General features: G+C 47.0%; 4 protein-coding genes and 2 long non-coding RNA genes across 12 annotated transcripts; 3 read left to right on the top strand and 3 right to left on the bottom strand.

Annotated features, from left to right (window-relative positions):
* Positions 1-36,693: 36,693 nt before the first annotated feature.
* Positions 36,694-166,528, top strand: Amotl1 (angiomotin like 1). 3 transcript variants are annotated; one of them, XM_040735274.1, is made up of 15 exons: positions 36,694-36,958; positions 52,352-52,480; positions 64,050-64,100; positions 110,653-110,802; positions 113,688-114,618; positions 128,948-129,239; positions 131,144-131,288; positions 132,210-132,299; positions 146,866-147,011; positions 149,974-150,123; positions 153,199-153,389; positions 157,006-157,131; positions 157,782-158,008; positions 159,918-160,193; positions 160,936-166,528. In XM_040735274.1, the coding sequence occupies exons 2-15, from the start codon at positions 52,372-52,374 to the stop codon at positions 161,040-161,042; spliced, it is 2,991 nt and encodes a 996-aa protein (XP_040591208.1). In that variant the 5' UTR covers positions 36,694-36,958; positions 52,352-52,371; the 3' UTR covers positions 161,043-166,528. The 3 variants fall into 3 exon arrangements, with proteins under 3 accessions (XP_040591208.1, XP_040591210.1, XP_040591209.1); XM_040735276.1 differs by lacking the exons at positions 36,694-36,958; positions 52,352-52,480; positions 64,050-64,100 and adding an exon at positions 88,831-88,962; XM_040735275.1 differs by lacking the exons at positions 36,694-36,958; positions 52,352-52,480; positions 64,050-64,100 and adding an exon at positions 89,733-89,906.
* LOC121135888 lies at positions 87,393-90,368 on the bottom strand. Its single transcript, XR_005872995.1, has 2 exons — positions 90,136-90,368; positions 87,393-88,944 (listed from the first exon to the last, which is right to left on the bottom strand). It is a non-coding gene; the product is annotated as an uncharacterized LOC121135888 (long non-coding RNA).
* Positions 166,529-169,622: 3,094 nt separating the features above from the next.
* On the bottom strand, positions 169,623-176,825 carry LOC106022310. 2 transcript variants are annotated; one of them, XR_002385822.2, is made up of 5 exons: positions 176,546-176,825; positions 175,581-175,942; positions 174,633-175,444; positions 172,571-172,672; positions 169,623-170,773 (listed from the first exon to the last, which is right to left on the bottom strand). It is a non-coding gene; the product is annotated as an uncharacterized LOC106022310 (long non-coding RNA). The 2 variants fall into 2 exon arrangements; XR_001197326.3 differs by having other exon boundaries at positions 175,225-175,444.
* Positions 176,826-195,048: 18,223 nt separating this feature from the next.
* Cwc15 (CWC15 spliceosome associated protein homolog) lies at positions 195,049-206,712 on the bottom strand. Of its 2 annotated transcripts, none has more exons than XM_005084025.4 (7): positions 206,562-206,712; positions 204,862-205,000; positions 204,262-204,374; positions 203,622-203,710; positions 202,194-202,301; positions 198,041-198,159; positions 195,049-195,231 (listed from the first exon to the last, which is right to left on the bottom strand). In XM_005084025.4, the coding sequence occupies exons 2-7, from the start codon at positions 204,990-204,992 to the stop codon at positions 195,102-195,104; spliced, it is 690 nt and encodes a 229-aa protein (XP_005084082.1). In that variant the 5' UTR covers positions 204,993-205,000; positions 206,562-206,712; the 3' UTR covers positions 195,049-195,101. The 2 variants fall into 2 exon arrangements, with proteins under 2 accessions (XP_005084082.1, XP_040591186.1); XM_040735252.1 differs by lacking the exon at positions 206,562-206,712 and adding an exon at positions 206,066-206,161.
* A 167-nt stretch (positions 206,713-206,879) lies between these two features.
* Positions 206,880-229,756, top strand: Kdm4d (lysine demethylase 4D). 3 transcript variants are annotated; one of them, XM_040735250.1, is made up of 3 exons: positions 206,880-207,733; positions 222,909-222,991; positions 227,374-229,756. In XM_040735250.1, exon 3 carries the CDS (start codon positions 227,682-227,684, stop codon positions 229,107-229,109), a length of 1,428 nt encoding a protein of 475 aa, XP_040591184.1. In that variant the 5' UTR covers positions 206,880-207,733; positions 222,909-222,991; positions 227,374-227,681; the 3' UTR covers positions 229,110-229,756. The 3 variants fall into 3 exon arrangements, with proteins under 3 accessions (XP_040591184.1, XP_040591183.1, XP_005139346.3); XM_040735249.1 differs by lacking the exon at positions 222,909-222,991 and having other exon boundaries at positions 206,880-207,264; XM_005139289.4 differs by lacking the exon at positions 222,909-222,991.
* Positions 229,757-257,290: 27,534 nt separating this feature from the next.
* LOC101828781 (lysine-specific demethylase 4D-like) lies at positions 257,291-258,733 on the top strand. Its single transcript, XM_013126523.3, has one exon. It carries the CDS (start codon positions 257,291-257,293, stop codon positions 258,731-258,733), a length of 1,443 nt encoding a protein of 480 aa, XP_012981977.3.
* The last annotated feature ends 20,863 nt before the right edge of the window (positions 258,734-279,596 follow it).

Here is a 279,596-nt window from a genome sequence, read left to right as displayed (position 1 = left end):
TAAGCTGTCATCAGTGTTTTTTATGTTAGACATTCTGACATGTGTAAGATGGTATCTCACAGTGGTTTTGATTTGGGTTTCCCTGATGACTAAGGATGTTGAACATTTCCTTAAGTGTATTTTGGTCATTTGAGATTCCCCTGTTGAGAGTTCTCTGTTTAGATCTGTACCCCATTTTTATTGGATTATCTGGTCTCTTGATGTTTGATTTTTGAGTTCTTTGTATACTTTGGAGATCAGCACTCTGTCAGAAGTGGGGTTGGTGAGGATCTTTTTCCATTTTGTAGGCTACCATTTTGTCTTGTTGACCATGTCCTTTGCTTTACAGAAGCTTCTCAGTTTCAGGAGGTCCCATTTATCCATTGCTGCTCTCAGTGTCTGTGTTACTGGTGTTATATTTAGGAAGTGGTCTCCTGTGCCAATGTGTTCAAGGCTACTTCCCACTTTATCTTCTATGAGATTCAGGGTGGTTGGTTTTATGTTGAAGTTTTTGATCCGTTTGAACTTGAGGTTTTTTTTCTTATGAATACTGGCTTTTAATAAAGAAACATGCAGTGAACATTGTTTTTTTTTTTATTTTTAGAGACAGGGTGGGTTTCTCTGTGGCTTTGGAGACTGTCCTGGAACTAGCTCTTGTAGACCAGGCTGGCCTCGAACTCACAGAGATCCGCCTGTCTCTGCCTCCCGAGTGCTGGGATTAAAGGCGTGCGCCACCACTGCCCAGCGAACATTGGTTTTTATAGTTAGTAGTTTCTGAAACAAACATAAATCAAGACAGTATGTTCAAATCTCTATGGAGTCACAGAAAAAACTACTAACGTTATCTGATTTCCATTTATGTTTTATAAAAGGTAGTGTTTATGCTGGATTTGATGGTATTTGCCATTTGGTGGTACTAATGACATATCTGGCTTTACAAATTGTCTCACAAGGCAATCTCCTTATTATAAATATCTTATCTATTGGTATACTTACATATGATAAGATTTGACATCTATGTAGGATTCCCTAAAATAATGAATTTTAATGTGGACTTGAGTTTTGTGCATGACAATAGATATGGATCTATCTGCATTCTTCTACATGTCAACCTTCAGTTATGCCAGCACCATTTGTTGAAGATGCTTTCTTTTCTCCATTGTGTAATTTTAGCTTCTTCATTAAAAATCAGCTGTTCATAGGTGTGTGGGTCTTCAATTCAATTCCATTGGTCCATTTGTCTGTTTTTATGCCAATACCAAGCTGCTTTCATTACTACAGCTCTATAGTAGAGTTTGAAAATCAAGGATGGTGATGCCTCCAGAAGTTCTTTTATTGTACAGGACTGTTTTAGCTATCCTGGGTTTCTTGTTTTTCCATATAAAGTTGAGTATTGTCCTTTTGAGGCTTGTGAAAAATTTTGCTGCGATTTTGATGGGTATTACACTGAATCTGTAGATTGCTTTTGGTAAGATTGCCATTTTTCCTATGCAATCCTACCTATCCAAGAGCAGTAGGCAGAATTTTTAAACAGCCTCTGTGGTTTCTTTTTTAAATTTTAGTTTTACTATTTAAAAATATGTGTTTGTGTGTCTTTGTGTGGGTGTCCACATGGGTGTGAGTGCCTGCTGAGGCCAGATAAGTTGGATCCCCTTGAGCTGAAGTTACATGTGGTTGTGGTCCCCAGATGTGGGGTGCTGTGAACTGAACTTGGGTCCTTTGCAAGAGCAGTAAGTTCTTTTAACCACTGTCCACTGAAGTGTGTGTGTGTGTGTGTGTTTATACTCATGCATGTGCACACACAGGTGTGTAGAGGCCAGGAGTTACCATCAAATCTCTCCTTCAATGCTCCCTGCCTTATTTATTTTTTCACGGCAGAGCCTCTCGGTGAACCTGGAACTTGGTAGTTTACTTGACTCGGCTGACCAGTGAACCACAGACCCGCTTGGATTTCGGGTGGTGCTGGGCATCCAAACCCGGATCCTTGCACCTGCTCAGCAAGCGCTTTAACACCCGAACAGCGTCCTCGGCTCCTAGTCTCCATGATTTCCACGCCCAGTGTTCATTGTTGAGTGATTCCGTCCCCTTCAGCTGCGGTGGAGTCTGCAGTTCTTTTTGCAGTTACTAATTAATTGACTGTAAGTTATTAAGAAAGGGGTGACATTCTTAATTGGTGGTCACCAAGGGATGAGATGCTTGAGTTTTACAGCCATGAGAACATGTTTTCTGCCTATGCTGCTGTGTGCCTAGGATACCTCAGGCCACAGGTGAGATACTCCCCAGCTGTCAATCAGACTTTATTAGCCTATGACACCAGAGCCCTTATTCCAAATGGAATCTGCTATGCAGAAAACGAATGAGTGGCTGTCCATCTGGCCTGCCATGGGTCCGGTGTATCTGCAGATAGTGACCCTGAGAGGCAATTCAGTGCATTGGTGTTACTGTGGCTTACCCTGTGGCCTGCCAGGCTGCAGGCCCTTCCTTCATTGAGGTCTTAGAAGAACCATTCTCAGCAGATGTCATGGAACTGATGCTGGGTTTAAAGAATGCATGACTCATGGGCCCCGGGGGAGAAGAGAAAGAGAAGGGGGGCATCCTGGGGGCAGGGAGGGACCTAAGCGCAAGGGCAAGGGGCTCCCACGGAAAAGCGAGGTAAAGGTGCTATTTAGTAGGAAAGACCCTGGCTCCCTTTACATCCAGCACCCTTCACTTGGACCAGCTCCCTGCCCTCACACCCCACATTTATTAGCCAGAGTCAACCAAGCCATGGGCACCAGCATTTCCCTGCCTATTCAAAGTGGAAGTCACGAAGGCTAAGAGGCAGCTTGAGAGTCAGGCTGAATAACCAACCCAAACACAGACACATGACACATGATAGCCACGTAGTGTACCACACCTTCCAGACTATCCCAAGCTCCACTTATCATTTGGTTCCAACAACCTTAGCTACAAAGCTATCTTTCACTATCTTTCACTTCACTTATTGAGGTGGGCCCAGGCTGTCCTTGAACTTGCTTTGTAACAGAGGATAACGTTGGACTTCTTCTGATCCCCTTGCCTTCACTTCTGGAATTCTGGGATTGCAGTCATGCACTACCACATCTAGTTTATACAGTGGTGGGGATGGAGCCTAGGGGCTCGTGTATGCCAGGCAAGCGCTCTAACAGTTGAGCTGCATCCTAGCCCTATTGCTCAGAAGACTGAGATCAAGACCACGTAGCTTAGAAGTGGAGGACTGGGCAGAGAAGTCTGGACCTTCCTCACAACCACCCTGGGCTCACTCATGACTTTCCCCGAGATGTGTCAGGGGTCTTCCTAGTGCCAGGTACAATACCGTATCATAGGGGCATGTCAGCGAGCAAGGCAGACTTGCCCTAACCACCCATCAGATAGATAGCCACGGATTGTACAGGAACTGTACGAGGTTCTACAGGAGCTTAGCTGGAAGACCTGCGCATGTCTGAAAGTCTCCTATGGTAACACCCACCAAGCTACATCCAAAAGCCAACGCTTGTTATCCAAGAGACTGGCGAGGGAAAATATTCCATATGCAGGGAATAGCTTGGCATCTTTGTGCAAAGAAAAAAGCCTAGTAGCATATCTATTGGAGGGAAAAGGGAAGCATAGTAAACTAAGGAGGCAGGGAGAGGCCAGGGGCCTTAACATTCCGGTCAGAATTCTGCATGATTCAGAGAACCATGGGAGCCTTGGCGTCATTAACCGGGAGCTCTCTCTCTCTCTTTCAGATTTGCAGTAAGAAAATACTAATGTGACTGCTGGGTTGGAAGTGGGGTGGGAATAAAGGGGGGAGCAAGAGCAGAGATGGGGAGAGAAATCAGGTCATCACACTCATCCATTGTGAAGGGTTAGGGAGAACACAATGGCAAAGGAGATGCAGGAACAAGTTGGGGCTTATGGGCTTATCAGCGTGGCAGCAGAGAGAGGCAGGGGTCTTAGATTTGTGTTTGGTTCCCCGCCACAGGTGTTCTTTATGCTCCAGCATAAATGGCTCAAGCATTTTTTTCCTTCCAACATAGACAATGTCAGGTCTTTGTTCACTGCCTCTGGAACACAAGGGCAGCCCAGGCAGCAGTCTGAGAAGAGCTTTGCAGAGATCTGTTGTTTCAGAGCCATGCAGCAGCGGGCCAGGCACGGGACTTCATCCTGAGGGTCAGACTCTTAGAGGAGGGAGTTGAAGTCCTCAAGAGGAACCTAAATAACCTGGAAGCCTGCAGTAAAGGGTCAGTGTCTGGTGACACGAGGCAGTCACATTGTCTTTTCATGTTAAGCCCAAGATCTTCTGGCAGTTTCTGCAACCCAAGAGCACAGCTTTGGACAAAGGAAACACTTAGGTCTTTATTTTTCTCTTCAAAATTCTGGAGAGGGGGAGTTTATAAGAAAACAGGGTGTACAGAGGGGGCTTGGAAATGGCTCTTCCAGGAGTCCCGACTTCAATTCCCAGCAACCACCTGGTGGCTCACAACCATCTGGGATACAGGTTTACACACAGAGAACTCATCCCCTAAATATAAGCAAATAAGATAAAAATGAAAGTGGCATGCCAGCTGGAAAAAGAGAGGGAGGTTGCATTTAGGTTGTGTTGTTGAAGAGTGATATAAACATGGGCTTCTCCGTCCATCTGTCATCCTTCATGAGGATCACAAGGCCACATCCTGCAGTAGAGCGGTGCCTGATATGCTTGGGATACTGCCAGCATACTCAACCCCAAGGGGGAAATGGGCTTAGCCAATTTTTTGATTCCTTGGTGCTGAAAGGAAAAATTCTTTTCATTAGCAATAAAGAGAATGGCACTTCTGCTTGGAATCAGGTACTCATAACACAAGAAACTTACATTTAAAAGCCCCCCCCTGCCCCGTGTGGGTATGCTCCAGTGTGTGTGTGTGTGTGTGTGTGTGTGTGTGTGTGTGTGTGTGTGTGTGTGTGAAGTGTCTCCTATCTGCTTATTTTCTGAAGAGATGTGAACCCTCAGGAACATCTGACACAAGCCACAGGCCAGCAGGGGAGACATGGGAGAGAGCCGGGAAAGACGCCTTTAATATCCGTGTCTTGTCAGCTTTAATAGAGAAAGAAAGGAGTGAGTATTCTTATAAACAGGAATTACTATCCAGCTGAGGGGAAGGACAACATTTGGCAGGGTCTACATGGTGAAGCTATTCTTCCCACGTCTGAACACAGTTCCCCAACTCTTGCTCAGAAAAAGAGTAAATAAATAAGAGGGCAAGGGAGAGAAGCCAGCAGTGGAAGTCCTTGTCCAGCAAATGTGAGGACCAGAGTTCTGATTCCCAGAGGCCCACATACAGGCCAGGGAAGCTTGTAATTCCAGCCTTAGTAACCACAGGGCATCCTGAGCAAGCTGGCTAGCAAGACCAGCCAAATCAATGAGCTCTGGGTTTGACTGAGCAACCTTCCTTAGACTAAGGTAGAAGAGCACTGAGAATAATAGCTTACACCAGGCTTAAGTTTCCACATACACAGTGCAGATAAATGCCTGTGGCCTCCCCCACACAAAAGGAAGCATAAAAATCACCTTTTGGGGGGTTTGTTTTAGAGTAATTAGGTTGTTTTGAAACGGGTCATGTTGGGGAAGTCCTGTGCATTTGTCAATAAAGCACTGTTTGACCAATAGGGAATCTAGATAGGAGGGACTAGGAGTCCAGAAGGACTCTGGGTAAGAGAAACACAAGGAGATTCAAGATGTAACCACCATGGGGTAGGAAACCCGGAACTATTCTCCAGTAAGAGACATACTTAGATTAACAATTATGGGGTAATTACTTAAGTCAGAGCTAGCCAGTAAGAAACAAGCAAGGCCAACAGTTTCAAAATGAATATAGCCTCCTGTGTGTTCATTTGGGACTGATGGGGCTCTAGAACCAGGCTGGCGGGAAGGCTTCTCTCAAGGAAAAAGCGTCAGAGCGGGATTGAATTTCCACGTAGAATGACAAAAGCTTTAAAGGAATTTTAGAAACAGAAGAACGGAGAGAAGCACAGATTTTTGATAACAGCATTTTTCTCAGGTGTTTTGCTAGCGACAAGCTGAGATTCACGCGGCTCACTTACCGGAGTCTTCCTGACTCGGCATACAAAGAAAAAAAAACAGCAAGGTTCTTTTAAGAGACTCTGCTAACGATTGAAAGGTGTGTACATACAGCTGGAAGTGGCAGCTTTTGCTGGATGTCAGCATGGACTGAGGCGGTAAGCTGGAATCACGCTTACGCCCGCCATCTTGAAACGGCAGTTTAAAACAGCCGCGGTTTTACAGATAAGACACGTGGCCACAAAAACATAAAGATTTACAGTAAAGTCAGACTTGGATGAACAAAACCTCTAAAGGTTTACAGTGTGTTTAAAAATATACGTGAGATTGAGAGAGAAAATGAAAGGGCAAAGTGGTAAATAAATAGAAAAGCCGGTGTTGTGGTGGTGCACGCCGGTAGGATTTACTCCAGAGGCAGAGGCAGGCGGATTTCCAAAGAGAAACCCTGTCTCAGGGAAAAATAAATAATAGTAAAATAAATAAAGTAATAATAGATAAATAAATAAGCCACATAAAGATGGAAAATACACAGAGAGTCTGGATACTGTATGCTATTGTGTTTTTCAGTTTTTTCATTGCTCAGGAGGGAACAGCTGCTAAAGTACACTTGATTATAAATGCTGCTGAATTAATTTAACTTCTATCTTTTGAAAATGCCTTGACTTCAAAATTTAAGTATAAGGATATGTTACTTGGAAAAGGAGATTTTGCTTATGTTTCTACAGAAAATGAAAAGCTGAGGATTCCTTCCAGGCTTCTGTGGTTTGACAAACCAAGACCCCCGGAAGCAGTGGACCAGTTGTTCCAACAACTGAAACAGCTAAGATGATGGAGGTTTACAGACCCTGAAAATAAGGGCTTATACAGGTTTCTGAGTTTTGTCATGATCCCCATGGTATGAACAGCGCCCCCTTCCAGCACGAAGCAGTCTGGAATGAGCGACGTCCTAATTCCCATCTTGTTTATAAACCTTTGTTTTCATTTAAATGGGATTGTTTATAATTGGTTAATGATCACAGCCAATCTCTTTTTAATGGTAAAAAGGGGAATTATGGTATGGGTATTGTTTTTCATTTATTGATACAAATTCAAGGTCAATTTTGTGATGTGTATATTTCTCCTCTTGATTAATTATTGTGCTTATACTGATCTTTTAAAATGTAAGGCGTAATTAAATACAGATTATAGATAGTTACTTATAATAGTCAGAACTTTATAGTTAGGTAAGTTATGTTTTCTAGATATACAGAAATATATTTGAGATAGACAGTCTTCAAACCTTTCAAAGACCTTCAGAAAATGGCATTTAAAATAGCACCAATTATGTCTGAGTGGAAGATGGGCATTGAAGAGACTCATTATGGAGTTTGCTTTCAACATGGCAAGATTAGCCATTTGGGCAAGAAATTGCTCTTGCCTGTACTGCTTGACTGTTGTTGTATAATCTGGACATGCAGGACCCACAGAAAAGTGACTGCTAACTCAGTCTTACAGGGTTCCTGCTTCATGGAAGAGTCTACCAGACTTTCTGCAGGACACAGAAAAATGACTGACAGACTGTTAATGCAGATGGACAGTTTGAAATTTCCTGCTTTGCTGAGAAGTGTTCCAGACACATTGTGGCCTATGGGCTGAAGATGGATGCCCTAACGTTACAGAGGAACTTTGGGTGACTGTCCAGGCAGTAAGATATCTCTGTCAATCCTAGTGTTTATATATTATCCTTCTGTGGTCTTTGATGGAGTTGAAGACAGATAGTTATAATTATAGTTTCCCTTAGTTATGATAAAAGATAAGCCTACATATAGGACTTTGGACTCACAAGGATGGGATGGATGATATTTTCTTTAAATCTTGCTAAATGTTAATAGACAAAATGTTGTAACTGTGTTCTTACTTGATAACTGTTCTGTTATATATAATTTGACTATGCTAAAGTTAAGACCATTCTTTTTGTTTAAACAGAAAAGAGAAGGTGTTGGGAAAGTCCTGTGCATTTGTCAATAAAGCACTGTCTGGCCAATAGGGAATCTAGATAGGAGGGACTAGGAGTCCACGAGAACTCTGGGAAGGAGAAACACAGGAAGTCAAGATGTAACGCCATGGGGTAGGAAGCCCGGAACTATTCTCCAGTAAGAGAAATACTTAGATTAACAATTATGGGGTAATTACTTAAGTCGGAGCTAGCCAGTAAGAAACAAGCAAGGCCAACAGCTTCATAATGAATATAGCCTCCTGTGTGTTTATTTGGGACTGATAGGGCTCTAGAACCAGGCTGGCGGGAAGGCTCCTCTCAAGGGAAAAGCTTCTCTGTACAGGGTCAGAGCCCAACATGGCCACGTTGGGATGTATAGGGCCACTGCTTTGAACATGGCCACGTTGGGATGTATAGGGCCACTGCTTTGATGTGCTCCTGTGACGTCACTATTTTCTCTCTAAAACGAGTAACTCAGTGAATTTCCAACAACCATCACTTGCTTTTGAAATAGCTATCAGAGAAGTACGGCCTGTGAACACACCCCGAGAGACCGAGGGTTCCTTCAGTTGTGAATCCGAGGTCAACGGTGCTGTCTGAATATCCATGCTGCACTGGTCTTGTACAGCAGGAAGCTGCTATGAGGATCTTGGGGCTGGTGAAGGGAAGAGAGCTTTGGACAACGATGAGGCACACGCAGAGACAGCTCTCGGCTCCGGGACCGTGTCTAGGAGGGGTGAGAATAACTGTGTCAGCAGGAAGGTGGACATGACTGAACTAGCTTGGAAGGGAGAACAGCAGAAGTTGGCATTAGGGGACATGGGTGAAAGAAACACACTCAAGTAAAAAGCAGTTGGGAGTTCTGAACAGCAGCCCTCCCCGCCTCCCCGGGGGAAGTTCTGTGAACATTTCTTGCTTTCTGGACTACAAAGCATTGGGCAGACTATGTCCCCAGTGTCCCCTCACCATCGTTCAGTGAACCCACTTTCAGCCAGTTTTGATCCTTGCTCAAACCAGATACCTATTTGGGGGTTGTCACTCTTTGCTCCTAACTTCAACTGGGACAAGTTCTTTGTGTTTTATGATGAAAAGGTGTCAGGTATTTTTAGAATAAGACGTTTTGGGCCCCCAGCCTGCAGCCCTGGCCTCCCCCACGGTCCAGGAGTCTCTATGATCATTCCTGGCTTGAAGCACTGGACTCTGATTCCCCTCTTCCTAGCCATGTGTACCCAATCTCTCCTGTCGGCGCTGCCTCTGGGCTGAGCAGCAGTGGATTCTTGGAAAAGGCCCGCCATCTTCACACACGTTCTATAGACGGAAGAGAGCAGACTGGCTGATCGCCCGTGCTACAGCCCTAACAGAAGTCCCCTCGCTAAGTCACAACCCACAGAGCAATCGCTGAATTCATTCTGAATGACCCCATCCTCCTCCCTCAGGCCAGCACGGCTGCTCTTCTCTGTGGGGAAAGCGGATCTCACTGATTAGAGGGAGCCCCTGTCGCCAGCCAGTACTGAAGGGAGGAACCCAGTTAAAACAGAAAAGATGCGTTCATATCTCCTCAGAGGTTCTTGGTTTTGCTCTCTCCCTCCCCTACCCCCCGGAGATAGAGTTTCTGTTCCACCTGGTCCCACAACCCTTAGCTCCAAATAAACATGCAGAGACTGATACTAAATATACACTGCTTGGCCACTGGCTTAGGCTTCTTACTATTTCTCTCTTAGCTATTAACCCATTTCTATTAAACTATGTATTGCCGTGAGGCTGTGGCTTCCCTGTAATCTGACATGTTACTCCTTTGGCAGCATGGTATCTCTCTGGTAGCTCCTCTCTGCCTCTTCTCCTCAGAATTCTCCTTGTCTGGTAGCCCCGCCTTTACTTCCTGCCTGGCTACTGGCCAATCAGTGTTTTATTCATCAACCAATAAGAGAAACATACATACAGAAGGACGTCCCCCGTCACTCCCTGTCTTTCTCCTCTCTCTGTCCCCAGTGACGGTGTAATCCACAGGAATTTCCCAGCCTACCTCTCTTCTGCCTCCTATCTGTTGGAGAGCAGGTGTAGGTGGGGGAAGCCTCCTTGACACGCCCTGTGCTCCCCATCTTTCCCTGGCAAGGTTCTACCTCAGAATGGGGGCCCTGGAACTCCTCATTGCCTCTCCTAAAACTCAGCTTCTAAAACACTGCAGACTGTCTCCCTGCAGGAAATACGCTGGTACAAAGAGCCCTACTTGAATTCTCCCTAGCAGGGAACACATCCAGGATCTGAAGAGAAATACAGACTCATGATTGAGATGGGGCCCTTACGGTTTGTTCCAGCTTCTTAGAATGTGTCCACAGTCAGAGGCCGTGGGAATCCCAGGCGTAGACGCCTCAGGCTTAGCTCCCTGGCTTGCTGCTCGGAGGAATGGCCTTGAAGTGAAGGGGGATCCATGGGTGATCCCTAAGTCCAGGAGGCTGTCCTCTCCTGTGGCCTGTGAGCTACTCCTTCCAGAAAACAGAAACAACAGACAAGGCTGCGGCCCGTGACATGCTCTAAGGGAACAGCAGGATGTCTGCGTCAGGGTAAGAGCACTGTACCCCAGGATGGCATTTGGGAAAGGCCGTTTGGAGCAGATTCTGTTGTTCCTGTGGATGCGTGAGGCAATCCCCTTGCGTGGTGCCAGTGTAGCCCCTCCAGGTAGTAAAATGTCAAACAGAGGGCTGAGCTGGCAAAGGCTGCTGGGGTGGCAGGGTTAGTGACTACAAGGGTGGGGAATGGGAAGGGAGAGTCAGTCCAGCCCTGTTTACGAGACGGCAGCAATGACTCACATGGAGGACTGTGAGCCTTGCCACTGAAGGTCACGCAGGACCCATGCACACTGCACTCCATCCGAGCCTTGCCACTGAAGGTCACGCAGGATGCATGCACACTGCACTCCATCCCTCATGGCTGTTGCTGGGGATACACTGGCCCAGGAGTCATGTCTCAAGTCTCTGCTGCTTGCCCTCAGAGCCTAGCTTTCCCCCCGCAGTGAGTGAAGGGGTAAGGGCTGGGAGGAGACTGTGCAGCCCAGACTCCCTGCCTCCTGGCGGTTGGCCTGATCCTCAGTCTCTCTGTCTTTTCATTTCAGTCCTACAGCAGGAATTTTGACACCTGCTCTCATGAATTCACTTCACTTGGATCTTGATGGGGTAAAGATATGGAGCCTGTGAAAAACATCTTGCTACATTCGGAATCTTGAACACTTCCCCAAGGTCTATGTGTTAAAGACTTGTTCCAGAAGCCAGGGGACAGACCTCAGTTGGTAGGGATGCTTACCTTTTGTGGTGGCTTGGATGAGAACGGCCCCCATGAATCATATTTGAAGGCTTGGTTCCCAGTTGGTGAACTGTTTAGGAAGGATTAGGAGGCGTGGCCTTGTTGGAGTGGGCATGTCACTGGGAGGGAGCTTTGAGGTTTCAAAGGCCCATACCAGGCCCAGTTTCTCTCTCTCTCTCTCTCTCTGCCTCCATCTGGCAGATCAGATGTGGGCTCTCCACTCTGGTCACCATGCTCTCCACCACGACGACAATGAACTAACCCTCTGAAACTGTAAGTCCCCATTTAAAAGCTTTCTTTCATGCGTTGCCTTGGCTATGGCATCTATTATTAACAGCAACAGAACAGTAACTAAGACACCTGTCATGCATGAAACCCCGGGCTCAGCCCCATAGAACCACGTAAACTGAGCGCGGTAGCACATGCCTGCTACCTCAGCTCTCCTCAGGCAGAGGGAGATGACTGAAGTCCAAGCCATTTTCAGCTACATAGGGAGCTGGAGAACAACTTGGCTTCCATAAGCTCCTGTCCAGACCAAGGCACGGATGCCCCCTCCCAATGGACTTGGTGTCAGGGCAGCACTAGCCGGAGGCCATGGGTTCTTCGGGAGCAGAGGCCTATGAGGTCATGGGGTGTGACACTGAGGGAAACACCGCCATCCTGGCCTCTTCTGCAACTTGACTTCCTGGCAGTGAGACGAGCAGCTTGTGCTGCCTGGCGATTCCCACCATGGCCATCTGACATGACTATAGGATGCCTCGAGCATGGAACCTGCTGGATCTTGGATTGGAAGCAGCAAAATCGTGGGCCAGAACAAACATTCTCTCTCGATGTGTTAATTAGACAGACTGCCTGAAAAAAGCCCAGCTATCTAATGCACATGGCAGACCGTGCTGCTGGAGCGCAAACGGGCAGCCGTTAGACACATTTTAGCTCAGGGGGTAGGTATTTGGGGTTTGTTTGGTTTTAAACAGGAGTCTTTCTTGCTGATGGAAACCATGCAGGGACAAACTTAACTTAGTGTGGCTTTGCATCAGGGCAGTGCTGTTGTAAACATGGTGTGCACAGGCGACGCTTGCCTCAGTCTTCCCATGTGATGTACGAATGTTATGGCTTTATCCACCTCCTCATTTCTCCAGATGGAATCCAAGTGCCCCCCCCACCGACACGCCAATCTCTGCTGCAGAACCAACTGCCTCCTCCCTCCCCCCCTCCTGTCTGTAGTCCTCTTGGGCATCCACTGTGGGTGCGGCGTCTACCCCTCAGCATGCGTGGGATGTTCTTGACATCACCGGAGACTGCTGAGAGAAAGGGCTTGATGCACACCTGCTGGTGGCTGACAGGGGGTCTGTGCAGTGGTGCCTCCTCCCTGGCCAGTTCTAGAATCTGTTACAGAGCCCACCTAACCCCCGGGAGTAGCTGAGATACAGTCCTGCCCAGAGAGCAGAGGGAGGAGTCAACGACCTTCTAAAAATTCGAGATTCTGTAGAGATCTAGTCACTAAACACGCATCAGCACGCACACACCAAACGTTCGCTTGCTGCCAGGTGGCGAGGTCACAAGCTGTGACACCACCATCTCTAGAACATGAATTCACAGTCTCCCTGCGTGTGCGAGCTCACACAGAGAGGAGCAGAGCCTTTTCCGGTCTTTGTAAACTGGGGCTTGAGTAATCTGGAGCAGTAAAACTCCTGCTTTCCGAAGATCCCCACCACAGCCTCACTTGCATACGAGGAGGAAGACTGACATTTAGGAGGAGAAGGGAAACAGGAGAGCCTAGGAAGAGCAGCAAAGCAGGGAGGTAGGAAAACTCGGCGTAACCCTTTGCTGCAGGGGCGTGTGATGCCGGTCAACTCCTATGTATACAACAAAACGCCCCCAAATCACCCTAACAGGAAGGTTTATTTTGACTAAGAGGTTCATTTGCTTTCAGAGGCTTCTGTGCAAGGTCAGCCGGTGTCAGCGCCGTGGGCCTGTGGGGAGATGGGGCATTGTGGTGACACTGATCATCAAAGCTGCTTGCCCTGCCTGCGGCAACCAGGAAACAGAGAAGGAAAAGAAAGTGTCCCTGGGACACACGCTTGGTGATCCACTTCCTCTTACTTGGCTCTGCTTCTGAAGAGCTTGTCCAGGTATGAACTCACCAATGGACGACCCCTCCGTGATATTAGCTCCCTCTCAGTCCGGTTGCCTCTGCTCTCTAAGCACGCATGCTCCCTGCGGAAAGCCCTGTTTGCCTTCTACACAGCAACCTGAGCAGGCTTTTGAAACCCAATCCTAGCTTTGCGTGGGTGCCTCAGGCAGGTCCTATACATTGATTGGCTTCCCCATTCCTACCCTCATTCCCATTCTATAGCAGCTCCAGCCCCCACCTACCAGTCTGGAGCGGACCTACCCAGCTGCCATTTGTCTAAAAGGCATCAAAATGAACGAGTGAGCGAGTGAGCAGCTTCTCTACGTCCCTGCTTTCCGTTTTAGCATCCATACTAAAGTTTTTAGACACGTTCTGATGTTCCTGTCACTGTCTTGTTTTCAGAGTTTCTATTGCTGGGAAAAGACACCATGGCCATGGTAGCTCATACAAGGGAAAGCATTTAACTGCATGACTTACAGTTCAGAGGTTCGGTCCATTATCGTTGTGGTGGGGCATGATTGTGTGAAGGCAGACCCGGTACTGGAGAAGGAGCTGAGCATTCCACATTTTTGATTCGAAGGCAACAGGAAGCCAACTGAGGTACTGAGTATGGTTTGAGCACAGATGAGGCCCCCAAAGCCCACCTCCACGGTGACACACATCCTTCAATAAGATCACACCTACTCCGACAAAACCACATCGCTCCGTAGGGCCATTTTCTACAAGTTTATGGGGCCAATGACATTCAAACAACACACTGACCCTCTCTGAAGTGGCCTGTTCTCTGATATAATCTCAACTTCCTTCCATATCTGGCAGTCAAAATTTCTCTCCATAGGCAAATGGCTCCTTGAATGAAGTAGCTGAGCAAGAATGAGTGTGGAAGTCTGGGTCCCCAACACTCATGTAAAAGCTGCTCACAGCAGCTCACATCTGTAATCCAGCACAGGATGAGCACAGCGGCTCACATCTGTAATCCAGCACTGGGGATGAACACAGCGGCTCACATCTGTAATCCAGCACAGGATGAGCACAGCAGCTCACATCTGTAATCCAGCACTGGGGATGAGCACAGCGGCTCACATCTGTAATCCAGCACTGGGGATGAACACAGCAGCTCACATCTGTAATCCAGCACTGGGATGAGCACAGCAGCTCACATCTGTAATCCAGCACTGGGGATGAACACAGCGGCTCACATCTGTAATCCAGCACTGGGGATGAGCACAGCAGCTCACATCTGTAATCCAGCACTGGGGATGAACACAGCGGCTCACATCTGTAATCCCAGCACTGGGGATGAGCACAGCAGCTCACATCTGTAATCCAGCACTGGGGATGAACACAGCAGCTCACATCTGTAATCCAGCACTGGGGATGAACACAGCGGCTCACATCTGTAATCCAGCACTGGGGATGAACACAGCAGCTCACATCTGTAATCCAGCACAGGGGATGAGCACAGCGGCTCACATCTGTAATCCAGCACTGGGGATGAACACAGCAGCTCACATCTGTAATCCAGCACTGGGGATGAACACAGCAGCTCACATCTGTAATCCAGCACAGGATGAACACAGCAGCTCACATCTGTAATCCAGCACTGGGGATGAACACAGCAGCTCACATCTGTAATCCAGCACTGGGGATGAACATAGCAGCTCACATCTGTAATCCAGCACTGGGATGAGCACAGCAGCTCACATCTGTAATCCAGCACTGGGGATGAACACAGCGGCTCACATCTGTAATCCAGCACTGGGGATGAGCACAGCAGCTCACATCTGTAATCCAGCACTGGGGATGAACACAGCAGCTCACATCTGTAATCCAGTACTGGGGATGAACACAGCGGCTCACATCTGTAATCCAGCACTGGGGATGAACACAGCGGCTCACATCTGTAATCCAGCACTGGGGATGAGCACAGCGGCTCACATCTGTAATCCAGCACTGGGGATGAGCACAGCAGCTCACATCTGTAATCCAGCACAGGGCATTAACACAGCAGCTCACATCTGTAATCCAGTACTGGGGATGAACACAGCGGCTCACATCTGTAATCCAGCACTGGGGATGAACACAGCGGCTCACATCTGTAATCCAGCACTGGGGATGAGCACAGCGGCTCACATCTGTAATCCAGCACTGGGGATGAACACAGCAGCTCACATCTGTAATCCAGCACTGGGGATGAACACAGCAGCTCACATCTGTAATCCAGCACTGGGGATGAACATAGCAGCTCACATCTGTAATCCAGCACTGGGATGAGCACAGCAGCTCACATCTGTAATCCAGCACTGGGGATGAACACAGCGGCTCACATCTGTAATCCAGCACTGGGGATGAGCACAGCAGCTCACATCTGTAATCCAGCACTGGGGATGAACACAGTGGCTCACATCTGTAATCCCAGCACTGGGGATGAGCACAGCAGCTCACATCTGTAATCCAGCACAGGGCATTAACACAGCAGCTCACATCTGTAATCCAGCACAGGATGAGCACAGCAGCTCACATCTGTAATCCAGTACTGGGGATGAGCACAGCGGCTCACATCTGTAATCCAGCACTGGGGATGAACACAGCGGCTCACATCTGTAATCCAGCACTGGGGATGAGCACAGCGGCTCACATCTGTAATCCAGCACTGGATGAGCACAGCAGCTCACATCTGTAATCCAGCACTGGATGAGCACAGCAGCTCACATCTGTAATCCAGCACTGGGGATGAACACAGCAGCTCACATCTGTAATCCAGCACTGGGATGAGCACAGCAGCTCACATCTGTAATCCAGCACTGGGGATGAACACAGCGGCTCACATCTGTAATCCAGCACTGGGGATGAGCACAGCAGCTCACATCTGTAATCCAGCACTGGGGATGAACACAGCGGCTCACATCTGTAATCCAGCTCAGGGCATTAACACAGCAGCTCACATCTGTAATCCAGCACTGGGGATGAACACAGCGGCTCACATCTGTAATCCCAGCACTGGGGATGAGCACAGCAGCTCACATCTGTAATCCAGCTCAGGGCATTAACACAGCAGCTCACATCTGTAATCCAGCACTGGGGATGAGCACAGCGGCTCACATCTATAATCCCAGCACTGGATGAGCACAGCAGCTCACATCTGTAATCCAGCACTGGATGAACACAGCGGCTCACATCTGTAATCCCAGCACTGGGGATGAACACAGCAGCTCACATCTGTAATCCAGCACTGGGGATGAGCACAGCGGCTCACATCTATAATCCCAGCACTGGATGAGCACAGCAGCTCACATCTGTAATCCAGCACTGGATGAACACAGCGGCTCACATCTGTAATCCCAGCACTGGGGATGAACACAGCGGCTCACATCTGTAATCCAGCACTGGGGATGAGCACAGCAGCTCACATCTGTAATCCAGCACTGGGGATGAACACAGCGGCTCACATCTGTAATCCCAGCACTGGGGATGAGCACAGCAGCTCACATCTGTAATCCAGCACTGGGGATGAACACAGCAGCTCACATCTGTAATCCAGCACAGGGCATTAACACAGCAGCTCACATCTGTAATCCAGCACTGGGGATGAACACAGCGGCTCACATCTGTAATCCAGCACAGGATGAGCACAGCAGCTCACATCTGTAATCCAGCACTGGGGATGAGCACAGCGGCTCACATCTATAATCCCAGCACTGGATGAGCACAGCAGCTCACATCTGTAATCCAGCACTGGATGAACACAGCGGCTCACATCTGTAATCCAGCACTGGATGAACACAGCGGCTCACATCTGTAATCCAGCACTGGGGATGAGCACAGCGGCTCACATCTGTAATCCCAGCACTGGATGAACACAGCGGCTCACATCTGTAATCCCAGCACTGGGGATGAACACAGCGGCTCACATCTGTAATCCAGCACTGGGGATGAACACAGCGGCTCACATCTGTAATCCAGCACTGGGGATGAACACAGCGGCTCACATCTGTAATCCAGCACTGGGGATGAGCACAGCGGCTCACATCTGTAATCCAGCACTGGGGATGAGCACAGCAGCTCACATCTGTAATCCAGCACTGGGATGAGCACAGCAGCTCACATCTGTAATCCAGCACTGGGGATGAACACAGCGGCTCACATCTGTAATCCAGCACTGGGGATGAGCACAGCAGCTCACATCTGTAATCCAGCACTGGGGATGAACACAGCGGCTCACATCTGTAATCCCAGCACTGGGGATGAGCACAGCAGCTCACATCTGTAATCCAGCACTGGGGATGAACACAGCAGCTCACATCTGTAATCCAGCACTGGGGATGAACACAGCAGCTCACATCTGTAATCCAGCACAGGGCATTAACACAGCAGCTCACATCTGTAATCCAGCACTGGGGATGAACACAGCGGCTCACATCTGTAATCCAGCACAGGATGAGCACAGCAGCTCACATCTGTAATCCAGCACTGGGGATGAGCACAGCGGCTCACATCTATAATCCCAGCACTGGATGAGCACAGCAGCTCACATCTGTAATCCAGCACTGGATGAACACAGCGGCTCACATCTGTAATCCAGCACTGGGGATGAGCACAGCGGCTCACATCTGTAATCCCAGCACTGGATGAACACAGCGTCTCACATCTGTAATCCCAGCACTGGGGATGAGCACAGCAGCTCACATCTGTAATCCAGCACTGGGGATGAACACAGCAGCTCACATCTGTAATCCAGCACAGGGCATTAACACAGCAGCTCACATCTGTAATCCAGCACTGGGGATGAACACAGCAGCTCACATCTGTAATCCAGCACTGGGGATGAACACAGCGGCTCACATCTGTAATCCAGCACAGGATGAGCACAGCGGCTCACATCTGTAATCCAGCACTGGGGATGAGCACAGCGGCTCACATCTATAATCCCAGCACTGGATGAGCACAGCAGCTCACATCTGTAATCCAGCACTGGATGAACACAGCGGCTCACATCTGTAATCCCAGCACTGGGGATGAACACAGCGGCTCACATCTGTAATCCAGCACTGGGGATGAGCACAGCGGCTCACATCTGTAATCCCAGCACTGGATGAACACAGCGGCTCACATCTGTAATCCCAGCACTGGGGATGAACACAGCGGCTCACATCTGTAATCCAGTACTGGGGATGAACACAGCGGCTCACATCTGTAATCCAGCACTGGGGATGAACACAGCAGCTCACATCTGTAATCCAGCACTGGGGATGAGCACAGCGGCTCACATCTGTAATCCAGCACAGGATGAGCACAGCAGCTCACATCTGTAATCCAGCACTGGGGATGAGCACAGCAGCTCACATCTGTAATCCAGCACAGGGCATTAACACAGCAGCTCACATCTGTAATCCAGCACTGGATGAGCACAGCAGCTCACATCTGTAATCCAGCACTGGATGAGCACAGCAGCTCACATCTGTAATCTAGCACTGGGGATGAACACAGCGGCTCACATCTGTAATCCAGCACTGGGGATGAGCACAGCAGCTCACATCTGTAATCCAGCACAGGATGAGCACAGCGGCTCACATCTGTAATCCAGCACTGGGGAGGAGAGCTTTTCTGGATAACTGGGGAGAACTTCGATTAAGTAGGGAACAACAGTAGGAGAAGACATCCAGTGTTGACCTTTGGCCCTCACATGTGTGCACACACAGGTGCTCATGTATATACATGCACACAGAGACATTCACATGTGTGACACATGCACACATATACATGCATACATACACACATACACACATATACATGCATACATACACTCACATATACTTACACACTATCTCTCTCACACACACACACTCTCACATATACACACATACAAACACACATGCACACACACACTCTCACATATACACACATAGAAACACACACACACACACACTCTCACATATACACACATACAAACACACACGCACACAAATAGTTTCAAGAATTCCTTCCCTGGCCACGTGTCTGATACTGAGGGTGCAGGCAGGATCTCAGGAGGGCCTGGGATTTTGTGCCCCTGTAGGTCAACAGTCTTTCTTCCAGGAACTACTGCCATGAGGCCCACCCTGACTGCACATCCTCCACCTGACTCCAGCTCAGAGAACAGCAAAGTGGTTGAGATACATTTCCAAGCCACCTGCTTCCTGAGCTCAAGACCCCCAACCCATGGCTTTGCCTCTCCCTTTCCCAGGGCACATGGCAGCAGGATGGGCATGCGGGTCTCGTGAGAACCACTGATGCTCAGGTCCCAGCTGCAAGGCTGTCAGGCGCCCTGGGATGCTCCGCCTCTCTTCACCTGCCATCTTTGCAACAGCCCTATGAGTCAGGCAGGCAGGTATTAACGTTCCCATCTGTAGCTTCCGAAACCGAGCTAAAAATGTGGAAATACTGGTTCCTGATCAGTACCAGATTACTCCCCCATAACGATATTTCTGTCCCTTATCATCTGCGGTAATGTGACGAGTTGGGTGTTCCAACCCCTTCACTCTTTTCCTTCCTTCCTTCCTGCTTCCTTTTCATGTTCTGAAATGCTGGGAACTTAGACAAGCTCAGAGACATGGGGCCTAATCCCATAATGACAGCCCACCCAGAAGAACCAGAAGGCTGGACCAGGCGTCTCTCAAAAGAATATGTTTTGTATGCACACATGTGCAGGAGGGTGGGCAACCATCAACTTCTTGTAAGAAGAAAGAGCTTTGCTTAGTCCACTTGCCTTGGGCTCTATTCAAATTTGATGGGCAGAGTTCCTGAGAGCCAGATAAACAGGGAGGCACCCATTCCAGGGCCCTCTCTGGAGGTGGTTTTGAAGAGTTTGCTGGTGTGGTATTAGAGGATGTTTGACGCCCTTCTTCAGGGTAACTAGGTGGGGTCTGGACCAGTCCCAGCTGCCGTGGGCACGGCACCCGGACTGTCTGTCCTCAGAAGACCGTCCGTCCTCAGAAGACCAGGGAAGGCATGTGCAAACAGATCCAGGAGGCCCTCTGTGGGTCTTAACATGAGCCCGTAACACCAAAGGGAGGGAAAGACTCTGAAAGTCTGCTTTCTGACAAATCCCCTCTCCCTACTCAGCTCTCGACCCCAGCTCCCTCCCATCTATGCCCTGAGAATCATCCCCCATCCTGGTCCTTGCCTGACTCAGCTCACCCTGCCTTCCTGCATGCGGGGAGGGGCGGGGTGGGGGCTGACGGACTCTACTATGGACATCAGCAGGGGCCTTGGGGCGGCTTGTGACCAGTTTCACCGTGCAGCCCTGTTCATCTTCTCTGATGTAAACGGGCCATCCGAAGGCCTGCAGTGCAGGAGAAACGACACTAGCCCAGTATTTTGCAAATTCAAAGTTAAGATTCTGCTGTCATCACAACATGTTCTTCAGCTGGTTTGGGCCAGAAGACCCAGGGTACAAATCCAGATGATGTCTAGGGACAATTTCCAGGACATAATCCCCAAGAGACAAGGGGATGAGCTGATGGCAAGATCCCTGACTCTCAGTTTAGGGCTGAAGAGGCACAGCAGCCAGTGATACAGTGTGTGACTGGTCTTCTCTGGACTGAGAGGGAGGTAAGGTTGATGGCCCTGCCGTTAGTTCCCCGCTGCTCCTGGTGGCAACAGTAGAAGTCCAGCAGCTCCTGGACCCTGTAGTGGTCACCTTCCCAAAAAAAACACCTCCCTCTGGAACTGCCTATCTATTCTTTTTTTTTTTTTTTTTTTTTTTTTTTGAGACAGGGTTTCTCTGTGGCTTTGGAGCCTTTGGAGCCTGTTCTTGAACTAGCTCTTATAGACCAGGCTGACCTGGAACTCACAGAGATTCACCTGCCTCTGTCTCCCAAGGATTGGGATTAAAGGCTGGCACTACTTATTCTTATTGGTAGCCCTAGCACTGGTCAGGAACACTGATTCAGAGCAAGAACTCGTGGTCCTCCGCCCTGTAGAACAAGAACAGGGATCCAGATGGAAGAGGCCAAGGCATGTCCTATGTCCGGGCTTCTAAGAGCAGAACCAGGGGCAGTTCAGCCTCTGGAGCACGCTGTGTCCATCCCGTGCAGAAGACACTCAGGATAACAGACCTGCATGTATAGGTTAATTCCATTTCGGCGTCATTCTGTTGAGCCATTTGGCCCCGCTGGGTTTGAGAACCAATTCAAAGAGGCTTTCAGTTCAAAGCCAAGAACAGTCTCCTAAAAATGCTCACAAGATTTCCAGGTCTAAATCCAGATTTAAATTTCTGTATGTACCCATGGGTGGAGGTCAAGGCTGCTGTCAAGAATGATTTTGTGTCATTTTTCTACCTAACTATTGGGGTAGAGTCTCTTAAGCAAGCCTGGATCTCACTGATACAGCTAGTGTCATTAGCCAGCTTGCTCTGGGAACGACATACTTCTACCTTCTGTGGTTGGACTTACAGGCAGGCTACCACACCGTCATGGCATTTATGTGGGTTCTGGGGATCTGAACTCCTACTCTTTCCCTTGCATGGCAAGTGGTTAACCACTGAGCCATCTTTCCAGATCTGAGGAGGAAGATGTTGAAAGGAAGGGGGAGGGGAACTGAGAGGGATTGATGGGCTATGTGTGACATGAAAGGCTCCAGGGACATTAGCAGTGGCCTTGCGAGGAGGGGGAACAGTGGAGAATGTGAGAATTAAGTATAATGACATATATGTATGAAATGGTTACTTCTCTCTGTGTGTGGGCCAAAAAATTAATTTAAATTTTTTTTCTGGGGGCTGGGGAGAAGGCTCAGAGGTTAAGAGCACTGACTGCTCTTCCAGAGATCCTGAGTTCAATTCCCAGCACCCACATGGTGCTTCACAACCATCTGTAATGAGATCTGGTGCCCTCTTCAGGTCTGTAGTCATATAGAACACTGCATATATAATAAATAGATTGTTAAATTTTTTTCTGGTCTAGAATAAGAAACACACTTAGACTCAAGTTGTAACTCAACCATTTTCTGGTTGTGTTTTATTTAAATCATAAAACAAATAGTACTTACCTCCCAAAGATGCTGAACGTGCCTGGCATGTATCCGGCATTCAGTAAATTCTTGCGGTTCTGAATTGCCTCAGCTAAGAAGCCTACACTCTGGAAGGTAGACAGAAGATGTTCAACGCTGTAATCATTCGTCATAAGTAAATTAACTCAGTTGCCCAAACCAGGAACCTATGAGTCAGTGACAACTTCTCCCTCTCTCTTCTCAGCCACTGGCTGAGGGTAACTCACTATTCACATATAATTCTTAAGTATCTTTCCTGTATTTTCTTTGGCAAGGGGATTTTCACCAATTCAAACCATTTTAATATGCTTAATGCTCATATTTCTGCTGATCAGTTATCCATCAAAGACACGCATACCCGGCCGTTGGTCTTATCCTGTAAGACAACCACATTTATTTCTAAAACTGGTGGAAGGATGTGACCCCGGCAGCGTCACCTCTTACATGTGTGATTCCAAGTCGCCTGCTGCAATAGGAGGCAGAACGGTAAGGTTTGCTTATGGGGATCAAGAGGTGGCTCGTCACACAAGACACACTTCAGACACTTGGCCGCTTTGTCACCCGAGGCCTGATGGCAACACTGGCGAACTGACTTCACAGGCTGACCCTCTGCAAGGCGAGGGGTGGAAGGCAGGGCAGCCAAGCATCTTCTTTCTCTGTAACTCTGGGCCTGTGTTTCTTCAGGTGGTGATAGAAACTTAGTGCCCAGAAACTTAGTGGTGGCCTCGGGGAAGTCCTAAGTCCCCAGTCTTTTCCTGATGTTTTCTGTTTTCCTTCCCCGTGAAACTGTTCACTTAGGTCCAGCCAAAGGCTTTGAGAGGAAAAGCACCTCGCAATGCCACACTCTCTCCTGACCTCTTATCTTCACCCCGCTGCCGCTGCCTCCCAAACCTCCTGCTTTCCTGTGGTGGTTTGGGCTCTCTCTTGTGCTAATTATGAGCTGGCAAATCACCTGAGGACAAAGCATTGGTTCCCTTCATGAGTGTCTTCTTCCCTCAGACTCCTTCCCTTGCTCCCTCAAGTCCTGGCTGCCAAGGAAACGCTCTACCTTTCCCATTGTTGTTGGGTCTTCAGTGGGAGGTTGGCTCTGGTGCAGATTCCTGGGATGAAGCTGAAAGTAAATCCAGGTTTTCATTTAGAGAGAATTTCTAGGTAGTTTTTAAGGTGATGAAAATTGACCGTAGGCATGGGGGCATGGTGACTCACATGTGTAACCCCAACACTCAAGAGGCAGAGCCTGAAGGACCATCATAAATGTGAGGCCAACCTGATCTGCACAGCCAAGTCTAGCAAGCCAGAGCTACATATCAAAACCTCCCTCAAAACAAGAAACAAACAAGAATCCAGGCACGGCAGCTCACAGGTGTAATCTCAGCACTTGGTAGTTGAGGCATTCAAAACTAGCCTTTGCTGCACTGCATAGAGTTCAGCTGAACTTTGTTTTTTGTTTTTGTTTTTTTTACTGTGGGAAATTTTATTAGTGGGAGTAGGAGAGAGAGAGAGAGAGGAGAGAGAGAGAGAGAGAGAGAGAGAGAGAGAGAGAGAGAGAGAGAGAGAGAGAGAGAGAGAGAGAGCAAAGACCTGCCTGTCTCTTCAGAGGAACAGTGGAAAGAGGCAGGTGAACTTTCAGAAACACAGCCTCAAGAAACCAAATCCCCAAATTACAGCAACAATTAGAACCCTAACTCCTAAAGGCTGCGTCTGAAGCAAGTCCCACTATGTATGCTTAGAGCTAGAAAGGAACAACCACACCAAGTTAGACGCAGCCATGCTTCTGGCTGGGTGTGCAAGCTTGTTGTTCCCTTAGGCAGCTTCAGGGCACTGCGGGACAAGCAGAAGGGACAGTGCTGTCGGCTCCCAGAGGCCAGCGGTCTCCTCTTGCTTCATTTCTGTGCAGCTAGAAGCCGTTTGCCAGACTCACTAGTCTGTCAAAACTGACAGCCCAGTAAAAGCTTTTCTAAGCCACTTGAATTTCATGTAATTCTCATCTCGTACGCTAGCTTCCAAAGGCTCTCTCCATGTCAGTGTAACTGCGCCCATGAGGCATCTCTGCTTCTGCTCTGGTTACCTCACAGCCCCATGCTGAGAGAGAACCCTTACAGCAGAAGGTCAGCCTGCCCTACAAGGGAGGGGAGGGAAACCCACAAGCTCTTTCTGCTCCCAAACCCACTCCTCCAGCCGCTCCGACCTCTCATTTGCTTTTCAATCCATTCTGCCTGTTTTCAGTGAGTGACTCACATCAAGAGGGTCTCTCTGGAGAGACAGTCTCGTGGCAATGGTAGTCTGTCTCACCAGGGCCTTCTTGTTGGTTCCATGCTGGGAAGGCTAAGGATGGAAGATGTGGGGCTCACACAAACTCAAGGAAGGCTGAAAACATGCTCACTGGACACTGACCTGTGAGTGTGTACACACAGAACGGAGAGGGAAAGAGAACAGAAGAAGGGGAAAGTGTGTGTGTGTGTGTGTGTGTGAGAGAGAGAGAGAGAGAGAGAGAGAGAGAGGGAGGGAGAGAGGGAGAGAGAGAGAGAGAGAGAGAGAGAGAGAGCAGTCCTAGTTGGAAGGCAGGAATCTGAAGGCAGGGAGCAAACGCCATCCAGGTACACTTTATTTTCTTTCTTTTTTGTTGTTGTTTTGTTTTTTTGAGACAGGGTTTCTCTGTGTACCAGTCCTGGCTGTCCTGGAACCCATTCTGTAGACCAGGCTGACTTCCAACTCACAGAGATTCACCTGCCTCCCAAGTGCTGAGATTAAAGGTGTGTGCCACCACTGCCCTGCCTGAGAAACACTTCTTACTGGCTTGCTTCCCATAGATTGCTCAGGTGTGGTACCTCCCATTATTGTGCCCAAATTCTGAACCCCAAAATCACCAGGAGACCCGTTCAGGTGCAAAAACAGCGCCTTTTACTGTTTAACGAGTTAACTGTATTTAACTTGGCTCCTCCTTCTGTCAGACACGCAGGTGGGGCAAGAAAGACCCTGAGGGACAAGAGGCAGGGAATTTATTGGGGTGAGCAAGGGGGGTGTGGAGGTCCACAACAGTCTCAGGACTGGTGCATTTCCGGGCTTGGACAACCTGTCCTGAGTTGATTGGCCAACTGCAACAGGTAGGTTGCTATGGCCTAGAGGCCCTCCCAGTGTGGTTGCTACGCTCTGCATTCCAGTGTTACCATAAAGCACATCCAGAGCCCGCCAGCTAACTCCTGATTGGTTTCTTGCCGCATGGAGGGTATCTGGCTTCCTAGTGAGGGGCAAGGTCAGAAGTTCAGCACATGTTGCTGGAGTCAGGGCCTTTGTCTTGCTGGGCCTTTTCTGCAGCCTGTCATGGCTGCCAAAGCAGAGGGGCTGGGTGAGGGGCTGGTCTCTTCACCACAGGCTGAGCCCACCTCTGCCAACTAGCAATCAAGAAAATCCCCACAGACATGCCCACAGGATAATCTGATGGAAGCCGTTTCTCAACTAAGGATCCCTCTTTACAGAGGTGTCAAGTTGTCCATCACAGGAACCCATCCTTGAGATAACATTACTAAGTCACTTGCAAGGGAAGACTGCTCATGCTGGAAAGTCCCCTTCTCAACCTGTTCTGAGGGGTCAGAGCTTCTAACCTGATCCTTGGGAACCATGACAAGTTTCATTCACAGCTGTAGTTCCCCATAGAGGTCTTGAAGCACTGTCTTAGTTGGGGTTTCTATTGCTTCGATGAAACACAATAAGGACAAACAAGTTGGGAAGGAAGAGGTTTATTTGGCTTACACTTCTACATCATGATTCATCATCAAAGACAGGCAGGACAGGAAGTCAGACAGAGCGGGAACCTGGAGGCAGGAGCTGATGCAGAGGCCTTGGATGAGTGCTACTTACTGGCTTGCTCAGCCTGTTTTCTTATGGAACACAGGACCACCAGCCCAGGTAGGGCTCCGCCCACAATGGGCTGGGCCTTCACCCATCAATCACTAATTTTAAAAATGCCCTACAGACTTGCCTGCAGTTTGATTTTTTTTTAACCCCGAGACAGGGTTTCTCTGTATTGTTTTGGAGGCTGTCCTGGAACTCGCTCTGTAGGCTGGCCTTGAACTCACAGAGATCCGCCTGCCTCTGCCTCCCTAGTACCAGGATTAAAGGCGTGCGCCTAGGCTGCAGCCTGATCTTGTGGAGGCATTTTCTCAATTAAGATTTCCTCCTCTCTGATGACTGTAGCTTGTGTTGACTTTACATGAAACTAGCCAGCACAGTCACCTTCTTAGGGCTTTTGAAATACAGTAACACTTACAGGACACAACTATAGAAATTTGCTGCCTTATGGTTGGGGGCTGGAAGTCGGACAGCAATGTGTCCTCCTGCAGCAAGGGTCTGCTCTGCCTCCCCGTCTTCCGGCAATTTGCCACAGTCTTTGTCTTCTTTGGCAGTAGAATGCCACCCTGACTTCTGTCGTTATTGCTACATGCTGTTTTCCTGTGCATGTGTCTGGCTCCAAATTTCCCCCTTTTACTGGGACACTCACTAGTCAAATCAGATTAGGACTCTCTCTAGTGACCTCACTATAATGATGAACCCGTCAAGGCCACATTTGGAGGTACAGAGTTTGGACCCTAGAGTACAGTTTCCCTGTGACAGGAGTCAACCTAGCACAGACTTTCTCTTGCTCCTTCCCTGAAGCCTGGTGGCAGCTGGATTTCAGGGAAAGTTCCCCAGTTAGGGTCACGGCTGGGTCAGAGACAGAACACTACAGAATCGAAGCATGAGGATGCTCACACAAACTCAAGGAAGGCACTGCCCACTGTCCTCAGGAAAGTCACAGAAAAAACGCATCCCCAAGGTCTCATTATAATCTTACTGCAAGTGACCAGGTTCACCTTTGGTGAGGGATGCCTCACAGATAAAGATAATGTAAGATCACTCAGTAGAGAGACTAAAAAGAAAGGACTGTTTCGTTAAACAATGGAGCAGACACTGACATTTGACTTGAAGGTGGGTGTGGGTCTAGATTCCCAGAACACATCTTAATCTTACTCAGGTTAACGGAAAACTGACTGATAAGCTCTTTAACAGGAACCCACTCTAGAGATCACATTCCAGTCTGATCCATCACAAAGTCAGTATCTTCCCTGGAAACAGACTCCGGGTCCTGTCCTGCATCAGACTTAGAAAGAGGTTTTGTTTTGTTTGGGGCCAAGGAGCAGTACCGGAGTTTGACCTCAAGATGCTCTTGGAAAAGCCCTCTGCACTGGACTCTGCCTGGCCCAGGAAGCATCCTTTTACACGGATTTCAGAACAATGCCACAAACACTTGGGTCACTAAGGATCTCATGGGTGTCCCAGTGATCCCTACTCCTTAGACATTCTCTGCCACAGGAGCAGGCCCTGCCACTGAGTCCTAACACTCAGAACTCCTCCAGGCCTTGCCCAACCCAGCCTTTCTCTCTCATCTCAGATCCTGTCCTTGGCTCACTGCCTTCCATCCTCCAGGCTCCTTCTGGTTTGTAGACCCACCTCTTCTGAACAGGGGTTGCTCACCTGCTGGTCTCTGCTGGCACGCCCGGGGAGCCTGTGCTTTCTCCCGTCTGCTGCTCTCTGTTTGATGATCCTGGCTCCCAGAAGCTGTCCCACCATTCCATTCCGCCTCCTCCTCCCTTCACAGCACCACCCGCCCTCTTACAGCTTTTATCACAGTCTGGCTTTCTTACGCTTGTTAGAGACACCCAGGAAAGGGACCTATCTGTGTTGCTTGCTACTGTGTCCAAGCATCTGCTCTCTATAATGGGCACCTAGCAGGTTGTTGAGGAATATTTAATTCAGATCGGGGGAAATTGTAGGTCAAGGTCACATAACTTCAAATGCTGCTTGCGGAATCCCCTTGGACCCCTTTCAGAGCCCGATCTTCATATATTCCTCCTTTGTCTCTCTCTGTGTCTTGGAGCCAACATGCATTCATTTATCTCTTTTTCTTTTCCTTCCTACTTTGGGCAATCCCATACGTATATACAGCATACTGTGATTGTGTTCCCCCCCCATTCCTTTCTCTTATCTGCCCCCAGTCCTGCCGACCCCTCCTCCCAGCTAGTGCTCCCATATTCATACTTCTTTGCATGCAGGTCTTATTCCTGTGTGTCCATCATCACAGTGGCCATGCTACACCTGGAAGACAGCTTTTCATCGTATATATGTGTAGTATGTTGTGTGTTTTGTGCATGAGTATTCTCGAATACACGTATGTATATATCCTTTACATTTGTTACATATGAGTGTTTGTATGTGTGCATGTGTGATAAATGTGCTTTGCGCGTGTGTCTGTTTATATGTGTGTATGTGCGGTGTAGGTATAGGATATGTGTGTGCATTTGCACATGTGTGTGGTGTGTTATGATACAGCTCAAGAGGGACTTTGGTCGGTGAGGGACAAATACACTGTGCAGACAGAGTTTACATGGGAAGTTTTAGTGGGGGAAGGAAAGGGAGTGGGGAGAGAGAAAGAGGGAGAGACAGAGAGAGAGAGAGAGAGAGAGAGAGAGAGAGAGAGAGAGAGAGAGAGAGAGAGAGAGAACAAAGACCTAGAGGCCTCTTCAGAGGAGCTGTGGAAAGAGAGTGGGGGATGGGTGGAGCTTGTCTCTTAAAGGGGCCTCTGCGCCTGCATACAGACTATAAAGTGAAGTAGCAGCCATAGCACCCTGGGCTGGCCAGGGTACTGCCTGAGTGTCTCCTGCCAGGTGACAGGGGCAGGCCAGTGTGATGCCTGAATCCTAACAGTATGTATGTATATGCTCGTACACACATGTGCTTTATGTGCACGTGTGCATGCATGCTGTGTAGAAGCCCAGGGCTGGCACTGGCTCTCTTCCTCTATCCCGCTCACTGAACCCAGAATTCCCTTACTTCCTAGACTGGCTGCCCAGTGAGGCCCTAGGGTCTGCCCGTCCCCAGCCCCTCCCCTTTCCTCCCAGCGCTGGAATCACAGGTAAGTGCCACCACCCCTTGGTTTTACGTGGGGGCCAGGGGATCTAAACTCAGGGCCTCGTGCTTTTGTGGCAGATGCTTTACTGACTGAACCATATGATATCTCCTGGGCGCGGGCAGCACTGTGATCTCTGGTTTGCTCCATAGCAGCAGATATTTTTGGAGCAGTGCTCAGCAGAGTGCGGAGTGCTCAAGTGTGGGGTGAGAAACTTCCCAGAGCCTGGTCTGGAAGCAGGAAGCCATAGCAATGCTACCGCTCCTCAGGGACAGTTCTCACCAGGTCACCTCTCCATCCACTAAACACAAACCAGCCAAAGACCTTCCTATCTTCTCTCACACCAGACTTTTCTGTCTGTGATCTCCAGCCAACCCAGGTCAGTAAAAGCTTTAGCATGTCAAATTCAAACAGATTTTTGAGGCACCAGCTGAATGCATCTCACTTTCTTGACATGAGGTAGCTTCACAGGCCTTGCTGCTTCCAGCAAACTGCCGCCCTGAGGGGATCCTGGGGAGGCAAGTGGAGCTGCCTGGCCTTGCCTCACGTCAGATGTGAGCCCAGGACAGTCTAAAATTAGCCACGTTCCCTAAGACTCCACTAGAGCAGCTGCAGCTGAGAGCCAGCCACCTTAGCCGCACTGGCTGCCTGGGGCTCAGGGGCGCTGAGTGGTACAAACAGGTGGTGGAAAATTGGCCCGGAAAGAAGAGACGGATCAAGTTCAGAAACTGGAACCAGAATGCTGGGTCCAGGAACCAGGACCACTAATCCAGGCTGACTGATGTGGCCAGGGTCAAGGAGAGGTAGCTTAAAACCAAGCCAGACCTGCCCACAGCAGTTTCTGCAGCTCTGGGGAGGAGGTAGGAGCAGGGTGGAGAGGGAGCAGTTGGGTTCCTGCTGGGTGTCCATTGAGTTACAAACAGTATCTCCTCGGGGACCACTGACCGTTTGTCTCCTTTATTGTCAACCCTGTGGAAGTCAGAGGTGTGCAGCCAGCGTACCAGGGCTGCACAGCCAGTGAATGGTGAAGCAAGATGCAAACCTAAGCCTGTGTGACACAAGAGCTGGCATTTCTGTCCCTAAGAGTAGCAGGATGGGGTGTTTTCAGTTTTATGAAAACCCATGAGATGAGTGTCTCGCCATTGACTTTAGTATCCTGGGTCATATTCTAGCTTTCTGAAGAACCTTGAGAAATTGGTTGGGTACCAGAAATGTGTTTCAGGGGGTAGAGGTGCTTCAGGCCAAGCCTGGGGACCTGAGTTTGATTCCCAAGTCCCACATGGTAGGAGAGGAGAATCACACACAATTAAAACATTTCTAAGAGAAAAACATTGCTGCTTGGGTATTAGCTCCCAGCAAGTTTGAGTTAATTGTCCTGGGTTGTGCCTAAGAACAAATATTTCACAAACACTGTGACAAGTCCATTGTGTAACTTGGTTCAAGAACTATGCTATGCTCTCTTTCTGCCATTTCTCTGAGGAGGCAGACAGATCTCTGCCTCTCTCTCTCTCTCTCTCTCTCTCTCTCTCTCTCTCTCTCTCTCTCTCTCTCTCTCTCTCTTTCTTTCTCTCTCTCTCTCTCCTTCCCCCAGTCCCTTTCCTTACCCCCAAAATAGAACTATGCTACATTAAACAACAAGAAAACCAGCTTGGTGGTGCTTTCATTCAATTCTGACACTTGAGAGGTCTCCAGAAGTTCAAGGCCATCCTTGGTTATGTATTGAGTTTAAGCTATCTTGGACTATGTAAGACCTTGCTTAAAACAAAAGAACCATGTTGTATGCTTTCCTTGCATATGGGGTGGGAGGGGGTTGGGGGTGGGGGTGGATGATGACAAACAGGCCAGCAGGGTGAATACAGATGCTGATGCCCAACCATAGCACATGCCACAGACACCTCTCTGGTTGAAGATGATCTTCTCAAGTTCTCAAGTTAAATGAAGAATTACAACCGTATCCCCACAAAGAAGGGACAGAAGTCTTAAACCTGGCCTTAGGGGTCTGTAAAGGAGAACCATGTAGATAATCACACTAAATGTTAATGGATTAAACAGACCCAACAAAAGGACGATGTTAACATGGATTTTTAAAAAGGCACTGAGGCATAGATATTGTCTGCTGTCTGTAAGAAACTCTTGAATTTGCTTCTCAGTCTTGCAAGTGAAGAAACTTACTTTAAATATAAAATCAATGGTCATTTGTGAGTGAATGGAGAATCAGTACTATGTGAACACTGTAAGCTTATGATACAATTTAATAATAGATGAAGTAGAATTGGGGAAAAAGTATATTACAAGAAAATTGAGGGCATTTATAATGATGAAAAGGTAGGTTGATACACTAGGAAAAATCAGAAATTTCCAAGTACTCAATAATGGGTTCAAAAGGAACAAAGCCAAATGTCATAGAATTGAAAGAAAAAAAAATTGATGGTGCTACAACCACAGATTAGATCCTATTTCTGTAGCCCTGTCAACTCACAGAACAAGAGAGAACTTAACAGAGTTCCAGTCTTGGCCCAAGCTTGAACAACAATCTTGTTGGCTGAAACTGTGGACCCCTAAAAGGAATCTTATTGGCTGAAACTGTGGACCCCTAAAAGGAATCTTGCTCGTTACTTTTTTAGTTGCTGTGTCAAAAAACCCGACAAAAGAACTCAGGGAAGGGAGTGCTTGCTTTGGCTCTCTGTTTTAGGGTACAGCCTGCTGTGACTGGGAAGGTCTATCAGCAAGGGCATGTTCTCATCCTCACACAGCCAGGACCCCAAGGGATGGCACTGTCCACATCCAGAGTCAATCTTTTGGAAATGCCCAGAAGATGTAGCCGAAGGCGTGTCTCCTAGGCTAGGCTGATGCTAAGTGCTGTCAAGTTGAGAGTGAAGGTTAGCTGGCACATGCGGTACTCAGGATGTGTAACTTTATTAAAAACAGAACGTTTACAGAGATTTGAAGCAGAAGTCACAACGATGTCTTTGGGGCAGATCCTGAAATGAATTCTTCCTTTTTTGTTGTTGTTGTTGTTTTGTTTTTCGAGACAGGGTTTCTCTGTGGCTTTGGAGGCTGTCCTGGAACTAGCTCTTGTAGACCAGGCTGGTCTGGAACTCACAGAGTTCCGCCTGCCTCTGCCTCCCTAGTGCTGAGATTAAAGGTGTGCCCTACCACCACCCACTCCGAGCTGAATTCTTGTAAAAAGAAATGTGTACACAGACACAGGGCAGGGGTAGGGGGTGGGAGGCTATGTAGAGACACACAGAAAGAATCCATGCAAAGCCAGAGGCAGAGACCTATGAGCCAAGGCAAAACAAGGACGCCCCTTAGGAATGAAAGGGGTAGACTAAACTCAGAGGCTTCACTTCTAATAATTTAGAAATAAAGGGACCAGACCCTCACTCAGCCTCCTGCTTTGGTAGCCATGACAGACTACAGAAAAGACACATAGGCCTCTGGCACAAGGAAACTCCCAGATCCTATGGCCCAAACTGAACACAAAGAAACTCCAGAGCCCGCCCCCTGCCCCAGCCTCCTAGATGCTTGGTTCCTGGGAACTGTTTGGCTACAAAAGAAACTCCAGGGGAGACCAAAACCTCCCCTGTAGTCACCAGGATATAGTTCTGAAAACTATTGGTATCTATGAACAACAGGCTACCTGCAAATAACAAGACAAAGTACAGAAACCACAGAATGTTCCCTCTCAGCACTGACCAATGAAAATAATTGGTACACGAGTATTTCATGTCAAAATATGACTTTGAGAAAGTCTGATAATTGTTCCCAAATGTCAACCAATCAGAAACCAACCTGTACCTACTGATGTAATCCTGTAACTTTTGTCTATAAAACCTAGCAGTAGATGGGGAAATTCACTCTCTCTGGAGGCTGCTGTGTCAGCTTGCTAGACAGGGTACCTGTTATGGCTGGATGAACAATTAAAACATTGTTTTGCAGTTTGGTGGGTCTGTCTTCCAGGTGGTCTCTAGGGATCTTTGCAACTTGGGCACAACAAGACTAGTGGTTAGGAGATGACAAGGAAGGATTTACTCAGAGTTCCAGGGCCATTCTCCTGCTGATAAGCTGGGTTTTAGCATCCAGAATCATGAGACTATAAATTTGTGTAGTTTAAGTCAATTTGGGGCACATGGTTATGACAGTCTTCCAAAACAACACAGTTATGATAGTTACAGGACAACGCTCAGTAAAATACACACTCTGTACAAATCCACATGGTCTGTGCACCATGACAGAAAGTTTTAGCCATGCAGCTACAAGGTTTGACACCCTGCAGAGTATGTCCTCTGACCTTGAGGGATTGCATTAGAAATCAATAGGAATGCTGGGTGGTTGGTGGCACACGCCTTTAATCCTAGCACTTTGGAGGAGAGGCAGGCGGATCTCTAAACAAAACAAAACAACAGAAGAAGATGAAGAAAGAAATCAATAAGGTATTAGGGTAGAAATCACACATTGAATAATGTCTGTTTTTAACAACCAATTGTAATGAAAAGACACAAGTAGACTCAAAAACATTTGAACTGAAAGAGCAAAATAGAACATTTTGAAATTTGTGGGTTCAGTTAAAACAAGGATTAGTTACAGGACATCTTCAGTTTCAAAATAAACTATAATGGAAGAATGTGAAACCAAAGACTTAAGACTTTATCTTATCTTAAGAATCTACTAAAATTGCCAGGTGGTGGTGACACACACCTTTAAGCCCAGAACTCAGGAGGCAGAGGCAGGCCTGGTCTACAAATTGAGTTCCAGGAGAAAGTCAGGTAATGTGAATTCAAAGAAAGCAGAAGAAAGAAAAAAAATACATATTTTAAATCACTAAAGGTAAAACTGAGTTTTGTCAGTTTATTTGGGACCAAGTCTTGCAGTATAGTTCAAACATTCTGTGAATTTGTAATTCTCCTGCCTTAGTTCCCTTAGTGCTGAGACTACATCCAACCTAAATGTTAGAACTTTAAAATATTAATAAAATAGATACATCCTTGGACAACCAGTCAAGAAGAGGAAGAAATTATAAAGTATCAATATTAGAATTGAGGTTTCATATTCAAACACTAATTTTAGTAACCTTATAGAGTAAGGGTAGAAAGTCAAATAGTCATTTTTATAGATCCTGTGAAGCTCAGTGCCCAGTTGTAATAAAAGCTCTCAGTAAGCCTGAAGGAGAAGGTAACAGCTTTGGTTTTGGCAAATTGCTTACAAAAGACCTTCAGTCCACATTATGCTTGTGAAATACCGAGTACTCTTTCCCTAAAATTGGGAGCAAGGCAAGGACACCAACTATCACCATGTTTTTGTTTTTGCTTTTATATTGGGCAGAAAAACCTAAGCTGTTAAATAAGAAAAATAAATGGATAGGAGGCTTGCTGTTCAGAAAGGCATAAATAAATGATTGCATACACAGACACTCTTTACACGAATTTAGGGAAGTTGCAGAACTTGAGATTAGCATACTGGTCATTTGTATTTTTATCAGGAAATAACTGGAAAATTACAACTTAAAAATAATTTCATTCATACGTGCCCAAGGGAAATGTTTGAGGCATTTAGGAGCCACAAAGGACCAAAGCAGAGACAGTAGTGATCATTGAACCAACGCAGCTCAAGGGTACCCATGCTCACATGCTCACCGAAGGGCCAGCTCACCCTTCCTCCGAATTTGAAAATTTGAATAGAATGTCGACCACAAAGGCAGCTGGCAGGCTGTCTACCCTCGTGGATGGTGTCCTGGTCCCTGAGGTCTGAGAGGAGGTCCTGGGTCCAGAAGCTGACCTCCTTTCATCCACTGTGACTTTGGTAGGAACCTGAAAGCTGAGTTAACGCTGAGGACCAAGGTCTCCTACATCCTAACAAAACTGGCATCCGTCCTCCAGAATGGCCTTACTGACAAGATGGTGGCTTTAAACGTTCCCAGCAGGACATTCCCAGCAGGTCCATTCAAGAGTCATGGAAAGGGCTGGGCTGACGCCTCACGTCCTCTATTGGACACTTACTGTGGGCCCCTCTCCATCCAAACTGAACTTGAAGAAGACAATTACTGAATAGAATGGCTTCTGCGTCATCAATCTTATTTATCACTGATAGAATTCTTCCTTCTCGTATTAGCTCACACTATCTTAGCAGAAGCCGCCCAAGCTCAAACTCCCACTTCTACTGTTGAATTCTCTCTCTCTCTCTCTCTCTCTCTCTCTCTCTCTCTCTCTCTCTCTCTCTCTCTCTCTCTCTCTCTCTCTCTCTCTCTCTCTCTCTCCTCTTCCTCCTCCTCTTTCTTTTTGTTTTGTTTTTCAAGACAGGGTTTCTCTGCGTAGCTTTGGAACCTCTCCTGGCACTCGCTCTGTAGACCAGGCTGGCCTTGAACTCAGAGATCCGCCTGCCTCTGCCTCCCATGTGCTGGGGCTAAAGGTGTGTGCCACCACCCGCCAGGCTCCGCTGTTAAATTCTAATGCAATATTTGATTAGATAGGGGTATTTTCTTGTTTTCTTTTTCTCTGCAGTGAAACTTGGCACAGAGAGGTGGCAAAGCCTTGGAACCACTCAGCAAGAAATCAAATACGAGTCCAGTGTCCTAGATTCCCCTTCGGTTCCCGTGACACAGAGCTGTGTGCATAGAAGCAGAGAGCTGCTCAGCTCAGCCCTCTGTTCCACTTCCAAGAGAGGGGAGCGGCCACCACCATTAGCACCCCAGCTGGGCCTTGGACCTGGCCCACCCACTAACAACTCACAGGAACTCACTCCCATGTTAGAAACCCAATTGCTGCAGCAGCCTCCGTTTAACACACAAACCCGACATTTCCTTATGTAAATGTCCTTTCCCTTCTGGTAGAATGTGGATACATTCAGGACTGATTTGTTCTTATGACAAATGACCACACACACAGTTGAGTGAGTAAAAGAAACAGAAACCCAGCCACCTCTGTTAGACAGGCCTCTTTGCCTAAATGGATATTTTCCCTCTGCCAAGTGGGGTTAACCATTTGCCACCTTTGGGGGGCTCTCAAGGGCAGGCGCTCCGCCTCAGCAAGGCGATTGTTCCAGACTTCTTGCTGCCCTCCTCTAGACAGGACACCCGGGCTCCTTCCTCCTCCCCACCACTTTCCCAGGGACTTTTGCCTCTCTGATGGCTAACTACCTGTTTTCTTTCCCTCGAGTGCTGGGTTTTTAGAGTTGGATTCTTGGGAGATAATGCCATGGCTCAAAGAAGCAAGCGCCTGCCTTTCCTCCTGTGCCCCGAGAGGCCGAGGCTACTGATTGGTGCTCCAGGGCCTTGAGAGGCTTGGAAACACCAGAGCCTGGATTCCAGCGCTCCACCTTGTGCGGGCTGAGCAAGTCTGGGCAATGACTGTGGCTCTGGATCGAGTCATCACGGATGAGGCAGAATTGGCTCGGTCAGGGAGCACTCGTTGCTCTTTTTAAACTCCACGGCACCAGGGATGAAGTCACCTTTCTCCTTTTAAAACTGAGCTGACTTCTTTGTGAGCCCCTGTCACTGCTGTCAGAACTTAGCGTTTTTTTCCACGGCTGGGCACCAGAACCTTCTCTCAGGTAAGCACGTTTTCACTTAGTAAGTTTTCACCGGGGACATAGGGTGCAGGAACTTTGGAGGGCATCCCTGGGGATATTGGAGCCAGGGTAGGGCACACTGGCCTGGATGGGGGGCAGGAGGTCCCCGGTCCTCTCCTGTAGTCTAGCAGACACTGGGTGGTGATCGAGCTCTGAGCCTCATAGTGAACGGGGCGTTGAAACGGGGGGCTTGGTTTGGGTGCCTCTCTTACAAGTTGTGCTTTAATTGACAAGGTGGCTAGAAGTGGCTTGTGTAGGACCTCCATGCTGCCTTTGCCATTTTGACCACTGGTTTGAGTCAGCCCTTCCTGTGCTGGGGTACGGAAGGACAGCAGCTATGTGGCAAGCCTCGGTTTGTTCTTAGATGGCTTGAATGCTTTCCTTGTTCCTCAGGCAAGTAGCAGGAGACAAAGGGGCCCAGGGTCCCTGCCCTGACATGCAGGTACCTCCGTAAACAACCGGCTGGGCTGCTGCATGCGCCGCAGAGGGAGCAAACACATCCAAGTGCCTGTCTGTGCAAGTTCTTCTAAGGAAATGGGCTCAAGGTGTGTGTGTGTGTGTGTGTGTGTGTGTGTGTGTGTGTGTGTGTGTATGTGAACACGTACGCTGACCCCGTGATCCCAAAGACCGCAAGACTCTCCCTGCAGCACTGTCCGAGTTACACTGTCACTGATTGACTCACAGAGATCTTCCACCTTTGGAAGGTTTGATAAAGGAAAGGCATCTAGGTTCTTCCAGAGACGTATACAGATAATGAATGGAATTTGGGGAAGATAGCTGAGCCATCAGCTATCAAGGGAATACCGTACCTCTTGACATAAGACTCTCTCACACACAAGTACTTGGCACAATCCTGAAGGACACCAAGACCATCTTTTTTAAATTATTATTTTATTTTTCGAAACAAGATTTTGCTATGTAAACCTGTCTGCCCTGGGCATTGCTGTGCATCCCAGACTGGCCTCAAACTCACAGAGAGCCTTCTGCCTCAGCGTCCTGAGTGCTGGGATCACTTTGTATTTTGAAGTAGGGTCTCATTAAGTTGCCCAAATTGGATTTGAACTTGCTGTAGCCCAGCTACTTAGGATCCTCCCGCATCAGCTTCCTAAGTAGCTGGGGCTTTAAGCCTGTGCCACCAGACCGGGCTGGGCTTATGCACTTCTTGGCCCACTGGGCAGTTAAGAACGTATCTCTTTTCCATTTCTCTGAAGGTTTGTAATCCCTCACTGTAGCATAGCTTGCAAGTGTGTGTGTGTGTGTGTGTGTGTGTGTGTGTGTGTGTTTATTTACATGTATGTGGTACAACGGGAAGGAAGCACAACAGCAAACATAGAGGAACACTTTTTGGGGACCTGGCAAATAGCAAGAACATTGAGACAGCAAGCAACCAGAAACTGCAACAGACACGGTAGCCACCGGGCACGCAGGAGGGGGCTTGAGCGAGCCAGTGCCTGCCTACTTGATGATAGAGGGAAACAATCATAGCTACACTTTTATGTTCAGGAATTTATAAAACATACAGGATTCTCTGATATTGAAGCATCAGGAGGCCTTATGCTTCCCAAGTGACTTGAGGACAACTGTGTTAATGCTTTAAGGCAAGCTCATTCATTCATTCATTGACCAAACACATCTGGTTGTCTTCTCTGAGTGGGTTCTTTGCTGCTTTTTACGTGGAAGTTTGATGGAAATTTTTCTCATTTGAACCTGAGCTAGGCTTGGGGAGCTGCTTGGCCAGCAAAAATGGAGAAAGTGACATTCAGGGACAACCAGAGCTTAGGTTTACAGCTCCTGTCTGCTCTTGCCCACCCTGTCACTCAGGGGAAGTCCCATACCTGAGTTCAAACCCCAGCACCCACATAACAGCATGGTGTGGTAGTGTGTGCCTGTAATGCCAGATCTGGGATGTGAAGGCAGGGGCATCCCTGAGGTGGACCAGTTCACCGACCGAGGTGAACCAGTGAGCTCTGGGTTCAGCGAGAGACTCAAAAACTATAGTGGAGATAGATCGATGAAAACACCCAACATCAACCCATGTCCTTCACATGTACATGCACAAATATCCATGCACACATATGCATATACACAATTCTACCTAAGGAGACACTGAGGTTGGGTGACTTTGACAGGGATCCTGAGTCCAGAGTGCTCCAAAAACTTTCAGTTTACCCGATCACTCACAGCCCCCGCTGTGACAGTCAAAGTAAGGATAACATCACTCAGGAAAGCAAGAGGTGGCTGTTGAGGTCATCTACTTTATTTATGCCTTGTGAATAACAAGTTTTAATCTATGAAAATTTGATCTATTGATTAATCCTTGGCAGGCAGGCCCTGTCACACAAGAGCTTAGAGCAAGCATGACACAGACATTCTGACCATTAAAGAATGGCTGGCTCCAAGTCTGTGGTCCACTTCACCAAGCCCCACAGACTTAACCTGCATAATTGCAGTGCTGTATCAGAACTCGGTCACTAATGTTGCTCCAGTCCACTGTCATTCAGATTTCAGCAACTGTTTGCCCTCCACTGTGTGTGTGTGTGTGTGTGTGTGTGAGTGTATGCAAGCTTATCTCATGAGATTCGTGCAACCACCACCTCAATAAGGTACAAAGTTCTGATACAACTGCAGATCTGTTTCTACCAACTCCTCCTATTTCCAGCCCCTTGAAGCCAATTGTCTAGAGCACGCTGTCTGGTGAGTGTGCTATGAAAGGATTCATGTAGTGCTGGTTTTGCCCACTTGGAATGTAACCTTGAGGAACCCCAGATTTTTGCACAGATCACCGCTGATCCTTTCTTATTAGGGAGTGACTCTGCGCAGCACAGATATACTATAGTAGGCTGGTTACTTGCCATCCTGCCCATCGGAGAAGATTGAAGTTGGTCTATCTTTTGTTTATTACAAATGCATTAGTTACTTTTGTCATTGGTCAGTCCGAATGTGCAACATGAAGAAATTTGGGTTACTGTTTGAGTGATGCAGTCCATCGTTGCAGGGAAGGTGTGGGACAGGCTTGAGACAGTGGTCACATCCCATCTACCATCGGGAAATGGAGAGAAGAAAGGAAATGGGTGGGGCCATAAGACCTCAAAGCCTTTCCATAGTGAACCACTTCCTCCAATGAGACTCATACCTCCTAAAGGTCCGACAAGCCACCAGCAGGGGAACCACGTGTCCAAATGCTTGAGCCTGTGGGGGACACTTCAGCATAAACTCTAACATCAAATAAAGCTGTCATTACCACCACATACAAGTTCTTGCGTGAAGGGAAATGTCCATTTCTCTGTCACAAATGACGAAGATGGTATATCTGATTCCTATGGGAAATTGAGCTGCCAAACTATTTTTCAAGAAAAGGGAGTTATTATATTGCCACCAGCCATGTATGATAATGGAATTTGTCTATATCTTTCCAGCATTTGGCATTATCACTATTTATTTTATTCATTCTGATAAGTGGGTCATGATCTCTTACTGTGGTTTTACTCTGTGCTTGCTTGGTGGATTTTAATGTGGTTATTTCCTGTCAATATGGACTTTCAGTGACATGTGTATTTGTGAATTTTGCCTATCTAACAACTGACAGAAATTACATATATATTATGTGGTTGCAGGTATGTTCCCCAATTCTATAATGTTTTATAGAAAAAGTAATTCTGATAAAGTTCACTTTATCAATGCTTTCATTTTTAGCCCCTCAAGCACGTCACATCCTAGCCGCTCAGATTTTCCTTGGATGCATTGTGCTCTTATTACAGGTTTTAATTCTTGGAGACTTTCCTTTATCTTTTTTCTATAAGAGTTGTAGCTTTATGCATTGCATTTACATTTTTGATTTACTTTGCACTGGTTTTCATGAAGTGTCAGGTCAAATCAAAGTTAATTTGGAGGGAGGGGATAAATTTGTCAAAATTCCCTAGCACCACTCTTTTAAAGGCTAGCTCTCCTTCACTGAATTAGCTTGGCACTTTGTCAAAGTGAGCCGGGCAGGGTTTGGTGGCACACGCCTGTGACCCCAGCACTTGGAAGGCTGACATAGGAGGGTTGCTGCAAGTGTGAGGTCTGCCTCGGGTGATTAAGGAAAGTCTTAAAAACAAACAACCTAGAGTGAAAGTTCACTTCCTTCCCTGCGGGTGTCTCCACTCGGAGTCCACAGGTCCTCCCAGCCCTTCCTGTATGTGATTTTAAGTATGGGTATGCCTTTCTTTTATAACTGGACTCTATTTATAAATTGCTTTATAGTTTACAAATCAGCATGATTGTCAGTCATTTCTTATAGAGTCTTACCACTAATTTGCTTGAATGGCCATGTGGTTCTGCAATAGCTTGTATTTTGCTAACTACATTTTGAGGGCTATCAAAATATTCCCATTATTTTGTTTAGGAAGACAGCTGCGTATCCACACCTAAGAGCCACTTGAATTCCCCACTGATTCGGAATGTTACTTTTGCATATACCAAATCAGCTACATCAGTTTTGTTTTCTAGTCAGAGTCTCACTCTGTAGACCAGGCTGGCCTTGGACTCACAGAGATCTGCCTGCCTCTTCCTCCCAAGTGCTGGGGTTAAAAGTATATGACACGATGCCTGGCTTTACATCAATATTTTTGACAAATAGTTTATTTCAGCTACAAGACCACACTGCTTTGTTTCAGCTTCATAGTGCTGTCATAGATGTTATGTATGCATCGGCATATACGGCTCCTATGTGTCCTTTAAAGACAACGAACAAACAACATTGTATGTGCATTTCTTTTATAACGGCAAATAATGTCTGCTCAAAGCCTAAGCCTGTAGGGGGGTGCTTAATCTGTGCCTCCGTGTTAGAACAGCTTGGGGTGCTTTTAGGAGGAGGTATGGAAGCCTGGGAACCGCCCCCAGGAGTTCCATACTCTGCTCTGGATTCAGTATATTAGCATACTTTAAAAGTCCCCTAGAAAGTTCTACTGCACAGCAGAAGACGAGAACTTCTTTTACAGGGGATGAGAGGTATCTAAGGGTCCCAGAAGCCGCTGGCTGAGGCAATCTCTCTGCATACAGTGATTTGGTAACACAACCCAGAGTGAGTTCTCACTTCTCTGCTGTGTTGGCAGGAAACATCTCAAATAAGTACAAGGGAAGGTGTGGGCAAACCTTCACTTCCGGGGCAGGCCTTTCTTTCACCAAAGAAGAGATACTCAGCTTCCTCCACATAAGAGGATACAAAGAACCTATCCTAGCCACGACCCTGAGAAATCGCACCAAAAATCAGCAATGGCTGGACAGGTGTCCCCTAGCTGTGACTGGCATCAGGAGGTAGGAATCCATGGTCCCCAGCTCCTCGGAAAGGAAGTTTACAAAAGTTTTCTGCCTCGGGAGCCGCTTCGTTCTAAGGAAAGCTGGGAGCCTGGTCTGGGAGGAGGTTGAAGAACTCTGACTGACTCCCTCCTAGTGCTCCTGCCTGAGGAAGCACGAGGTGAGGCTGGAAGGCCTGAAGGGTAACTCTTCCCTTCTCTGCTCCGTGCTGCTCATCTCTCCTGACGCCTCTTCTCTCCATCCTGACCAAGTGTTCTCCTCTCCTTGGCCAACCTCACGGTGGTCTGCCTCACCAGGTAGGAGGTGCGTCCATCTGTTTGTGAAGGCATGTGTCCCGGTGTTCGATAGGGCCAGGTGGAGAGCAGCAGCAGGGGTCGGCAACAAAGCCACCAGGTGCTTGAAAGAAGAAAGTGAGCTGACAGGTGTGGTCCCTTGGCGTGGAGGTAGATTGAGCACACCCTGGGAATAGCCTGTGCTAACCGTGCGTCAAATCAGCCTCCGGTGTGTGACCTGCAGGATGGATTTCAGTGGAGTAGGGAGCTTCCTAGAGTGGAACAGATGCTGAGGGGAGAACCTGCAGGGAGATGGGGGTGTCCCTGCATCCCAGACGACTCCATAGTCCTGTTCTGACTGCAAGAATCTAGACTTCTCTAAGGTCTTGTGAGCTGGAAAGAGCAGTTTTGTGTAGCTAATCAGACCTTGAAACATAATTTCATCCAATGTGATATGAGATGTGCATTGGATTTCAAATCTTGTGTGACGGGGAACCTGACATTTACATTAATAATGTCTTACATTAATCACATATAAAAACACTATTTTGACTCTGTAGAGTAAATAAAAGACATTACTAAAATTAAGGGGCTGGGGAGATTGCTTGGTGGTGAGAGTGTTGGTTGTGGAAGTGTGAGGACCAGAGTTTGCATCTCCGGAACACACAGAAAATGATGAGTGGGCGAGGCAGCCTGCTTGGACTCCCTGCCTCTGACCGTGGAGACAGGGGACCCTGAGAGCAAGCTGGTTAGAGAGGAGAGCCATTCTTGCAAGCTCTGGGTCTGGTGGACAGACTCTGTTTTCCTGATAACCATTGGCTTCTGTGTGCAGGTAGACACATGGGCACATGCACCCACATGCATGCAAGCACACACGCACACACACACACACACACACACACACACGCTACATGCATGAAAATGGGAGAAAACAAAAATATGTCACCTGTAGTACTTTTTACAATGAGTACTCATGAGTTGGGTGTTCGTTTCCCTCCGAATTCAAATTTATGTGGTGAAGATCTCCAGGCAGTAGTATTTAAAGGTGGGGCCTTTGGGGGTGGGTGGATTTGTGTGAGGTCATGGGGAGGGTGTCATGATAGTAGGGGTCCTTGTAAGGAGAGGGACAAGGGGCCAAGCAGAAGCTCCCTTCTCTCGCTCCACTTTGTGAGGGCACAGAGAGTCAGTGGAAAAGAGCCTTCTCTCTGTGGCATCAGGCAGTTGGCACCTTGCTCTAGAATTCCCCACCCTAGACATAGATGGTTGTGGCATTCTCTTATATTCAGCCTCGCTTGCTAAAGCACACAGGGATTAGAGAATTCAAAATTATGTATGCATCTCATGATGCCGCTTGGGATGGTAGATTGTTTTTTTTTTCCTCCTCAACTCAATATGCCTGTCAGTTTCTGAGTACAAACCACAGCCCCACACTGGCAGATCAGCCAACACTCTAGTCTTGGTTTGTAATCAGAGCCGAGGCAGTTTATCCCATCCGGCTCTGCCTCCCAGATCTGAGCCCTGTGCCTTCTCTAAGACCGTTAATCCTCTGCAGTGGTTTCCAGCATCCCATGTCCGGCTGGTGCTGCCTGTGGCCCTGCCCCAGCAAGTCCTCGAGGCCCTCTTCACCTCTGTTGCTCTCTTTTGGCCGCTTTCCTTCTCCCCGTCTAGAGCTGGCACAAGGGACAGCTGCACTCTTACCCACTTTTTCCACTGAGCTTCTTCCAGAGAAATGTACTCTAGCCATCAGCCCTTACACAGAGATAAAGGGCAGCCTTCAAATCTCTTTCCAGTCCATGCTGACTCCCAGTTCAGGCTGAACACAAAGGACCAAGGTACTCCTTCCTTAGAGTGTTACCAATGACAGCCAAGAGTAGTGGCTACCATCAGTGGTTGATTTTTTTTTAATGTGCTCAACATTTCTAGTGGGTACATCACAGACATTTCTCATGTGAGTCCTACATGAGATGAGCATATGCTATGATCCCCATGTTACAAGTGAAAAAAAAAAGATCAGGCTCAGTTAGGTTATCTTGCCCAAGACTACTGCTAGTAAGTGATAACTATGGGGTTTAGCTTAAGAGCTATCCCAAAGTCCTTGCTGTTAGCTGCCATTTACCCTGCCTCTCACAGACTTGGCACCTCCCAGACTGAACAGCCAAGTTGAAATTCAGTGCTGAGTAGCAAGTGATGTCTGTAAGCAAACTTGATAAGATGCACTGCTGTGCATTTGTATATTGCTTTGCACGTGTTCTCTAGCTGGCCTCTTGTTTTCTTAAAACTGGGTTCAAGATACAAGAGGCTTTGTGAGCCCTCTTTCTTCTTCTTCTTCCTCTTCTTCTTCTTCTTCTTCTTCTTCTTCTTCTTCTTCTTCTTCTTCTTCTTCTTCTTCTTCTTCTTCTTCTTCCTCTTCCTTCTCTTCTTCTTCCTCCTCCTCCTCCTTCTTTGAGGCTGTAAAAAGTCTTATTAGTATAATAAAGCAGAATGAAGAGGGAAATGTCGGGGCCAGGAGGGATCACCCAAGGTAGTAACCTGTACAATAGTCACCTGTGTCTTTGTCTTCCACAGATAGAAGAGAACAAAGGAGAAGCTTGGAGCACCAAGGAATGCTTCCAAGCTCTCCGTGTATCTGTTGCCTTCCGTTATGCAAGCAACCTTAAGATATAGTGTGATTAGGCCCTTGAACAGATAAGAAAACAGATGCAGTTCGCCTCAGCTCACACACAATAAGAAGTGGTCAAGTTGGTTTTTCACCTCTGATGAACGCGTGGAACTAGATCTCTCACTCTCTCTACATTACTAGATGTGTGCATTATGCTTAGAGTGTTCGTTTTTTTACAATCTTATTTTACATACCAATCCCAGTTCCCTCTCCCTCCTGTCCTCATGTTCCCCCCACCCATCCCTTATCCCACCCTCCATCTACTCCCCGGGGAGGGTGAGGCCTCCCATGGGGAATCATCAAATCTATCACATCATTTGGGGCAGGACCTAGGCCCCCCTTGTGTACCTAGACTGAGAGAGTATCCCTCCATAGGGAATGGGCTCCCAAAGTCCGTTCATGCACTAGGGATAAATATTGGTTCCACTGCCAGAGTCCCCATAGACTGCTCAGGGCCCCCAACTGTCACCCACATTCAGGGGGCCTGGTTCTGTCTTCTTTCATACACTGGAAAAACTTAGCTCAGGGGAGCGTCTCATGCTTGGTCAATACAGGAAGAAAACACCATGAGAAGCCCAGTCTCTTCAAACACTTTTCCCTTTTCTCTGATATCAGTTTGCATCCGGACATTGAACTGTCAGGTAGAATTTGGAGGCAGAGCTTTTGCTGTTATTGCTGGTCTCACTGTGCTGTGTGAGAGTTGGGTTTCTCCCCTGACATACCTGTCTCCACTCAACAAGGATTACCTCAAACAGCCTGGTCACTGTGCTTCCTGTGAGAATGGAGGGGCAGAGAAGATAAGGCTTTGTCCTGAGGAGGTGACCTTACTGTGAGAACATCACCTTGTGTATGGGGGGAGTGATCCTCCAATGGAGGAGGACTGTGCCGGAAGAGCATAAGGCGTTCTGGAAAGCGAGGGGACCAGGACTTAGTCTTCATGGGAAGGTCCCGTGGTGGGGAGGGTTCAGGGTTTGACCTCCATGGACCAGCTTTGGAGATGAAAGGCCCGAGTTCAGCAGAGGACCTCATAACTTTTTAACTTACTAGGCTTCCTAAAAATATGCTTGTTACCACAGCTCCTTAGAGAGTGTTATGAATTATTGATCGGCATACTTAAAATATTAACATCAATAAATTACACCGTAGCTCTGAGAACATCCAACCCAGTTGGATAAGCTAGTTTGAAATAATGTTTTTCAAGTTATTGAAAATTTCCAGTTCTAAGGTGTGGGGAGAATTCTCAGAATCAAATAAGAAGCCCAGGGAATAACTAGCTCAACTCTCAGACATCGAGGATCAGATAGAGGAGGACTCGGCCCTTCTAAGTGCTTCTCACCACTTTATTTACAATACACGTTCACATGATTTTTCCAAAGTTTAAGAGCTACAGAATTATATTTTCTGAATATATAGACTCCAAGTGTCTATTCTACATCTTGGGTTATTCTGAGCTAGATGGAAACGGATCTTCCAAGTTTAGACTCATCAGAATAAACCCCTGTGGCTGCCCAAAGGGGAGAGTACCCACAATTCAACTGTGGTCCAGGTCAGCTACGACCTTCCCCCCTGATATCTAAACTTGGATCTTAGGTATTTGAGAACTCAGCGGTCAAGGAGGCCAGCTCCCACACCGTGGTCTCTTTCCTTTCCTGCTTGAATTAGTTGTTTCCTTTAGCTTCTAGGTGGGACCACTTGTGCCTCAGCCGCTCTTCTTACTCCGGACTCATTGGAGAATCAGGCCCAGGTCTACAAGCACGGAGAATGCTAGGACAGGGGGAGATCTTGCTGTTCATGAAGAGATGTCGTCTCACCTTCAGACAGCCTTTTAAGGACAGAGCAAGGTCCAGGAGGTGCTGGAACACAGATTGCAGGGGGTTATCAGTCTTTTGTTGAAAATCTAAATATGAACTGCTTGTTAAGCATTCACAGATGTAATGGGCTAGCTGGGGAGCCAGGGAGCACTACATCCCTGGGGTATCTGAGGAGCAAGGGAGCACTATAGCCTGGGGCAGGGGTACCTGGGGAGGAAGGGAGCACTGCAATCCTGGGGTATCTGGGGAGCGAGGGAGCACTGCATCCCTGGGTATCTGGGGAGCAAGGGAGCGCTATATTCCTGGGGTATCTGGGGAGCAAGGGAGCTCTATCGCCTGGGGCAGGGGTATCTGGGGAGTGAGGGAGCACTGCAATCCTGGTAGCGTTTCAGCTCAGGCTGAGTAGCATTTGCCAGGGAACCATGGAGAAGCTGGGACTAAGACCTCCAGATCATCTTCCCACTTCTAGTTTTTACTGTCTGCAAATCCTTGTGTTTCCCTGTGTGAGCCTCCATGTTTCCCTTGGAACATTGTTCGGTGCTGATCTATCCAGATAGGTTTTCCCAACAACTCTGACAACTCTTTGAGCCTCCATGTTCCCCTGAACATTGTTTGGTGCTGATCTATCCAGATAGGTTTTCCCAACAACTCTGACAACTCTTTGAGCCTCCATGTTCCCCTGAACATTGTTAGGTGCTGATCTATCCAGATAGGTTTTTCCCAACAACTCTGACAACTCTTTGAAGAAAGGGACAAAATCTAACCTTCTTGACTCCAAGTGCTTAGTCCAGTGACTGGGATATAGGAGCACTGCGTAAATATTCATCCAATGAATGGGTGAATTTATATGTATGCATATATGTGTACATATACACATTGGTGTATATTTTAATGTACAGCTCAAGTTATCAGAGCATAATCTTGCTTGCCATGGTCCTGTCTACATTCCTTGGAACCAATGGGTGTTTAATTCCCTTAGCCACAATGATACCACCCGATTCTCCACCCGAGTCTGCAAGCATGGTGCTTGTACTTTATCAGTTCCTTGACAGACGGAATGTCAAGATGGCAGAATAGACAGACAAAACGCAGTCAGCTCTTCCGAACTGTATTTCTAGGTCAAGTTCATAACGGCAGAAATGGCCCTGCTGACTAGGACCCCAGGTGGGACTCAGCTGCTTTAGGGAGGTTGGTGTCTACACAGACATGGCAAGCTGGTGGACAGATATGTGCTGATGTGAAATCCTGGGTTAGGGGATCTCCGCCTCTTAAGTTAGACAGGGACCAGGACCAGGTAGAAGCAGAGGTAGATATGGTGTGCCAAGGTGGAGAAATCACCACGGCAGAGGATGTGGGTGAGGGTGTCGACAGGGTGCTTTCCAACGAGACTTAGACTGAGATAGGTTCGTGCCGAACACAGCCACTCATTGACTCCTTCCTAAGAGCATCCATTTGCTCAACACATCTGTATTGTTTACTCTGTGACGGCCTCTGGGAAAATGTAAATATGCCAATGCAAAGGAGGTACCGTTTCTGTTCTAAGCCGGTAAACTGTGTTCTGTTCTAAGCCGGTAAACTGTTTACCCAACGTCTCGGGCATGGGCACAGTGTCGTGGACACCAAGAGCAGAAGCTTGGAACACGTGACCAGTCAAAAGGGAGGTAGGCAGGGTAGGTTGTAGCTCGCAAGGCGAGGATGGTGAGTAGCCCAGATAACCCTGCTCCAATTTTATGAACGGCCAAAGACTCAAAAGACCAAGGAGGAAGCCTATTCGGGAAGTTGCATACCCCAGCCGTAGCTGGATCCTGTGTGCACCATTGAATAGTCCTCACTTTGTCCTAGGGACAGTGAGTCAATTCAATTGGGGAGTGACATCATCAGACAGGTTTCAGAAACACCTGTTACAACAATAGTGTGGCTAACAGGACATAGGAGAGGAGAGGAGGACCTCAGAGCAGTGGGTGAGTGAGGTGAGAACCAGCACAGACAGATTCGGCTTGAGAGCCTCTCCAAAGGCCAGCTCTGGCTAGATGTGAACACGATCAGCCAAGGACGGTTGGCCAGGCTTCTGGTCTGAGTAGCTGGCTGAATGTCTCACTTAGGAGGCGCGCACACACACATAGAGCAGAGGCTGTCAGTCTCAAGTCAGCTGAGTGATGCTGCTAAGTCCCCACACTTCTGAAGACCCTACTACTCACTTGGCTGGCTGCACTTCACCAAAATGAGCGTGTCTCCTGTGGAAATTTTAGAGGATGGAATTCCTGGCTGGGACCCTCACTCCCTTGTCATTTTCATTTACTCCTTCACTTACTCGCCCAACATTTATTAAATAGTAAGAGCGTCCTCACAGCATCCTGGTATCTCAGCCCCTAGTAATGTCCATGTGTGTAGACAGTTCATCTCTACAAAAGCGGTTGTTCCAAGTATACGTCTTACTGCATGCTCTGTCCCGCATGCTAAGTAGTCTCCACTCCCTGTTCTCATAGTCACCAAATTCCTATGGCTTTCTAAATTATACTCAGCCTTTGAGATTTTTACTTGGGAAGAGGTTAAATACTTGGGGAAGAACACGGGACAAGTTGCTTTGTAAGGACAGAGACCTGGAAACTATTTTCTGAGCTCTAGAGTTTTATGGGTAACCCCAGGGTTTTCTCGGACTCAAGGAATAGTTCTGGTTTCAGTAATAGATGTGACCGATCCCAAGCCTTCTTTGTGATATTTCAGTCCCACAATTTCATTTCATATTCGACTCTCAGTTTTCCTAAGCTAAGGTGTGAAATTCAGGTGCCATTGACATTAGTGGGGTCTACAGAAAGGAATATAAAAAGTTCAGGTGACTAAAACTAAATTCATTGGTTCAAGTCTAAGCCCACACATTCAGAAGACAGCATCTTGCAAATCTATATTAGTGGGGCAGAGGTATCAACTTTGAACACTATTCTCTGATTAGCAATTAAAAGTCAAAGCTCTTGGAATTTTTTAGCTCCTCAAGGATACTGCAAAGATTAATAAGAAAGTGATTTGAAATTTCTAGTATGTTGTAAATAAAATCTTTTTCAGGATATATTAGTATTATTAATATTATCTAGTGATCAATAAAGACATAAATATTAATGGACCTTTTTCATGCCATTAAATGATGCCATTGTGAACATGACCCAGGATTAGATTTCTCCAGAATCGTGTTTTTAGTTTTTAGTTCTGTTTTGTTTTAGGGGATACCTCATGCAGTGCAGGCTGGCCTAGACCTTTCTATGTAGCTGACAATGACCTTGAACCTTTGATCCGCCATCTTCATCTTTGACGTGCTGACAAGGCATATGCCATCCAACTTGGCTTATATTCTTAGTTTTACTCAGAGAATGTCTCTTGCTTAATAGTTTGAAACCTCTAGCTCAGTTGGCTACCTATTACATGCTTAGTTAGCCAGGGAACAAATAGTGCAGCCCCCCACCCTCAGTCCACTGACATAGGAGAAAGGAGAGAGGCTGCCTTTGCGTATTGCTTTTCTATTGCTATGAAGAGATAGCATGATCAAGAATGCTTACAAAAGAAAGAGTTTATTGGGGTTCCGTTTCCAAAGAGTTAGAGTACATGATAATCATGGTGGCAGGCAGGCAAACATGGTGCTGGAGCAGTAGCTGAGAGCTTATGTCTGCTCCACAAGCAGGTGTGTGTGTGTGTGTGAGAGAGAGAGAGAGAGAGAGAGACAGAGACAGAGACAGAGACAGAGACAGAGACTGGGGGTGGCATGGGTTTTTGAAACCTCAAAGCCTACTCCCAGCCATATATGTCTTCTAACAAGGCCACACCTCCTAAATCCTTCCCAAACAGTTCCACCCACTGGGGGCCAAGCATTTAACAATATGAGCCCGTGGAACCATCCTCCTTCTAATCACCACATATATAAAAGTAGAATAGTCTATCCTGTAAACTTTGGAAGCCTGGAGCATCCTCTGACAACATCAATTCTTAGTTCTTTCAGTCAGAGTGGAAAAATTTAGCCTGGGTAAAAGAATTTGTTCAAAGTTAGTGCTCGAGCCAGGCTCAGATCTGAATTTTGAAGTCCAGTGCTATCACCAATTCACCATGTCATAGTCACTCCTGTTTGGAATTCTCTTCTAAAACCTGGAGGCACTAAAACCTGACTGAACACAGGTTTCTGGTGAGCTCTCTGGCAAGTGCATCACAGTTTCCATCTCACTTGGTATGGTACTTCATCAGATGATTTGCTTGGTACAACCCCCAGGGGTGCCCCATCAAAAGAGCAGCAATCTATCCATTCGCTCTGTCTGCAGCCCTGCAGGCTCCTCAGAGACTCACAGGACAGCTCTTAACAGCATTCTGGAGGCTTTAGAGACCAAATCAAGCCAGTTGCTCTGATTACAGCAAACCATCAGCTGTGCCCATCCAATTAGGCTTCAGGGTTTCTGCCAGGGTGGTCTCGCTTGCCACATTTACAGATGTGATTCAGTTGTGATCAATTATTCAAAACCCACTTTCATCTGAAGCCCTGCTCCCTGCACAGTGTTAGGAAGATTGCTTTGTCATGTGGGGAAAAGTCTGGCCATGACGCAGTTTAACTCCCAGGATGACTTCTCAGGGGTAGCTAGTGTGGCAGTTGGACCTTCTCATGGAAGCCAAGAGACCTTGTGAAACAAGCCTTCCTACTGGGCTTTGCAAATAGAAGTGGGAAATTGGTCTCCAGGGTCATTTGTGGCTTTGGAGTTTCCCTTTAACATAATATTTATTGCAATACTCTTCCTCATTATTGAAACTTCTATGGAACTGCAGAAATTTACAGAAAGAAAGAACGAAAGAAAGAAAGAAAGAAAGAAAGAAAGAAAGGAATCCAACATAATGACAGGTAGTTACAGCCTTTTAATTTGAAGAATTTTGGTCTGTTTTTCAGACAGACAGACAGACACACACACACACATACACAAGACTATGTTCTCTCTTCCTCTCTTCCTTCCCTTCCTCCCTCCATCTTTCTTCCTCCCTTACCTCCTCTCTCCTTCTTCCCCTCCTCTCCCCAACTCTCTCTCTGAAATTCTAGGAGTCTGTAATAAATACATGAAAGTAAAAAGGAAGTTCTTTGCCCAAGGACCAAGAATGATGACAGCTGCTTCAAGAGCATCTCTTAACCAAATGGACAGAGGGGTGTGGCCTGGGGACTTCAGCAACCTCACACTCTGGCCATGCCCATATCTTCATAATAAGCTTGCAAGCCAAAAGAACAGAATGGACTGGAAACTGGTTACTTTAAACCGAGACGGCTTCAGTCCCCATGAGAGCTTCAGTAGTAACCCACGTCCCTTTTCTCTCTGTCTTCCAGGAGTTTGATCTGAGAGCTGCATGCAGGAGGGGGTCAGTGGAACCATGGACCTCAGTGAGACCTGGGCTTTGGAGGAAGGAAGCTGGCTGTCACACGGTGGAGCTCATCATTTCCCCAACACCAGAGCGGGTATGGCCACTCTTCGTGTTCCTGATTTACGTGGTCTCTCCCATTCCTGCTCCCCTCACAGTGTCAACCTGTCTGTGCTTCCTGCTTGCCCAGAACGGTTGGCTTTTCAAGGGCTTCTGAGTGGAGACTATTGAGCTTGGGCTTGGAAGTCAAACAGACCTGAGTTCAGACTCCCAAAGAACTCAGTATTACCCATGTCACCTTAAGAAACACGATTGCCCTGGGGGAACTAGGATGAAGAGCTCTTGCTTCCGAAGAGTCCTGATGGGACCAGCAGTGCTGCGGGTTGTCATTTCCTGAGCTCCCACTGTGGGGCAGGCACTGGGCTCTTGCTTTCCTGGAGTTCCCTGAAGGCCTACAAGCACTGAGGCATAGAACAGAGCAGCCAGGGCTAACAGTTCAGGCAGAGGACAGAGCAGCCAGGGCTAGCGGTGTAGGCTAGTTCCCCTCCCCTTTGCTCTCTTTGACCCAGCCTTAAGTGATGGGGATGCTGAGACTTCCCTGGAGTGGAGCACACAGATGTAAGAAGAAGAATGCTGACACCGAGCTGTGGTCTTCTGTTGAGTTTAAGTCACCCTTCTATGCACCCAGCCTGCTAGACCTCTATGCCAATGGCTGGAGCCAGTGACCAGTTCCAAGATACCTGAGGTCCGTGCTGTTGAAGAACATGCCTCCTGATAGTATACTTGCCCACATGAGAATATCACTGAGTGCAGAACAGATGCAAGCAATAGAAAGGAAAGAGAGAGGCAGGACACACACACACACACACACACACACACACACACACACACACACACACGTAGACATTGGATCATCAGACATCACTCTGATACGCCCCATCTCTGAGATACAGTAGTTTACACTGGTGAGCGTGGACAAGTGCCTCTGTATTATACAGCAATACCTCTTCCCACCAAAATGACCAGAGAGAAAGCCTCTAGAGCAGTGGTTCTCAACCTTCCTAATGCTGCGATCCTTAATTCAATTCTTCATGCTTTGGTGGCCCCCAACCATAAAAGTATTTTGTTGCTACTTCATAACGATAATTTTTCTACTGTTATGAATAGTAATGCAAATATCTGATGCAGGATATCGGATATGAGGCCCCAATGGGGTTGCAACCCACAGCTTGAGAACCATTACTCCAAAAGGAACATCTTATGGTCTGAGCGAGGAAACAGTGGTGTATCCTATGAAAATAAAAACAAAAACAGACATTTGCACCCGATGCCCACTCAGTGGGTGGCTGATGAGTGAGCGTGTGATGGATGGGCCTGTGCCCTAGGAGTTTCTCTGCCTTTGTGAGAACACTTCTGCTTCTGCCGCCCCCCTTCCCCCGCCCGTTCACCTTGCTCTCATCATCTGAACAGCATCTCAGCCAATGGCCTGGGAGGTAGAGGAGAGAACAGAAGTCAGTGGGACTCACTGGTGCCTTTGGAACCATGGAGTAGCATCAACTATAGAGTTTTAGAACAGAGACTCGGCGACCATGGCAACATGGGCGTGGCCGCACTCATTGTGACCACACCACCACAGCCCTCTGAAAGCTCCCAGTTCTGCACTCCTTGGGGCAAGGTTGGCCATAAGAAGGGAAGCAGAGCTGTGCTGAGGTTGCCTACAGGGGAGGCTCAGTTCTCAGGTACGTAGCTGATGGTGCTTGGCACGCCAGAGTTGAGAAACTGAGTCTCAGTTCAGATAGTCCGTCTGTAGCGATGGAGAGACATCAGGACAGAATGAAGCAGAATGATGTTGGAGACACAGCCCAGCAACGAGGGGTCAGTGTGACGACTGGAACTTGAGAGTCCTTGTGGGCAGCTGGTTTGGGGTGATCCTCAGAGGGCCCGGGCAGGGATTCAGGAAGGGCGCATGTCCTAAAGAGACCAAGTAGAGCCTGGGGAAGACTGGAAACAGGATGGGAAAACCAACTGTGCTAGCCCCTCCATGGCAGAGCTAAGTCTGAACTGGGTACATTACGAAAATTGTTTATTAGTTATAGGCTATTTCTCCACACTTGGCTAAGCCCTTTGTGTATGGATGTAGACTATCTCAAACAATTCTTTATTTAAAAAGCAAAACAAAACATTTCAGTTGATGAATGAAGACACTAGGCCTGAAGTGTGGAGAACTTGCCCAGGGTCACTGAGCTATAATTGGAGGGGCTGAGCCTGGAGCCTGGATATGCACGCAGGCCCCCACCAGTGACCTCCCAATATTCCTCACTCTGCCGATGGTGGCTCAGTGACAGACTTGGATGGCTAGCAACTGCATTGCTTCATAGACAAAAGAAGCACAGGCAGAAAACGCAGTGATGTTGGAACACTCGGCTGTTCATCCATGCCTGTCTGTTTACAGGTGGCAAGGCCTCGGCCCACCTGCCTGACTCTAACCCCACCTCCAGGCTGATGGCAGCATAGAGGCCCGATTCCCATGGTGGGGTTTGGGTTTCTAGTGAAGTTCCAAGGAAAGTTGAAGTGTCAAGGCCTTAGGGCTCTGTTCTTGGCTTCACCGAGTCTTCATCAAAGCGCTGTCTCTGCTGGTAAGGCTCAGTCATCCTGAGTCACAGACCTCAGGCAGGTCCACACACAGCTGCCCTGTGTAGACTCTGCAGGCAGTTGTTAGGGAGGGACTTCCTCCAGGAAGCTGGTTAGGAAGGAAGGTCCTGGATCCAGGCTCTGTGTGTGTGTGTGTGTGTGTGTGTGTGTGTGTGTGTGTGTGTGTGTGTGTGTGTGTGTGTGTGTAGCAGTGTTGGCGGAAGTGATAAGGAGTTTCCAAAGGAAAGCCCCCATCCTGTCCTTACTTCCTACACACTTTCAAATACTTCAAAGGACGTGGACCTTCAAAGGACTTAGGATTTGGAACGCATCTTCTGGAAGAAAATTGTATGTAGTCGCTGGCACATAAGACTCAAGGAGGAGGACAGTGTTTGGCCACTGCCCTGCTTCTGGGTGTCACATTACATCTTGGTCTGGCCTGGGCTACAATCTACCACAACGGCCCAGTGGCCTGGAATTTGTTTCGGGGGTGAACCCGCCTTTCAGGGTACCCACGCAGCCTTTCCTCTTCCGGCTGGGCTCACTCAGCTGGTTGGGTGGAGGCTGGGGACTTCCCCACCCCTGCTAGCATTCCTCCTTAGGGGAGAGGCAGGAAGCCTGGGAACCCCGTCAGCAGGAGGCAGGCAAAACCGCTGAAGGTCAGTGGTGAAGGTCTTCACTGAGGTCATCAAAACAGGAAGATTTCCCTTAGTGCCTCAGGGCCAGGGGAAGCCCAGGCTTGGTGGAGAAGGAAGAAAGCGGCCATTTTCTGAATGTGGTGTTGGAGCCAAGCACGGCTAGGCTCGTGTCTTTATAGTCCAGAACTCTGCCCCGTATTTCTCTGCCAGTCTTAAAGGCCGCAGTCTGGGATGTCCCGCTCTGTCTGTGACGACTGATGCTTCGTGTCTTGCAAGACATGGGCTGGAACAGAGATACCCTGTTACCCATGATGTCCACCCATTCCATCTTACAGAGAAGGGCATAGCATAGGACATTTGGGCTCTTACCAAGGCGAAGCCAAAGGTGGACCTCTGGCTGTCTCTGACTTAGCGACTGCTAAGGTGATCTCTTAAGGAAGCTGTGGACAGAGAGGAGCACCCACGCAGCCCAGGAAGAGCCCATGGCATCTCTAAAAGAGCTCTTTTCCCTTGAGTCCAGGATGCTGGGGTGAGAATCATGAGAGCAGAGAGGTCGCTGCATATTGGCATGCATACCACTCTTCTGTGCCTTGTGTTTCTTAATGGCTGGGTTGCGGGTTTCAGTTACGGAAGGTGTGCATTTGCCCCTGGTCCCAACACGGGCTATTTGGTCTGATTTCAGTGGGTCCTGCTGAGTGTTAGCGGAAGTGTGTGATTTTCCTCTGCGGGGCCCTCTTTCTGTGTGCATTTTTGGAATTGTTTTCGTTCTGGCTTGTGCCTGCACACGTCTTTGAGGAGCGTCTTGGCTCAGCCTGAGCTTATTTTCTTTGATATGGTTTTGAGTGCAGAGCCCTTCAAAGTGATATCTTTGTACCATACTTGGCCACAGGATTGGGGGAAGGGACTGGACACATTCAATTTGCTTGTATGTTTCAAAAGGAATCTTGCTTTTGTTAGCAGTATCTCTAGTGCTAATACTTGGCATTTTAGAGACGTTACTTAGCGTTTTACCAGGATGAATCCTCTAGATTTTTTTTTCAGATGTAGAATTACCTCTCAGCCTGTGCAGCTCATTTATTTGTTCTCAAATTTATAAAGAACTTAAAGCAAGTGTCTGAGGCTTGGCTTTTATTTAAGGGGAGGGAAAACCAACTCTGTTTTCTTCCCCCTTTTCATCAAGGATCATGAAACAAGATTTGCTGAAAGGAAGGACTATTAAACCCTTAGACAAGGAGGAATGCCACCTGGGCAGATTCAGCTCAGGAGCTAACCCGTCACCATCAGCTGCAAGCATCCTTTTAATAAAACAACCCTAACGACACAGCGTTGGCAAAGGCTCTGGGTGGGCTTGCACTCATCCGTGGTGGCGGCTGCCAGCTTGTCCTAAGGGGTGGGCACAGGGACACAAGGCTATAGGTCAGAGGCTGGGTTGCTGAAGCCACACCACCTGAACACCTTCCCTTGCGCAGGGAGAGAAAGCAGGAAGGCAGGGGCTGCCTCTCTCCTGAGCGCTGCTTCTAACGGCAGAGGCCTCCAGCAAACAGACGGGTAGCTGCAGAAAAGCTGGGCACACCAGGATGCCAGGAAGGGGAGGGCAGCAGCAGGAGGGCCTGGCTCCGTCCTTCAGTGGTGGTCTCCCCAGGCATGAGGCTGGGAAGGCCGCTCAGATACTAGTGAGCTCTGGCCACTGTCCTCTCTTGTTATGATGGCATTTTCAGAGCTCTTTTTTTTTTCTTTCTTTTGAGACACGTCTCAGTCTGTAGACCAGGCTGCTTTCCAGTCTGGTATCAAACTCATAGCAATCTTCCTGCCTTAGTCACTCAGGTGTTGGGATTACAAGCAGCAGCTACCATACCCAGCTTGTAGTTTTCTTTTTTTGTCAATATAATTTGTGGCATATCTTGTGCCCTAGTGCTTTCGATTGCTGTGATAAAGACCATGACCGGAAGCAAGTTGTACGTGGGGTGTACGTGGGGTGGGGTTTGGGCCTACCATCTACTCTTCATCCCTGAGAGGAAGCCATGGTATGGACTCAAGGCAGGAGTCTGGAGGCAGGAACTGAAGCAGAGACTGCGGAGGAACACTGCTTACTACATGCTCTCCTCCGCTTGGCTCAGCCTGCTTTTTATAGAACCCAGGACCACCTGCCCAGGGGTGGCACCACCCACAGTGGCCCCAGCTCTCCCACCTCAATTGCCAATCAGAAGGAGCCCCCACAGACATGCCTACACGTGGATCTGGCCGAGGCAGGTCTTTCCCAGTTGAGGTTCCTCTTCCCACATGACGCTACCTTGTGTCCATTTGACAAAAGATGTCTTCCATGTGGCATCAAGCAGCGACACCCAATCTTAGAGGAAGACACACCTCATTTTCTCTACATGAATGGTGGGTAGCTCATACAAACTGTGTTTGGCACTTCCTTCATGCAGACCTTCCCTCAGCACAGGTCAGCAAGGGTTAGTAACCTTCCTACACTGCTTATGACACACTCCTGCTGGGGTCCCTGGGGACAGTGATAATGGGCATGTTGCTAAGACCACTTCTAGCCATTCTAGAAAGCATTCAGAATGTGTTCTTAGCTCTAGAAATGGAGGGAGACCCAAGTGTAGCTGTGTAAGCATGCCTCAATAGTGATAAACAGGGCTCTGATGGAATGTTCCAGATCTCTGAGATACAATCCTTTAAACATCTAAATTTCATTTAGGACTATACATCATTTGGAAAGTGGGCATACTTTCTTTTCTGTGAGTTTTCAATACATTTGCTTGCTCTCTAAACAGAAAACAATTGTGAATGAAGCAAAATTTAATTTAGAAATATGTTGCCTTGGCCAGGCGTTGGTGGTGCACGCCTTCAATCCCAGCACTTGGGAGGCAGAGGCAGGCGGATATCTGTGAGTTTGAGGCCAGCCTGGTCTACAAGAGCTAGTTCCAGGACAGCCTCCAAAGCCACAGAGAAACCCTGTCTCGAAAAACCAAAAAAAAAAAAAAAAAAAAAGAAATATGTTGCCTTTAATTTCTAAAAAAGCATTATTTATTTTATATACAGAAGCACAACTTAGCCTTTTGTGTTAATTATACCAGATTATTTTTGGCAGTTCACATTGTGTGTTTGTGTTTTGAAGCTGGGCCTTTTATGTATTTCAGGCTGACTCTGACTTGGTGTACAGCTCAGGTAGGCCTTCAGTTTGTGATCCTCCTGTCTGAGCCAGGCGTGAAGTATAAGCTCAGGCCACCACACACAGTTCACACACACTTTTAAATGTGTTCAAAAGATAACTCCTGGGATGGGAGAATAAAAAGCTGGGGTTGCATTTCAGGTTGAGGCTAGAGGTTAGGATAGATGGAGAGCAGGCTTCTATTGTTTGTACCCAGATGTACCAAATGTCTCTTTGCTCTACCTGAATCAAACAGTATAGCTTTTAAAGCTTAGGAGGTAGGGTTCTAAGCCACCTTCTAAAAGCCTTCTGGATATGCCGTGCATCAGGGTGACGGTGACAACGGCCTTGAGAAACCTTCATTCTACTTTCATGGAAAACCTCACCTATGCCCCAGAAAGATTTTTCTTTTCTGCTTTGTCCTTATGCGCCTAGCTTTTTAACATTGCTGCCCTCGAGATAGGAGCAGGAACTCCCTCTTGCTGTCCACAGGGGCCTATGCAGCAGAACAGCTGGGACACAGAAAGGTAGCCCTCTGGAGTGCTAGGAACCTCTGTGAAGGGTCGAGGGTCAGAGCTCAGATTCCCAGAATCTACCTAAATGCTGAACAGGCATGGCAACCTGCCAGGGATTCCAGACAATAGTGAGACTACTCACCATCAGTGAGCTCTGGGTTCGACTAAGAGTCCTTGCCTCATTGAATAAGGCTTGGAAGAGCGATGGAGGAGGAGTACTGACATCAACCTTGGGCCTACACACATAGACACACAGACACAGACAGACAGACAGACAGACAGACAGACACACACACACACACACACACACACACACACACAAAGAAAAGGCAAGACATTATTTCAGTTACCACCAGAAAAAACATTGTTTGGTATACTTCATAAGATGGAAAGTTGGAGTTTTTTGTAGCAAATATTGAAACTAGAAAAATATGTTCTTGTTAGCTTCCAGTTGACTGGGAAATGCAAGTAACTGAACTTCTGGGAGGAAAGTCCTTGGTTTGCAATTCGTCCGTTTTTATGACTCATCCACTGTGGGTTAGAGCAGCTTGGCAGAACAGCTTAGCAGGCTCTGGACCCTGATCATCCCGCGGAACATTTGTTACACTCTGTCTTCATCAGCTTCCTGGTGCTGTAGCAAAGCACTGGAGATTGGTAATGAATAATAGATACGCACTGGCCTCGTGGTTCTGGAGGCTGGCCCAAGCGTATGTCACTGGCATGTGCTTAGCATCTGATGTGGTCTTCTTTCTGCATCCTAGCCTAATGGAGGTGTACCACACAAGGACATAGCATGAGTGTCAGCTCAGATTTACTTCCTCTTCTTAGGAAAACCACTAATGCCACTATGGGAGCCCCACTTACAAGTTCATCAACTCCTAATCACTTCATAAAGGCCTTCTGTGTGAACACAAGAACTTGGGCGGGGGTCACAATTCCAATACATGGATTTTGGGGTATCATGTTTAAACCACAGAACTCTTCATAGAGGGTAAGGTTGTTGCTATGCAACCATCTTTCAGCCCAACTAGCAGAACACAAGCCAAGAGCTAGAAACAATGAACACCACTCCCCCTTAATTTGAATATATTTTGTAGTGAGTGGTTTCCTTTCCCAAAGTTTCTTAAGTGAACAAAAAGCCCGTTCCATGAGGCACATCATACCCAACAATAACCAATAACTTTTCATTCTTTACAACAGGCCATCTCTCTTCTTGGGATTTACTGAATTAACTTGTGCTCTGTCAACAAGCAGTTATTAGTTGACAAAATAATCTCCTTATAGAAAATAAACACTGGCTGAAATTGCCAGTAAATGGTGCAGTTTGTGTTAGACTTGGGGGTCTGAGTGACCCTGAAGCCCTCATTAGGAGGAACTGGCCATGGCATTGACAGCGGTAAGATTATTCTCTGCCTTGGCTAGAGAGGACATTTCAGCAAAGTAGTCAGACAGAAGCTGTTCCAAATGCTCCTGAGAGCAAAAGGAAGAGAGAGCCGGGCTGGTACAGAACATTCTTTTGATGAATTCCATTGCGAAGGACAGATAAAGAAATAAAGTGACACCTAGAGAGAGAAGTCAAAGAAGGTGGATTTAGGATAGGAACTGGCATACCTATCCACTCGATGGGAAGGCCGAGGACAAAGGAAAGCATCAGCTCAGGGGGAGAGGGAAGCCGTGTCAGTCGGGCCTGGCTCACCGTGGTGCTGGCCTTGGATCAGGACCGCGGTTCCTTCATAGACTAGGCCAGGGGAGAAAACACGGCAGGAAAATGTGGAGTGGGTGCTAGGCTGGAGAGCAGAGGCAGTGTGGGTTTCAGGGAATGAGAAATGAGATCCCTCCTTCATTGTAAGAGTGCCAGAGTGAGGCAGTTTACTACATCTTAGAGCCCGGCATCAGCCCCACATGGCTGGGCGTGCTGACTGAGCCGAGAAAACAGATTTAAACCCCAGTGCAATGTGTGGTTTCCTCTTCTCCCCTTGGATCCATGCAATCAGGAGGGGACAATCTCACCCCACCCAGGTGTCTTTCTCTTTTGTCGCTTATGTTTATCTGTTTCTCAACAAAGCCACCTGTAGGATCATCTCAACACTTGACACCCTGTTTACTTCAAAGTTTCTTGGGGCCCATCACAGCTTCAGGTGGTTAGGCGAGGTTGGCTGTCCACTTTCTATTCTAAATTTACAGTTTGGTGTTGGTGGGGGGAGCACAGCTTTGCAGAATTTTGTGTGTGCGTGTGAGAATGTGTCTGAGTGTGTGTGAGTGTGTGTAAGTGTTGTGAGTCTGTCTCTGTGAGTGCCTGAGTGTGTGTGTGTGTGTGTGTGTGTGTGTGTGGGAATAGCTAAAGTGGTACACATTGCAGGACTCCAGTGTCATCTGTGCACTTGTAACTGGACATAAGCGAGCTTGAGGCACCTTTGAAAACGAACCATCAGATTTTATTTGTGACAAGGAAACAAAGAAATGAGAAATGATAGCAATGGACCTGAAACTAAGCCAGGAGGTCAAGATGGGAGGGAGTTTGCAAGGAGAGTAGGGGACACAGAAGACCCTAGGACGGTCATGTAAATTCTGGTGGAGTCAAGCAGACTCCACAAAGGGGGATGCTGGAGAGCAGAGATGGTGATACTGTGACAGTGGGGGCCGGCTGGGGAGCAGGTCGAGAATGAGAGGGAATGTCAAAGAGCTGAGCGGACAGAGGGTGAGAAGAATCCGCTACGTACACATGGAAGCGTCTAGACTAATCGTAGGAGCACCAGTGAGGAAAGTAACCAAGCCGGAACAGGGCCTGTGGTTGTCAAGAAGAACCAGGGTCAGACAGCAAGAATTCAAAGACACCTTTAGAGAGGAGGCCAAAGATGTTAACGGAAGTAACCTTGCTGCTGCTGAGAGTAGATGGAGGGGTGACTGTGTGTGTGTGTGTCTGTGTAACACTCTGTGTGTGTGTGTCTGTATAATACTGTGTGTGTGTCTAACACTCTGTGTGTCTGTGTAACACTGTGTGTGTGTCTGTGTAACACTGTGTGTGAGTGTCTGTGTAACACTCTGTGTGTGTGTGTAACACTGTGTGTGTGTCTGTGTAACACTGTGTGTGAGTGTCTGTGTAACACTCTGTGTGTGTGTCTGTGTAACACTCTGTGTGTGTGTAACACTCTGTGTGTGTGTCTGTGTAACACTCTGTGTGTGTGTCTGTGTAACACTCTGTGTGTGTGTGTGAGGGTCTGTGTGTGTAAGGGTCTGGGCTGTGTGCGGAAGGGTCTTGGGGTGAGTGTGTGTGTGTGTGTGTGTGTGTGTGTGTGTGAAGGGGTGGAGTTGTGTGTACACCTGTGTTCTTGAGTTTGGAACGTCCATCTTCTGTAACAGGGCAACCGTCTTAAGAGGATGCAGTGGTGGTTCAAGGTGGCCGCCTGGGTGGGGAAGGGCGGAGTCTTCTGGGGCTGCATGGGAAATGCAGGCTGCTGCTTCTCTTTGGTCCTCCACAGTGTTCCCTAACCAAATGCAGGGACTGGAAACCGAGAGTTAACAGGGTAGCACTTTGACCAAGACGCAGGGTCACAGGCTATCGCAGCTGCCTCCCTGGTCACTTTGAGCCATAAAAGCTCCCAGAAGCTCTCAACTGCCAACTGCCAGTCCTTTAGGGAGAGAGAGCCAGGCTCCCCTCCCTTCCCTTCCCTTTGACCCCTCAGATTGCAAACACTAGACCCATCCTGGGGGAGCCGCCACAGTCACTCCTGGGGGAAACACACAGTGTGTCTACCCACACTACTCTTCGAGGGGAGTCCCATAACCGGAAGCTATCCAGCCACTAGTTACAATACTCAGATGGAAGCTTCCATGTCTCCATTCTGTACAGGAGACAAAGAGGCCGACTTCTCTCTCTGCCGTGTGTCCCAAGTTACACAGCACCTGCTTCCCTGCCCATGAAATGGGGACCAAATTACTTAGCCCATGAGCCTCTTCAAAGGAGAGACGAATGCTCGGGCTAGAATTCAGGTAAAAACGAAGGATGGGTGGAAGCCTGTTCTACCTGCAGCCAAGGCAGTGTCCAGCTCTGAAAATCCTCTCAGGAGCCCTAAGGCACTTGGAGGAGGGCAGACCCAATGCAGAGGAGCAGGGATCCATCAGAACTGGCAAGGTTCTAATTTTTAAGAAATGGGCAAAAGGGTTAGGGTGCGGGGAGATAGCCTCTAACAGGAAGTGGGGAGTCAGCGCGCGCCTCCAATGGCCAAGGTAGCCTAGCAACCGGCAGGAATGCACGTAGGCCATGGGGCTGGGTGGGCGCATGGGGCTCTCTTTGCAGCCGCGGGCGCTGCGCGTCCTTGAGCCTCCCCAATCCCGGAAAACTTTGGGGTTTCTGTGAGTTGAGGTGTCGGCTCTGGGCCGGGCAGACGCAACGATGCGCCCCAGGGGCTGAGGGCAGATGACCGGGTCTCAACCCCGCTTCCCGGGAACCGCGGGGTCCCAAGCAGGAAAGTTGGTGTGTACCCGCGGGCTTCTGGATGAGTACCCCTAGGCGGAACCGCTCCCCAGGCTTCTTCTGTGAGTCCTCACTCAAGGGGTGACGCCGACCGAATCCCGCGAGCATCCAGGTCCATGGAGCGTAATCGCTGGAGAGAGAGAGCCCCGCGCTTTTCTAAGGGACCCGAGCTCTCCAGGATGCCTTATTTATTGGCAGTACGTGGCTGCAGCGACTCAATTTCTGTTTTCTGCTTTCTTTCCCGCCCCCAGACAGTGATTTTGTGGACGCCACTCCCACTCCTTACAGCCCGGAGGAGTTAGGTAAGTCTTTTTTCTCCCCATTGCTGGAATTCTGCCCTAGAACCGCGAGGTTCCAGAGGGAATCCGGTGGAAGGTGGATGAAAAAGTCGTGGAGACATGCCTTGGTGCAGGTTCGGTTCTCTGGAATTGACTATCGGCCTTTGCTTGGTTGGAGCATTTTCGGGATGTGTGTGTGTGTGTGTGTGTGTGTGTGTGTGTGTGTGTGTGTGTGTGTGTGTGTGTGTGTGTTTGTGGCCCTCAGATCAATTGCTTCTTGCAGCACCACAAACTTCCAAACCTGGCTTCTGTGAGCATCCTGAACTCCCACCCCACGTTGCTGGTGCCTGCTTCTGTCTTGCCAAGTACCAGTAGAAGAAGGACCCTGTAAGAGTATTCTTTCTCCCGAAGTAGTGTGTGGTCAGTAAATTACAGGTCCTAGGAGCCCCTTGCCTTCCTAGTGTTCACTTCTCAGTTAGTCTGTAGGCACTGGGAATTGAACGTTGCATTCTCTTGTGCATGGCGCCGTTAAAGATGCATGTGGATAGGGAGCGGCAGACTCCCCTGCTCGAAGGGAAGGCAGTCTTGCATCCCTGTGCCCAGCCTCATGTGGTGGCCTGTAGTGGTCTCTTTTCCCTCGCTTTGATCTCCGTGTTCAGCTGCCAGCAGCCCGGTTTGCCAAGGCTCTTGTGGCTGTGCTCTTACCAGCTACAGACATCTGCCTTCTTGAGGGGATGCAGTAAGGTGGCAATAATTGGGAAGAGGTACTGCCCAGGGCAGTGTTTGTCCTCAGAGCCGGAGACCTGTCGTTGCTGTTGCCTGCCCTGTCCTGGGGTATGTATCTCTGTGATACGCCACGGCACTGGAAATGAGATTCCGTCCTAACGGCAACTTGGATTCCCTTCTTGGAGCCAAGCACTCAAAATAGGTCAGAAGGTAGACATGATGACTCATGCCTGAAACCCCAGCACTTGGGAGGGTGAGCCAGGGGGATCACTGTGAAGACGGGGCTAATCTGTACTACAGAATGATACCCCTGGCTCCAGAATAAGGGAAAAAAATATTAAAGCAACCAGCCAAACAAACAAAAGGTCTGGCTCCCAGGGCTGCATCCCGAGAGAGAGGGGAGAGTGCTCTGTCTGTGCAGGAAACTGGTTCCCAAGCCAGACCACACAGTATGGCAGACTGTGCTGGAGCTGGGTGAGGGCTATGCATGGTGAGCAGGGCGTGGCTTGTGCAGAGGAAGCTGTCTGGCTGGCTGCCAGCGGTCTGTGATGACTGGCGGCTTGTGTCTCTGAAGGCCCAGGTGTTGCTCCTCTCTCATGTCCAATCTCCCTCAGGGATTAGCAGCCTGGACTTCCCTGCTGAGGCACTAATAAACAGGGGCACCACCCAAATAGGCAGTAAATGAGAAAATGACCTTTTTTCCCCTCTTTAATTTAGAGTATGAAAATAACCTTTGTTCTTCTTCAGCTGTCCTGAGACAAGCCAGTTTTCTCTGGTGGAGGTGAGGGCGGCTCTGTTTTTTTTTAGTGGGGGCAGCAAACAATAATAGTAACAGTGATGAAAGCCGCTTGTAGGCTGGGCAGTGTTTGCACAGAAGTGTATTGGTTCTGATTCTGCTCTCTGGAGTCTCAGCTTCTGGTTTCCTAAGGTGCTCTGAGGGGACGGAAGCTGAAGGTGTCTGTTGGATGTGCTCATGCTTCAGGCTACTCGCTTTCCTGCCATCTCCCAGGCATTAGTTTTTCCTGACAATGCTGCTGTCTGGATGAGTTCTTTCCACACAATCCAGGTCAGAGGGAGTTCCTGTGTCTCCTTTGGGAAGGAAGGGGCATGACAGTTTCTGGCACTTGCCCCAGGCACAGCGGGGGAAATGCTCCTCCTGCAGCAGTGAGCTAGCTCACTAAGCAGTTGTGCTTTCTGGAGCTGGGGTGCAGAGGTTCAACCCTGGCTAGATTGTATCAAGAGGTTAGGGGGAGGCTGGAGAAAATGACTTCTCCACCCACCACCCGGTTGACACCCCCTGGGTAGGCTTCCTACACCAAGCAATTGCCCTAACCTCTGCAGCCCTCAGATGGCTGCCCTAGCATCTAATTAGTTCACAGTAGGGGTTCAGTCACTCAAGGCTGTTTCCTCTTCAGATGCCAATTGCAGGCGGTGGCTCCACACTTCCAAGTGGAATCCATTGGCTACAAACTGAAGGTTCCCAGGACGTTTTCCCTCCAGTGCTGTGGAATATTACTTACTTTAACTAGGCAAAGATGTGTTTCATTTGTTTATGCTGCCTTTGTTTAACGATGTAAAGATGTGTTGCTTTGCCTGCCTGAGGCACCTGATTGATCTAATAAAAAGCTGAAAGTCCAATAGCTGGGCAGTAAAGGATAGCCAGGGCGGTGGGCAGAGAGAATAAGTAGGAGGAGGGGTCTAGGCTTGGGGGAAGAGAGAAGAGAACAAGAAAGGGGAGATGCCCGGGGCCAGCCAGCAGACACTGTAGAGTAGGTCATACAGAAAGAAAGATAGAAAGCCCTGAGGCAAAACATGATGAAGAGAAACAGGTTAAGCTATAAGAGCTAGTGGGGCAGGGGTAAGACAAGGCAGAGATTCATAACTAATAATAAGTCTCTGTGTCACGATTCGGTAGCTGGTTGGTGACCCGAAGAAAGCCGGGTACACTCCAGTTCAATAATCGTCAATGGAACTCCAGGAAATGCTTTGGTTTTACTTGCTAGGATATTATAAAGGGATTTAAGTGAAGAGTCACATGAAGAGCCACACGGGGCAAGATACGGAGCAGCCCTGTGCATAGGGCTGTCTGTCTTGCAGAGTCGGGATATACTGCATCCTAACATGGGGAAGTGATGGCCAACCCAGAATCGCTCCAAATTCCAAGGGTTCTAAGAACTCTGTATTGTGTGGTGGTTTGAAAAAAACCAATGGCCTCCAAAGGGAGTGGCACTGTTCGGAGGTGTGGCCTTATTGGAGGAAGTGTGTCAATATAGGGGCGGGTTTTGAGGTCTCTCTTGCTCAAGCTTCCCGCAGTGGGACAGTCAGTTGATTTCGTGTTGCTTGTAAGATGTCACATTCTCAGCTACCCCAGCACTATGTTTGCCTGTATCTCACCATGTTCTCTCACATAATGAACTGAACTTCTAAAACTGTAATCAAGTCACCCCAATTAAATGTTTTATTTATAAGGGTTGCTGTGGTTATGGTGTCTCTTCATAGCAATAGAAATGCTAAGATAGAAGTTGGTACCAGGGACTGAGGTGTTGTTACGATAGGCTTGGCCATTCTTTTGTTTGAAAGAATATGGACTTTGGGACTGTAGATTAGGAAAGCAGTTTAACGTTTTAAGTGCTACATACTAGGAGGAGCATGGAAGACGGTGGTACTGAACGTGATTTGTTGAACTGTGGGTGACTGGAACAAGAGGTTTCAGAAGGGAAGAATTTTAACAGTATGTTGCCTAGAGATTGTTCTTGTGATATTTTGGTGAAGAAAGTGGCTGCTTTTTGCCCTTGTCCAAGAGTCTACCTGAGGCTAAAGTGAAGAATTTTGGATTAATTCATTTGGCAGAGGAAACCTCAAAACAGCCTGGTATATACTCTGTCATGTGATTACTAGTGTTCAATCTTATAATGAAAAGGAGCAAGTTGAGCAGGGAAAACTGCAAAATGTGCCATTATATGTTGGAGGTATGTGATCTGCTTTTTGATTTTGATCTTTACATGTGATTACGGTTAAGAGATTGCCATGCATCTCTGAAGAGACTTTGGACTGAAATAAGTTTGAGACTGTTATAGACTATAGGGACTTTTGAAGCTGAATGCATTTTTTTCATTATGATATGGCTGTAAGCCTTTGGGAGCCAGGGAGTGGAATGTGGTGGTTTGAAAGAAAATGGCCACCAAAGGGAGTGGCACTATTAGGAGGTGTGGCCTTATTGGAGGAAGTGTGTCATTGTGAGGGCCGGCTTTGAGGTCTCTTCTGCTCAAGCTTCCCTCAGTGTGACAATCAGTTGACTTCCTGTTGCCTGCAAGATGTAGTGCTCTCAGCTCCTGCACATCTGCCTGCACCGCCATGCTCCCGTCATGATGACACTGGACCAAACCTCTGAAACTATAAGCAAGCCACCCCAATTAAATGTTTTCCTTATAAGTGTTGCCATCCCTGATCATGGTGTCTTTTCACAGCAATAAAAACCCTAACTAAGACAACATGCAAATGGAATGAAGATCAAATGTATACTTAGTATTCTCTACCACATCTCAGAAGCCCTTAAACACTTGGTTAAGATTTTTTTTTTACTTTTGTTGTCCATTGGAAAGACTCTTATTTACTTGAAGGATGGAATTGCTTTTTACCAAATATCCCATCTAGTAGCTAAACTATTTTAGTTTCTGTAAGTGTCTCTGTACCCTGTCTAACATGCAAATCTGTCAGTCAAGGATGGAGGTGAAGTCAATGGATTATATAGTGACTTGGCCCTAGAGCAGTGTATGGAATAGTTTTGCATCTGAGGTCTTTGGTGGCAAACCCCACTGCTTTCTTGGCATATGACTGGTAGTCAATTCTAGCTCTGAATTTTTATATCAAGCTGCTTACAAATTAAGAAGAATTATTCTTACTGTTGCAAATGGCAGGTTTCTCTTACTGCGTAATGAAGTAAAGCCACATAAACGGGAGCTTTTGAGAAGGCAACAGGAAGAGGGCTGTATCTGCTGATGTGAACGGTATCTGCTGATGTGAAAGGCTGCCGTGGTGGGGGCCCAGACATCACACCCTCTCCCCCGTTGGAGTACTGTTTCCTATGGAGGGAAATGGCTTTTCCGTAGTCCTGCATGCAGCTAAACTGGATTGCTTTCTGTGGGAGAGGACAGAACCTAGGCTCCACCATGTCTATTCTTGTATAGTGGTTACATTTCTTCTTGCTGTGACAAAACACCCACTAAGAGCAACTTAGAAGAACAGTTTGCCTTGACTCAGGACTTGGGAAGGGATACAGCTGATGGGGTTGTGGGCAGTTTTGGTGTTTGGGAATATGAAGCAGCTGGTTAAGTGTCCTGTGGTGAGGAAGCAGAGAGCAGACAGGAAATGGTCCCAGATTATCAGACTTGAAGGCACAGTTCCTCCAGTGAGCTTCTACTTCCATGCCATTCCAAAGCGGCAGCATCAGTGGGGACCACGTGTTCACACATGAGCCTGTAGGGACTTCACACACCTAAGCCGCAGCACTTGGCTTAATTGCCTGTAATTGGCTCTCCTGTAAACTGGGCCCTTGGTCTGACACCACAGTAAGATCTCTCAGATACACGTCCTCCCAGCCACTACAACATTCTCGTTGTGTTGGCCAGTTCTCTAAATCCCTTTGTTCCCTCTGCCTGCACCCCCACCCCACCCCCACCCCACCCCCACCCCGCTCCCCTGTAACTAGGATCCACCCATCAACTGTTTCCATGTGCCATGTCCTTCTAGGATGTCTTAGTTACTTTTCTGTTGCTGTGAAGAGACATGGCAGAGGCATCTAGTAGAAGAAAGTTTACTGGGGCCTACAGTTTCAGACGGTGAGTTCACGGCCATGACGTCAGAGGGACTGGCAGCAGGCAGACAGACGCGGTGCTGAAGCAGTAGCTGAGGGCTTACATCTGATCCACCGTCAAGAGACAGAGAGGGAGGAGGGGAGAGAGACAGAGGAGACAGAGACAGAGACAGAGACAGAGAGAGGAGACTCCTAGACTGAGACTGGGAATGATATGGGCTTTTGAAACCTCAAAGTTCACCTCCAGTAACATTACCTCCTCCAACAAGGCCACACCTCCTAATCCTTCTCAGACAGTTCCACCATCTGGGGACTAACCATTCCAATATGTGAGCCTATGGGAGCTGTTCTTATTCAAATCACCGCATAACAGTTCTCAGCCTTGGCTGAACACTCACACCAAAATCTTTTAAAATCCTGAGGCCAGTTTATAATCTTGAATTTCTGCAATGCAATCCTTGGAGGGGAGACCTAAGAATTAATGTTGTTTTGTTGTGTTTTGTTGAATCACATAGCTCAGTGTTCAGGCAAAGCTGCCATCACTACCCAGACTGTGGTTGTCCCTTGGTCTTTACAACAGTGCTAGACGTAGGTAAACCTTTAATAACTACTTATTGAGCAGGTGTGGTGAGGATGAGTCATCTTGGTGGGGCTTCCTTTTCTGGTAGGTCTACATCTCGAAGATTAATTTCTCCTGGATGCAAAAGTGTTATGAGATACCACTGAGGGTGGTGACTAGGTCATGTGATTCTTCATTTTTATTATCTACTTGATTAGGTTAAGGGATGCTCAGGGCATTACGGAGGCATACCCTGGGGCATGTCTGTGAGAGCATTTTAGCATCTTTAGGGATGATTAGCTTAGGGAGAAGATTTACTCTGAAGGTGATGGTACTGCCCTGTCGATGGGGTCCCTGACTAAATCAGAAGGGAGAAAGGAGAAAACCAGAGGAGCCTTTTTCTGCTTTCCCTCAGCTGAGATGTGTGCAAAGAGCTCTGGCCAACATGTCTTCCCATCATGGTGGACCGTACTCTCATCCGGAAACTATGTAGTTACAGAGAGGACTAGGTTCTTCATCTGTGACCTACTATCTTTTTTATTTGTTCCTTGTGATTATTTAGTTTATTCTGTATTTTTAAAACTGACATTTTAGCCAGGTGGACATGACAGTGTATGGCTTTAGTCCCAGCACTTGGGGAGGCAGAAGCAGGCAGATCTCTGACTTTGAGGCCATTCTGTGAGTTCTAGGACAACCAGGGCTACATGGAGAAACCCTGCCTCAAAAACAAAACAAACAAAACACAAAAAACCCTGACGTTTTAGAACTGTAATGTCATAGTATGTAGGGATATTTATTTTAGAAAAAATGGACATTCAGAGGCAAACCACTGGCACCCAAAGCAAACTGCCCCATTCTCTGCCTCCTGATTGCTTGTCCTCTGTAGTGGCTTCTTGCTGTTGTCTACTTAGACCCTGTGACCCACCCTAGGAGATTGGCAAATGAGGTCCCCGAGAACAGCCTTCTTGGGAGCCATTAGCATTAACTCCCCTGTGGGCCAGCGTATCATGAGAAAGGGTTTTCTCATGCTATTCTTGCCTGTCTTATCCGGGCAGGATGTGTGGGACCAGTTAAGTGGGAAAAAGATAGCATTTGTGTAACTTCCTTAAATAGTAACTTAAATGTTGACCCACCACAGCATCTTTCCCAAATGAGGGAGGAGTTTGGAGCTCTGTATGAGAGTCTGTATGTTTGACTCCAGATGGGCTAACCCCGAATGCCGGTGGTGTAACACAGTAGAGTCCTGTTTCTGGCTTGTGGTTGAGCCCAGCATTGCGTGTTAGAAGGCTCCACACTGCACAGCCATTGAGAATCCAGGCTGCTTTCCCCCCTTGGTATCACCAGGGGATACCAAGGGCTCGGGTTTTATAAACTCTACTGGATTCTCTGTGTCAGTTTAATAAAGAAGTGAGTTCCGTGTCCTGGGAAAAGAGCATACTCACCCTGGACAGTCTGCCTGAAGACAGAGGTGCTCTTTCCCTTACATTCCGGCTGAGAACCAGCTCTGTTATCTCACTGGAAGGAAGGGCTTGACATATGTGTCTGCTTTGCTGCAGGAAGGACGGGGGAACTCATACACAGATGACCATCTCTAGCAGTCCTAGCTCTCTTATTGCTCAGACTGTCATCTGAGTCTCACTTTGGCCATACGAGCTTGGCTTCTGTTACTTGGGCTGCTCTCATGAAGGCCAACATGCAAATGCCTAAACAGGCTCCAGGCTAATTTCCCTTTTCCAGCAAGCATAGGCAGTCTGTACATGGTGGGGAAGCTTCTCCACACTCAGGGTCCTTCAGGCCAGGTCTACCCAGTGGCCAGGAGGGGCTTGATCCCACGGCACATCCTCCTTCCACAGGGAGGAAAGAGGGAGAGGAGGAGGCACAGCCCGAAAGCAAACACAACCTTACTCGGTACCCTACAGCCCGGATCTCTGTCCCATTGCCATCCCCAGCTCCAGACAGGCTGGAAACCGACTAGAGGAGGGAAAGAGCCTATCAGCGTGGTTGGGTAGAGCAGGGAAGGAGGTGTGCTGGGTAATGTAGTCCTATCAAATTATGGGCAGCGTGTCTTAGAGGCCAAGAGTGTAGACCAGACACACACCGGGTAGGCTCGGACATTAGCTTACTTCTTGCTTGCCTTCTGGTCTTGGACAGGTTCATCAAGACCCGCATTTCATAGTCAGTAAGAGCATGTGCCACCTATTTTCAGACATGTCTCCAGATCTACCCATCAGCCGTTTGCACTCTGCTCTGTGCCTTGGGAGAATGTCTCTTTGCAATGTATTTCTAGGTTTCCAATTGGACTGGGCTAGCGGGAGGTTCTGGATGGATATGGGATAGGACCAGGGACATTGGGGGAATGTCTCTTAATTCAATTAAGATATCACTTCAAATGAGGGACGGTAGCATCCTCCTCCACTGTGACCAGCACTGTGTGAGTCATTCTAACTCTCTGCTTTTCCTTAGCCTTGAGCACTGCAGTTTGATAAGCAGTCCCTTCTCCAAACTCCCGTCAGTCACTCCTCTTAAGCCTTGACCGATGCAGTAGGATAATAATGGTGCTGACCTCAGGCCACAGTGGTGAGCAACATTGGAACTCAGCGGCTGACAGCAGCAGTTCATGTTAGCCATCTTCCTGGCCCTAGGCAGGTACTCGGGCACCCACCAGCATGATCTAAAGTGTGCAAACATTTATTTCTTATATATGCATTAAATAATATTGCCACTTGCCACATCTTCCCCATTCTGTGTCAAGACTCAAGGAATCTTGCACAGATCTGCTCTGCGAGAAATGCGTCACAGGTCTGGTTTAATCTCTCCCATTAATGTGAGATGAACAGATTAAAAAGAACCATCATGCCCAGAGTTCAGGAAGCCAGTGTGCCTCACGGGATCCAGTAAACGCCATACTAAACAGTCTGTGACCTCTCTTCTACAAACGCTGGTGTCCCTCAATGCTGGCCATGGCCTTTGGTGCCTCTGCTTACATCCACACTTAGAGCCTTGGTCCTGGTTTGCTTACTGCCTGGCTGTTTCTCACTGTCCTGTGTTCTGATGGTTGCAGTTATGAAGAATTGGTACACTGTACCCTCTTGCAGTTTCAGAAATGGCCTAGTCCTTTTGATAACTGCAGAAACTCAACTCATTCTGGGGCTTGAGATCCACTTGGCCATCTGCCTAGCCTGAGCTCTCTCTCCTCCAACTCCACCCCTGGATCCTGCCCAGCTGTCTCCACCCCTTGGAAGCCTGTTGGTTTAGCTGTCCTCTTTGGAGGCATCAGATGGAGCTGGGGGGGGTTGTTACTCCAGATGAAATTTTTTCTCCAAATGATTGACAGTGGAAAATTCAGTTCCCTTCACAGGAAACCTCGCCCTACCACAGGGTGTGGTCCAGCCTCCTGGCTCCAGCAGAACAATCACAGGGGACTTCACATGATTTCTGTGGCCCACACTGAGCAGAAGTCTCTGCTGACTTGTCTTTCTGGCCACAGCAGCCCATTTCACCCTCAGAATGACTCTCGGGAAAGCCCATGAAGATGCTCGCACTGTATGGAGAAGAAAACAGAGGCCCAGAGAGGTGGACTTACCTGCTAGAGGCTGTTGAGCTAGTTAGAAGATTCCACATATAATCCCTGGTTCTGCAGCCGATCTCTTTCCTGGGGAGAAGAATACACCTTATTCTTCTGGGGGAGATTTGGTTGAGAGTTGGATAAAACAGCACTACCACACACACACACACACACACACACACACACACACACACACACACACTGAGCCTTTCTACTCATCAATTCCACATCTATGGACTCAACCACCTGTGGAGAAAATTTTTTTTACTGTGACTTTATTGAACTTATGAGTTTCTTTTCATTATTCCTGAAACAACACAGTGTAACACTGTTTAACAGTGTTTGCCTGTGTTGGATGTTGTGAGCTACCTAATCATGATTTAACCTTTACCAGGGAGCACATGTGTGGATTATATGCAAAACCACACCACTGTACGTGAGGGGCTTGGGACTTGAGCATCGTGGATTTAGGGTGGTGGCCCTGAAGCTGCTTCTCCCAAGTATGGGGGGGGGGCGTCTGTATCGAGCAAGGGGACTGGTCATATGTGGCTGTTTGGGACACGTTTGTTGAACAGATGGCAAAGTTCAGGGTCATATGTCTCAGACCATCCAGTAACAATCAGTATGCTCCGAAGGGATTTCTATGACAAAAAGGAAGAAGGAAAGCAGCAGCTACAGAGACTTCTGAGATTTATGGGTTTCAGCGTAAGGCCCCAGAACTGGAGATCCCTGGTCATTCCTGGTGTGAGGGAAGCAGAACCTTTGCAGAGCAGGGGTGGGGTGGGGCTGACACTGTGGGCAGGTGGTGGAGTACAGTATGGGGTAGGGCTCAGCAGGGCCAAGAGGAACCCCCCATCCCCCACCCCCCACCCCCGGATTTGTTCACAACGTGATGCTGTGGCTCACCTAGAAGGTGACCGCCCCCGTTGGGAGAAATAATGCGCTGAGAAGTGGGACTGTGCTTGCACATTCTGGAAGATGAGTGGAAAAAAAAAGAGAGAAAAGAGTGAGGGGACTATGGAATTACGGGATACGCCTACAGAGCCTTTCCTCTGCCAGGTGCGTGTTTCCAGTAGGAATGCATCCTGCCGTGCCCAGTCCTTCCAGGATATCAGACAGGAGTGGGCCTCCATTGCTCCAACTGTGTCGAGCACTCTGGGGGCCCAAGGAGTGTGACTTAACTGGCCTGGTCTTTTTAGGGTGCTAAGGGTGCAGTTTCTGGGTACACTCTTGCCGGGGCTCCTTCCAGGTGGTTCCCTGTTTGTCTCTCTCTCTCTCTCTCTCTCTCTCTCTCTCTCTCTCTCTCTCTCTATCTCTCTCTCTCTGTCTCTCTCTCTCTCCTCAGCCCTGTTTTATCAGGTGACATATTAAGCTGACTTGCTGTCACATGTTGTCTCCCTCCCTTCCTTCCCTCTCCCTCCCCCACATTTCCTTCCCTTCCCCCTTTCCTTCCCCTCTCTTCCATTCCCTTCCCTTCTCCCTTCCTTCCCTCCCATCTCTTCCCCCCTCCCTCTCTGTTCTCCCCCCTCAGCCCCCTTTTCTCTATCTCTTTCCTTCCCCCATTTCCCTTCCCCTAAGCAGCTATGCTTAGCCTCTGTCTTCTCAGGCCAGTCTCCTCTCCCTTCCTCTTACTCCTCCTTTCCCTTTTCCATCCTAAGTTGGATGCCTTCCTAGGGTCCCCTGCCAGAAAACAGAGCAGGTCAAATTATAAAAGGGGATTTTTAAAAATGTTCCTTGGCAAATGGGGGAAGCAGATGTTCAGGGCTGGCGTGCTGTCTCTCACAGTCTGCTGCAGCACACCCCTTCCAGGGTTTCTGGAGGTAGCATCCATCCCCAGAGCACAGACATGTGTTTATTTCAACACCAAATGTATCCGAATATTTATTTCTCCTTAATTTTCTTCTCCCTGAACCTTTGAGTGCTCAATCTACTGAGGACAGGATTACTGGCCACCTGACAGAAATACAGTTTTCTACTTCTTTTTAAGCTTTTAAAAAGCTGGACAGAGTGGCCCCACACCTGCGTTCAGGCTGCTCCTTAACAGGAAATTATTTATGGTAGCTTCTGGTTCTTGGTACAGCAGAGTCTGGAGTAGAATTCGGGCTGGCTGCTGTGAGGACTGCGGAGAAATACTGGTTTGGTTTGGGGCTAGCGGAGGCTTCCATACATTCTGCTGCTGAGAACTGGTGTTTGTTTGAGACAAGAGAGTCTAGTTTCAGATCAGCTACATAGTGAAGCATGATGTTGGTCTTCCTGTGTCGGCCTCCCAGTGCTGAGATTTCAGGTGTACGCTACTGTGCCTGTACACACACACACACACACACACACACACGCACGCACGCACGCACGCACGCACGCACGCACGCACGCACACAGTTGTATCTGCCAGGATTCCTCTGGTCTTGTCTTCAAGACCTTCAGGAAATGAGAAAAGTCTACTATTGGCTGGTCAGCTTATTTACACTCTTTTTTTTTCTTTTGAAACAGGATCTCATGTAGCCAAGTCTGGCTTCAAACTCACTATGAAAACTAAATTTTTTAGTTAGAGTTTCTACTGCTGTGACAAAATAGCATGACCTTTGTGGAGACAAGGGCTTATTTCAGCTCACAGCTCTCAGTCACTGAGGGAGGTCAGGGCAGAAACTGAAGGAGCTGAAGCAGAGGCCATGGAGGGGACACTGAGGGTGACTCTGAAATCCCCATCTTTGTACCTCTTTTTTTCTGAGTGCTGGAATTGCAGGTGTGTACCACCATGCTGCCTGTGTTTGGTGTTGCAGATCCAACACATGTGTTCTTGCATGCTAAGGGACATCCCCAGCCAACCTTTCTCCTTAAACACAAGTCCCCCCCACCCCATGAACTCTGCAGGCTGCCCCCCCCAGACACAAAAGGAGGCTGCTAACTGATGGAGATAGAAGGAGGCAGGCAGCTCCAGGTCCCTGTCAGGCAGACCCTTGTGTGGGTTGGCTGTAGGTGCCCAAGCTGAGGGAGGTTTCTCTGTGTGTCCCCAACCCAGGAGCATCAGTAAGTTTGGATGAATGAGCACATATACAGCATAGCCTACATTTAGTAAGCTCGGTTATCATCTTCTTAGTCCACTGCTTTTGGATTACATTAAATGGTTTCATCAATTAAAAAATTGTTTTATCATCTATGTATGTATGTATGTATCTATCTATCTATTTTTGAGACAAAGTCTCACTTGTAGCTCTGGCTGGCTTAGAACTTGCTATGTAGACAAGGCAGGCCTTGAACTTATGGAGGCCTCTGCCTCTGAGTGCTGAGTCGACAGGCCTGTCCCACCATTGCCTTTATTTTTTCCCTTCTTCCCACTCCCCTCTCTTCCTTCTTTGAAGTCCATGCTGCTTCCCCTCTCCCGTTTTGTTCACCTGGCGACACCGAATGGAAAGGAAGCAGGGAAACACCACCACCCCACCCACGGGCATACTAATACCATGTAGCAAGAGATAGAGGCTTCCATTCCATGCAGAGTAAGAGCATACGTGATGTTCCTGTGTTACATTTACATCCCCCGATACTTAAAGTCGTGTTTATGGTCGCCACGAGTGTTCCATATGGTAGCTGTAGAAGGGTCTAACCGGTAAACAATGGCCATGCCAGGTAGTCCAGGTGTGTCTGTGCAGCAGCCCCCGTGACCTCGCTGAGGGAATGTCACTGTCCACCAAGATACTTCTGGGAGTGAATGCCACTGAGATGCATGACTCTGCTGACTCCATAGGACTGCCGGGAGGGTCAGTCAGGGTGATGAATGCTGTGTGCTTGACGTACAGTTTGCACTTCCTTAGTGAGTGTGGTTGCTCTTTTTACTCTGCTGGGTGCATAAGGGCTCTCAGGACTCCGGGGAAGAGGAACCAAACTCAGTCCCGGAGGTGAAGGGGACACTAGGCTTCTCAGACCCTCCTTTAAGGTGTGGGTGGTTGAAGCGAGGCAGAGGAAAAGCATCCTGTCTGCTCTCGAGCTGCTAATAGGCTCCCTTTGAGCTCTCTCACCATAGTCCAAGGACTGAGTTCAGAGTCATGCGGGTAGGATCGACAAGCAAACCCAGATCAGCAGGGACTGCATAGTGACCCCATTGTGTGCCTCCCTAAATGCTGTTGTGTCTTGATGCCCGACAGAGTCTGTTTGTCACCCTCTCAAAAGGCACTCAAGTCTGACTCAGCTAGGTTCCCTGGGACAAAGCCATCATCATGTTTACAACTGACTGGTTCACTCTTTCCCCTTGTTCCAAATATTACTGCTGGCTTACAGTTTTCAGCTTCTTGTGGGCTGACGGTCTACTAAGAGGTATTCCTCTACTGGCCTCTTCTATGATGTCTTTGCTCATTTATTTATAGTGCTTGTCATGTTAACCTGAGTTCATAGCCTGTGAGTAGGCTGCCAACAACTCTTTATCCTGATCCTTTATAAGGTCTGAGGATATACTTAGACTTAGAGAATAAAAGGACAGCAAATATATGTATGTATGTGTATGTATGTATGTATGTATGTATGTATGTATGTATGTATGTATGTGTTTGTTTGTTTTAGGCATGATAAGCCCCCTGAATATTTGGGACATGCTGTGTAAACACTTGTGTTGCTTTTCTGGGATTCCAGCCCCAGTGGTCTTCACCTTTACCCAGCAGCCCTGGCTGTGGGAACCCCTCTGGGGCTGCTCTGCTCCTTGAAGTGGATTTTCTTTCCTTTAGTAGATGTGGCGGAAATGACTACTCAGTGCTGTCTCAGGGTTAGATGGTCAGTTGACTCAGTTTAGGGGAATACAGTAATCAAACTTGACTTTCAGTCGTGGTATTTACCACCTCAATAAGAAAACTGAAACTAGAAATCAACTCTTCCTATAGAAACCTTGGACTAGTCCAGGGGTTGACATGGGCCACATTTTGTGTAAATACGGGAGAATTCTGTAATAGGGACTTTTCCGACTGCTGTGATGAGATACCTGGCAAACCTATCGAGGGAAGAGCTTATTTTGGCTTATAGTTCTAGGTACAGTCCATCATGGTGGGAGCCATGGCAACAGGAGAATGAGGCAGCTGCTCATGCCGCGTCTACAGTCGGGGGGCAGAATGGTGGCTGTGGATGCTCAGACAGACAGCCCCTTCCTCCCCCTTTATCCAGTTTGAGCCCCCCGTGGGATGGAGCTCCTCAGTTAGTCCTCTCTGGGAGCACCCCCCACATCATCCCAGAAGTGTCTTCTAAGCGGTTCTCAGTCTGGTCAAGTTGACAGGAAAGATGGACAAGTCCTCTGAACTAGTTATGTGTGTTCTTGGATATTAAGATTTTTGATTTATTTTCCTATTCTCTTAACAAAACCCAAGGCTGGGCTGCTCCATTTTGGAGAAGTTGGAGCATCTTAGTGTCCCCATGGGAGTGAGCCCCAGGACATCCTCACACTCAGCATCATCAGAACATCTGACAGGATGTCATGTGAACAGGGGATGGGTTCCTGCCTCCAGAGAAACCTCCTGATCTGATGTTGTATGGTGATGGTTAGTAACAATGTCTTAGAGGGTTAAAACTTGATTTCCTGTCTCCTTATCCCAGCTGTCCACCTATTGTCTTCTAGAAGACAATATATATATATATATACATATATATATATATATGCATCTGTGTGTGTGTGTGTGTATTGTGTCCCAGCATAAGGACACATTTTCCATTTGGCCTCACACATATAAATGCAAATGCAAACTTATTAAACAGAACATGTTTTATTTTAAATTATACATGTGTGTGAGTCAGGGACATGTGCAGATGAATACAGGTGCCCATGGAGGCCGGAAGAGGATGTCAGAGCCCTGAAGCTGGATTGCCGGCCTATCGGATGGGTCCTGGTCAGGAACAGTACATGTTGTTAACTGTGAAGCCATCTCTCTAGCCCAAGCAATTAACCACTTTTAAGATGCCCTGCCTTTGGATTTTCTATGATGTCCTGCGTCATTTGTTTATGACATTTATTACTTGAAATTGAATTTATGAGCCATGAATGGATGGCCGACTACTGCGTGTAAGACACTCTGCATTAGGGCCCTGTGGAACAAATGTCAAGACATATAGCTCTTCAGATATCCTCAATCTCTCTTCTCCAAGCTAGCAGTGGTCCGTCCACTCCACCTTGCTCAGCTTCTTCTGTGTCTCGGGAATGTCCCAGTGAAACCTGACCCCCTACACTGACCACAGCCTCATGCATAGCTGGACTTATTGTGGCCCAGTTAACGGGTCCTCAGGCCCTTTTGTCTCCACCTCCTGTTTGAGCTGCTATCAGCCCACACATTAATTCTGATCTATTAGTTCACCTAAAATAGCTAACATAGGCTATTGGTCCCCACGTTTGTCTTTTAGGGTATCTTAGGGTATTTTCCTTACTTATGGGGATGGGGTGGTGGATATCTCAAATCAACATGGCCATCTTCGTATTTCTTACAAATACCCCATATTGAAGAAGTGTAAAAAGAAAGCTGTATCTACCACAGTCTGTCCCGGCAACAATTAAAATACCTGTAAAATGACACTACTTGATTAAAAAAAAAAACCAGGTTAATAGCAACAGCTAGTAACTGTGGAGCACAAGCTGTGAACCAACTGTGTGAACAGCTTTGTACGTGATAGCAGAATCCTTCAAAGCCCCTCAAGGCAGACACGCAGGCCTTCACTGCTTAAAAAAGAAAAGAAAGCCCAGTTTTATGTAACTAAAGGTCATCATCAAGTAACTAATAAATAAGGGTGAAGGAGTCTATTTCAGGACCACCTGAGTGTGAAGTCTGTGTTTCAAAATATGCAACTGTGCTGGGTGGTGGTGGCGCACGCCTTTAATCCCAGCACTCCAGAGGCAGAGGCGGTAGATCTCTGTGAGTTCAAGGCCAGCCTGGTCTACAGAGTGAGTTCTATAGGACAGGCTCTAAAGCTACACAGAGAAACCCTGGCTTGAAAAAACAAAACAAGCAAAAAGTATGCAACTGCTTCCCACAGAGGAGAACATCTCTGCTGTTCTGGAAGCAAAGAGTGTCTGACATGGTAGTGTCCTGAGAACATGAGGTCTCCAAAGATCTTGCTCCTTCCTGGAACGAGAGGAAGAGACTGTGATGACCACCAGGACTCATCACTCACCCTCTGGGGATCTGCGACAGAGGGCTTTGCTCTAGGCGTTGAGATCCAGAGTCCTGGAGACTGTCTTGGAGAGGTGAGCTGGGAAGGCATGTAACCATGAGGAAACCTGCTCTGTCCCACGCTAACCAGGAGAGCTTTCCCGCCTCTTTTCTGTCTGGATAGTCCTCATAGATAACCAGCCCTGCTGGGTCCCCTGCACTGATGAAACCATCTGAAATCACACAGCACGGAGGAGACGGTTGTGCGTGCTAGCCCAAGGAAGAAATTCGGATTTGATTGTTTCGTTCCTGCAACATTGCTTGTCTGACTCCTCATTTAGACTGGGATTCTGAGAGTGTGACAGGAGGGGCCCCCAGTGTTCTGAGCCAGGGTTCTCAGCCTGCGTGTGTGATCCCTTCACAGCAGCCTCAATACCATTGAGAAACTTGTCAGATATGCAAATTTGAGGGCCTGTCCAGACCTACTGAGTCAAAGCTGGGACCGCCCCAGCTGTCTGCATTCTCAAACCTTCCAGATGATTCCTGGGGCCACTGAAGTTCACCAGGCACTTCCCAGCCCACAGTATCACCGACCTTTCCTGGTTTCTGTTTTGACTGAATTTGCTTGTTCTCACTGAGCTGTGCTTCAGACTCCCTTGCCATTCTGTGACTTTCTCTGAGCAGGGACTCGTTTTCCCGAGCTGTGTCTAACTGTTCCTCTCTCTCTACTGTGCGTTCTAGAGCCTCTTGTTCTTAGGATGACGCTGGCTCTGTCTCAGACACACATACTTGCTGATTTCTAGATGGGTAATTTAGAACATTTATCACGTCGGCTTTAACACTTCCTCCAGATTTATGCTGTAAAGTGACTTGCCCCCTTCTAAACTGAACTATTCATAGTGTCTGGAGCTATTAGGAACAGTGGGACTTTCTTTCTCGTTGGCTTTTAAAGAGCTGCTGGTCTCCAGTATTCCTAAAAGAGGAAGATAAATTGTACAGGTCACAGAGTGGCTGGATCCTTCCATTGTTCCTCAGCTCTAGGTTAAGAAGCTAGGTTTTCAGAATGAAACACCCAAACTGAGCCTAATCCCTTGTAAGCCCTCAGCATGAACATTGTGATCCAAGTCGTCTCTCATTGTGAAAACTCTTGTTGCTTGTTTTTGGATAGCCTTGGCCTAGAATTTTCATTCCTGGGGTTACAGGTGTGTATCCCCGTGAAAGGTTCAAATCCTTGCTTTTAACAGTGACTTAATGTTTTTAGAAACTTGGTGTGCTTTCTATTTCATACACAAAAATGTGCAGTATCAGTAGGAATAAAACAATAAACTATTTTCTTCATGTGTGATATAATCATAGGGTTGACACAACTGAGGTTGCTTTTCCATCAAGGAAGGACCAATATAGATAGAAGGCCAGGGGGCCTCATTCTCTATTAAGAAATTTCAATTAATTAACCAACTCAGTAATTCTCAGCCAAGGGCAATTTAGTGCTCTAAGGTACTGTGGCAATATCCAGAGAGCTGTTTTCTTTTTTTCTTTCGTTTGTTCTTTCTTTTCTCTCCCTCCCTTCTTCCTTCCTTACTTCCTTCCTTTTCTCCCTCCCTTCTTTTTTATTTTTAAAGATTTATTTACTGTATCGTGTGAGGGTTTTGCCTGCGTGTCTGCATATGCACCATGGGTATTCAGGGCCTGCAGAAGCCAGAAGAGGGTGGATACCCTGGATCTGGAGTTACAGATGGTCCAAAGCCGCTATGTGGGTGCTGGGAACTGAACCTTGGTCTCTGCAAGAGCAGCCAGTGCTCTTAAATGCTACTCATCTCCCCAGCCCTGTTTCCTTAATCAGGCATCAAGAGGTGGTTGCTACTGACGCTCTCACTACAATGTGTAGAACAGTATCTCACAAGGAAAACTGTCAGCCTGATGTCAGTCAGTGCCTAAGCTGAGAAACCCCTAAATCAGAGAGAACTATCATGAGCTCCCAGTAGTCCCGAGGTTTCTGTAGTGATAGTCTCAATAACAACCAGCATAGTTTGTAATTCCAGTGCTCCGATCATCTGAATAGCTACTGTGTGCCAAGCTGGTACTCACAGCCACCTATGCTGTTCAGCATCCCCTAGGGTTGGTTTGTAGCCAGTTTTCAGAATGAAACGCCCTCTACTCCTGCTCACAACTTTTTTTTGTTGTAGATGCATTTTTTTTTCTGGTCATGGTCTTATCTTCTCTGTCTCTCACATTTTAATGGATCCAATTACAGGCTTAGTGCATGTGAGATAATAACACCCCCAGGAGGAACTGATGAGGCAAGAGGCCATTGTGTCACTGAGGGTGTGAATCTGAAAGCATCCAGACAAACAGGCCTCAGACCCATAACTCAGTCACTGAGCCCTGTGGTGTGGTGGTAGCGCAGAACCTGGCCTTTCGTCCGCCCTAAAGTCCTTCAGTGGATTTTAAATGGAGCAGATTTCCAGTTGGGGGGGGGTTCTGTGATGGTTGATTTTCTGTCAGCTTGGCACAAGCTCCAGTCATCTGGGAACTAAGGTCCTCAGTTAGGAAGCTGTCTCCATCCGAGGGGCCTGGGAGCATGTCTGTGGAGCACTCTCTTGATTAAAGGTTGGTGTAGGAGGCTGAGCCCACTGTGGGTGGTGTCACCCCTAGGCAGGTGGTTCTGGGTTCTATAAGTAGGCTGAACAAGCCTTGGCGGCGGCGGGGGTGGGGGGTGGGGGTGGCAGGTCAGTAAACAGCACCCCTCTCCGGCCTCCCAAGTTCCTGCCCCGACTTCCGTTCACGGTGGGCTGCGAGCTAAAGGTGAAACAAACGTTTTCTTCTTTGGCTTCTTTTACTCATGGTGTTCATCACAGCAGTAGAAAGCAAACCAGGACGAGATTCTGCTGGGTGGCAGCTTTCTTAGGAGCGGCTTCCTCGTCCTCGGGCACCGTTTACGGAGCTCCTGAGGCGTCTCACCCTGGATATCTGCCTGCTTTTCCTCACCACGCTCCTTACCCTACAGCCTTTCCTTCTTCTGCAGTAAGAATCTGGCCTGGCAAGGGGCCGACCTCTTCTGCCCCTTCTCCGCACCCAGCACCCTGTGGGCTGTGGTCCCTGAATCCTGGTGTTATCGACACCTCACAATGGGGGCAGGGCACATGCCTGGCTCTTGAGAGGAGGCACACATGATGCAAGACTTGCTCAAGAATGGGATTTTATATTTGGAAACAAGCTGGGGAGGGGGAGACAAACTCACTGTCTCTATAAAATGCACAAATGAATGAGAAGCTTGGAAGAAACCTTTTTGTCTGTGGAGAGTGTGGTTAAGGGCCCCTATCCCAAGAAGGCATGCACCAAGCCTGCCTGCGGGTGCCCACCCCCTCCAGTGTGGCGTTTAATTTACATTGTCAACGTGATTGGATCACGAAGCATGCAGGGCATCAGTGAAGCACACCTTTCACTGTGTGTGTAGTCTGTGTCTGTCTGGCATTCTCCCCCGCCCCCGCCCCCAGCAACTGAGCAGGGAGGGCCCACTGGAATCTGGGCGGTGCCGTCCCATGGACTACAGTTCTCACTAAACGAAACAGGAAAAGACAAAACCAGGTAAAAAGCTGGAACCTTCCCCCGCTTCTCTCCGTCCTGATCTACCCAGATGAGACCAAGCAGCCCTACATTGCTGCCACCATGCCTTCCCCACCAGCAATGGAGTGACCCAAAATAACTATTTTCTATCTTTAACTATGTCTTGTAAGAACTTTGGTTATAAAAATGAGAAAAGTAACTCATGTCTATATGTCACATGCTTTCTCCTACACATATATACATATGATAAATTTAAGTTATATAATAAGCCTATTAAGAAATTAACAATAATAACTGAATAAGCTAGGGTACTTGTATAATATATTGTTCACCTTATACTGTAAGTACTAGAGGGGGTGGTAATTCACGCTGCACGGATACACTAGGCAGCGGAGGACGGTGACACATCATAGTACTCACAGGGGGGCTCAAAGCTTATGGAAAAATTTTCTGGAGTTTGCCATGTAATAGTTTCGGACTAAAGTTGACTTGGTAAACTGAAAATACAGAAAATGACATTACAGATAACAGAATGTAGTCAGGAAGTGGTGGCCTTTGATCCCGGCACTTGGGAGTCAGGGGACAGCCAGGGCTACAAAGAGAAACAAACCCTGTCTTGAAAACTAAAAACAACAGCAAAGAGCAAATAAGAAACTGGTATTGTGCATGGGTTCATCAAATCCAATGTTAATGTGGCCATCGCATGCTTATGAAAAGAAGAGGTTAAAGGGGGGTGCTGAGGGGCGGGTTGGTGTGTGCTTTGCTTTGTCATGTCCAAGGCTTTGTCTGCAGTATCCTCTTTTCAGTCTCGGTGATGGGGCATGCCTGTAATCCCAACACTTGAGGGGCTAGGGCAGGATTGCCATGAGTTAGTTCAGCATTAGCCCAGGCTGCACCGTGAACACCAGGACACCCAGAGCTGTCCAGCAAGAGCCCTGCCTAAAACCAAACCGTACCCCAAACAATAGCAACAGCAGACCCCTGGTCAGTCCGTGCGTCCCGCCCAGTCCTTTGTGCACATCCGCTCTGTGCCTCCACCTTGTTTGTGACTTCTGTGACAGGCGCCATCCTCTCCGTGTAGCTGATTGAGTTCTGGTGGGGCCAGTACTTCTGAAAGAATTTTGAGAGTCTCACCCTCCCCAGTAAACATCCGAGGGCCTCACAGCGAGCTCCAACATCTAGGCTGAGATGTTCTGAATTTGAAGATAGGACGTGGGGAATTCAAATTCCTACGTGCCGTGGTTCAGAAATCACATTTTGGAAAGTACCGTGGAACTGTAAAATGGTCTTTCTAGAAGCAAAACAAGTCATTTTAATCAAGGCTGCCTGATTGAAACCTCTCATTGGTTTGTTCAATAGTAGTTAATTGTGACCCACAGGCAGTAGTGACCATCTTACAGGAGGCTATGTGATGCCCTTCATGGTCATGTCTGTGGCCTCTTCTTTTGTCTTCGTCCTCTTTCCCAGAAAGTTTGGCCTTCCTTGATATCCATTTAGCGAGGCACAGGTCAATAAAGTGTGTTCAGATGGGAGTTGAGCATGTGTGCACGGATGGCATTTGCATGCTGATAGAGTATTGGCCATCCTTGGGATTTTGAAATTGCAGAGGAAAAAGGACATTGATGTGTTATCTCGGCCCTCAGAGCAAGCCTAGGAGGCTATGTTGCAGAGGAAACTGTGGCTTGTGGTGTTACCCTCCCAATCTGGAAGGAGGTCGAATGGTTTAGTGCTCAGGTCTTACCCTAAGTCTGTAGTGGCATTAACTCAGCCTTCCACCCCTGCTGGTACCCTATTGGCAATATGTAATATCCATCCTGTTTGGTCCCAAAGGCCACTCAAATGGCCCCATCACCGTCCCTAGCAATTAGCAAGTGAAAGATTGGGTCACCTAAGAATGGGTGTTGACATTTAGTGTGAGTATATAGAGTCCCTCCAGAAGCACAGGTATGAGCCACTACTTTGCTTGTTAATTAAGACAAACTATTTTAGGCAAAGTCTTACTAGTCACCATGGCTGGCCTGGCATTCTCTATGTGCGATCAGAACTTGCTGCAATGCTACTCTAAATCTGGGATTATTGGCGTATACCACCATTTATTATTATTATTATTATGTCTTGTTTCTGTTTGGTTCAAGTGAGGCATTGGAATCTGCAAATAAATTTTCTTTGAAACATTAGAGAAAGCCTTGCTGGAGCTGGGGCCTTTTTTTCAGCCCATAGTTTCTGAGCAGCAGATTCCGATACATTCGTGTAGAAAGAAGGTCACTCATTTCCTACATTCAAGGTTCAGATCACTAGCAGTGGAGAGGGCTAAGACATGGGGCTTGGGGGGTGGCCTCCAGCAGGGCTTTCTGTCTGGGCTGCCATGTGTGCGGCTACTTGGAGCCAGTCAAGGGGTGCAGAGAGCAGCCAGACTGATGAACTCCAGCTTGGAAGCTGTGCCCTAGAGACCGTGGCACTGGGCTGAAGGAGCAGCCTTAGAACTTCCCAGCCCTTTCTCCGGCCTCTTCCTCCCCTTGTGTCATTTGGAAGCGTGTCTTCCGTCTGAACTGGTGTACACGCTTCCATCTTCTCTGTTCCTTCACAGCCCTGACCCCGGTGTTTCCCCAGAAGACAGCAGCCTTTCCACTGTGCTCATGAGGAGCTCTTCCCGGAAGGGCCCTTTCCTGTGCCTTGGGCTCCAAATCTGTTAAGTGCTTGCTGTGTCCCCCAGGATAGCCATCTCCGTGAAAAGAGTAAAAACTCACTTCAGAGTTTTGTGATCTTTCTTATTGGATGTCCCCTGCACCTCACACCTCATTGCTTCCTTCAGTTGTCCAAAATCGTCCCCATCTCACAGGGCTTTTGGGAGGGTAACTGAAACGTCAGCAAATGCATACTTAGATGCATTCCACTTTATATGTGTAACGTAAATTTACTTAATGCATATGCTTCAGTTTCCTTTCTGTTGCTGTGACAAATATCATGACCAAAAGCAGCACAGAGGAGAAAAGGTTTATTCCATCTTACAGACAACAGCTCGTGAGGGACATCAGGGCAGGAACTCAAGCAGGAACCTGAAGTCAGGCCACTTGCTGTTCCGAACAGCATTCACCACTGCCAAGGAACTCACTTCACAGTCGTAGAAGAACAGCAGAGACCATGGAGGAGGCTGCCTGCTAGCTGGCCCACAGGCCATGCTTAGCTAACTTCACAACACAGACGGGGACTACTTGCCCAGGGAATGGTGCCGCCCACAGTGGGCCAAGATCCCTCTCACATCAACATCGAAGACAGTCCCCACAGACATGCCCACAGGCCAGTCTGATCTGGCCAACCCTCCCCTGAGACACTCAGGTGACTCTCGGCTCTGTCAGGTTGACAGTTACAGCTCTGTTGCATGACTTGGTGCTAATCTGGATCCTTTGCTTAGGAGGACACCGAGGTGATGGCCATTAAGAGCACCGACCTGGTTCAATTCCCAGCACCCACAGGCAGCTCACAACTGTCAGTCACTCCAGTACCAGGGCGTCTGACACCCTCACACAGACACACCTGCAGGCAAAACACCAATGCACACTAAATAAAAGTTAATTATGTATTAAGAAAAGAGACAGACATTAGGTGACTTGTCCAAGGTCATTAGGGCACCAAGAGGCTGGGCCGGGATGACACTCAGGCTTGTTTGTATTCTAGAGCTGGGTCTTATAACTGGTCAGGTTTGCCCCCTCCTAGGCTGGAACCCAGTAGGGGAATGAGGATATGTAGAGCAGCCTCTAAAGCCTCTTACCCTCCATTTCTGTTCACGGCTTCTTCTCCATGTCTGTACTAAGCGTGTCGAGGCCCAGGAAAAAAATCACCGGTTCTCTTGTTGGCTCACTGACTACAGGACACAGTCTCGGCTCCTAAAGCTGCCACTCAGCACTGTCACTGGGTGGTTAGGACGCACACAGCACACGTGGGGTTCCACCCCGGGCTTTGCTACTGAACTTGTTCTGTGACATGAGAGAAGTCATTCCACAGCCTGGCAGAAGTTTCCTCATCAGCCAAGGAAAGGTGGGAACAGTCTCTTCATTTCTTCACGGGCCTACTCTCTTTGGTGGCTTCCGTACCCGTGCCGTCTCTCCCTTTGTGGTAAAAGCTCTTTCCCCCATTTTTACCTTCTCGCCAAGCTCTCAAGCCTTGCCAACTCCCTCTGGGCTCCGTTGCCCTGCTGGAGCCTCCTTTTCCTGCTCATCTGATCTTCACCCCTCCCCCCTGCGCTCTTCCTGCACAAGACTGGTTTCCTCTCTCCTGTCCAGCGTGGGTGAGGACCCACGGCCCTTTCTTTTCTGTGACATATGTTGGCTTTGCGTGTCGTACAAGGGCAGGAGGCTTTGAGTGGAACCTCTGCCTGAGAAACAACTTCAGCTGTTACATCTGGGCCCTCTGTCGGGGGAGCAGAGGTCACCAAGTCAGAAGGCTGTCGTGGACTCTGATGAAGTACAGAGGGTAAAGTCATGAGCAGCTGAGTTAGGGAGTTGGCACCGCACAGACTGAACCCCTTGATGGCCCTGCAAGAAGGGAGAGAGGTAAGAAGCCCTGATACGCCCCAATCCTCCCGACTGAGGGCCCGGGCTGCAGCCTTTCCTCTCCAAAGCCCAGGAAGATCCCAGAACATGGCTTCAAAAGGGAGAGGGGACTGGGTAAGGGACATTGCTTAGGTAGGAGAGCCTGATTTCAGAGGCGGGGCAGAGTCAGAAACAGTATCCTAACACTTAAGATTCTTTGCTTCTGCTTGAATAGATAAGGGGGTTGTGGCCGCAGGATGTACTGTCCTAGGAACCTATTGGACATTTAAGGCCCTGTGTTTAGGCTCTTCTGCTCCTCAGCCGGGCATATCATATATGGTCCCTCCTATCCTGACCCCCTACCTGATTACTAGGGCCTAGGAAACGCTGAGGAAAATGTGACCACTTTCACTTAGAAATTCCACGTAGGAGAAAAGTTGACCCTAAACGGAACCTAGCCAGGAGTTGGGAGGCAGATCCGAGCAAAGGAGTCTAAGGCATCCAGACAGAAATGGTGAGTGCCAGGAATTCAAACGCAGCAGGGGACAAAACAGGAGAAGCCGGCTCCCTCCTCAGTCTAAGGGAGACACGTCAGCCTGAGCCCCGGCAGTTTCCGAGGTCCCGGGAGGGGCGACGGGAAGCTGGGGACGGGCTCTAGGGCCCCGCGGCCGGGGCCGGGGCGGGGTGGAGTGTAAGGTTACAGGGACTGGACTAGCGACCCTCCCGGGCAGCTCGGGCGGGCGGCCGGGAGCGCGGGGCGCTCGGGGACCCGGCAGCGGGGTGGGGAGGGAGGGACTGGAGGGGGAACTGGGCATTTCTCTACTTCCCGAGCGCAGGGGCGCCCCTCGCCGCGCCGCCCAGCCGCCATCCCCCTGCCGCCGCGCTGCCTAAGCCAGGATCAGCCCATGATCGCCCCATGCGGAGGGCAAAGTCGCGCCGGGGACCCTGCGAGCCTGTGCTGAGAGGTAACCATATCAAGCCCGGGGCTCAGGGAGGGCTCCCCGGACTGGGCCGAGAGGTCTCCATGGTTCCTCCCGGGAGCCCAGGCTGACATCAGCTCAGCTCCAGATGTGAGGACTTAGGCGGTCAGGTCGGCGCTGGGGCCTCTGAGTGTCCCGTCAGGGATCCAGAATGTTCAGTAAGACAAAAAGCCGAATCCGGTGCCGTGCCACCCTCGGAGTGCCCGGTACCTACGGGGCGGATCCCCACGGGAGCCCGGGGACTGGCATCCACGCGCGCGGGCCCCTGACCCAGGGACTGGCCTTTCCGGTGTGGCTGGTGGGTCCCGGTTGCCGGAGGGGCGGGAGGGTTGGCGGGTGCTGCTGCCCCGGCGCAGACAAAGGCTCATGGGGCGTCCAGCCTGGACCCCAGGACGCGCCCTGGCCAGGAGGCTCGGGCCCCCTCCACCCCTGCGCCGCCTTCTTTGTTCTCCCCAAACAAGTTTCTTGCACAAATGGGAGGGGGGTGGTGGTGGTGGATCCGGCTTTCCCTGGCTCGTTGGCACTGCCTTGAAAAGAATCTGGTTTCCGGGAGGAAACGTAAACTTTCCAAGGGGGAGTTAGTTGAACTTTCTTGGAACGTGACATTTGTGGCAGGCTGGTGAGTGGCATGTCGGCCCACGAGGGCCCTTGACAGCCCAGAGGACCCGCTGGTACTGCCTCCTAGTGAGCCATGCTGGGGGATGAGGTCCCCTGGCCACGAATCCTAGGCCTGTTCCCCCCCCCCCATCCTTTTCGTCTTTGGATAATGTTTGCCTTTCTGCCTCTGTCGTGGGTGTATCGTCTCTATAATCTGGACTGCAGTACAGGACACAGGTCTTGATCCCAAGGGCCTTGAGGCTTATGTTTTTGGATGGAATTTGGGGCCCTCTCCTTCCTGCTTCTGTCTACATGGTTCTCTCTCTCTCTCTCTCTCTCTCTCTCTCTCTCTCTCTCTCTCTCTCTCTCTCTCTCTCTCTCTCTCCTCTGAAGACTATTAAAAGTTTGGCGGGTTTTGCTTATAAACGTCCTTAGTGGTGGTGGAGGGTGTGATGTCTCAGAACAGTGTCAACTTGTTCACCGGAAGCGAACACAAGCAGACTAGGGGACTATTAAACAGATACAATTCCAGAAGACTCCTTTTCAGGGAGCGAAAAGCCAGGGCTTGAAGATGGAACGCTCCTGGCTTCCTGCTTCCAAAACTAGGCTGTGGATCCTGCCAGACTGCATGAGAGTCTCCCTGGCAGCCGACCACATGGGGCCCCGCTTGGCATTGCCCAGTCCAACATCGGTGCTTAGGGATCTCCGGGGTTCAAGATCTTGACGATGCCAGGGGAGCCGAAAAAGCGCTTACTAGGACCCTGCTCTCAACATTATATGGCTTTCTTTTCTCTAAGATGGCTTTTTATGAGAATAACGAGGGAACAGTACTTTAAGTTGAACTGTATGGAAGGAAAGCAGAGGACCAGAATGCTTAGAGAGAGAGCAGAAAGAAAGAGAGCAGGGTATGGAATAGAATGACCTAAACACCTCTTACTCGGTGGGTTCGTGGCGCGCGTGCGTAGGTGATGATGAGATTTCAGGTTTTTGTTCTGTCTCGCATGCCACATGTTTTCCTGGTCCATCTAGGGGTGCTGGGCAATCGAGAGGGTGCTGTCCCCGCCGCCGCTCCCCTTCCCCTCCCCTTTTGAAAATGCACTCACATCTAGGTGTTTCAGGTTCCGTTCAGAAGGTGTGGGCCGGAGTGTGCTAAGAACACATGGGGATGGCAGCATTTATGAACGCATCTTTCATCCACAGCGGCACATGAATGCAGGCGTGAGCGATTTTCCGGGAAGGTCCTCTGCTGATGAGAGTCGACAGGGCTTGCTCCCCGCTAGCTTGCCTGTCTGGAGCTTCGCTGGGTGGCACCATGCTCTTTCTGATGTCCAACCCCACCCAGATGTGTGACTCTAGAGCCCAGGAGGGGGCCTGAATTAACTGATGTGAGGCAGGGACTCTGCTGGGAGAACAGAGTGCATTCCCCCAGGTGTGCCTGTGTCTTCTCGGTGCTCTGGAAGTGCTTTTGGACACAGCACTTCCAGAGCACCGAGACACTTTGGCACTATAGCACCAGAGACACTTTGGCACTATAGCACACAGGACTTAAAACACCCAGCCACAGATCAACGGAAATGCTAGGGGCACGGTGAAGCTTTGCTTTTCACACCAATAAGGTGAACTTTATAAGAACTGTTAACATTTCTGAGCGTGCCCCTGCGTATGGAAGCTTAGGCCAGGAATTTTGTAGTATTTTGAATGTTTTTGTTACCATCGGAGGGTTCTTATCACCCAGAATTCAGTAGGAGACAGAATCCTTGAAAAGCAAGAGGTGAGGGAGTAGGTCAGGCCAGAGGATGTATTTGATTACAAAGTTTGCTAGGAATTGTCTGAGGTTATTGAGGTTTTTATGTTTGTTTGCCTAGAGATTTTTTTTAAAGTCCTGTTGGTTTGACTTTGCTTTGTCTTGGAGGAGTGGTTCTGTGTGCAGCTGGCCATGGTGGGCAGGTCAGTGCACTACTTTGTCCTGGAGGAAGTTGTTGGTGCACTCGGATGTTGTGCTGTTTGGGTAGCACCCTTGTGTCATTTGTGAAACCCTAGGGTGCATTCACCCCAGGCTCTGGGCAGAACTCCCCGCTTCCCCAAGGGGCTTGATTTTGGTTTTTTTGTTTTATTCTCTCCCCTTTCTTCTTAGGAGGAAGTAGAGAAGTAGGTGTTAGGTGGGTACAGCTTTTTAAACCTTAGGCTGTTGAGCGTGCTTGGCCGTGTGTTTGGGGGTCTCACTGGGCAGTGCTGCCGCTCCCTTGTCTCCGTTTCTGTCTGTCATCCTTTAAGTATGTCTGTAGTTCACTCAGCATTCACTTTCCATTTGAAGTGATCACAGCTTCAGAGGATGTCACAAGAATAGTAGGTACTCTTTCTCTTCTGCTGGTGACCAGTACATTGTCACGGCACCCTAGCAGAACAGAGGTGCAATCCTCAGAACATGGACGGGGGTGTTCAGATTGCATGCACGTGTGTGACATGTGTGTGCTATGTGTGCACCTCCCAAGCACTCTGAATCTAGTTCCACAGCCCACATGCAGAACTATTCCGATTCTCGAGGTTCTTCCTGGTTCCCTGGTTATGGGGGCACCTGCCCTCTCCTAGTCCTCCGTCTCCGAATCACAGCAGTACCCCCGTACCCATGATTCTCCACACCTCTGTCATGTTTTAGGTAAACAGATCCTTGAAATGTGGAACCTTTGAGATCAGCTCTGCACCCTGCGCTGTTTCCATGAGATCCACAAAAGGTTTTGTTTGTATCAATGGTTTGTTCCTTTCCATCGCCGAGTAGTGTGCCACGCTCTGGATGCACCGTGGTTCGGCCGTGCAGCTGTTAAAGGGCCCCCCGGTTGCTGTTAGTTTAGTACCGATAAGGTTTCTGTGGATGCTCTCAAACAGTTTTGCGTGGATATATTTCTTCACTATTTCAGATAGTACCCAGGAGGCTAGATTCTATGTGTGTTGTTAATAAGATAATTGCTATACTCTTCTCCAGAGTAGCCATTTCGTTTTAGATGCTTCCCTGCAGTGTAAAAACCTGGCTTTTCTGCATTCTGACCAGCATCCGACAGCGCTGATTTGTCCTTCTCCGAGGCCCGCAGGCTTAAACATACTCTGCACACGCACTGTCTGCACACCCTCTTTGGGGAAAGGTCCATTAATTCATTTTCTTCTGCTTCTTTCTTTTTTTTAAAAATTTAGGTTAGAAACAAGCTTGTTTCACATGTCAATCCCAGCTCCCTCTCCCTCCCCTCCTTCCCATCCCTCCCCGCCATGCTCCCCAGCCCCCACCCAATCTCCACTCCAATCCCCAGGGAGGGTGAGGCCCTCCATGGTGGATCTCCAGAGTCTGTCATTTCATCCAGGGCAGGGCCTAGGCCCTCCTTCAAGAGTCCAGGCTGAGAGAGCCTCCCTCTTTGTGGCATGGGCACTCAAAGTCTATTTGTACACCAGGGATAAATACTACCCAAGGCCCCATAGATTACCTAGGCCTCCTCACTGACACCCACATTCAGGGGGTCTGAGTCAGTCCCATGCTTTCCACATAGCCATCAATACAGAGTCCAAGAGCTCCCCCTTGTTTAGGTCAATTGTTTCTGTGGGTTAAACCAGCCTTAACTCCTTTGCCCATCAGTTCTCTCTTTCTGACACTGGATTCCAGGAGTTCAGTTCAGTGTTTATCTGTGGGTGTCTGCCTCTGCTCTCATCAGTCACTGAATAAAGGTTCTGTTTGCCAGACTCTCTGGCAGTGGGATTGTATGCTGGCACTCCCCTGATTTATGTCTAAAATCCATAAATGAGTGAGTACATACCATGTTTCTCTTTTTGTGACTGGGTTACCACACTCAGGATGATTTCTTCTAGTGCCATCCATTTGCCTGCAAATTTCAAGATTCCATTGTTTTTTTTCCCCAATGAATAGTACTCCATTGTGTAAATGTACCACATTTTCTCTATCCACTCTTCAGTTGAGGGGCATCTAGGTTGCTTCCAGGTTCTGGCTATTACAAATAATGCTGCTATGAACATAGTGGAACAGACATCCTTGTTGTATGAATGTGTATCTTTTGGGTATATGCCTAAGAGTGGAATTGCTGGGTCTTGTGATAGACTGAGTCCCATTTTACTGAGGAATCTCCATATTGATTTCCAAAGTGGCTGTATGAGTTGGTACTCCTACCAGCAGTGAAGGAGTGTTCCCCTTTCTCCACATCCTCTCCAGCATAAACTGTCATTGGGATTTTTGATTTTAGTCATTCTGACAGGAGTGAGATGGTATCTCAGAGCTGTTTTGATTTGCATTTCCCCGATGGGTAGGGATGTGGAGCGCTTTCTCAAGTGCCTCTCAGCCATTTTAGACTTATCTACTGAGAATTCTCTATTTAGTTCTGTACCCCACTTTTTGATTGAATCCTTTGGTGTTTTGGAGACTTGTTTCTTGACCTCCTTGTAAATTTTGGAGATCATCCCTCTGTCAGATGTGGGGTTAGTGAATATCTTTTCCCATTCTGTGGACTGCCTTTCTGTCTTGTTGACTGTGTCCTTTGCCTTACAGAAGCTTCTCAGTTTCAAGAGGCCACATTTATTAATTGTCTATCTTAGTGTCTGTGCTACTGGAGTTATGTCAGGAAGAGCTCTCCTGTACCAATTTGTTCAAGGGTGCCTCCCACTTTCTCTTCTAACAGATTTATGTTGAGGTCTTTGATCCATTTGGATTTAAGTTTTGTGCATGGCAAAAGACATGGATCTATCTACAGTCTTCTACATGTCAGCCTCCAGTTATGCCAGCACCATTTGTTGAAGATGCTTTCTTTTTTCCATTGTATAATTTTAGCTTCTTTGTCAAAGACAAGGTGTTCATAAGTGTATGGGTTAATGTTGGGATGTTCAATTAGATTCCATTGGTCTACCTGTCTACTTTTGTGCCAATACCAAACTGTTTTCAGGACTATAGCTCTGTAATACAGCTTGAAGTCAGGGATGGTGATGCCTCTGGATGTTGCCTTGTTGAACAGGGTTGTTTTGATTATCCTGGGTCTTTTGTTTTTCCATATAAAGTTGAGAATTGTTCTTTCAAGGTCTGTGAAGAATTGTGCTGGGATTTTAATGGGGATTACGTTAAATCTGTAGATTGCTTTTGGTATTTTTACTATGTTGATTCTACCTATCCAATGGAGATCTTTCCATTTTCTGGTGTCTTCTTTAATTTCTTTCTTTAAAGACTCAAAGTTCTTGCAATACAGGTCTTTCACTTGTTTGGTTAGCGTTACCCCCACGGTATTTTATGTTGTTTGTGGCTATTGTAAAGGGCGATGTTTCTCTGATTTCTTTCTCAGCCCTTTTATCGTCTGTATACAGTAGGGCTACTGATTTTCTTGAGTTGATCTTGTATTTATCAGCTGCAGGAGTTCCCTGGTAGAGTTTTTTGGGTCACTTATGTAAACTATCGTATCATCTCCTCTGCTTCTTTCTTAACTGGGTGGGTTATTCCCCTCCCCCCAACTGGGCTCTGAGCATCCTTAGTGTGCATGGCTATGGCACGCATCTTCCCACAATGGCGTTTTGTCCTTTTATTTTCTTTCTGGAAACATTTTGAAAAACTAAGTCTATAATTTTGGTAAAGTCCAATCAACTGATTTTTTTTCTCTTTATGCACGGAGCTCTTGGTGACCATCCCTCTTAAAGATGTCTTGCCTAGGCCTATGTCCCAAAGACTGCCTATGCTTGCTTCTAAAATACTTACATTTTATGTTTAAATTGTAAATCATGTCTTTAGAATCTTTGAGTCTTAGTGTTGACTTCATTCTTACATTTATAGAAAAATTATTAATTTATTGGGGGCACATATGTGTTTACGTGTGTGTGTGTGCGCATGTGTGTGCATGTTGAGGTCAGAGGACAACTTATAGGAGTTGGTCCACTCCTTTACTTTGTGAGTTCTGGGGATCAAACTCTGTCACCTTGGCAGCAAGCACTGTTACCCACTGAGCCCCATTTTTAAGTAAACTAACAGGAAAATGGGTTCTGTTCTGGCTTTCACACCCTTTGTTTTGTTGGCTGGCCCTCCTGTCCCACACCTTCCCCACACCTTCCCCAGAGAAGCTCCGCATATATCCCATTACATTGTTCCTTCCTTCCTCACTTCCTGAAGACCTCTTTTCCCTCAGGTGGTCCCTTGTCTGATTTCCTGACCAGAACCTCCCATATGTAAATGCTGAAGTGTGGGATCTGGTCTCTGACTCACAGCAATCTCCAAGCCTAGTCCCAAGCACTAGGATCACATGCCTCAGGGCCAGCTGGCTGAGGACTTTCTGAACAGCACATGAAATGATGGCTTTAAAACAGGTGGAGAGCTTATAATTCTGAAGACACCGAACAGAACGAGCTAGGAATATTTAATACAAGAGGAGATTGCTTCAGAACCATCCTAACTGCTGCAGCCTCCTTACTGTGTGTCCACAGGGAGCTGGGCCTGCTGGAGCCTCTGAGAGGTAGAGTGGGGTGAAGACAGCTCCCTTATCTCAGAGTTGCTTGAGGGCAAAGCGAGATAAGGCTTAGGTCCTTCTCAGCACAGTGCAGACACATTGGAGGCCTGTGGTAAGCATGTGCTACCAACAGCAGGGAGTGCTGATGAGGTAGCTCGCTGGGTAAGCGCACCACCACCACCACCATGCCTGATGACCCGAGTTCAATCCTGGGGCCTCTGTGGTGGGAGGAGGGAACAAGCTCCTTAAAGTTGTCCTTTGACCTCCACAGGGATGTGGCAGCATGCGCCTCGCCCCCGCCCCCCAAGTAAAATAAATGTAATAAAAAATGTACAGAAGCAGTAGGCGAACAAACTGCTTCGTAACATTAGGATGTTCTCACATGCACCTACAGAAACTCACCCTTCTTCAGCTTGGGGCACTCCTTCAAGCATCACGTGTGACTGGGCCTGTAGTATTGGAAGCGAGGGTGCTGTATTCACAGACTAGTTCTGACTGTAGGACAGGCCTCCTCCTGTTTTAAAACAACTCGGGAGCAGAGAAAGAGCCTTTCCGTGCTGACCTCAGCAGGTGCAGGATGTGCTGCTGCTCCCCAAGGCTGGAGTCCACCAGGATGTAGTCGTCAGAACCTCCTGACCCCCGGCTTCCTTTTTGCTCGGTGACCTCATAATTTTGTCTCCAGAGGAGGGAAGACAGTAATTCTCCCCCTGAGGGTGCGCAAGAGTCCCTTGGAGGAAGTCTTGTCACAACACGGGGTCCTGAGGCAGCCCCAGGAGGCGTTCTGTTCTGTCTCAGCAGCTCAGCAGGTCGCAGAGAGGCCCAGGACTTTGAGTTTTAACACGTGCGTCAGAGCTGTGCTCTAGGACCACACATGGAGAAGCCTGCCACGGAGCAGGCCCCTTAGGCTGGGCCTGGTCTGAAGCAGCCACCTTTGGAACAGGAGTTTGTCTCCGTCTGAAAGGTTCGTTCGGAATGCGCTGGTTTCTGAGGTGAGTGGGGGTGCTGCTGTACTTTCTCCTCAGCTCCCTCTTCCTCACCTGTCTCTTGTCACTCGGAAGGCATGCCAGTCCTGGGTCACACTGCCTGACAAAAAGTCAGTTGGCCTTTGTAAAATAGGTGGATTTGCTAAATGTTTATATTCTAAAGTCAACATGGAGTTTAGGTGGGACAGTGAGAATGAAAGCTGTGCAGAGGAGGCGAAGGTACCATGAAGCCAGGTTCAAACACCGTTTTATTTTTTAATTATGCGTGTACACGTGAGTACATGGAGGCCGTCTGTCCTGCGTCCTCTGGGGCTAAAGTCACAGGGGCTTGTGAACGCCCTGGCGTGGGTGCTGAGCACCGAACTCGGGTTCTAGTGCTCCCAACTGTTGACTCATCTCTCCAGACCCTTTTAGAAAAAAACGGTCTCGTGCGTCCTTAACGTGTCTTTGGACTTGGCGTAGGCCGTCTCTCCAGATGCTAAGAAGGCCACCAACCACCTCTGCACATGCTAAGGACAGTTGCATAGACATATGCAGAAGGTTCCAGCAGGGAATGAGCAGTTGGCCTGGGTGTTTGGGGGGGCTTCTAAACCGAGGTGTTGTGGAGACACATTGACTGATGGCTGCGGCAGCGACCAGAGACTGGCAGGGAGCCTCAGGTGGCGAGACATTCCGTTTCCTTGCAGGACAGAAACAGGGTTCCCTGTGTTCCCCCCACCCCCGCCCCACTCCCCCCGTTAGTTTAGGGCAAATGAGATCTGTACCCTGTTTATCTCTTTCTTTTTTTAAAGATGGAGACCTCCCGTGTTCATAGACACCACCAGCCCCCTTAAATCAATGGAAAGCTGAAGGTCCAGGTCTTCAGCTCTGCTGACCACAAGCCAGGCTGTAGTAATTGTTTCCACTGTTACAGTCATGTCTGCCCAGTGTTGGTTCAAAGTGGGGTTAGCTCTCAGGCGACAGGCGGGAGCACATTCGTGGAGGAAAGGCTGAGCGCCCCCTTGGAAGTCATCTGTAGTCAGATGGGGAGACGCTCCCCCAGGGTGAGCGCTCTGTGGGTGGGTGCCTGCCCAGGTTGCTCCTCTCTCCATCTGGAAGGCAGATCAGCATGGTATCTGTGACAAGCCGGGGTTTAGCTCCCAGACTCTTATCAAGACGTGCCTTCTATTTCTGGGGATGCCCAGCTCATGGGTTCTCCTAGGGGCTGCTCTTCAAGAAGGAGACACAGAAGGGCTGGGTAGAATCTGTAGAAAGGTCCTTCTTAGCAAGGTCGACAAAGCCAGCTTGGGCACTCCACCTGGGTCAGCCTCACGGTCGAACCAGCTTTAGTCATCGAGAGTTGGGGGCTAGCTCAGTGCCCCCTCTCTGCGGTGTTTGGGCTAGCTCACGCCCCTCCCGCATCGTGGCACCCTAACTGTTATATCATTTGAAAGTGTTCTGTAAGCTGTTGAGTTCCCGTCCTAAGCAGCCTCCCGTGTCCAGGTCTTTGCAGATGACCTCTGAAACCGGATACTTTTTACATACTTTCCCTCCTCTTTCCTCACAAGTCTTCCTGGCTGGCGTTTGCCACAGGCACCACAAGATAGGCTTCTGCTCCTGTCTCCTGGGCCTTCGGGGCTGTGTTGCCCTTTCTCTGTCCCCCCCCCCCCCTTTCCTCCATCATCTCAGAACAGGCCGAGCAAGACGAGGATGGTGGCCTGCCTGCCTGCCTGCCTTACAGGCTTGCTTTGCCAGGAGCCAGCGGGGAAGGAGGCGTCTCCCACCCGCCTGCCACTGCTCCTCTGCAGTTAGGGCAGCCTTGGGTACTGTGGCTCAGGAACGGGTGCAGGTGAGGGGCAAGCCCCTTCCTTCCTGAAGGGCTTTGGAGCCGCGTTTCTGGGTTGTCAGTCTCCTCCGGCTGGCCTTGTAGAAACAGTACTTCTCTGGTTAGGTCTGTTTCCCAGTGAATGCGTTCTCCCTCCCTCCCCCAGTAGCTCTGATGTTGTTTTCTTTGCTCTTTCTGGAGATGTAGGGGAAAGCTGAAAGATTTAAAGATAGACGTGCTGGGTATGTACTTTTGTAGAACCATGGGGAATTATGGGCGCTGGAGAAATAAGGGTAGGCAGTTCGGGGCTGTGCTGTTTCGGGATTTGCATGTGGTCCTGTATAAGAGCAGGTCCTGTATAGAGCAGGAGAGCAAGAACAGGTCTGAATGGTCTACTCTGAAATACATTATTTTCTCAGTCCTGAGTTTAAAAAATGAGGTTTTCCAAAATTGTAAGAAAACTTGTTACATTTTCTCCAAAGTAAATTCCAGGAGTTTAGAGGTGAAAAAAAGACAGAATAAATATACGTATTTATATTCTGGTGACATTTACCCAGTGACTTGGATCGTTTTATTTATTTAGGAGCACAGAGCAGGGGTTTTAATGAAAGCTGCCTGTGGAATGAGCAGGGTTTGCAGTACCGAGGTGGTCAGTGTGTGCACACACCCACTCGTGGATGTGGGTGCCGGAGGGCAAGGCCGTGTCCCCCTCTGTGGCCCTGCACCCTGAATGTGGACTGGCTGGGATGGCTGGTGGGTGAGCTCCAGAGATCTGCCTGGCTCTGCTTCTTCCAGAACAGGCATTGCAGGCCCTCTCCCCCGGGTCAGGTTTTTGTGTGGATGGTGGGGATCCTCTGAACTCTGGTCCACACGTGCGTGCGTGCTACAGACACTTCACCGACTGAGCCATCTCCCCGCCCCTAAGCTGATAATTACAAATGCGTTCCTGGAGTATTCACTTTCACTTTGTTTTACGGAGGAAGGTATCTGCTAAGCGTTACTGAGGTGATAGTTCTTGCCTTTAGACAAATTAAGCAGAAAGCCTACAGAAGTTTGGATTTCGAATGCCCCCATTGGTGTGCGAACAGAACACCTATGGTTTCCCACAGGTGGAGATGTTTTCAAAGGCCCAGGGACGTTCAGGAGGTGTGGAGCCTCACTGAGGAAGTGAGTCACGGGAAGTGGGCGGGCCTTGAGATGCTGTGGCCCAGCCCTCCTTTGTGCGCCCCAGGCTTCCTGATTGTGCACGTGATATCAGTGGCTCAATGCTTCTGCTACCAACCATTCCCCACCATAATGGAGATTTAGGCCCCTGGACTGTAAGCTGGAATAAGCCCTTCCTTCCTTAAATTCTTTTTTGTCGGGTATTTTGTGGCGGCAATAAAAACATAACTAATTTAGGAAGCATTCGCTCTAATGGTGTGTGCCGGATGATGAGTGGACAGACTGTTACCACACCAAACATGAAGTGGAGACTCAAGTGGACTACTTGCACTGTGGTGATTGCTGTGAACCACCAGTGTGACACATCCTAGACTCACAATGAAGAAGGCTGCCTCTGGGACATGGTTCTGATTGCGGACTGACCCAGCCCACTGTGGGCGGCCCCATCCCCTAGTCTGGGTCCTGCCCCGTTTAAGCGTGAAGAAGGCTGAGTTAGCAGCTTGGTGCATTTGTTGTCCCGTGCTCTTGACTACGGATACGGTGTGACCAGCGGACTCAGGGTTCTGCCACTGTGAGTTCCCTTCAGTCACAGACTATAACCTAGGATTGTAATCCAACAAACGCCTTCCTCATCCAGGATGTTTGTTGTAGGGATCTTGCTATCATAGCAACACACAGGAAACAAGAACAGGTGCTGCAGAAACAGTGTGTCTTTCCAATATTTTTTTGTTTTGTTTTGTTTTTGGTTTTTATGAGACAGGGTTTCTCTGTATTGTTTTGGAGGCTGTCGGTCCAGCCCAGCCTCGAACTCACAGAGATCCGCCTGCCTCTGCCTCCCGAGTGCTGGGATTAAAGGCGTGCGCCACCACCGCCCGGCTGTCTTTCCAATATTTAAGTCCTCCCTGTACCAAACACTGGATGAGTGCCAGCCACATGCCCTCCACCTCCATGCAACCTATGTCTTTTTTAAGTTGTTTCTTTTGTTCATATATGTTTGTGTGCATGCGTGTGCCTGCATGTGTGTTGACATTCACACATATGTCTGCGTGTGCACATGGAGGCCCAAAGGCATCTGTCAGATGCCATCCTTAGTCTTTCTCCACCTCACTATTTATTTATGTGCTTCTCTGCCACCAGGGATCGAACCTAGTACCTCAAGCATGCCGGCCAAGTGTTCTGCCACTGAGCCATAGGACCCCATTTTCTTCACCTATGGTTTGAGACAAGGTCTCTCACCAAACCTGGACCTGTCAGAGTAGTGTCAGGCTGAACTGCCTGGGCAGGAGCCGCTGGGGCTTCTAGTTGCCTCTCCCGAATTGACAATGCATGTGTGAGCCACTACACCTAGCTTGCCCATGTCGGCCTGGGACCCTCATGCCTGCATGGCAAGTATTTTACCAAGTCAGCTGTCTTCTGCAGCCCCTGGAACTCATATTATGACAGGAAATAGACTGAGCCCAAAGTAAGAACAATTTTTGTGTCTTGTTTCTCATCTTGGCTAGACCATTGCAAGGCTCGCTGTTTGGGGGGCTGGACTTTAATTGCTACACGTGCCACGATTCTAGAAAACCCATTGTCAACATTACACACTTAGTTTCCTCTACCTTGTCAGTGAAAGGTCATCTCCTCAGGGGGTGCAGAGAACAGATTTGACCTTGACCTTTACCTCAGTAGACCACTTGTAAACTGAAAAATTATAGAGCAAAGATTCAGGGACGGTTGTTTGTTTGTTTGTTTTCATTGCAGAAGGCAGATCTGTCCCACCCCATCTAGCGTCCTGTTACTGCCACGCTTGAGGGCCTATGAACCTTAGAGCCTGGCTTCCAAATGCCTCTGCAGACCCCTCGGCTCTGGACTTGCATGACACAGCAGCCACATAATTTGGGGACTTGGAAGTCTTTGGAGGATGTCAGGCATTTCTTTATTTTGGTCTTTGCCAACAGGGCTACGGCAGTGTGGTTTCAGGGAAATTGTCAGTGTAGCCTTCCCTAGTCCTAAGTGGAGGAGTGAAACCAGTTTCAGTGTGAATTGTTAGCTAGCTGAGAACCGTGACCTCAGTGCAAGCCTGATGTCTCATCTCTATGTGTATGAGTTCGTGTGTGTGTGTGTGTGTGTGTGTGTGTGCGCGTGTGTGTGTTATGCAGGTGTGCATGCATGCATGCGTGGTTGTGCATATAGAGACCATGGGTTGACATAGAATTTGCACTAATAGCTCTCCATTGTATTTTTTGAGACATGTTCTTTCACTGAACCTGGGGGTCATGAATTTGTCAGGCTGTCTGTCCATCAAGAACTCCAGGGATCTGCCTACCTCTGTTCCCCAGTGCTGGGGTTTTAGGTGGACCACATCTGGCTCTTCACCGGGGAGCTGGTATCCTTACTAAGGACCTCACACTTGTGTGGCAGGCATTCACCTGACTGAACCTTCTCCCCAGCTCCCTGTGAGCATCTTGTGAACATGAATTTTATTGTTTAATTTTCCCATTTTCATAAAATAGATGTAACATTCACGGAGCGCTTACTTTGTACAGGAACACTGCATAGCCCATTTATTAGTTGTGATTATTTGCATTTGCTTCTGGTAAAATCTTAAGTCTGATGTGATCCAGTCGTCATCACCAATGAAGTGCAGCCCTGGATTCTGACACTAAGCAAATTTGCTAAAACAAAGCCCAAAGCATGCATGCCCCTTGGCTGTTTTCTCCTCTGCCTTCATCTTTCGAATGCTGGTGTTTCGTGTGGCAGGGTCATTCTGTTACCTCTTCAGTCTCTCTGTCCCAGTGTCCTTCCCTTTATGGGAGGCTGTCCTGGCTTCCTGTTGAGTGAGTTGCCACCTTGTCTTTCCCACTTCCTAAGAGCAGAGTGCGTCATGGAACCCCTCCTGCGCCCTGTGAAGTAATCTTTGTTGGCTTACATTCCTGCTCACAGGCCTTCCCACAGGGTCAGCTGGGAGGCCGCCCACCCGTCTTGGGCTGTCCTGAATCCACAGGGTTCCCCTCATCCAAACAAGAGTTAAGCAGTTCTCAGTCTGCCTTCCTCAGTGTTTATCCGGAGGTGCTAACCCACCCCCAATCCCCTTGCTTGGGCTGGGAGGTAACTCGTTCCTAATTAGAAGCTGCCTTTAGCATTTTTGTCTTAAAATTCTCTTACATTTCATATCTTGCAGATGTACCACACAGAAAGGATGGGTAAAGTGTGTGATACAGAACAGTGTTTCTCTAAGAGTTCTCCGTGGAACCCTTAGGAGAGTCCCACGTCCTAAACGCCACTGTCTAGTAATACTATGCAATGCACTTTTTTCTGCATATTGACATTTGTCCTGGGTGCAGAGCTGCAGTGGTGCTGCAGGGGTCAGAATGCTGCCCTTGACTGTGCCAGGGATCAGTTTATTCTGCACACACAATAGAAAATGAAATTTAAAAGCCTGTCTCACTTAGGTGAAGCTGTGCAAATGATTAATGTAGTCAGATCTCAGATTTGAGTTCCATTTAGTGTCCTATGTCCAGGAGGAAGTGCCTCTGCTGGAAGTGAAGGAAAGTACTTATGTACCTGAGATGAGGGACATTTAATGAGAGAAAGTTTTTAAAATCCAATATGCATTTATTGTATGTGCATGAGTGTCTGCATGTATGTTAAGTATATTATGTGTGTGTGCAGTACCCACAGGGGCCAGAAGAGGGCATCTAATCCTCTGGAGCTGGAGTTGCAGACACTTGTGAATTTCCCTGTGGGTGCTGAGAATTAAACTCAGGCCCTCTTAAGAGCAACATGTGTCCTGAGCCACCGAGCCATCGCTCCAGCCCTGAAAGTTTCTCACAGTTGTGGGTTGCAGCAGTAGTCTCCCAGTTCTGTTGTGCTGTGAAAATAGTATCCTGGTACTGTAAGAACACGCCCACAGATGCTCAGCGTAAGGTCTGCTGCTGGGGTTTCCCCTTCTCCCTGACCCCCAGACAAGCTTCCCTGGATTATCTGTTGTTGACACGACCGGTCCCACGCTCTGCATCTCCCATGCTAAACACATCTCCTGCCAGTTCCCTCTGTTCCCTTGGTCACTCCATATGGCTGCCATCTGACTGTGCACACTGATTACTCCTGGACCCCGCAAGCCTCACACTGGGTAACTGTCGGGGTGTTCTCCAGCAGCGAATCCTGGTCTCTTACGGGCGAGGACTGGCTTGCTTGCTTCTCGGTATTTAAAGGTCTTATCACGCCGTTCTTGGGCATACTCAGCAGTTCACACTGATAAGAACTCAGAGACATTTCTGAGCAAGCACAGCTGAGTTAAACTTTAGCCAGGTCTAAAGCTGTTTGTCACACATTTCATTTTGAGGGGGTCTAAATTAAACTGGCATCGTGTGTTGGTTTCACGTGTGTTCTGGAGTAGGTGGCTTGGTCCATGGAATAGGAGTCAAATTTGATGTGGGTTTGGAAGATCATCATGTATGGGGCTGAGAGTCTCGGAAGCTTCATTCATTACTTCCCACACCAAATCTGTGTTTTCAATCAGGTTTTTCAGGGACAGAGTGAGGAAGCCTATTCCACCATGCATTTCCTCCTAGGAAAGTGTATATTGTGAGAAGGTTGTGTATTATGTACAGGTGTGTTGTTCACAGGTGTGTGTGCACAGATGTGTGTTTTGAGCAGGTGTGTTGTACACAGGTGTGCTGTGCATAGGTCTGTGTTTTGAGCAGGTGTGTTGTGTGCAGGTGTATGTTGTGCACAGATGTGTGCTGTGTACAGGTGTGTGTTGTTCACAGGTGTGCTGTGCACAGGTGTGTGTTGTTCACAGGTTTGTGTGTGTGTACACAGATGTGTGTTTTGATCAGGTGTGTTGTGCGCAGGTGTGGGTTGTTTGCAGGTGTGCTGTGCGCAGGTGTGTATTGTGTGCAGGTGTGTTGTGCATAGGTCTGCGTTGTGAGCAGGTTGTTGTGCACAAGTGTGTGTTTGTGTTGTGTAAGGATGAGGAGGCTGCCTTTGCAAGTCTCACCTTGCCTCAGGTGCCTACCATGTGACTTGGCTCATCCCTTGTTTTCTGACTGTGCCCTTGGGCTTTTTAGTTTTCTTTCAGCCAGTGTTTCTAGGCATGCACCTCCTTGACTGGGGTATTCCACACCTCAGGAAACCTCCAGTCCTGCCTGCGTCCTGCCTGAACCAGGTGCCAGGTCAGTAGGTTCAGCTGTGATATTCGGCACTCAGTAAGTTCCTTAGCCCTTCAGCAGATAAGGTAGGAGCTGGGAGTCGGTTGTGGTGGTTGAAATGTCTCTTACAAAGCTAGAGGAGTTAGGGTACAATGGCGGCGAAGCAGGTTTTAGGTGCATGGGAAGCTTTAGCTGATATATAACAGGAAGTTTGACATGTTGGTGCCATCTGGGAATTGTCTTGCTGTCACATTTTTGAGGAATGGGCCTGTGGCCTGCAGACCCCAGAGCCCCAGTACTAGCTGCAGAGGGAAAGTAAGCACCCCTGTGTTTTAGAGCGCCCAAGGTGCAAGGAATTAAATGGGACACTCCAGGGCCGCTCAGAGAGGGATCGTTAATGTTTTCTTTCAACTGTGTGGTGCTGAGAGTGTCCCAGAGAACCCTGCTTTATTCTCTGTGTAGTCAGAGAATATGCTTAACTGTGTGCTAATTGCAGAAATACACAAGTACACAGCCTGACTTCGAAGGCTCGGCCATCTAACGAGGGTGGTAGCAGTGTCCCACCTTAAGCAACGCTGTCTCCAAGTCCTGGGCTGTGAAGTGCTGTGTGTCCTCCAAGCATAGGCTGCTGTGGAGGCTGATGGAAGGCTGTGTGCAGGGGAGAGGTAGGGAGGGGAGGCACTCCAGAGGAGGCAAGCCTAAGGGAAAGTGAATTTACTGAGAACTTACAGCAGTTGGAGGTGTGTGTGTGTGTGTGTGTGTGTGTGTGTGTGTGTGTGTGAGCTAGGGGGTAGAACTGGGAGGATGAAGGTGACATGTTCACAGGATGCAGGGATGCTGAGGCAATCAGTGACTATTGACAGCCGGGGGAGGAGCCTAATGATAGACAGCCTTGCAAACAGCCAAGTCTGACTTCAGAGTGATGGACAGACCAGAAGGCTATGTAAGAGTGGCATGTGGAAAGGAACCGAAGGATAGGGGCGTCCCAGCGCCCCCTCCTGTGTGTGTGTGTGTGTGTGTGTGTATGTGTGTGTGTGTCTCTGTGTGTGTGTCTGTGTGTCTGCCGAAGGATAGGGGAGTCCCAGCGCCCCCTCCTGTGTCTGTGTGTCTGTGTCTGTGTGTGTCTGTATGTGCACGTGTGTCTGTGTGTGAGTGTGTCTCTGTCGGTATGTGTGTGTATGTGTGTGTCTCTGTGTGTGTGTGTCTGTATGAGTGTGTGTGCATGTGTCTGTGTCTCTGTGTCTCTGTGTCTGTATGTGTGTGTGAGTGTGTGTGTATGTCTGTGTCTCTGTGTGTGTCTATGTGTGTGTCTGTGTGTGTGTGTGAGTGTGTGTGTGAGTGTGTCTCTGTGTCTGTGTCTGTATGTGTGTGTGTCTGTGTGTCTGTCTCTGTGTGTGTTGGGTGACAGCATACTGATACCCAAAGCTCAAGGGGACTTCTGAGCCTGCTCAGTTGGCATGGTGATAGATGCTGGATCTGCCTCTCAGGAGTCCACCAGTTACCGCGGGAACAGGGTTGTGATGCTGCTTACAGCCCCTTGCCCTGCCTTTTTCCTTCCCCTAGAAAGCTGGTTTTATTTTAACCCTATTTCATTTTTCTTCAACATGGAGACCCTTTATCATCTCTGCTGTTAGTGAGAGAAAAAGCTGTGGTCAGTTCGCACCACCAGCAGGCCTGGAAGACGGTCACAAAGAAAGGGACGTATGTTTCCAGTGCCTCCAAAGCAGGCCAGAAGCTCCTGAGTTCTGAGGTGGGAGGGGGAGGCAGAATTCTGTGGCTTGTGGGGTTTTGTTAGGCAAAGGAATGGCTCTTCATGAAATGGGTCTTGTGGGTGTGGGGAGACAGTCAACTCCATAGGATGTCAGAGCTGGTGCCTTTATTGAGCACAATAGAGAGGACCGTTGCCTTTCTCCCAGTCAGGGCTACAGAGAGCCTCATGGGCCTCCCTAGACCACCATCCAGAAACCTGGTGCCCCATGCTGACCTTGGCTTCCTTTCCAGTGTTTTGGCCCTGTCTCCAAAATCTTCAGCAGAGGGTCTGGTTTACAAGAGGTTAGGTAACTGTAAGTCACCCTCTTAGCCCAAGGGGCCTTGTGCGGAAGTCCTTAGGATGCCCCTCCACACAGCCATGCTATGTAGATACATACTGCTGAGCTAGCAAACCACGAGAAGGCCTTGGTCTCCCTGCTCTAGCAGGGCTGTGGGTCCCTGGGTCTGAGCCAGGCCTTCCAGGGGCCTTCTGGGTGGTAGTGGCGTCTGGAAGGCTTTTGTGGCTTCTTGCAGCTCCTGCTCCCTGTAGGGAAAGCGCCAGCAAAGCAAACAGCCCTCTGCTCAGGCCGTGCATCTGCTTCCAAGTTCTCATTTCAGATTTCCTTGGTCTGGCATTTGCTTAAGAAAATGGAACGGGTTTTTGCTAGAGAAGTCCCTTGTGCAAGACAAGGAACTAAAATGGGCAAGAAGGACTTGGAGCATGTGTGATAGGCTCCCCAGTGCTTGCAGACATTTGCTGTCTGACTAGGAATCCCATCCAGACTTGGAGACACACATCACTGCCAGTTTTCCTGGAGCTACGTTGACTCTGGTTTCCTAGGCAGGGTCAGTGCTGGGATAGCCCCACTGTCTGTTGCTTGAGTGGAGTAGAACTACCTGGATCTGTTCTCTATCTGTGGACCCCCTGGCCCTTTGTCAGTACCCAGAACCCTGGCAGCTGCGAGAATGTGTGTCTGTGAATGTGTGACCCCAAGTGTATGTGAAAGACGTCTTGAGTGACCATGGCTATCTGGTTACAGCTGGACACAATGTCCTCATGGGTGTGCACATGCGAGCCACACACAGACACACACACACAGACACACACACACAGAGATGTAGAGAGAGGGGGGGGGAGAGAGACAGAGAGAGAGGAGAGAGAGAGAGGGAGGAGAGGAAGGAGAGGAAGGAGAGATACCTGAGTTGCATGGACAGACACACACACACACACACACACACACACACACACACACACACACACAGAGTGAGAGAGAGAGAGGAGAGGAGATAGAGAGAGAGGAGAGAGGGAGAGGAGAGGAGATAGAGAGAGAGGAGAGAGGGAGAGGGAGGAGAGGAGAGAGATACCCGAGTTGCATGGGCTCTACCCTGTACTGGGGTTTGAAAACTACCCTAGGCTTCTAAAACGCAGCCAAACCTGTGTCTTGTTCCCTTCATCTGCAGGTAGGAACTAGGTCAGGATTAGACTTTAGAGCAAAGCCGTTTAGAACCCCAGTTTTAGCCCTAGACTTTCAGATTTATAGGGATAACAGATGAGGCCCAGGAAGGGGCCTGCTTTTCTTCTTTCCAGGGCAGTCACTGCATGCTGCTGGAAGGAGATGCCTCAGGCATTAGGACTGCGGGTTTTAGACTGATCTTGGTATAATATGTCTTTCACACTTAGTGTGTGATCATCTCTAAGGTGAGAGTCCCAGCTAGATTTATTTTAAACTTATAAAATAAGTATTTCAGCTATGGAAATCATAATTTTTATCTTTCTGGGCCAGACGTGCCTATGATATGGTGAGCACACTTAAAAATGCTATTTTATCTGTGAAGCGCAGTGACTCAGGGACAGGGGGCTGTATTTGGTCCTTGTTGTCATGAGTCACTAGTAGCTCCCATCTTGTGCCAAATATAGGGGAAATTTCAGATACCTGGTTTAAAAACCATTGCTGAAAGCATTCCCCCCCCACCCCAAAATGGAGTTATCTCTCAGGCAAGCAGGCAGGAATTTTAATAAATAATAACATGAGTCTCCAGAGTAAAGTAGAAAAAAATTGCAGAGCTTTAACCTTGGTGTCCACATAGAGCTATCAGAGCAGGAAGGGAACGCAACCCACATGCCGGAGTCCCACAGTCGGCAAATGTGCTGTCAGTAATCCTAAAGTGGAGGCTCGTGGTTAGTAGCAGCATGGAGTTTAACTGAACGTGTGTGTGTGTGTGTGTGTGTGTGTGTGTGTGTGTGTGTGTGTGTGTGTGATAAAGGAGCTAGCTGAACCGCCATTGCTTGGCTGAGACCCAGGTCCAAGCTCCTGGTTCTTCTGCAACCTGAGACTCAGAAACTTCACAGAGGGCCAGGGCACACTGTGTCTCAGCCTGGGACATTCTCTTGCTGACACATGGCCTGGCAGAGTGGCCACCTCTTCTTCTGTCATATTTTTGGAGAGACAGCTGCTCTCCTTACCTTTCTTTTTCTGGCCTGCTCCGCTCCTTCCTGTCTCCTACCTCGACCGTTTCAAAGCCCGCGCCTCTTGTAGTTGCGCAGAGGACGGTGGGCACTGCTGCTGAGTGAGTTTTGCGCCCGTACTCATCAGGTCTTGAGGACTTGTGGGTCAGTGCGGTGGGGAGGCGCGTTTGTGACAGTTGTGAGAGACTTGTGGGTCAGCGAGGTGGGGAGGCGCGTTTGTGACAGTTGTGAGAAGCAGCTTTGGAATTTTATGAATGAAACAGGCAGACTCGCTCAAGTTGCCATGTGAGGGACGTGAGTCATGCAGGAAGGAGGACACGTGACTGGCACTAACACACTCATCATTTTCTTTCTCCCAGCTCCTCCCCGTGTTTGCTACAGCCCCAGCAGCCCTGTGCAGATTCTAGAGGAGTCTGCCTACTTCTACCCAGACTTGCAGCTCTATTCTGGGAGGCATGAGGCATCTGCTTTGACAGTGGAGGCAAGTGGAGGCCTGAGGGGGAAAGGCGGTAAGTCTCTTCACGGTCGGTGTGTTGAGAGCGCGGAGGATCAGACTTTCTCATTTTCAGCTCTTCTGCAATTGGTAACCCCTGTGGCTTCACTTTCCATCACTTTGCTTACCCAAGGTCAATGGCAGTCTGAAAATAATAACTGAAAAAAATGCTAGAAGTAAATAGTTCGTAAGTCTTAAATACTCTACTGGCAGAACATTGTCATAATATCTATTTACTGTTGGCTATTAATGATAATCTCTTGTTATTCGTAATCTGTTAAATTTTTTCATGTACACGCACACACACACACACACACACACACACGGGATGTGACATTTCCTGGATTTGACACTGTCCTTAGTTTCAGGATTGTCCTGAGGGTCTTAGAATGTACCCTTGAGGGTGAAAGAGAGGCTACTGTCTTTCAACTGTCTTTCTGACATTTCTTTATTCTCTAGCTTTAAGTTGCCATCCTGAGCTAAGAGTTATCTCAGGCTAGGAGATTTATTTAATTCCTGTTGTGCCATGATGTTAATAAGGCCCTTTGGGTTGGGATAAATAGCTCAGTCGATAAGTGCTTGTCATGCAAGCACTGGACCTGAGTTGGACCCCAGAATGTAAAGACATTGGTCGTGGTAGGACATGCTTGTCAGCCCTAGTATGGTAGAGAGAGACCGATCCCTGGAACTCACTGGTCTACTTCTGATCCCCGGGTCCCAGTGAGAGACCATCCCAGACGACCCGTGAACTTCTCCCCTACCCTGAGGCTCAGAGAATATTGTGGAAGAGACGGCAGGAATCGCTTAAGAGCTGGCAAACAGGAGGAGTGCTGTTAAATGCTGCTTCGTGATGAGGCTGTGGCAGAGCTTGAACTCACAGCAGCTGTGGGACCTGGGAAAAGCCGGCCCAACTAGATCAGGCAGTGTCCCAGCTGGCAGCACTGAGTTCGGTGGGTTACGAAAAGTTAGAAGAAAGAAAGAAAAGGAGAGAATGGTGGGGACGGTGTGGAGGGACGGTGCCTGGGCCGGGTAGTGGGTAGGATGGAGATTCGTCATTGGAATTGTCAAAGAACAAATAAGGGAAATTCAGTTAAGAAAAATAAGGAACAACACGTGACAGTGTGGCCCCACACAGGTGCACCCAGACACATATTCATGTTCGCCCCACGCACACCATAGAGACTGTTTTCTATGTGACGCCTTCCAGGGGAATCCTCGAGTCTTTGTCCGTAGGACTTCAGAATTACGTCACCCAGATCCAGTTATCGTCTGCTTGGAGTCTACGTACTTTCTCCTGCCTGTCCTCCAATCCTTTGCCTCTTTTCCTTCTCTGCTTTCATTTTTTTTGTTTTTGTTTTTGCTAGTAAGTCAGTACCTCACAATATATTCAAAACGGTAGTAAGTAAGGGACCTCCTCCTTTCAAACAACTTTTTAGCAGTGATGTCTCAGGGTGGTGGAGAGAGAGGTGAAGCCATTTCAGGAAGGCTCCCAGGGCTCCTGACGAATGTGCTCCGCCTTCCAAAGTAAGAAGTTAGTGGTTCTCCTGCCTGTTGACACCCATTCCTTTTATTACCCATCCACATAAATCATTTTCCTACTGCAATTCTATTTTTATTTGTTTTATCTAGACTTTTAAATTCTTATTTAAAGGCACTCGTTCCCTTAAGTCTCTGTGGCTTTGGGCATAGACGCTTTGTTCCCTGTAGGCCCCTAACTCCAACACTTAGCCGTGTCCTGGACAGGAGGAGGGTCACAGCACATGCCTCCTAGGTGAAGGAGGTGACAAGTGAAACCACAATATCTGTCTTCCCTTGAGATGGTCTTCGTTTGTTACAACTATGAGTTTGGTTTCTTTGCGGGTCTCTCTGTGTAGCCCTGGTTGGCTTGGAACTGACTGTATAGACCGTAGTGGTCTCTGGTACAGGGAGGGAAACAGTGGAGATTTTGCGGATCAGAGGCAGAGGGGTCAGAAGCAAGAGGCTGAATTCAGGTGCTGTTTGGAATCTCCTGCAACTGGTTAGCAGAGCCTGCACTTGCCGAGGGGAGCGTGTGGATCAGAGTTGGACAGAGAGCAGGTTGGGACAGAAACTAGGGCTTGCTTCTGCTTTCTCACCGTCTCTCCGTGTGAAGTTTCTAAATTAACCAAGAAATGAACAAGACACGGGATGCGGGAGATGGGGGAGGGAAGGAAGATGTGCTGGAAGTAAATTGCTATTAAGTGCCATCAGCTGCCATTGCAGAGGCGGGGTGTGACTCAGGGCTTGAAGACAAGAGTGTACATTTTGTTCAGTGGAGGCAAAAGGGGGGATTCGGAAAGAGCTTGGGGGAGACACAGACTAGAGGAGGCAGGTAGTGTAAATGGAGCCAGGAAGGGGGCAGTGGCCTGGATGCTAAGTCCCAGAAGAACATTTTAAACAGGTAAACAACCAGGCTAAGTGTTCTAGAAAGCTTACGTGTGTAACACAAGAGTCCCAAAACTCGGGGGCGGATTTGGTTACTAATCAGAGCAGAGTGTGTGCGGTGTTTGGAGCAGGGGGACAGCCAGTGTGGTTGCCTTCTTAGGACAGCCCTGAGTAAGGGAAAGCAGTGACGGAGGACCGTCACCGGAGACCCGGCAGAGGGCTGTGGTGGCTTCTTTGGGATTGCTTGTCATTTTTATTATGGGAAGACTTAAGGCGGTTTCTGCCACAGCGGGGCTGTTAAGAGAGATGTGGAAAGGGGGATCCTGTCCCAAAGGAGGCAGAAAAGGGGTGGGGGTGGAGGGGGAGCAGAGTCTCAGGGAATCTAAGAAATACTCCTTTGAGGCGTCGCAGGGTGGTGTCTTTAAACGACACTGACTAGAGTGTCAGTTGGCATCTCCTGGGGACAGCCTGTCAGCTCGGCTCCTGTTTGTCTTTCAGTGGAGGACCCTCTCTCCAACTTCCACTCCCCGAACTTCCTGAGGACCCCGGAGGTGGAGATGAGAGGTTCTGAGGATGTGACTGCTGGGACAGTGTTGCAGCGGCTGATCCAGGAACAACTGCGCTATGGCACCCCGACCGAGAACATGAACCTGCTGGCCATTCAGCACCAGGCCACAGGGAGTGCAGGGCCAGCCCACGCCACCAACAACTTTTCTTCCACGGAGACCCTCACTCAAGAAGACCCACAAATGGTCTTCCAGTCAGCCCGCCAGGAGCCGCAGGGTCAAGAGCACCAGGGGGACAACACGGTGATGGAGAAGCAGGTCCGCGCCGCTCAGCCTCAACAGAACAACGAGGAGCTGCCCACGTATGAGGAGGCCAAGGCCCAGTCTCAGTTCTTCAGGGGACAGCAGCAGCAGCAGCAGCAGCAGCAGGGACAGGGGCCCCTCGGCCACACTTACTACATGGCCGGAGGGACCGGTCAGAAGTCCCGCACGGAGGGGAGGCCCACGGTGAACCGTGCCAACAGCGGACAGGCACACAAGGACGAGGCCTTGAAAGAGCTAAAGCAAGGCCACGTCCGCTCCCTCAGTGAGAGGATCATGCAGCTGTCGCTGGAGAGGAACGGGGATAAGCAGCACCACCCCAGCTCGGGAAACGGGAAGGGCGTCAAAGCCGGGGGAGGGCCTCCCCCTGCCCAGCCTGCCTGTAAAGCCCTGGACCCTCGTGGCCCTCCCCCCGAATACCCCTTCAAGACCAAGCCAATGATGTCCCCGGTCAGCAAGAACCAAGATCACGGACTTTACTACAGTGACCAGCACCCTGGAGTACTCCACGAGATGGTCAAGCCCTACCCGGCACCTCAGCCTGTGAGAACAGAGGTGGCCGTCCTGAGGTATCAGCCGCCCCCAGAGTACGGGGTCACCAGGTAACTGTCCGCTCAGCTTTGTAAATCTCAGCCATGTGCTTGTGGTGTAGTCCCTGTGAGGCATCTTAGCTTTTTACCAAAGCTTTTGTCTGTCTTGTCCAGTTGGGGGCTCAGATACACGGAAGGCAGAGGCTATGAGCTTCTTCCATTCTTAGCAGAGGGGCAGCTGAGGATGAGAGAGAGCGTTGACTCTGTGTGTGTGCGTGTGTGTGCTCGTGCGTGCGTGTGAGTGTGTGTGCATGCGTGTGTGTGAGTGTGCGTGTGACTGTGTGCATGTTTGAGAGTGTGCGTGTGCATGTGTGCATGCGTGTGTGTGTATGTGTGTGTGTGTGTGTGTGTTTACATGAGTAGAGGTGCATGTGGAGACCACGGGAAAAAGCTGGCTGTCTTGAGTGTTGTCCTGGTTCCATCCATTTTTGTTGTTGTATTTTAGACAGTGTCTATCCAGAACTCACCAGTTAGGCTGCGCTGGCTGGCTAAGGCCTCCGGGGATCTGCCCGCCTCTGCCTCCCCAGCAGAAGTACATGCCGTCGCACGCAGCTTTCTTGATGTGGGTTCTGGGTATTCAGCTGGTGTCCCTGTGCTTGTAAGGCAAGTCCTTCACAGACTGGGCCATCTCTCCAGCCACAAAGTGGTTTTATAGTTTGTCTTCTGTTGTATTAATAGGCCCATTCCCTCTTCCCTCCCATTCCCTCTCCTACCTCCCTCTTTCCCTTCCTTTGTTTATTGAGTCAAGGTCTTACCAGGCAGCTTATGCTAGTCTTCAGCTCATGAGCCTCTTGTCTCTGCCTCTCAAAGCTGGGATTATAGGCATGTGGCACTATATCTAAGATGCCAGCCAGGTGGTGGTGGTACATGCCTTTAATCCCAGCAGGCGGATCTCTGTGAGTTCAAAGCCAGCCTGATCTACAGAGCGAGTTCCAGGTCAGGCTCCAAAGCTACATAGAGAAACCCTGTCTTCAAAACAAAACAAAACAAAACAAAACAAATTTAAAAGATGCCTTTTCTGGCCTTCCTGGCCACTCACATACCCACCCACCCCTACACACACACACACACACACACACACACACACACATGCCCCATCCCACACACACACACTTTTTTTAAAATTAAAAGATAAAAAGGAGAAATGCTCTGGATGCTAGGGAGGGGACGTTAGCAAGACCATGGAAGTCCTTTCTTATTCAGTAGATGTGAAGCTGAAGCGTGGCGCTCTGAAGGTGTCCAGAGTGTGCAGCTGAGGTAGCGTGGCCCTAACCTCCACCATCCAGCCTCTTGCCTTCAGATTGATGGTCAGGTTCAGCATTTCTTCCTCGTGTGGCCCTCTGTGCCGCCTTGGTCCACAGATACAAGCATGGTCCCTTCCCCAGAGGTCCTTGAAGCATTGTCTTTGGGGAAAGCAGTATCAGAACCCGTCCCTGCCCTTCCGTGTGATGCTCAGCGCAGGAATACGCAGGAAGCACGAGGCGATCGGATAGGATAGACGGGCTCGAGGTCAGACGGTTAAGGAAGCTTCCCGCAGGCGACATTGGCTGGCGACTCACAGGGTCGATACAAGTTGCAGGCAGTGGTAGAAAGGCCATCTCCAGAGGCAGGACAGCCCCGGGGAGGGGGTGGAGCCTGGCGGATAGGTGTAGGAAGATGTGACGGAGGGTGTTTGGACAGGGAAGTTGTGGACGATGCTGTAGATCTCTGGATGTTACTCCGAGGGAGTTTAGTGTTAGTCTGTAAGCAGAGACTGTGCGCTGGCGTTTACTGACTAGCTTCAGTGGTGGTGCAGGATGGTTAGAGAGGCCTTTCCGGGGAGGGTCAGAGTTCAGGGAACCGGGGAGGGACCGCAGGGGTGCAGGAGAGGAGACAGCAGGGTGCAGGAGAGGAGACAGCAGGATGCAGGTGCAGTGTCTGCCAAGAGATCTAAAAGGACTGTGCCTGGCAAGACCTCAGAGGAGCAGGGCATGTGTTTGAGGCCGTTGGACATGAGGCTCTGGAGAGACTGTGGGAGCGGCCAGCACTGGAGGGAGCTGGCCTGGTCGGGGGGAAAAGCACAGCCCCTGAGAAGACAGGTGCCACCTGCTATAATTGGATGCGTCGTCATCACAGAGGGTTTGTCTCTGGCTAAACTGAATAAGCTGGAGCTCTTAAGAGCTGGGTACAGGTCCACCTGGTTGTTTGTCTTCTGGGAGAGAGCTGGGTGCTGGCCACACACTCCCACACACTCCCCGGCTCTGACACACTGGACTCTAGGTGGATTTGATCGTCATCTTTCTGTTGCTGTAACCAAATACCTGGCAAACAGCAACGCGTAGGAGGAACGATTTATTTTGGCCCGAGGTTTGAGAGCATGGTATCTGTCATGGCCGGGAAAGTGTAGTGGGGCGGGGCTTGGCTTGACCTGTAACCCCTTATGCCCCTGTGTACCCGGGTGCCAGAACTCAGATCGCCCGGTTTTTTAAAATTTTTTTATTTTTTTGGTTTTTACGAGACAGGGTTTCTCTGTATTGTTTCGGAGGCTATCGGTCCAGCCCGGCCTCGAACTCACAGAGATCCGCCTGCCTCTGCCTCCCGAGTGCTGGGATTAAAGGCATGCGCCACCACCGCCCAGCCAGACCCCCCCGTTTTAATTCAGTCTGGAATGGGATACCACTTACTTTCACTGTGTCTTCCCACTTCAGTTAGGCGTGTCTGGAAACACCCACACGGACATGCCCAGGGGTGTGTCTCCTAGGTGAGTCTAAATCCAGTCTAGATGAAGATGAGCCCTCACGCTGTCAAGTGGCACTTGTGGAGCAGCCTGCGGTCCTCCTGAGCCACAGAGCACACTGCAGTCATCCTAGCTTGGGCCTAGCCCGACTCTGTGATGGAGCCTTCGAGTTCTCGCCTCTTTACACCAAAGGGTAACTTTCCCTCAAAAGCCGACACTTTCTGGTGTTTGTATCACATTGTCATGTCATAGATCCCCTCACACCTTTCCCTCAGCCTCTGGAAGGTCTTGACAACGATGGAGAATCTTTCCCAATGAAGTTTCCTTCTTCCTTGCTGGCCCAGTTTTTATGCTTTTGTTTTACTTACCTGTACGGTGTTTTGTCTGAGCTCTGCTTGAGTGTCTGATGCTCCTGGAGGCCAGAAGAGGGTGTCTGATTCTCCGGAACTGGAGTTACAGACAAGTTGTGAGCCACCATTTGAGGGATTAGAGTTCCCTGCTAAGTTTGGCCCTGGAACTCCTATGCCACATCAAAATTGTGAGAGGACTGGCCATTGAGATGGGCCCCAAGGCTGTAAGTCCACAGTGAGCCAGCCTGACTCCAGCAGAGCAGCCTTTGGCCAGCTAGGCAAACAAACTTGTCTCCACACAGCCTGCTCCAGACTTGTCTAGCAGAGCCTGAACTCTAGCGTCTGAACCTGGTGTGTGGCATTATGCATGGCCCAAGAGACAGCTCCTAGGTATCTCACTTGGCCATTCCCTTCTCTGGTGCTTAAGGGAGTTGTATGTTTGTCACCAATGGTGATGGCTTAGGAAGCGTCAGGCTATTGGGTACATATATACATGGCAGCACATGGACCAGAATGGAACCTGACAGGTTCCTGGGCCGTCTTCCCGTCTGATGCTGCAGGAAGCCCTGCTTGGGATTGAATGGGTACCCAGTAATTTGGCCCAACCCATTGCGTTTTAAGACTTGGCTCTTTCTTGCCTACAGACAGATCTAGAGAGTGCGTGCTAAAGCTTGGGAGAAGAGTGTGTCTCCCAGTCACTCGTAGATCTTTCGCCTGCTCGGGCGCACTAAGGCGGAGCTCCTGGTGATTGATGTCGTACCCTTAAAGTCCCGTGTACACTGCTGAGAGCAGCCACTGGCCCAAGCATAGCAGACCTGGACCTGCGGCATCACGGCCCCTTCTGTGACTGAGCTCAAGTGGCTGTGAGGAGGGAACTAGTGCTGGACCAGGGGCCTGCTCTGTTCTTCCTCCAGGGGCTGCTCCAAGGACTCGGCCCTGTTCTTCCTCGCGAGCCAGTTCGCTTTCCTCCACCTGGGAAGGAAAGTGGGTCACCACCAGGACAAGCTGAGACTAGGGCCGTTCCTGTGGGGATGGTGACGGCCTCCACCCACAAAGCAAACATTGGCTGTTAGTTCTGACTCGCTCGTGGTGACTTGGCTTACATAGTTGTGTGCTGTTAATGGGAATGGAGGCACGAATGAATTCCAGGCATGGCTGGATTTTTCTACCAGAGCGGTTTGAAGTATATATCAGTCAGGATGCATCTAAAAAAAACTGTGTATGCAAAAAAAAAAAAAAGAAAGAAAGAAAGAAAGAAAAGAGCAAAAAACTAGAACTGCTAAAAATTACGTATTAATCTTGAATTTCCCAACAGAACATGAACATTGTAAAAGTGGGATGTATAAGCCAGATGTAATCAGTTTTGAATGTTTTTTTTGTTCCTGTGGTTTATATACTTTAGTCAGGATCGTGCATGAAATAAGACAAAGCCTGTTTCCTCTAATCCCTGCTTCAGTTTTCTACTACAAACGTGTGGCACTCTGTCACAGCCAAGGAGCGCTCAGTGGACCACGGCGCACTATGACAGGAAGGGCGAGTTTTCCCAAGGGCTTACTGTGCGCACCTAGTGTGGCTTTTATGTTCCTTACCGTTTACAGCAGTTTTAGGAAATGGGAACCAGTGGGTGAGAGGTGGCTCAGTGTGCAAGAGCCCTGGCTGCTCCTACCGGGGACTCCGGTTCAGTTCCCAGCACCCTCGCGGTGGCTCACAACTGTCTGTCACTCCAGGCCCAGGGGATCTGACACCTTTTGTGGCCTCATGGGCACTGTGTGCACGTGGTCCACAGACTCACGTGCAGGCGAAACACGTGAACAACTAAATCTTACGAAAAGAAGGGGCCAATTAAGAAACCCATCCTTAGATAAGTAGAACCTGACTTAGAGGTTCGGGTATCAGGTCATGGCCAGCAGCTCCGTGGTGCAGGAGCCGTATCAAGCCCAGGGTCCCTTGCTGCCACTCTCTCCAAGAAGCACTCAGTGACCACATGCAATGGAAACACACTAAATTGTCACTTGAGCTGACATACCAGGAGAATTTGTAATTAGTTTATTGAGTCTCACCAGACTCTCCCACTCCAGATATCCTGGAAGATAATGGGAGCAAGCTTAACTTTGCTGTGGTGTTGACTACAAAATCCACACTCAGGAATTATCCAGTCAAGTTGTGGGGAAAAGAAAGAAAGAGAAGAAAGGAAAGCCAGGGTCTCAGGGCTCTGAATCCACTTGCGACTTTGTGTTGGTCTGCCCATCGGACCCAGGTTGGGCGAACACCCGCAGCTTGCTGTGGCTTGCTCCCATTTGAGGCGGGGTCTGCTGTGGCATGTGGTCAGCAGTGGCTTTCGACTCATGTCTGTTCTAGTAAGGACCACTTAGGAAGGGGCGAGCCGCTGTTGGCAAGGGACCCTGACAGTGTTTCTCCCTGCCTGCCGAGCCTGGGCAAGTCTCTGCCCTTCATCCTGGTTCTATCATGTCTGTTCAACAGAGGGTCTTCGAGTTCTAGCTTCCCAGAGTCAGAGGGAAGACGGCCACCTGCTTGTTGGTCTTCTGCTCATCCGTGAATGCAGTGCTCTGATTTTTGGCTGGTAGATACCCGTGAAGCAGCCTTCTGTTCCAGGCTGCGGAAAGCTCTGAGAGGCCAGGAGCTGTGGCTTTCCATGCACAGGGCCGGCTTCTTCCTTCTTGTCAGAAACATGATGTCATCATCCCCTTCCTCCTCATTCAGTTCAGCGAATGGCCAGTGAATGTTCTGTGTGGCAACTAGGGAAAGCGTCGTTTGACCAGATCGTATGGCAGCTATGTTCTTGCTCAAGACGTACTGAGCGTTTCCTCCCTAGAGAGTCATCGTGTTGGCTCGTTTTATGTCAACTTGACACAAGCTACAGTCATCTGAAAGGAGGGAATCTCAATTAAGAAAATGCCTCTATAAGATCTGGCTGTAGGCAGGCCTTTAGGACATTTTTCTCAATTAGTGATTGAGATCTGGGAGGGTCCAGCCCATGGTGGGTGGAGCCACCCCTGGGCTGGTGGTCCTGGGTTCTATAAGACAGCAGGCTGAGCAAACCATGAGAGCAAGCCAGTAAGCAGCACCCTCCATGGCCTGTGCGTCAGCTCCTGCCTCCAGGTTCCTGCCCTGTGTGAGTTCCTGCCCTGACTGCCTTTGGTGATGAGCTGTTACGTGGAACTGTGGTTGACACAAACCCTCTCCTCCCCAAGTTCCTTTGGTCATGGTGTTTCATCAGAGCAGTGACAGCTCTAGCTAAGACACCCTCTGGGAACATGGCAAATGGCATTCTGTGGAGGAGAGAGAACCAAGTGGGAGGCATGCTCAGGGCCACGTGGGACAAATAACAATGACAGCAGTGTAAGCAGCGCCAGTTTAGCAGGAGCGTGGACAGGAGCGTGTGGGGATGGCGGCTCTGACTATAGGCCAGGTGATGTATCACTTCTTTGTTCCTATGATTTATATATTTTAATACGGATCGTGTATGGGATAAGACTAAAACAAAGAAGGTTGCAGGCCCCTCTTAGTGTAGGCTAGAAGTAGCTGGAAAAGGGGAGGGAGAATTTGGGGAGTGTGTTTCTGAAATGGTGAATTAGGCTTTGTAGTTTATACAGTCATGAAAATGAGCCAATGCCTGGCATCTACAGGTTAAACCAGACCCCAGTGGAAACTATCCATTTCCCTCAGTGAAAATGAGGCCATGTAGCCTCATTTAAATTCTACCGTGTAGGTCAAACTTACTGTCAGGAGTGTCGGCCAAACTCGGTGGTGCACCGCTGTCATTCTGGCACTTAGGAGGTGGAGGCAGGAATAATTAAGACAAGGCCATTCTTGGCTACCTGGCAAGTTTTAGGTTAGCCAGGGTTGCATTAGACCCTATCTTAAAAAAATAAGAATTCAGCAATGCCTACAGCATTTAGGCTGAATTCTAGCTGGGTACGCCAAGCATGGTGAGTACCTCATGTGTCCTGAGAAATAACTCTTCGGTGTGGGAATTTAAAGAAGCAAGGGTCAAGTTCAGGTCACTTTCCCAGGAAACCTGACACAACCCCAGCTGTAATGCATTAACAGGAGCAGGGTCTTTAAACAGAAGGCTGTCGTTCCCACCCACATAGCAGGGATTCTGAGTTTAGTTAAAGGAGGAGTCAAGCCTCAAACTGAGCACTGCTTTGGAGACCCATGGTTGTCCGCAGGGCCAGCGGCTACGGGGGTGGGGGGTGGGGGTCCTTCTGCTCCTTCACCCTGCAGAGCCTCAGCTTCCTTACTTGCTAGTGTTTTTGATAGCATCTTGTCATGTTGCCCAGCTTGGCCTTGAACTCTTAGGCTCAAGCAGTCATGCCCCAGTCAGCTGGTTAAGTGGCTGGGATTAGAGGTGTACGTCATACCCGCCGTCCTCATCTGGGTTGCATTATGAACAATTTTCTTACAACTAAGTTGCTTCCTTATATAAGCATTATGTTTATTGTAGAAATTATGTATATATATACATATGTATGCATGTATGTGTATGTATATTATATATATATATATATGTCTTTCCTGCTAGCTTATCCCCCAAAGAAAGAAAATATTGATCTTCTGCATTTTCCTATTCAAATACAGCCTGTGTTAAACACTCTATTCACTATGTTGCTTTAAGGGTCAGAAAGTTTTGAGAAAATAGTATGAGCTGCAAGACTCTTTTAAAGTGTGAGTTTTTCCTTTTGTGTGGCTTTTTATTCTTTTATATGGTTGTTTTTCCTAATTACTAAAATACTATGCTGATGATTTTGTTTATATTTTCTAATTTTTATATAACACACATGCATTTCTTAGGTAGTAACTGTATCAGTTATTTTCTCCTCACTGTGACCAGATAACTGAGAAAAAGGAAAAGGAGGGAAGGAGGGGTTTATTTTTGGCTCCTGGTTTAGGAAGGGCTACCTGGTGGGGGAGGCGTGGCTTCCAGAGAGTGTGGGTGGTCACATTGTGTCTGCAGTCAGGAAGCGGAGAGAGATGAACACAGGTGCCTAGCTGGCGTCTTCCTTTTATCTCTTTATCAGTCTGGGCCCATAGTCTGTGCACAGTGCTGTCCATGTGTAGGGCGGGTCTCTCCTTAGTTAGACTACTCTGGGAACATCCTCGAAGACACCTGCAAAGGTGTGTCTTATAGGTGACTCCAAATCCAGTCAGGTTGACAGTGAAGAGGGACCATAATATGAAAAAATTTTAAAACAAGCTGCATATATCCAATGAAAAAGAATAACAAGAAATAAAAGAAAGAAAGAACCATAGTTCCACTAACTGGAGACAATCACTTTTATTGTCTGTTGGGCTATGCAGTAAGATTCTGACTTATAACAAACAGAACCCAACAAGAGTCTCAGGAGTACTCTCGAAAAATTTTTTTAAAAGTTGCATAAAAGCTTGTAAGACTTATTAATAGATACATTTAAAACTTGTTTTAGTTTATTTCTGTTAATGTTTATATTTGAAATTACATATTTGGGTGTTTTTCTCTTTTATAAATTATTTAAATACATTCTTCATCTGTTTACCCACTAATTTTTATTTCCTGTTGTATTTCACAAAGTTTGTCAGTCAGACAAACCACTTTTTGCAACCACTGACTTGTATGTAGATACATGTGGAGTTTAGTGCATAGATTACAGCATGCACTTCCCTTTCTGCCCATACATGGTCTGTGACCATGTGGGGACAGCTGGGCATTTACCTAAGTTCTCTGATATCACCGACTTCTGGAACTGGCTTCCAAGGAGAGGCTGATTGGTATATGTGCAGGTTGGCCCTATCAAGGCCAGTGAAACAGCTTGGCAGAGAAAGGCGCTAGCCACCAAGCCTACTGGCCTGAATTTGATCCCCAGGAACCACTTGGTGGAAGGTCAGAGCTGTAGCTTCAGGTTATCCTCTGACTTCTGCACGTGTGCTCTGATGAGCATATACATACATGCATTCGCATGCGCACATGTATACATACACATGCATATTCATACAATATATAATGTGTACAACATGCATGTACACACATGTATATACACAGGCATGTACACATAATAAAAATGTGGGGGGAATGCTGTATGGACATGTATATAATGTGAAACTTTCTTTCCGGCAACCCTTTCATATAGATTGTTTTAAAACTGTAGTAATTTGAACTTATACTAGTTTATGATATAATGTACCGAATATCTAGAACTTTGGAGTACTCGTCCAATTTCTTCTCATGGTTAAGATGTACTATTTAGTGGAGCTAATCAATTTTGAGAAATAGGATTTATAATTTGGAGATTGATCATCTCTTCAGTTGGAAGTCTCGTAATTCTGTTTTGGACAATTATTTTAACACCTTTCTGGTTTTTAAATTTGTGTGTGTGTGTGTGTGTGTGTGTGTGTGTGTGTGTGATGTGGTAGTTGCTCACAGAGACTAGAAGATGTCTCTGGATCCCCTGGAGCTGGAGCTACCTCAGTTGAGAGCCACCCAGTGTGGGTGGGAGGAGCCCAACTCTGGGCCTCTGCAAGCACAGGAAGTGCTCTTAACCACGAACCACCTCTCCCGCCCCTTTTTAAAATATTAAAAGATACAGATGAAATTTACTCAAGAGTCTATTTGTTGATTCACTTAAAAGATTTTAAAGACATATTTGTGTTAAGGGAATGACCCAGTCAAATGCCTGCTGCACAACTTGAAAAGTTGAGTTTGGATCCCTAGAAGCTGGCATGCTGATGCCTGCCTGTAACCCCAGCCATGGAGGGCTCTTCAAGCCGCCAGCCTGCCCAGCTGAATTCATGGATTTCAGGTTCAGCGAGAGACCCTGTCTCAAAAACTGAAGGCAGAGAGTGATTTAGGAGAGACACTGGACATTGACCTCTGGCCTACAGATATGTGTGTGCCCAAATCTTCCTGCACACATCCACCCAAACAAATATATATTTATAGCAAAGTCAACAGAGTTCCCACACTCAGTTAATCCTCGTATCTAAAATATTGTCTTTCAGGAAGTAATTAGTGTAAAAACCACTGAGATGTTTTCCTTCTAATTTCAAGTCTTTACATTCTGAGGCCATCACCCAGAGCACGTTTCTCTGTTTCTGAGGCTGGGTGGCATGTCCTGATGTGTGTGACAGTGCCCTGAAGCTGCTCTGGTTCTCTGCCTTGGCTCTGTGGTGCTGACAGCGGGGCCTGGTGTGGTGGGAGTGTGTGCTTTGGGAAGTGCTTTTAGCTTTGGACAGAATGTCAGCTCTTGTGGTTCTGTCAACCCTGGGAGCCCTTATTTGCATACTTACGGAACAGAATGATGCTGCACCTGGTGTGGGAACGGTGGATGCCCAGGTTGGTGAGGAGCGATTAAGTCAGTGCTATTCATGACAACCGTTTGCCGGTAGAATGTACAAACTTGTTTAATATGCTTATGAAGACTGGTCTCTGTGGAGAGGAACATGTTACTACAGCCCGTTTCTCCAGGTGGAGCAAACACTGTTAGAGACCGGCAGAGTCCCTGTTACCGTGCGGGGATCTCCGTGATTCCACAGTCTCAGTAATTGTGACTGGCAGGGGCTTATCCCCTTCATCCACAGTGCTGAAGGTTCCTTTCCTCGTTCAAAAGCAGTCATGCAAAATAGGAGCCAACTTGGTCTGAGAGTTGGGGATTAAACCAGTTAGCAGAAGTGACTTCCTGTCAAATCACTCTGAGTCATAAGCTTCTATCCTTGGAAAAGTTGTGCACTAATAATTAGGTAGAAGAAAAGGCGTGTGCGTGGAATACTAAGTACTGTTGAAGTATGAATTCGAGAGTAGAAATAGAAGGCAGGCAGGCAGTAGCCGGTTGTGTGTGTGTGGTGGGGGGCACGGGACAATGGAGGCTCAGAGGGAGAATTAGGTACACATCCTGGAGGCCAGCGTCCAGAAGGATGGCCCAGGCCACCTCTGACAGACCAGCCAGGCCCGTACCTCTGAGTCTCTCCAGATCATGCTGCTCCTGTGTCTCACCTGACCTTGGCCTGCAGGAGGGGAGGGCTTTGAATTCTAATTCGTATGCAACTATGTTAAGAAAAACCAAACAGTTTGCACCTTTGGTGTTTCAAGGCTCTTTTGGTCATTTGACCTGTTGACCTCCTAAACAAAACCTGTGTCTTATAGGAACAGGCCAGGGGAGCCTTCTTTAATTCTTGTGAGAGCTTAGTAAGTGTCTACCTGGCAGACAGGGCGGCCCCTCCATGGATGTGGCGTGGGCGCTTTCTGTAGACGCAACAAAATCCACATTCGACTCTCTCTTGCCTCTCTTTTATCGATTGTACTTTGCAGGGTACCTTCCATGCTCTGTTTTTTATTCTAAATAGACAAATAGTGATGTCCTCTGTGTGTGTGTGTGTGTGTGTGTGTGTGTGTGTGTGTGTGTGTGTCTGCCATGCTCACATGTGTGTGCAGGGGCACACACGTCATGGTGTATATGTGTGAGGGACAGAAGACAACTTGTGGGGCTTGCTTGTCTCCTTCCGCTGTGTGACACCCGGGAGCCAACTCGGGTTGTCAGCCGTGGTGGCAGGCACCTGTACCCACTGAGCCGCCCCCACAGCCTGAAACCTATTTTATAAAGTCGGAATGAGATGGGGGCTGTAGCGCAGGCTAGCCACAGTGGCTGGACGCAGGACGAGCTCAGTAGGTATAGCCACAGTAAAGCTTTGGAAGCTGCTCCTGAGTGCTCCCTGCCGAGCTCTGCGTGAGGCTACAGGGATGGAACACAGCTGGCACTCTCCAGAGCCGGGTGTCAGGTTGGATGCTCTACCAGGATCCAATAGGGGAAAGCGACTCATGAGTTGTCAGTTACAGCACAGAAATACATTCACTACGTTTCTCAATAAATGTTGTCTCCCATGCCCTCTTTCCCTCTCGGGTCTCCATGGCTAGGAAGTGTTTATTGTGGCGGTGGCCCACCCGTCCCGCTGTCTCTCCCCGTGTGCCTACTGTGCCCCATGGTGCCCCTCACACTCATCCCACACCCACCTGCTCCAGGTCCAGAAGTCTGCAGCCCTGGATGCCTGAGTGGTGGACCTGAGAGGCAGAGGTTTTCTCTCCTGCCTGGCCGTCATCCACCCTCGTACAGGCATTATTCTCTGGAGAGTGCTCTTGGGTGATCTGCAGGGACAGTGCTAGCTGCTTGGTAGAAGACCCCCAGTCTGGAATCTTCTCACCTCTTGTTTTTTTTGTTTGTTTGTTTTTTCGAGGCAAGGTTTCTCTGTATTGTTTTGGAGGCTGTCCTGGAACTCCCTCTGTAGACCAGGCTGGCCTGGAACTCACAGAGATTCACTTGCCTCTGCCTCCCAAGTGCTGGGATTAAAGGCGTGCACCATTAACACTCAGCTCACCTCTTGTTTTAAGTTTGGCAAGCATTTTTTCCCCTGAATCCTCACACCCTCTCGAAGGAATTCGGTGTGCATCAGGATATGGTCATCAGATTCTGTCTTTGCCCTTGAGGAGAGGACCAAGGAGGTGGTGTGCATTAACTGAGTGGATTCAAACCCAAATTTAAGTAAATCTCAGAGGGAACTCCCCATCCCCATCTCCAGTCCATCCGAGAGCAGAGCTGACCACCTCCCTCCTGCTCCAAGGACAGCAGTTTCATTACCTCTTACCTTGTGAGGGGCTGCGTCTGAGGTGGGAAGGAACATCGGTTTTTGGAGTCAGCGGTGCAGCTGTGGTTTTGGGCTCTTCCTAAACCAGCCTGCTCCTGTGTAGAATGCGCTGCAGCTTCCACGGCCTTGTGGGAAGTGTGGGGTCCATTCCCAACAGGAGTTCCTGTGACCTGCAGAAACACTGGGCAGTGTGAACAGGACTCAGGGTCTGTCTAGCCTGTGGTGGGTTTGTACCTTCTGTGCAGGACAGCGTGTGGAATGGGCGCAGGCCCAGCAAGCGTCTCCGCCTAAAGAGAGGGCTGTGTGGTCCTGCAGTGTTTGCAGGGATGAGAAGATGCTGTACAACCCCCACGACTTTTCACTTTTTTCCTGAGCGGGAGACAGGAGGAAGGGGAGTCTCACCTATGGAGTAAGCGGCTGTGTTGTGCTCCGTGACTCTTGACCTTTGCCAGCAAAGTTGGACCCAGCTAGATTAGCATGACTGGAGAAGGAAGCCCTAAACTTAACACGGAAGGAGACTTGATTCGGATCATCTCCTGAGGCCGATCTGATGCTAGTACACGAGACCCATGGTTATTCACTCTGGTGTGATGTGCCCAGATCCGTCCATGGTCAGGGTGGTTGCGTAGCTGTCGTGATCCTTCAATTTCTCGTGTCTGACGTAGCTGAAGGAGCTGGCATTCAGAGGCATCACAGCTGTGAGACACAGTTATGAATGGGGCCATGACAGTTGACAGGGTCTAAAATACTCTAGAAAATATACTTAAAGGGGAAATATGTAAGTGAGAGTAACCTCCTAGGGTAACATTGGAATAGTCCTGTGAGTGACACTCTCTGGAGGCTCACCCTTTGGCAGCAATGCTAGGTGTTTCAGATTTATTTATTTATGTTTTGTGACGTAGGGTCTTACTCTGTAGCCCAGGCTATCCTGTAACTCACCATATGTAGCCCAGGCTCTCCTTGTACTTGCGGTCATCTTCCTGCCTCTGCCTCCCAAGTGCTGAGATTACATCCACACAGCTGGCTCACTGTGGAGTCCTGTCACCTCTCCTCCAGTGCCGAGACCTGGAAGTAGAGACCAGCAAGAAGGCTGAATTCCTGTCTCTGTAGGAGAGAAACAGCAGGAATGGGAGAACCAGACAAGACTTTCGTGCCATTTGTTGCGTCCCTGAGAGGCTGCTGTGACGAACTGTTTGTTGGCTTAGCTTGAGAGAGAGCACGGAGATTCTCATGAAACGGGCAGGCAGAGAGAGTAGTGGAGGGTTCACTCTCCCACCCAGGCCGCTGCTCCCTCCTGGCTGCCTTCCAGGCTTCAGCCCAAACTTCTGCCAGCCCGTCAGACTCTCCCTGGCCTCGCTTCTCCAGAATCCCATCCTTTGGAGGCTCAGACTCCACTCTCAGCTCTGTCTAATCCCAGCATGGCCTGCCTGTCTCTCCCAGAGAGCAGAGACCTGTGCTGGCTTGTCCCCACTCTTCCTGGTAGTGGGACGACTTTGATGGCCGCCTCCAAGCCTGAACCTAACTGCTTAGCTGGGTGTGGGGAAAGCGTGTGGTGACCCCTGCCCAAGGACGCCACCGTCAAGGCCTCCCTTCCTCTCCCACTCTTCCTCTGGAGTCTGATGGCCGGCCCTCTCTTTCCCCGCAGCCGGCCGTGCCAGCTTCCTTTTCCATCCACGGTGCAGCAGCATAGCCCCATGTCCTCTCAGACTTCCTCGGCCAGCGGGCCCCTGCACTCCGTCTCCCTGCCTCTTCCGCTTCCCATGAGCCTGGCGGCTCCGCAGCTTCCACCGGCCGCCTCCCCGAGCCAGCAGCTCGGACCAGACGCCTTTGCGATCGTGGAGCGAGCCCAGCAAATGGTGGAGATCCTCACGGAGGAGAACCGCGTGCTTCACCAGGAGCTTCAGGGCTGCTATGACAACGCTGACAAGCTTCACAAGGTACGTGGCGGGCTGAGGGAATTTGCTGGGCCATGGGAAGGAGGAGGCAAAAAAAAAAAAAAAAAAAAGGCTGTCATTGGCAGGACACCATGGGATGCCTGGGTTCTGAGCACAAGGATGTTCATTGAGGTCTTAGGAGTCTGAAGACCCGTCTTGGTACTTTCTGTTCTGAATGCCATTCAAAGGAAGGAGTATCCTTGGCAGCCATACTGTGAGCACAATTCAGGACACACCAGCCACTCATGATAGCTCTGGAAGAAGCAGCAAGTCGTTGTTGAAGAGTGGAACAAACAGCCAACTCCCTGTTTAAGGAGGCCTCAGGGAGGATCTCGTGGCATCAAAGGACTCTTGCTCTCTTAGCTCTGCCCTCCTTAGATGACATGTCTGTTCCCTGGAGGGACTGGAAACATGGCTCTGGCCTTCTGGTGACAAGGGTGCTGGCACTTTTCTACCCCACGGCCTACGGCTCTGCCTCCAGTGGTCACCTGAGTATCCATGTGCGCTGGTCTCTTACAGTCCTTTCCTTCTGGTGATATTCCATTCATCTAAACGGCTTGTCAGTCAGCTTACAAAGCCGTGGGTCCCGCCCTACCATCTTTACACCCTAGGCCTCGACGATGCGCTTACTAGTCCTTTTACCCATCCCTGTCTCCCTCCCGTGAGTCCCTTTCTTACCCCAAACAGCCCCTTCACATTTCATTCTCTATACACATATATTTAAAAAGCAGAACAAAGCTAGAGTCGGTTATGAGAAAAAACATGTGTGGTTCTGAGTATGGCTTACCTCACTTATACCATTTCCCTGCAAATGACGTAATTTCGTTTTTCTTCATAGCCGAATAAAGCTGTACTGTGTATTGAATCACACTTGCTTTATCATTTCTCTGCTGGACGGGCATCTAGGCTGGGCCCATGTCTTGGCTGTCACCTCAACTATTCTGCTTCATGCTACTCAGCACTGTGCTAGAAGTTGTTGGTTTCCACTTGGAAGCACTGCTATGCTAGGCTGCCATTGGGACAGGGACGGTTACTTGCTGGATCTGTCTTCACAGTAGGGTAAAGACTCCGTGGATAGCATCTTTGAGCTGGTAAAACATGAACAAATAAACTCGTGCCTACAGTTTCAACCCCACCCCTCGCATTTCCTCCATACGAAGAGGTTTCCACTCACGTCTGTTTACGCTTAGGTTCAAGTACAATCATTCTCCGTGCACGGTTTCACAGACAACACTCAGTCTGAAGCGCAGCCTGGCCTAGAGACAGGAGCGGGGCCTCTGAAAGGAACAATGTGCTGAGAGTCTGCAAGTCTAGGTTTAGTCACAGTGCTTGAGTTTCCCCCACGCTAATGTCTTCCTTATTTGAAACTGAAACTTCATTAATCATTATAAATGATAATACGAAAATAAGATATTTGGGGGCTGGAGAGATGGCTCAGTGGTTGAGAGTGCTCACTGCTCTTGTAGAGGACCTGAGTTCCCAGTATCCGTATTGAGTGGTTCACATCTGCCTGGGACTTCAACTCCAGAGGATCCAACACCCTCTTCTGGACCCCTTGAACACACACACACACACACACACACACACACACACACACACACACCAATAATAATAATAAGCAAATAAACTAAATCTTTTAAAGGGGATGTTTCGGTTATTCACCCGTGACTCCTGTCAGTACCGAGACTTTACTGGGTGATGTTAGACCATGTGACCAGAGTTGAGAGGCTGTCTCTGCAGGATCACTGAGCTCTTACAGGTCAGGAGGAGGAGCAAAATGGAGTGGACGTAAAGCAAGGCCCAGAGAGGCGTCCATGAAGATGCAGCCTCGTACTCAGGGCGCTGGACAGCCAGTGTCACAGAGGCCCTGTCACAAATGCCACGTTAATGCTAGGTCTTTCTTACAGTTTGAAAAAGAGTTGCAGAGGATTTCAGAAGCCTATGAGAGCCTGGTGAAGTCCACCACCAAGCGTGAGTCTCTGGACAAAGCAATGAGAAACAAGCTAGAGGGTGAGATCCGGAGGCTTCACGACTTCAACAGAGATCTCCGAGGTGAGACCTGCTCTCTGTGCTGGCAGATGTCTTCCATGGCCATTCTCCATTACAGGCGTGTGCACGTGTGTGTGTGTGTGTGTGTGTGTGTGTGTGTGTGTCTGTGTCTGTGTCTGTGTGCGTGTTTACTTTTTTTTTTTTTTTTTTTTGGTTTTTCGAGACGGGGTTTCTCTGTGGCTTTGGAGGCTGTCCTGGAACTCGCTTGGTAGTCCAGGCTGGTCTCGAACTCACAGAGATCCGCCTGCCTCTGCCTCCCGAGTGCTGGGATTAAAGGCGTGCGCCACCAACGCCCGGCTGCGTGTTTACTTTTGAGAGTTGTTTTTCTCTACCTTGTTGAGGCATGGTCTCTCTCACTGTTTTTGTCTACTTCACCCTCCAGGGTAGCTGGCTGATGAACTTAGGGGTGACTCTCCTGTCTCTCCACAAGAGGACTGGGGTTCCCCACCGCATCTGCTTTTTTGTGGGTCTGGGAATTGAGCTCGGGCAGCCTGGCCTCCGTGGTTAGCCTGTGTATCCGCTGAGCCTCACCCTGCCTGTTTTGTTTGTTTGGTTTTTGTTTTTTTGACTGTGTGTCTCCCTGAACAGGGAGCTGGCTGATGTAACTAGGCCGGCTGACCATCAAGCCCTAGGGACCGTCCTGTCTCCACTCCCCAGAGCTGGATGACAGATGCATGCCACCAGATGCAGCTTTTACAAGGGTGCTGGGATCAAACTCAAGTCATTATGTTGTGCGGAATGAACTTCACTGACTGAGCCCATGCCCAGCCCCACAAGGGTTTTCTTACGATAGCTTGGAGCATACCCCCAAACTGCTCAGTCTGGGCCCCTGCCCGATGGTCTCCCTCTCCAGATGCCGCTCTTAGCACTGACCGTATTCCTCTGTTGTGTGATGACTCAGGCTCGTTTCTCCTTTGTTTGCAGATCGACTGGAGACAGCCAACAGGCAGCTATCCAGCAGGGACTACGATGGCCATGAAGACAAAGCTGCAGAGGGTCATTACATGTCCCAGAGTGAGTCCGTGCGTCTGAAGATTTTATCTTCAGTATACAGGAGACCGAGGCCAGGGTCTTACCAGCTTCTATTAGGTTTTGTGCTGTGTCCTTTCTGTGGATCCACAGTCCTCAGATGAGAGTCTCCTCAGTCAGTCAGAGCCAAAGCCAAGGCTGACAGACCTCAGCTCAGTAGTGCTGAGCCTGTCTGTGTGTTAGCTAGTCTTCTTGTGGCTGTGACAAGCACTTGACTGAAAGCATCGCATTGGAGGATAGGTTCATTTGAGCTCATGGTTTGAGAATACAGCCCCCTATGGTGGGGAAGGGATGGCGGGGGAGTGTAAGGCTGCATGTTCATTATAGGGTGGATCAGGAAGCAGAGAAGAGGACTCTGGCACTCAGCTGGTTTCTTTTTTGTCTTTTCATTTTGGCACCCCAGTAAACATTCACAGGGGGCTGCCTCCCTCAGTTGTTTCTCTCTGGAAGTGCCCAAAGCGTTTATTAATCTGTTGGAGCTGGCCTCCAGCTTCCTGCTTGTCCACACATATACATACACACACACACACACACACACACACACACACACACACACACACACACGCCATACACACACTCCCAGGAAGCACAGTGCTTCCTGGACTCACTATTTCAAATAAGTCATAACCTTTTTCTCCAGGAAAGGACAGGATACTTGGTGGTGGCCCTCTCAGGGTCACCTCTCAGGTGGTGCTCTGCACAGGTCAGGGGTCTAGCCAGGCTGCTGATTTCCCGCACATGCTACATGCAAATCACCACACTACGCTTACCCATGCCTGGTGTCCTGGAAGCCTCTGACTCTGTTTCATTTAGAAGTAGGCACAATCTTTGTAAGCCTCCAGATTTATTGGGAACATACTTTTATTAATTTTGCCAGAGGCAAATGATGGCATCAAATGGGTTTGGAAAAAACCATCAGCCAAGAGTTGAATTTTTTGCAAACTCGTTGCATGAGCCGGAAGTGTAAAACCCCCAGCTGTCATATTTTGAAAGGATGTTTAGAAAATGATTTCTGGTATATGTCATAATTCTTACCACCATCATGAGTAAGTGCCCGAAGCTTAAAGCCAATCCAAAACAACAAAAATTAGCATATTCAAGAAGTAGCCATCTGTCTTCTCATAATAGTGCCCTGATATGTGGGATTGTCAAAGCCCTCAGTTCTTAAGACAGAAATAATTTTGTAAATTTTGGTAGTTTGGCTTAATTTCCTTTCCAGCTCCGGAAGTGACTCGTGATTGGGTCCAGTGTCAAGCCCCACCTTTGTTTAAATCCCGTCTTTGGCAAGGGTCACGCATGCTAGCCAGGCCTTTGCCTCACGTTGCTTTGTTGTGTGCTTCAGACCGACTCTTTGACCCTTTAACTCTTGCTTTACAAAAAGAATGTGTCTGTTCTTCCTGATGACGTGCATTTGCTGCCTCATCTGAGCTTACGTAGCAAAGTTGGGCTGACTGGTTTTATGTCTACTTGACACAAGCGTCATTGGAGAGGCAGGAGCCTCAACTGAGATCTATAGACTAGCCTGTAGGGCATTTTCTTAATCAGTGATTGACGCAGAAAGGCTTAGCTCATTGTATGTGGTGCTACCCCCGGGCCAAGGTCCTGAGTACTATAAGAAAGCAGGCTGGCTGGGCCATGGTGGTGCACATCTTTAATCCCAGCATCTGGGAGGCAGAGGAAGGCAGATCTCTGTGAATTTGAGGTCAGCCTGGTCTACAAAGTGAGTTCCAGGACAGGCTCCAAAAAAAAAGAAAGAAAGAAAAGGAAGGAAGGAAGGAAAGAGAGAGAGAGAGAGAGAGAGAGAGAGAGAGAGAGAGAGAGAGAGAGAGAGAGAGAGAGAGAGAGAGAGAGAAAGAAAGAAAGAAAGAAAGAAAGAAAGAAGAAAGAAAGAGAAAGCAGGCTGAGCAAGCCAGAGGGAGCAAGCCAGTAAGAAGCTCCTCTCTCTGGTCTCTGCATCAGCTCTGCCTCCAGCTTCCTGCCCTATGTAAGTTCCTGTCCTGACTTCCTTCAGTGGTGGACTACAAAGTGGGGGTGTAACCCAGATAAGCCCTTTCCTCTCCAACTTGCTTTTGGTAACGGTGTTTCATCTCAGCAATAGAAACCCTAGCTAAGACAGAAGTCAGGGCCCCTTATTGGCATGGACAGTGTTGACACCTTCCTTTTGGATGACCGTGTGCCTTGACAGAGGGAGACATGCCGGCTGTGCTGCCAGGGTGTAAGTCCATCACATAGTTCATGTTACGTAGTGAGCATCTGTTTGCTCCACCAGCCAAGGCTGGTGCTCACATTCTGGTGTGAGCTCACATTCTGAAGAACGTTCACCTCTGGTTCAAAACTGAAACATCAGCAATCGGGCATCGAGACCCTTCTGAATTTATAGGGGATGACTTGTCCTGCACAAACACGCTTTAGCTGGCCTTCAAAGTCATAGAATAGACAACCTAGGCCTTTTCCAACTGCTTAGAGGTATTCCAAGGTTGCTGTGTTAGGTAATTGAGTGTAGGCATTTCACACAGACTTGGTAATGGTGCTCCTTAAACATGCAGTATTTACAGCACACCTCCTCTTCCTTCAGTATTATCAGGGTTGAGAATGTTTTGCTCTTTCTGGTGTGGCTAAGGAATGGACCCAGGATGCTACTCCATATTTAGTAGGACTTTTTCCTTCGTGAACCCCGAGGCCTTTTGAATACTGAGAAAATTAGCACATCCCCCAGTTACAGTGCAGACATTCCCCAGGGTCTGTACTTGCAAGCATTCCCAGTGCTGGAGAGTACCACGCATATACGGTGGCTTGGGTGAGGTGTCCCCCACTCTCAGGCGTTGCACCTGCTGAGCAGCCTGTATCCGAGAATGTGGCGAGGATTGGTGACACAGGGACCGGTCGGTTGCGTTAAGAAAACTTTATGCTCCCCAAGTCGGCTTAGGAGAACTCCCAAGAAAAAAACGCTTCCCTTTTTAAAGACTTCTGCCATCCATACACATACAATTCTCCAACCGAGCTCTCACACACCTCTCACAGCTCTCACACGTCTCACCCTCCTGGCTGGTGGTTTAATCCACCAGAATCAGGGAGAAACAGCAGGGAGCAGGAAGAAGCATCTAGCCATAGGGGGGGATCAAAGTCATGGTGTTTCAGTGAGCGAGCCCTTATCAGAGCCCCAGAGCCCTATCAAGAGCTTTATGGCACTGAATTGTTTTCAGTAAACATGTTTTCAGTAAACATTATCTCGCAGCTGCCTGCTCCCAGGCTGATGGAGGGGTGGGTTTCTGAACAAGGTCTGGTGTCCCTACACTCAGGAATTTGAGGACTTGGTCCCCAGCTAATGGCGCTGTTTGGGAGACTTAGGAGGGGTGTGGCCTTTTGGAGGAAGTATGTCACTGGGAGCAGGCTTTGAGAGCTTAAAGACTTTCATGATTTTGAATTGGCTTTCTCAACTCCCTGCTTGTAGTTTGAGATGTGAGCTCTCAGCTGTTCCTGCTGCCATGCCTCCCTCCTGCTGCCGCAATCCCTGCTATGATGGACTCTTAACCCTTTGGAGCCATAATAAACTCTCCTATAAGTCGCCTTGGTTGTAGTGTTTTATCACAGCAACAGCAAAGTAACTAATATAGCATGTTACTGGAGTAAAAGGAATCTGTCTCACCTCGCTGTGAACCTGCAAGCTACAATAACAACCTGCCTGCCAAAATATGCCCACAAGTGCAACAGTGGTGTAAATGTTGTGGGAGCAACCAACCGCTCTTAGAAATTTCGGTTTAAGGCCCGCCCCACAAGATTAATCCGTACCTGACACTGCTCATGAGGCCAAGAACATGTGGTTAGACAGGTAACAGACCGTAGTGGAGGTCATGCTAAAAGAACAATGCAATAGAATGGCTCCTAATGCCGGGCGTTGGTGGCGCACGCCTTTAATCCCAGCACTCGGGAGGCAGAGGCAGGCGGATCTCTGTGAGTTCGAGGCCAGCCTGGACTACCAAGCGAGTTCCAGGACAGCCTCCAAAGCCACAGAGAAACCCTGTCTTGAAAAACCAAAAAAAAAAAAAAAAAAAAGAATGGCTCCTAATGTCATCTTACTGTACACATGGATCAGTACGTCCCTCATCCCTCATCAGAGAAGCCTCTCCTTACAGTAGGTGGTGGCTGATCATGACATCCATTACCTTACAGTTTTTCAAGTAACTGCTCTTAAGACCTTCCAGGTTTTATGTCATGGTCAGACTTGTTTTTAGCTTTGTGCCATGTTAGACATAAGTCTAAGTTCAAAACACTTAAAAGATGAGTGTGATTCCTCTGTTCACGTGTGATATTCTGAAGGCCAGCTCGGTGGGCAGAGCAGATAACAAACTCGACCAGGGAGAATAGACACTTTAATGTCTTCCACTGCGACGGCAGAAGTGAGTCATGGAGCAGGGAAGCAAATGACAGGTCAGTAGGGATTGGTACCCAGATGGGTAATGGCAGGATGGGATAGATATGACCAAAGCAACTAGATGGATGACGTGTTAGTTCCTTTTCTCATTGACGTGGCCAAATGCCCAACAACAGACAGTTTACGGGAAGAAAGGTTTGTTTTTGGTTCAGGTTTGAGGGAGTGAAGCCCATTACGGCCAGTAAGGCATGGTGGCAAGATCATGCAATGGCTGCTTGCATCGAGAAAGCAGTCAGGAAACAGGGAAAGAGCAGGAAGTGGATATAACCCTCAAGGCCTACCCCTGAGTGTCTTACTTCCTCCAGCCAGGTCCCATCTCCCGAAGGTTCTACAATGTCTCCAAACAGGCCAACCAAGTGTCCAGTGTTCAATTCCTGTTCAGACCTCAATGGATGGTCACCCTTACTAATAAGATGCAGGGAGTATGAGTTTGGGTCAGATGATGCAGAGTTAAAGTTGAGCTACGGAGTCTTCTCTTGGATCTGTAGTCTCCTGAACTGCTGAGATGAAAGATGCAGAGTTAAAGTTGAGCTGCGGAGTCTTCTCTTGCATCTGGAGTCTCGTGAGCTGCTGAGATGAAAAAATGCAGAGATGTGCAGAGGGCTGGGTGGGAGGAGTACAACACCAGGCTTTCATTCAGCGTGTGGGCACAGGAGTACAGACAGGAATTACATGCCTACTTATTAACATGTGCTGTTACAGAATATTCTTCCAGAAACCCTGTATTAGAACAAAGGTAGTCAAACCCTAGTCATAATTTCAGCATCACTCATTCAGGGTACAGCATACTTTTCAAACCAGTTCTTTGGGACTCTAGCAGTTGGTTCAGAGAAGGGCAAGACAGCTTATCATTAGTGATGACGCATGGGCACGTGTGCTGAAGACAAGGGCTGGGGTGTGGGGTTGACAACCACCTTGGCGGATGCAAAAGAGAGGGAAAGAGAAGGTATATAGTAAGTAGTTTCCCTTTTTTGCTCAGTGTTCACCTTGATGTAAAACATGTAAGTTAAAAGGAACATATAGACATACATACATACACACACACACACACTTAAAAATAATAGTAAACGCTGAGTACTATTCTGCACAGTTGCCACTGAGTTCCGAAGGCCAAGGTGGTGACTACGCAGGCCTTCTGGGCTCCACTCAGTCCTGAGGCTTTCCAGTGCTGGCAGTCCTGCAGGTTCAGTGCATGGGAGCTTGAGGGTCTTGATGAAGTCCCCTTCCTGTTCCCTCGTGATGATGGAACATTGTTACCAGAGGAATTAAAAGCTTTTAATTCCTGTGTGTTTTTCCAAAGTTTTACAGATTGTAGGATGATGATGTCAAAGCTAAATCATTACTGAAGAAAAAGACTGTGGGCCATCGCCTGTTTGGTCTGACTGTGTGAAATTGGGGCTTCTTTGTCCTTTAGCTTAATTGAGGTTCCCATTTTCCTATTCTCCTCCCTCTCCTACTCCTCCTCCACCTCTTCCTCCTCCTCCTCTCCCCTCTTCCTCGTCCTTCTTCTTCTCCTTGTCTCTCTCCCTCTCTCTCTCCCCCTCTCTCTCCCTCTCTCTCCCTCCCTCCCTCTCTCCCTCCCTCCCTCTCTCCCTCTCTCCCTCCCTCCCTCTCTCCCTCTCTCTCTCCCCCTCTCTCCCCCTCTCTCTCCCTCTCTCTCCCTCTCTCCCTCCCTCCCTCCTCCCTCTAGGCAGGCTACCACGAAAGCAGACCCCTGGGAATATCTACCATGCTTAGCTGTAACTTCTCAGCCATTGCCCCTGCCCTTTACCATTTCTTTATGACAATTAGTGACTGCAGATTTCTGTCTGTTTCAGGCTAGGTAGCTAAAAATAAAATATTAGATATGGAGAAGCTAGGTTTGGAGATAGAAGCTTCATCTCATGGAGTTTTTAAGTGAGTATGTCAAACCTTGTGACATGTTTGGACGAGGCCGACCTGACTTGCTGGGCATGTGTGCTATTCCAGGTTGTAATAGTCACGTGCGGCCTCCCCAAGGGACTGGTCTCCACACCTTGTCAACTCTCAGGGGGAGAGAACTCCCCACGAATACCTCCTAGGCTTGCTTGGCAATGCTGTACAAAGGCGGAACAGCCCAGTGTGTCATCCACTTGGTTTAACTCTGGCGGGCGCCCCCGAGAAACTCAGGCCTTTATAGGAACTAGAAGAGTGTGGTCTGCAGGGTGGCTGTTTTATATTCAAGAGAATCTTCCCCCGGTGTAAAAACGAATGGTGGTCAATTTAGACTCTGACTGTCCATGCCTGATGGACAGAGCTTACTAAAGAAGGCTGCTACCCACGTGTCAATGTCTGGCTGCCTCCTGGAAGCATGCTGTGATTTTCACATTGATGGTTGTTTTGCTGGGCATTATCGTGACAGAGTTAAAAACTGGGCTGCTTCCATGGGCCGTATTCCTCCTACTCTGTCATGAGGTAGATGGGTGGAGGAAGCCCGTCACCGTTTGGGCTTCTTCATGTGGCCTCTCGGAAACAGGAAGCTGTTCGGTAAGCCAGGCAAATGGCAGCTGCTTAGGAAAGCCTTCCGAGGGTTGTTAGACGTTCCGCCAGCACGCTCCATGCATGTCCTGCATCCTTCCCTCTGCGCATACACACCACGACTACGCATCGGTAATGGCTTAGACAGTCATTTCAGTCTCCCCCTCTGCCATCCCTACCGTTATACTCCTGCCTGGTTGTGTTTCCAGAACCAGGAACTTAGAGGCAGTTGGTAAATGTTTACTCAGTGTCCAGTGGAATGGCCACCACGATCTTTTATTTAAACTAGTAGCGAGTGAACTCTCTCGTTCGGGGCCATGGCAAGCACACTCTTTCTGTTGAGGATGGTTTGAAGCCTGGGCTTTGAAGCATCGAGCGCTCAGCTCTGCAGCTGTAACCCAGAGCACCCACAGGTGATTCCTAAGCATGGGTGGAGCCACATTCCAATAAAACTTGTTTTCAGAAAAACAGGCCATGGACTGGACTTGAGCTGCAGACCAGAGTTTCCTGGCCTCGCCACCCACCCCTGGTAGTGAAAGAGGAAGAAGTGGGGGGTGGGGCGTGGGGGGGGAAGCGGGAGGTGGCAGCTGTGTCGGAAGCATCAGCAGCAGGTGCAGGAGCTGGGGTGCAGTTGAGTTAGTAAGGCAGGTGCTTGCCCGGTGTGCACAGAGGCCTGGCGGTGTGCACAGAGGCCTGGCGGTGTGTACAGAGGCCTGGCGGTGTGCACAGAGGCCTGGCGGTGTGCACAGAGGCCTGGCGGTGTGCACAGAGGCCTGGCGGTGTGCACAGAGGCCTGGCGGTGTGCACAGAGGCCTGGTGCCTTTCCTAGCACGGCGTGACTCAGGTAGCACAGACGCGAAATCCCAGCATTCCTGAGATACGGATGGGAGGATCCAAAGTTCGGGGTGATCCTCAGCTACATTTCATGTTCAAGGCTAGCCTGGGGTACACGAGATACTGTAATGCACATATGAAAAGAAAAAGAAAGAAGGAAAGACAGAAGTAAAGAAGGAGGGAAGGAGGGAGGGAGAGAGAAGGAAGGAAAGAGAGAGAGAGAGAGAGAGAGAGAGAGACAGAGACAGAGACAGAGAGAGAGAGAGAGAGAGAAAGCTTGTAAGGCACAGCAACCCAAGGACGTTGCAGAATCCCTGCGAATGTCTAAAGGCAAAGCTAAGGCTAGGATTGGGATTTGCTTTTCCTTGTCTTCCCCGTTTCCCAAAGGTCAGCTCTTAGTGCCGGGGGCTCTGACAGCTTCACATTCTACCCCGAGATGCATCCTGGGAGTAAACACAAAGTCTTATTGGAAGTCTGGATGTGATGGAAGTACTTAGCCTGCTGTCGTGAAGGAGCAGTGACAGACTCAGATGACCCTAAGTGACCTCTGGCGGCACTCACATGGCATGCTCTCACCTCACGGATTTTTCCATTCAGAGTCAGCGATAACAACGCATCCTCTTCAGATGCTCCTAGCAAAAATTCAGACCGGATTAGAGTTTAAGGTTCTTTAAAAAAAACAAAAGCAGTTTTCTCAAAATGTCTGTGAAAGCAAATGCGCCCCCCCCCCGCGCCTGCTGCCCAGTAACAGAAATCAGATACAATATGGGGAGAGAAACTTCATATCCCGTTCCTTCCTGTTGACTTTTGGAACTATCTTCAGTTCATGAATTACAGTGAGAGTCGTAGCTATATCTCAGTGGAACCAGAGAACTCTGGAGAGGCAAAAGATTTCAAGTTTGGAAAAATCTATGTTTGCCATTAAAAACAAATGTGCATCTGCCACTGGTGTTCTTGCTTATGAAGGAAAGGACAATAAAAGTACCTGTTCAAAGGAAGCTACGTAGATGGCTGGGAGGGTTCCAGAAATTATAAGGAGAGAGCACACCATTCCTTCTCCCTAATCCACCCCAGCGTGGGGTACTTTCTCCCGCAAATTAAGGCTCTTTCGAGCTGCACCTTATAATCTTCATGCCTCGATCTGGCTCACCATCTTCCCCTCAAGGGGGACTTTTCAAACCATGACCATAAATCAGGTGTGGTGGCGCACACCTTCAGTCCCAGCACTTAAGAGGCAGAGGCAGGCAGATCCTTCGGTTCGAGGCTAGCCTGGTCTATAAAGTGGGTTCCAGGACAGCCAGGAATACGCAGAGAAACCCTGTCTCTAAAAAACAAAAAAGTTAGAGATAAGTAATAAGAAGTAAATAAGTAGGCCGAGTGGTGCGTGCCTTTAAACCCAGCACTCTGGAGGCAGAGGCAGGCAGATCTGTGAGTTCGAGACCAGCCTGGTCTATAAAAGCAAGTTCCAGGACAGCCTCCAAAGTCACAGAGAAACCCTGTCTCGAAAAACCAAATAATAATAATAATAATAATAATAATAATAATAATAATAATAATAATAATTCTTCCTGAGGCAGGAGTGTCTGTGGCGCTGGCAGAGACCTTGGACCGTTCCCCATATTGAAGTTATTTGTTGCAGTTTTCTCATTTCGCAGTTTGCTGATGGGAAGATAAGGAAGGAGCCTATGTTGTGAAGCTCCTGGCTTGGTGCCTGGGGTGTGGTTAGCCACCAGGAATACTTATTAGCTTTCTTATAAGTCAAAAGTCTACTAAGTATCACATCTCCAAAACAAGCATCTTTGATGGTTGTTGTAGCCCTCAAAATGGTCCTGCAAAATACATCTCGTCAATTTCCTGGGTGGGAAGGAGTATCAGAGAGGTGACGTCGTATGTTCAAGCCCTATTTTACCTATTGCTAAAGGTGCCTGACCAGACCAGACTGGCCCTGTTTCAGAGCCCATGGCACAACTGGTTCTCACAGAAATCACTGTAGGAGCAGATGTCCTTCTGGCTAGTGGGACCAGAGCCGTCAGGTAAAAGGAGTCCCCACAGTTCTGGGCAGTTCGTACCCACTGAGAAGCCAGACCACTGAAGGCAAGAATCCCTGTACATGACCTTGCCTCTTCAAGGGACTCTCAGCATACATCGGAGTCCAGTCAAAGCCTTACTGCAACGCTGGCCTTTCTTGATATCCATCCCAAGATGCTTTTCACCGTGCTGCCTCCAGGCTGCCAATGGACACACGTGTGGCTGTGATTTGATCTGTTTGGAGAAATACAGTATTTTTTGCAGTGATGGGTTGGGTTATAATGAGGCCATTGTGTAGTCGTCTGTGATTCTGAAGTGTATGTTTGTGCAGTTACATGATCAAGGTCATGGTTACATTAGCCGGGTGTGAGTACAAATTCTGTCATTTCCACTAACGAGGATCATTTTTGTGGCTGAGTTATTTATACATTCTTAGTGTCATTTTCTTCAGCTGAAAAATAAGAATAGTAGTGATGGCCACGTCAAACAGTAAGCCTGGGTGGGTGTAATGTAATGCAAGCAGGGGCAGATGCTATTGTAAGTATTACCTGGATCCCCCTTTGAAACCATGTGTCAAGCTCACCACTTCCTGTCAGTAGGCCAGTGTGAAGGCTACTTAAGGACAGAGTCATGCTCAGGTCTAAAGTCACTGGCCATGAATTCATGATGATTTTCCTGCCTCAGCTTCTCAGTTTGAGCCATCACACAAAGCTCTCCTTTTTTACTTTATTACTTGATTTTTTTTATTTTGCAATATTTTTATTGTGTGTGGCAGTGTACATGTGGATCACACACTTGTAGAGGTCAGAGGACAACTTGTCTCATTCCACCGTATGAGTCCTAGGAATCGACGCAGGCCGTCAGGCTTGGTGGCGGGCTCCTGTACCTTCTGAGCCATCTTGCCAGTCCTGATAGTTTGAAATTCATTTTTATTAGCACGTGCTAATTGTGTGAAATAATGGGTTTCGCCATGCATTTTCTTATGTATATATATTGACACCCAAGCCCTCTGTCACTCTTGTCCCTGTTTACCCCTCCTGCTGGTCTGCTAGCCCCTTCTGTCTGTTCTCAGGCCCCCTTTTGATCTCAAGTCTGTAGATGAGAGAAAAGTGTATCTTTGTGGGACTGGCTTATCTTGCTGGCCATGTCTCCAGTTCCATCTGTTTTCCTGAAAAAAACAAACAAACAAAATGCTGGGTACTTGACAGTTGACTCCATGAACAGATGAATAGATAGATAGATAGATAGATAGATAGATAGATAGATAGATAGATAGGTAGATAGATAGGTAGATAGGTAGATAGGTAGGTAGGTAGGTAGGTAGGTCATTTTTGATGGGCATCTGGGCTGGCTCCGTCCTTGGCTACTGTGACTATTATGCAAGTCGAATTCAGGTCTTCTGACACCAAAGTTCATTCTTATCAAAGAAAAGACAAATGCCAGAATCACACCCCACCATGTGTGCATGTATGTGTGTGTGCACATGCAAAGTTCATTCTTATCAAAGAAAAGACAAATGCCAGAATCACACCCCCACCATGTGTGCATGTGCATATATGTGTATGTGTGCACGTATGTGTGTGTGCACATGCAAGCATGTGTGCATGTGTGCGTATTGGAGTGTCAGAACACCTGTCATTGTGACATAACAACAATTACAGCCATCAGTTTGCAAAGCATTAAGTTATGGTCACAGTTTCTGTTCACGAACTTAGCTTGTTGCTTGACTGCTTTGGATCGAAAGGAACATGTCCCTAGTGTCTCAGTAAAGGAACGTGTACTTAGTATCTCAGTAAAAGAATGAGTCCCTAGTGTCTCAGTAAAGGAACGTGTCTCTAGTGTCTCAGTAAAGGAATGTGTACTTAGTATCTCAGTAAAGGAACATGTCCCTAATCTCAGTAAAGGAACATGTCCCTAGTGTCTCAGTAAAGGAACATGTCCCTAGTATCTCAGTAAAGGAACATGTCCCTAGTATCTCAGTAAAGGAACGTGTCCCTAGTCTCAGTAAAGGAATGTGTCCCTAGTGTCTCAGTAAAGGAACATGTCCCTAGTCTCAGTAAAGGAATGTGTCCCTAGTGTCTCAGTAAAGGAATGTGTACTTAGTATCTCAGTGAATGTGACAATCTTTATGCTTAGATTCATAACCAGATAACCCGGCTCCAGTAACCCTGGGTGTTCAAAGCTGGGCAAGGCTGTCAGGTTCCATGCTCATAGAATTTTCACCCAGCCCTAGGAGATTGTTGTTGGGTGTCCAAGAGTGCGACAGAAAGAGTGCGAAGGCTGTGGGGCCGTGGGTGGTGGGGACAGTGACCCACTTACTCAAGGCTTTGTGCCTGTCTCCTGTGGAGCCTCACAGAGGGTGGAGGAAGGACACTGGTTGCTCACCGCAGTGGGGCAGAAGAAACCCAAAGTCGAGCTCTGCTCTGGGAGCGGGATTTTGGTAACCCGAGTCATGTTCATCTCTAGGAAGCACACCCTGTCCCTGGCTGCACTGTCTGTCCCCCCCTGACATAACCTGCTATTGCAAGAGTAGCTCGGTTAGGTGAGAAGGACACCCCGGTGGGTGCCAGGCGTCCCGGCCCCCACTCCGCCTCAGCTGGCAGTGGGCCTGGGACACGCCTTTGCTCCTGGCCTTTGCTCTCCTGACCCACAGCCCTCAGTGCCCGGCTGACTTTCCCTGGTGACTAACAAGTACATCCTCGGCCTTTTTTGTCACCATGCCCCACATCCAAACCCACCCTTTCTGCAACTCTGGAGAAATACTCTTTCGGTTGCTTTCTCAGCTCCCGGTGCTGGCTCTCAGGGCTCAGAGCTGCTCGTTTACATCCATGAGGGATTGCCCGTGGGAGGAAATGTTCAATGAATGGATGCACCTGCTGTGGCACGCTGGCGTAGCTTCCGGTGTGTGGCAGGGAGGGTTGATAAGCGTGTTCAGCCGGTGTGATACACAACCGTAGCTGCTATTGGAGTTAGGTGTCGCTGTTCTATAAATGGGGGTTTTGTTTGTTTGTTTGTTTTTTTGGTTTTTCGAGACAGGGTTTCTCTGTGGCTTTGGAGGCTGTCCTGGAACTCGCTTGGTAGTCCAGGCTGGTCTTGAACTCAGAGATCCGCCTGCCTCTGCCTCCCGACTGCTGGGATTAAAGGCGTGCGCCACCAACGTCCGGCTACTGTTCTATAAATGTGAATGTCGTGTATTTGTTTTGTTAATTACCCTTTATCAGTCTTTCTAGTTTGCTTTCTGTTGCTGTTATAAACACCGTGACCAACAGTAGCTGGGGGAAAGAAAGGTTTTATTTAGCTTACAGGTTTCGATCTGCAGGGGAACCAGGGCGTAACTCTAGGCAGGAACTGAAGCAGAGGCCTTGGAGGAGGATGCTTGCAGGCTTATCCCCATCCCCACCCCCGGCTTGCCCAGCCTGCTTTCTTATGCAACATGGCGCCTTCTCAGGGGTGGAGGCATTTTTTCAACTGAGTTCCATCTTCCCAGATGAGCTGGCTTTGTGGAAAGTTGATGAAAGAGTAAGCAGCAAGCCCATCAATCATGATGGTTTTTCTAGTACAGATGGCTGCATGGGGTTCTTTAGAGTTTAATAGTTTAACCAACCCTTCTTCTTCTTCTTTTTTTTTTTTTTTATTTCCTTGTAATGGAGACGGAATCTAGGCATGCAGATTCTAGGCAAGTATTCCACCCCTGAGCCAAACCTCCAGCCCTCCTTTGACTTTTTCTTTTGAGGCAGGGTTTCGCTAAGTTACCTAGGTTAGAGTTGAAGTCATCGTAACCCAGTCAGGCCTTGAACTTGTCATTCTCCTGCCTTAGCTGTCTGAGTATCTGAGATTACAGGGCTGCACCACCCAGCCTGGCTCCTTGATCACATGTTAAACTCTTCCAAGCGTTTTCATACTGTAGAAAGCATACAAGCTAATGTATTTTAAAATAAAAAACAAAACACTGCTTTGTAGCAAGAAACATATTCTCCTTAACTGTAGTCTTTCCTGTTCTTTGGAAGGCTGATCAGAAAGGTGACTAGCTCACAGTTCCTACTTGCAAAGGCATGGGGGTCACCATCTTTTGTTGAATGGAAGAATGGTTTTCCTAAATCTGAAGTTCCTGGACCCTTTTGACAGGACTAGGGGGCTATTTGGGGTCCTTCATAGGAAAAGTGGGTCAGACTGGAGGCAGAATCTCCCTCCTTGTCCTGTTGCAATAAAAGAGCTCCTCTCTAGAGACCTTGGTTTACTGTTCTATGAATGGGGATTTTAATATTATTGCAAGTGGTTTGCAATATTGCAAACCTGCCCTTTGACCTGAGGCTTGAAAGAGGCAAGAAAGGGAGTTTGGAAGCATGCAGTGAAATCATAGGTGCGAGATTAATCGGGAGGATTGCCGTCGAAGTTGCAGAGATGCAAGCCCAGGAGAATCTGGGGCTGTTGGCTCCCATGTGCTTTCCTCCTCCTTCTTGCCATGATGGGATCACACGTGGGGCCTTGTGCATGCTTGGAGCATGCCATCCCACTGAGATGTGGCCCAGCGCCTCCTCACTGGAAGCGCGTCCCAAGTGGAGTTACGGGTGGGCTTGAGGAAGTCCCTACTTCATTCGCCCTCCGTTGCTGCCAAGCAGCAGCAACAGTAACTCACTGCCATTGGCGAGTTTTTTTTTTATTTTATTTTTTATTTTCAATCCTTGCCAGATGTAGCCTGGCAGTGAGCCTGAGGCCGAGTATTTTCTGATGGAGCTTGTTCTGGTTTTCTCTCCCTTCCAGACAAAGAATTCTTGAAGGAAAAGGAAAAGTTGGAAATGGAGTTAGCAGCGGTGCGGAATGCAAGTGAGGACCATCGGAGGCACATTGAGATCCTGGACCAGGCTTTGAGCAATGCCCAGGCCAGAGTGATCAAGCTGGAGGAAGAGGTGAGAGCAGAATGGGGGACAGAGGAGAGACCAGCATGAGGAGACAGAGGAGAGACCAGCATGAGGAGACAGAGGAGAGACAGGAGAGTTGTGAGGAACCACTCAGATGCAAAGGAATAAAAGGCTTACCCATCATGAAACCAGGCAGAATCTGAGAGACAGGTAGCAGTAACGTGGTTCAGGAGCTCCCAGCCTGAGGCAGGTGCCCAGGGCTGCAGATGATTGGCAGGAGCAGAAGCCCTGGTGACTGTAAAGGAGATTGGTCCGGTGGGGATGGGCTCGTGCTCAGCTGTGACCCACTTCCGTTTCTAGGCTGGCCACGCGGGACCCCACTCCCTGAACCCAGCAAAGGCTGGTTTAGCCGTTGTGGTGAAACCATCTGTTTAGCTTAGCTTTTGTCATTCCATCGATTGTCCCTTTGGCCCCGAGAGAGGATCAGAAGGATTGTGGATAGGGTTCCGTGGGGACTCTGGGCTGTAAGCTGAGACAGGAAGAGAGGTGTAACCCACAGGGCTGCACCCTCACGTTGCTGCTCCCGGAGGAGGCGACTGGAGCATCCTAAGCAGACCTCATCTTGGCAGGTAGACGCCAGGAGGTCTGGAGGACAGCCAGAGAGCATACCAGTGCTTAGCCTGGCGCTTGGCACAGAAAGCCAACCTGGTACAGTCTGGCAGGCCTGCATGGTGAGCACCTACTCAGTCACCTTGTCAGCCCTTCCATTTAGGTTTCACACTCCTTGTAGAGGTGAAAGTCACCTGTGGGCCGCTGAAGATGTGACTGGTCACTGTCATGGCTGCTATCACCGATTCCTAAGCACTGTCACGATCTTTTCTCAGCCAAGAACAAACCTATAAAAGTGAGGCCAGGAAGCCCCTCTGAAGTGGCTCAGGTCTTGGTTTGCATTCCAACTCCCTGTTCCTCAGCAGGTTTCTTTGCAGAGATTTTGATTCATCCCCGTGTCTTATACCTCCTGGTCACTCTGTACTGCTCAACCGTGGCTGTTACGAGAGGGACGCAGAGCCAGGCTGCTGAAAGCCGACCACACACGCCCCCTGACATGCCAGCTTTGTGACTGTGATCAAGTCATTCGGCCATTTGCCTTCAGCTCTCTCACCCCCCAAGAGCAGGTAGCATGGACTGTTGCTTCTTCTTGTCCCCGGAGGATTAAATGGGCTACAGCTTACAACGCACATTGCCTGTGCAGTAGTGCTCTGAGAATTCCAGCTAGCAGAATGGCTGTCATACATCATCCTCCTTGGGAAATACTCCTTGCCAGCCTTCAGGTTGAAACAGATATAGGGACAGACCCACATGTTCCAGGGTCTAAAAGATGCTCAGGGATACTCTTTCTCTTTAACATTATACATTGAGTGCTTGCTGGGTGCTGGCCTGTCCCAGGCGTTGGAGACACTCCGCTCAACAGACACCTAGACAAACAAATCTCACGCTGGCTGCATACTCAGTAAGTATGTTTCGTGGTACACCCGAAGCATCTGCCCCAGCGAGGTCACTAAACCCAGGAACCTGCCTGGTGGACTTTCAGAAGCCGGCTAACGTGAATAACCAAAAGCACTATGAAAAAAATTATCCTGAAGTCAGTTGAAGCTGTCTCCTCCCGGCACACTCGGAGGGGCTCTGTGTCACTCCAGTGGCTCTGTCTGACACGCTTGAGCAGGCAGAAGCAGGCGTGGCTCGAGGCAGAGCTGCAGGACAGCGAGGGGCCTCCCTCAGCAACAGGCTGCCAGACCTGGCCCGTTGCAGCCGGCCTGTGCGACTGTGCTTTGGCCAGAGAGACAGGAAAACAGCACCGCTCGCTGTCTTCTCGCGGAGCATCAGGCCCGGGAAATGTTTTGGCATGATTTCTTGGCCCAAGCTGACTCCTAGGGAGATAGAAAACACCTGGACGTGTGAATGGGCGCCAGACTCCCAGAGCAGACAGAGTGCCAAGCACTGAGGATTAGGGTTTGGCACTGTACAGGGGTCATGACACTAAATCCATACCTGACGGTTTGTTTATGTAATCACTCGGCATTCCTTCCTGCTTCCTCTGTCACTGGCTCAGGGGTCCTCTGGGCCCTTCCTGTCCCGCAAGGAAGCTACTCAGCCACAGAGGAGAAAGTTACCCCATAAACGGCCTACTCACTAGCAAACATGCAAATGGGCACAGTGTGTGTATGCATACATACAGATCATACGCATGTGCATAATTCCTCTATTATAGAAATAATTGCAGCATGTTTATTACATATTGTATTGTTTTATTAACACATTTGTGTATTTTAGAAATAATTTGTTATTGGAGAAAAATTAGAAAGTAATGAAATTTCTTACAGAAATGGCCTTTCTGTCATACAGACAAACATGAAAAATATTTCAAGGCTTTCCTAGGCTCTTTTTCATGGATCTATATATAGGTAGACAGAGACAGTTGTGATAATATAAGCAACTTCTAGTTTGTGGTTTTTCATTTAACTTTAGAGACTAAGCATTTCTATACACTAAAAAGTTTTTATTGATCTCATTTCCAATGGCTGCCGGTGCTATGATTAGAAACCAGTAATGATGAGCTGGAGATAAGGCTCAGAGGTTAACAGCACTGACTGCTTGCTCTTCCAGAGGTCCTGAGTTCATTTCCCAGCCACCACATGGTGGCTCACAACCATCTGTAATGAGATCTGGTGCCCCCTTCTGGTGTGCAGGCAGACATGCAGACAGAACACTGCATGCATAATAATAAGCTTTAAAAAAAAAAAACCACAGTAATGAGGCAGAGTAGAGAGCTGCTCAAAGGCCCATGACAGGCACCTCCTGGCCACCCTGCTGTACCTGCCCCAGCCTCCTGAGGGACCGAGTGGGGCGGCGCACACTCCTGGGGTTTAGCGGGTCTCCAGCTGTCTCCCGGCCCGGCTGCGGCGCTCACTGGTGTCCACTCTGCGTGTGCTACTTTGCTGTCTCCCCTCAGCTGCGAGAGAAGCAAGCCTACGTGGAGAAGGTTGAGAAGCTGCAGCAGGCCCTGACCCAGCTGCAGTCTGCATGCGAGAAGCGGGAGCAGATGGAGCGCAGGCTGCGGACCTGGCTGGAGAGGGAGCTAGACGCTCTGAGGACGCAGCAGGTGAGTGGCGGGCTGGCCAGACTGACGGACGGACGGACAGACAGACGGACAGAGGCTTTCAGGTCCACCTAGCAGCCCCTCGAGGGCCGTGCAATGGACTCCGTGCACCTACATGGCCTCCAGAGAGACTGGGGTCTCTGAATTGGGCCTAGCAAGAGGGGACTGCACCGTAGGTGACCTTACAGAGGGATGTGGGTTTGACGGGCATGCAGGACGAGGTAACAGAGGCAGGGGAGGCGGGCCTGTAAAGGACAGGGCCTTGAGGAGTGTTGCAAGGCCAGGGCAGTGGGCGTCGCTCTGGAGGGAGTGTCTGTGGTGGCCCCTGATGCGGTGGTGTCCAACCGTTCGGAAGGCGATTGGCCAGCGGAGAGCCAACACTGGGGAGAAGTTCATGTTAGGGGCGCCTGCGGTGGTCAGAGAAGAGCCGCTGATGGTGCCAGTGGTCAGTCAGGGGCTTCCCCGAAGTCTCCGAGTTTGGTGACTCCCGGGAGCCAAGGAGGAGCCGCCGGTAAAGGTGAGTAGAAGTCACATTGGTCACATCACTGAGTTGAGTAGAGGCAGGAAGGAGCTCAGGACTCCCTGTCGTGAGCCTGGCCATAAACTACAGCTCTTCCTGCATCTGCCCTGCTGGTGACAGATGGCCATGAAGCGCAGCTGTGAGGAAACACAGGGAGGAGCGTGCCAGCCCAGGGCCCACACATGTCTCAGCAAAGAGAATTCCTGCAGGAAATGCCGATCCAGGAGAGCCAGGAGCTCCTGCCTCAGATGTGCTGGGGCTTGCCTGGTGCACTGGCCGGTTCTGTGTCGACCTGACACGAGCTAGAGTCATCAGAGGTGAAGGAGCCTCAGCTGAGGAAACGCCTCCACGAGATCCAGCTGTAGGGCATCTTCTCAATTAGTGATCGATGGGGGGGGGCCCTGCCCATAGTGGGTGGGGCCATCCCTGGGCTGGTGGTCCTGGGTTCTCTAAGAAAGCAGGCTGAGCAAGCCTTGGAAAGCAAGCCAGTAAGCAGCACCCTCCATGGCCTCTGCACCAGCTCCTGCCTCCAGGTTCCTGCCCTTTTAAAGTTCCTACCCTGACTTCCTTTGATGATGAACATCAATGCTGAAGTATAAGACAAATAAACCCTTTCCTCTCCAACTCGCCTTTTGGTCTAGTATTTCGTTGCAGCAACTGAAACCCTAGCCAAGACATCTGGCTTTCGAGGGAGGTGGGGACACTCTCCCTGCAGCTGCCTGGGATACATATGTGCGAGACGGGCTCCGTGGAATTATCTACTGGATAGGGGCCACGTGGTTGTGGCTGTACTTGAAAGCACAGCCTTGGGTCTGCTCAGCCACAGTGATGCCAGTGTTCTAGAAAGTGAGGAATTCCTCCCTGGCCTGCCTATCTTGCCTCCATGGCAAGCTTGGTTTGTGTAAGGAAAGCATGTCTTCCCCTGGGCTCCCGGTGGTACTCACTGTGGCACAGGACAGGGCTGCTCTCCAGCAACCATTCTCTGTTGCTCAGCTGCTGGGACCTCCATCTTCACAATGAGGGCAAGCCTGGTTCCCAGATGGTAGTAGACCTTAATCTCTGGCAGACAACGGGAACTCAACTAGAGCCAGAAAGAATGTTCTTTTCCAGCCAATGTGCTGTCCACCCGTGCGGGTAGGTGGCCTATCTGAGGGTCTTTTACTCTAGGTGCTGTGGGACCAGGCTGAGCTGGAGACAGATTATTCTTTGAGCCACCAGCTCACAAAGAAACAACATGGAGACTTATTAATTATGAAAGCTGGTCCAATAGCTTAGGCTTGTTTCTAACTAGCTTCTATAACTTAGCCCATTTCTATTCATTTACATGCTTCCATGTGGCTCATGATTTGTCACCTCTCCTGCACGCCCTCTGCTGGCAACTCCTGGAAGCTCTGCCCTTCTTCTTCCCAGCATTCTCTCTGCCTAGCTATTGGCCATTTCGCTTTTTATTAAACCAGTCATGGTGGCGTGTATTCACGCAGTGTAAAGGAATACTCCACAACGCTCAATGGAAAATAAAGAAGGAATGTGCGTCTGGAATCATACAGCCTTGCTGTGACTATACATACGCTCGCCCGACACACACACTCAACCTCGCACACGCATGGGCAGCCTAGGGACAACTTCCAAAGCAGCCCATATACCACACCTTGCTTTTTGTGGCAACAAGACTTGTGTCTGGTGTCTTTAGGATTCATGCTGAGGTCATAGTGTGACAGAGTTCAGAGCCATCAACACCCCGGTGAAGGACAAGACAGGCCACCCGACTTCGGAGTGGCTTATTGTCAGTCTGCCACACAGAAAGATGCTGGGCACAGCTGTGTGTCCACCCCTGCACACAGTCCACTTGTTCCTTTAGGGTGTTCCGGAAGCTTCCAGAAGCATGGGGGCATGAGATGGCCAGGATGCCAGGGATCCTTCGTTGGTTTGGGGCACGGGTTCCAGCATTAGATCCACAGGACAGGACTTTTGACTCCTCCCCCCAGACAATTGGGCTTCTCCTGTACTTACAACTGCAAATTAAGAAAAACTGCCCAGGGCTCAGGCTGTATGTAGTTCAATGGTTGAACACTTGCCTAGCACGGGTGAGCCCACAGGACATTCCTGCTGCACTCTCAAGTTCATTTACTCCAGATGACAGGGTACAGGACTAAACCTTGTTCTAGAATCTGTATATATTAACTGCATGGTTTACATGGTTTACATCTAGCCGGACCTGGATTTGAAACCCGACTCTGCTATGCGTTAGCTAGAGACATCAAGTCACGGATACGTTCCCCCAGGGACTTAGTCTGTGCGTGTAAAACCGGAACAGTACGTGTTCTCTAGAGCTCTGCGGGCATTGGATGGGATAGAGGGACGCAGAGGAGGCATGGGGTAGCACCCACTGAACTGAGGTGGTTCGTATGGAGAGAGGGAGCGTGGGCCTGGCTGGTGTTGGCGTGTGACAATGCAGGCCTGAAGAACCGAGTATCTCTCTTCAGATAGTGATGGGCCAGGTTGGTGTGGTGGTTCCTGTGGCCCATTCGGATCATCGCGATGTTGTTTCACTTCTCCAGAAACATGGGAATGGCCAGCCAGCCAGTCTCCCGGAATACAACGCCCCTGCCCTCATGGAGCTGGTACGGGAGAAGGAGGAGCGGATCCTAGCCTTGGAGGCAGACATGACCAAGTGGGAGCAGAAGTACCTGGAAGAAAGCGCCATCCGGCACTTTGCCGTGAGCGCCGCTGCCTCCGCCACGGCCGAGAGGTAAGAGGCGGCTGTTCAGGACGCAGACACGGGGGGGGGGGGGGGCAGCAGAGAACGGAGCTGACAGTGAATCCCAGCATTCATAAGGCTGGGCCAGGGGGATGAGGAATCCTAGGTCAGCCTGGGCTAGAGTTAGACTTTGTCTCAAAAGCAAATAAAAAATTTCAGGGATCCCGGAGAGCCCTATTGCAGGGAGCAAGATCTGTCATTTTTTTTTCAATTTTATAAACTTTATTATTTTTTTTTAAAAATCCTTGCAAATAAAAACATCACGCAGAACGATTAACCAGACCCAAAGTCCATACAACTCAGTGAACTTCTGTACAATTAGAATTGGTTTTCAAGATGGAAAGCTGTGGGGCTTGATATTGGATTTTACCCTTTCAGTATCAAATATATTTTATACGCATAATCCACCACCCAAACCAAAAGAATCTATGACAGAATTAAAGACAGAAAAGCTCTCAGCTTGCCCTCTTTCCTGACTCACGTCAATTTTTCGTAAACCCTTGTATGTGTGTGTATGTCAGTGTGCTCACACACAGGCCATGGAACACAGATGTCCGAGAGCAACATTGGCGTTCACCTTCTGCTTGATTGGCAGGGTCTCTCCACACGTTTCCACAGAACACGCTGGTGTAGCTGGCCCAGGGGCTCTCAGGGAGTCTCCCAGCTCTGCCTCTCACCTCCCAGGTGACCTGCTGGGATTACAGACGTGTGCTCCAAGCCGGAGACTCACAGGGCTTCTAGGATTTAAACTCAGGTCATGCTTGCATGACCATCACTGGGGCATCTGCCCAACCCACGGGGAATTTTAAAGCTGCAATACTACTTGAAGACACAGAAGTTCTGGTAGACAGAAACTGAGTTATAGCTCCAGCTCCAGGGACCCTCCTCCCTCTTTGGGCATCTGTGGACACCTATACACTGTGTGCCGTGTGTGCGTGCATGAGAACAAAGTAAATCCCATAAAAGCAAGACAGAAAACAAACAAAAGCCAATTTGATCGTGCCACCGTGGCTTTCCTGATGATACAGGGGGAAAGGACACTACAACCTGCTTTGAGAAAGACTGAAACCCTGAGTGCCCATCTCCATGCTGACTGACTGCAGATAGTGGGCCAGAGTGACTGTTTATAGCCATTATGTCCTGACTTTTCAGTCAGCTGTGTGTGTCACGTTCGTAAGCACCGGTTTTTAAACCACCGATGCGGTCTTTATACACCAACTGTTTTTGCCATCTGGTACTCAAATTCTCTCCCTGGGAGAAGTGTGAACGGCATCTACCCCTCCTCGGAAGGTTCCTTGGGCAAACCAGAGCACCCCACCAAGGCGACCCTGGGGAACCTATGAGTTTATTGGGCTCACTTACAGGGAGGGAGGGGGTCACTAGCAGGGACTTAGGGGACCCCAAAGCAGTCACATTGGAAAATCTTCACCCAGAGGGTGCACAGACGTAGCCCCGTCTCCCCTGGTTTGTCCCATCCTATTTATCTTCTAGTCCTTCCTAAGGCCCTGGGCCTTGTGTGGTCAGGGCAGAATTGCAGACAACTGTTCAGGAAGAGTGGTATGTGGGTGCAGATCTCATGACCTTCCCCACCCCACCTCACCCCCGTCAGGGACCATCAACAAGCCCAGCTGAGGTGGGTGGTGGACGAGCGTTTGCAAGTAGACACAGCTGGGCCTGTGAAGACGGCGGTTGCTCTACACAGGTCTTATTCATCTTGACGGCATTGGCTAGGACTTTGAAGAGGAGGTTCTTTGGTTTTGTTTTAATGTGTGGGCAAGGTTTTCAAAGCAAAGTAGTGTCCCTTCGGAGTTTATGAACACTTGCTATCTGTGTTGTTTTTTTTTTACCCACTATGGCCGCTGGCTTACTCTGCAACATAAACATGAATTTTTAAATTTGCCTCCGGCGCCACAAGAGTGTTTTTTCCAAAGTAACTTGACGGGAACTGTGGTAGCCACCAGCCCCCGTGCAGCTGTTTCTGAGAACTCTGGGGTGTTTGTACTTCTGTGTCGTGGCCCAAAGCCGTCAGCCTGCTTTCTCCATGATTTGCTTTTCTGATCTATTCCCAGCCACCGGGTTTACTCTTCTGGGCCATGTTCTCACCCCGGCCCTTCCGTGCGTTTGCTTTATCACGGCGCATCTTTGCAAAGACAAAAGGAACTTGGAAGCATGCTGGGCATGGCTAAGGGCTCCGGAGTCACCCAGTCCTAGTCTCCCCATGGTTGGGCACATTAAGCATGGACACCATGTGTACTTTGCTCTGCTGTCCCCTGAATGGACTAAGTGCTTTCTCATTGTCTTTAGGAAGGGTACTGGGTAGCTACCGAACCCCCATGTAAAATACATGGGTGATGCACAGAGGCGGAACTTGGGCTGTGATTAGCAGAGTGAACTGGGATGGGAGTGGAGGGTGAGTCCAGGGCCAGCAGCACGTGCAGTAGGCGTGGCCTCCGTGTGTCAGCAGACCAAACCTGCAGCACATGCAGTAGGCATGACCTCCGTGTGTCAGCAGACCATACCTGCAGGCTCCTTTCCACATGCTCACAGCATCAGCCCAGCTCAGCGGGCAGCCTTATAGCAGAAGAAGCAGGGGCTTTTTATTACTGAATATTGCTTTCCTGAGATATTGTCCCCTTTGTTCATGACATGATTTCACATTAGTGAGTATAATGCTTTTTTTTTTCTTTGAGATAGGGTTTCTTTGTGTGTAACTCTGGCCTCTGCCTCCCAAGTGCTGGAATTAAAGGCATGCACCACCACTGCCTGGCTTGAGTATATTGTATTTTAATTTTATCCATCTCTCAGCATCCCCAACTCCTCCCCGGACCCTCTCTTGAATTCAAATCCTCTTCTTCTGTGAGTACACACACACACACACACACACACACACACACACACACACACACACACACGTCCGATTAGTGTTGCCTGTATGCACATATAGTGTAGGGATGGCCACTGGGACATAGGCAGCCCAAGCAGGAAGCTTGTCGCTAAAGAAAATGGACTCTGGGCAGCCGTTGACTCTTCCATCCATGCTGGAATGTTGATTGGTGTGGCCTTGTGCAGGCGCTATTGAGAGTTCATGGGTGTCACTTCCCTGACGTCAAGAAGTCACTATTTCAGAGCAGTTCTCCAAGTCCTCTAGGTCTTTCCGTCTTCCTGCCCCTTTCCTTGACCCCTGGGTGTAGGGCGTGTGACAGATGTTCTGTTTGGAGATGAGCTCTCTGTGGGCAGTCACTTGTTCAATGTACTTTGGCCCTTTGTGGACCCTGTAATAGTCTTCCTGCTGCAGACAGCAGCGTCTTTGATGAGGGCTCAAGGTGAAGTAGTCATTGTCGGTGAACGCAGCCCTTAGATGGTGTCTGAATTCTTTAGGGCAGTCTGGCAGGGGGCTTCCCTGGGATGCTGTCCCACATGCCCCATCCTGGCCTCTGTCGAGAATGACCCCGAGGTGGGATAGTCGAGATAGAGGGCCTTTGGTGTCCTCTAGAAGGTGACACACGCATCTGGTACTGAGTGACTCTCACTGTCTCCGTTCTGAGTGTGTTTGTGTAGAAGGCCAAGGAAAAGGGCTCGAGAGTCCAAGCGTGTCTCATGTTCCTAGGGACACCACCGTCATCAACCACTCGAGGAACGGCAGCTACGGCGAGAGCTCACTGGAGGCCCACGTCTGGCCGGAGGAAGAGGAGGTGGTGCAGGCTAACAGGAGGTGTCAGGACATGGAGTACACGTAAGGACAGCCACGCGTGGCCTCGGGTCTGAGTGGAGGCAGCAGCGGCTGCGGCACGTCCGCCCCGGCGCCTCCACCCAGACGCACTGCTCTCCGCGCCTCCACCCAGACGCACTGCTCTCCCTTCTAAATGGCCTCGGGACCCCAAAGACTCTTGTCCTGGGAGAAGGTGTCTCGCGCTTAAGCTAGTGGCAGGAACGGGTTCAAGGCTTACTGCTCATCGTCACCAGCCACCGGTGGGGGGAAGTGGTCTTTCCTCCAAGAACCTAGCCGTTTCTTCATTTTCTCCCACTATAGAGGTGTCCCGGCATTACAGCCCCTCCCTTGTCTCAGGCCCAGCTCCTGTGCTCCCCTGCTGTTCTACACCCATTCTTTCCCCTAATGCTTAGCCTGCAGTCCCTAGCAGATGGCTACAGTCATCCTCGCGGTGCCCCTGGGAGTGTGTCCCGTGCCCCCTCCCCCCCCCCATCTCCCTCTGCTATGATCTCCTGTGGAGGGCACAGCTTGCAGACTGCCAGTGATTGACAGCTTCTGCTCCTCCCGACCCTGCACCCCACGATTACTGTAAGGTCCCTGAGACAACCGTTCCAGAGTTTTAAAGCTAAATGGCATTTTAATGATACTTGTTTCTTCTTCGGTTGGTTTTACAGTATTAAAAACCTCCATGCCAAAATCATAGAGAAGGATGCCATGATAAAAGTCCTTCAGCAACGATCCCGTAAGGACGCTGGGAAGACGGACTCTTCCAGCCTGCGGCCCGCCCGTTCTGTCCCGTCCATCGCTGCAGCCACCGGGACACATTCACGCCAGACGTCACTTACCAGCAGCCAGCTGATGGAAGAGAAGAAGGAAGAAAAAACCTGGAAGGGGAGTGTAGGTAAGATGAGGACCCAGAGAACAGTGGCTTTCCCATACTTCTGGGACTCGGGTTATATTCTCATCTGAATTTAAAAAAAAAAATGTTTATTATGTATACAGTGCTCTGCCTGCCCGCCAGGAGGGGGCACCAGATCTCACTACAGGTGGCTGTGAGCTCCCATGTAGTTGCTGGGAATTGAACTCAGGACCTCTGGAAGAGTACCCAGTGCTCTTAACCTCTGAGCCATCTCTCCAGCCCCCACCTTACCTCAGTTTAAACATTCTTCAATGGGAAGAAAGCCAGTCATGCTGGGTTGTGAGAGTTAAATGTGGCCCTTGAAAGGACGGTGTAGATTCTAAAGGTTTGTGAGCTCTTGGGCTTGTGTTGATTCTTGTTAGTATTATTGACAGGAAGAGCATGAAGTGTCTTAGGAGGACAAACCTAGAGCCCCTCTGTCTTAGGTTTCTGTTGCTGTGAAGAGACGGCATGCCTGACCAAGGCAGTTCTTATAAGGGCTGGCTCGCTTACAGTTTCAGAGGTTTAACCTATTATCCTGGTGGCCTGCAGGCAGATGTGCTGGACCTGGGAGGGCTACATCTTGCAAGCAACAGGGAGTTGACTGAGATACCGAGCAGATTCTTGAGTTTAAGAAATCTCAAAGCCCGCCCCCACAGTGACACACTTCCTTCAACAAGGCCACGCCCACTCCAGCAAAGCCACACCTCCTAACAGTGCCGCTCCCTGTGAGATTATGGGGGCCAAATGCATTCAAAGTACCGCACCCTCAGAATGTCACTCCATCGTAGGCCATGTCTGCAACTGCCGGCTGGTGTCCTAGAGTAGACGGGCTGGGCCAGTGAGCTTAGAGAGGAAGCTTCCAAGTCTTCTCTCTCTTGCTCTACTTGCTGTAACTCCAGGGGGCTGGCCCTTGGTTGACACCTGTCTCTGGCTGGGCACACCATTTGTCTGCTCTACCCAGAGTTAGTTTTCTCATGTTGTTTTGTCCTACAGTGTATGAGAGCTTCCGTATGAATCCACAGAATGGGGGGGGGGTGTCAAAGCCTCAGACAGCACATCTGCTTGAAGTCCCTCTACAGGTGGCCCCTACAACCTCAGCTCATCCTAGAGGATCAGAATTTACGACAAAGACCATCCCAGGGACACTTAGCTGCCAACCCAGTAAGAGGAGGGTCTGTCTCAGGAGTCTGAAATTGTTCAGCTCTGATGGAGACTTCCCTAAGAGAAATCACTGTGGCTTGCACCCAGGTACACATGGCCGGTGCCTGGGCTTGTATCTCAGTGTTGACCAGATCAGCACAGGACTGAGAGTTGGATACCCTGGCCCAAGGAAGCCTGGCCGTGTAGTCTACACCACGTGTCGGTGTAATTAGTGCCCACACGTCCAGATACAGGAGGGACTCTGAGGTTCCGGTGGAGGTCAGCCTCACAGGCTCCTGCACAGGACCTCAGGTTTTTCCCGTCTCGTGCATGGCGGACTTGAAGAGGTGATGGAGGCTGCAGTGTCTGCCTCCCGAAGGCTGAGCACCAGGAGAGATTTATTCATCTCACCTGCAGATGACTGTGTCTGAGTCTGGGCAGTGGCGAGATGGGATTCAGGTTGGCAAGGGTTGGCAAGCGCTTTTTACCCCCTGAGCTACCCCACCAGTCCGACCATGGTTTTCAGTTGTTTGAATTTAGAATACAAATCCCGAGTCTGTAAAGGATTTCATTGCATGGGACTCGGGATATAATATAGGACTGTTTCTCATTTCATCAAGCATGCACACAAGTGCTTATTAAGGGTTTAGTGGATAAATCATCGAACGAATGACGTCATCCCCAGTCCGGAAAGAAAAGGGTAAGTTTTCTCACAAAGGGAAATGGAAGAAACAAATTGTCCTTGAAAAGCCTCTTCTTCTCCCTTCAGGGTTCCTGCTGGGGAAGGAGCATCAGGGACAGGCGTCTGCCCCTCTGCCGCCAACCACGCCCGCCTCTGCACTGTCCCCTCCTGCCTCCACCACGCCGGCCAGCAGCACCCACGCCAAGACAGGCAGCAAGGACAGCAGCACCCAGACGGACAAGGGCACCGAGCTCTTCTGGCCCAGCATGGCCTCCCTCCCCGGCAGAGGCAGGCTGAGCACCGCCCCTTCCAACAGCCCCATTCTGAAACACCCAGCTGCCAAAGGGACCATGGAGAAACTGGGTATGTGGCCCCTACCTCTCCCACACATGGAGACCCCATGAGACTGTCTGACTCGAGGGAGGGAGGGGATCTAGAGAGATCAGGAAGCCCAGTCGGTTCCTGCGCTTCAGTCGGGGGTCATCACGGTGACTTCCAGGCTGTGTGTGCTGGGGCTGAAATGTGGCCAGGCAGGCTTAGTTCATTACTGAAGAGGAGGAGCACCCAGCTCGAGTGACCCGGTGACATGTGTGCTCTACCCTTCCCTGGGGGGTGGTGGAGCAAACACCCGATAGAAGTCACTTAGGGGGACTCACTGTGGGGTCTCACGTGGTCTGAGGGGACAGTCCCTCATGTTAGGTACAGCATGGTAAGACCGTGAAGTGTGAGGCTGCTGGCTCACATCTAGGCAGACAGGAAACGGGAATTTGGGTCTTTGTCAGCTTTCTCCTTTCTTAGTTTTTACCCTAAGACACCGTCTTCCCTGAGAGTCCCCGAACCAGTCATCCTGTGTACACACAGACACACAGACACAGACACACACACAGACACACATACACAGACACACACACACACACACACACACACACACGCACGCACGCACGCACGCACGCACGCACACAGCCCGCGATATTCTCAGCCTCCCACGAGTACTCAAGGTGCATGAGACTCCTGGGCAGGCCACGGCATTAGAAATGCTTCCATAACGGAGAGTGCTTGGAAAACCCAGGCACAGGGTTGCTGACGTTTGCCCTCTGTTTGGCAGAGAGCTCTCCTGGTCACGGAAAGCCGGCAGACCACAGAGGCCGCGTGAGCAGCTTGTTGCACAAGCCGGAGTTCCCGGACGGGGAGATGTTGGAAGTGCTTATCTAGCCTCACCCTGTGGAGCGTCACACCAGCATGCTGACAGGAAGGGGCCGAAGGAAGATGTAGATGGTAGCAACGGCAAAACCTGGACAGGTGTGGACGCTTCAGAACGTCACCAAGCCAGCCGGCTCACAAGACTGCAGAGGGAGGGACAGAAGATGCGTGCAGACTTGGAAGCGGAGCTGAGGAGAATAGGAGGGGCTGTCCACTGTAGAGAAACTGTGTGTCTGGGGAGGCTCCATGCACCCCCACTGTTAGCTTACAAACAGATGAAGAAGAGCTTCCTTGGAATCACCCCATTCCCTTTGCCTCTTCGCAAAGGTTTAAGAAGAATCGGCTAGAAGTCCTGAAAACCCATCCTGGCATAATGTAGTTCTGTGCCATTGTGGAGTTATGCACGCACTGGTGTGCGAGTGCGTGTGTGTGTGTGTGTGTGTGTGTGTGTGTGTGTGTGTGTGTGTACCCACACACCAGCCCTTCCAGGATACATCCAGGGAAATGGGGAATTCCACAGGCAAGCTTTGTCACCTACTTGGCTGTTTGGCTGGTGGTCTCAGTGTGAGGCTTTGCTTGTCCGGGTTGAGTGGTGTTTTCTGACAGGATGGGAGTGTGGTGAGCGCGTTCCTCACCCGCCCTAAGCTCCTGGAGCTGTCTCTGCTCTACTTACTTTATTTTGTTGTTGTATTTTTTTTTCTGTTTACTGAGACAGCAGATTTCCTTCCATATGGGACTTAGGAGACTGCCATCTTTGCTGTGCTGTGTCCAGTGGGGGAGAGCCTCATGCTGGCACCCTGGCGGCCCCGCCCCCCTTTGCTTTGCAGAGCCACAGCTGTCAGTTTCACTGCGAGCCAGAGGAACCTGGATGATGAGGAGCAGGTGTCCATGGTCACTGAGTTGATTTTCACTCCCACCCGCTCTTGCAAGGAACTTGACCATTAACCCCCCCCCCCCCCATTGCCCTGTTAGGGAGACTTCAGTATGAGCAGGTGCCGCAGGTACTCGACGCTGGCTTACACACAGCTCTCCAGGGGGCATCCAAGATCTCACCGGGCTGCCTGGGCCCCTTTCATATTTGAGGCTTTCAGGTGTTTCCATCGTTCTCCCCTGTCCCATCCTACCCTGGTTGCTATTGGTAAGCGCCAAGGCTTCCCCAGTCACTGTTTCTTTGCTGGGAACTAGCTTTGCAACACAAGATTGGTGGATACAGGGCGTGGCCAGTGTCTCACAAGGGATACAGCTTACCCGCAGCGAGGCGGCCTTGTCCTGACAGTGAGCCACCTCGAGCGAGGAGGCCGGGCTCTCTGAGGCTGCTGCCACAGCAAGGTCTCACGCACATTGCTGTGGACACCGGCTTCCTGCCGAGCACAGGAGAGGCTGTCCAGGCACAGGTGGCCCCCCAGGCTCCCGAACTATGCCCAGCTCAGTAGGATTTGTTTTTCCAAGTCTCTTTCCTCATCACCGCCTGTCCCTCAGGGGCAAAAAGAAAAGCAGTAAGTCTGTGACTTTTAAAAGTCCCTCTTAAAAGCAGCACTGAAGATGGTGGCGTTGCTCGGGGAACCTCTACTTGGGTCACTTGTTCCAAGACTTGTCCCCAAGGTAAACCTGGGTGAAATGACAGCCTCCCAGGTTGAGGTGATGGGTGGATTGTAAGAGGGGTAGCCTGGAGATCAGAGGACAGGAGAGGAGAGCAGAGGAAAGGAGAGGAGAGGAGGAGGGGAAGGAAACCATCTGGCAGGATGGTGGGACCGGCCTCGCCAAGCCCCACTTGGCGTCGGCCGTGGCTTGGAGATCCCACACGCCCCTTACCGCTTCTCACCTCACATCTCTGGCAGCCTGTGTACTGAGCTTGCCCTGTGTCCTGTGGGGGGCGGGGGGGGGGAGGAGACAGCATAGGAGATCTTGCCAGCTGAGAGGGGCTGGAGGATGGATGCAGGTGAGGGTGGGGCCATTTTGGATAGAGTGTGGAGTTCGGTTGATGGCAGCTAACTCTCTTAAGAGCATATTGTCTCCAGTTGATGCAGGGGACAAACCAGGGAGGAGCGTGTATAGAGGTGGGAAATTGGTGAGGTCTTCCAGCCCCGTGCCGTGTCTAAGCTCGCCCGCCCCAAATTTAGGCTGTCTCCCGTCATAGGATGAAGGACTTCCCGGTTTACCCAAAGTCTCGTCTGCATGTCCCGGACACAGTGCACACTTGGGCGGAGGGTCCCCTGCTCCAGCCCTCCTGCACTGCCTGCATTTCAGTTGCCAGAGCCCAAGGGGGACGTGGACAGTTAACACAGCTTTAACTGCATGTGTCCTGTGTGGCTTTTGTCCGAGGCTGCATGTTGAGAACAAGGCCATGGCTTTAAGGCCAAGGCCCTTCAGTCTTCCATCTTGGGACGAACAGGGCGAAGGAGCTGTAGCACTCAGCAGCCATTCGGAGCTCCGGTGAGCTCACAGGGTCTGCTCTTGATTGACACTGAGGACAACAGCGCTCCCAGGGCATTTTAGTATTGGCGGCGTTTGAGGACTGATGTGGCTGCCAACGGGTCCTTAAAGCGCCAGGGGAGCAAGGCCAGGCTGACTCTCGTGGCTGCACTCAGATGCAGAAGCTGAGCCCGAGAGGCTACAGCGCATCTCCCAGCTGCAAAGCCAATGCCAGAGCTCACAGACTCAGGAGAGGGGTCTCCACCACAGGCCACACGGCCCTGAACATGGTGTACGGAGCTGTGCCTGGTGCGCTGCGGCCCATTTGTGATACACAGGGAAGCTGCCACACCTCTTGGGGCCTGAGAACAGGACTAAGCCCAAACCAGTCACTCCCAAACCACTACTACACCCTCAAGTGGGGAAGGACGTCTTCATGGTTCTGTTAAAAGCACAACTGCAAAGCAGATTAAAATAAATAAATAAATAAGGCCCTTCCTCGCAAACCAAAGGTCTAGTCTTCAGGGCTCCCAGGGCGTTTGCTCATAGAACCTGAGGCTTTTGTGTCAGGGTAAAGGGTACAGGCTGGGGCTTTTAGCGATGACTTTACCAGCATCCCGCTTTGTCCCTGAGTGGGCCGTGCAGCCATCTCCTGGTATCACGTGAGAGGTGTTGGCCAGGTCTCCGCCACTTTGGTTTCATTAAGCAGCATCCGTGTTTAAGAACTCTTCCTGTCTGGAGGTTCACAGCTCAAAGCTGCCAGGAAAAGCACATTAATTTCCAAAGAATTAAGAGTGTGTGCTGAATACTTGCCATTGTTCCTTTCCCAGAAGCTGGTGGCCAGCAACTGTGGAGCGGCCAGCATGTCCCCAGTGTGCCTCCGGGGTGGGGCTGCCCTGTTCTAACCCCAGCTTTCCCTGAGGGTGAGCACAAGGACAGGTGAGGGCGGTCTTGTTCAGTCCTGCAAAGGTCTCCCTCTGGAGCCCATTCAGCTTGACCTTTGCCGTGAGTGGATTTCAAGAAAGTTGCTCCCAAGTGAGTTCTGGCCTCAGAACAGAGAATACAGTGGTTCTGCGCCCAGGAAAGAAACTCCGGGGTCCCCTGCAGAGAGGCAAGATGTGTGTCCTGTTGGCTGCCTCAAGCTGGGCCTCAGCCACCTGCACACACAATACATAGTGGCTGAAGCCCCTCCTCCCACAAGGTGGTGAGCTGAGTCCTCCCTCCCTGTATCCTGCGGGTCCCAGAGACGTGTGTGTGAGCAGTCAGATCAGCCTAAGTCCCGGAGAAGATGATAGTGGCATGTGTGGAGTTTCCGGGCAGGTCACTCGTGTGAGCTGCAGAGAGCCGTGCTGTGTGGGAGGGGGTGTGCTCCAAGCCTCTTCCTGTGGCACTGGAGTGAGTACAGTGTTTCTCTGTGTCCTCCGGGGATCACACGCCCCTTTACGCAAAGGAGTCTCGTGTACGTTGGAAGCAGGATCTGACAAATGTTCTTAAGTGGTGAAGCCAGGAAAAAAACCAGCAACTTCCGTATAAGCTGAGTCAGCCAGTCTCTAAGTACACTGTTGCCTTCTTCTGCTCTTTCTAATTAATTAGCGTGTTCCAGATGTCTGTAGTCGATGTGAGGCATTTGCTTGTGGGGTGGCTCCCTGGGAGACGGGGTGTGTAGTAGCAACCCCAGATCCAGCCAGCCAGCAGTGGTTTTCCTCTTTTCGGTAGTATACCTGCCTTGTTTAGTAATTTAATGGTATATTACAATGTGTATGTGTAAGTGCATACATCTGAGTGGAATTTCTTACTATCCAGAAGATCCTACTGTTTGCCGTGTGCTCTCTGCTTGGGAGGACTGCAGAGGTCCCCAGGTAAATTTGTTGTTGACTCCTCCAGCAGAATGGCCTCCAGGGTCTGGCATATCCCTCTGATTCCCCGTGAGGTGAGAGGTCCTTGTCTGTTGAGGATGGATGCGAGTTTGGGGAGTAATCCCAGATTGTTCACAGCAGAAGTGGATGAAAACAGGGCAATTAATCAGAATAAGAGTCCCAGGGCCAGCGAGACGACTCAGGGGAAAAGGCATTGCACCCAAAGCCAAGACCTGAGTTTGATCCCCAGGACTAACGTGGTAGGACAGATCCAGCTCCTGCAAGTGGTACATACATATATGCATGCATGCATACACATACATGCACACACACACACACACACACGCACGCACGCACGCACGCATGCACACTTTTTAGAAGAGTAAGACATGTTGGGAGAGTCATTAGGGTGACCTCTAGGACCTCGTTTTCAAGCCCGTTTCTCTTGCCAGGCCTCATATGCTTTCACACCCCCACATATACTATAGACCTAAGTACATAATCATTGTGTGAACACCTAGTGGTTATTCTGTAAAACGGAACCATACGTAAGTGCATGTTCTTGTCTGTATGTTGTGACTGAGGTGTGTCCTCTGCCCTCCCTCCAAGGCAGTGCGGATCCAGCAGTTTCTAGCCTCAGCTTCTCCAGTTCTACTGCCTGTGTTGTGTTTACTGGTGACTTTGCCTGGGAGTCTGCTCTCACATGCATACCTGTGAGTATTTATTACAAAGCAGGCCGGGGACAGGCTTGGTCACAGTGCTTGTATTTGGATGTTTTCTAGGAGGGACGGTGGCGCCTTCTCCTCAGTGAGGCATTGACAGACTCTGTCAAATTCTGTGAAGCAGGGCCAGCACTGGCCCAGCTTCAGCCTGACTGAGTGCCCTGGGGCTACTGCCCTTTCCACTTGCTGTGTGCGTGCGTGCGTGCGTGCACGTGTGTGTGTGTGTGTGTGTGTGTGTGTGTGTGTGTGTGTGTCCCTTCGCTGGCGGCATGTGCCGCACTGCCCAGCATGCTCTGGCGTCCATGTGTAATCTTTGGCATCTGTGTGTCACCCGACCGTATTGAGAGATGGTGGTGTACAGATCTGTACAGATGGGCCCCTGTGGAGAGCGGGGGAGCCCCGCACAGTGAATGTGGATACAGTTGGTCAGCCAAAGATTTTCCTGTCCTTTGCTGCTGCTTAAACTTTGTGCCTTAATATTGTAAATAATAAATGGGTCAACAGCAAAGCGGCTCGTCTTTTCCTCCCTGCACTGTTTTTCTCCGGAGGATGTAAACGAAGCTCTGATGTCTCGTGGTGACACCCTGCACGTGGGAGCTAGCCCTAGGGGCCTTCAGCCCACACAGACACCGGCTCTTGAAGGCAGCGCTGAGTCATGGCGCCACTGCTGGAGTTCACAGGGAAGAAGTGTGGGAGGCTGGGCTGGGGAGGGGGGTGGTCCTCTCTGAGCACATTCAGACATCCTCTTAGAACTCATGGATGCTGACCTGTGACTGGGAGGCAGCTCAGCCTCCAGGATTCACCCAAGCAGCCCGGATGCCAGAGAGCAGCCCACAGTCAGACATGCTCTGTGCCCCCCCCCCCAAGATGCACGGAGAAGACGGCTGCTGCTTTGTCACAAGAGAATTGGTGGGGTGGGTGGGGGGTTGATAGCAGTGAGTCACATGATACACAAAATTCTGGCAAGGAGCCTCAGTGACTAACACTGAACAGAATAAATCCCTCGAGAGGCCACACTGCAAGCAAGGGCTCTTCTGGTGGGATCGGTGACCAGAAAGCCCTGAACTGAGAAAGGGCCATGTCTCCTGGAGAGGAGATCTGTCTCCATTCCAGGTCCCAGCATGGGAGGGGATGAAGGAGGCAGCTCCCAACCCCCACAAAGCACGGTGTGGTCCCCTTCACTCCTCACGGTAGTCACTGTCTGGAAAGACCAGGAACTAAGGCTCAGACAAAAGCGAAGGGTAGCAGGGCAGAGATTTCCGCTCAGTCTTCTGACACAGGTGTAAGCTTCTTACAAAGCACATGTGCATTCCTAGAGGCACAGGGCTCAAGCCACTCTCTGTCGAACTGGTATATCCCACCTTCTACCCAGACGTACCCTGCGAGGAACTGTTTCTTTTGGGGGGTAATAGTCACATACTTACTAGGAATTTAGTCACATAAAACAAGACAAACAATTATGTAAGAGAACTGCTACTATAGGTGTTGGATTTTTGTGGGGTTTTTTTGTTTGTTTGTTTTTTGTTTTGTTTTTATGAGACAGGGTTTCTCTGTATTGTTTTGGAGGCTGTCGGTCCAGCCCGGCCTCGAACTCTCAGAGATCCTATAAGTTGTGAAATGAAAGCAAAGAGAGTGCAATTCTAAAAATAGAATTTTGGACAGCCGACATTAAGAATGCAAATAAACTGGCACGTTCAACAACAGACAGCACCCAGTGTCTCGTGCAGGCGCACCTGGGAAGGGTTCTGAGGTTAGCCACAGTCTGGGAACCAGGCGGCCAGGCACTGCTGTGCTGGCACACGCGGATGCTGGGTATGGTCCATAGAGGAACTGCGGTAGGACCTCTCTGAGACTGCTGGGTTCAGTCTCTCCAGGACTCTGGAGTCGGAAGCCCAATGCTGAGGCAGAGGGACCCACATGTACTTTCCTCAAGCCAGAGCTGAGGCCCAGCATGAACCCACCAGACTCTCTAGATAGCATCTCTATGGGTATTGCGCTTGTGAATGGGTGGGTGTAGACAAGGTCATGGAAAAGGTCAACCCAGAACAGTATCCTTACTTCTGACACATCATCTCTTTCTCTGTGTTACTGTGAACCTAGGCCCCTCAACAATTACTCTTCATAGACCCATTTACACGGAGAAACAGGTGCTTTTATGTGTAAAGAAACCATGGAGACTGCAGAGAATACTCGGTGATTAGAGTATATGCTGCTCTTCCAGAGGACCTGAGTTCAGCTCCCAGCACCCACACTGGGGGCTCACAATGCCCTTTAGCTTTAGCTCCAGAGAACAGAGGTTTGGGACATATCATGCCTCTTCCAAGGGATGCTCCTGGAGCTAATGAACCATCAGGAGTGCTTAGGACCTAGATAAGAAGGGCCAGAAACGAAAACAATTATCACAACCTATGCACAAATAATGGCTCTCTAGCTCAAGTCACGAACACCTCAGTACCTTCCATACGAGCAAAGCCAAACTGAGAGAAAGAAATGAACTTCTGGGTGTGGGACAGGGGGGACTGAAGCTGGGAGGCAGGCAAGGGTGCTAAGTAGGTGAGAAAGATTGGTCCATCAGTGGTGGAATGGAATCTTCCAGTCAGATTCGGAGCAATTACTCCTGGCTAGGTGTTTGGGAAATGGCTATTCTGACTACCATTAAAAACGTTTCAATTTCCATTTTGATGTCCCAGTTGGCAGTTAAATGGCACAGAGGAAGAACACAGTAAACACTGGACATCTTTAAAATATTGAGCAAGTGCCACCGGGACTCCACACACAGCTGATCCCAGACCCCAGCAGGCCCCCTTGATGTCCTGTGGTTAGAAGATTGTAACCCGCATCTTCCTCATTTAACGTTTCCCATCAGGTTTCCCAAGCCATGCATCAAGGTGTCCGAGGAATTCAACCTAAGGAAGGAAATGCTCCTCTCGATTTATCGTTTTGGAGGCTTTGCTCTACAATTGCTTGGCACCGTCACAATGGGCCCGTGGCAGAACAGGGAACAAAGCTGTCAACTCCAGGCAGGCTGGCACAGCAAAAGAGTCAGAAGGAAGGGGCAGGAACAAGACGCACCATTCAAAGACATGTTCCCAGCTTCCCGTTCCACCCGCGTCATAGCAGGCACTCCTCCTCCAAAAACACAGTCAGCACAGCCTTTGGGTGACATTCCATGTCCAAACTGTAGCCTCTCACTCCTGCTCTGAGCGGCTCCTCGGGCATATTGCAGTCTGTGTCCAGGAAGCTTCATGGTAACAGTTCCACTCCTGTTGAAAGAGTCTAAGACAAAGGCCGGGCGGTGGTGGCGCACGCCTTTAATCCCAGCACTCGGGAGGCAGAGGCAGGCGGATCTCTGTGAGTTCGAGACCAGCCTGGTCTACAAGAGCTAGTTCCAGGACAACCTCCAAAACAATACAGAGAAACCCTGTCTCGAAAAACCAAAAAAACAACAACAACAAAAAAAACAAAAACAAAAACAAAATCCATTTGCAGCCAGGCAATGGTGGCTCAAGCCTTTAATCCCAGCATTCGGGAGGCAGAGGCAGGTGGATATCTGTGAGTTCGAGGCCAGGATGGTCTACAGAGCAAGCTCCAGGACAGCCAGCAGCCAGGGCTACACAGAGAAACCCTGTCTCGAAAAACAAAAACAAAACAAAAAAATCCATTTGTGTACTTCCAGCACAAAATGGCATAGAATAAAGTTTTCCATCCCAAAGGAGGGAATTGGGGTGAATCAAAGGGAAGCAGAAGAAAGCAAAACCAAACCCAGCAAGACAATTCTCCGCGCCTAGCATCTGAGGCATGTGCGGGTAGACGGTACCTCCACAGGAATGTGGCGGTGTCATCACTATGACCTTGGGCTTCAACCCACATGGCTACCCCTGGGCTCACTCTGCTCATTGCTGGTACCTTTCCTCAGCGTGTCCCTGCATCTCTAACTCCCTGGGGTCTCCACTCTCACAGCTCCCATGTGATGTCTTCTCAGAGGCTCCAAGCTTTCCTGTGGCAACTGGGTGAGAATCTCTTATGCTCAGCTCTTGCATTTTGCATATCCATGAAACTAGAGCCGTGTGAGCCTTGTCAAAGTCCGCCGGCAGCTCAAGCAGTCAGTGTGCCCACCCGGTTCCTGTGTGCCTGAGTCTGGTGAAGTGACTCTTAGCGCCAACCCAGGTCAGCCCCAGGTGAGCCGGGCTCTCGGCATTATTCACCCCTCGAAGCAAAGCCTTTCCAACAAATGCGTGCCTTCCCAGCCTTGAGACTGACAGGTGGCATCTGGCCAATCCCAGAGGGGCCTCGGAGCATGCTCCCCATTGTCCTAGCCCAAAGCTCCTGGCTTCTTTTCAGTGATGCTAATCTCTTCAGCAACACCACCTTCCTTGGCCCCAACTTTCTGTCTAAGCTGCAAAATCAAATCTTCCCACTCTGCTTCTTGCTTTCCATTTTCGTTATAAACCTGGCCGGTATTCCAGTAGCTACGAATGGCCGTACCACATCATGAATGATTGGAATGATTGCTCCACCACATTAATGAGTTCTTCATCACAATGTAATATGAATCACCTCTAGAACAATTCCCAGCGGAGCCCTCATTTGCATATGAAATCTGATGACCACACCTTTAAAAACCCATTTCCTGTTAGCCTTCCATTGCTGTAAGAAAATAATCCGAGGCAAACGACGGAAAGGAGGAAAGATTTACTTTGCTCGCAGCTTCAGGGATCCTCATGCTTGGTCCCTGGGCTCCATTGCTGTGGACCTGAGAGAAAGCCAGATGTTAGGACAGTGGGAACATGTGGCCCAGGAGACTAATGGCTTCACAACAGCCAGGACGCAGAAAGAGCAACGGGGCACTCCATTTCTGCATGTGTCTATGACTGCATAAAGGGTGGCTCTTGACAGACCCCCGGGTCTCTAAGGACTAGTCCAGGAAGATTGCGGCCTGGACATCTGCAGTGTGGAGTTGGATGAGCACCTGGACATCTGCAGTGTGGAGTTGGATGAGCACCTTCTGAGCCATGCCTACATTCTCCTGACTCCTCCTGACGCAGTGCTTGTAGCCCACGAGAGGCATCCCCAGGACACACACCCTTCTGTCCATCCTTTGCTCTGTGTAGGTGAAGAGTCCTCATTCCAGAAGTTCTCTTCCTAGCAGTACATGGTGCCCCCTGAAGAAAACTTGGTCTCTGTGCCAAGACCCCTGCTGGCCACCATGGGGATAGCGATGCCTTTAAAACTGCCTGTGTTCAGAAGTTAGCTTGCATGATAAGCCAGGAGCTATGAAAGAGCTTTCTGTCACCGAAAGATGTTATAGTAGATGTCAGTGTGTGTGTGCGTGATGCTTCCTAAATTCCAGCAGGTCAGTATCTCACACTGTATCCAGATGAGCCAAAACTCCATTTAATCCTGATAGAGTGACCCAGGCTGCCTTCCCTCCAGCACTCAAGATACCATGAAAACATCACTGTGCCCAGAAAAATTTGAACACCTCTATCACTTCCTGTGCCCCCCACTGTCTGAGATGCTCTCTGATCATCTTCCCACATCTAACTTATTCTGGAGTGTGCAGGCTGCTAAGGTCAAAGTCGATTGCTACTCTTGCATCATGAGCCCAGTCACCTTGAGAAAGAGGTCGCATGACGGGGAGCAGACACCGTGCCTATTTTCCCACTCCCGTGGCCCTGGCACCCAGTGCAGTTCTGACACAGGGCAGCGGCTCTGCTGACTGGGTCAGCCCGTGGATGTAATGAGGGATGAGCTGTGGGCTGCAGAAGTCTGTCTGTCCATCACAGACGCCAGTGCTGCTTCACAGCAGCTGCTCAGCCCTGGCCCCAGTCGGCCTCTTGTGAACGGCTTGCCAGAGCATCTGCCCGGCTGATTCTTCTGGGCTGGGGATGCTGGGTTGGATCCAGAGAAGATAAGACGCTATTTTAAGTCTAACTGTGAAGTGCCCTAAACGTCTCACTCCATGTGTTCAGGACCTGTGTCATGGAAACTGGAAGAGGACATCCTGGAGGGCTTTTTTATTTAGAATGTTCATGTGAGCAGTACATGTTTGTTATGAAGACAACAAACAGTGTAGAGATTTGAAAAAGAAACATTCCTTCCCGTAAATAGCCATTATTGGCAACTTGGAGGATTTCCTTCTAGACTTTTCTGAAGATTTAAACAAACAAGTAGCCATATGTAGGGCTCTGTATAAACACACAGTAATCTGAAACAATCGATCATGCTAGTCAAACAATGTGGTTTTCATTAAATACCCATCACAGCTTTCCCAGACTGCACATATAGGTCTGTCCTTCATGCTGGGCTGTTCAGACAGCATGGTGGTGAGGGTGACAGGTGCATCTACTCAGAGATGGATCAGGGGAAGAAGGCATTTTCTACAACCACAGCTGCATCCCTGAGACAGCACGAGAACCCACAGGTTGCTTGCTCACCTGGAGGGCCCAAAGGGCAGAGGATGCAGTTTGCATAAGGAATGCTGTTGAAGATGGCTAGTGTCGACTCTGGGGAGTTCCCCAGGGCCTAGGGAGTTGGTTGGGCTCCTTACCGTGCAAGGGAGAGTCTCCTGCAAGATGATCTGCTTTTCTCCATCAGGCAGCTGATAGGACTGGAAAGACTGTACGGCAGAAGCTGGGCCACTGGGCATCTGCTATGAATGTGCATGGAACAAGGTCAAAATCTCAGCGAGGAAGACAGCTTGTAAGCATTGCAGACACTAGCTGGTAGCTGTCCTATACCCACAAGGTGAAGCTTCCTACAGGAGTTCGTCGAGATAGCCATGCTGACTCTGCCTACTCCATTGGGATCAAGGGTCCGTACTCTCTAGCTAAAGTGAAGGTTATCCATACCCAGAACCTATTGGGATGGGTGATGGGAGTCTTTTCCTTTTGTTTTCAGGTGAACTGCCCTTCTATATGCTGAGATTTGAAATTCCAAACTTAAAATTTAATGTCTAACTTTATTTTTTTTAAGATTTAGTTATTTATTATGTATAGTATTCTGCCTGCATGTATGCCTGCCTGCCAGAAGAGGGCACCAGATCTCATTATAGGTGATTATGAGTCACCATGTGGGTGCTGGGAATTGAACTGGGGACCTCTGGAAGAGCAGCCAGTGCTCTTAATCTCTGAGCCATCTCTCTGGCTCCTAATGCCTAACTTTTATTCAGTGGAGGAGGGAATGATGAGAGAGAGTGTCACTTTGTATCCCTGGCTGGGCTGGCCTTGAACTCAAGGAGATATTCCTACCTCTGCCTCCACAATACTGGGATCACAGGCATATGTCACAATGCTTGGATAAATAGTTTCTTTATTTAAAAAAATGTATCATTTCCACCATGTCTACATGTGCAGTGAAATGTTTTAAACTACAGAAATTGTAGCTCTGCTTTCTAAATTAGCTGTATATCTTTTCACCCTGATGTTGGGGAACATTAACATTGTGTCTGTACTACTCTCCTCAGGACACCAGCTGTTACTCTGACCAAGCTATATAGGAATATATTCTAAGTGTTTAGTAGTAATAAATACATAGCAAGCCAGGCCTGGAGAACTGGTACCCCTGGGTTCTTCCATCTTGTTATTATTACTATTTTTTTTTTGAGACAGGGTTTCTCTGTATTGTTTTGGAGCCTGTCCTGGAACTCTCTGTGTAGACCAGGCTGGCCTTGAACTCACAGGGATCTGCCTGCCTCTGCCTCCCGAGTGCTGGGATTAAAGGCGTGAGCAGCCACCGCCCGACTCCTCCATCTTAACACTGCTGTTTTCTTGTCCACGAACTGTTGAGCAACTGTCATTGCTGCTGACGTTGCAACCCCCCAAACTCCAAAGAACCTCGACTTCCCTGGTGCAACAGTTCAGCACCATTCCTACCCAGAAATCCTCTGGCAGCTCTCTCAAGGGCCATGCCATGACCTAACCCTACGGTCTGCAGAACATAATTCAGCTCAGTCTTCATCCAGCCCAACTGCACTCAGAGAAGACATTCACAGCGATCACTCCCTTGTATCCACTTTCACTTCCCAAGGACCTCTTAGAGTTTTTGTTGTTTTGTTTTACAAATATTTATCTTTATGAGTCACTTGTAAAATGGCCAGTTCAAGACGCATTCATGAAGAAACTGAAAATTGATCACATGTCCAGCGTGTTTCACGTCCCGGGTGGATGCAGATAACTCAGACCACCTTGGAAATCTTGAAAGAAGTAGAGGGGCATGGGTGAACTGGTCTCTCTGTGTGAAGCATATTAATCCTCACAACACAGTGGGAGTCAGAGGCTCAGCAGATTACCAAGGGACACATGTGAGCGACAAGGTGTCATCTGAGAGCAGGCGTGGGTGATTCCCAATGCCAAAGCTTCCATTGTAGCTTTTAAGTCTGAGGTCATGAGACAAGTATAGAAAACTGTTGACTGGAGCATCCCCTAGTCTCCGTGACAGAGTGTGTGACCTTGTGCCTGTCACCCTTCGGGGTATTAGTGTCTAACCTATCAAGTGAAAATGTCAGTCTCCTTGTCACAGAAGCTTCCAGCAGAAGGGTGTGATGGGTTTGTACTCACTGGAAACAAAGCACTGAGTTTAAACCCAGCCTTTCTACCCAAGGCCATGCTTACCCCAGGATCTGGCAGACAGGAAGGCCCCTTCTTTCCACTGTGCATTTCTGGAAGCTGTTGACACAGGTCTTCCAAGAAGCATATCACTTCGGTCTGTGAAAACCTGTTTTCTTCCTCCTTTGATCCCAGAGGGGCCCAACACGAGCCTGTTACCTTCCTGGCACTGTCTGTTTGCTTGTTTGTAATCTTAGGTCTTTTCTGAAAGGCTTGGAGGCGTCTCACAACAAATCACACAGAAACTGAAGACCCTAGCCTTTGTGATTCCAAGCACATTGGCTAGTCTTTACCAATGCCGAAGGTCACTGACATAAAACAACTGAACCAAAATAGAAATTCCCTGAAATTTGAGCCACTGGGGACACTCCAGGCTGTCTGCTGGGCTATGCACATTGCTCCCACCTTCCCTCTCCCCAAGGCCAGTGGCACCGTGTAAGGCAGAGGCGGCAACACCTGGTCCCCTGCCTGTGGCAACAAAGTCCAGCCAAGTGTGTATCGATGCCGGAGGGGTCTGAGTGCGCTGGTAGGGGCGGGAAGATTTCAGACAAGGGTGGCATAGACCGTTGACTGGTTCCAGTGGATTCATTTTTCTTACCTCTCTCCTAAGGTGCTGATAGACACATCTTCAAAATAAAAATCTTTCAAAGGACAAACCCCCGCAGGTTCTCCTCTTGGCTAACAGGTCCCCAGAGCCCTGTGTCAGAGTCCACATTTTAACCTCGCTTGCAAGGAAGTCAGTTAATCTGTTACTGCTGTGTGGATGCCGGGAGGGGATGCAACATCCCTGGGCCAGAGACAAGGAGTGTTTTCCATCCCTGCAAGTTGCAGAGAGATGAAGAGATTAGACAGAACTTGTGACTTTGCGGCCGAGGTGAGGTGCTCCAAGCCCAGAATCCACTACCTCTATAGTAAGCAGCGACAAGCTGACTTTTGTTCCCAGGGACACATTACCTCATCCCTCACGATTGCTAGTTGCAAACACAGCCTTGAGAAACGGCCCAGGAAAGGGTGGTCAGGAGCTTGCATTCTTGACGTGCCCAGTGGAAACTGCAGAGGGCCTCGGCACTATCTGGGTAAGAGAGCAGGGGCGGTGCCTACACTGGCCTGGAGAGTACACTGCTTACTGGCCCTGGGTGGCCACGGGCTGCTAAGATGCCCAGTTCCAGGTCTGCCACTCCCTCAGACAGCTCCAGCTCAGTTCTCTGGATGCAGTTCCTGACCTCTGACCTGACAGCCAAGAGCAATAGGGTGGCTAAGCGTCCTGAGATCCCGCCAATGTGTTATTTCATTTCCAACAGTGTCTCCTCCTCCATCTGCAAAAGAGACAGAGGTTCAGAAAAGTGAGAGAACTCACGGCTGGCACCCAGTCAGTGACCATGGAGCCAAGACTCTTTCTGGTTTATAGACTGGCTGGTCTAGTTTGGTTTTGGCAAAATTCTCTTTGCCAAGATGAATTCGTCTTTATTGTCCTTTGACCTCTGGCCTCTGCTCCCTACCTGGCTCAGTCAGAGGTTCTTAGGGGACTCTGAGTTAGCCTGTACAAATGTGCTGTAGAGGTTGTTTCTAAACCCAGTGGACTTCTGGAACAACACAAAGTTACTGATATGGTAGCTACTGTAAATTAGACAAGGACACTCTCTTCCTCAAGACGCTTGACTGCCATCTGCTGGCAAACTTCCATATACACGCCCAGGGAAATGCGGTGCTCTTGTCGCTTGCAGTTGGGCAGTGTGTAACCTGCTCAACCACGCATGACACACTGTGTCACCCAGAACGCTTACCAGCTGCATGGTCTTGGGCGAGACTCTGGGCTTTCCGAGACAGTACCATTAGAATGGAGACAACATCCCTCTCCTTTTAGGCCTTCCTCCTGCCCCACCTGACTCCTGACTCAAACTCCAGACCCAATTACTTACAAGGTTTGGGCCAGAAACTAGGAAAGAAATGGCACTCAAGTTCCAGGAGAAGAGCTCCTCCTGCTGAGAGAGAAACAATGGAGATGTTAAAACCAGAGATGGTGGTCCCAGAAGGATGGGTGGCCTTCCCGATGCCTCTCAGCTTCACGAGAGATGAGTGAGAACCTTCTACACCCTCCCATGTTTCTCTTGTCCGAGTGGAAGAGGAGCTCGGCTGTCTTCAGAGACCTAGTCCTTCCCTCCACAAGCCTCGGTTCTCGCCCCCACCCTTTCTCCTTCCTCTTCCTCTCGCCTGCTTTCGGAAAATGACAGACGGACGGAGCCTCCCGATTCCTTGGAAATTTGCCTCTGAACAGTTTTAGGGTTGGACTAGCCTTGGGGAAAGACTTCCTGGTGCCAAGGCTGGCAAACCACAGAGAACTGGAACCTAGAAGCCTGCCAGCAGGAGCCTGCCTTCTGGAAGCTTCTGAAATGAGCGACAGTTCTCCCCACTATGAGAGCCGACCTCCTGCTCTGGGCCAGGCTAGCAAACATGGCCTTTGTCTCTTGCAACCGTGTCCCGTCCTCCTGGACCCAGGTGCCCTAGAGAACTGAAGTCTCTAACAGCAGTGTTTGGGTATGGAGACTGAAGTGACACTGAAATCTTTCCCACTGACCGGTTAAGGAGCCCTTATGGCTACAGGAATTTGGCCAACTCACCGGGCTGAGAATGAGGCCAACTCACCGAGCTTGAGATTGTGTGTGAGGAAAAGATGGGAAACCCTTGAGTGAGGCCTGAAACTTGAGCACGTTTGTATTCAAGGCACCAACACCGAGAGGGCTCTGGTGAGAGCTAACCTGTGGCCTTGTTTCCTCAAGAGGTCGGCGTCTGGACTCCAGGCTGGCCTGCAAGCCCACCTCAGTCTGTGTCGTCTTCCCTCTGGAGATGGATGGCTCCGCTTGCAGGGTGTGTGGTCTTCCCTCCGGATCCACCGCTCTGCATGCCTTGTGGGAGCAGCCCTCCTTTTCAAGAACTTGGAAGGCTGACTTTGGAATCCAAGGAATCCTGGAAGCGCCTTCAGCTCATAAGGATTTTCTTGACGCCTTGTCAATACTTGGAGGGTTCCAAGGATCTTTTCAGGATTTAGAGTTCTGTCTACAATGTCCGTGGTGTGAAGTTCTTCACAGCTCTGCTTTCGCTTCAGGGCCTCACCGTGCGTGAGCTGAGGAGCTTGTTGGGAGCCTGCCTTCCTTCCTTCCTTCCTTCCTTCCCTCCCTCCCTCCTTCCCTCCCTCTCTCCCTCCTCCCTCCCTCCCTACCTTCCATCCTTTCCTCCTTCCTTCCCTCCTTCCTTCCCTCCTACCCTTCCTTCCTTCCTTCCTTCCTTCCTTCCTTCCTTCCTTCCTTCCTTCCTTCCTTCCTTCCGGTGGCTCCTCTGTGGAGATCAAAGAGCAGAGCTACCCTGCCAGTGAACTTCTCAGTCACGTGGGAACACAGGTCAGCGGGCAGAACGACAGAAAACTCACCGAGTATTCCACAGGAGAATGTGGGGGAGACACGTAAGAAAGAGACCCCGCATGAGCAGCACCCCTAACACCTCAGGTGGCCCTGGAGGTGTCTGCACGGCCGAGTGCCCTCTGACCTAAATGCCTGCCTGTGGGGTGCAGGATCCACGTCCATCTCAGGGGAAAGAAAGAGCGGAGTGCTCGCCCCTTGGGGTCTGAGGAGGCACTTTGTCCATCACCCCGGCCTGGGAGGAAATGGGATTTGGGGTGATAACTTTATTTCAGGGAACTTTTAATTCAAGTAACTCACACCTCTCCACCTAGTCCTGTTCCTACTTGCCATAAACGTACACTCTTTGCCTAGTCCTTGCCATAAATGTAAACTCAGCCTCCCCCATATATCATCAGGGATAAAACCTAGGCCAGCGTCTGTGGGGCTGAGTGCCAGGCCACGCTGCACTCTGTTGGTCAAGGACTTCCAGGTTTTGCTTGGCTCCGATTAGGGAGATGTCAGTCCTAGCTTAAAGGACAAGGGACAATGAACTCACTATAAGTCTTCGTCGGCTTCTGTCTGCTCTCTCACAAAGGGGGAAAGGAGGAGGGAGATTGGGATTAACCGTGGCGGGTTTTCTACCCTGGAGAGGTGTCAGCCTCTCCCTGGTGGGTCTCTTTCTAAATACGATGCTAAAACACAAATGGCGGCAGACGCAAAAATTCATAGCCTCTATTAACGCAAGCTCCTTTTGGAAAATCAAATAAGGGGTGGAGAAATGGCCCGGGAGCACTTGCTGTTCCCGCAGAGGGCGCTGTTTGGATTCCCAGCACCTCCATGGTGGCTCACAGCTGTCTGTACCTCCAGTCTAGGGGACCCGACTCCCCGTCTCAGCCTCTCTGGGCACTGAGCGCAGGTGGTGCGCAGAGACGCATTCAGGCCAAAATCCCGTATGCCTAAAATTAGAAACAAGCCATTTGGGGCCTGGAGAGATGGCTCAGCAGGTAAGAGCACCCGTCGCTCTTCCAGAGGACCTGGGTTGGATTCCCAGGGTCCGTGGGACAGCTCACAACTGTCCAAAAGTCCCGCTACAGGTGATCCAGCGCCCTCTTCTGGCTTCCTCAGGCAGTGCATGGATGTGATACACAAACATGCATGCAGGAAAAACGCCTGTACACATAAAATAATAATAACAAGACAAAATAAATTTAAAAAATCAAAATAGGCTTTCCAGAAAGAAGCTCACGGATGCATTACACAGCAAATGAGTGATCTGATGGGATCCAGATGTTCAGTCTCAGCCGGAAGTGAGAGCGCCACACCAAGTTCCTTGAGAAGCTCCAGTCATGAGAGACGCTGACCCACAGCCTGCTTCAAGAGAGGCTAGTGCTGGGCGTGGTGGCGCACGCCTTTAATCGCAGAGGCAGGGGGATCTCTGTGAGTGTCTCCTAGGTGCCCAGAGTCTAGAGCAAAGCCATTCCACCCTCGAAGTTGGTCACAAAATGAGTGGCGCGTGACACAGGCTGCTTTGCGTTAATTTCTTTCCCGAATAAATATGTGCTGTAAGAGTATTTTCCATGGTGAGCCAAATGTAAAACAGTGGATAAGGTCATAATAAGGAAAATCAAAAGCATTACTTTTTTTTCCTCCCGAGACAGGGTTTCTCTGTGTAACAGCCCTAGCTGTTGTGGAATTCACTCTGTAGACCAGGCTGGCCCTTGCCTCCCGAGTACTGGGACTAAAGGTGTGCACCCCCACCGCCCGGCAATAGCATTACTTTATTATGAACTTTGAGAAGCGTGTGTGTGTGTTTAATAACATTCCTTCAGCCGAGGGGGAAAAGGAAGTTAGCTCTCTGCTCCACCTTTTGATGTTTTGACAGTGTTGGGAAGTCTTGACACCAGAAAATGAGTGCCTGTCAGAGCGCTTGCTGGGTTGATGGTGGGCGCCCCTTAGCGGTCAACCAGGGGAATGACTGAGATACTCCCTGGGCTCTTAAACTGCGACCATGGGGCAGAGGGATGTTCCTGTAACCTTTGAGCCACTTGGAGTTTCGGCTTTCATGTCAGATTGGAGACAGTTGATTTTGGCGTTGCTCCCATATTCTCAGGACAGTGCGGGGTCTAGCTGAGGACTCAGGAAATGTCCGTCGTCTTCAGTATTACATTTTCTCTACAGAGCTTTGGTAAGTCTGGCTGCTGGAGCGCAAAGACGCAGAGAGAGGGACTGTGTGGAGATGTTAAACGCGCTGACTTTCTAGTCTCTGTTCTTGCAAAGAGATCGTCTTTGGCTGCAAACTACTTATGGAAAATGGGCCTAAAATGGTCACAGAGAGACCCTTGGGCATTAAAGGACACAAATACCAGAAAGCTTACTATATATATTCTCTGCTCTTCAGTCCACAGAACAGCAGTTTCCATCCCGGGTGCAAACTTTAAGGGCATTTTTAGGGATAGCGAGAGAGCTCAAGCAGTTAGGAGCACTTGCTGCTCTTGCAGATCACGGTTCGGGTCCTGGGACCGCTAAACTCCAACTCCACAGGCACCACACACATGTGCAAACACGCACGCACACACACACACACACACACAGCACGCACACACACACACACACGCATGCACACATGCACACATGCACACAATCTTTATAAAGATGGCTTTAAAGCCCCCAGTGTCTTAACCTCCCTTTAGACACATGTCTGCAGAAAGATGTCTCCAAATGTCTTGCCCAGGTAACAAAGTTATTTATCGAGCCCCTGCGGCGTGCCTCTGCCATCTGCCCAGTGTTGACACTGCCTGTCACATCCCTACCGGCACCTGCACTTTCTGCCCCACGTCTCCCCCACCTGCCCTGCCATGGCCTTCCCCATGCCTGAACTGCCTCCCTTACCTACACGGCTAACCCTGCCCCCAGCCTGCACAGCCTGTCTCATGCCTACCTCGGGGCAGCACGTGCCTTTTAAACAAGATGGATGCCTCCTCTCTACGGCCACTTACGCCTCCTAGAGTGGCTGCGTTCATCTCGTGGACTGTGGCTAATTCAGGTCAAACTCGGCAAGGAGGGATCTTAAAAAGAAGGAAAATGAGGTGGTGTGTTCATTCCTTGTGGATTCTATAAACAGTGACTTCCAACCCGATGCTCACTGAAGATCTGCTAGGGTGTTCGGCCTCAATTACATACCAGACAGAGTCTGCTGGAATGATGGGACAGACTTTGTAGACTTCCTGGGGGGAGGCCTTACCCTGTCTGGGGAGCATGTGGGAGGTGGGAGGGTGGGGGGAGTGGGAAGAGAGGAGGGAAGGGGAACTAGGATTGGGATGTAAAAAATAAACTAATAAAAAAAGAGTAGTCTGCTGGGTCCTGAATATACCAAAATGAGACACATCGCCACACAGGATCAAGCAGGGGTTCAGACTGTACCACAGGAGGGGTTGGGATCAAATGAAGAACCCTAGAGCCTAGCTAGAACACACACACACACACACACACACACACACACACACACACACACACACGCACGCACGCACGCACGCACCACTCACGCACCACGCACGCACCATGCACACACATCACAGAAGTAGGTGGCATGAGGATGCATTTCCAGTTTGAGACCTCGGAAAGTAGATGCTGAGATAGTTTGGGCTGTGAGATGGGGTGGAGAATTCAGCACAGGAAGAAAGACAGCTGCACTGCAATCCTATCAAAGCCTCCAGCAACCCCGTGTGGGTGCTGGAGAAAAGTGCCCGCTGTGAGTTTCCTAGTCAGCCTGGACCCAACGCCTTCTCCTCCCTGCGTGCCTCCTGTTTCCGATGTGGAGCTGAAGGTTGGAAAGTGTCTGTTGATAGGCTCCTTTCACTTGTCCTTCGTGGAGGGGACAGCAGTGTGGCTGCCTGGGAGGGAGGCGTCTTCATTGCAAAAGTGCCTACATCAAGACTTGAAAAGCAAACTACCGAGTAAGGATGCAGGATGGCGGCCCATTGGCTGCCTTTCTGGTTGCTATGGCAACACCTGGCAAAGCCCCTTTAGGAAGGAAGGGTCTCTGGGGCTGGCGATTTGAGGGCAGAGTCTATCATAACTGGGAAATCATAACTGGGAAGTCATAGTGGAAGAGAACTGTATCTGCAGTAAAGAAACAGGGAGATGGACTCTGGTGCTAAATATAGCCAAAATGGCAAGATCAGCCATCACAACTCCACGGTCATCTAGAGACCTAAGCACATCACCTAAGTCATAAGATTCCGTCTCTGGCCTTTGAAGTCTGGTTTTCACCTCACAATGCAAAATGCATTTAGTTGACCTCCATAGTCCTTAACAGACTCAACACTGTTGAGATGTCCAAAGTCTCTTCTGAGACTCAAGGCAAACTCTGAATTTGAGTCTCAGCAAAATAAAAAGCAAGTGACTCACTTCCATTGTCCAATGGCACAGAACAAACAGCCCCATCCCCAAGGGAGGGATGGGAGGGTAGCAAGTGAAGACCAAAATCTAGCCAGGCAAACACCCAGCGTGATAGCCCCCATGTCTAGCACCTGGAGCTCACGATGGAACCTACTCCAGTAGGCAAAGGTGGTCTTGGCTTTCGGCTCTACCCAAAGCGCATGGGTTCTCCCTTAGGCTGGCCACACATCTTCACTGTGGCATTGCTCAGCAGATGCCCCATAGTCCTGATGTTCACAACATCCTGCCCCCCCCCGCAGCTCAGCCTTCACCTCCCAAGCTTCATGCAATGGCCTCTCATGGCTTTCCTGCAGGGAGTCCAGGGATTCTCTTGGTCTAGAGATGCATTTAGGGATGGTTGAGACATCACGTGTTGATGCTGTAACAATAAACGGCACACTTACTGAAAGTAAAACTAAGTATTTATTGTAGAAATTACTCACAAGATACCAAACAAGTAACCCAGATGAGCCGAGTAGTTTTCCACCGTCAAACTGGAAGCCGAAAGCCGGAAAAAGAGACCAAGACTTCCGTTGTTCAGTCCTTTATACCTTCCCCGTAACGCTCCTAGCCACGCCCAAAAGTGGGCCTGGCTAGTGACGTAGTTCACTGCCTACGTCCGTATACGTCTTTAGTCATGCCTAAAGTGGGTGTGGTTAGCGGTGTGGTAAATTGCTCTTTTATTAACTCATCTGTATGTGCCTCTAATAAGTCACATGGTTAATGGCGGCATTGTTTTCCTCCTACAACGTGTGGCCTCTATGTGAAGGGTAAGTTGGGAGGGGAGGACAGTGTGGTACCCTGAGTGCTGGAATCCCTATCAACAGATTGCAGATCTTCAAAGAATGTCTGAGTAAAGTTAGCCTCCTGAGAAGACTGTCTGCCCTCCTCGGGGATGGAGAGTGGTCTGACCCAGGATTCCTGTCGGGCTTGAAGAAGAGGCAGCAGAGCCCTACACCTCAGCAAGGCTGGGCAGTGTCAGCTTTAGTTTCCATGGCAGGAACCCAACCCCAGCCGCACAAATAGTTCCTGGAAAGCCCTTCAGTTCCTCCTCCATTTCCCTTTCTCATTACTATTTTGAAGCTATCCCCAGATGCTATTGCAAAATGTATCCTGTAAAAATGATAACACGCTTTCAAAAGTGTAGTCATAGCTCCTTGAAGAGACGGGAGAGTGAAGAGGTAGAGGGGGACTTAGATCTGGGGGCAGAGACAGAGAGCTGCAGGGGGGAGAGGCAGATTCTGTAGGGGATGATGAGGGATGTAGAGCTGATCTTGCTCGACGAGGAGGCCTGCCCTTTGATTTCTCTGTCCAGTCTTGTTCCGACAGAGACGATGCCTTAACCTGTAAGAGATAAAATGTCTGCTGGTCATTTAGTTTCAGGAATATAATGGCCCAGATGAAAATTAAGGATGAGAGTGGTCCTGCTAAGAAAGTAAGATCCTCCCCCCTGAAAGCAAGGGGCGGTGTGGAAAAGAATCCCAGGAAGAGAGGAGGACACGGGGGGGGGGGGGGGAGAGCGGGGCGGAGAAGCTCGGTTCACACTTGGCCGAGCGCGGTGAAGGGAAAGCAGGAAGCAGGGCTGTAAAAACGCTTCGGCCATGGCAGATGTCTTATAACCAGGTCGATCAGAGGATGCTGCAAGAAGATGCAGCCAGTGGGGAGAGGAGGAGGAAGACAGAGGCGCCCAGTGGGGAGAGGAGGAGGAGGAAGACAGAGGCGCCCAGTGGGGAGAGGAGGAGGAAGACAGAGGCGCCCAGTGGGGAGAGGAGGAGGAAGACAGAGGCGCCCAGTGGGGAGAGCAGGAGGAAGACAGAGGCGCCCAGTGGGAACCAGAGTTTCCTCACAGGAGACTTCGTGCAGAAGGAACCACAGGGAAGTGAAGTGACGAGCCCCAGCTGCACACATCCATCACCCTAGAGCCCCGGATGTCAGGCCTTGCCAGCCCCCATGGACTTTACCTCTTCAAACCACGAGGCTAAGTAAAGCCCTTTTCCCTTTAGTGGCTTTGTTAGGGATTTTGTCACTGCTGCATGCATGGTAAATTCATGTACCATGTAAACAGTTCTACAAACTGTATGTAGCCCACACCAGCACAAACACATTGCAGTATATTCAAGGGTGTCTTGTGATGGGGCCTGTCTACCCATCCTGAGTCACTTCATAGAGAAATCTGGAGGCCCAGGACAGAGAGAGAAACACATTTGGCGACACCCTAAAGAACATCTTTCTGGTAGAGCACTCCATTTGGAAGGGAGAGGGTGTTTTCTCTCGGAAGATGTCTCCAGATTACTCTGAGGGCTACCTGTATAGAATGTCTGGGTGGCCACCAGCCTGCAGACTCCCAAATTCTTCCATGTCTGAAGTCCCGTGGGGGTTTAAATAAGAATGACCCCCATAGGTTCATATATTTGAATGCTGAGTCACCAGGAGTAGAACTGTCTGAAAGGATTAGAAGGATTAGGAGGTGTGGCCTTGTTGGAGGAAATGTATCACACCAAGCCCAGTGACTCTATCTCTTTCTGCTGCTGCTTGTGTAACAAGATGTAGCTCTCAGCTGCTTCTCGAGCACCCTCTGCCCGTGTGCTGGCATGCTTCCCACCACGATGGCAATGGGCTAACCCTCTAAAACTGGAAACAAGCCTTCAATTAACTGCTTTCTCTTTTTTTAAAGTAAGAGTTGCCTTGGTCATGGTGTCTTTTTAAAGCTTTAGAGCAATACTTAGACAAGTCCCGTCCCTGGGAAAGCAAACCAAAGCCTGATTCAGTTTTAGCTGACCTTGACCTCGTTTGTTTTACATCATCCTCATCACTGGTCTTTCCTCACTCGGAGCCCTACGCCTTACACAGAGGCATAGAACACCGGGAATTTACAGTCTGCTAGGAACACGGGGCAATAAACACAAACAAGCCGCCTCCTGTTCCAAGTTCTCCAGCACATTTGCTCACTTACCCCTCACTGCAAGCCCAGGGAAGTGGACTGAGCAGAGATCTCTATTCCTGCTCTGCAGAGAAGGGGACTCAGAGAGACTCAGGGCCTGTCCAGCAGCATGCAGTTTTTGGGAGGATAAGCTTGCAGCTCCTTGCTTTCTGCAAGTGGGGACAGGGGTGGGGCCATGAGAGGCGGCATGTGCCGATTACCACAGCGCATAGAGATGTCCCTGTGTCTAACAGCTGCAGCCCCTCCAACAAGCAGGACTCGGGCTAACACGTCGTCATCCGCCTCCCCTGGGCAAACGGGGAAGCACAGCACATAGAGATGTCCCTGTGTCTAACAGCTGCAGCCCCTCCAACAAGCAGGACTCGGGCTAACACGTCATCATCCGCCTCCCCTGGGCAAACGGGGAAGCAGTCTGCAGATGTCTCCCAGTGCATGACTGAAACTTTAGTGCCCCGTATCTTTGGGCTGTGGGTATCAGAACCTAGGAGACAGAGGGGAAAAGGGAAGAGTCAAAGGCAGGTCCAGGGCTCAGAGAGGAGAGGAGCCGGGCCCTCTCTTCCACAACCCTTCCCAAGAAAACGTTCCAAGGTCCGTCCCATCCACACACAGTTTGAGGCCCAGCGACGGCCCCGGAGGCTGGTCATGGGGCAGTGAGATGAATTAAGATCTAGGAAGGAAAAGCCCCTGTGTGTCAGCATCTTTGGTACGGGAAGATGCTCCTCATGCTACCAAAAGGACAGTGTAAGTACCAAGCTACACGTAAAGCCTTTGATCTGTGATGGTGTCCTGCCTGCAAGCGTTGGTGGCCCAAGGCTTGTGGGAGTAACCAACAACATCTGATTTGACTTGAGGGGTGAGGGCTCTATGCGGGCACCAGCTTGACTTCTCTGCATCCAGTGAGTTGTATAGGTATTGTCTTCAGTGATGGGGGCTCGCTGTCAGTTTGGCAACAGCCTAGGTTGTTTGGGGATTCCCGATGGGCCCCCCTTTCTCAACAACTCAATTAGCTGTAGCCCAATTCCCCAATACTGGAAGCTTCATTTGATTACAAGAGATGGGCAGTTGGGGCTCTGTCTCCCCATTTATGGTAACTGCATTTAGATCACCTTCATATGTGTATTTATTTTAGGAGGCTTCTACTGTATTAGGTTCCATTCTAACCCTCAAATATCCCATAATTTTAGCTGTCTCTCTCCATATTTCCTCACATAGCCCCCTCTCCCCTCCCCTCTTGATCCATCCATAACTACCTATTCTATTTCTCTTTCCTGACAAGATCTATCTGTACCCTATAAGCCCTTACTCTGTACATACCCTCCGTGGTTCTGTAGAGTATACTTGGTTGTCATTGACTTGACAGCTAATATCCACACATGAGTGAATACATATCACATTTGTTATTCTGGGTCTGGAATACCTCACTCAGGATGATTTGTTTTCTAGTTCTGTCCATTTACCTTTAGATTTCATGATGTCATTCTTTTTAAACAGTTGAGTAATACTCCATTGTGTAATGTACCCCATTTTCTCTATTCATTCTTCTATAGAGGGGCACCTAGGTTGCTTCCAGTTTCTGGCCATTATGAAGAGAGCAGCAATGAACGTGGTTGAGAAGGTGTCTTTGGGGTGTGATGAGGCATCTTTTGGGTATACGCCCAGGAATGGCACAGCTGGATCTTGAAGCAGATTGATTCCTTCTTCCCGAGGAACTGCCACGCTATGTCCACGGTAGCTGTACAAGTTTGTGCTCTCACCAGTGGCGAGTGTTCCTCTTTACTCCAAACCCTCACCAGCATGAGCGGTCACCTGTTTTATTCATCTTAGTCCTGAAAGGTGTGAGATGAAATCTCACAGTAGTTTTGGTTTGCATTTCCATGATGGCTATGGGTGTTGAAAATGTCTTTGTTCCTCAGGCATTTGAATTTCTTCTTTGGAAAATTCTCTGCTTAGATATGTACCCCATATTTTTTAAATTGAATTATTTTTATTAATGTGTAGTTTTTTGAGTTCCTTATATATTTTGGATATTAGCCCTCCATCGGATGTGGAGTTGATAAAAATCCTTTCCCATTCTGTAGGCTGCTGCTTTGTCCTAATGATGGTGACTTTTGCCATGCAGAAGTTTTTTTAGTTTCATGAAGTCCCATTTATTAATTCTTCACTGTAGTGCCCATGTTTTTCATTTTGTTTTTCAAGAGAAGGATTCTCTGTGTAGCGCTGGCTGTCCTGGAACTAGCTCTGTAGACCAGGCTGGCCTTGAACTCATAGACATCCTCCTGTCTTGCCTCCTGAGTGCTGGGACTAAAGGCGTGTGCCACCACCTGGCTTTGTAGTGCCCATGTTAACAGTGCCGGGACTTGAAGAGTATCCTGGAGTGACATGTGCACACGGGACAATGAAGGAGACATGTGTGCAGTGTGATGCCTACTACGCTCTAGGGAAGAGACGTGATGACACAGAGATGATATTAAAAACGTTTCCAGAGGAGCAGAGCTGCCCCGCGCCGAGGGGAGGGAGGTACGTAGGCTGGGCTTCTGTGGTGGGGCACAGTGTCGTACAAGGGCATCATCGAACTCTGAGTCCCTCAGGTAGACGTGCAGGGACTTCTGGGAGAAATCAGAGCGTGTTTGGCTGGCCTCACCCGGGACTCTGCTCTGCAGTCAGCTCCAGTAAGTCACGGATGTGGACCCTTCTCAAGAGGTACCCATTCTGAACCTGTCTCCTCGTCTCTGGAAGAGAGTCGGCGCATTCCATGTGGGCTCTTGCCAACAACAGGGCTAAGTCACAAAACTGCACATGTGCGGGGACCCAGCCCCATACTTGCAAGCTCTGGTTGGCCACAACCAGATTTTTCTTTTTTTAAATTAGAAACAAGCTTGTTTTACATGTCAATCCCAGTTCCCTCTCCCTTCCTTCCTCCCCCACCCCCCACCAGCCCCCTATCCCATTCCCTTTCTGCTCCCCAGGGAGGGCAAGGCCTTTCCATGGGGGATCTTCAAAGTCTGTCATATCATTTGGAGCAGGCCTACACCCTCCCTCATGTGTCTAGGGTGAGAGACCCCTCTATGGGGAATGGGTTCCTAAAGCCCATTCATGTACTAAGGATAAATACTGATCCACTACTATCAGAGGCCCCATAGACTGCCCAGGCCTCCTCACTGACACCCACATTCAGGGGGTCTGGAACAGTCCTATGCTGTTTTCCCAACAATCAGTCCATGAGCTCCCGCTTGTTCAGGTCAGCTGTTTCTGTGGGTTTCCCAGCATGGTCTTGACCTCTTTGCTCATCACTCCTCCCTCTCTGCAACTGGATTCCAGAGTTCAGCTCAGTGTTTAACTATGGGTGTTTGCTTCTGCTTCCATCAGCTACTGGATGAAGGTTCTAGGATGGCAGATAAGGTAGTCATCATCTCATTATCAGAGAAGGGCATTTAAGGTGGCCTCTCCACTATTGCTTAGATTGTTAGTTAGGGTCATCCTTGTAGATATCTGGACAATTCTCTAGTGCCAGATTTCTCTTTAAACCTATAATGGCTCCCTCTATTATGGTATCTCTTTTCATGCTCTCCTCTATTGTTCCCGACTCAATCTTCCTGCTCCCTCATGACCTCCTCTTCTCTCCTTCTCTTTCTCCTAATCTACTCTCCCCTTCCCCATGCTCCCAATTTGCTCAGGAGACCTTGTCCCTTTCCCCATCTCCAGGGGACCATATATATCTCTGTTAGGGTTCTCCTTGTTTCCTAGTTTCTCTGGTGGTGTGGATTGTAGGCTAGTAATCCTTTGTTCTATGACTAAAATCCATATATGAGTGAGTACATACCATGTTTGTTTTTTTGTGACTGGGTTACCTCACTCAGGATGGTTTCTTCTAGTGCCATCCATTTGCCTGTGAATTTCAAGATTCCATTGCTTTTTTTTTTCTGCTGAGTAGTACTCCATTGTGTAAATGTACCACATTTTCTCCATATATTCTTCAGTTGAAGGGCATCACGGTTGCTTCCAGGTTCTGGCAATTACAAATAGTGCTGCTATGAACATAGTAGAACAGACACCCTTGTTGTATGAATGGGCATCTTTTGGATATATGCCTAAGAGTGGAATTGCTAAGTCTTGTGGTAGACTAATTCCCATTTTCCTGAGGAATCTCCATACTGATTTCCAAAGTCGACACTCCCACCACCAGTGAACGGGTGTTCCCCATTCTCCACATCCTCTCCAGCATAAACTGTCATTGGTGTTTTTGATTTTAGGCATTCTGACAGGAGTAAGATGGTATCTCAGAGTTGTTTTGATTTGCATTTCCCGGATGGCTAAGGATGTTAAGCACTTTCTTAAGTGCCTCTCAGCCATTTTAGACTCCTCTATTGAGAATTCTCTATGTAGTTCTGTAGTCCACTTTTTAATTGGATTATTTGGTGTTTTGGAGACTTGCTTCTTGAGTTCTTTGTATATTTTGGAAATCAGCCCTTTGGGGTTGGTGAATATCTTTTCCTATTCTGTGGGCAGATTTCTTTACAGTGAGTATATACAGGATTTACATAGCTCTTGATCTCTGAAGGTTAAGAAACTTCCTCCTTTTTTTTTTTGTTTTTTGTTTTTGTTTTTTGAGACAGGGTTTCTCTGTGGCTTTGGAGGCTGTCCTGGAACTCACTCTGTCGTCCAGGCTGGCCTCAAACTCACAGATATCTGCCTGCCTCTGCCTCCCAAGTGCTGGGATTAAAGGCGTGCACCACCACCGCCCGGCAAAATTTCCTCCTTCTTAATATTGTTCAAGGAGTGTAATTTCTAACAACATGAAAAGCTCAGCAAATAAAATCCTCCAAGGCCAGCAGCAGGCTCACAGTTTGAGATCTCTCAGTCTGGGCCCAGTGAAAGAGGAACCAGCACAATCTCCTGTTTCTTCAGTCAAGAGTTTTATTGTCAGTACAGTCTGGGAGGGGAGAGAAAACAGAGAACCTACTACATGTAAGAGTGTTCTGTGTCCCACAGGGCCAGGCTTTGTTCAGGACAAAGCATCTTGTCTGATTGCTACTCAGAGCCTGTTCGCCTTAGTCAAGTGGGTTGCCTCCTCACCCTGTGCCGGTGATGGGCATGGTCATTCAACATGCATTTTTGAACATCTTTTATACATTTGTGTATGAATATCTAAGAGTCATAATCTTGACAAGGAAAATCTATGAGCAGTTTAATATAGAACAGAATTATAGGGGACCAAACATTTGGGGGTCTATTTCTCTAACAAGGGAAATTTAGGCTTCTGACAATGGCTACTAACATCAATTTGCTCAGGCCGCAGGAAGGAAGGCCAGGAGCTCAGGGTTGTCTGACTTCAAGGTACAAATATGATTTCTCTCTTGGTCCCAGGGTCCGGGAGTCTCTTGTCACTGCCCATTCTCAGAGTGTGTGGGATACAGCAAGCCACCGGTCCATGGTGCTGAAGCAGCGGGAGGGGTACAGCTGTGTGTGTTAAGGGATGGAGAAACCACCGGGGAAGGAGAAATACTGCGAATGTCTGCACATGGGCATTTATGTGGGTCCCTCCAAATGCTAATGGCAGCAGAGAAACAATCTGGGAGAGGCGAGAAAGTCTGGCTCAGCACAATCTGGTTTGTGGTACTGGTTCAAACATCCGGAACCCGGCACCGTGCAGTTTGTTTCAGACATATCTGAGTAGAGCACACTTTTGAAAAAAAAAAAAAGCTTCCTGCTAACAGTTGTATCAATTCCATGTGTACAATAAAGCTTAAGGATTGACAATGTTGAAACTGTTTTGCATAGCACACGTGGCCTCTACCACGAAGATGGGTTCTATAGCTTAAGGGCTTAGGATCTGGTATGGTCACCAGTATAAAACAACCACTCCCAACTTTCTGGATGGAAAACAGGCATACATGTCTCCTCTGTTTAATAGAGAAGCCTGAACGCTTAACATCCCGCTTCCCCAGTTCTTACCTGTGAGCACAGAGAGCTCATGCCCTCTACAGGGATGTACCTGCGGAAGCATTCTGGGTATCAGCACTTGGTATCTGCTTTGAGTCCAGACTAGCCTGTGAATACGTGATATCTAGACCAAACGCACAGGACTTTACCATGTTGACTTTCATGAAATCCAGCAGTGGGGACTTGAAATGCCGAACAGGTGCTTCCTCTTTTGAAGAAGGGTTAGTACAATCTAACAGGACAAAGGCCTACAGCAACTTACAAGAAACATGCATGTTCTGCTACGGTGTATGCTGTGTGTGAACCGTCTACATCTGAGCTCTCCAGTTTCAGCAGAAGCATACTAATATTTGCATATTTATAGTCCATTTGAAAGTTGGTAGGGAAGGCCCAGGGGAAATGATTCAGTGAAGAGAGTGCTGTAGGACAGTCTGAGCTTGAATCCCAAGGAAAGCTGAATGCAGTGAATGCTCTGTAATCCCATCACACCTACAGCAAGATGAGAGGCAGACATGGGGGCGGGGGTCCTGGAAGCTTAGACAACAGCTAGCCTGGAGTATGCAATGCAGCAGTAAAAACGACCCTGCCTCAAAGCAGGTGAGGGCCAACACCCAAAGCCGTGCTCTAACCTCTACACGCATGCTATGCATGCTCGTGCCCTCACAAACACATACAGAGAGGGGGAGGGAGGGGAAGAGGGACTTAAAAACTTAGGTAAAATTCTTACTATTGCTTCCCGTTAGCTATTTTTCTGGATATCCTTATAAATTTATTATTATTTTATTTTTTTAAAAGATTTTATTTATTTAGTATAGTGTTCTGCCTGTAAGTATGCCTGCACGGCAGAAGAGGGCACCAGATCTCATTACGGATGGTTGTGAGCCACCATGTGGTTGCTGGGAATTGAACTCAAGACCTCAGGAAGAGGTGTCAGTGCTCTTAACCTCTGAGCCATCTCTCTAGGGTCTTACTATGTATCCCTGGCTGGCCTCAAATTCACTATATACATCAAACTGGCCTAGAACTCAGAGATCCATCTGCCTCTGGAATTAAGGACATGCTACATCATCACAAATTTGTTCTAATGGAAACATTTTAAATAGTTTGTTCAAATACTTTCTTTTGGTGTTTCTCTAGGTAACAGCCCTGGCTGTCCTGAAACCCACTTTATAGACCAAGCTGGCCTCAAATTCAAGAGATCCACCTGCCTCTGCCTCCTGATTACTGGGATTAAAGGCATCATGTGCCACCATGCTTGGCTTCAAATATTAACTTTTTAAAGGAAGGAAACTACTGGAATTGTGATTTCTCTTGGCTGGGGAACTAACTTTCAACTACTGAGCCCTCCCACTTATGAAGTGTCCCAGAATAGTGTTAGTTTTCTTGAGAGTTTCAGCACATTCTTGTTAAGTTATGACTATGTGTTTTATACTCTCTGTAGCTACGGTGAATGGGAGCTTTCTATCTTCTGACTGGTGGTCATTCACTAAGTGTTTAAGAGGTGGGTGGTATGACAGCAGCTTAGCCAGGTGATATGAAATGACCTGCACAGGATCTGGGTATCTGCGGGACCTGCCTGTGCATAGGAGATTTATTTGCTGCCCAGACATTGCCACCTATTAGTTATTCTCAGTTTTCTCACTGGCAGCTTTACTTCTCTCTTTTGATGGGGGACGCCCTTCTGTATACACGTTTCTCTTATTGGTTGATGAATAAAACATTGTCTGGCCAATGAGTCAGGAAGACAGGCGGGGCTAGGAGGAGAATTCTGGGAAAGGTAGGCAGAGGGAGCCTACCAAGGACAGTTGCCATGTAGTCAGCAGAGGAGAAGGTCCAGACATTCTCCAGTAAGTCAAGACCACGTGGAAATACATAGACTGATAGAAATGGGTTAATAATTAAGACAGAGCTAGCCAGTAAGAAGCCCTAATCATCGCCAACAATTTTATAGTTAATATAAGTCTCTGTGTGCTTATTTGGGGCTGAGAAGGGCGGTGGGACCTGGCAAGACAAGAAAACACCACAACGCCCTTTGGCTTCTTAGAAGTAAAGGATTCAAGGGAGAGACTCAGCCCTAGTTCTCATCTAACAACCTTCTGGAACAGGCATAGGACTAGGGACTTTGAAGGAGCCCTGAGTGTTGAGGATGTCTTAGTCTCAATGGAACTGTCCTCTACCCAGCCTCGGGCTGTGACACTTGCTGACATGGGCATGCTCTGAGGCAGCTGCTTTGATTAGCTAGCCCCCTTTCCCTATCACCGCCCCTCTCTGTCAAAAAGGGAAGGAATTTGAATCACTGAATGAGGAAAAGGCATTTTGGATTGGAAACCTGGCACACATTCTTCTTCCCTTCTCCCTCTTACAGGGCTCCGTGATCCAGGCCAGGAGAGAACAGTGCATTTTATTAAAAGGAAATGAGAAATCCCTAAGAGAGCTGGCATGTGAAAACGGTTTCAGAACTAGAATGTACTCCCGTAGAAACTCTGCAGGAGTGTAGTTTATGAATGGGGCTAGGGAGACAATCACAGCCATGCTACAAATGAGGAAAAAGAGACCCAACCTTTACAAAGACTCAAAGGATGCTGTGAGATGGAGACCTCGCTCCCTTCCCAGCTTCACTCTCAATTCAGGCAACATACAACGGTGTCAATTCTACACAGATGAATCTGCATCTTTTTCTCTATGTGTCTGGGTGTAGTGCATGAAGGCCAGACGAAGGCATTAGATCCCTGGAGACTGTTGTGACAGAAACGGAATGTCCTCTGCAAGAGCAACAAATTAGTATGCTTTCTCTTTTTTAATGGCTAAATAACAAGAGGAAATGAGACATGCCAATTGATTTTTAAAAGTCTGACCTGGGCTTGGTTGCTGACATCTGGAAGCCCCAGTTCTTAAGAGCTCCGGCTGCCCAGTTGAAGTGAGCCTATGCAGCAAAATATCTTAAAAGAAAGGAAATGCTTCCCATTTGGGAAAGGCTCAATTTGTGGTCCCAAATTTTCTATCAACGTGGCACATTTAAAGCTACATTTCTTAGAAATTATGCTTTTTATGGCTGTATTTTTCCCTCTGGCTTGGCACAGAAATATCTTCCATGACAATAAGCCATTCAAAGAATAGCTTTGTCAGCATTAATGTAAACCTCAAGACAGCTTGGTATCTATCTCAGTGTGTGGACATAGCTTCAAAGGACATGAATGAGTATCTGCACTCATCTATGTTCTGGGAATGGATGTCAGGCCAAAAGAAAAGAATATTGTTTGCAAGACTGACATAGCAGGCATCTCCTAACCCACCCCAGGTGACTTATGGTGACATGTTCTCTGAAGTGGAATCCCCTTATCCTCCACCACACTTAAAAAATACAGTGCTGTCATCTACCAGTGGACCTCAAATCAATGTGAGATAAAGGGAAAATTTAATGCATTAAAAACAATACATAAAGGTACTTTTCATTTTGAAAAGAAATTATGCAACTTTCTATAAGCTGCATAAATTATGACAAAAAGTTGGGGACACCGGTTTACTTAGGTTAAAAATAATTATTCCAAGCAGATTCCCTTTTCCCTATATTAAAAAGAAAATAAGACCGGAAACATTTAGAGACTGGAAACTGGTCAGACCCACCTCTAAATCCATTATCAGATAAAACACCACACTAAGGGGGAGAGGTTGAGAAAGTTCGAACTGGAAAGAACAAACCCCCCAAAAGTCAAATTGATCCCTAACATTTTATTAGACTTTAATTAAGCACATAAAACTGTACTACTTAATATATTTCTCCATGAACTTTTTGTGAAATTCAGATCGAAGTGTATCATTTACAAATCTTTTGTCTTTCTTCTGATCATCTATACCCTTTGCACAGTTCTTAAAAACGACGTCATCGTCCCACCTAAAGAGAGAAAAAAAGAAAACAAATCCCTTATAATTCTATCAGGAAACAGGAATACCACACAGGCTGTAAGACTTAATCAACACAGACACTCAACAAGCTGCCACCTGACAGCAGAAGAGCCAGTGGCCTGTGGTGGGCTGTCAGAGCAGGAGGCGCCATACTCAGATACTCAGAGCACACACCACTCCTCTAAGGGGAGCAGCTGAGTTACGAAGCAGACACACATACTGTGCTCAGGTCTAAAACCAAGAGGCAGGGCCATGGTCCTGACCCCACACCACTAGACAGTAAGTGATCGCTACCTGCTGCTTTGTACTTCTAATCAATTATATCCATCATGCTGCTCACACATAATGCAACAAAAGAAGGAACTACAGGACTGTAACAATTAAGATTTACAGATTGGCCCAAGTCTCCATTAACAGTGACGAAGTATCTGCTGAGGAGCTCAGAGGAGAACTCGGCTGGATTTCAGAAAGCACCCATGGAAAGCAGAGTGCCTAACTCCAGAGCAGCACCTCCATACAGAACATAAAGCCCTCCCCATGACAAAGCCGCACACAAGCACACATAAAACACTGCCTACATAACGTGCCAGTGTGCGCCGATGTGTGTTTACCAGGAGAAACTGCACAAGGAAAATGAGCGAGGACTATACACACTTAATGGAAATTGTGAGTAAATTTGCCGTCAGTGACGTAGCACATGTGAGAAGCTGAGCAGTTTGGTGCAACTGGGATATTTTGCTCCTGCATTCACAAAGGGAAGAATAAACCAGACTGCTTCATACTCAACATGCAACTTATCGTTGTTTCCCTCTTAACTCATTCCCAATGAGTTTTCGGTCCCTTGCTTCCAGCACGCAAACTGCCCCTCCCTCTGTGTTGCTAAGATAGTAGCATTCACAAGGGCATACGGCATTCCTAGACCACCACTCATCTCCTCTCACAACACCATGGGAATGTCTTGGCTGTCCTCCTCTCTGCCTGCTTAGCCTTAGCCTAGGATTTTAAATCCAAATACTAGTTTCTAAGTACTTACTCTGAGCTTATGCTGCGCACTACTCCAGGCACTGACACAGCCCTCATTTCCCCCTGCCCATGCTGGTGACTATTACCAGCTTGACCCAACTGCAGAAACACACAGGCTAGATGCACTTAGAGACGTACAGAGCATCCAAACCTAGCATGCTTGAAACCTGTTTCCTCCTTCATGCTCAGTATAAGACACACTCCTCCCCATGCCTGCCCTACAACTGCTCAGGTCAAATGCTTAGAGTCTGCTGTCTGATAAACTGCTGGTTGTCAGCAAAGCTTCCCTTGACTGTTCTGTTGTCTTCAGGAATGTGTGTTAAATCTTTAGCTTTAAGTCACCACAAGGACTGTTCTTTTACTGTGATCAAGTGAAGAAAAAAGCAGCTACCATGGTGACTTTAAAGATCCAGGGTGCTGGGATGAGAAAGGGGCTTGGATGAAGATGGAGCTTTCTCTGTACGCGAGCAGGGACATGAACTGTGTGGTGAGGTGCAGGAGGGCGGGGCGGCTGGGGCAGTGCTCCTGTGCTGACGAGACAGCAGTGGGGTGAGCAGGAAGGCAACAGGAGGCCTCACTGCTGACACAGGGCCACACTGCCCGCAGTGTCTTTGTAAGCGCTCATTCTTCTTCCTACATCCTCACCTGCTATCACACTGTACATACTTCCCCAGCTCTCCAGTGCCCCCCTCCACATGCAGTGCAGACAGTGTCCTCCTCCTCCACATCACATGCAGTGCAGACAGTGCCCTCCTCCACGTGCAGTGCACAGTGCCCCCCTCCACATGCAGTGCAGAGAGTGCCCTCCTCCTCCACATGCAGTGCAGAGTGCCCTTCCTCCTCCACATGCAGTGCAGAGTGCCCTCCTCCTCCACATGCAGTGCAGAGTGCCCTTCCTCCTCCACATGCAGTGCAGAGAGTGCCCTCCTTCTCCACATGCAGTGCAGAGTGCCCTTCCTCCTCCACATGCAGTGCAGAGAGTGCCCTCCTCCTCCACATGCAGTGCAGACAGTGCCCTCCCCCACATGCAGTGCAGACAGTGCCCTCCCAGCCTGGCTTAAGCTTAGCCTTGGCCGGCACTGGAGACCTGCATCGCCTCTCACCGTCATTGTGCCTACAGTACACAACCAACTTGACTCTACCCAACAGGTGCTCCTGCAGGACACTGTTTAGTGACATTACAGGGAACAGGAGTGTAAGGAAGTTTATGTCTTTCCACCTCGTGACCTGGACGTATACCTATGAATACTCACAACTGTATGACCTGTGTGTAGCTTATAATATCAAACATCAATAAACTCATGGCAAGTTCCCTGAATCCTTCCAGAGCTGAACTGTGAGGGGCGGCCTTGACGGCCTTCCACTCATATCTCACACACAGGTTTCATAGCTACAGTCATGAAGCTAGTGGTCATGTTTAGACCATGACTAGGCAGAGACTTGGTTGTTATGAGTATGCATTCAAATGAAGTCATCCTGCCCCTCTTCCTTCTCCCATCATTCTAAAATCTGATTGAGGTTATAAATAGGAGGTGGGGTCTTAGAAGCCTTACTATGTAACATATAATACAAATCATGGACCATGCACATAGATTAACCCATTACTTTTTATCACCCTTGGTTAAGACAGGGTTTATGCAGCCCTGCTGTCCTGGAACTCACTCTGTAGACCAGCCTAGTCTCAGACTCACAGAGATCCACCTGTCTCTGCTCCTCAAGTGCTGGGATTAATGGTGTGCGCCACCACCATCCAGCCCACCCATTACTTTTAGTACCTTCTTTTAACCTTGAAGTTGGCCTGAGGCTGGGATGGGCCAGTGAGATTTAGGAGGGGGTTTCCACTCAGAATATTTTCCATCCGAATTCTCTCTTCCTCTGCTTTTTGTTCTTGTTCCTGTCAATGACAGAGGGAGACACAAAGTTACGAACTGCAGGTCAGTTGTCTTACATTGGTCCACAAATGAGCATCTGCCAGACCGTACAGGGAGAAAAGACAGTTTTCTTTCTCCTTCTTTCCTTTCTTTGTTGAGACAGGTTCTCCTGTAGCCCAAGCTGGCATGGGACTTGCCAGGTAGCAGAGGATGACCCTGAACTTTTGACCCACCTCCTGAGTGCATGGCTGTGCACCACAGGCATGCACAAGGCCCAGTTTTTTGGTGCTAGGGATGGGACCTAGGGCTTGGCACGTGGCAGGAAAGCCCTTTACCAACTGACTCACTCCTCTTTTTGATTCTTGATACATGCCAGAAAAACTTCTTTATAAAAAGTAAATACTTTGCCATTTTTACTACAAGTATCTCATCCTTGCCAACATAGTCATCAGTCTCTCAAGTGTGAGAAGCTAAGATGCAGATGTAAGCACTTAATTTAGTTACTTACAGATTAAGTTTAGGAGCATATTAATAAACACTTAAAATTTAAGAACATATTGTCAAAGAACAGCTCAGCAAGGTGACTGCCTCACTTTTTAAAGGGCTACTTAATGTAAATTTAATTTTACATTACTAATAATGTAAGCTTCCATCTCTAGAATTGCTTAGTTATTAACTAAGGAGCAATTCCTAAGACAACACAAACTATCATAAAATACCTTCTGCTTTTATGCTTTATTGTGAATGATCTAATATACCTTATATACTTTCTTCATGGTTATAACTGTTTAAGAAGCATTTTTATGTTTACTTAGTGTACATGTGTGCATATGGGTACTATGTTGCAATGACAGTTAGGGGACAAATGCAGGGACCTGTTCTCTCATCATGTGGGTCCTTGCTGGGCCATCTTGCCCATGCTCTCTTTTGCTTTAAAGACACAAGTTTTCATTACTAGCTGTGTTTGGTATTCAGCCTGTGATTTTCCTGCCATAGCCACCAAGTGTTGGGATTACAGGTATGAGTCATCATGTCTATATAATTTTTTTTCACTTTTATTTTAGCATCATTTCCTTCAAATTCAGATCACCCTATTTAAGAATGAGAAATGCTAAATTTCTAGAATTCTTTCCTGTCATTTTCATAGTTATCTGCTAACACAACTTAAATCAAGTATCAAATCGATGAAGGGACTCCCTAGGAGTCACTCTAAAGTGAGCCTAATTTTCCATAAAGGCTCCTGATACATATGTTAATATGAAGTGTGGACAATGGGTTTCATTTTTACCAGGACAAGTAACTGGTGGGTGAGAGGATGTCACTTGTGGGGAAAATCTTTTAGGTCACTGTGGAGACTGAAAACTTTCTAAAAGTGATCCGCTTTATTGGGGTGGGAGGAACTGCTGAGCTGACTCAGCCAGTAAAGGTGCCTGTCACAAGCCTGACGGCCTGAACCCAACCCCCGGTTCCCACACTATGGAAGGAGAGAACTGATTTTTGAAAGCTGTCCCCGAATCCAGCAAAACAAATGAAGGTAAAAACAGATGTTTTCCAAAGATGCCAGAAAACCAGGAGTACGCATATAATGCATTCAGGCTTACACTTAACACACAGCACTGGGAAGAAAAGCCAATTCCTTCCCTACCCGATGCCAAACTTGTAGGTGAATGGTCAGACAGCCTGTGGATCAAATCTACACTCTCCCCCAGGCTTGAGATTTTGGAGAACATGGCCACCCTATTTCCACAGGCACTGTGGCCACTTCCGTGCTGTAATAGCAACAGAGACACTACAATACAGCTGGGTGACCAGCCTCACAAGAGTATTTACTGTCTGGTCCTTACGGGAAGTGTGCTGATCCCTAACAATAGGCTAATTGGGTTGAATATGTTGCTACTGTAAAACACCTTAAAAAAGCAGCTAAGGTAAGGAGACAGGGATAAAAAGATGTGAAGCTGTCACTCAACTCCAAGAAATACCAATACATTACATGAAATTCCAACAACTTCTTAAGACCTTAAAAAATGCCTACCTATTCCCTAAGAGTCAACGAGAAAACCAACAGTTAGGCATCTAGCAGGTGCCCGCTAGTGGCATGCCAATGACTCTTCTTGAAAATTAAAAAAAAAAAAGATACAAAACTGAAGCTGTTTATTACAGGAATTAGGCACTCTATGCCAAACTTTAATGAGAACTATTACTTGATGAGAATTGTTATGCTTTCTTCCACTCTGAGTTTGGACAGCCTCCGAGTCCCTTTTCTGAATTCTTCCTTGACCCTTCTGACTCACATGAACTCAACTTCCCGAGGTGCTTGGTGTTGGTCCACACGAGTGCTTTTCCCTCAAGTCTTTTCCCCTTTCTTTTTAAAAACAGAACAATTACTGGCTGAAATAAAATCCTACACCAATGTCCACACAAAAGCTGTGCTGCTCTGGTTGGATATGGAGCAGAGGCCTCTAAGTCGATGCTTTATGTGTTCAATATGAAACTCAATGACCTCTTTCTCTCAACAGGCCCAGGCTTCCACTCTCCAAGTATCAGATCACAGAACCAATGGACCCCCAATGGAGGTGATTTACCCACCTCCCTGAGAACTTTACCACCCGTTCACCTCGCTCACTTGCACTCCTTTTCTTCTAGTTTTTCTTTTATGGGGTATTTGTCTGCAGGTTTGTCTATGCCCCACATTCATGCCTGATGACTGAGGAGGCCAGAAAGAAGTGCCAGATCCCCTAAAACCGAGCCACCACATGGGTGCTGGGAATCAAACTCGGGACCTCGGCAGGAGCAGCCAGTGCTCTTAACCCCTGAGCCATCTCTCTAGCTCTTACTTTTAACTCTCACCATGCAGATTATGTTCATTTCATTGCACAGGAGGAGCACTGAAACAGCTTCAGACTTTTTCCATCTCTCTACCTTTGTCAAGACATTAATCCTGCTGACATCCATGATCCCACCGAACAAAAGCCTGACTTCCTTAGCACTGCTTTACAAACTCCAGCACTCTATTGAACACTCTACTTTCTGTGTAGCCCAGGGAGCTCTCAACCCTGAAAACTGCTTGAGCGCTCAGCACTAGGACCTAGCTTAGTGATTCTTTGACTTGGATACTATTTTCTCCCATTGTACAGGTGAAGAGATTGTGGATATTTGTTGGGGAAGTCCTGTGTATATGTCAATAAAGCACTGTTGGCCAATAGGGAAGCAAGATAGGTGGGACTAGGAGTCAAGGAGGACTCTGGGTAGGAGAAACACAGAGAGTCAAGATGTAACTGAAATAGGGATAAGAAGCCCGGAAACTTTGCTCTGGTAAGAGAAATACTTAGATTAACAGTTATGGGGTAAATACTTAAGTCAGAGCTAGCCAGTAAGAAACAAGCAAGGCCAACAGCTTCATAATTAATACAGCATCTTGTGTGTTATTTGGGGACTACAATGCGGCAGAGCCCAGGCGACTGGCGGCTGATAAACCAAAGGGGCTAGCAATGAAAAGCCTCCCTTTACAGATATTGAAACTAGGTAACTTGTCTGGACTGTATAAAACCTATTCAGTTTTTTGAGACAGAGTGTTTCAAATTAGGCAGGAAACAGGAAAAGAATCTTTGTAGACCACTGGTTCTCAAGCTATGAGTTGCAACCCCTTTGGGGAGGGTAGGGCAGTAGAATGAGCCTTTCACCGGGGTTGCCTAAAACCATCAGAAAACAGATATTTACGTTATGATTCATAATAGTAGCAAAAGTATAATTATGAGGTAGCAATGAAATAATTTTATGGTTGGGGTCACAACAACACGAGGAACTGTATTAAAGAGTTGCAGCACTAGGAAGCTTGAGAAACAAGTGAGGTAAACCACCTTACATTTAATTAGAGACTAAAGTTCACTCATTTGTTCACTCATAAATTGAGCATTGTGTGAACTATCTGAAAGGTATTTAATGTAATTAGGGGAGTTAGAATGCCATTTTAAAAAGACAGGTCTACAGGTATTACAATATTTGGAGTGAAAAAGAACTCTGCTTTAGAATGTGGAGAAACGTGAATACCAAACCCTACCTTTCTGGCCTGCTCTTCAGCTCTTTCCTTCTTTATTTTTTCTAGCTCTGCAAGAAGAGCTGCAGTATCATCGTCATCGCTCTCCTCTTCAAAGTCCTCATCTTCCTCCTATGGCAGATCAAGGCGACCCAGGATCCAGAAAGAAAACACGTTATCCACCTTTCTCACAGAAACTATACTCACCAAGTCTTTGGAACAAAATGAATTTTCCTAATTGAAAACCAAATGCACCAAATATCGTAGTTAAGACTAACAACCAATAAAAATAAATAAAACCCAACAAAATTCATGAATACTAACTAAAATGTCAATCCCTGGTAAAATACCTTTCATATTTAGATGGTCAAAAAGGGTTTTCTTTTTTTGGGGGGAGGGGGTTGTCAAGACAAGGTTTCTCTGTGTAACAGCTCTGTCTGTCCTGGAACTTGCCTGCCTCTACCTCCTGAGTGCTGGGATTAAAGATGTGTACCATTACCACCAGGCCAAAAAGCATTTTTCTATGGAAACATTCCAAAACAAGTAACCGTCAGAATGAAACACAGTACAATGCACAGTGTCTCACCTCAAAAAAGTTCATGTAGCTCAAAATGACTAAGTCAGCAGGTGAGGGCACTAAGATTCCAAAAGAAAAATTTTGAGTGAATAACAGAATTTCACTTAGTGTAAGGGTTATTTTAATAACTCTCTGCCTACTCTATAATTGCTGACATATGTCTGCAATTTAAGGTCATTCACATATGTTCAGTTATATAGGAAGTGCCAAAGTGAGGTTGGGAGTCAGTGCAGGAGATGCATCTGTAAACCCAGCACTCAGGAGGCTCAAGCATGAGGCTGGAGGCTGTGATTACTAGGCCAGCCTGAGCTAACACAACAAAAAAGGCTGTAGGGTCCCAGGAGCATTCACGCTCAATCTGTTCAGATTACTTGCCTCCCTAATCACCAAGGGGCCCATGCACATTATGTGTCTAAGAAGGGCAATATATCTAAGGAAAATAGAAGGCAGAACTAGGTGGAATGCTCAAAGGCTCACAGGGCACTCCTCAGCCTGAGGGTGTCCTGTGGAGTTACAGCAAGGCAGCTTAACCTTCTACACCACTGACAATTCGGTCATAGGTGGACACATCCTTTTTCACAAACTGATTTCATGCAGCCCTCCAAACTAAGCCTCTAGTAAAAGATTTGACGCAGGAGAACACTTTGTTTTAAAAACAGTTAATAAGGTTAAAGTTGAGGTAAATGATACATTTCAGTAACAGTAGGTGAAAATAAATACAGATCATTTCACAAAGTCAAAATAAAAAGAAAAAGTCAAGAAATCAAAAGAAAAAGAAAAAGTCAAGAAAATATGACAAGCTGGGCCCAGTGGCAGAGGCCCATTTCCAGCACTTAGGAAGTGTTAAAAAGAAAAAACTAAAAACTAAAACATACATCTGTGAGGGGATCATCAGCATCAAGGTTGGCAGCAGGAATCTGGTCTAAGCGGGGCTTCTTTGACACTGAAGAGGAAGTTGTATGTTCTGAAAAAAAAAACCAAACATTTAGTTTAATGAAATAAACACTGCATTTTAAAATAACATTTTAGAAACTTTTGGGCGAAAAGAATCCGCACAAAACATAGTGGCAGACAGGGATTCACCCAGTGGCTGGCAAAAAACCCTTTGAGAAATATGTGGCAGTAAATATTAAATGGATTAAAGAGTATTGAGGACTGCAGCATCTCAGGAAATTTACCAATGCTTACACACCCCAGAAACACAAGAAGGGTCACTGATGCTTCTCAGTCACACGGAGGAATGAATAAAATTGGGTAGCTCTAGACAGAAGGCCTGGGTCCCAGCTGCTGTAAAGTCGAAAGTCTATGACAGGTTCTGAAATGATGGCTTTAGACACTCCAGATCACCGTTTCTTCTAATACCAAAGCATGAGAAAATGGGACTGGAATGAGCCCCATTATCATCTCTAATCATTTATCAAAGAGGTACAGTGCACAAAAATGCCATCTCCATGACCAAGACACAAACAATTCCCACCACATAACTCTGAGACAGAACTCGGGACAGTGTGGTACCTCGGTTTGGTCGGTCCCGATTTTTTTCCCTTGCAGCAGCTCTCTCTCTCTCTTCCAACTCTCTCCTAAAGTCACGGCTGCGAACCTCTTCAGGGGCATCCTGTGTAGTTTGCCTTAAGCAGAAAGAAACTGGGTTAGAAATGTTACTCTCAATTGTCAAGGAAAAAAATCCATATGGCTACAGCAATTTAACACAATTCAGAATACAACCGTCCCTCCCGCATAAAATGAAAGACAAGATAATATTCCAGTGTGAAGGTTATTAATAGGTGCGGGCGATGGTTCTCAGTATTACTATTTTTAGAACAAACCGAAGCATGCATTTTCCTCCAATACGGCTGCAGACTCAATGAAGTGTCATTGGCTGTTTAAAATATTAATCAGCTCAAGGACTGCCACAGTAACACTTCATATTCCTACAGCTCAGCCTTTTTGGAGGTACTTATCACGGATGAGTGCTTCACCCCACAAAGGAATCCCTGAAAAACCACACTCCTTTGAATCCCATTTCTCTGAAAACAGGTAACATAGATACAACAATGTAGAGACAATCAGAAGTCATGCAGGTTGGGTCCCGTTCTGTGAACAGGGCATCATTACCTGTATTTTATCTTTGTGTGAGAGGGGAGGTCTCTGCTTGAATACTGCTTTGAGAGCTGGCTCAAATCCCCTTCTCCTTTCCCTCTCCCGCCTCTCGCGGGCTCAAAAGTCGGCCTGGCTGCTGTCGTCATCTTTTATCCTTGGACAAAAGTGAGATTAAGTTATAGTCAGTAGAACTCTCTCATCTTAGAAATCATTCATAAATATCTATGCTTATGACTAATTTTCAAAACTCTCCCCCAAATTGCTTAAATAGTTTGCTTTAACAGAAATTTCTAAAAGTGCAGAATTATGAAACTCAAGGTAAGGTGTACACTATTATGTCCTGCCAGGCAGCTCTTAAGTTAAAAAAGAAAACCCACACAAACAAAAACAACTTATATGAAGATCTGAGTTTGTGCTTTTGTTCTAGGTAGGTAGCCCTGGGCAAGTCTCCTAGCTTGGTTTTGTCATCTATGGAATGCTGACATTTCTGTAGTATTATGAGAATTCTGACACATGATGGCAGATCTCACACAACAGTGCAATGTGGCTTTTAAAATAAATGATTGTCTTAAAAATTCTTGTTATCCTACTAGTGACAAGGAATCAATGCAACTTGGAGGCAAGGATGTTTATTATCAGGAGAAATTACTTACGAGAGAAGCTGGGAAGCTCTCTGAACGCAGTCAGCATCCTAGAGGCTTACTTTCTCTTCTCTTTTATCTCTCGCCTGTCCCAAAGGGGCGTGTATCTTGGGTATGTGAGCTCTACCCTATATACTAGCACTAGGTTGAGTTTTTTTTGCGTGTGTTTGGTTTTGGTTTTTCAGACAGGGTTTCTCTGTATTGCTTTAGAAGCTTTCCTGGAACTCACAGAGATCTGCCTGCCTCTGCCTCCCGAGTGCTGGGATTAAAGGCGTGCGCCACCACTGCCCGGCATTTGTTTTGTTTGGACATAGGGTCTCACGATGTAGCTCTGGCTGCCCTGGAACTATGTGGATCAGGCTGGCCTAGAAGCCAACTCTGCCTCTGGAAAGGTGGAGTTAAAGGTGTGCCACCATCACGTCTAGCTAAGATCCGCATTTCTATAAGAAGCCTCACACAACAGTAAATAAACCAAAAAGAAAAAAAATGCAAACAAAACACCAAATTTCTCCTAAAGTCACCGATCAGTCTCAAACTTCAGTGTCTTAAGAGTTAGTTTAAAACCCGGTGACATTCACCTGGGCAACGCTACCCGACAGTTTTGTTGATCCAATTTTCTTCTACGACAGTCACCCCAGCATGTACAAGACCTTGGGTACGCTCTAACTCTAGCAATGCCCAGAAAGCCGGAACCCCACCCCGAGAAGCATCAAGAGCCCACCCCGAGCTAGGTGCACTCCTGTGGTCCCAGGCGCCTGGAAGGCGAACAGCAGGAGAATCAGGAGTTCGAAGCTAGCCTGGGCTACACGAGACTTGTCGCTACAGCAACAAGAGAACCTGGGGGCCCACGTTCAGCTTCGAGCTGTCAACTAAGAATTCCGACCTCACTACAGGGCTGCTCGGCCTCGGTCGGCTGACACAGACCCCGTGGGGAGGACTTTCCTCCGCAAGCCGCGCCGCGCCGTGCTCGGCTCGGCCGCCGCTCCCGCCCCGGGGCCCCGGCGGCGATCCCGGCCTTCCGGGTGCCACCCTCACAGGGACCACGAACCACCACGGCCCCCCGCTGCGGCTCACCCTGGCGGGGTCCCACGCAACACCTTCTTCGCAGGCTCACCCACGGACCATCGCAGCCGCGAGCTCCCAGAAAGCTCTGCGCCGGGGGACGGGGCGGGGGGTGCTCCAGCCCAAGACCGGAAACAAACGGCGGGGCCGCCGCTCTCGGCCCCTGGGGCTCAGTTAAGCCCCGGAAGCAAAAACCTCCGCGCTCCCAACGGCAGCGTCGGACGCTCAAGACGACGGAAGCCCCGCACCCGGAAGCCAAGCTGAGCGCTGCTTCAAACCGTTTTCGCCGAGGCTGACCCGCCGGCCAATCCGCGGAGACCCGCGGAGGAAGTCCGTGTGACGTCGTCGAGGGGGCGGAGCCAGGGCGGCTCCGTGGGGCGGGTGTTTGAAAAACCGGTGCTGGGGGGGTGGTCGAGCCTAAGTATCTGTGTTTTATTTCTTTATTTCTTTTATTTTTTTTTGCGAGCCAATTACTTAATCTGTCTTGCGTCTTTTCCTTCCCCGCCCTCCCCTCGCAGACTCCTGCGCCGCGGCGCTGCGAGGACACGGAAGGCGCCGGGGGGAGCCGGTCCGCGTCTTGCCGGCGTGGAGATCCGCGGAGAGCGCGCCCGCTGCTCCCCAGTAGACCCCGCGGCCTAGGGCCTAGAGTTGTCACTTAAAAGTGGACTTGAAGAAGGCGCACGTAAGCGCGGGGGCAGCCGCGAGCTTTCCAAAGGTACCATTCCCGCCGAAGCCCTAGCCTTGCAGGCGGGGGCCGCCGCCCCGCCCCGCCCCGCCCCCGCCGGCGCCGCCTTGCTTGTCGAGACGCGGATGTGTGGAGGGGGACTGCGCTGGGCATTCGGCGGCGTAGCGTGAGGGGAGAAGCCCGGAGCGTTAACGACAGCGAGCACTGCAGAACCGGGGGTTGGGGGGAGGGCGGGGGGCTAACTGCCAGGAGGAGCCGGGGTTAAGATGGCTTCCTCGACGCTGACTTGGTGCCGCCCCGTCGGTGAGGTCTTGGGAGACGGTAGATGCTCAATAAATACGCGAGGACTCGGTTCTCCAGTTTGTCCCGAGTGGAAGGGGGTCGCCTAAAACTGGACGCTGTCAGTGCCCTCCAGTCCTTCCTTGGGAACTTTTCAACGAAGAAGGAGAATTAGGACAGACAGCCCCCCTACCCCTCCCCAACCCCTGAAAAGCAGAAGGTAAAACGTTTCTTTTCTTTTTTTAAATTCCCCACTGAAGCTGCATATGCCTCCCTCAGCCGCACACGACCTAAGAACAGCGTCAGATTAGCGGCTCACACCCAAAGGAGATCCACTTCTGTCTCTCTCCACATCTGTTCTCCCGCCGTCCTTGCCCAGGACTGTGGAAATTACCCTGCCACCGCGTTCATTTAGGCTGCTGTCATTTCCCTCTTGTGTTTGTAATTGCCTCCAAATGGACTTTCCTAGGGTTTTGCACAGAATGACCGAGCTTGGGTACTTAGGATAAAACAAGACTTATCTCCTGCCCACCTTCCTGCTTTCGGTCAGTCATGGGTGCACCGTGCTCTAGATACACCCAACTGGACATTTCTGTTTCTCAGAGCAAGGCAGGCTTCTCTGTTTATTTTGAATTTTGAGACAAGGTCTTGCTATGTAGCGCAGGCTGGCTTTGAATTTAAGTCCTATGTATCCGACACTGCCCGTCCAACTGCCTCAGCCTCCTGAGTGCAAGTATGCTTTCTTCTGGATTTTGCACTGTGTTCTTTGCCTCTGCTCCAAGACTGCTGTAACGACATCTTTCAGGTCTCAGTCACTGCTGCCTCCTCAGTGGGATTTCCCGTGGCGTGGATACTGTGCTCCTCCTGTACATAAATGTATGCCCCCCCCCATGCTTCCATAACCCTGAACACCAGCTGGCTTTTCTGTTTGTTTTCTTTACATTATGCACCTTTTTCTTTTTGGTCTGAGACCAAGTATTGAGACCAAGTATCTGTGACTCTTTTGGCTTTAACTCCAGTTCTGCTCTCCCGAGCTGTGTACAGTTTCTTAAACCATTTTCCCTTGTGATGCCCTCCATCCCTGTGCAAAAGTGGGGTTAGTTCTTTCTGGTACTGTAGTGATTACATAAGTATTTGTAAAGTGCTTGGAACTATCTCAGTGAGCAGACTCACTAAATCAGTATTGGCTGGTACTAATATTATTATTGTCTGTCTAACGGTATTAGAACCTGAATTCCAGAAGAGTAGGAACCCTGTCTCTTCACTGGTGTCCTCTGCATACAGAACAGTACTTGGTACATAGTAGGTGCTGAGTAAGTACTGGTTGAATGAATGGATGAATGTTATAAAAGAGGAATGAAATTTCCATGGTAAAATGCCCAGTTCTTTTTATTCCAGCTGCCTTTATCAACCCCTGAATAAGTCCATTTAAATTTGGATTTATTAACACTTGATGATTCCATTGTAATTTAGCATAAGAAAAATTAGTTCACAAAAATTAAAAGCATTTGATTAAAATAGTCTGAAGTATTGAGAAAGGTAAAGCCAAAACAGTTTTTAACGTACAAGACCTGCAAATAGTAAGAAAATGATACCATAAAGTTTTTGACTTAAACAATGAAAACACTTAGCAAAAGGAAATGAAGTTGGAAAGATGTCTGTATTAGCTAGTGTTCAACATAGGAACAGAGCTGATAGAATGAATATATATTAAAAGGGGGTTTGCCAGATTGGCTTACATGATGCAGCATGGGTGTCCACACTGAGTGATCACACAGTCCACAAGGCTGCATGTCTCAGCAGTCTCAAACAGTTCCATTCTGGTTCTGAATGCCTGAAGGATTCCTTGAGAGTCACTGGCCTTCATCCCACAGTGGCAGACTGAAGAAGCTGGACTCTGATGTCAAAAAGAATGGTAGCAGCAGGGGGATGGACTGACGGTGACTGAGGACAGGAGACATGGACTGGACAGTAGGATGGAAGGCAGGCAGGCAGAACCCAAGCCTTTCTGTTACTAGAAGGCGCTACTCTTAGGTAGGATGGGGCATTCTACTTAAAATAATTTGATCAAGGAAATCCCTTACAGGTGGCCCTGCCAGCTTATCTCTTTATTTGATTCCAGGTCCAGTCAAGCTGACAGAAGTAGCTGTCTCCTTTCCTAAAACTTAAAATCACTTACCAGCTAACTCTCGGGTAAAAATCATATACCTATTAATCCTGTTTGGTTTGCTTTAGCTTACAAGCAAGGTTGTATTGTGTAACCCAGAGTAGCCTCTGAATTACTATGTAGCTTAGGCTAGCCTCATGGCAATCCTCTGCCTCAGCTTCTCTGTGCTTTTACTTCAAACTGATTACCACAGAAAGGAATCCTCTCTCCAGTTCCTCCTGTGATCATCTTATAATTCCCTGCTCTTGCTGACTTTGTTCTTTGGCAATAGCTTTTACATTTCCTTCAAAGCAGGCCCTTTCTCCTGGCCCATCCTCTTTCTCTAGAAGATCCTGTGTGTGTGTGTGCAGTTCCATGTATGTGCACGGGAAGGCAAGAGGTCCATGTCGGTGTCTTCCTCTGTTGCTCTTCACCAAAGCTCATGCTATTGGATTAGGCTAGATTGGCTTTCCATCGTTGGGTTGATAGTGTTCTCTGCCACACCTAGCTTTGTGGGGGTCAAAACTCAGGTCCTCATACTTTTACAACAAGCAGCTCCCCAACAGAACCATTTCACAAGTCCTCTGCTAGAAGATCTTTGAATTTGGAAAATAGAATCCCCTGTACCAGGATTTCTTGCTTGTCTTGTCTGACAGGTTATTTTCCCATGTGTTGCTAGCTGAGGTGACCCTATCTGATTCCTGGTACTCTGCATCCTATTCTCAAAACCTTCCCAGTGGCACATGTCCCAACTCTTCTAGATCACACCACCTTCACTATCCACCTTCGTTTTTAATGTAGTAAAGGTGTTTTAGTGTGGTCAGATGTTATATGCAGTCCGTGTGATTTCAAAATTGACTGCATGGAGGAGACAATGTATGACTTCTTTCTTCAAAGGTTACAGAAAAATGGTGTCCAAAAGGGATAAAAGAAGCCTTAAAAACCTCAGAAGAAAATTCAGAAAGTCTAGTACCTCTTGTTTGGAAGGTCAGTTTGATGAAGGCAGAACATCCCATGGCTTTAGAATAAACTATTTAAAAAATCACTTTGATTTTAAATTTAAATGGGGTGTGGTGACCCATACCTGTGATCCCAGTGCTTCTGAGGCTGAGTCAAGAACCCCATCTAAAAATGCTCTGTGTAGCTCTGGAGCCTGTCCTGGAACCATCTCTGTAGCCCAGGCCGGCCTCAGACTCACAGAGATCCACTTACCTCTGCCTCTCAAGTGCTGGGATTAAAGGCGTGCACCACCACTACCTGGCTCTAAAAATGTTTTTATCATGAACTAGGCCTGGCACACACTTTTAAGTCCAGTACTGGAGAAGCAGAGGCAGAAGGATCTCTGAATTTGAGGTCACTCTGGTCTACATAGTAAGTTCCAGGAGAGCCAGGGCTACATAAGCTAAAAATAGGAGATGTGAACAAAGTCAACATCTAAATGTCGGATTAGAAGGTCAGTTTTGTAAAGTCTTTAACAAATATTTAGCTCTACTCCTGTGTCTAATACACATAATGCTGAAAATGCAAACAGCCCAATAAAAACTCCAGCAAAAGGTATTCCAATGACAATTGAAAGCAGAGCTGGAGAGGTGGCTCAGAGGTAGAGAGTGCCGACTGCTCTTGTAGAATACATGTCAGGCAGCTTACGCTAGCTCTCTAACTCCAGCTCCAGGGGATTGCGCACCTTTTTCTGGCTTCAGTGGGTACACACTCACTCACACACGTACGAAGTAAAAATATAAGAAAATCTTAAAGAACACGGAAGACTCAACTTTTCATATTACAACACTGTGTTTCCAGTAATTTTTGAAATAAAGTTGAATGAGATTGACAAGGGAAGGAACACATGGACAGTGGAGGTGCGTGGGCACCCTATAGCCCTTCCTGGAAAAGCCAAACATTCCTACAACAGGCGGGCTCCAAAGTTTGCCTATGAGGCTCGTGCCTGACGTCTTTCTGGCTTACGTACCTTCATGCTTAGTCGCAGTTACTTCTGCCGTAGGGCCTTTTCTTGGTGTCCACAAAGGCTCTTCCTACCCATTCAGAGGAGACCAGCCAGCTGTGACATCCCTGGTGAAGGCTGCCGCTGTTGTTCCCTTCCATCCTCTAGAGTCCTGTACTGTTGTCTGTCTTCCATATTCTGCTCTTTTTCTTTTTTTTCCTTTTACATAGCACCTGTGTGGTCCTGCGTTACGGTAAAGTCACTGCTTCACCGCCTCCATGCAGAACACGTAGAACGTGAGTTCCATGAGGGCATGCTCAGTGCTATAGGCCAACCACTTAAAACAATGATTGGCACTAACATACAGCTAGTAAAATTTCTCCAAGTGAAGTTAGTGGACAGGTGAATGAATGAAGCTTAACAGAAAGAAGTCCTCTCTGGTGTAGAAGTTTTCTGTTTCATCCATGTCTTTCTTGCTCCTGCACTGATCCTAGAAAAGGTGACTTCTGCTCTGCTTACCCAGTTCCTGATTTCAGAAGAAAACACACAGACCCATAGAAAAGAATTTCTTTCAGAAGATAATCTCTTAAGTGAAAACTCGTGATGGTCAGGCTCCTCTATATGCAGCATCAAAATTCTAGTTAGGTCAGCCTGCCCTAATCCAATTATAATTGTAATCAAATATTTCTCCTTTTCTACCAGTTGAATCATTCCCCCTACATGTACTAAAACCCACTTAGGAACCTGATAGCTTAAAAAGGTGAAAATTTTCATTTAAAAAATGCATACTGTAACAGCATACTTATGTGTGAGCTGAGGATTAGAGTTCAGCTTCATGCTTGTATAGCAAACAATCTTACTGAATCAAGCCCCCAGATCCCAAATATGTTTTGCCAAGTACCCATGAAATGAATTTCTAAATGAAACTCAGTCTTGTTAACTTTGAACTTTATGTGTATTTAAATGCTTACATAAACCTTGCTTTTTCTTTGAAGCGTTTTAATTTTGCCATCCCACTTAATGTGTGTTGTGTGTAGCTGTGTGGAATTTAACTGCAAGAATGTACTGCATAAGTCTAACAGCTATGTTTCTGTTACAGTGATATTTACGAATAAAGCTACTGCAGCTATTCTTGTAAGTGTGCAGAGGAGTACACACGTGCATTTCATGTGAACCACATCAGCAGGGGGAGAGCTCTCCTTGTGGAATCTCAGCATGCCTGGTACTGTCTAGAATCTCAATTCCATCTGACCTGGCAGTGTGGGTAGTGACCTGCCATTGACATCTTGACTGTGTTTCCTTGATGTCTAAGTAACGTTTATCATCTACTTTGATTTCTTTTAGGAGTGATTTTCCCATTGAATTGTCTTTTCCTTACAGAGATCTGAGTTCTTAATACTTTAGGTACTAACTCCTGCTACTTATGCTGCACAGATAACTTCCCACTTCTTTGCTTCTCATTTGGGAATATTTGATACTGATTTTGATAGATGGAAATCTTCCATTTGGGGGTAGTTCAACTTATCAGTTCTTTTTTTTTTCTGTTAAGTGGATGCTGTATTGTAGTTGAGAATGTTCTTTATTTGAAATCATACTGACACTGTGTGTAAATGCCTTCTAAAGGCTTCATAGGCCTTTCTCAGACAGCCAGGCATTCATTTTTGTCTGTACTGTAATAATGGTGTCTTGACATCTAGCTGAGCTATTCTTGTTACCTCTTCCTCTCTTCCAAGATCTCTTTGCCCTTTGTATATTCAGGAGCCAACTGTCAAGTTCTGGACACTTGGAGTTTTAACTGGAATAACATTGCATTTGCAAATTTAAGAAGTAATGTTTTTATAATATTGAGTCTTTAGACTTAGTTACGAGGTATATCTTCTCATTTGTTTAGGTCATCTTTATTTTCTAAAGCAAGCCAGTATATTTACATTACTGCCTCATAGAAATCTCACAAGCTCTTGCTAGATTTAGGTGTAATTACTATTTAATGTACTGTCAATGATATCATTCTTAAATTTGGATCATTTGTAACTGGTGTACATAAGTATAATTGATTTTTGCATATATATTTTTTAAATTCAGAGAGCTTGCTAAACTCTCCTGTTAATTCAAGCAGTTCACTCTGAATATATATATATATATACATAGATGTATATATATACATATATATATACATCTGCCAATAATGATAACGTGTTTCTTCTTTTCCAGTCTCTTTCCATTCTGCCATCCCTTTTTCCTTGCCTTGTGTTGGTTAGAACCTTCAGGACAATGTTGAATAAAGATTCTGATCCCAGGTGTCCTTGTTTTTTTCTTGATCTGCAAGATAAGCCTTTTAACAATTTTGTTCAAGGTTTGCAATGATATGTTTTATGGTATTTTCTTACTATTTTAGATTGCTGAAAAATACATTTAAAATGTCTTATATTACAACTGATAGGTTTTATTATGACATTTTCATATGTGCATATAATGTATTTTGATTATATTCATACCTCTTCCCTCTCCTACCTATCCCACTTCCTCTTCCCAACTAATCCCTTTTCTACTTTAACATCTACTTACTTCTTGGTTTTATTTTGTGACCCAGTGAGTTGCATTAGGATTGCTTCCAGGAGAATGGCATCTTATCAGTGGCTGTACCACTGAAGAAAGTGTCTTCCTTCCCTTGGAAACCATTAATTACTTACAGATCTTCAGAGAGGGTGGGGCCTTGTGAGTTCCTCCCTCTTCTCTGGCATGATGTTGACAAATCCAATCTTGTGTAGGTGGAGCACAGGTAACCACAGCTTTTGAGTTCAAGAGTGCAAAGGCCATGTCATGCCTGAAGATTATTCAACACTGCCACTTCTTTGGGCATTTACATTCTTCCTGCCCCTGCCACCGTGTTTTTGAACCTTAAAGGGGCAATCGAGGTGACCCATTCAGGGCTGAGCATTCAACAGCCATTTATTCTCAGCACTTTTGGCTAGTCAAGGTCTCTACAGTTACCATTGGATGCTTTGAAAAGGAGCTCCTCAAATGCCAACTTGTCAACAACACTTGTCTCTTCAGTGTAAACATAGTGTTTAAAATGGTGAGCTTCATTAAATACTTGTTATGCATTTGAGATTCCCTTTTAGTGTGTTAAGTGTGTGTTAAGCAGATTTATTTTAGGTTTTACCTGGTCATTTATTTCTGGACTAAGCCATCGGGACCACAGTGCACACATAGTCTTGGAGTCTGTGAGTTCATGCTCTATTTAGGATTTTTGTGTCAGTGTTCAAAAGGGATATTAACTCTTTTCCTTTATCCTAATGTTCTTTGGATTTGTATCATACAAATTAGGAAGCATACTTTGTTCTTTGGGATAATTTGCCCAAGATTGGAGTTACATTTTTTTTTAAATGGTTGGTAAAATTCTCCAGTATAACTGTCTTGAGTTATCTTTTTTTTGAATGGTTGGTAAAATTCTCCAGTATAACTGTCTTGAGTTTGGGATTGTCTTTCTAAGAGTTTGGCTGTCACACTTCAATCTTTTTGATGGTTATGAATAATGTTAACTTTTTCTGTCTCTGCTGTATTTTTTCTAGCAATCTATTCCCTTGATTTAAAAAATGTATTAGTGTAAAATTGTCCATACTCTTTTTTTGTTTTCTTTTGTATTCTCTTTTTATTTTGTTTCTACATATTTTACAGTAATGACCTCTGTCTTACCAGAGCTGGGTATTTGTGTCTTTTATTTTTGTTCTTTGTCACTTTCACTGAAGATTTTTCAAGTATGTTAAAATTCTCAAAAGTCTGTTTTTCTATACTCTATTTTATATTGTTTTGTATTCCATCAATTTCTGCTCTTATTTTTAGGTCCTTTAAAATTTCTTTGAAACAAATTTATTTTCAAATAGTTGCCTACCTAGTTCATGTAATTCTCTAGCCTCCTTCCTTACCTATTTCTTTAAGGTTTTGAAATTTTCTTTAATATTACTTGCTAGCATATGGTATTTTCATTATCATTTATGTAGAATGGATTTCCTCATTTAACTTTTTAGTTCATTTTTATTAAGGGTTTATTTAAAAATTTTTTGTTTTACAAATTTGGGAGTTTCTAGTATTTTTATCATTAGTTTCTGACTTCATTATTTTGTACTTATAGAACATATTCTGGATATTTTTGATTTTTGACATTTGTAAAAACTTATAGCCATACTCTATGGTCAATTTTTTGAAGTATTTATAGTACTTGAAAAATGTATTTTGCAGTTTGGGAAAATACAACTCTGTTTCTATTGCTTTTTAACTTGATGTATCAGTAAGATTCTGGCTTAGGCAGTCATCTCTGGGCTCCTTTATATTTAAAAAGGTCAGATTATGTGATAAATGATGGGATATGATAGTATTAAAGTTTAGAGGAACTCTTGTTACAATCTTCAGTGAATATAGAATTTTTACTAAGTTGACCAGCATTTCACTAAAAGATGTGTCTAGTTGCCAAGAATTTGGTTTGCGTAAAGTTCCAAAGCAAAGGAGAGTAATAACTAAGAGTAATAGAACTATGATAATATATATGATATATTCTATACTCAATGGTCAGTCAAAACAGAACTAATAAAAATAATATTTCAGAAGGAATGTAAAAATCAAGAAATAATGGCAAAAGTTCATATTACACACACACACACATACACCACACACACACACACACACACACACACACACACACACACAAATCCTGAGGCATCTTAGAATGTAAGGAAATAGATACATTATGTTCATGCTTAAACTATGATTGAAATGCATCAAGATTTGAGTAAATACCAGATAATAGGCAAGAGTGCTCAATTAAAGAGTTATGAAATCTGGCTACATTTTTTTTGTTATTTTACTGTAATTCTAATTTACATGAACATGAGTGAATTGAATTTACTCTAGAAAGAATGCTCAGGTGTAAAAATATAGTCAAATTCTACCAAGAGGATGAATATGGATGGTGAGATTTTACACACCAACTATCAATGCTGAGTAGTATAGAAATTAAAACAGGGTAGTCACATAGATATGTGCAGATGAAAGAGTGGATGGATAATTTAGAAATGGGACTTCTAGAAACAAAGCAAAGGAAAATGCTAAGACCAAAAATAGGGATTTGTTCTCTCTAAACCCAGTGTTTTACCTTGGGGTGTGAGTGTGAGAAAGAGAGAGTGCCAATGCAGAAATGAACATGTAGACCCGTGGATCAGGGCAGAAATGGACATGTAGACCCGTGGATCAGGGCAGAAATGGACATGTAGACCCGTGGGTCAGGGCAGAAATGGACATGTAGACCCGTGGGTCAGGGCAGAAATGGACATGTAGACCCGTGGATCAGGGCAGAACCAACAAAAACCTTTGACATAAACCACACTGCTAAGACCCCTGATTTTTTTTCCTTTTTTAAACAAAAGTGTTAAAACTAGTCATTGGAGAAACAAAGTTCTGGGAAAGCTGGATTTCTACATGTAGAAGAGTGAAACTAGAGCCTTATCCCTGTCTTTCATATAAATCAGCTGCAAGTGGATTCAAATCCACAGTAAGACCCCCAGATCTGAAGAGACCAGAAAAACCTCAGCACTGAATAAAGACTTTCTGAATAGGACTGATGCCAGGAGTTCAGCAAATAGGACAATTAGCGGCAAATAGGACCTGAAGAAACTGGAAGGCTCTCTGCACAGCAAAACTAGTAAGCAGCCTACAGAATGGGAGCCAATCTTTGCCAGCTGAGTATTAATACCTAGAACACTCAACAACGAAAGTGCTTAGCTGTCTTGGAAATGCAAATTAAAACCACTCAGATTCCATCTTACCCCTGTCACAAATAGCTATCAAGAAAATGACAGCAGATGCTGGAGAGAATTTGGAAAAAGGAACCCTCATTCACTGTTGAGAGTACAAACTGGTACAGTCACTATGGAAATTAGTATGAGGTTTTTTTTTCCCCCCAAAATGTAAAAATAGAGCTTCCACATGACATAGCTAGCATCTCTAGGCACCAAAAAAGACTGAGTATCCTACTAAAAAGATAATTGCTCATTGGGATCATGGCTGCTAGAAAAAGGAATTGCTAGGAAAATCAATTAGTCTACATGTTCATCAATAGATGAATTAATAATGAAAATGTGGGACATATACGCAATGGAATTTTCAACCATAAAGAAAAATGGAATTAAGCTATTGGCAGGAAAATGGATAGAACTGGAAAATATATTAAGTAGCCCAGGCTCAGGAAGACAAATACTACATTTTCTTATATGTGGATCTTAGCTTCAAATTTTGTATTTATGTGTATGTACATAGGAGTCGGAGAACAGAGATGTCAGAAAACTAGAATTTCATGAGAGAAGCAAAAATTACAGCAGATAACTACTCTATAAATTGAAGTCATTTATACTATATTTAAAACCTGAAAGTTAGGATTAATTGGATTAGCATCTGACCATTTATGGAGAATTTTAAATTCTGGATTGTGTTCTATTAGCCATTGCTGTCCAAATTTACTTCCAGATGTATTTCCTCTCCTGATTTCCACTGGGAAAAATAAGTAAATAAAAAGATACATTTGTGGCCTCAAGAAGGTAGAGTGCTTAAACAAGGCATAAAGGAAAAGTCATAATGGAAAAGTAATAAATTGCATTTAATTTTTTAAAAAGAGTGTGGCTTATAATTTAAATGGAGGTTGTGGGTTAGAAGTAAGTTATTTGCAATAATGGTAAGAATTCACTGCAAACATTAAAAGTGTGCATGTTAACAAGAAAAGCATGCTAACTGACTTTAAAAAGCTACTGTCATAATTCACAGAACTGAAACTTGGAAAATACTAGTAAGTCAAAATTAATAAGATAAACCAAACTGACTAGCAAGTGCAGCTGGAGGAATGAAGAAACAAGATCAATTCTGTTGGTATGTTTTTAGGATGGCCACCAAGTAGACCACACTGGCGATGATGTGCACAGATTCAGTGGAACACAGTTCCCAAAGCCCTTAAAATCAACAGATTTTCAGCAAAAGTGTCAGCACAATTCAGGGAGAAGAAGAATCTTCAAAAAACAAAATGGTACTGGAGCAACTGAATATTCAAGTACAAAAGAATGAGTTTGGATTCTTACACAGAAATTAATTTCAATTGAGACCATAGACTTAAAGGTGGACCAAAACAACAGAACCTGAATAGACAGTGCAGCAAATGCTTTGTGTTCCTGTCCTGAAACTCACCGATACAACCTTCAACATCATGGCCCTCTTGCCTCTTCTGGAATACTGAGATTACAGCATCAATTTTAAGTGTATCCATTAACAACAAAACCGAAAAGATCTGGGCATGATGGCAGTCAGGTGGATCTCTAGGTTCGAAGCCAGCCTCATCTACAGAGCAAATTCCAGGACAGCTAGGGTTACACAAACCTTGTCTCAAAAGCAAGCTAAACAAACACAAAAAACACCTCAGACACCACAAATTCCTGTGCCCCAGTTACTAGTTAAAAATTGTGTAGCTGGGCATGGTGGCACACGTCTTTAATCCCAGTACTTGGGAGGCAGAGATGGGTGGATCTCTGAGTTCTAGGATAGCCAACGTTTTGTAGAGAGACCCTATCCTGTCTTTAAAAAAATGTACAAGTTTCAAGTATTTTAATTAGACTCACCTTTAAATATTGCCAAGTGTCCCAAAGGAAATGACTAGGTTCCTTCTAGAGCACTTACAGCAAACAAACACAGCAGTTACTTAGTGCCCGCTTCTTAAATATATATAACTTGATACAGGGAAGCCAGAGCATCCTCATGGAGTGAATGCAGAGAGAAAAATGCAGTGCAGAGAGCACATGAAGCCTAAGAAGGAACTAGCCCTCTCCAAGAGAAGATCTGAGAAGGAACTAGCTCTCTCCAAGAAAAGACTTGAGAAAGAACTAGCCCTCTCCAAAGAGATCTGCAGCAATTAATCTACAATGAGCATTCACACAAGAGACGTAGTTTCAGGAAATGAAAACAGACAGGAGGCTTGACTAATAACAAAAGAACAAGATGTTGAAGAGAGACAGGTAATAAAATTAAGGTCTCAGTCATGAGGTTTTGCTGTCCAAACGATGTCTTATAAGAAGATGAGGAGGAGAAATGATGTGGGAAGAAATACATGAAAGGCTGTTTCACAGCAATGTAGAACATGAATGTGTAAGACGTGCCTGGACAGTAGCTCATCAGATTCACCATTCATCCCTTAACATTGTAGAAAATTATCAAGGGAATAGTCTAGAAGCATGCACAGAATTGGAACAAAATCTATCAAAGAATTAACAAACGGTTTTTGGTTTTTTGAGAAGAAATCAATAGAATGTCTTCAGAATTCTGAAAGAAAAGCAAGAGCATGGAACAAAGAGATTTTTAGATGTCCAAATTCTAGCAAACGTGTGTTATTCATTTATAGCCACCCAATAACTTTAAGCTTCTTGTTTCATAGTTAGGAAACTTTTGACATAATCCCTGCTTCACTAGAGCTGAAGCCAAAATTCTTTACACAGCATCTACTGTAGACATTGACCTATGAAGACCTCCTAGATAAATTTGACCATGTATCTCTCTGATGGATGTGGGAGTTTACAGAGGCAATGGTGACATGAATCCTAGTTGGAAATGACTTGCTCAGCATCTTTGATGCCTTTGGTAAGGGAAAGTTTTATGAACACCCAGTACGGATTGTTGACTATTCTTCCTGGATGCATTTTCAAACTCCTGGAGATCCTTCATTTCTAACGAGTCCCTAGGCATGTTTCCAGTGGATGCTCCCTGCTGAAGCAAGTGTGTCCACTAGAAAGGAGCCTGAGGAACCTTCCATAGTAGAGTGGTAATCTTGGATTATGGAGGATGAAAATGTCAGCATCAGATTGTGTAACTACCTAGGACTACTCTCTGAGCTCCAAGCAAACATGAGGGCTCCAGGAAGTGCATTTCTGAAAAGAGAAGTCTGCTTCAGTAACCTAATTTGCTTTGTGCATTTTGATTTAAATTTCTAGAAATGACTCAGAGAATGAGTATGTATAAACAGAAAGGGAAAAATAATAAAAAATTATAACCAAGCAGCAGTGCAGTCATTGTTCACTATACAAATCAGCTGTGGTTAACTTTATGTGGCAAAGATTCAGTACTTTAACCAGAAAATTTGATAGAGCTGCCAGGGGGCAGGGATTATCTGTGTGTGTTGGGAAGGGGCGTCACAGAATACATCTCACAGCTTTTATTATATGTGTTCATGATACCTGAAATTGAAAAGTCCAAAAACACATAAAGGCAAAAGAAATACCTAAACTACACACCTGAAATTGAAAAGTCCAAAAACACATAAAGGCAAAAAAATATCTAAACTACACAAGCTTTGGGGAACAGGAATGAAGGAGAGGGTATGTATGGATGAGGGTTCTCTCAGTTGTATGCTATAAAATTCACTGTAGCTTAAGTCAAAGGGAGATTGCGTTAGAGTGTTGTCATGTATAAGACTTGCAGACTCAGGGAGTGTATAACTTTCAATTCAAAGTAATTTATCCATTGAATGATGAAAGAGGACTCTTTGTAGCTGGGAACTCCTATGACCATTCTGGTTCACATGCCCCAGAAAGTAACTAGAATGAAGTTGTAATACCATGCCCAATTTAATCATAGTCCATACTAGAGTCATATTGTGACACTTACATTGTTGGATTTAAAGACCAAATCCTAGTCTTCAGGATTTACATCACAATATAACATTTACTGATTCTTCCTGCTATGTATGCTTCTGGATACCCATACTTCCTGTATACTCCTGACTTGAATGTCCACAGAAAACATTGGCATTTCTAGGCACAAACACACAGGAGAAACCACCTTTCCCTTTCATTTGCAGCATATGAGGAATGGAACAGCAAGCTGTATGGGGCAGAGACATACCCTGTGCCGTGGTAACAAAAGAAGCTCCAGAAGCAATGCATGCATTGCCTCTGCCTCCTGGAGATGAAAGCTGCCTGCCAAGCAGACTGCCTTCTGGGGGCTTCCCAGCAGCATTTCATTAGGCACTTGCTAATTAGTCACGGCGGAGTATAGAAAACAGAATGCTCACCCAGGCCTTGGACCACGCAGCAGACTCCAGGCTTGGTTTGGAATGCAAGAATTGGAACTTTGGTGAAAGGAATGAGGTGAGAGAAGAAGAGACCATGACTTCAGGGATGATGGCCAGAAGTATTTGACATGAACCAAGAAACAAAACTCTAAAAACCAATGATATTTTAACAGTGTTTTGTCTGTTATTTTGTTTTGTTTTTTAGAGCTGAATATGTCTGTAAAGCAAGATCAATATGAAAGGGGGAGTCCACACAATCAAAACCAAGGAAACAGGAATGAGCTATTGCAAATCCGAAATTCAACAAAGGAAATGAAAACAGCACAACTATGGGTTTGGGAAGATAAGAAAAAAAATCTTGGTGCAGTATAGCGATTTTAAAAATTAGAGAATCGGGAGAAATAAAAAGGAATCACAGGGTCCAATCCACGGGCATTCCAGCATCCAATTAACAAGCGAGGAGCAGAGAAGTCATCCAAGAAGAAACTTGGAAACTGCATAGAAATAACTTGGTTTGTCAGGCTAGTCAGACTTAAGGACACTGGGAGAGAAACTCCTCTGGGGCAAAGGGGAGAGAGCCAGACCAAATGAAACCACAGATAGCACACATAGCTTATCCATAAAGATCAAGGAGGCAGCTACACCAGAGCCCACAAACACTTAAAAGGTAAGCCCCAGGATAGAAGGTAGGATTATCATATAAAAAGAAAAAATTTAGGTAATACTTCCATGTGTTTACATGGGGAAGTATATACAACATAAAACATTAAAAATACATCAAACATTTTAATTTCAGTGGAATTAAAGAAATATAATAAATATGCCAAATAGGCAGAACTATCTAACAAAGGACTTAAGGTGTAATTATGTAAAATGTTCATATAAATAGGTTAGAAACACACCATTGTTAACAGAAAATGAACAAAAGAGAATAAGGTAATTTGATAAGATTCAAAGACCCACATTAGTGAAAAGTGTATCTCCAGGGTAGTGAAAAGCCCAGGGTGACCCGAGAAATTATAACGATTTATACTTCATCAAATAGTAAAAGGCTTAAAAATAAGTTTGCAATACTGGGGAATGATCATGTCTTATAGAAAAGCTTTGGCACTAAGTACTGAAGATCTTAAATAATGCTACAATAATGTCATCTCATCTACAAGTATGTACTCTGAGAAATTTCATTCAATATTTTACTGGATGTGCTGTTTCAGATACTTGAAGCTGAGGTAAATATTTGCATGTGATTGGTAATAGCTGTGGAACTGTGAGAAATGACTGTCCAATGAGAGAAGAGGTGAGTCTTTTATTTCTATAGAATGTTTTCAGCTATGGACCACTCTGATGGCAAATAAATGGTTGATAAAGATGATGCTTTCTTTTTTTATTTTATTTTACTTATTTTTATTACATATACAGTGTTCTGTCTGCATATTTGCCTGCACACCAGAAGAGGGCACCAGATCTCATGACAGATGGTTGTGAGCCACCATGTGGTTGCTGGGAATTGAACTCAGGACCTCTTGGAAGAGCAGTCCAGTGCTCTTAACCTCTGAGCCATCTCTCCTGCCCAAGATGATGCTTTCTAAAGAAACAGTGGCTAATATCTGAGGCATAGTGCCAGTAATCCCCATCTAAAGCATAGAGTTGGAACATGTGAACAGCATGAAAGAAAGTTTTCCTCCTATAGTCTGTAATAGAAAGGGCCATTAATATTCTATCTTCTCTTTTTAAACACACACACACACACACACACACACACACAGTGTAGACATCATTGTTTTTTAAATTTATTCTATGTGGAGGGTTCCAGGGAAAGTGTCATGGTGCATGTGTGGAGGGCAGGGGACAACTTTGGGTTCTTTCCTTCACCATGAGAGTCCTGGAGATCGAACTCAGATCTTCAGTCTGTGCAGCAGGTGCCTTACCCACTGAGTAATCTGACTGACAGGAGACATTGTTTTTAAATATGTGGAGCAATGGCTTTCTAATTTCCAGAAATCCTTCAAGGTAAGACACCATTTTTTTTAATACACTTCTTCAGTCGTCAGAACCACCAGTCTCTTTGGTGAAGACTCCTGTTACTGTGGTTACCATGGATCAGATAAAGTCTACCATGACAGGTGGTCCTGTGGACTCTACTTGAGAGAAGTCAGAGGCCAGACTTCTGTAAAGGTGGCCACTTGAGATTTTATACTGAAGGATTGCTATAACTATAGTTGGTAGATTCTAGGCATTATTATTGTGAGCATAGACTAAACTTGCAAAAGCAGAGTATTGCCTTATATATAGGGACATATTGCCTTATTCTTCCTAGAACCCTTACAAATGCAGTTTAGAAAATACTAAATGTCTAGCTCAAAATATATTCAATTCAATATTCAATTAGAAATGGGGACTAGTGTTAACAGCAAGCATTTTTATTATATCTTAGAGGAAAGATCCTCATGGAGTACTTAAGTCTCCTATGAAATTATCTCACTTTTTCAGACCATGTTTTCAGACTAATGAAATATTTGCCTATATATTTAAAATTTATTGTATATGTCAAAGTAATTTATACAGTCATTGGTGTGTGGGTATGCGCATATGAGTGTGCACTAGTTTATGTGCTTATATAGAAAGTCAGAAGTACATCTCAGCTGTCTTTATCTCCATCTTGTTTTTTGAAATGCGTCTCTTACTGAACCAGAAGTTGGTTCTGCCCTAGTCCTCAGTTCTAGGGTTACAGACATAGAAGTATACCTAACTTGTACATGGGTGCTGGGGATCAAGACTCTGGTCCTTATGTTTGCACCATAGATAATTTTTAAGATTAAAACTTGGAGTAAGATGGGAGATTATCACAGGATGCATGGAATATCAGTAGCAGCCCACCTTCAAGACTGTTTGAATAGACGTGGGGAGTGCTACGACAGGAGAGTAGAGTAGGCTGCGTCATTGTGTGGAGGGTGAGAGCACAAAGAGACTGCCTGAGGGTGAAGCTGGCCGCGGGCTCTCACAATAGACTCTGTTGGTGCCTTTGACCAAATCTGGGAAATGATGAAACTGTCAGTGATGACTAGGATAGCTGTGTTGCCATTAGTGTAAATGAAGATTCTACCAGAATTAGTCTCAAAGGGGAAATGGTTCACTTGTCCTTTACAGTGACTCTCAGGGCCTCAGTGGAAGATCCAACCCAGAGAAGCAAAGTTGAGAGCCTGAGTATTAAAGGGACTGTGACAGTGAGTTGTGGGGAAGGGAAAGATAGATCAGCACCCACCAATGCCATCAGCATGATAGGAAGTTCCGAGGAATGAGAGTTGAGCTTTGAGATAAGGTTGCATTTATGTAGTGGGTGGTGGTCGAGGAGGGATCTGAGGAGAAAAAGAAAATCCAAGAAAGAGGGATAGTGCCCTAGAGGTCAAGTACTAGGAGGAAGGGAAGGTATTCCATAAAACACCCACATGAATAAGGTGTAGTCTAGAGCACCATCTGGTGGGAAGGTCAGTTTGTCTCTGAGGACTCTTGAATGTAAAAACTTTGAAGTTTTGACACATTTTAGAACTGAAAAGAAGGTGAAAGGGAAATAGCTTTGCCCATGAAAGAGACTGATCACTGGAGCACTAATAAAGAAAATGGTGGCAGTGCTTGCTTAACTGACTGGAGTACTGGCGTGAATGGGAGGTGCTGAGGTAAGGAGCTGAGGTGTTACTCAGGATAGGAGTAGCCTCTCCTGGGAGGAGCGCAGGAGAGACAGGCTGCAACCAAGAGGAGACAGGATGCTGCGGGCCGATGGGCCCCATTGGATTCTATCTCTAAAAAGTGTTCCAGGTGCCTGAGTAAAGTCCTAAGATTGGTGGGAAATAGTGTGAAGCTCTTAGTAAACTGTGGAGGCAAGAGGATCAGACGGAACTTGAGACTGAGGACACAAGCTAGTGGTTTTCACGTCGTCTTCTCCGCATCGCGGCCTTCATACAGTGGTAGCGCCGACAGAACCAAGTCCACGGAACAGCTGTGAGCTGGAAGAGTAGGATATGAAACTTTTAAAATAAAAGTCCCAGGTAATGAAGGTCAGGAGATGAGAAGAGATGTATTTTGTTAAGAAAGAAGGAAGATGAGCGTCAAGGTCATCTAGTTAGGAAAGTGAAGATTAGAAGAGCTGTAAGGATTTGAGGAGAGACTGAAAGGAGAGGAACAGTTTGTCACAGCACAAAGTAAAAACTAGGGAAGGTCTCAAGACAGACACAAAAGAAGTACTCAGTGTAAACTGGCTAGTTTAGAGACCGTTTCCAGTGTCTCATGCTCTGCACCTCGCTTTTCACAACACCCTCACAGAAACGTTTGACCTCAGGATGAAATAGTGTCTCCTTCCCCCTGACTGCCCTCAGGGCTCTCATTCTCATTTTCATATGGAGTAGATGAAATGATCTGTCATTGTCTGAGCTCCCACCACCAACACTCTCCCGGACTTCTCTGCTGTACAGCCACGGAGAAAGTCTAGCCTGACTAATCACCTACCATTTACTTATCTCATACATTTGGACAGCCCTTACTCATAGTTCTGTAATCCTGGGTTGTCTTTATAAGACCAGTTGTACAAAACATTTATGTGACCATAAAATCACACAATGTGAGTTAAGGAAATGCATGACCCCTATTTACCTTTTTTTCTTTTTCCTTTTCTTCTTTCTTTCTTTGTTTTTGAGACAGGGTTTCTCTGTGTAGCTTTGGAGCCTGTCCTGGCACTTGCTCTGTAGACCAGGCTGGCCTTGAACTCACAGAGATCTGCCTGTCTCTGCCTCCACAGTGCTTGAACTAAGGATGTGTGCCACCACCGCCTTGCTACTTACTTTTTCTTAACAATCTCTTCAAATTCTAATTACCTAGATTTTTCAATTTAATGTGTGGTTCATTTCTAATTACTCTTTTCCTTCTAATCCAATTGTTCATGCCTCTTTGGCTTTAGTGCTTATTTTCCCGAACTGTTTTAAGCTAATAGAGAGATATTTGTAAAGGTCACCATGCTAAATGAATGATAGGCATTAGGCTGCAGCTAGGTTCAGAGCAAATCAGCAACTGCAAATCCCTCCTTAGGCTCCCACCCACAAACATCTCTCTTTCACAGAGATACCCGCTCTGTGAACTTTGGACGCTGACTTTGAACATAAATTTCTTTGTCTCATCTTAATCTTATGCAGATGGAATCATGTAATAGGTATCGTCTTGAATTAGAAAATCCCAGTATCAGTTTTATAGAATTGGTTCCTGTGTGAAATATTCTCCTTCTCCCTCGATGGTCTTCTGCTGTATAGACTTGCAGCAATGCCCCCATCCACTCTGCTGTTGGTGGGAGTTTGCTGTTTGCAGAATGTGCTAGTCGGAGAACAGTATCGCCAGCACTCTGGGATGTGGCTGTCAGTGCCTAGGCATGAGCATTTGCTGTAACTCAATGACGGGATCATAGCACATTCGTGTGTTCAGTTCCAGAAACAGTCACATAGATTGTCACAGTCCTAAGCTGACTGCCTTATATCATATTCCTTTGGGTGGGGGGCAAGAATCGCCCTTGCTCCACATTCCCACTTTCATTTGTGCTGACATCACCCTGAGGAAAAGCCCCTGAAGTGACGATGCAATTGAGTGTTTCATTTCTAGTTCTCTGAGCTTTTGTAAACATTTCAAACTTTGTTCTTTCAGATTGCATTTTAGTCACTTCCCTGAAGACAACATTCTACTACACCAGCTTTTGTGCATCCCAATAGACAACAGGAGGAAAGACCCAGGTCTTCCCTGGGGAACTCAGCAGAGGCTGCGGCCCTTCAGTGACTGGACTAAGCTGATGGCCAGAGTGCTGGCTCTTGGTGTGTCACAAAGCCTAAGGAAGGCTGTTCTCAGCACACATACAGAAGCTGACTGGTAGATTCTACCACAGCGCACCCACAGCTATTCATTTATTTAAAAAAACTCTCCTCAACCCTGTGTATATATTGGAATTTTGTGTTTAAATGGAAGCTATGAAGTCTAAGTCCAACTGTGCTCAGAATCCAAATTGCAACATAATGATATTTCGTCCAACAAAAGAAGAGTTTAATGATTTTGACAAATACATTGCTTACATGGAGTCCCAAGGGGCACACCGAGCTGGCCTGGCCAAGGTCATCCCACCAAAAGAGTGGAGAGCCAGGCAGTCTTATGACAATATCAACAACATCTTAATAGCCACGCCCCTGCAGCAAGTGGTGTCTGGCAAGGCAGGGGTGTTCACTCAATACCATAAGAAGAAGAAAGCCATGACAGTGGGGCAGTACCGCAACCTGGCCAACAGCAAAAATTACCGCACCCCACCACACTTGAACTTTGAAGATCTGGAGAGAAAATACTGGAAGAATCGCCTCTATGAGTCACCAATTTATGGTGCTGACATCAGCGGCTCCCTGTTTGATGGGAAAACTCAACACTGGAACGTGGGACACCTGGGAACAATTCAGGACCTATTGGAACAAGAATGTGGCATCGTGATTGAGGGCGTCAACACGCCCTACCTGTACTTTGGCATGTGGAAGACCACCTTCGCGTGGCACACGGAGGACATGGACCTGTACAGCATCAACTATCTGCACTTTGGGCAGCCCAAGACGTGGTACGCGGTGCCCCCTGAGCATGGCCGGCGCCTGGAACACCTGGCCAGACAGCTGTTCCCAGGCAGCTCCCAGGGCTGCCAGGCTTTCCTGAGGCACAAGGTGGCACTCATCTCTCCCAGCGTGCTCAAGGAGAACAGCATCCCCTTTGGCCGCATGACGCAGGAGGCTGGGGAATTCATGGTCACTTTTCCCTATGGCTACCACTCTGGCTTCAACCATGGCTTCAACTGTGCAGAGGCCATCAATTTTGCCACCCCGAGGTGGATCGACTATGGCAAGGTGGCAACTCAGTGTAGCTGTGGGGAGGCCAGGGTGAGCTTCTCCATGGACGCCTTTGTGCGGATCCTGCAGCCTGAGAGATATGAGCTGTGGAAACGTGGCCAAGATCAGGCAGTTGTGGACCACACAGAGACTGTGCAATCTGCTGGTCAGGAGCTCAACACACGGCAGGCGATCGAAGAACCAAGAAAAACTCGGGAACTGAGGGATCTCCGGCTTCTCCAGGTCTCACACTGTCTTCTGCCGATAGCCACTGGGAATAAGATTCCTTGCAGCTACAGGCAGCAATCAGATGCCACAGTTGATGAGTTCCAGAAGCCTGATTTAGTTCCAGGCTCACCACCTACCCCGGATCTGTCTTCTCCTGGTCACTACGTGTCAAAAGGAAGGCGTGGTCTTGGTCGCCGCCATTGTGAACTAGGGGCTCAGGAGTGCACCAATGAGGCTCCAGTTAAGAGGCGCCAGCCAGCAGGCAGGGTAGACACAAGTGTGAACCCAGACCTTCTGTCCTAGTCTGTGATTGAGGACTTGACAGTCAACCCTGTACCTGCCAGCTCTGGACCACGGCATCCAGTGTCAGCTTCAGAAGGTGGAAGACCTCTGACTCCAAAACGTATGTCCCGCCTTACAGCTCATTGCCTAGCACTCAGGAAGCTTGCTAAGGCCATCACCTGCGGGTTTTGACAGAGTTGGCCGGACACTGACCATGCCTGGGAGAGCTCCTTGTCAGTTCTAGGAAGTACACTCACATGTACCTTCCTCAGTCTAGAACATGGCAAGCATCTGGATGCTGGTAACTCCTGGGCTTCCAGATGAGGTTGCATTGGCCAGATGTTTGGGTCTCTGAGGGCTGAGTGCAGCTCAAAACCGACCTCTCATGCTCTGGACCAACTGAGGAGAAAGCTGAAAATTCAAGTTTCCATCCCTGTCTTTCATTTCATGAGAGATGTCAAAATTTGACCACAAGATTGTAGTCACGAAAAGAAGTTTCTCTCTCTCTCTCTCTCTCTCTCTCTCTCTCTCTCTCTCTCTCTCTCTCTCTCTCTCTCACGCACACACCCTAAAAAGGCACTTGAGAGAGTCACAGAAGACTTCTCAAAGATGGTGAATTAAGAATGTTTATTACCCAGTGTTCAGAAATAAAGGCAAAGTAGCCGTAATGTTGATTTATATTTTATTTCTAACATTGTAGTTCCAGACAGTAGGATTATAGGGACAATGGCATTTTCTCTGTTTCAAGAGAGCCATGGCCATGGTCATGTCTAATCTAGAAGAATGAATCAACATGTAACATGCTCTGTTTGTTTCTGCCACACCACACTCCCCATTTGTACCTAAGCCCATTCACATTTTTTGTATACTAGAGTGTGAGTGTGTGTTGTATGTCTGGGAGTGCGTGAGCCACGGTGAAAGTGTGTGCTCTCCCCATGTCCCATAAGGGTCTAGGGATCCCACTCAGAGGAAAAAAGACATGGTGGCAGGCAGCTTTGCACACTTAGCCTTCTCATTTCATTGTGAGGCAAGTTCATGAAGAAGTCGTGAGACGACCCCATGTGCTCTTCTTTCCTCTATGCCTGAACAAATGAGCTTCACTCTAATCCCAGAAGAACAACCTCCAAGCCAGTGTTTCTAAACTCTGGAGTCAAATGACACTTTCAGAGGAGTCGCATGCCTGGTGTCCTGCATATCAGATAGTTACATCATGATATACAACAGTAGCATTCATTAGGTATGAAGTAGCAAAGAAATTTTATGGTTGGGGGGTCACCATAACATGAGGAATTGTATTGAAAGGGTCACAGCATTAGGAAGGTTGGGAACCACTGCTCCAAGGTCCATGTCAGTCTCTGGATCTTGCTGGTTCTGCTGATAGAATATAGTACTCTCACCCTGCCCTTTTCTACAGTTGGGCCTCAGAAAGGCTCCCTGTGCTGTGTAGCCTTCCAGGGTGGTGTGGTTCAGGCCTGCCCAAGTTCACATGTCTGACATTAATGTCTATGGAAGGTCAACAAGATGGACCAGCAGGTAAAGGCAGCTGTTCACAAGCCTAAAGATCTATTAATCCTCAGAAACACTGGTGGACCCAACTCCCCAAAGTGACAGCTACCCAAAGCACATACCCATGGCTGCTTCCACACACACTCAGACACATGGAGACCTACACACACACTAATAATGAATGCAACAAAATCACTGGATCCAGGTTTTGTTTGTTTCTTTGTTTACTTCTTTGAATGTGATTTGGTATGGTTTTGCTTAAATTTACATGTACTAGAAGAAGAGACATTAGAAGGCTGTATAACTAAATTATAATTCTCATACTGTGTTTATGGTGTGGGTATGTGCTTGTGAGTATGCCTTGGAAGATAGACTTACAATCCATTGTGATGTTTTGTTTGTTTCTAAAGACAGGGCTTCTCCGTGTAAGTGCTCTTACTGTTCTGAAGCTCCCTTTGTAGACCAGGCTTCACACTGAGATCTGTGCAACACCACATCTAACATTCTCTCTCTCTCTCTCTCTCTCTCTCTCTCTCTCTCTCTCTCTCTCTCTGTGTGTGTGTTTATTGTGGAACTTCTATCATGGGTGCTGGGATTCATGGAATTCCAATTTGCATTCTCTGAAAGATTAGTAAGCAGCAAGCCAACAGCTAGTAGTCCTAGGAGCAAGCCGCTCTACCACCATTGACACTCATTGGACTCTGTAACCTACAAGGCTCACTCCTCTGGTCCAGACCCTCCTTAACCCACCATCCTTTCCCTAGTCAACCATCCCCTGCAACATCAGCAGCCCCTAGAGACACACGCACCCTGCATCAGTTGGAAGAAGAGTCGAGTGACTGGTCTCCCAGATAAACTGCCCCACTCTCTAGGCTTTAAGTCCCAGGGCACATGCATGCCACTCTCCCTTCCCATCTAAGCCCCAGCAGTTTGCTAGCAGTTTAGAGTCCTGCAGGCCGGCTACTCCACCACCACCACCACCCATTGTACTCTGAAACTTACAAGACCCACTCTGTCACCCAAACCCACCAAACTCATCATCCTCCCCTGGCCAACCATTCCCCACAACAGCCTCTAGAGACACAAGTACCACCTATATTGGTTGGAAGAACAAACCCATTCTGCTGCCCAATCCCACCTACCCCAGCATCCTCCCCATGAACAACCCTCTCCAGCAACATCAGCAGACCCTATAGGCATAGGTGCCACCAACATAAGTTGGGAGAACAGGCACAGAAAAACTCTACAGCAGTTGGAAGAACAGACCCTGTGGGTATGAGTAAAGCCCACACCAGCCAGAAGAACTGGATGATACACTGGATCTAGGCACCCAAATCCCTACGAACCTTGGCAGAGGCAACCCTACTCCACCTGACAACCAGCCAGTCACCAGAACCCCTGGCCATTCAAGCCAAAAGGCAATAAAAGAAATAAACACGGACAACACAGATGTGACAAGAATCAACACCTGTACCTACGGTTATATCAAAACCAGATGGGTAAATAGCATTGTGAGAATACATTCAACAATATAAAAAGCAATATGGCACCACAAGGGTCTAGTGGTCTAGTGGTTACACAACAGCAAGACCAGAGCATTCCAAAACAGATGAAGCAGAAGAAAATCACCTTAAAAATAACTATGACCCCAGGTGATGGTAGCACACACTTTAATCCCAGAACTTAGGAGGCAGAGGCAGGTGGATCTCTGTGAGTGTGAGGCTAGCCTGGTCTACAGAGCACGCTCCAGGACAGCCAATGCTGTTACACAGATAAACCCTGTCTTGAAAAACAAATCAACCAACCAAACAAAAAACTTTATGTAGATGATAGAGGCCCTTAAAGAGGAAATGAAAAGTTCCCTTAAAGAAATGGAGGGAAAGACAACAAAACCCTTAAAGTACACCAAGAAAAAACAAACAGGTGAAGAAAACAGTTCAAGACTTGAAAAATGAAAAAGAGGCAATAAAGAAAACACAAACCGAGGGAATTCTGAAAATGAAAACTCTGGGTAAATGAACAGGAATTACAGTTGTGAGCATAACCAACTGAATACAAAACATGGAAGAGAAAACCACAGACCTTGAAAATATGATAGAGGAAATAGATACCTCGGTCAAAGAAATCATTTAATCCAACGAAGTCTTAACACAAAACATCCAGGAAATCTGGGACACCATGAAAAGACCAATCCTAAGAATGATCGGGATAGAAGAAGGGGAAGAATTTCAGCAGAAAGGCACAGAAAATATATTCAACAAAATCATAGAAGAAAAATTTCCAACCTAAAGGAGGACATGCCTATGAAGTTATAACAAGCTTATAGAACACCAAACAGACTGCACCAAGAAAAAAGTCCACTCACCATATAGTAATCAAAACACTAAACATACAGAATAAAGAAAGAATTTTAAGAGCTGCAAAGGAAAAAGGCCAAGGAACTTATAAAGGTAGACCTATCAGAATTACACCTGACTTCTCAATGGAGACTCTGAAAACCAGAAGGTTTTGCAGACACTAAGAGAACACAGATGCCATCCCAGAAGACTATATTCAGAAAAGTTTTCAATCACTGTAAACAGAGAAAACAAGATATCCATGACAAAACCTGATTCAACAATACCTATCCACAAAAAGCACTAGAAGGAAAACTCCAACCCAAGGAATTTAGCTGGGCCCATGAAACACAGGCAATAGATAATCTCACACCTGCAAATCCCAAAGACCCAGATCACCTATAGAAGGACAGGCTATCAGAAAGGCTACATGAACAGGATCAATCCTTCTGCTGCATACAGGAAACATACCTCAACTTCAAAGGAAGACATTACCTCAGAGTAAAGGATAGGGAAAAGATTTTGCAATCAAACTGACCTAAGAAACAAAATGGTATAGCTATTCCAATATGGAACAAAATAGACTTCAACTTAAAAATTTTCAAAAGGGATGGAGAAGGACATTTCATATTCCACACAGGAAAAATCAATCAAGATTAAGTCTCAATTCTTCACATTTATGCCCCAAATACAAGGGCATAAGTGTGTTAAAGAAACATTACTGAAGTTTAAATCACACATCAAAACCCACACACATTAATAGTGGGAGACTTCAAAATCCCATTCTCACCAATGGACATCTCTGTCAGACAAAAACTTAACAGATAATGGAACTAACAGATGTTATTACTCAAATGGTACAGAACATTTCACCCAAACACAAAGCAATATACCTTCACAGCGCCTCATAGAACCTTCTCTAAAACTGACCACTTACTCCGTCAGAAGCAAACCTCAACAGATACAAAAAATGGAATAACTTCCTATATCTCCTAAGATAACCATGTTTTAAGATGAATTTCAACAACAACACCAATGCAGAAAGCCCACAAACTCATGGAAACAGAGCAATGCTCAACTGAAACAACACTGGTCAAGGAAGAAATAAAGATAGAAATGAAAGACTTCCTAGAATTCAATGAAAATGAATTCACAACATAACCAAACTTGTAGTACTCTATGAAAGCAGTGCTATGAGGGAAGTTCATAGCAATTAGTATCCACATAAAGAATTTGAAGAAATCTCACTCTAGTGACTTAACAGCACACCTGAAAGCTTTACTACAAAAAGAAGCAAACTCACCCAGGAGGAGTATATAACAATAAATAATCAAATTGGGGCTGAAATCAATAAAATAGAAACAAAGAGGACAATACATAGAATCAATGAAAAGGGTTGGTTCTTCTAGAAAGTCAATAAGATAGACAAACCCTTATACAAACTGACAAAAAGCCAGAGAGAGCATATCCAAATGAAGACAATCATAAATGAAAATGATGATATAGCAACAGACACTGAGGAAATCCAGAGAATCATCAGGTTATACTTCAAAAACCTGTACTCCACAAAACTAGAAAAATTAAAACAAATGGACAAATTTCTAGATAGACACCACACACCACAATTAATTAACGACCAAATAAACAATTTAAACTGACCTATAACCACTAGGAAATAGAAGCTGTCTTTAAAAGTCTCCCGACCAAAAATTGTCAGATGGTTTCAGTGAAGAATTCTACCAGATTTTCAAAGAAGAGGTAAGGTCAATACTCCTCAAATTGTACCACACAATAGATACAGAAGAAACTTTGCCAAACTCTCTTTATGAGGGTAAAATGCCCTGATACTCAAACCACACAAAGAACAACTAAGGAGGCCAATCTCCCTCATGAATATTGATGCAAAAATACTCAATAAAATACTGGCAAACAGAATCCAAGAAAGCATAAAAAAATCATCCACCATGATCAAGTAGGCTTCATCCCAGAGATGCATGGATGGTTTAACATATAGAAATCTGTCAATGTAATCCACCATATAAACAAAGTGAAAGAAAAAAAACTGCGCAGGATCATCTCACTAGCTGCTGAAATAGCCTTTGACAAAATCCAACACTTCTTCATGATAAAGGTCTTGGAGAGATCCGGGAAACAAGGAACATACCTAAACATAGTAAAGACAATATATAGCAAGCTGACAGTCAATATCAAATTAAATGGAGAGAAACTTAAAGCGATTCCACTAAAATCAAGAATAAGTCAAGGCTGTTCAGTCTCTATGTATCTATGCAATATAGTACTCAAAGTTCTAGCTAGAGTAATGAGACAACAAGAAGAGAGCAAGGGAATTCAAATTGGAAACGAAGAAGTCAAACTCTCACTATTTGCAGATGATATGATAGTATTGATAGGTGACCCCAAAATCCTACCAGGGAATTCCTACATCTGATAAACACCTTCAGTAATATGGCAGGATACAAGATTAACTCCAAAAACCTCAGTAGACCTCCTATGTACAAATGGATTAACAGGTGAGAAAGAAATAAGAGAAGCATCACCCTTCACAACAGCCATGAATAACATAAAATATCTTGGGGTAATCCTAACAAGTGAAACATCTGTATGACAAGACCTTTAAGTCTTTGAAGAAAGAAACTGAAGAACATATCTAAAAATGGAAATATCTCCCATGCTCGTGGATAGGTAGAATAGACATAGTAATAATGGAAATCTTACCAAAAGCAAGCTACAGATTCAATACAATCCCCATCAACATCTCAACACAATACTTCACAGACCTGGAAAGAACAATATTTAATTTCACATGGAAAACACAAAAAATCCAGGATAGCCAAAGCAATCCTGTACAATACAGGAACTTCCAGAGACATTACCATTCAAGTTCTACTATAGAGCTATAACAATAAAAACAGCTTGTTATTAGCATAAAAACAGATACATGGATCAATGGAACCAAACGGAAGACCCTGATAGAAATTCACACACCTACAAATACCTGATTTTTGACAAAGTAGCCAAAATTATACAATGGAAAAAGAAAGCATCTTCAACAAATGGCTCTGGCATATCTGCATGGGGGTGTGTAGAAGAATGGAAATAGAGCCATATCTATTGCCATGCACAAAACTCAAGATCAAGGAATTCAAAGATCACAACATAAATCCAGCCATACAGAAAATGAAAGAAGAAAAAGTTGGATGTAGCCTTGAACACATTGGCACAGGAGACCACTTCTTAAACACCAGTAGAACAAACAATGAATAAATGGGACCTCCGGAAACTGAGAAGCTTCTGTAAGGTAAAAACACTGTCAATAATGCAAAATGGCAGACCACACAATCAGAAACGCCCTTTACCAACCCAACATCTGATAGAGGGCTGTTTCCAAAACATACAAAGAACTCAAGAAGCTAGTCAACAAAACACCAAATAATCCAATAAAAAATTGGTGTACAGAACTAAATAGAGAATTCTCAATGGAGGAACCTAAAATGGCTAAGATACACTAAAGAATTGCTCAACATGCTTAGCCATCAGGAAAATGAAAATCAAAATGCCTCCAAGATATCATTTTACAGCTGTCAGAATGACTAAGATAAAAATGCTAACGACAGCCTATGTTGGAGAGGATGTGGACTAAGGGGAACATTCCTCCATTTCTTGTGGGAGTGCAAGCTTGAAAACCAATATGGCAGTTGATCAGAAAATTGGTATCACTCAAGACCCAGTGATACCACTCTTTGCCATGTACCCAAAGGGTGCTCAACCATGCCACAAGGATATTTGCTCAACTATATTAATAGCAACAGTACTTGTAATAGCCAGAATGTAGAAACAATCTAGATGCCCCTCAACTGAAGAATGGATAAAGAAAATGCGGTACATTTACATAATGGAGTGTTACTCAGCTGTTAAAAAACAATGACATAATAAAATTTGCAGGTAAAAGCACAGAATTAGAAAAAAATCATCGTGAATGAGGTCACCCAGAACTAGAAAGAAAATCATGGCGTGTACTCACTCATAGATGGATAGTCAATATAAAGCAAATATAACCAGACTACAATCCACAGCTCCAGAGAATCTAGGAACCAAGGAGGACCCTAAGAGGGATACATGGGTTATCCTGAGAAGAGGAAATAGATGAGGTATCTGGGGAAAGCGGGGGCAGCAGAGGTAAAGGGGAGTGGATGGGGGATGGGGGGAATATGAGGACCTGGATGGCAGAGTTAGGGCAGAGAGGGAGAGGGACAGTGATGAGAGATATGTTGATAGATGGGCCTTATGGGATTAAGGAAAAACCTGGTGCCAGGGAAACTCCCAGGAATACAAACGATGGCCTTAGCTAAGACTCCTGGCAATTGTGGAGAGGATGCCTGAACTGGCCTTCCCCACAATCATATTTCATTAAAGAAATGGAAGAAAAAACCAACCAAAAATTCCAACAAATGGAAGAAAGGAAGGAAAACACAAAGGACAATTTCAAGAAACAATTCAAACAATGCAAGGATTGAAAGCTGACATGGAGACAATAAAAACAAAACAAAACAAAACAAAAAACCTCCCACAGTTTGAAGGAATGCTCGAAATAAAAAAAAAAAAAACAAGTGGGGAAAGGATAGGTACTGCAGATCCAACCATAACCAACAGAGTACAAGAGATGGAACAGAGAATCTCAGGTGTTGAAGACACATGGGAGAAATAGATTCATCAATCAAAGAAAATCTGAAGTCCAACAAATCCCTAACACAAACTATCCAGGAAATACGGGACACCGTGAAAAGACCAAACCTAAGAATAATAGTTATAGAAGAAGGTGAAGTGTGGCTGGATTTATGTTGAGGTCTTTGATCCATTTGGACTTAAGTTTTGTGCATGGTGATAAACATGGACCGATCCGCATTCTTCTACATGCCAGCCTCCAGTTATGCCAGCACCATTTGTTGAAGATGCTTTCTTTATTCCATTGTATATTTTTAGCTTCTTTGTAAATGATCAGATGTTCATATGTGTGTGGGTTAATATCTGGGTTTTCAATTCGATTCCATTGGTCTCCCTGTCTATTTTTGTGCCAATACCAAGCTGTTTTCAGGACTATAGCTCTATAATAGAGCTTGAGGTCAAGGATGGTGATGCCTCCGGACGTTGCCTTGTTGAACAGGGTTGATTTGGCTATCCTAGATCTTTTGTTTTTCCATACAAAATTGATTATTGTTCTTTCAAGGTCTGTGAAGAATTGTGCTGGGGTTTTAATGGGGATTGCATTGAATCTGTAGATTGCTTTTGGCAGGATTGCCATTTTTACTACATTGATCCTACCTATCCAAGAGCATGGGAGATCTTTCCATTTTCTGAGGGCTTCTTTAAATTATTTCTTTAAAGATTCAAACTTCTTGTGATACAGGACTTTCACTTGTTTTGTTACAGTTACCCCAAGTTAAGCCCAGCCACACTGAACCTCTTAGAAGAGAAAGTGGGTGGTACCCTTGAACGAATTGGTACAGGAGACAGTTTCCTGAACATAACACCAGTAGCACAGACAGTGAGATCAACCATTAATAAATGGGACCTCCTTAAACTGATAAGCTTCTGAAAGGCAAAGGACACAGTCAGGAAGACAAAAAGGCAGCCCACAGAATGGGAAAAAATATTCACTAACCCCACATCTGACAGAGGGTTGATCTGCAAAATTTACAAAGAACTCAAGAAGCAAGTCTACAAAATACCAAAGGATCCAATTAAAAAGTGGGTTGAAGAACTAAATAGAGAATTTTCAATAGAGGAGGCTAAAATCGCTCAGAGGCACTTGAGAAAGTGCTCAACATTCTTATCCATCTGCGAAATGCAAATCAAAACAACTCTGAGATAACATCTCACTCCTGTCAGAATGGCTAAAATCAAAAACACCAATGACAATTTATGCTGGAGAGGATGTGGCAAAAGGGGAACACTCCTCCATTGCTGGTGGGAGTGCCAACTTGTTCAGCCACTTTGTAAATCAGTATGGAGATTCCTCCGAAAAATGGGAATGAACCTACAACAAGACCCAGCAACTCCACTCTTAGGCATATATCCAAAAGATGCCCATTCATACAACAAGGATGTCTGTTCCACTATGTTCATAGCAGCATTATTTGTAATAACCAAAACTTGGAAGCAACCTAGATGCCCCTCAACCGAAGAGTGGATAGAAAACATGTGGTACATTTACACAATGGAGTACTATTCAGCAGAAAAAAATTGGAATCCTGAGATTTGCAGGCAAATGGATGACACTAGAAGAAACCATCCTGAGTGAGGTAACGCAGTCACAAAAAGAGAAACATGGCATGTACTCTCTCATATATGGATTTTAGACATAGATCTGGGGAGTGCCAGGCTACAATCCCATGGCCAAAGAGTCTGGGAAAAAGAAACTTCATTCACTGGCTGATGGAAGCAGAGGCACACTCCCACAGCTAATCACTGAGCTGAACTCAAGAAAGCCAGTAACAGAGCAGGAGCACTTATGACCAAAGGGATTAAGACTGGGCTGGTTTAACCCCCAGAAACAGCTAAGCTGACAAGGGTTAACTCTTGAATCCCAGGCAGATGCCTGGGAATTCAGCATGGGACTGATCAAGACCCCCTGAATGGGGGTGTCAGTGAGGAGGCCTAGGTAATCTATTGAGCCTTGGGCAGTAGATCAGTATTCATCCCGAATATACACATGGACTTCTTTGGTCTCCCATCCAACAATGTGAGAAGTACCCTCACCCTGAACTCTTGGGGAAGGGTCTATGTCCTGCCCTGGATGAAATGACAGACTATGGCCACTCCCATGGAAGGTCTCACCATCCTTGGGGAAATGAGGGGATAATGGAGGGGGGTTAGGGGGAGGGCATGGGAGGGGGGGGGAGGGAAAGGGAGAGGGACCTGGAACAGACATGTGAAGCAACCTTGTTTCTAATCTAAGTTAAAACTTAAAAGTAACTAATAAAAAAACAACAAAAAAAAAAGAAGCAGGTGAAGAAACCCAACTCAAAGGGATAAAACACATATTCAACAAAATCATAGAAGAAAACTTTCCCAACCTAAAAAAGACATGCCAATGAAGGTACAAGAAGCTTACAGACACCAAATGGAGTGGATCACAAAATAAAGTCCCTCACCACAAAATAATCAAGACCCCAAGCATACAAAATAATGAAAGAATACATAGAGCAGCTAAAGAAAAGTGTCAAATAACATATAAAGGCAAACCTATAAGAATTACACCTGACTTCTCCATGGAAACTCTGAAAGCCAGAAGGTCCTGGAAAAAAAAAGAGGAGGAAACTATACAATAATAATGAAAAAAAAAAAAGAAACCATTGGCTATTGCTATGACCTACTTGACACTGTGTGGAGAAGTTGTATAAAGCCTCCTTGAGAAGGTATCTTTTAAGCTTGCAAGTCTGAGATACACAGAAATAAGCTGTGGGGAGTAACAGTCCAGCGGTGCAAAGGCTCCAAGTTAGGAAATAGGTTCCCTGGGGATTTGGAAGGAAGCTCTGACAGGTACTGGATGTAGGGAGGAGGGAGCCTGGGGTGGCTGTAGAGGTGACAGGTTGTCACACTGTACAAAGTCTCACTGACCAGAAGCATTTTAGATTTCACAATGGACAATCATAAGGAGGGAGGATGTGGCCAGCAAGTGATGGGGAAAACATTAAGAACAAAAACAGAGGTAGATTAGAAACTGTCCCACAGACCACAGAGAGGCGGCAAAGGCTCAGAGTAGGATGGGACCATGGCAATACCACAGACCAAAGCAAGATATACTTTTGAGTTATAACAAGTAAGGTTTTTTGGTAGAGTGACTATGGGGATGATGGAGAAAAATAATTTCACTGAGAATTCCAAGGTGTGAAGTCTAAAGCAATTGCTGGGTGCGTGGAGTCACTTACGGAGGGAATCCGCTGTGATCCAGGTGGGAAGCCCTCAGGTTCTGTTGGCTCTGGGCAAATCCTCAGATGATTGTCTGCTGGCACTATGAGAACATGATTTGCCAGCTTTTTCTCCTAGCTTAGCAGTTTTGACTTGTGATGTTTTCTAGGCGCTGTAAATGTTTTCAGTTTCAATTGGAAGAGAGGAAAGGGGATGCTTCAATACAGTTTGTTTGCAGAATATCAAGTAAGCCTAGCAAGTATAATTGGATCACAAAGCTATCAGTAACTGATTTTATGTATTTTTGTGTATTAAACTGGACCAAATGTTGGATAATATTGCTCTGAGGATCCTTATTCATTTCTTGAATTAAAAAAAATCTTAAAAACAAAACAAAACAAAAAAAAACCAAAAAGGTCAAATGACATATAAAGGCAAAACTATAAGAATTACACCTGACTTCTCCATGGAAACTCTGAAAGCCAGAAGATCCTGGAAAGATATTCGATCAACACTAAGAGACCACGGATGCCAGCCCAGACTACTATACCCAGCAAAGCTTTCAATCACTATAGAAGGAGAAAAAAAGATATTACAATACAAAACCACATTTAAACAATATGTATCCACTAATCCAGCCCTACAGAAAATTCTGGAAGGAAAACTCCAGTCCAAAGAACTTAACTACAAGCACAAAAACATAGGAAATAGATAATCCCACTTTACCAATACCCAAAAGAGAAAAGGGGTGGAAATCCACATACAATTCCACCAAGAACAACCATTGCAAAACAAACGAGAATGAGCAATCAAAGGTCAATAATAGCCCTCAATATTAATGGTCTTAAATCGCCCATAAAAAGGCACAGGTTGGCAGTATGAATTCAAAGACAGAACCCATCCGTGTGCTGCATACAAAAAACACACCTCAGCCTCCAAGACAGACATCAGCTTGGAGTTAAGAGTTGGGAAGTGATTTTCCAATGAAATGGTCCCAAGAAACAAGTGGTGGTAGCAATCCTAATATCTAACAAACTAGATTTTAAACTGAAATCAATCAAAAGAGAGGAAGGCAGTCATTTCATATTCACCGCAGGGAAAATCGGCCAAGATCATGTCTCAGTTCTGAACATCTATGCCCCAAATACAAAGGCATCAATATTCCCAAAAGAAACACTATTAAAACTCAAACCACACATAAAACCTCACACACTAATAGTGGGAGACTTCAACACCTCACTGTCACCACTAGACAGGACTACAAGACAGAAACTTAACAAAGAAACAAAGGAACTAATAGAGGTTATGACACAATTGGGTTTTACAGACATCTATAGAACTTTCCATCCAAACACAAAAGAATATACTTCTTCTCAGCACCACATGGAACCTTCTCAAAAACTGGCCAAATACTTGGCAACACAGAAAACCTCAACAGGTACATAAAAGTTGGAATAACTCCATATTTCTCATCAGACCACCATGCATTAAAGTTAGAGTTCAACAACAACACAAACTAAAGGAACCCTACAAACTCATGGAAATTGAATAATGCGCTATTGCACCACACCTGGGTAAAAGAGGAAATAAAAAAGAAATTAAAGACTTCCTAGAATTCAATGAGAATGAAGACACAACATATCCAAACTTTTGGTGCACGTTGAAAGCAGTGTTAAGAGGAAATTTCTTAGCACTAAGTGCCCACATGAAGAAACTGGAGCATAGTTACACTAGAGAACTAACAGCACAGCTGAAAGCTCTAGAACATGAAGCAGCAAAATCACTCAGGAGGAGTAGACGCCAGGAAATAATCAAATTGAGGGCTGACATCAATAAAGCAGAAACTACGAAAACAATACCAAGAATCAATGTAACAAAGAGTTGGTTCTTTGAGAAAATCAACAAGATAGACAAACCTTTATCCAAACTTACCAAACAGCCAAGAGTGAACATGCAAATTAACAAAATCAGAAATGAAAAGGGGGACATAACAACGGACACTGAGGAAATCCAGAGAATCATCAGGTCATACTTTGAAAACCTGTACTCCACAAAATTGGCAAATTTAAAGGAAATAGATGACTTCCTGGATAGACATCACGTGACAAAATTAAATCAAGAACAGATAAGCTTTTTAAATAGACCTAAGGGAAGAGAAGCAGTCATCAAAAGTCTAAACTAAAAAAAGCCCAGGGCCAGATGGTTTCAGTGCAGAATTTTACCAGAAATTGAAAGAATAGCTTATACCAATTCTCCTCAAAGTATTTAATGCAAAGGAAGCAGAAGTGTCTTTGTCAAACTATTTTTTATGAGGCTTCAATAACATTGATACCCAAGCCACACAAAGACTCAACTAAGAAAGAGAACTTCAGACCAATTCCCCTCATGAACATTGAAGCAAAAATACTTAATAAAATACTGGCAAATTGGATCCAAGAACACATCAGAAAAGTTATCCACCATGATCAAGTAGGCTTCATTTCAGAGATGCAGGGACAGTTCAACATATGAAAATCTGTCAATGTAATTCACCATATACACATGCTGAGGAAAAAAATCACATGGTCATCTCACTAGATGCTGAAAAAGCCTTTGACAAAATCCAACACCCCTTCATGGTAAAGGTCTTGGAGAGATCTGGAATAATAGGAAAATGCGAAAACATGATAAAAGCTATATACAGCAAACCAACAGCCCACATCAAACTAAATGGAAAGAAACTCAACCCAATCCCACTAAAATCAGGAACAAGACAAGGCTGTCAACTCTCTCCATACCTTTTCAATATTGTACTTGAAGTTCTAGCTAGAGCAATAAGACAACAAAAGGAGATCAGGGGGATACAAATAGGAACGTTAGAGGTAAAACTTTCACTATTTGCAGATGATATGATAGTTTACATAAGTGACCCAAAGAACTCTACCAGAGAACTCTTACAGCTGATTAACACCTTCAGCAAAGTGGCAGGATACAAGATCAACTCAAGAAAATCATTAGCCCTACTTTATACAGAAAATAAGAGGGCTGAGAAAGAAACCAGAGAAACATCACCCTTTACAATTGCCACATGTCGCACCTGCTGTGCGGCCTGCATCTGAGAATGTAGCGAGGTGGTCGGGATAGATGACACAGAGACCGGTCGGTTGCTTTAAGAAAACTTTATGCTTCCCAAGTCAGCTTAGGAGGAGATTCCAAGTCCGCTTAGGAGAGAGAAGTCTCAGGAGAAGTCTCTCTAAGAAAAAGGAGCTTCCCTTTTTAAGGACTTTTGCCATTCATCTACATACCATTCTTTCCACTTCTCACCCTCCTGGCTGGTGGTTTAATCTCCGGCCCCAGAATCGGGGAGACACCACAGGGGGGGACAGGAAGAGGCATCTAGCCATAGGGGGTGTGAAAGGCATGGTATTTCAGTGAGCCAGCCCTATCTGAGCCCTATCAAGAGCTTTAGCACTGAATTGTTTTCAGTAAACATTACACAGATGCCTGCTCCCAGGCCGAAGGGGAAGTGGGTTTCTGCTCAAGGTCTGGTGTCCCCACAATTTACCCCTTTTTATTTTTAAATGAGGCACTCCTGTCTTAGGTCAAGTAGGGTCACCCTCCCTGGCCCGTCTTTGGGGGACCTTGAACCCCTGTCTTAGGTGGGAGTGGGTCTTCCCCACAGGTTGCCCGTCAAAAGAGCACCCCAACCTTAAAATCATTTGTAATAAGGCTTTATGGCTATCGGGATTGCCATGGGCTAAGGCACTTTGAACTCAGCATGAAGCCAGAATGCCTACTGCCACTGTTACCATTCCTAGGACCCCCACTGACATAGCGCCTCTCTGTCACCTGCCCATCCCCCAATCTGGGCCTTAGCATTCTACCACCAGCCTTTCTTTGCTACAAGGGTGATTTATAGTTACAATTTGACGGTCAAAACAGTGATAAAGTTTACAATCATTTTAAGATCTACTTAGGAAAGCATTAGAGAGTGCACTTGTACAGATACATTAGGTACAATCATTGATGTTACACATGTAGCATTATAAAAAATATGAACAAGAGGCTTGTTGCACTATTTACAGAGTACCAATTTGTTCCTGTGGTGATGTAGTCTGTAGATTTAATGTCAGTAGTATCAGCCGAACATGCAACCCGAGTCAAAGTCTTTTTGTCGCACCAGGACAAACCACATTTCTCCAGAAGAACACACTGGCATAGGTGTGATTCCAGAAACAGGAACTACCAAGTCTGATATTTCAAGTGACCATGTCCTGTTCAAATACTGAAAAGAGGCTTTTGCCACTCATCACAGTCCATACCAATGTCCAAATGTTTTAAATGGGTCCTTTTTCCCCCAAAGGGAAAAGCTGGCAAAATGAATTCTGTTGTTTTAAGGTGTATCAAAGGCTAGCTGTTAATCTTCCAGTTTTGTTGGCTTTGGGATGAAAACTCACGGGTCCAGGAGGTTGATGTAGCAAGCCTGATGAGACACTGGAAATCTCGAACAGACTGTTTTATTTCTTTCTCGGGCTGTAGATTTGATGACATCAAGGGTCAGGAACACCGACTTAGGAGATCTCGAACTGGCTTGAGCAGGCTCCCATGGTCTCAGGTCTAGTTTTCTCTGCTCCATGCATCTCACCAAATGTTGTGACAGCTACTGAAGCTTTATTCTTTTCCTGTAAGAAAACACAAACATGCCCTCGACCCCAAATTAGGGTCTACTCTACTGTCTAGTGTATGGATGTTTCCATTTGACCTGAGCAATAGTTGTTTAACTTTCATTACGTCAGAATCTGTCTGAAGCAGATTCCTCACTGGCATTTACATTTTAAAAATTTTTAAATGAGGAGTGGATTATTTAATGAATCATGTGGGGACTGGGGACATTACTCCCCCTTTTATTTTTAAATTTTGTTTTAACTGTTGAAGTTGGACCATAACAGTAGAAGGATTTGTCTACCCTCCTTAGTCAACTATCTAGGTGAATTGGGATCTCTATTTAAAGTATTAGTAGATGTCCTTTAAAAGGGACATAACCATTAAGTACCTTTGAGAATCATTTAAGGATTGTAAACTATACTATGTCCCAAATAGTCCTTTTTTTTTTTAACCTGTAGCTCTCACTAGCTGACAAGGCCTCATGCATCTGAGCTGACAAGGCCTAATTTGCATCTACACAGACACCTTTGGGGGTGGGGGCCTGCCAAAGCGGCAGGACAGTTCCCTGAACAAACCTCTCTCTCTCTCTCTCTCTCTGACTGGCTCTGAGGGCTTAACTTGAATTTTTTGTTAAAATATTAACCGACTGACTGGATGTTTCTTTTGGCTATATCTAAATCGATTTAGGTAGTTTTTAACTGTTTGAAGGGATTTAAGTATCCCTTTAATCATATCCAAGGCAGTTAGAACAGTTGCTTTTGTCAACATTCACGCATTTACATTTCACACTTCATACATACTGACGTGGCCACGTCCATACACACAGACCATGCATACATATCTCTCCTTGCCTAGGTTATGATTAGTTTGTTGAACTGAAACTTCTTTAACAGAACAACTCCAGTCAATCTTTGAATTAAAACAAAAGGTTGAAAAAGTCCTGTATGTCCCTCATCATTTCTTCATTAGAGAAGTTTTGAGCTACACTCAGGGGCTACAGCCATACCCACTCCTCGTAATTCTGTAGATGCAAAGTGGAAAGGCCAGGCTTGAGATGACTCACAAAATTCAATAACCTACCCTATATAAATGTAACCAAACATTTTTATTTTATATACCTTTGTCTTTTTCTTTACTGAATACTAATACCTCATTTATTAACTTTACCAATTTTTTTAAAATTTACCCATCTTTAATCTATCCTCCCATTGAGGATGATCCTCCAATCCACCCTCCAACTGAGGGCAACTTCTTATCTTAGGTTCCCTTTTTTTCCTGACCTTTGTCAGGTGAGGGCCTAGACATTTAATCCAACCCACCCTTTAACTGAGGGTGATCTCTTAGGTTCCCTTTCTTTCCTGACCTTTGTCAGGCAAGGGCCTAGACATTTAATCCAATCCACCCTTCAACTGAGGGTGATCTCTTAGGTTCCCTTTCTTTCCTGACCTTTGTCAGGCAAGGACCTAGACATTTAATCTGGTACCCCTAGCTTGGTACCCCCTTTTTAATACATACTTATAGCCTTACTTGTTGGCTATCCTTTTAGATCTCTGAGTTTTCCTTTACTTTCCTGACCTCAGTGGATCAGGTGAAAGACTGGCCTTATTTATTAACTTTACCAATTTTTTAAATTTATCTATCTTTAATCCATCCTCCCATTGAGGATGATTTTCCAATCTACCCTCCAACTGAGGGCAACTTCTTATGTTTTGCTTTTCTTTTTTGACCTTTGTCAGTCAAAGGCCTAGACATTTAATCTGGTACCCCTAGTTTGGTACCCCCTTTTTAATACATCCTTATAGCCTTACTTGTTGGCCAGTCTTTTAAATCTCTCAGTTTTTCTTTACTTTCCTGACCTTAGTGGATCAGGTGAAAGACTGGAGATTTCTTATTTTACCCTCCTTTTTTTTTTTGACTGGGTTTCTCTCTATCCTTTTGGAGGCTGTCCTGGAACTCGCTCTATATACAAGGATGACCTCCATCCTACCTACCTCTGTCTCTCGAGTGTTGGGATTAAAGGCATATGCCACCAACACCCGACTCTAAAGATCATAGCGAACATCCTTCCAATCTGGGACATTTAAGCCTCCCCCAGTAACGAACCATGGACTGGCACGTTCAATCCATTTTAAAAAGCCTTCCAAGGTTTTAGACTTTAGTGTAGTCCCATGTCCTTCAAGTAACTTTTTAACTTGATACTGTAATTTAAGCTTCCCAGAATTATTCCCCATGGTTTCTTTTCTTTTTTCCCCAATCTGTCCCTGGCCAGAAAAAGAGATGAACTGGCTCACTTACCTCGCTTTCATGATCTCGGTGGAACCTCCAATTGTCGCACCTGCTGTGCGGCCTGCATCCGAGAATGTAGCGAGGTGGTCGGGATAGATGACACAGAGACCGGTCGGTTGCTTTAAGAAAACTTTATGCTTCCCAAGTCAGCTTAGGAGGAGATTCCAAGTCCGCTTAGGAGAGAGAAGTCTCAGGAGAAGTCTCTCTAAGAAAAAGGAGCTTCCTTTTTTTAAGGACTTTTGCCATTCATCTACATACCATTCTTTCCACTTCTCACCCTCCTGGCTGGTGGTTTAATCTCCGGCCCCAGAATCGGGGAGACACCACAGGGGGGGGACAGGAAGAGGCATCTAGCCGTAGGGGGTGTGAAAGGCATGGTATTTCAGTGAGCAAGCCCTTATCTGAGCCCTATCAAGAGCTTTAGCACTGAATTGTTTTCAGTAAACATTACACAGATGCCTGCTCCCAGGCCGAAGGGGAAGTGGGTTTCTGCTCAAGGTCTGGTGTCCCCACAGCCACACACAAGATAAAATACCTCTGGGAAATGCTAACCAAACAAGTGAAGGACCTGTATCACAAGAACTTTGAGTCTTTAAAGAAAGAAATGAAAGAAGACACCAGAAAATGGAAAGATCTCGCATGATCTTGGATAGTTAGGACCAATGTAGTAAAAATGGCAATCCTGCCAAAAGCAATCTACAGACTCAATGCAATCCCCATCAAAATCCCAGCACAATTCTTCACAGACCTTTAAAGAACAATTCTCAACTTTATATGGCAAAACAAAAGGCCCAGGATAGCCAAGACATCCCTACTCAACAAAGCAACATGTGCAGGCATCACCATACCTGGGTCATAGACATTAAGCAAGGATAACCAGGCTACAGTCCACAACCCCAGAGAAACAGGTTAACAAGGAGGACCTGAAGAGGGACACATGGGTTATCCTGAGAAGAGGAAATATATGAGATGTCTGGGAAAGTGGGGACAATGGGGTAAAGGGAAGAGGACGGGGGATGGGAACATGAAGATATGGATGGCAGAGTTGGGGCAGAGATTGAGAGGGACAGCGATAAAAGAGATATTTGATAGATGGGACCATTGTGGGATTAAGGAGAAACCTGGTGTCAGGGAAACTCCCAGAAATGCACAAGGATGACCTTAGCTAAGACTCCTGGCAATAGTGGAGAGATTGCCTGAACTGGCCTTCTGCTATAATCAGACTGGTGACTATCATGACTGCCACCATAGAAACTTCATCCAGTAACTGATGGAAGCAGATACAGAGATCCCCAGCCAAGCACTGGGCCAAACTCCAGGAGTCCAGTTGAAGAGAGGGTGGAGGGATTATAGCAGCAAGTATAGATTGAGATCAAGATGGGGAAACCCACAGAGATATCTGACCTGAACTTGTGAGAGCTCACAGACTCTATACTGAAAAATAGGAGGCCTGCATGGGACTGAGTCAACCTTCTGCATGTGGGTGACAGTTGTGTGCCTTGGTCTGTGTTATATTAGGCCTCTGCCCCGGTCTGCAGTTGGAGCTCTGACAGGCTGTGCCCTCAGCTGCAGCCACTAAGAGGATCACCTGTGCACATCCACTTCATTCCAGTTAACGCACCTGCCCACCTCCCATCCCTCTTTCTTTATCTCCACCCCCTCTTCCCTTTCTCCCTTTGCTCCTGTACCCAGAGGCAGGTCTGCCCCTCCCCTTACATTCTTTTTCAATCCCATTCCCCTAATTAAAAAACAAAAGCCTCCAATTGAACTCCGGTGCATGCACTTTCTATCTTTTTAAATTAAAATAGTCGTGGGGCCCCAAGCAGTGGGACCAGGGACCTGTCTGTGGCACATGAGCGGTTTTTGGAAACTATCCTCTATGGAGGGATGCTTAACTCTGCCTTGATGCAAGGAGGGAGTTTTGTCCTGGCTCAACTTGATATGCCCGGCACTGCTGATTCCCATGGGAGGCCTTACCATTTCTTACTTGAGACAGAGGAGGACTGGGTGGGAGTAGGGATAGAAAGGAGGTAGAGGAGGGAATGGGAGAAGACAGGGGAGGGGAAACTTAGTAGGTATGGAAAATGAATGCAAAATTAATAAAGAGAGTTAATCCTGGCTGGAGTGATGTCTCAGTGGTTAAGAGTACTGAGTGCTATTCCAGAGGACGCTGATGAAATTCCCACCACCCACATGGCACCATACAGTGGTCTGTAACTCCAAGATATGACATCCTCACACAGGCATGCATGAACACAAAAAACCAATGCATGTAATAAAATAACTAAAATGAAGTCATCATCATCACTGACAACAACAAAAGTATTAGTTAGTAAATGCTCTGCAATATTGGGCAGATCTCCAGTCTCAAAGTTCTAATTTCACAACATGCTCCAATATTCAGTTTGTGGCTTTGCACACTTACATTAAGGCAACCGCACATTAAAGAACACTCATTACACATCCTCACCGAATCACAACCAGCTCAGCATATGAAAACTTCCAGTACCTGAAGGACAGTGATGTCGGGACTGTGGGGTGGGCCAGTGACAAGCGTTTACTGGGATTAGCTCCATGGCTGGCTCAGGTACTGTAGCATGGTCCCAAGGAAGACTGGGTGACTGACACATAGGCTCTCATGGACCCTGGGGGTGAATGCAGCACAGTTTGGTCTAAGTGACAGTGGGACATAGCCACCAGCACCTCAGGAGTAGGGACCTGGCTGCCACATCTAAAAGAGTGAACATGCCACTGAGGCTTGCTTGTGGGTCACAGATTTAAAAGATATACACCTCCTGTGACAGCAGAAAGTGTGGAGTTCTACACCAGTGTTCACAGGGAGACCAACTGTCACAGTAGGAAAAATTATCAGGTTCCTTGTGATCAGAGTCTTGCTGTGTGGAGCCTAAACTCTCCCCAAACTCAGGAGAGGCACAGCAGCCTGGTGTCCCTAGTGTTGCTGGTACAGAGTGGAAATAGAGTGACACATTCCCTCTCCCTGGCCTGAGCTTCCCTTGCCTTCCAGCATGGAGACTGACTTTGGGCACTACCTACCCTCTTCTCATAGAAACTGCCCTATAAATACCTTTTACAACTATGCACCCAGGTTCCTGCTTGTGCTACTCTAGAGAGCCCTCTTGATGGCTGATTCCTCTTTGTCATTCTGGTCTCAAATTTGCTACATGAGGCAAACTCTTAAACTTGAACTCCTGCCTCTGCTGTGCCAGAGCTTGGATGGCAGGTGAGCAGTTTATGCAGTTTTAGGGTTCAAATCCAAGCTCTGTGCCAACTGGCAGACATCCCCAGATGACGCTGCAGGCTATCTCATCCAGCCTTTGTAAATGTCCTTCTTTCCCTCGATGTAATCCATCCAGATCATATTCACATGGATGACTGTTGATTCAGGTCAGGAGGAACCTATTCTGTTTTCTGTCTTTTCACTGTACCTTAAACTGTGTTACACTCTCTGCTAGCTTCATGGTGTCAGGATTCATTAACACCGACCCACTATTCTGCCTACTGATGCCTTGTTCCTGATTGTTTCAAAACCCAATGCATACACCCTTGATTTTTAGTTCCTGTTGGGCATCCACCAGAGTAGATGCTGGGACATGGGATTAAAGCAATAGAAAGTCTTTATTGGCTGACTGGTGACTAGGGTGTTCAAAATTCCAGGACAGTCACCAGTCTTTCTCAGGTGAGCCTTTAAGCAAAAAAGCCGTGTTCTGATTTGATAAACTTCAGTTAACATGAACAGTTAGCCACACATGCTACTAAAGACAAAAGGAAAGGTTAGCGTATTTAGAGACTGTCGCAGAACTACAACCAGGGATGGATTAGGTCTTTGTTTTCATCTTGATTGGTGGCACTAGCTACACACTGAGTTTTATAGCATGTCCGTTACTTCCATCATGGAGTCAGATGTGCTACGGTCTGGGGGCCTATCATTCCCCACTAGAATTAGTGAGTGAATGAAGTCTGTGGACTCACTGTTGTCTGAAGAGGTGTAGTTGGTCCTAAGTGCCATTAATTATGCTAAACTGGCACATGATTTCCCATACAGTATGGAGGTAGTGTCCCCACATTAATTCATTCAAAATGAGAATTAGTGTGCCGTCGAGTGCCAATGGCGTAGTAGAGAGACAGCAGTCCAGGAGAACAGAGACTGATGTCAATTTGGGATTTATGTCTTCGTCTCATTTTCTTTTTGAGGTTTTGTTTTGTTTTCCAAACGATTCCTGATGGATGAGCACAGAAACAACGGTTTCTCTCAAAGCCACACAGTCACCTTATCCTATGAGAGGTAAGTCTAAGCTTCTGCAATTTTTGTAGGACCATTTTGGCAAGGGAATCTAACTGTTTTTTAAATTCAGAAGCAGAAACTGCTGAAACCTCTTGACACTGGTCACCTCAATGCTTAGTCTGGAAAGCATCAGAAGAGACACAGTTTAGTCAACCCTTGTACCTGCCCACCAAGTGTTCTCAGAGTCCTGAAATATTGACATTCTCCACATGATCTAATGCACCAAACAGATTAGCAGAAACCTATTAATAAGGGGAAGTGCCAAGATTAGCAATTTTGGTTAGTAGACAAGTTCCAGTGCCTTGAAATTCTCTAACATCAATTTGGATTATCCCTAGCCCTAAGGAGATTTGTTACTCTAAGGGGTGACAGTCTGGTTGGTTGTCATTCCTATGGAGTCTGAGCATGACCAGCTAGCCTGGCCAGTGGTTTCCTGAGAGCATGAGATGCTTCAGACTTTGCTGCATTGCCAGGGTATCTTTAGAAAAGTTCATGGATGAAGCCCTATGAAAATATATGAAAAATAGTGATTTCTGAATGAGTCACTCCAGTGGGAATAGTGAGATGAAATTGAGATAAATAAGATTGGGCTGGCAATGTTCCTAACTGAATTCAAAGCCAATTCAAGCAAAGCAAAGGTAAAAAGAAATGGACATTTGAACTCCAGGTGAGGAAAGCATACTTTATGAAATTGAATCTTACCAGGGTGGTGGTGGCACACACCTTTAATACCAGCACTTAGGAAGCAGAAGCAAGTGAATCTCTGTGAGTTTTAGGCTAGTTTGTTCTACAGGGTGAGTTCCAGTACAGACAAACCCTGCCCTGAAATATAAAAAAAAAACAAGAAAAAAAGAAAGAAAAAATGAAAAAGGAAAGAAAACAAAAGAAAGTAGATTTAATTTTGGTGAAATTGGAACATGGGAGGTGGTGGCTGGAAGATCAGGAGTTCAAGGTCATTCTTGACTCCACTTTGAGATTATGGTCAACATTGACACTTAACAAATGTTTAGTCATTCAACTCAGGGAAGCAAGTGAACTCACACCAAAGGAAAAGGAAAGAAATCACTTAGGATTAAAACAAAACAGTCACAAAAGATTCCAAACACCAATAGGGACAGCACAGAGAGGAAAACGTTTCGTTGGAAAAGACCATTAGGAGTGAAAGTCATAATTTGGGCAGGAACATGTAACTAAATCAACATCTAGGGCCTACATTGTCTTAACATTTCTAAATTTTCAGCTGGGACTTGAGTCTTATGAACCACTTGTAATTTTCCGTACGTACAAATATCCAAGCCTGTCCTAGAAGAGAAGCCAATTAGCCTTCCATATAGGATTGCTTGCCTTTTCTATTATTTTGTTTCTTTGTTTGGTGTGTTTGGTGATGGATTTGAGAGACAAGGTGGTTCTGTGTAACAGTCTTGGCTGTCCCAGATGTTACTTTGTAGATCAGGCTGTCCGGGAATTTAAAGTGATCCTCCTTCCTAGTCTCTGCCTTCCAAGCCTTGGGATTAAAGGTGTGAGCTACCAAGCTCGGCTTGCTTTCCATTGCTAATGTTAGCTGTCTTTCAGTTTGCTTCATTGTGGCCAAAACTGTGGTCAATATTAATTCCATGACATTTAAAATTTCTGTGCCTCAATATTGATAAATTTTGAGGAAGTGTTATGCATTTGAAAAGGATTTTTTTCCTGGTTATTAGAGACAAGGTTTATCTGTGTAGACCTGTCTGTCCTGGAAATAACCCTGTAGAACAGGATGGCCTTGAAGTCAGAGGTCTGCAGCCTCTCCTCCCAGGTGCACGACTAAAGGCATGAGCCACAGTCACCTGGCAGAAAGGCATTTTCCTTCATTCTTTATTCCTTTCTTTTTCTTTTTCTTTCTTTTCTTTTCTTTTCTTTTTTTCTTTTTTTTTTTTTTGGTGTTTGAGAGACAGTTTCTCTGTGTAGCCTTGGGTCCTATCCTGGCCTTTGCTCTGTAGACCAGGCTGGCCTCGAACTCACAGAAATCTGCCTGCCTCTGCCTCCCAAGGCACTAACAAAGTCGTGCTCCACTAATGCTGGCAACAAAAAGACATTTTTCTTACTTGGCTTTAGGGACTTTCCCGCTTACATGATTATCATTATGTAGTCATCCAAAATTTTCGGACATTGCTCGATTTCTCGTCTGTATCTGGGACTGAAGTGGTGGTGGTTTTCTTTTCTTTTTTTTTTTTTTACGGGACAGGGTTTCTCTGTTTTGGAGGCTGTCGGTCCAGCCTGGCCTCGAACTCACAGAGATCCGCCTGCCTCTGCCTCGCGAGTGCTGGGATTAAAGGCGTGTGCCACCAACGCCCGGCTAGTGGTGGTGTTTTAAGCACAAACGAAGCTTGTCTGTCAAGACCCCAGACCTGTGTGAGCTTGTGTCTGTGTCGCACTGTCGAGAAGCTCTGGCCCGTGTTCTCAGTTGGCTATGAGGAATTGTAGAATGTTTTCACTGGCTATACGAACAAACAGATGGCATGACCTTACTCTTATTACTGCCTTTCTTTTGTGTTTTCCTAGTTTACCTTTCTCACTTTGGGTTGGTTTGTCTTCAAAGGAAGCTGGGCGGGGCTAAGGTAGGGTGTGGCCAGTGATGGGTGGGACGCTACAGTGGGTGGGCAAGTGGTGGTTACAGGATAAAAGAGGGAGCTCTCAGGCTCCAGCTTCATAGGGAATGAAAGTCCCACAGAAGAGAGCTGCCCTCTGGTGCCGCACTGTCTTCAGCCAGGCCTCCGTTCCGTTGCTGTAGGGTAAGTCATCTGCGTGTCTCTTCAAGAACTTTTGGGTGTTTGTCCATATAGGATTACTTTTTTGTTTCCTTTTTATTTTTGTTTGTCAGGTTTATTTGGTGTTGGTATTGAGAGACAGGGTGTAACTGTGTAACAGCCCTCGCTGTCCTGGAAGATTCAAGGGTTCACAAGATTCCATCACTCTCCCAGGCATTTTATTGGTTGGCCAACTGGGAACTTCAGTGTGATAGTAATGTCTGTGAATCATTTGTGATCTCTCCTCCAATAGATTGCATTTAGGTCTGATTACTGTGGACAAATTCATCTTGGCTGTCCCTGGTAACCATGAGTTTTGTCAGTCAAGGGGTGACAGTCCAGGTAGGACTTACCCTATGTGGTAGGGGGGCTGGAGGGGGTCAAAGCATACTTAGTCTATTTCAGGTTGGGAACGATTAACTCTGTCCCCTGGGTCCTTCCCTGTGACATAGAGTCTGATTCCCCTAGTGTTACCCATTTCTCAAGGCCAGAATCTTTCTTAATGTATTTCCAGATTTTTAAATTAAAAATTGTCCATTGGATTACATTTTCCTATTGAGTATCTCTTGGGGTGGAGGCTAGACTGTTTCCTTCTCTGGGTGGATTGTGTCAGAATTCTCCAAAGTGTTAGGCAGGGATTTAAAAAAGGGAAACCAGGAGACCTGGGATCTTTCAGCTGCACACCAGAAGACCTCCATGACCACAGCAATCTTTCTCACTCTGAGGGGCTCTGATACCTCTGGTGCCTTGGGGTGTGGTGACTGAGGGTCTCCAGAGGCCTCCAGAAGTGTTATGGAGCAGCCACCTGAGAAGAAGCTGGACATTGCCTTATCCACAGAAAGTGTATATTAGTCTGGCATCCATGGCCCTGAGTGTGGGGATCCAAGTGTAGATTGAAGCCTTCCTCCCTGTGACCTGTAGAATTCAGGAAACATTGTCGGCCTTGGCATACCTCAGTTAGCAAGAAGAGCTAGCCCCAAGCAGAACTACTGAAGTCCAAATGCAAGGCTGGCATATTTTGAGACTGTCCCAGAACTGTGGACATGGATGGCTGAGGCCATTATTTCAGTTTGGGCAGGTGGTACTGTCTGCCTGCTGAGTTTTATGCCCTGAGTGACACTTCAGTCAGTTGGGCTGATGGTTAGAGAAGTCAGGTTTCCTCTCTGCTCACCCCTAGTGAGATTAGGTTCTCTGTTATCAGAGTTGCTTTTGAAATGTTTCGGCTTTCTCCCCTCCCTGCCCTGATGGTTATTTGAGACAGAGCTTTTCTGTAGCTTTGGAACCTGTCCTACATCTCTATCTTAGACCAGGCTTGGTCTTACCTCACAGACATCTGCCTGCCTCTGCCTCCTGAGTACTGGGATTAAAGGCGTGGCCTACTGAAACCACCACCCAGCTGAAGTTTTCTGTTTACTTCTGTCTCCCCTCCCCCTTGGTTCTTTGAGAAAGTGCTTCTCTCTACCTTTGGAGCCTTTCCAGAACTCAATCTGTTAAACAGGCTGTTAACACACAGAGATCCTCCTGTCTCTGCCTCCTGGCTGCTGGGATTAAAGGTGTGTGCCATCATTTTTTGGCTGAAATCACCTTTTTCATTTGCATTGTGTTCTTAGATTTTAATTCATGAAGTTTCTTGGATCAGATGACTATACATTTTATTTCCCTATATCCATGGCAGCCTTGGGTACCCTCAGGATCCAAGAACAACCTTGAATCCCTAATTTTCTGGCTACCAACTCCCAATCCTGGGGTGAAGCTGAGTGTCAGCATGGCTCCCTCACTGTAATATTCAGTGTTCTCTACATGAGCTTAAAATATTTGTGTCTCTTCACCAGTCTTTTGATTTCAACTTGAATTGGGTTTACCACAATATTTCTTCTGCTGACTTATTCTCTGCTATTCCTTATCTTCTTTAGGTTTGGGGTTAAACCTCCTGAAGAGACCTCAGTTTTCCCCGCTTTCCAGGTCATCAGAAGAGACCTCTAGGTGACAACTGTGGAAGGAGCCCCTCCCTGCCCAGGGCATCTGGCTGAGCTGGGCCTGGGCTGCTCCTGTGCTCAGTAGAGACTCTTTCTTCAGGGTGAGGAAAGCCACCAGGGAACCAATTCCTGAGTAACCAAGCCAGGAAGGCTTTCTCTTCTCTTTCCTTCAAGAGTGGAGAGGAGAAGGTCTTGTTACATAGATCAGCATCTGCTCAGACTTTGGTTCTCCCGAGTGTCATTTAATATTTAAAATGGAACCCTGATTAACAGGCGACAGAAGAACTGAAAAAGGAAAAGAAGGGAGAAAAGTGAGCGCTTAAGGACCAGAGAGAGTGAAGAAAACACTGCAGGAAGGTAGAGGGAAAAATAAGAAAACAGACAGACTGACAGACAGATCCCTGCTGAACAGCCCAAGGTCTCACCTACAGAAACCATGACTTCGGAGAACTGCAGCCCCCAGAGCTCTACGGGAACCATCATGACCTTCCGCCCAACCATGGAAGAATTTTCAGACTTCAGCAAGTACATTGCCTACATGGAATCCCAGGGGGCACACCGAGCTGGCCTGGCCAAGGTCATCCCACCCAAGGAGTGGAGAGCCAGGCAGTCCTATGAGGATCTCAGTGACATCTCTATAGCCACGCCCCTGCAGCAAGTGGTGTGTGGCAAGGCAGGGGTGTTCACTCAATTCCACAGGAAGAAGAAAGCCATGACAGTGGGGCAGTACCGTGACCTGGCCAACAGCCAAAAATACCGGACCCCGCCACACTTGAACTTTGAAGATCTGGAGAGAAAATACTGGAAGAATCGCCTCTTCGGGTCGCCAATTTATGGTGCTGATGTAAACGGCTCCCTCTTTGATGAGAACACTGAGCATTGGAACTTGGCGCACCTGGGAAGCATTTTGGACCTCTTGAAGCAGGAATGTGGCATCGTGATTGAGGGCGTCAACACGCCCTACCTGTACTTCGGCATGTGGAAGACCACCTTCGCGTGGCACACGGAGGACATGGATCTGTACAGCATCAACTATCTGCACTTTGGGCAGCCCAAGACGTGGTACGCGGTGCCCCCTGAGCATGGCCGGCGCCTGGAGCATCTGGCCAGACAGTTGTTCCCGGGCAGCTCCCAGGGCTGCCAGGCTTTCCTGAGGCACAAGGTGGCACTCATCTCTCCCAGCGTGCTCAAGGAGAACGGCATCCCCTTTGGCCGCATGACGCAGGAGGCTGGGGAATTCATGGTCACTTTTCCCTATGGCTACCACGCTGGCTTCAACCATGGCTTCAACTGTGCAGAGGCCATCAATTTCGCCACCCCGAGGTGGATCGACTACGGAAAGGCGGCTACTCAGTGTAGCTGTGGGGAGGCCAGGGTGAGCTTCCCCATGGACGCCTTTGTGAGGATCCAGCAGCCTGAATGTCATGAAGAGAGGAAGCACGAGGGGGGTCATGGAGCTATGGAGTTCCTGGAGGTAAAGTCAAGCTCCAAGCAAGAATTGACCTTTGGGTCCTACACTCTGGTTCAGGGGACATCTGCTTTGACCCAAAAGCATCCCCACCCCGGACGCCCCAGACATCGTGTAGTCAGAGCCCGCAACAGCTGCCCTTATGCTAGGGTGAGCTCTGAGTCCTCGAGGCTTTCAACATCCAAGCTCTTGGACCCTGAATTCACACTGCCAGTGAGGAGATTCTTCACCCAAGCGGCTGAGGCCTCCACGATTCTCCAGGATACTGCTGATGCCGAAGCCATGGACCATTCACAGAATTCACAGGACTGTAGATTATTGACTGCGACCCCCAAAGTCTCCCTGCCACTCATGGAGATGGACCTGAACAAAGCAGACACATGTTCACCTCCTGCCCCTGAGACCTTTTAGCCACCAGTGGACATTCCTGGTCTTCTGAACCAACAGGTGTCGAATATGTGGACAAATGACCTTTGATCTGGGATTTGAGTCACCTTTTAATTTGTGAGTGGTTCTCCCTCAGAATCGATGCAAGTGTTGGATATTTCGTGTCCTCTGTGATTGCATGAAGAGAATGGATGCCTCCTGTGACTGTGTTGCCAATGTTCAGTCTTTGGTAGCTTATATAGATAGTTTGGGGGATGTTTCCCCTGGATGGAGTCTTCCTGTGTTTGTAGAGGTAGGGCCACACACTACTGTGATAGGAATTGCCCACAGATGTCCTCACAGGAGACTGCAGCAGACTGGGCTTCCAGGCTGAGGACCCATGAGTCAAAGGATACCTCTCCTAGAGCATCCAGCATACACCATTTCTGGATCGGAACCACACTCCATGAAAGGAAATGACACAGTTCTGAGGAGGCCCATGCATTCTCTGGCTCTGACAAGTGGGCCCTCAAGTACTGATGAATTGTACCCCGTGCAAGTGGGATCCCACAGGGAAAGAAAACAGTTCCAGGGGCACTCTGCATATTATGGAACATGTATGCATGTGCCAGGGACCAACTCCATCTGGGACTTTCTTCAGAACATCTGGAAGGACCTGCCAGTGAGCCCCAGATGAATGCACTGACTGTACTCTCTGGTCTAGAAGGTGAAGGAGGAGAGACAGATGCAGGCTTCTCCCCACTGCATTTTCCAGGCTTTTCTTGTCGTTCTGTCCCAATGGTCTTCTGGCCTCATTGATGCTAGAGAGGCTACAGTGTGGGAAGTTAACAGAAGAGGGTGGGGCCCCATCCATGGAGCTATGAATTGTCTGTTGTCCATGCTATTGTGACATGGTGCTCTGCTGTTAGCTGGCCCTCACCCATGCTCTGTAAGCAGGCCCAATAAAGATATCATTTCTCCTAATAGAAGTGTGGTGTGTTCCTTTGGTTTGTTTGCATGTGGGGTGCTAGACAGGAGGGGAGAATCTTGTATCTCCCCAGGATTGGAATTCTCCAATAAGTTGCTACCTCAGACTGGGTACCAGACACTCCTGCTTCCCTGGACCCACACCCACCCTGGCCCTTCTACCCATGGTCCCTCTACCCTTGGGGGGTCTGTGGGACCAGTTCCAGCATCACTGGAGACACTACTGAGCGGTGCTGAGACTCTGAGCTGGTCTCATCTCTAAATTTCACCAGTTTTGCTGCCTGTCCGTGATGGCATGGTTCAGGATGGGTGAGGGTGACAGATTCAATAGTATTTTCCCAGGAAGTAGAAGCAAGAGATCAATCAGTGCCAATGGAAGAGTCGTTAGCAAAGGGACCAGGAGAACAGAGATTGCTGTCAATTATCTGACTTATGTCTTTGTCTCATTTTCTTTATGAGGTATTGTTTTGTTTTCCAAACAATTCCTGATGGATTAACACAGATACAAAGGGTTTCTCCCAAAGTCTCACACAATCACCTTATCCCATGAGAATTAAATCCATGCCTCTGCAATTTTTGTAGGACCTTTTTGCCAAGGGAATCTGACCAGGTAGGTGAGGGCACAGGCCTTTAATCCCAGCAATTAGGAGGCAGAGTCTCAGGAATCTCTGTGAGTAATAGGCCGGTGTGTTCTACAGAGTGAGTTCCAGTACAGAGAACCCCTGTCTTGAACAAACAAAAAAAAAAGAAAAAAGACACACACACACACACACACACACATATACACACACACACACACACACAGAGAGAGAGAGAAACAGAGACTGAGACATAGACAGAGACAAAGAGACACAGAGAGAGAGATTGAATTTTTGTGAAATTAGGACTTTAGAGACGGTGGCTGAAAGATCAGGAGTTCAAGGTCATTCTTGGCTCCACTTTGAGTTTATGGCCAACATTGACACTTAAGAAAGGTTTAGTCTCTCAACTCAGGAAACTAGATACCAAAGGAAAAGGAAAGAAACTAATCACAAAGGAGTAAAATGAAACAGTCACAACGAACCCCAACACCAATAGAGACCAGCACAAAGATTAAATCCTTTCCTTAGAAAAGATGGTAAGAAGTAAAAGTTATAATTTCAGCAGAAATTTGTAATTAAATCAATATCCTCTGACTACAATGTCTTAACATTTCTAAAGTTTCACCTGGGACTAGAAACTTATGAACCACTAGTAATTTTCCACAAGTGCAAATATCCAAACCTGACCTAAAAGAGAAACCTAGTAGTATTCCATACAGTATTACTTTGTCCTTTTTCTTTGTTTGGTTGGTTTGGTGTTTGTTTTGAGAGAAAGGGTGTTTCATTGTATGAGACCTGGTTTTCCTGGGAGTTGCTTTATAGATTGGCTTTCTGGGGACTTTGCATCTTGGGCACAACATTTGGAGGCTCTTCCAGGAAGCCCAGGACTCCAGGCGCCTAAAGGTTTAACTCTCTGACCAGACAGGTAAATGTTCTGTGTTTGTTTTTTTTTTTTTTCTGTGTTATTCATTGTGCTGACCTGGCAAGTTCTGTGTCCTGAGTTCTGTGGCAGGTGTGTGATTTTACATTTTTGTGATTTTCTGTTTCTGTTTCTGTTAGGCTTGGCAACAATCTGAAACTAAGAAACAGATCAAGAAGACCTTGGCAGACTTGCTGTAATGTCAGATATGGAGGAGCTGAAATAGGTCTCAGCTTCTTGGTTTCTTGTTTTGGAGGGAATCTTGCCATTGGAATCTAAATTTGGGTAAAAACCTGGCTAATTAAAGCATCATCGGAATCTGAGTAGCTACAGGGGAGTTTGCCTCCCCCACTGAATCTGAAATTTACAAGTCTTTGAGATGGGCCTCTTTCTTTTGTCTAAGTGCTGTTTGTTTGTTTTCCTGTGTGTCTTGCCTTGAAGGTACAGACAGTACAGACCTGACTGGGATGCAGCCTAACATGGGACAGATACCCTTGTCCACTCTAGATCTCTGCCTGACCCATTAAAGGACATAAAGCAAAAAATCTGAGATGGTGACTAACAATGTTGAGAAAAATTTATTTTTCTTTCAGGAACACTGACAGCCAACGACACTCTGTGCTCCCCAGTGCTGATCCCTCCCTTCTAGTCTGTAAACTTTATACTTTGGCATCCACAGAAAAATGTTAAGTGGGTTGATAGTCCTCTCTGAAGGCTACACACAGCAGCTCCCATGGGAGATGGATCACCCTAGCTGCTGGCTGCAGGCTGGTTCTCCCCTGACCCCTGGATGCAGTCTTTCTGGGCTTTTTCTCACCTCATGAAGCCAGCAGCCAACTTCAGCAGAATGTCCAAGGTACAGGTTTTAACTGGTTAATATGATTTTGCCATCTGTATTTCCTCATGAATAAGATGTCTGCACATGTATTTTACCCATTTTCTACTTGGATCATTTGTTCATGTCACTGTTGCATTTTATGAAGGTTCTCTATCAGACATGTGGCTGCTTAACGTTTCCACATCACTTGTACCCACTTTTCCCAGCCCTTCAAGCGTGGCTACTCACTGACAAAAGAGGTGTGGGGCTGGGAGTAACCTCAGTCGGTAGAGCAAGATACTCCTATTCCTGACTTGTGCAACAAGATACTCCTATTCCTGACTTGTGCAAGAGACTCCTATTTCTGACTTGTTCAAGAGACTCCTATTTCTGACTTGTGCAAAAGACTCCTATTTCTGACTTGTGCCTTCCTCTTTTAAGGAGCAATAAAATCTAATCTGTTAATAAGAGTGTTCTGTTTTAATAAAGGTATTAATAAAGGTATGTAAATTTAATAATTTAACAATCACACAGGTGATAATAGTTTTAAGGACATAAAAGATATTTTACCTTTATACTATGTACGTTACCCCATTCCCTCCACCTAGACTGAAAGACAATCTAGTCAGCTTCTGCCAACAAACTCTGCTGCCAGACGTAATTGTTTTGCCTTTTATTTTGGTGACTGACAGTTTTCTACTTTCACTGGTTCTGTTAAACATGACTTGTTTGCAGAATGTTGTGCCTTTCCAGTGCCCAAAGGGCACATTACACGCAAAGATACTGCCTGTTTGTCCCATCTTCAGCAGATCTACATTATTGTCACTGAGAGTTTTAAGGTACTCTGTCTCTTTAAATGTCATGCCTGTTTGCTAATGTAAAACCGGTTAAGGTCAGAGTACAGGGCTCTGAATAAAATATCCCTCCATACCCTTTTAGTTTAAATCCAGTTCTCTAGACAGATTCTACACTAATATCATTGTAGTCATATTAAGTACAAAAACATTTTTGCAACAGGGATAATCCTTACTCAGTCCCCTGCATATATTTTCAAAGGAAAAGCTTAAAACAGATAACTAAACGCAAAAATGTCTATCGAGATTTACCTTGACAACACTCTTAATGCTTCCAGAGATCTACAGAATATGGCATTTAAACTGTGAACTAAAATACGTATAATATCAGACAGGGAACCCCAGATCCAGACAGTGACCCAAAGTCTCCAAAGAAGATTTCCGAACACCTCGATATTTACACAATGCTGACCAGGGGTCAGGATGCCCCAATGCATACCAGCTGGCAGGGCCTGACCCAGACCGTGGACAAATAACAGGACATTGGAGAATTGGTTGTACCCCTTTTGCGTAGACAAAATAAGGCCAGTCTTTTCCATGTCTCTCTTCCACAGAGAGAAAAAAAATCTCAACTTGTAGGCCTGGCGAAGATTAATGCTTTTATATTTCTCCCTGCTAATGGAGACTTGGGTACGGCTAACTGTATATGGACTGGACCCTGTCATTTTTAATAGATTCAGAAACTGTATAAAAAGTTTCCTTCTCAGATCTCTGATAGTAGTAATGGTTAGACTGTGTAGTGACCAGTCCCCCATTTTAGCAGCCATTACAGGCTATCATGTGCTCTCTTGACCTTGCTGCTCCTGTCCTGGTCACTAAGGTCAGATGCCCTCCTCGTAGCAAGGAACCAATCAGAAGTTAGCTGGCGGGGCTGTGCTTTATGGCTCTGTTTGTGCTTTAGGGACAGTGCACAACAGTGATGGGCAGAGCATAGCAACCACCCTGGGAGGGCCTATGGGCCATAACAACCAGTTGACCAATCAACACAGGGCAGGTCACACAAACCTGGACATGCACCAATCCTGAGACTGTTTGATACCCCTAGACACACCCCTTATGTGGTTCTTTAGGATTCCTGCCTCCAGGTTGCTTGGGGTCTTTCTCTAGCCATCTGCCAAGGTAGTGGGATGAAGGGCCCGAGCTAATGGGGTTAGCTCGATAAACATCAACAATAAAAGACTCTTTGCTTTTGCATCGAAATGGGCATCTTGGTGATTTTGGGGTTCAGAATTTGGGCACAATGTTTGGGGGCTCGTCTGGGATCCCTGAAAGACATCATGGCACCCCCTGTCACTGAGTCACGTGGCTCCACGTCAGGTAATTTTCTGTTTTTACCTAGGCAAGTCTTTCAAGTTCTGCTGTCTGTCTCTGGCTGTTGAAACTTTAATCTTTGTATCTGGTTGTTTAAGCTCTGATTTCTGTCAACCCTGCACTCTGTGGTTTGGCGGTTAGGAAACATTGGATTATAATTGGGTTCCCCAAGCAACCCCCTGAGCAGGCTTGTTATTATGGCCAGGCTTCTTATGGTGAGTGGGCTTGTTATCTGATTTGCTGCTATCCTCAGCCTGCAGGCTTGGCAGGTCCTGAGCACCTATGCTTTGTGTCAGTTTTTGTGTGATTTTGTGTTTCTGTTGGGTACGCTAGCAAGATCTGTGAAAAGAGGATTAAGGGGGATTACCCAATGCCTCTTTCCAAGCGGGGGTCTGGTTGGCAGCCAGGCTCCTCGGTGTGTAACAAGGGCACTTAATCATGGATTGAGTTGCCCAGTCTGTAAAATGGGGACTCAATCATGGGGTTGAGTCGCCCAGTCTGTAGAAAGGGGACTTGGTCAGGGGACCAAATTGCTCCATTACGCCGGCTCTCTGTCTGAGAGTTCTTGCAATATTCTGTAGATTCTGAAGAGGGCCCTAACATGTCTAGCCTTTTTAAAGTGCTGTGTGGTTGTTAAGTCTTTGTTTGTCCTGACTCTGATACCCAAGAGTTCTGATTGAATAGCTGCTGTCCAGGACTCCAGCCGGGTGCTTTTCTGATAAGTTGGTCCTGTGGTTGCTGACTTTGGCCAAGCCTAGCTAGTCACTCTCCCATCTTATCCCTCTGTTTCTGTCCTTGCCTGCCTACGCACTTGGTGTAGGTCAGGGTTTTTCTCTTGCTGCCCTGAACACACGGCGTACAGTGCAGGAGTCCCTGCAGGGTCTCCTGTCCCTGAGCATGCAGTGAGGCAGCTGCTCTGATGCCCAACTGCTGCTGCAGCCCTCACAGCTGGGCCTGCTCTGTCCTCACCTGCCTGTGAGGTGGTGAGGTGTGCAGGATGTGAGGATGGGGGTCTCTCTATCTGTCTCTCTCTCTCTGCCCCACACACATGGCGTGTTGGCGAAGGAGCCATCTGCCAGCTTTCCCTTTCACCAGAGCTCCCTGCCATTTGGCATGATCCGGTCTTTCCAGAGAAATGGAGTGGCCTCAAAGTTATCATAACCACAAGGTAAAAGGGAAAATGTAAACTGTTTACTGTGGTGTTTCATTTCTACAAAGGCTAAATTTTAAAAATTGATAAGTTAAAATTTTTTAGCATATTGTTAATTCTGTTTAAAAAGTTGTCTATATCTCAAATATTATGTATGCTTCTTTTGTTAAAAAGTTCTATATGTGGTTTCTGACATAATCTAAGTTTTATTACAGGCACAGAGCTAAAACAAAAATGGGAGAGTTCACTATGGTGTTCCAGCCAAGCTGGCCACATGGCTGACGGGTAGCCATTGTGCTGAAGTTAAAAGTGATACATGAACCACCATCTTGACTAAAGGTGACCACATGAAAGTTATGAGGTACCATCCTTTAAATAAGTTTTTAATTCAGATTTAAATTGTTAATGCTTTTATATACAGGAATGCTAAGCTTTGTTATTTGATAGTCACCCAGATCATAATGGTTTTAAAACATAAAGGGTATTTTATTTTTTAATATTACAAAAAATTAAGGGATTTAAGAACAGTTTTTAAAATGTTTTCAATTTACAAGGTTATAAGGTATTTAGACTTTTAAAATGTTTACATTGTTGATGTTTATACTTAAAGAACTTCAAATTTAAAATCATTGTTTTTTAAGCTAAACCTGACAGTGTGAAGTTCTAGTTTAATAAAAATCAATAAAGTTTATACTTTTTTTTTACGAGACAGGTTTTCTCTGTATTGTTTCGGAGGCTATCGGTCCAGCCCGGCCTCGAACTCACAGAGATCCGCCTGCCTCTGCCTCCCGAGTGCTGGGATTAAAGGCGTGCGCCACCATCGCCTGGCTAAGTTTATACTTTTAACAGTTAAGCTTAAGGAAGACAATCCTCTAATACTTCAGAGACCTGCAGAACATGGCATTGAAAATGTTAATTTAAAAGTTTATAATATAAGATAGACTGCCAGATACTAACAGTGACCCAAAGTCTCCAAAAAGATTATGAGGCACCCCTTCTCTGCACCTGGATTATGCCGACGCTGACCAGTGAGTTGACCAGTAAGCAAGATGCTCAAAGGTGACACCTGCTGCTGCCAGGCCGTGGCCCAGAATATGGACAAAGCTGCTGGACACGGGGCAATTGATTTCACCCCTTTTGTCGAGACAAAACAAGGTCAGTCTTTTCCATGTCCCTCTTCCACAGAGAGAAAGAAAACTCTCACCTTACAGGCCTGGTGAAGATGGATGCTGTTCCTGATACTTGTGCCTCTGGGGCTAATGGAGAAGACTTGGGTATGTATATGGACTGGTACCTGTCAGTTTTTAATAGATTCGGGAACTATAAAATTTATCTTACTCAGATCTCTAAATGTATTAGTCAGTCAGCTTGAATCCACAAGACTATAGCCAGTTTGGTAGCTCATTTTATCTATGTAAAAATCAAGCCTTAATATGTCTCCTCAATAAGGATCAAAGGATGTAAAAATATAAGATCTACTGTTCAATCATAAGCTCAAAGCTTTTAGGTTTATTTTGGTCGTCATCTAAGTATAAACTTAAAGGGCTTTCATCAGGCCAAAGATACCTCTGTCCAATTCATACCTGGCGCCCTGGACAGAAGACAAATGTACACTACTAGCCCACATCTGTAGTTTCTTCTGGGACTCTACATGTACCCAGATATCTGCTTTTACTGCAATGTAGATTTCAGTGCCAATTGATAATGCCAATGTGTTTATAACCTTTATGTCCTTTCCTATAATAAAATTTACATGGATTTCAGAGGATCAAAAGTCACACAGCTTGGATCTACTTCTCACAGGTCATAAGGATTCCAGATAAATACAGCCTATTATAACACCTGTCTACTCCTAAGGATGAGATTTTTCTCTCCTGGTCATGGGATTCCTGCCCTTCCTGATCACTAAAACTATGGGTCTAAAGATTCCAATCAAATACATATGTTTTAACTTCTGTTCCCAGTTTTAAACATGTCTTAAACAGTTGCTGACTACAGCCTGCTCCTAAAGACTGCCAGCCCTGGACTTGCTGTGGATGTGTACCAGTTCAGCTGATGTGGACACCCCTGTCTCTTCAACGCAGTCTGCCAATCAGCTGCTCCAGGAGGATACCCCATTGCCTGACTTTCCTTTGTGATTTTGACTTACATTTCAGCCTTCTTGGGTCCCATAACTGCATCCCAAAGTCAGCAGGAAGTAGCATGGAAAAGAATACATCGCCCCCTTTTCCCTGGTTGAGGTGCTGAGTCAAAAAGGAAACTCCCTTACATAGGGAACAGTATGATAAGATGCAAATGTCATTTCCACAGAAACATCTGTTGGGTAACACAAGGCCTGTTAACAAACCTTTGAGCCTCCAACAGGCAGGACTCAGATTGAGTCCTGTCATGGGTACATGTTGAAGGGGGGAATTTAGTGACCAGTCCCCATTTTAGCAGCCATTACAGGCTTACATGTGCTTGCATGCCTTTGCTGTTCCTGTTCTGGTCACTAAAGTCAGATGTGCTCCTCGTGGCAAGGAACCAACCAGAAGTTATCTGATGCAACTGTGCTATATGGCTCTGGGTATGATTTACGGACAGTGCACAACAGTGACCTGCAGAGCATAGCAAACTCCCTGGGAGGGCCTATGGGCCATAACAACCAGTTGACCAATCAACACAGGGCAGGTCACCCAAACCTGAAAGTACAAAAATCCTATGACTGTTTGATACCCCTAGACACCCCCCTTATGCGATCCTTTAAGATTCCTGCCTCCAGGTTGCTTGGGGCCTTTGTCCAGCCATCCACAATGGTGGTGGGATGAAGGGCCTGAGCTACTGGGGTTAGCTCGTTAAACATCTACAATAAAAGACTCTGCTTTTGCATCAAAATTGGCCTTTCTTCTTTCTCCTTCCTTCAGTTTTACATGAACATCCCACTCAGGACCACACTTCAGGGACACTTCCTCTCCAGTGATCTTCCAGGAGCACGGGCTGTCATCTCTGAGACTGGACCTGGCTGAACTTGTCCCCCTCCTCAGAGTTAGACACCATCTCCTTATCCTAGAAGGGGTAAGATCCTGGGCTCACATTGGCTGTGAAGGACTCTGAGGTGCAGTTGTGAAGATCAGCCTCTGTTCATATGGTATCACTAACAGACAGGGAATGTGAAAAGTGTCAACACATCCAGGAGACTCATAATGGAATCCCAGCTACCTGAAGATCATCTGATAACCTGCTTCCTGCCCTGTGCCTTCAGAAACACTGCCTGAGATATTGCCACCCCCAACATACACCCATTCAGGAGAATGGTTGTGTGTCCTTCCAACTGTTTATATGACAATTTGGTATGACCTTATATGATGTAGCAATGTATACATGGATGCCAGTAAATATACATGTTAAACCAGGTCTGCATCCTAAAGCTGGTCTCTGGTTTCTACTTCCTGGGAAAATACTATGGAATCTGTCTCCTTCACCCAACCTGAATCATGTGATCAGGGACAGACAGCTAAACTGGTGGAACTTGGGGAGGAGTCCAGTTCAGAGGTCAGCACTACCCAGTATTGGCCAGAATGATGCTGGGAGCTGGTATACAGCACCCCCTGGGATAGTGGTCCCAGGGATGGTGGGGCCAGGGTGGGTGTGGGCAAAGCGAAGAAGGAATGTCTGGCACCCAGTCTGAGTTAGGGGGAACTCATGCCCTGGGGATACACAATTCTCTCACCTCCTTTCAAGCACCCCACACACAAGGAAACCAAAGTAAAACACCACACTTCTATTAGCAGAAATTATATCTTTATTGTCCCTGCTTACAGAACATGGGTAAGGGCCAGCTAACAGCAGAGCACCATGTCACAATAGCATGGACAACAGATTATTCATAGCTCCCTGGATGGGACCCCCACCCTCTTCTGTTAACTTCCCACACTGTAGTCTCTCTACCATCACTGAGGCCAGAAGACAGTTGGAACAGAACTACAAGGAAATGCCTGGAAGATGCAGTGGGGAGCAGCCTGTATCTGTCTCTTATAGAACACCAAACAGACTGCACCAAAAAAGAAATTCCCCTCGCCACATAGTAATCAAAACACTAAATATTCAGAATAAGGAAAGAACATTAAGCTGCAAAGGAAAAAAGCCACGGATCATAGAAAGGCAGACCTATCAGAATTACACCTTACTTCTCAATGGGGATTCTGAAAACCAGAAGGTGTTGCAGAAACTAAGATATGACAGATGCCATGCTACACTCTCATATCTACCAAAGCTTTCAGTCATTATAAAGAGAGAAAGCACAACATTCCGTAACAAAACCAGATCAAACAATACCTATCCACAAACCCAGACATACAGAAATTACTTGAGAACATCAGGTAAACAGGCAGCTTCCCGGCCTGTATTCCAGTGCCTGCAGATCGCCTGGGAACTGCACAGAGCTCCCAATCCCGGCGGGAGCATCAGGTAAACAGGCCAGCTTCCCGGCCTGTGTTCCAGAGCCTGCAGATCGCCTGGGAACTGCACAGAGCTCCCAATCCCGGCGGGAGCCAAGCACCCCAGACTCCAGATCTTCTCTCCCACCAACGAGACCAGGAAACCAGAGGAGGCAGGGAGTCCAAGGAAGCAGCTGTTCTGGATCAGGTACAACAGGATCCAGCATAGGGTCCAGGGGACCAGGTAGGAGGCTAAGCGCCCCAGATTCCTGTTGTTCTTCTCCACCCACAGGACCAGAACGAGGACAAGGAATAGCAGAACCACCATATTATTGGACTTGCTAGCACCCACCAAAAGGGAACTCTGGTCCCCAGACCAGTAAGGGGCTCTTTCTGCACCCACTAGAAGAAGAGATGGGAAAGAGACAATACAAAAACGCACTCAGCAACAGAAAAACAAATATGACACCGCCAGATTCTAGAGACTCCACACCAGCAAGACTCCAACATTCCAATGCCAACGAAGCAGAAGAGAATGACCTTAAAACCACTTTCATGAAAATGATAGAGGCCCTAAAAGAGGCTATAGGAAAATCCCTCAAAGAAATGGGAGAAAAAACAAACCAAAATATGCAAAAAATGGAAGAAAAAACAAACCAAAAAATGCAAGAATTGGAAGAAGAAACAACCCAAAAAATGCAAGAAATGGTAGAAAAAACATAGCAAAAAATGAAAGAAATGGAAGAAGAAACAAACCAAAAAAGGCAGGAAATGGAAGAAGAAGCAAAGCAAAAAAGGCAAGAAATGGAACAAAAAGCAAACAAAAAAATGCAAGACATGGAAGAAAGAACAAACCAAACAATTCATAAAAGGCAACAAATGGACGAAAAGATAAACCGAAAATTGCAAGAAGCAATGCAAACACTGCAAGGGTTGAAAACTGAAATAGAGACAATAAAAAAAACACAATCAGAAGAAAGGCAGGAATTAGAAAAGCTGAGCAAACGGTCAGGCACTAATGATACAAGCATTACCAACAGAATAGAAGAGATGGAAGAGAGAATCTCAAGTGTTGAAGATACACTAGGAGAAATGGATTCATCAACCAAAGAAAACCTTAAGTCCAAAAAATCCTTAACACAAAACATCCAGGAAATATGGGACACCATGAAAAGACCAAACCTAAGAATAATAGGTATAGAAGAAGGAGAAGAAATCCACCTCAAAGGGACAGAAGACATATTCAACAAAATCATAGAAGAAATCTTTCCCAACCTTAAGAAAGACACGCCAATGAAGGTACAAGAAGCTTACAGAACACCAAATAGAGTGGACCACAAAAAAATCCCCTCGCCCCATAATAATCAAGACCCCAAACATACAGAATAAAGAAAGAATATTAAGAGCAGTTAAGGAAAAATGTCAAGTAACATATAAAGGCAGACCTATCAGAATTACACCTGACTTCTCCATGGAAACTTTGAAAGCCAGAAGGTCCTGGATAGATATTCTACCTACAATAGGAGACCATGGATGCCAGCCCAGACTACTATACCCGGCAAAGCTCTCAATCACTATAGACGGAGAAAACAAGATATTCCATGACAAAACTAGATTCAAGCAATATGTATCCACTAACCCAGCCCTACAGAAAATTTTGGAAGGAAAACTCCAACCCAAGGAAGTTAATTACAACCAGAAAAACATAGGCATTAGAGAATCCCTCTCTACCAACAGCCAAAAGAACAAAGGGGTGAAATTCCACACATAATTCCACCAACAACAACCATTGCAAGTCGAAGAAGGATGAGCAATCAATGGTCATTGATATCCCTCAATATTAATGGCCTTAACTCACCCATAAAAAGACACAGACTAGCAGAATGGATTCGAAGACAGAACCCTTCCTTCTGCTGCATACAGGAAACACACCTCAAAGGCAGACATTATCATTTATTACTTTAAAGAGTCAAAGTTCTTGTGATAGAGGACTTTCACTTGTTTGGTTAGCATTACCCAAAGGTATTTTATCTTGTGTGTGTCAATTGTAAAGGGTGATGTTGCTCTGGTTTCTATCTCAGCCCTATTATCTTCTGTATAAAGTAGGGCTACTGATTTTCTTTAGTTGATCTTGTATCCTGCCACTTTGCTGAAGGTACTAATCAGCTGTAAGAGTTCCCTGGTAGAGTTCTTTGGGTCACTTATGCAAACTATCATATCATCTGCAAATAGTGAATGTTTTACCTCTAACTTTCCTATTTGTATCCCCTTGATCTCGTTTTGTTGTCTTATTGCTCTGGCTAGAACTTCAATTACAATATTGAAAAGGTATGCAGAGAGTGGACAACCTTGTCTTGTTCCTGATATTAGTGGGATTGCGTTGAGTCTGTCCATTTAGTTTGATGTTGGCTGTTGTTTTGCTGTATATAGCTTTTATCATGTTCATGTATTTTCCTATTATCACAGATCTCTCCAAGACCTTTACCATGAAGGGGTGTTGGATTTTGTCAAAGGCTTTTTCAGCATCTAGTGAGATGTTCATGTGATTTTTCTTCCTCAGCATGTTTATATGGTGAATTACATTAATAGATTTTCATATGTTGAACCGTCCCTGCATCCCTGGAGTGAAGCCTACTTGATCATGGTGGATGACTTTTCTGATGTGTTCTTGGATCCAATTTGCCAGTATTATATTGAATATTTTTGCTTCAATGTTCATGAGGGAAATTGGTCTGAAGTTCTCTTTCTTAGTTGTGTCTTTGTGCGGCTGGGTATCAATGTTATTGAAGCCTCATAAAAGTAGATTGACAAAGACACTTCTACTTCTATTGCATTGAATACTTTGAAGAGAATTGGTATAAGCTGTTTTTTCAATTTCTGGTAAAATTCTGCACTGAAGCCATCTGGTTCTGAGCTCTTTTTGGTTGGTAGACTTTTGATGACTGCTTCTCTTTCATTAGGTCTATTTAAAAAGCTTATCTGTTCTTGATTTAATTTTGGCAGGTGATGTCTATCCAGGAAGTCATCTATTTCCTTTAAATTTGCCAATTTTGTGGAGTACAGGTTTTCAAAGTATGGCCTGATGATTCTCTGGATTTCCTCAGTGTCCGTTGTTATGTCCCCCTTTTCATTTCTGATTTTGTTAATTTGCGTGTTCACATTCTGCCATTTGGTAAGTTTGGATAAAGGCTTGTCTATCTTGTTGACTTTCTCAAGGAACCGACTCTTTGAAACATTGATTCTTTGTATTGTTTTCATAGTTTCTGCTTTATTGATGTCAGCCCTCAATTTGATTATTTCCTGGCGCCTACTCCTCCTGGGTGAGTTTGCTTCTTCGTTTTCTAGAGCTTTCAGTTGTGCTGTTAGTTCTCTAGTTTAAGTATTCTCCAGTTTCTTCATGTGTGCACTGAGTGCTATGAACTTTCCTCTTAACACTGCTTTCAACGTTGTCCCATAAGTTTGGATATGTTGTGTCTTCATTCTCAGTGAATTCTAGGATGACTTTAATTTTTTTTTATTTCTTCTTGGACCCAGACGTGGTGCAATAGTGCATTAATCAATTTCCATGAGTTTTTAGGGTTCCTGTAGTTTGTGTTGTCATTGAACTCTAACTTTAATGCATGGTGGTCTTATGACAAATAAGGAGTTATTTCAACTTTTTTTTACCTGTTGAGGTTTGCTGTGTTGCCTAGTGTGTGGTCAATTTTTGAGAGGATTCCATGTGGTGCTGAGAACAAGGTATATTCTTTTATGTTTGGATGGAATGTTCTATAGATGTCTGTAAAACCCAATTGTGTCATACCCTCTATTAGTTCCTTTGTTTCTTTGTTAAGTTTCTGTCTTGTAGTCCTGTCTAGTGGTGACAGTGAGGTGTTGAAGTCTCCCAATATTACTGTGTGAGGTTTTCTGTGTGGTTTCAGTTTTAGTAGTGTTTCTTTTGCGCATATTGATGCCTTTGTATTTGGGGCATAGATGTTCAGAATCGAGACATGATCTTGGCCGATTTTCCCTGCGGTGAATATGAAATGACCTCCTTCATCTCTTTTGATTGATTTCAGTTTAAAATATAGTTTGTTAGATATTAGGATTGCTACCCCCACTTGTTTCTTGGGGCCATTTCATTGGAAAATCACCTTAACTCAGAGGTGATGTCTGTCTTGGAGGCTGAGGTGTGTTTCTTGTGTGCAGCAGAAGGATGGGTTCTGTCTTTGAATTCATTCTGTCAACCTGTGCCTTTTCATGGGCGAATTAAGACCATTAATATTGAGGGATATAAATAACCTTTGATTGCTCATTCTCATTTGTTTTGGAATGGTTGTTCTTGGTGGAATTGTATATGGATTTCCACCCCTTTTCTCTTTTCGGTATTGGTAAAGTGGGATTATCTATTTCCTATGTTTTTGTGGTTGTAGTTAAGTTCTTTGGAATGGAGTTTTCCTTCCAGAATTTTCTGTAGGGCTGGATTAGTGGATACATATTGTTTAAATGTGGTTTTGTATTGGACTATCTTTTTTTCTCCATCTATAGTGATTGAAAGCTTTGCTGGGTATAGTAGTCTGGGCTGGCAGCCGTGGTCTCTTAGTGTTGATAGAATACCTATCCAGGACCTTCCTGCTTTCAGTGTTAACATGGAGAAGTCAGGTGTAACATTATAGGTTTGCCTTTATATGTTATTTGACATTTTTTGAGCTGCTTTAAGTATTCTTTCATTATTTTGTATGCTTGGGGTCTTGATTATTTTGTGGCGAGGGACTTTATTTTGTGATCCACTCCAATTGGTGTTCTGTAAGCTTCTTATACCCTCATTGGCATGTCTTTTTTAGATTGGGAAAGTTTTCTTCTATGATTTTGTTGAATATGTTTTTTATCCCTTTGAGTTGGGTTTCTTCAACTTCTTCTATACCTATTATTCTTAGGTTTGTCTTTTCACAGTATCCCATATTTCCTGGATATTATGTGTTTGGGATTTGGTGAACTTCAGATTTTCTTTGATTGATAATTCTATTTCTCCTAGTGTGTCTTCAACACCTGAGATTCTCTGTTCCATCTCTTGTACTCTGTTGTTAATGGTTGTATCTGTAGTATCTGTCCTTTCCCCAGTTTTTTTTCATTTCTAGCATTCCTTCAATCTGTGTGTTTTTTTTATTTTCTCCATGCCAGCTTTCAATACATGCAATGTTTGAATTGTTTCTTGAAATTTTTCTTTGTGTTTTCCTTCCTTTCTTCCATTTATTAGAATTTTTGGTTGGTTTTTTCTTCCATTTCTTTAAGGAAATATGATTGTGGGGAAGGCCAGTTCAGGCATCCTCTCCACAATCACCAGGAGTCTTAGCTAAGGCCATTATTGTGTATTCCTGGGAGTTTCCCTGGCACCAGGTTTTTCCTTAATCCCATAATAGTCCCAACTATCAACATATCTCTCATCACTGTCCCTCTCCATCTCTGCCCCAACTCTACCATCCAGATCCTAAAGTTCCCATCCCCCATCCAATCCCCTTTACCTCTGCTGCCCTCACTTTCCCCAGACACCTCATCTATTTCATCTTCGCAGGATAAACCATGTATCCCTCTTAGGGTCCTTCTTGGTTCCTAGCTTCTCTAGGGCTGTGGATTGTAGCCTGGTTACATTTGCTTTATATGGACTATCCATCTATGAGTGAGTACACACCATGATTGTCTTTCTAGGTCTGAGTCACCTCATTCAGGATGATTTTTTTCTTATTCTGTGCTTTTATCTGCACATTTCATCATGACATTGTTTTTTAACAGCTGAGTAACACTCTATTGTGTAAATGTACCACATTTTCTTTATCCATTCTTCAGTTGTGGGGCATCTAGGTTGTTTCTACATTCTGGCTATTACAAATACACTTGCTAATGAATATAGTTAAGCAAGTATCCTTGTGGTATGGTTGAGCACCCTTTGGGTACATTCCAAAGAGTGGTATCACTGGGTCTTGAGTGATACCAATTTTCTGATCAACTGCCATATTGGTTTCCAATGTATCTGTACAAGTTTGCACTCCCACAAGAAACGGAGGCATGTTACCCTCATTCCACATCCTCTCCAACATAGGCTGTCATTAGCATTCTTTAGCTTAGCCATTCTGACAGCTGTAAAATGATATCTTGGAGGCATTTTGATTTTCATTTCCCTGATAGATAAGGATTTGAGCAATTCTTTAGAGTATCTTAGCCATTTTAGATTCATCTATTGAGAATTCTCTATTTAGTTCTGTACACGAATTTTTCATTGGATTATTTGGTGTTTTGGTGACTAACTTCTTGAGTTCTTTGTATGTTTTGGAAACAGCCCTCTGTCAGATGTTGGGTTGGTAAAGGTCGTTTCCCATTGTGAGGTCTGCTATTTTGTATTATTGACAGTGTCCTTTACCTTACAGAAGCTTCTCAGTTTCCAGAGTTCCCATTTATAAATTGTTTGTGCTACTGGTGTTTAGGAAGTGGTCTCCTGTGACAATGTGTTCATGGCTACATCCAACTTTTTCTTCTTTCATGTTCTGTATGGCTGGATTTATGTTGTGGTCTTTGATTTCCTTGATCTTGACTTTTGTCAAGGCAATAGATATGGTTCTATTCCCATTCTTCTACATGCCCCCATATAGTTATGCCAGTACCATTTGTGGAAGATCCTTTCTTTTTTCCATTGTTTAATTTTGGCTTCTTTGTCAAAAATCAGGTATGTTGAGGTGTGTGAATTTCTATCAGGGTCTTCAGTTTGGTTCCATTGATCCATGTATCTCTTTTTATGCAAACACCAAGCTGTTTTTATTATTATAGCTCTATAAGAGAGCTTGAAGTCACAGATGGTGATGCATCTTTAAGTCCTGTATTGTACAAGATTCTTTTGGCTATCCTGGATTTTTTGTTTTTTCAATGTGAAGTTGAATATTGTTCTTTCCTGCTCTGTGAAGAATTGTGTTGAGGTGTTGATGGGAATTGCATCGAATCTGTAGCTTGCTTTTGCTAAGATTTCCATTATTACTATGTCAATTCTACCTATCAAAGAGCATGCAGGTCTTTCACTTTTTTGGTTAGAGTTACCCGAAAGTATTTTATGTTATTCACGGCTGTTGTGAAGGGTGATGCTTCTCTTATTTCTTTCTCAGCCTGTACATAGGAGGTCTACTGAGGTTTTTGGAGTTAATCTTGTATCCTGCCATATTACTGAAGTTGTTTATCAGATGTAGGAATTTCCTGGTAGAATTTTTGGGGTCACCTGTGAACACTATCATATCATCTGCAAATAGTGAGAGTTTGACTTCTTCATTTCCAATTTGAGTCCCCTTGCTCTCCCTTTGTTGTCTGATTGCTCCAGGTGGAACTTTGAGTTGTACATTGAATAGATACCTTGAGACTGAACGTCCTTGTCTTATTCTTGATTTTAGTGGAATCGCTTTAAATTTCTCTCCATTTAATTTGATGTTGACTGTCAGCCTGTTTATATTGCCTTTACTGTGTTTAGGTATGTTCCTTTTTCCCCTCATCTCTCCAAGACCTTTATCATGAAGAGGTGTTGGATTTTGTCAAAACAATTTCAGCATCTAGTGAGATGATCATGTGGGTTTTTTTCTTTCAGTTTGTTTATATGGTGGATTACATTGACAGATTTTTGTATGTTAAACCATCCATGCATATCTGGGATGAAGCCTACTTGATCATGGTGGATGACTTTTTTTATGCTTTCTTGGATTCAGTTTGCCAGTATGTTATTCAGTATTTTTGCATCTATGTTCATGAGGGAGATTGGCCTCTAATTCTCCTTCTTAGTTGTTGTTTGTGTGTTTTGAGTATCAGGGTACTTTAGCCTCATTAAGAGAGTTTGGCAATGTTCCTTCTGTGTCTATTGTGTGGTAAAATTTTAGGAATATTCTTCACTGAAACCATCTGGCTATTTTTGGTTGGGAGACTTTTAAACACTACTTCCATTTCCTTACTGGTTATAGGTCAATTTAAATTGTTTATCTGTCATTAATTAATTGTGTTGTGTGGGCACTATCTAAAAATTTGTCCATTTGTAGTAGACTTTCCAGTTTTGTGGAGTACAGGTTTTTGAAGTATGACCTGATGGTTCTCTGTGTTTCCTCACTGTCTGTTGTTATATCCTCAGTTTCCTTTATGATTGGCTTCATTTGGATATGCTCTCTCTGGCATTTTGTCAGTTTGAATAAGGGTTTGTTTGTCTTGTTGACTTTCTAGTAGAACCAACTTTTTTTCATTGATTCTCTGTATTGTCCTCTTTGTTTCTATTTTATTGATTTCAGCCCCCAATGTGATTTTTTCTTGTTATCTACTCCTCCTGGGTGAGTTTGCTTCTTTTTGTAGTAGAGCTTTCAGGTGTGCTGTTAAGTCAGTAGTGTGAGGTTTCTTCAAATTCTTCATGGAGATACTTAGTGCTATGAACTTTCTTCATAGCACTGCTTTCCTAGAGTACTATAAGTTTGGTTATGTTGTGAATTCATTTTCATTGAATGCTAGGAAGTCTTTCTTTTCTATCTTTACTTCTTCCTTGACATAGTGGTGGTTCAGTTGAGCATTGCTCTGTTTCCATGAGATTGTGGGCCTTCTGCAATTGGTGTTGTTGTTGAAATCCAGATTTAAGACATGGTTAACTAAAGAGTTATAGGGAGTTAATAATTTTTTTTGTATCTGTTGAGGTTTACTTTCTGACCGAGTAAGTGGTCAGTTTTAGAGAAGTTTTTATGCAGAGATGAGAAGGTATATTCTTTTGCATTTAGGTGATATGTTCTTTACCATTTGAGTAATAACATCTGTTAGTTCCATTGCCTGTCAAGTTTCTGTCTGACAGACATGTGCAGTGATGAGAATGGGACATTGGGATCTCCCAGTATTAGTGTGTGGGTTTCGATGTGTGATTAAACATCCATAATGTTTCTTTTACACATTTATGTACTTGTATTTAGAACATGAATGTGCAGAATTGTGATTTCATCTTGATGGGTTTTTCCTGTGAGGAATGTGAAACGTCCCTCTCCATCCCCTTGAAAAATTTTAGTTTTGAAGTCTTTTGTTAGATATTAGGATAGCTACACCAGTTTGTTTTTAAGTCAGATTGATTGGAAAAATCTTTTCCGACTATTTTACTCAGGTTCCTTTGAAGCTGATGTTTGTTTCTAGTATGCAGCAGAAAGATGTACCCTCTTCATATAGCCAATCTGTTAGCTTGTTCTCCCTAGGTGATGAGGGTCCTTAGATATTAAGTGATTGTTAACTCCTGAATTTTTTGGTTTTGTTTGTGATGTTCTTAGTGTATGTTTTTCCCTTTTTTGGGATTTGCAGGTGCAAGATTATCTATTGCCTGTGTATTCATGGTTGCAGGTAAAGTTCTTGGGTTGGAGTTTTCTTTCAAGTAATTTCTGTATGGCTGGGTTTGTGGATAGGTATTGTTTGATCTACTTTTGTTATGGAATTTCTTGCTTTCTCCCTTTATAATGAGTGAAAGGTTTGGTAGATATGAGTGTCTATGATGGCATCTGTCATATCTCAGTGTCTCTAACACCTTTTGGTTTTCAGAATCTCCATGGAGAAGTAAGGTGTAATTCTGATAGGTCTGCCTTTCTATGATCCTTGGCTTTTTTCCTTTGCAGATCTTAATATTCTTTCCTTATTCTCAATGTTTAGTGTTTTGATTACTATGCGGCGAGGGGAATTTCTTTTTTGGTGCAGTCTTTTTGGTGTTCTATAAAAGACAGATGCAGGCTGTTCCCCACTGCACCTTCCAGGCATCTCCTTGTAGTTCTGTTCCAACTGTCTTCTGGCCTCATTGATGCTAGAGAGGCTACAGTGTGGGAAGTTAACAGAAGAGGGTGGGGGTCCCATCCAGGGAGCTATGAAT

Source organism: Mesocricetus auratus, unplaced genomic scaffold (genome assembly GCF_017639785.1).
Source record: "Mesocricetus auratus isolate SY011 unplaced genomic scaffold, BCM_Maur_2.0 Super-Scaffold_100044, whole genome shotgun sequence".
Lineage (NCBI taxonomy): Eukaryota > Metazoa > Chordata > Mammalia > Rodentia > Cricetidae > Mesocricetus > Mesocricetus auratus.
Note: the sequence above shows the minus strand (reverse complement) of the source record. Positions and strands in the feature narration are given on the sequence as shown.

Coding starts and splice junctions, on each gene's coding strand:
- Kdm4d (XM_040735249.1), top strand. CDS start 227,682: ATGGAAGCTATGAAGTCTAAGTCCAACTGTGCTCAGAATCCAAATTGC.
- LOC101828781 (XM_013126523.3), top strand. CDS start 257,291: ATGACTTCGGAGAACTGCAGCCCCCAGAGCTCTACGGGAACCATCATG.
- Amotl1 (XM_040735274.1), top strand. CDS start 52,372: ATGCAGGAGGGGGTCAGTGGAACCATGGACCTCAGTGAGACCTGGGCT. Junction 64,101..110,652: donor TTACAGCCCGGAGGAGTTAG/GTAAGTCTTTTT, acceptor TCTTTCTCCCAG/CTCCTCCCCGTGTTTGCTAC. Junction 132,300..146,865: donor GGGTCATTACATGTCCCAGA/GTGAGTCCGTGC, acceptor TCTCCCTTCCAG/ACAAAGAATTCTTGAAGGAA.
- Cwc15 (XM_005084025.4), bottom strand. CDS start 204,992: ATGACGACAGCAGCCAGGCCGACTTTTGAGCCCGCGAGAGGCGGGAGA. Junction 204,375..204,861: donor CACACAAAGATAAAATACAG/GTAATGATGCCC, acceptor TTTCTGCTTAAG/GCAAACTACACAGGATGCCC. Junction 198,160..202,193: donor CTGAAGAGCAGGCCAGAAAG/GTAGGGTTTGGT, acceptor TGTCATTGACAG/GAACAAGAACAAAAAGCAGA.